We start from the raw sequence: 273308 nt of genomic DNA, 5'->3' as shown, positions 1-273308 counted from the left end.
AAAAGCCAGGAGCTGGGAGAGCAGGAGGGAGGTGGCACGTTGTTAACTTTGAAAGCAGAATTGTCTATTAGGTGTGGAGAGGAGAATAACAATTAGTAAATCAACACTGTTTAGGCCATCAACTAAGTGCATGTTGTACATAATGTATTGTGCTGTACATAAGTGTAAGTAACTGTGCTCTGCTTGGAGCATCCCTGTGTGCTCTGTGCTGCAGCGTCTCTGCAGAGACCTGGCAGAATATGAACCTTGTGAGAAAGGACACATCAGAGACGTGGCAGCAGAGCTGGGCTCTCGACTGAAGAGCAAGCTGGACTCTGCTGGGTGTCAGGTGAAGAGGCAGAGGGACAGGTCTGCAGAGCAAAATATCTAGAAATAAGAGTTGTAGTCCAGTGGGTTCTCCCTGGTAAGCCATTGCAGCCGATCTCTAGATGTGTCTGCAAGGGAGCACAAGTTTATCTTCATATTCGGTAGCTGTTCAGATCTCACAGAATCATGGGATCATTTAGGTCAGGAAAGACTTTTAGGATCATGGAGTCCAACTGTTAGCCCAGCACTGCCAAGTCCACCATTAAACCATGTTCCTAAGCACCACATCTATGCATCTTTCAAATACCCCCAATGACAGCGATTCCACCACTGTTCTGAGCAGCCTGTTCAATGCTTGACAACCCATTTGGTGAAGAAGTTTTTCCTAATATCCAGTCTAAACCTCCCCTGCCAACCTGAGGCTCTTTCCTCTTGTCCCGTTGCTTGTTACCTGGGAGAAGAGACCGTCCCCCACCTCACCTCATCCTCCTTTCAGGTAGTTGTAGAGAGCAAGAAGGTCTCCCTGTGAGCCTCCTTTTTTCCAGGCTTAATACCCCCAGTTCCATGAGCAGCCAGTTTTTATAGGAGAATGCTGTGGGAAACAGTGTCAAAGGCTTTACTAAAGACTAAACGCTCACAAAGGGACCTCTGCCATACTGTCTTGTAATATAATAATGTATGTGTGAGATCTGAAGATCAAGACCATCTTTCTATTAAATTAGATAACAAATAATTAGATAATTTTAATTTACTCTATGAATCTTCTAGAGAGTAAACTGCTTACAGGCAGTTAATGCAATAAACTTACTTTATAAGCAGAGAGCAACATCTGTTACAATGAAGAGTCTGCAGCACGCATTAGGATTCTGTGCACACCCCGCCGTAGTTAGAGTAAATGTATCATTAAGTTGGTATCTTTTCCCATTCAGAGCACACTTCTCAAGATTTATATACTGCAGACAGTAAGATAGCAGGAGAATCAACTTGTGCTTGATTCTTCTTGCATTCGCCCTCTGTCCTATGGCAAGATAACGTTAATACAAAGGGTAAGACAGACCATGGGAGTCAGGTCATTAGTACACATGGCAAAGGAAATGTAGTTTCAGCCACACACACATCCAAAGACAAGAGCTGTGTTAAAAGAATATTGTTAAGGCCACAATATCAAGCCCTAAAAAACCAAGCACCTACATCACCGCCTTCCTTGCATGCACATTGCTGTCACAGATGCAGTTGCAAGGAGTGTCCCAGGACACATACTGCCCACTGTGGCAAAAACCTGGATTAATGTGGCTGGTAAAACAGCTTCAGCATCTTAGCTGAGTACGTGCATACTGCCATTTATCCAGGGGTTTGTAAACTCCACAAACTGGGCAAATAGAAGTGACAGAAAAGGCTGATCTTCATCAAGAAATCTACTCTTACCATGGATGTGACATGCCTATTCAAGACCTGAAGGGTACTATAGAAGATCAGCAACTCCATTCTCATTTGGACAAACATTGCATTTGAGGGAACGCCAATCCCAACACCTACCTTTTTCAAAGTTACAATGACACTACATTTTCAGAAGCAAGCAGTGCTTTCTTGGTGCCCTCAGTATTTGAATGGTACCTGGTTTTTGGAGGATGAGCGCTTTATTGCCATTGTTGCAGCTTGTCTGTATTTGTAATTGAATTGGCAGCACAATATAAAACAAAACCAAATCAGCCAAGCAATGCTATTGCACATCTTAGCAGTAATAGAAAACCACATTGTCCCTTCAGGCAGATGAGCACAGCACTAAAGATATCTCCTGATGTCATTTATGTGAAAGCTGCATCTTTACTGTAAATTAATCTACTGTGTCAGTCACACACACAAACCCTGTCAATGATCATCACACACTACAAGAAAATGAGCCTTGCTTGCTACTGGATTTTGCAGTTGCTGACTTTCTCTGTTTAAGGAGAAGCCAACAAGGTAGTATTAATGGGCAGGAGCTTGGTAATAAGAACAATTTGTCTGTCTCAATGGGAAAGAGAGCCAGTCCCCAGCACAGGCAAAGGGCTGCATCATCCCTGTGCTTGCTCTGGGTGAAACTGCTGGGAGAGCCATGGAAGGTTAGTTGGGAAGGAAGACTGTTGTATCTGTGCTTTTATAGCAATCATGGGCTCATATAATAACCCCCTTTCTTCTTTTCAGAGGCTGGGGCAAGTCCCAGTGAGGGTCACTGAGTGTATGGATGGTTTGTGTCAACGCTTTCATCTATGTGTCAATGTCTTCCCTCCAAGAAGATTAAAGGCTTTGGGAAGAATAAACTTGAACAGCATGAAATAAAGCAAAATAAATCAACACAGGAGCCACAGCACAGTGACCTACACAGCAAAGTCCCCTCTTAAGATATTGTACGTGATGGAAAAAGCCAGCAAAGATAGCTGTTTTACCCTTCCAGACAGTGCTACTGGAGAGCTACCCTCCGTGCCAAGCTCTAGATAAGACGTAATCCAAGTTCTTTGGCTGCTGGAAGGTGTCACTTGCTCTGCTTAAGGACACAGAGATACTGCCATGATGGATGGCTAAGAAATTATCATGACAATGCTAGTACAAGGTTACTGTACAAATTGCTATACACCAGCACTGGAGCTAACTGCATCTTAAACACAGAGTGCAAGGCCCTGAGATGTCCAAGAGAGCAGGAAACGAAGCACTGAAACCTTGGAAGCTGTAGCTCAGATGTACCAGAAATAACCATGAGGGAACATACTGAAGAGTACACAGGTCTTATTAGGAGAGCGTGACAGAGAAGATGTATGTCCACAACCCTAAGTGCGAGCACATCTGTATGATATTAAACCTCGAACTTGTTCAGCTTTAGATGCTCTCACATTAAAACCTATGGTCCCTGTGATCACAGTGCTTTGTGAAAATTGAATCGAATGTGGGGCTTCACGCTCTAGATCTGGACCCATCGTCTGTGGATGGGTCAACTGGTGTAGAAACACATGTAAAAGAGCTGCCTCAAAATAGCTTTCAGCCTCATGGGCCATTCAGAAAACTGCATACCATGCCTGTATGTGCAGAACATCCTGTACAGGCTGTGACATGAGCCGCTCTCAGGGGGCAAGGAGGTATCAGCTTAAGATGCACTGAAGATTTGATAACCAGATTAGGCCCAAGAAAGAATTTCCTTGGGGGGGCAAAATCCGTGTCTCCTCTACTGAGAAAGATTTCTAGACCCATCTCATTTATCATGCATTCATTTGTTAAGTAAATATTCATAACATATAAATGCTGGTGTCACTTTAATATTCTGATTAGGGTGGTACATCTTTTCCTCTGTCTAGATAATGGTGAAAGTCATATTAATTGAAGTAATGTGTGTCAAACGCTATAGAGCTGATTTACTTAAGAGTTGAATGTCTGCTCCAATTAACTTCCAAAGCAAATTGCGCTGAAGTTCCTTTTTCTGGCTTTTATGAAACAGAATCCATAAAAAGTAGGAGTTGCAAAGCAAATCTGCCAAAGTTCCCTTGTATTACCTCTGCACATATTCACTATCCTTTTGACGGTCATTCCCAAAGCAGACAGAAACCTGCAAAACTTCAGTTATCCCCTGCTTCTGCAGTAAACTCCTATCTGTTTGTGAGTACAGTGCTCTGTCTAGTTCAGATCTGGAGCTTTACAGCAAGCAGCCATTCAGGAGAGAAAAAACTGTACATGGAATAAAGGATGTGAGAGATATCGAGTCCATATGGTTGAGTGAAGTGAGATCATTGTGTCTAAATTGCTTTTGTAACTGTTGCTGGATGTGTTTCTAATCCACCTTTACAAGTCACACAAAAAAAGCATCACCGGTGGTGATGGTGAAACAGAAAACAAGAAAAAGCCATTGAAAGGTTGACCTTATTAACAGCAACTGTATCTTGTCATTTGGACTGACATTGCTGGAATATGTTGTGTCAACCACTCCTATACTTTCAAAGTTCAGAAGTGCCTTGGAAAACTAGTTTAGAGGACAATCAAGCATCAATTTCAACCCAAGTGAATGGAATGAATAATGAAATAAAAGGAAACATTAGCTGGGCACCAACAGTAAAAAACAGAATTATTTTGGCTGCTTCATTTTCTAAGGAAATTAAATTGAATAAAATATCCAATGGATGCACAGATGTTACTCTAGGAATAAGGGGGAAAGCATGAAAGATAAGAAGATAATTTGATTTTTAAACAGCAAAATTACTCATTCAGGTGCAGCACACTATCTCACCTATTAACTGTAGAGGACCTTACACAGGCTCTGATTCAAAGCACTTCAACCCAAGGTATAACTCCATGATCAAACCTAAACCCACCCACACTCAACACCAAAGAATCTCCTAAACCCCAAGTGCTTGTTTACACTGCAATGATTTTTAAGGGGAATTTAGAATCAGCTTTTAGCAGATCTTCTGGACTTCTGTAGCCCATAGTGTCAAATCCCAGGATAGGGTTTATGCCACATCCACAGTATCTAAATGCAAAAAGCACATGAGGGGATGTCGCAGTGGCTGTGTGGCCATTGGTGCCTGTAACCCTTTAGGCTCAGCTGAGGACCACCACCACCACCAGGCCCACAGTCCAGCCCTGGGTGCTCTCCTGCTGCCACCCAGCTGCTCCTCAGCATTTAGTACCACTTTACATTCTCCTGGTGAACCAGAAGTACCTGAGAAGGAACAAGTAAATATTTAATCTACTGTCTGAGTTTTAACAGGTAGTTCTGGGGAGAGCTATTGAATTTTTATTTGGAGAGATGTTTTGTGTGCTCAGAATATCAGAATCTGATGCTCACACAGGGATGCTCAGAACAGCGAATTCTCCCCAGAAGTACTTGAATTGCTAACATATAGGTTGGTCTTTTAATCACTGTAGCCTAAGCTGAGGTACTTTATCAGTATTCACACAGTGGACTGGTTGGGGAAGCTGCGACCATACCATTGACTTTTCAAAGCTAGGAATGAAGTTGATTGGCAGCAATCAGCCACCAATAGCAAGATCAAATGCAGTTCAATCAATAGCAGCTGGCAGCACTGGAATAGCTTTGGAGATGAAGACGTGCACCCGAACACATGCTCTGTTGGAGTGGTGGATGTCAGCATGGTCACAAAGGGAACCGCACTCCCACCAGCTCAGCTCCAGCAGTGTAACCTTCAAAAGAACAGGAGTGAAGAGATTTAAGCCTGAACTTTCCTATTTTTAATTAAGCTAATTCCTCAGATTACTTTAATTTAGTAATTTGCATTTAATTTCCTATTCAAGGAGGGAAAGGGAGAAGTACTACAGGAGAGGTTAACCCTTCTTATCTGGTCTTACCAGTGACCATCCAAAAGTCTGGAAGCAAGTTTGCTCCACCTTTGTCTGCCAGATGACATGAGGATCCAGAGGGTACCAGGAATGCTTTCTTATACATGGGGTGCTTTACAAGAACTCGTTGCTCAATGTAAGGAGACCAGGGGGATGTATTGTTATAGTTCCAGATGAAGCAAAGCCTTTGTGTTAGGCAATTGATGCCGACAATCAGACCTATTAATGCATCTTTGACTGGAGACAGATTTATTCAGAAAAAAGCAAGCTGGACTGCCAGCTTGCCTCCTCCCATTCTGCCCATCTACCTCTTCACTAATTGACCTCCTAAAGGCTGACTCCTTGTGCCAGACACTGGGAATTTCAGTGGCCAGATTGGATTAGCACCAACTGTGAGGGAATGACTCTGCATAGACAGTGAGGGTACGGTCACCAGCGGTTTCTGACCAGCCATTGCTACAAGCCAGCCATCACCTCCTCATTGGGAGCTACCTGAACAGAGAACAACACGAGGATGTCACCATCACAAACTTGACATCCGGGGGTATTAAAGTGATGGGAGCTGTAAAGATTTCAACAGAAAAGCCCTGCTGGACAGTCACCCGTCCATGATTTGGTCTGTGGAGCAAAAAGAGCCAAGAGAACTCATCTGTACTTCTGACTGCTTTTCTATTAAGTAACACAGATGCTGGGAAGGTGCTGAGAACTGAGGTATGTCAAAACATGAGCTTCTGTTCACGGTGGGTTTTTCACTCTGTTTTGAATTACCCAGAAAAAAATAAGATGGAAAATAAGGTAGTAAACCTGCTTTCTCTTCCAGCCATTAAATACACAGCAAACATCTGCTTTTGTGAGTTTTTTCTGCTATATGAGAGGGCTGTGACTAGGGGCTTTTTGCAATAAAGCACTGATTTTTCTGAAGGATGTTTAAGCAGAGGTTTACTGAAGTGCATCACCTGTAAAGGGTTGGTGTTTCTAAGTCCACAGTCTGATTTATTGATCACTGTCATCAAATCTAGTAGAAACCTCAAGATCTCTTGGCTGGACCATTTACACTGAGAAATAGTTTGACTATTTTCTGCTGCACTTTTCCAGCTGGAGGACAGCACCCTATCTATGTAAAGATCTTTTTATCTACTTGGGTTTAACCTGTCACAGTCAGAGAGCAGTGTGAGCTCTGCTTTCCCCCAGATCCAGCAGATCAGGGATGCTCAGAGCCAGAGGTTTGCAGAAGATTTGGTTCTGGTGGACTGTACATATGGAAGAGGCAGCCTGCAGGCATTAACTGGAAGGAGAAGTCATTACTTTGCCCTGGGAAAGCGTGCAAGCATCAAGTTCTTAGGGAAGAGATCCTTCTGCTGGAAGAAGACCACACTGTTTTCTTCAATAAAAGAAAAGCATTTCAAACCACTGAAACATGTGAACCCTTCTCTTCTATTCCACTAGCCCCAAACTGTAAAAATTTACAGCTGAAGCCAGCTCTGTGGAAGGTGGAAACCTAGACCATGACTCGTTATGTAAATAAGCCCATAAAGTCTTGAGATCTTACAAGAAAATCAGCTCTGCAGCAAGCAATTTGCCTCAGCTTTGTGGCTTGTTTCATTTGCATGTACATGATTATGCAGCATTATTAGACAGAGAAGACACTTTACAAACCTTTAAATGATCAATCAGTTAAATAAATAAAGCGTGTCTGGTGATGCCACAGTAACTTTTTAGGAAGCTCCTCATCCTTCTGTCATTAACATAATAAGCTTGAATAATGTTTTCACAGCAATTACCACCAGTGGGTCAATGTCTGCTATTAGCAGCCTTTCCTCCATGGATCATGCACGTAATAAGGCACGACAGCCCCAGAAGACAACGTGTGTCAGAAGACATTATCCAGGATGGGTGTCGGGTTGCTTTAGTGTGGCACTGACAATAGATTGTCAGGATCATTCAATGCAACAACAACTTCTTGTCTCTGTGGGAGTCTTCTTATTCTGAGAAGTTCAGCAAGTGTTGTAAGTGTTGTAAATTATATCAGATGTGAGAGGAAAGTATGCATACACCAAAGTGTTTTGTAACCTAAGAAAGTTGTACTTGATCCGAAACTGCCTTTTCAACTTGCATTTCCATTCCCTACATTGTTCCCTTTTGGCATTAGTTCACATGGGGTCAAGTCAGCACAGCATTCAGGCTTTAAAGCATCCTGTTGCAGCAGAAATGCCAGCAAAATGTTTTAGAGCAAGCAGTGCTTGGACACTAAACTTAATTAAAAGCAATGTGATTTAAATCCAACACCCAAGGGTTACCTGGGGGCTGTGGAGGTTAATTGCAATTGTTACTGCATTACTTTCCAAGCTCTAATTTTCATTCCTTGTATGCAATAAATCCTGTGAAGTCAGGGTATCAAAAAAAGCTCTACACAGACAACATGGATCTTCTCTAACTCCAGTATAGGAAAGTGTTCAGCAGACACCTAACCTAGAGCTGGAAAATAACCCATTTTATAGAATCCTAGAATGGTTTGGCTTAGAAAAGACCTTAAAGATTATGCAGTTCCAGCCCCCTGCCATCAGGGAGGTAGGTTGGTGGAACTGATATTGCAGACTTCAGGCTAGACCTCCTGTGGTTTCAGGGCAAGAGTGGGAGCAGAATTCACACCTTGCTCCCAAGGAGCATCCCAGAGATGCCACCTGCCCAGCAGAGAGGTTCCAAAGCAATAGGGTCACTAGTAAACACTGCAAAATCTTCCCTTATGATTAAAATAGACATTTTTATATTGATGGATAAAATTAATATATTGATGGGTTTTTTATTTTCTGATGGAAAATATGTGCACAAATCTGTCCACAGAAAGAATTCCTTATTTTAACAGTGGTTGGTTGCTCTTAACGCCAGCCTAGGAGGAAGATCCTCTGCTGCGCTTTGGAACAGTTTTCTCACTTCTTTTTACCACCAGCCCATGCAGAGTGAGAGCATCACCTTCTCCATCTGGGAAAGTGAGCTGGGGCTTTCTACAGGCACTGGGACTGCAAGAGGTCAGCTCAGCCTGCATGATGGGCAGTGATGCCTTGGTAAGAAATGATGTCAGATTTCCTGGAAAATGTGCTTATGTTGATTAAAGTAGGAAAACATCAAGGCCCTACAAGCGTGTGGATAACATCTGAAGTATTGCATTGGAAATAGATTTTACCTTAGTTTTTAGATGCTTTTCTCCTGCCATTTTGAAGTAACAGCCATGCAAGTCTCGCGTTTGGGATTCTAACATAGAGTAAATTACTGTATTTAGTCTGCAGAATTTAACATGATTTCTGCAATCAGGAATTTGAGAAACAAACCCCACCTCTGTCTTCTCTTCTTGGAAACGTTTCATTTATTCCCTGTTTCAATTATTTTCAATCCCCCCAGTGTGATCAGCATATTTAAAATTCAATCAGCCTTCTCATTTAAAGCCTTTCATGTGTGTGTCACACCAACAGTCAACAAGAGCCCTGAATTTAACATCTGTTCCTAATAGTAAATGGTTTTAATTTGAGAATTGAAAAAGTATATAAAGTAATTACTAGACATTCAATCACAATGAATAATGTGTTTGCTACCAGCACTTCTGTCCTGTCAGCAAAAAACTCTGGAGAAGTGGCAGAAGAGTGAAATTTTTAGAAATGGGGGGAAAAAATCAAGATTCCAAAACTAGAAGCAGGATGTTGCTGTGTCTTTCCTCTGGATAGAGCTGGGGAGCAACATGGGGTCATTGCAGGGTGGGATGCGCACCAGCCAGCCTGGGGGTACCAGTGATGTGGTGTTGGCTCTTGCATCGCATTACACCATCCCTCTGCTTTTATTCTTGCTTGTCATCTGAAAACAAGGTTTGATATTGTTGCCACACCAGGCATGCCCACAAGCAGCCCGTTGCTCCTCTGGCTTTGTCCAACACAGCCGCTTCCCATCACCCCCTCAGCAAATACTACTCACTTAGCTAGGTGCTGCCCCTGTGGCAGGGGGTTGGAACTGGATGAGCTTTAAGGTCCCTTCCAACACAACCCAGTCTGGGATCCTATTTTGCAAGCTAACCCAGAATATTTTCTACATGCAGTAATCTGCTTCACTGAAGAATTAGGGGAAAATCTGAAGTAAAACAGCAGTAAGAATGTCTGTGTGTTAACAGCAAGTCCTGCCCAGCTCTTTGCATGCAAACAGATACGGTGCCCTACAGAAGAGATGTGCCTCTGTGGAAATACATTCAGTGTGAAATCTCTGAGTGCACCAAAGGAAGAAGCCACATGTGCAGTGGAGCACAACTGATAATACTTGTGTCAACACACTCATGTTACAAGTGGTAGTTTTAATAATTTTCAATCCTTAGAGAAATTACCAAATTCTGCATAAAATTACCAGGTTTAAGTAACCCTCTTCCTCTCAACATTCCTTTTATTCCAGAAGTAATGTTTTTACTTGCAAATCCCTAATTCTTCCACTGAAATTATTTTAACCATCACTGAACAGCAATTACATACTGAAACATCCTAAGCTTTATACGTGCTCTGTGCTGCAAACATGGCTGATACCAAGTCCACTAAAGGCAATGAAGAAAAATATTCACTGTTTCAAGCTTACTGGATTTATCCCAGAAAAAAAAAATAACCAAATCCATGTTTTATAGAAACACTTTCTGATGATTCACTGAGGAGAAAGGGGAAATTACAGAGGAAAATATGGGACACATTCCAAATTATTGCCATTAGACTGATGTCAGGTTACAGCAGTGAGCCAACAGATTGGTTTGGAGTGTCCGGAAAGAACTTCTTTTTTTTTTTACCAAAATGTTGTTTTATTGAGTTTAACACAGACATTCCTTGGAAATACAGAAATAAAATAATATAGCACTTTGTTCCTAACAGTTAATGCTCATAGAGATGACACAAGAGTGACTGGATGCTCTGGGGTGTAACGTGCTACCTGTATGAGACTGACCACATTGGGAAGTTCCCACTCAATAGGTATCCAGCCTTGCTTTGATGCTAATGTCAAATTATATATATTGATATTAAGAAACTAAACCTCATGCACTGCTGGAGGCTGTCAGGTCTGTACCTGGGACAGTTATTGCCTCTGGGCATACTTGAGGATGCAGCTAGCCAACACCACAGAGATACCAGAATGTTCCCAGTATGGTTTGGACCTATAATTTAGCTGTTATATATATTATTAGCACATTTTTAGACACAGGAAAACGAATGGAAACAAACCAGTAATTATTTTGAAATATGGGGATGTAGAAAATACAAATTCCCTCCTTTTCACCTCAGAAATGAGAAAACTATCTAATTCCTCATATTTTCTGGCAAGGCTCCATTCGGTTCATAATTTAGATGTATGATTTTGTACTTGGGATCTGCTCAGTCAGATGCACAACACAATTCCTAATTATTCCAAAATTATTTAAATGGCATAATAAATCTCGTGTTTGATGTAACATGGCTGCCTGACCCAAGGAAATATGTGGGCAATTAATGTGCTTCCCAAGTGGAGTTCTTTTGTCTCCCCAAATCAGTCACTAATTATTGGCTGCACTGGCATCACAATTGGAGTAATTGTGATGTTTTGCCACATTGTTTCAGACAAGAACAATACCATCCCCTTAATGAAAATAAATGTATAGATTTTGTTCCTATGCCAAGATGCAGATGCAGTTGGCCGATGGTTATGAACATAATAAACAGAAGTGACTTAAAATATCAAAGGTTAGGAAGTTGCAATATTAATTTTCTAAACCAGAAAACTCAATATCAACCCTGGGCACAGGCAGCTTGTGCAGAATCTAGAGAGACCACTGCAAGTGTCTGCCTGATGAAAATCCAAAGCCACTCAGCCAGGATGGGGCTATTGTTTGGTTTTAAGTTAGCGGGGAATTAATGCTATCTTTAAAAGCATCTGCAAATCCACTATCATCATAGAACCCTTAACAAGATCATGCCAAGTGGACGTAAAAGTAGAGCAGTCTCATAATGAAAAGGTCTTGCCACACATATAGATTTGGAGTTTCAGCGTAGCTTAGATATGTTTTTAAAGCATTTCTTTATAATAACTCATGTGTGATAAAACACCATTCAAAATCACACCTTCTCACTCTAAGCACAACCTTTCACCTTCCAGCTTCAGGTAGCCAAGCCCTTTTTAAAGGCCAACAACCTAAATTAGAAATAATCAGCAGTACCAACACTGATGTATCATCTCTAGAGGTGCATTTTTCACAAGTGTCTACTCAGTCTCCAAGTAATCTCTTCAATTAAGACACTTCTACTCAGTGCAGTTACCCAAGCGCAGATTTCAGCTGCGTTGAAAGTTGCACTCAGGGCTCTAATCATGTTTTGCCTTTGATTGCTCTGGGAACACTAAATAAAAATATAGGTTGCTGAAGCATGAACAAGGCTAAAGAGAGGCAAGAAGAAGACACAAAACAAAAGCTTTGCCCTCAGTCCTGCTTCATTTCATAAATCCCTGATTAAATGTGGAGAGGGTGACATAACCTCAAAACCAACTCCTCAGACTTCTGCAGTATCCAAGATGAAATAAATGTTCCTTCTCATTTCCCTTTTAGTCTGAATAAAGCTTTTCTCTTACTGTATTTGCTTTAAACTAAAACACAGCTTTGCCTACACGCTATGGTATTTTCACTCTTTAATTGTATCTTATAAATATGTATGTATAAAGAAAAGGGAAATACTGGGCTTCCTGCCTATTTAACCTGAAAATGTTCTCATAGCCTCTGCCTTTGCAAGCACAACACCTGATTTAGTAAAGTATGGAGTAAGGCACAGTGTGAACCAGAGTGCAGAATGAAGGCCCTTAATGCAAGTAGTTGTGCTGTTAAAAATGCATAAGAGAAAAAATGTGAATCATGTACTACCATCAAAATAACTGGCATGTATGTGTACACGTATGTGTACACACACACATATATGTGTGCATATAAGTCTACTTGCCTATCTATAAAGAATAGTGTATCCTAACTATGATCTTTTCAGTGGAAAGCTTTCCAAAACATAATAAGCAAATCAGTTAAATAAAGCCTAGTGATAGTAAGTTGTGTGATAGCATGGAGCTGGGTGGAATGGCACATTGGTCATTTTCTCTGGCAAACTGCACTGCCAACACCAGCCCAAAAGCTGCCAGTCAAGTCATTTAACCCAGGGAAGAACTAAGGGACCTGCAGAAAACACATTAAGCTGTGCAAAAATGCAAAGATTGACTTTGTTTTGTGGGCATTCCATAGGAAATGCATGGTGGTAAGGGCCTGCCAAAAATTCTCTTGGATTTACTATTTGCTTTCAGAAGTGTAGAGAATGAACTAATCCCAGCAGCAGTTACCAGCCCTTTTAAAGACCAAAATCACATGGTAGGTGCAAATAACAAAGGTTGGGTTTGTCACTACTGATCAGAAGCTGGTTTGGGGAAAGATTTTACTAGTGAATCTCCTCCGCTGGCTGCCAATGGAGGCTGCATTCCCCTAAACCCCATCTCTGTTCAGCCTGGATCACAGTATAAAACCAAAGCACTGAACCTGGCACTATGTTCCTGAGGATGACAGTGACACCAGCCACTGTCCTACATCTCACTGCTATTCCTCATCTCTTTTGAACGCATTTACATAGGAGCCAGTCCTGCTAATCTTGCTCTTATCAGCAATTGCCAGGGCTTGGGCCAGTAACTGAATTAGCATGAAGTGAGTAATTCCCTGGTCCTTTGGAAGAGCTTTAAGCAATAGCTGCTGTAGGAAATTATTCATTTCCCACTGCTGTCAGCAGTTCTTTTATTTACCATGATTTTTCTATCCTTTATCCTCAGCCCTAATTTTGACCTCTAACTCATTGGTTACGTTTTATGCTTGCAGAGCCCTCATCAATTTCCGTTACTTCGAGGGGCTGCGTGACTCCAGAGCAAGTACTCCATGGCTTTATGTCAAGGTGGGTTTTTGCATGTCTGCATCCATCAGAAGTGCTGATATATGGAAGCAACTGATCACCCCCAGCAGGACTGCAGGGAAACGCCCCAGAGAGGGACTGGAAATATGGGCACACACAAAACTTTGCAGCTTGTCTTATAAACATGCACATCACACAAGACAAAAGTAGTCTTTATGATGGCAAACACAAGCCAAAGAGCTCAGCAGCTTGGTCCAGCCCTGTCCCTCAGGGCATCCTCTCTGTAAGGAGCTCCTGGTCAAACAGACACGTCTAGCATCAGTATTTGCTGCAGGCAAACCTACATCTGAATTGCCGTTTTGATGCTTTGGGGACCAGAAGGACCAGCACTCACCCCTTCCTGCACACACTCACCCAGGAGATGGAAATTGAGGGCAGAGACCACTACAACTTTGGCTCCTCTTTCACAGAGACATATTTCAATCAGAATAGCTGTTTTTTTAATTAGTTCCTCATTAAAAATGGTACAGCACCATTTGTGAGCTGTTTTAACTAACGGGATTCTGCCATGGAGGATGGCAGAGAAAGCGCTTTGTTAACTGGCTTGCCTGCAAACAGCAATCAACATGACTAACCCACCTCACATGACCAGGAAAATACAAACTGAATCATTCCCACAGCTTTCATTTATGCACTTTCCATCCAGGTGCACGGAAAAACACATTTCATATTAAATCCAAACCACAGAGTGGACATAAATTTATATAAAAGTATTAAATTGTTTCTATTCACAAAATAATTCTGGATGAAATTATAGATTCCTGGCTTGGATTGACTGCATTTTCTCCATCCTGTGCCTTGATTAAAATGCATTATGGAAGAAAGATGGCAAGAAGGCAGCCTGCGTTTTGAAGGCAGGAATAAAGCGCTCGGCTTGCCCCGCTGAATGTCCTATTGAACTGTAGGAACTGCTTTAGCAGACTGCTGCATCTTTCCTGCACACTCAGATAAGCCCAGCTCCAGAATGCCACATTTTCCATTCCCCATTTCCATTTAAAATTCCTGTTTCACACACTATTCTGAAGCCAGTTACTCACAATCTGGATCTTAATGGAAATATTTAAAGCTTACATAGAAACAGGAATACCTGGCTCGAGAAACTGATAAAGCATTAGAAAGCTCTATCTTTCCAAGTTATCATTTCACATCTGATTCAGCGCAGTCTGTGTATGGGCCTGTACGTGGATTCTCATTAGTGAAAATAAGGACAATAGGAACAAACAACTGCAATACATGTCACGTGAAAAGGCAATTTCCAGCAAACAAGACCATTTCCCATTGTGAGGAGGGTGAGTGGCAAGAAGGGTTGTGCTGAACATGAGGGCTCCATTGTGGGACCTGAAGGTGTGGATCTGGACAGAGCACCATAGCAGTAACACCACTCCAAACCTTGTAGATGTATATTTGTGTGTGGATGTATGTACTTTATAGAGATATCTGCATATACTTTTAATATATGAAGTTTATATATATATGATATATATCTGATAATAGAATATACATATAATAATATATATGTATATAACTATATATACATACATATAGATTGCAACAGATTATGAGCTCATCAACTCTGTTTTCATTCTGATTTGACAACCCTTTATTTTTTGATCTGGCATGAAACGATCCTTGAAATAGCTGATGCCATCAGCTTTGATTCTGGAAGGGAAAGAGCCAGTTTCAAGACCTCCCACTGCCTGATCTAGGCAAGGTCTGATCCTGTACCTCCTACTCACTTCACAGGCTCCGTCCCTGCAGAGGGATGCAGAGGGATCTGTCTGATGGAGATGTTCAGTAAAGGGGGCACCAGATTACAGTGATAGGAGGAGGGAGTGTGCTCTTAAGATACTTCTCTTGGACACAAGTGCTGCCAGAGTCAGAAAAGATGCTGAGAAACTGAGGTCTCACCCAGGCCAGGTAAAGGGAACCCTGCTTCTCACCTGCTGCAACCACACCACTATAACAGCCCCATTACCAGCAGACATACATCACCAGGAACACTTTACCAGCAGCCTGTAGATGCTCCTGGATTTCCTCTCCTCTTCAGCCTCTTCTTTTTTCCCTCTTCCCACAGCTCTTCCTCAGGCTGCAGCTGCTGTGTATAGTCTTTCCCACACAATATCCCATTTCGAGGAATAAGTGATCTTCATTCATGTATTGGCAGCAGATACAGACATGATAAGAAATTCAATTAAGCTGGCAGGCCAAGCGAGCAGAGTCGACATGGACCTGCTCAGGCCAAAACAATAACCCGAAGGCAATGCTGCCAGAGAAGGGAGTGCTGCAGCACACCGCTGGCTGCAATCACTGAAACAGAAACATGTTTCAGGAGATGAAGATATTGTTATTTGGAAGCAAAAAACACCCCAAACCTGTAGGAAACTGTAAGGCTCAGCACCATCCTTTGCAGCATCTTTTCCCTTCTGAATGTGATTCTGCCTCTGCAGAAATAAGTGAGAACTAACACCCACTGCAGGCAAAAGAACTGACCTCTTTCCCTTCTCTATTTGCTTTGCACCACGCTCAGGACCTGCAGCATCTCCCAGCAACCAACGCAAAGGCCAGACCCTGCCCAAGACCCAGCAGTGTGACACAACAGACCAGTTTGCTTGCTCTGAGTGTGGGCAGCCTGTGTCAAGAGCAGGGATCATGGAAACCAGGATTTGGCATTCTTTCTTAGGCGTTTCTCATCCTGTGGATCACTTTCAACACCTATATCACTGCTGCTTCCAGCAGGACTTGCACACCCACTGCCATCGGCCATAGCACTGAGAGATGTTCACATCGAGTCAGATCCCAGATTTCTCTTCTTTATACAGCATTGCAGTCTGGACCTACATGTCTCATGGGAGGACACACAGACCTGCAGGTTGCCCTGTATTCTCCCCACTGGATCTCCTGATATTTAACTTAAAACCAAAGCACATGGCTTGAAACCTTTCCCACATGTTTGTCCCCATCAGTTGTAATTGTGGGCATTCCTTGTCACCATATGAAATGCTCATCTGCGTGGAATCTGTGAATCTGACTTTTCAGAATTATAAGGAATTTCCAAGAGGGTATTCCCTTCTTTTTTTTCATTTCATCCTCTGTTACAGTGTTAAACAGCAAAATGTCCATAATGTCGCTTTTATAGGGATAATCGAGGATATGTACCATAGCAAATATACCTCTAATAAAATGAAATGTCTGAATTGAATTAAATGAGATTCCGTTGATACCTTGTGCTGGAAAATCAACCTGTTTCTTCTTAAATTAACCTGGCCTTCAGTCTCTTAACACCTAATTGTCTCTTCCTTAGTATCTGCTAATGGGTTTGAAGTCAAACGAATGTGAATGGTAATTGGAGCTGTTTAAATTCCTTCTCATTGATTTGGTACAGTAGTTTCCAGCTTCTTGACTCTGGCTCTGCCAATGCACTCTGGGTGTGAGAGTGCATGCATGTGTGTCCACACGTGTGTCAATGCATGTGTGTGCTCACGTGGGTGTGCCTGCATGTGTGTGTGCTCTGAAGAGACATGCACACACATGTATGCTTCTGGCTTTGTGCTTTATGTAGTACATGGAATCCACGTTTGTAATGGGGAAACCACAATAACGTGCATTCAGCCAGTGCTAAATTGTATTCACAGCCTGGTTTGGGTTGGAAGGGACCTTAAATCTCATCCAGTTCCAACCCCCTGCCACAGGCAGGGACAACTTCCACTAGACCAGGTTGCTCCAAGCCCCATTCAGGTCTGTTAAAACAACATCTAAATACATCACTTTCTTAGGATTCAATACTTATCAGAATATATATATATATATAAATAGAGAGAAATATAGAGAAACTGTCAGATTCTCATCTAGTTTTAATAGGTCCATATATGATCATCAGCATAGGGTGAGGCTATGCTAGAGGGCATGGGAAGCTGGATGCTTCTCCTTGTTCTGAGGGCACAATTTAGGGTCTGTAGCAGCTATAAAAGTACCTGAAACTTTACTTTATCTGCTCATATTTTAACCTCTAGTCCCAGAAGGTCTCCTGCTTCCAAGCTGTCACTAGCTCCGACAAGGAATGACATCTTTGACAGCATCACTTCCCCTCCCCTTTGGCCCATTCAGAACTTGCTAAATAAATCATAGAAAAATGACTTTGGCATTCCAGTCATACCTGTCTCCTCATCTGGTTTCAGCAATGCCTGCAAGGGGGAATTTATGCTCAGTGTAATCAATCCAGATAGTTTCCTTCCTTGATTAATTTAGTGGCTGATATTTTGATCTGCTGTTAATTCTGCTGCCTTCTTTAATCCTGCCATTCTGTCACAGGGGGTGACCTCTGGGACAGCTTATAGCCAAGGCTGTGCACTGGTGGCAATGGCTCACTCATGTCCCCTGCTGCTATTGGCAGCCCCAGCATCACTCCCACAAACCACACTGGGTCAGGATCCCACCGCTACACATGTAATTTATCCTCCCTTCCCAAAATTTCAAGCACTACCTCCAAACAGGAGCTTCCAGTGTACTCTCTCCTCTGTTCATCGCCTGCACAGCGTATGTTAAATTCAGGTTTTAAAATAAGCACCTCTTCAGAGAAAAACAGAGATTGCATTTTAGAAAGGAAGACTTTAAGCGACACCAGCACCTCCAAGACCCACGCACGCCTGAAAAACAGAGGTTTATCTCTGCATAACTGTGTATTGGAAGTATTTCTCTGCTCAAACGAAGAGATACAGCTGAAAGCTAAAAGATAGAAAAGGGGTAGAGCTTTAAAACCCATCGAGATAAAGGCAATGTCACTCACAGATGTATTTGAAGGATTTGGGGAAATCCTGCAATTTGTCTCTTCTGACAAACGGAGGATGCTCATGACCTGTTGGAACATGAGCAGTGCTGTGGTTATAACAGTGCGGACCCAGACCTCAGCGCTGTGCTCAGAGGGCAGATTTCCCTCGATGAGGTATTGTACCTAGACAAAACACCTTCTCTCCACCCATTGCTATAGAACACAATCGGCTGCAAAAGCCCCAGCTGCTTCCTGTTGGGCTTCTTGCTCCTCATTTGCAGAATGCCTCAAAAACACAGCAGTTAAAGAGAAAAAAGAAAAGCATCCCTGTTCTTTCCAAGCATTACCCTCTACAGACATAAAGATACACGATAGACATTTTCAGGCATGGCTCCAGCCCATGTCTGCAATATTGGCTTCGTGTTCTGGTGTCTGAAATAAGGATGATACCCATCATATGTTTTCATTGCAGAAGATAATACAGGTATTACATGGTGCAGCACCCTTTGAAGTACAGTGTCTTGATCACACTTTGAAAACATAGATCCTCTGAAGTGTCCTGCATTAGTCCTTGGAGGTCTTTTGTCAAAGCCTTTCTGTAATCAGAAGGTACAAGGCAAGTTTAAAGTTACCAAATTGGTGTCTCCATCACTGGCAGGGTTTGCTGAAAATAGGAACATTTTCATTCACTCAGTATTTTCTCACTCAAGGCAAGCTGGATGTCTTCTATCAGATTATCAGCAGGTGGTAATATTTTGATGCTTTGATGCTACCGAAATGAAGACATCATAAAAAGCACACAGCGCAGTTTTTATCTCAAGGAAATCTAATGCAATGTGCCACTTCAAACTCGAGTTATATGTCCTTACACCATGAAGAACAGTTGGTATTTTGGCTGCGTAGCAGGACCAATCTTCCAGGTACAGCCCAGCTGACATTTCACACTTACCTTTTCTAACACTGTGTTATAACACAAATATTACTAGCGCAAAGAGCTTTAAAATGACACCACTTGAAAGTTTGGACACTTGAGGAATACAGAAGTCCCTAAAGACACCAGGCACCACCAGGATGAAAAGCAGAATAGACCTTTACTGTCTTGTCAGTGAGTATTTTAAGTCCTTATAATAAAAGCTCCACAATTACATTATGAGGGGAAATATTGGAGCAAGTAAATACTCCCTGATTTCCTCAGATACAAGGGTGTCACTGAGATATTTCAAGATCACTTTGCAGTTCAGGCTGATGGACAGATCAGGTAACAAGGAGAAAGATTCCTCAATTAGAGAGCTGGGAAACCTTCTGACAGTTTTCCTGTTTCTCTTACAAATGATCCCTTGCAGTGAGAGGGTTAAGGGAGATGCTTGAGATGCACGTGCAGCCCATAGCAATGCCCTACTGTTGCTGACACATAATCTGTATAAAGTGACAAACCTTAGAGCAACTCTCTGGGTTCTCAAGGGGAAGTTTCTATTTCAGTTTGCTTGGAAAGAGGAATCTTCCCTTATTTCATAGCTCAGTGACAAAGAGTGGTCAGATGCACACAGGTGAGGAAGTGGGCAGACCTGCTGAGGAATGTTTAGATGAGAAGTGGAGAAGAATAAGGAGCACAGTGTCCATGGGCTGAATTAATGGTCTAGTACCAATGAGCCGGATGTTTTGTCACAGACCTTCCTGCCTACTGGGAATGAAAGAGAATAAAGTCAGTGATCACCAGTTAACACTGCTGGGGCAATGAGACAATTGGAGGAATAAAATCTGGCCCATCAAAAGATCTGATGGCCAACAATAACCTAATACCTCTTGCTATTGCTAACTAAAAAAACCTATTAAAGGTAATAAGAAATGGAGATTTACGTTGGCGATGTCTTTGTTAAGTGCCCTTCCCTCCTCTGCAGTGATGCAGTAATGCTGTCCCTTGTAAAAGTCACAATGAAGCAGCAAACATCGCCTGAGCCAGCCTTTTCTGTGTTTTAGCTGCCTTTAATGTAAGAAAATCAAATTAAACACAAATAAACCCAAACCATTTACACAGCAGGAGAAGGATCACTTCTGATTTAAAATGATGACTCAAACCTGGTGCCAAGCTCATAGAAGCAAAACCTTTACCAAGTTTTGCACTTCTCTTCCATAGCCCTCATTCCCTGAGAGATGTCATGGTTCTGTGCAGAAACTCCCACCCCAGGTCATGGAGTGCCCGGGGTGCCAGGCTGTGCCATAGACCTGCCCAAGAAACTCAGGATCATTCATGCAAAGAAGTTTCTGAAGCCAAATATATACAGCAGAAGTTTGTTTCCAAAGGTTATGGTCAACCAAGGAACAGAGGTCTACCAAGATCCCAACATATCCCTTCTGTACCCAAATAAACACTTTGTAATGAAACATCTATAAGAAAGTCTGTGCAGGTTTGAGGAGTTATTTAAAACTAACTGATGCTTAAACCCAGCAGCTCTTTAGTGGATAATTCACACACAATAAGGAAGATGGAACTTGTCAAACAAATTGAGCACTCAACAGAAGCTGCTAAAAAGCTTCCATAGGTTACAAAGCCACTTTAAGGTTGAGGATCCCTTATGAATATTTCACTAAGCTACCTGGTTTCTGACCAGCTGCACTAGCACCTCATCCCACTGGATGTGAGTTGAATTTACAAAGCCTGTTTAGATAAGCAGAGTTGTGATCATGTTCATGAAAGGAACAAGACAAACATTGAAACAAATGAAGAGGGTATGGGTTTATGAAAACATAATGACTGCAGAATTCATTCTTGCATGGCTTGAATCAACTGTTTCAGAGTGTGACATTCAGAAAAGAGGAGAAAAAAGCACTGAGGCAAGGCTGAGAAGACTGCCTTGCCTGGGGCCACAGTCAACAGGACTTGGTGGGCAGTTGGGTGGGTTCCTATCCCATTCCTTGACATTATACAGACATCCACAGTCCACATTGCCCACAAGGCAGGAAAGGCTTCCCACATCTTGAAGAGCTTGGAGACCAAAGGCTGAAACATATCCCAAGGATGAACTGCACTACAGCTGGAGTATCTCCTCTGCTGTCGTTCCTTTTCTCATCCTCCTGCAATGCTAAGATTAATGACTCTGCAAAGTCTGCTCAAGCACTCTCCTCTGGATGTTCCACTTGAAGAGTCCCCATTTCCTCAGCCTCTTCCACATGACCCAGTCGCTGGGACAGTAAGTCCCGTTTTGATCCGAAATCCTTCATATTAATAATGTCATACATTACATTTGACAGACTCTAACTGATTCTCTGACTTTTATATAGCAAAAACTTCTGGCAGTGTTATTGGCTTTCCCTTTTTTATTAACTGCTCTGACTGGCATCGAAATCCCCAGCAGAAATGGATGCTCCCAGGGGAATTTTGCAAAGGTTAGATCCTCTCCTGCTGATGCAACGTTTTTGTCGTTATTCAAGAAGACAGATTAATCACTTAGGCCTGTATCCTAATCACAGGAGGGTAAAAAGAGTCAGGTGCTTAAAAAAGGTTTAAGCATTTAAATATACTTCACAAATGTAGTCCCTGGCAACCAAGCACTGGAGCAGGGAGAGCAGCAAAGGGGGAGAATGAGACAAAGGAATGGAAGTTCATTACAAGCCTGAGGAGAATGAAGTCATACAGCATCAGGAATGGAAATCATAGCTGTTAGATGTAAGAAACTGGGTTTTTTCTTAACAAGAAGGTAGAGACTAGCACAAAGAATATCAACTCTGCAAGCATGGTAAAAACTGTAATAATTCACAACTTCTGAAGACACTGAACTGAGCCAAAGTCCCTCATAGATGGATTCCATAGGTTATGCTGCAACATAGCTCCATAGTTTCCCCCCAAAACACAATAGGTTCCTACAACAACACTGTAGGATGCTGTACTGCATTCCTACAGTGCAAACACCCAAGTGAAAACAGATAGGCCATGAAAAAACAACATACAAACTGTCCATGAAAATTCACCATTTATTATAATTCTATGTTCAGTCCATCAGTCCACTTTGTCCTTCTACATCCACAGTGTAAAAATAGAGTAACAGTTACTTTATGGACACACTTATTATAGAGAATCCAAGTGACTTTAAAAGGATGTCAGATGAACAGTCTGAATTAAGACATTTAACTACCTTGATCACAGAGACTCTAGTGATGGATGAGATATTATTCATTAAAGTCTAATAAAATTAGTTATGTTTAATATGTTTATGGTTGATGGAAGAGTAGAGCAAAAGCCTTGTTAGCCATCTAATGTGTGAACATGAGCAATTCTCTCCTAGAATGACAACAGGCCACAGACAAAACCTCTTAAGTACGTACTAAGTCCATTACCAGCTCCCATTTGAACCTCTTGTTTTCGATGCATCAATGGCTGTTGACAATCTGTCTTCCAGAACTTGCACACTAAAAAACTTTGTTTTCTGTTTTCTTGCTGTGCACTGGAGAAGCAGATGGTTAGAAGTTCTTCCTTAGATGAAAAATCTTTATTGGCAATTCAAATATGTGCTTGAAATATCAAATCCTCCTCAGGTACACCTTTAATATGTCGAGCCATAGGGACGTTTTCTCTGATTTTCCTTCCTCAAGAATGTCTACTCGGCTTCTGCTCCAAAATTCCTGCTTTTAAAGGGATATCTGTTGTCTCAACAAACAAGTGCTGCCACTAACACATCGACTTAACCCAAGTTTCTTGGGATCTGGACTATATCATTTCTACATCCCAATGCATGATTTCTTTCCCATAAGTTACAGTGCCTCTGAGATAGCTCTCAGTAGGTGGAACTGAACATTGAGAAGCCCGGTATGTCCAGAGTACACAAACAGTTACACAACATGAAGATTTGATGAGTATTTCCTGTGTTATGAGCAGTTATTTTGGGAGAGAACAAAAAAGTGTGCTCTAGAAAAGCTAAACAAATTCAAAAGACAGTGCTCAGAACACAGCCATTTCAGCTGATGTAGGGATGGACTGGACATGAAACCTTGCATAATGTTCCATTGATTCGAAACCTTAAGTGATATCCCTCAAATGGACAGGGAGTGAATGGGACTGTCTTTGTCAAAGGTATCTCTGCTCCATAGGTTATAGTGCCCAAAGGGTGTTTGTCCTCCCTATCTCCTGCTGCTGAAGGGCAATGCCTCCTTTCCTTTCCTCCCTGCCCCACAAGGCCAATTGGATGAGTACATTCCCTTCTCACCCAGCTATGGATCATGCTCAAGGTCCACTTGCAGACCATCCCCAGCTCCTTTGGCTCTTAGAGGGCAAATCACTGCTCCTGTAACAAGTTTATCTTCCGTCATACTGAACACTCTCAGCTCATAGCTCATGCAAAGGTGTATTTTGATGGGTAAAATGCATTTTCTTGCTGCTGAGCCATGATGGAGCTCAAATCAGCTCCCAGATTGTTTACATCCTGTGGCAGAGTCCTGTTCATCACAAAGTCAATATGAGGTCCAATTATTATGGTCAAACGACTCTTAACTCTTCAGGCAAGTCAGCCATTGATCTCTGAAAAACCCTGATGCTACTTGACTTCAGGCCTCCATGTGAACTCTAGATGAATGAGCACAGCCTCTCCCACAGGGCTTGCAGGCTTGAAGGCCATGTACAATCCCTTAAATACCACTGCTTTATCCATCCCTGTTCTGGGCTTGGTTTTTCTTAGTTTGAATGAAATTTGGCTGGAAAACACATTCCAGCTCACACACAAAACCACTCAAGGCAGCATCCCGCAATAATGTAAATAAAGTAATTCTTTTCAATGAGCTGGCTCAGAGAGGCAGAGCTGGGAAAGGAAAGCTTTTGCACTGCTTCCACCTACATATGCAGACAGATGATAATAGGGTGGCTTTCTTTGTAAACTATAGAAGAATCACAACAAAAGTGTTGGGATTTCACTTAAATTCCAGACTTTAATTCTATCCCATAACAAAGCTGACATGGTTTGTCTTCCTTCCAGACATTACAGCAGCAGCCAGCAATTTAAACCAGATCACTCAGTACTTGTCAGCTTAGTGCAAATCCTTTCCTAACATGCAGGACAGAACAAGCTTAAAATTAATAAAAAGAAATGGGAGATTGCCCAAAGTTATATAGACTATATTTAGTGTTTAAAAGCCTGATAGAGATTCTATTGAAATGTTCCTATTAACTTCATTAGATGCTGAATCATACCCTTGGACCACTGCAAGGATGTGTGTCCAGAAATGAACAAAAGAACAGCTCACCTTCTATCTCTGAGTGCTCCTCAGAGCAGAGCCTGGCATATTATGGCTGAGTCTGCATTTTAGAGGACTTTCTAAATCTTTAAAATTTATAGATTATTTCTTACAAAGAGGAATTTATCGCATTCAATTGAAAATGAAAATCTTCGAACCTTTTCATCCGAAATAATGAGGAAAGGCATTTATTCCTTACTCTGAAAATCTCCTTATTTCAGTAGACAGCACTTTTTAAATGCTGCTGTACATTGGTCATGGCAAAGACATTTCTTTTTCAGATTTCCAAGTATATGCTCTTCTGGAAAAAAGGTTCTCCTATTGTCCTAGGGATATTTTGTACAAGGTGCAGACAAGGGAAAATGCATTTTTGCTGTTTCCCGAGGACATTCTGCTTCGATAGTTAATTCTTTCCCTTCCCAAAGCACACTTTGTGCCTGTACAGACCTTCACTCAAATACGTGGTGCATTACAACAGTATTTAGAGGCAGGATCTGCCCATCACTGCTGTGATAACATTTCATGTGCACAACCATACTTAAAGGTATAATTGTAAACTCAGCCAAGTGTTCAGGCTAACCAACAATTTACTTGTTCCATTTATTTGTCTGTAAAATGTTTGAGAGAAGATGTTGAATTTATGCTTGACATTTCCCCCCTGTAGATAATAGCTTGCAAAAACATGGCATGAATATGCAATGTTCAAGCCTTAAAATTTGGACTGTCATTTTGTTACATAAATCACGTAGCATTATTACTTTCCCTTCATTACATATGTAACTAAGCAACAAATCATGAATTTAAATATTAGATTTACTACATTCTGCCCTTTTCATGGTGATAAAGTGATACAGAGATCTTGGCTCCACAGGAGGTGGGCCATGCTGTCTTAAAGGTGGAGAATCAGACACATGTCAACTCAAAATCTGAATGATGCTGCCTAGTCTGGATTAGAATTTGCATAATGTGCATTAATGTCCTGGCAAGGCTCAATTTCTCAAGTTATTCACCCAGATTAACTCAAAATAGCAAAAAAGGGATCAAACCTAGACTTGCTCTTCAATTCAGATGATGATGCAGAAAGACCTACATGTCCATGGCCACCACTTCATTGCTGGCTGTAAATTACCAGAGCACCCAGGGAATTCCGAAGAACTACTGCAGGTAGTTGCAATCAGAAATGGGATGTGCTAAGACAAAGAGCTGGAAAAGCAGCACAAAGTGAGGAGCTCTCTTCAAAAGGGTTGGGAGAGACATTTGTCATTTAAAACAAAAATTGAAGACTTCTAAGGGAAAAATTGGCAGAATAACCTTCAAGTAAGAGGTATTAAGGTACTAAAGGGAGTAACCTTTAAAGCCTGCCTGCAAAAGGGATCCCTGAAGTCCTGAATCATAATAGCAGAGGGGAGGAAAAGAGCCTTGAAATAAATGAACATTAGTCCTGAAATCTCCCAGAGACAATGGAGAGTGCAGAAGTTTCATGCTAAACTATTTATTTCTGAACTCCTAAGTAGTGTGGAGTGCAAGGGGAAAGGAGAAAGGAAGGATAATAGGAGGAGAAATAAATCTCTTCTTTTAAATGTGTTCAGTGGTGTAGAGATAGGGGTAGGGATTACACTCAATTTAATCTGAATGGATAACGCAGTCCAGGATATTATCTGTGGTTTTCTTAAAACCTCCTCTGAATCATGGCTTTAGCATTTCTTTCTCCAACAGTAGCTCTGCTCCCCAGCTCTGCCGCTTCCCACAGCACTCAGCTGTTGGCTTTAGCCCTCTGCAAAATGGGGCTTATGATACAGCACAGCAAAAAAAGAGTTTGATTCAAGGGAGAAATTGAACCAGTGAAGAGGGTGGCAGGAAGCCTGAGCTGGTTAATTGGGGAAGAATTATATGAACCACTTGTGTAAAACAGCATGGGGTCTACCAGTAACAAACAGAAGATGCTGTTGTTGTTAACCAGATGAGACAGTAGGGGTTACAGGAAGACCTATCTAAAAAGTTAGCTATTTGTGTTCACCTACTTTGTTCAGTCTTTGTGAAGCTGAGAACCCATTCACTTGTTTTCTAATAACAGGTTGCAATTATAACCTTGCAAGTTAGCATACCTTGACTTCTGCAGTCCAGCTTGCCATCCTGGTCAAAGATGCGCTGTACCCACAATAGCAGGGACGCAGGAATAGGTGACTCCAGTGAAATTTAAGAGTTGTTTGACCTGAATTCTCTTCACTCATTCACTCCAGTGAATAGCCTGTGGCAGGATTACACCTCCTGAGTCTCTCACCTTGCTTCCTGTTCACATCTTCTTCAGTCATTACTCAGATAGTGGATTCAGATTATTCTTTGTGATCTAATAGCACAGTGCCAACCATGGGATGAACAAAAGAAATGAAGAAGATTAGTTCCATTTTTATGGCAAACTTCCTACCAGGGCTTAATTAACAAAATTATAACAACTAATCACTTGGTGGCTCCTACCTCCACTCATTTTCTCTGTGACACAAGGGCACACAGCAGGGGTACCACGTCTGCTTGCAATAATCCGTCACTTCACAAAGGGCCGTGGTGTCATTAACTGGGTTAATTGGGTTCATAATTGTTGCCAATCCAGACATCTGTGCTCAGCTGCTGCCACTTCAGAAGGAAAAAGAAGCTCAACACAAGTTCCTTGTAATGCTGCTGCTGCTGAGAAGTTTGCCCTCTGACAGCTTTTACATCCCAAAGAGGTCCTGGAGGGAAAGGGGGTGCACTGGGAGAACCCTTTTACCTGGTGAGATGTCCCTAGTTTCAAAACATATTTCCAGAACACAATTCCCAGAATAAGAACCCCTGATTTCCTGCAATAGAGAACTGCTATTTCCTACTTTCTAACTGAGGTGGGCATAGGACGAGGAAGATTTAGTTACTATGGGTAACAGAAGAATTACAGGTAAATGGTAGTTTAATTTAGCAACTGTATTAAATTAAACAGCATTTGGTGAAAACTCACAACGAAAGAGACTTTTACGAACGAAATTGAGACATTTTGGCTTTTTTCTTTCCCTGCAGCTAACAGTTAATGTGTAACTGTTCTCTGTGATTGACGTTACATGTTAGACGAGAGTTTTGTTTTGGGTTTTTAACTGCTTTAGCAAATGACACTAAGTTATTTCATGGGATTAGCGATTTAAGTAATGTGAGTAGGTTGGTTGTCATGATTAGCAGCAGCTAAAGCAGAGCAGCATTTGCTAACTGCAGGGAATTGAGATGATGTGGCTGGCCTCAGTGGCTTATTCAATGTATAATAAGCTCAGACAACTTATAAAAGGAATCAAAGTTCCTGAGTAGCAGCATATTCCTGTAAGACTCAGAGGTAACATGAGATTATTATGAAGTGCTTAGTGAGCAGGCATGTAACTGAACACATAAGCACAAGAAAAAGAATTTAGGACAGGGATTTTTTCTGAGAGGAATTTCCAAGTTTGGCTCAATCAAGCTAATCATTGCTGCACTGCAATGCTGCTGAGGTGGGAATCCACCTCTTCTTTCACTGCAGGCCTTTATTCCAGACAGTAAAGTATCACCATTTGAATGTGTATATTGCTTCTGGAGATCTTTATTGGCTTTCTGGTATCTCCTATACTTAAATTCCCCTGACACCATAATATTCCCTTTTTAATCAGACCCTGCTTTGATTTCAGACACCATCCTCCTGTCTTTGCCTTGCAGACCTCTCTTTGAGAGTAGCTGCTGTCTCTCAAAGAGCTCAGCACGCTTGCCTCCAGCTTTCCCCTTTCATTTGATGCAGTTGCTACCAGTCAGCAAACCAAAATAATCATGTTTTCAGCTATTCCTAAGCTGTTGATTTCTGCAAAACACATAGAGCAGTTTAGCTGCATCATCTCCCTACAAATGCACACTTCCAGTGACATTAGACTGTACAGTATTTACAGGGCATGTCCTTCAAAAGATACAGATCTTGATCCCTAAGAACTATGTTTCCTGTGTTTAAATAGGGATATGTGGGCACGGGATGTAAATCTCATCAGACAGTGTAAGAAATTAGCAACAGCTTTAGATGAGTGAAAGCACTGCCAAGAGCAGCTCTATCAAAGTTACCAATTTGGGAGTTTTCTTGTAGTCAGGCAAGAGGCTCCCCATTTGCCTCAGGTTACAACAGACCCCTGCTTCTCAAACCCAGCAGTGTTCCTGTTATCAAGTCCAGCCCAGAAACATCCCTGCTGATTTCTGACTGTGCTTCACAATTATAAAACGTGGGTTATAGAACTCCCCATGGCTATTTGGGAGCAGGGGACAAGACCCTACAGAGGATGGCAGCAACACTTGGGTTATGCCATCCTCTGAGTAGGTGAAGAAGCAAAAGATACTGTAAATGCTGGTGCAAACTGAGGGTTCCAAGAGCCCTCCTCCTTTTTTAGCAGTTACCTCATACAGCATCATCCCCAGGACATTTGGCTCCTATTTGCAAACTCTGTTGTCACCAGCATTCTCCAAACCATCACACTGAGAGTCAGCTCCAGTGTAGCAGATAGAGGACATGCGATGCATGCAACGTATGACCAAGGTGTTAGAACAAGGCCTACGGGCATCCAGCACACCACATGAACCACCACAGAATATTAAGCACAAACCTTGCACTGAGTATTAATATTTGGAGATCTGCTTCCTTTCCACTCCTCAAATAGCTTTAAGAATCCCATCCCTAATGAAATCCAGGCACTGGAATTGATGAGGGTCTGCAAGCGTAAGGGCAATATTAATTTAGCCTGGACTTCATGGCACTGTGCTTATTGGGCAGCTCTGAGTGCGGGATGTATGTGTACCTCAAGGGATTTTTGAATCATTTTCCTTAAACAGCAAGGAACATTTCTTTTTCCTTTTCCTTTTGTGGAGAACTATGTACAAGTGAGGCAAGGAGAAGGCCTCGGTTCATGTAAAATGTAGGAAGATATAATGGAAGTTTCACAATAGCCTTTCAAAGTACCTTAACACACATTAGGCAGACTACTTCAGCTGCAGAATTCATCCTACATTTCCCTGCTTTCTGTTTGAACCTTGTGAAATACAGTGCTTTAGAGCACTGTCATTTATAGGTTTTACTTTGGTCATTCATTTAGAGAAAAAAAAACCCTTGTCCAAAAAAGCCAAAAAGAACAATTTCATCTCAGCCCAGTTAGGGAATACCCAGTGGTGTTTGACCATAGCTGGAACATGAGGCAGGATTCGTCTTTTAGTTTCATCTTAGTCCTCCCATCCCCGAAAGCTAAACAAGTTATTCTACCCAGCCTCAAGAGCTTATTCACTGTCAGCAGCTGGAAGAGCATTTCCTGCTTGCACAGAGTATGTTATTCCAGAAGTGGCAAAAGAGACATTTACTATTCAGTTACAGACCCACTCACGTGCCAGCAAAGGTACTGCAAAATGCAGTCTTAGAATCCTATGCAAAAGGGGAGTTTGAGTGCTTCAGAGTACTGCAAAATGTAATGCATGCTGCCTTGGTGGGGGCTTGAATTCAAGCCACATGAGATCTCACTGCAACAAAATAGCAGAGATTTTATCATGAAATACACACCACAACCCCTCCCTTTCAAATGCCCTGAGCATTTGAAAGAAATCTTACCCATGCTGGTTTATAACAATGATAAACTTTCATTATCTTGCTTTAAATGCACAGGTCAGCTGGCAAGAGCATCCGCATGGGCTTGCATTGCCAGAGGGTTTGTCTTTCCTGAGCGCACTGGTTGAATACACACATGATTTTAAAAGAAACCCTTTGGTTTAAGCTCAAAAGGGGGAAAAAATATATTTGGGTTAATAATTTTAGGCTCCTTCGCACAGCAAACTCCCTGCTCAGAAGGAAAGAAGTACAAAAGGTAACAAATTAGCTGCAAAGGGCAGATTTTGACCTGATAAAATTGGCGGGGCTATTTAGGGAGCAAGATTTCATTAGAGTTGCTATAGCAATTGGAACAGTTTGACAAAACCTAATGAAGGATTATGACAGAAATAGAAAAGGCTATAAGGCATCAAAAGCTACAGGAACAGAAGCTTCATAGGTTTCTGAGTAAAATCCCTCTGGAAGTACACTGATCTCCCTGGAAGATACCACACTCATTTCAAACATTTCCCTGGGGTATTCACTGAGCAGTGATTGCAATACAAAACCAAGTGCCCTCTCCACTGCACGGAGTTATTCACGGGTTTTCCTCTCTGAGAAGCACACTTTATTATTAAGTGCTTTATAATAACAATATTTGGCACTTGCCTGGCACCTTTCATCACAGAGTGGTGCAGAAGTTACTCCTGATGTTGCATGGTAACCTCCTCAAAGTGGTATTAGATGCGTCCTGTGGGTGAGGAAACAGAGCTTGAGACATTAAAGGGCTTTACTCCAGCCTTTCCAGGGATGAAGCAGGGAAGTGCATGATGGGGGGGGGGGGGGGGGGGTTGGAATCCCAGAGGCCAGGATAAACCTCACAGCACATGAGCAGGGGGTACCTGCATACCTGCAGAGCTCTCCCCACATCAGGTGCCCTGTGGTGCTCCAAGAGCTGTGCTGCGATGCCTCTCCAAGGTGCAAAATCAAAGCTGCTGTCTTCAGGGGATGTTAACTCAAACTCTGTGTGTTGCTCAGGAACTGCATAACAATATGTATATTTATTCTTTTATATAGTGCCCAGTACAACCTTTCCCACTAGGGGAGAGGCTTTTCCTTCAGATCTGAGATTGAGAAAAAGATTGCCTTCAGGTCAGCAGAGCACACTTAGAACAATTCCCAGCACCAAGCTGGTCCAGCCTGCAGCTACTCATCCATTGTAAGAGCAAGCAGGAAGGAGGCTTCTTGCCTTGCCTTCTATTCTCAGCCCATCCAAATTCCTCTTGCTGTTTCTCAGGCTTTATGGTTAGGACCCTGATTTCCAAAGACACACAGACCCATAGCCAGCTCTCAGGAGGGTGAGCAGCACAGATTTTAGTTGTCCAGCAGTGACTCTTGGGTTCAGCAAGTGGGATCTGATCTGCTCTGCCACTGGGCAGAGCTTTAGCATGGGACACATCTTCAAATGACAGACATGCACCTGTAGAAGAGGCTCAAACAATTTGTTCTTTGCTAGAGACTTGTGAACAGTGTCTTTATAGCATAAAAACCTAAACAGACAATAAAACCTGTCCTTCACCTGGTCTGACTGGTGTTAACGTAGCTAATGGAAGATAATTTGATTCTGGGCTATTTGAAGCCTCCAGAACAGCCCCCACAGCCTCTGAGCACTGCCGAAGGGCATTAGAAATAATGATTTGATTTAAAAGTAGATTTCTTTCCAATTTCACCAAAATTGGGCAGTTGGGAGCTGGGCCAACCAGCCCTGGGTGGGTGTGCAAAACTGAGCAGTGCAGTGGAGAGCATGGAGAGCATGGAGGGCTTCTGTCTGTTACAGGAAACAGCAGGTAAAACATGTTTGCCAAACATTTCTGCTAACAGCTCTATAAACGAATTGCCCGTGTTTGTTCAGATGTATCAGGCAGCTGCTGGTGCGTGTTTGGAACGTGCCTGAGCATCAAAAGATGCATTTTGACATTAACTTTGTTTCTGGCAGAAAAAAAAACACAAAATATTTAACACATGGGAGGCCTGGATGTGTCAGTCCGGATGGTACGGAATCAATGCTGAAAAATTACCTTCAGCCTGCCTTTGTCAGACAGACACAAAAACAAACATGGTTTGCTCAGCAGGGTCGGAGCAGAGGGCACAGGGAGCACAGAACACTCAACCACTTACTGCTTGCTGTATTAAACCCACAGGTGATGTCCCACTTAAACCAAAGCCATTAGCTGGCTATTATGTCTTTAACTATGTTCCAGAAATAAAGATCTTGTGATGTGATTGGGAATACACTTAATGCAGAAGTCTTATCTTATTTTTATCCTGCTTTAAATACTTTGGAGCTAGATAAGATAATGACATTTTAATTTTTAAATGAAAGAGCTTTATCTCTATTCATGACCCATTACACTCGTTTGCTATGAACCTCTGGAACCTACCTGCAGATCCTATCTTTGCATAGGCAAATATGGATGGAAACACATCTGGAATTCATACTGAGCATCAAGCAGTCCCTTCTTTACCACCTAGGAAAGCTGCCTGAGCTGACCCACAGCCACATAACATCTCACCCCACGCTCAGTGATTCAGGTAGCCAGTGAAGAGGAGGCGAGCAGGGTTGACCTGTGACAAGGATGGCCCTGCAGGGACACACATTTGCTTGCCCCGTACCTTTGGAAATGCTGGTTTAAATGCAGAAGAGCAGAGCTTTTAATCTCCTTCCAGAAAGTTTTGTTACTGTTAAATCTAATAACACCAGTCATTTCTCTTTACCGTATCGGATGGCAAATCCCCCTATCAGGTTTGAATCCCCCATCTAAATGCTACACCACGGCATTCCCATTTAGCATTTAGACTAAGGACTCAGCACTGATAGGGGGATTAGGTGTTTTATATCACCATGTTCCATATCCTAGTATATTTGAGGTCAGAAAATTATTTCCTTTGTACACTTTTGGATTCCTGCCTTTCAGTTTCAGTGGAAGGTGCTCAGTACTTGCACAAAGAGATGAGGAAAATGGCATTTCCCAGCTGATGTGTGCATATAATGTACAGAAAATGGAGAAGAAAGCCACATGCTTTCCTTTTTATATTGTTCGTTCAGCTTTAACTGTTGCTCTTGATACCCACAGTGAGCACATGCAGGTGTTGGAGCTCCTACTGCCTACTTATCCAGCTGTCTTACAGTTGGTCCAGCACAGCTCATCAGTGGATGCCACTTTGGAAGCAACCATTGATCGTTCAGCAGTTTCACACCAAGTCTCCCTTATTCAAAAGGGAGGGGATAACCTTAAAAGAGGTCCATAATTTAATTATTTCTACAGGAAGAGACTAAATACATGCAAGGGCATGAGCAGGCACTAAAGATATAAAATCACAGTGGTGTGCATATGAAGAGGGTTGTATGCTGATGCTCTACAACATTTTGTATAGAGATTACAGTTTGGTTATCAGTTATAATATCTTTCTGGTAGGATATTTATTTTCTGAATGAAAATTCTTGCACAAGTATTACCAAGAAAAGAGAAAGGAAGATCTTTGGTTGGGTGGGCTGCAGCACTGCGTTTCCATTTCCACTTCTTTAATGGTTTGGGGCAAAAAGCCTTTTCAGGACATTTGCAGAGTCTAATATCCAACACAGTTATCCTGATAGCACAAGGGTATGGAAAAGAACACCCACCTTCCTGTTTATTGAACTGAGAGCAAATATGCATGAAGATTTGTTAAAGTCATCAAAAGCTAAAAGCCTGAAAAAAATGAATAAAGCAAATTAACCTGAACCCATACAGCTGGCTCTGCTATGGGTATGGGAACACTTTCTCTCTTCCACTAACCCAGACACCAAAGGGAAGTCAAAAGGCCTCTGCTCCACTGACGCTGAGCAGTGATTGATGAGAAGTTAGCTGCCTGTGGAAACAGCAATGCATCTCTGCACTGCTAAACTGCACAGCAGATGAGCCAACATCCAAGCAAGAAGACCTTGAGGTGACAACAGCTTTGGGCATGACAGGGACTGCCCAAGCAGCTGTTTTAAAACCCTGAGCATTTCCCATTGCCAGGAGCTGATGGTGCTGGGAGTTGGAGCTACATTGCTCAGCTTCTTCATCAGCTACATAAGGCTTCTGTACATAGTTGTGGCTTGATATGGAGCTGTTACCATAAAGGGACCAAAATCCCCTTTCATGTGCTCCCTGTATCATACCAAATTGCACTACAGGAAAAGAAGAGGGAAGCTTTGCTTTGCTTTAAAGACAATAGTCACAGCATCTCCCAAATACTTGTCTTCATTTTCCTCCTTGCAGTGACTTGCCAAGCTTGTCTTTGCCAGTAATGTTCACTCCTACACTTTCCATGTGTCACCCCTGAGTAACTGGCTACAATATGCTTGGTACAGTCTGGAGGAGCTGGGGTCACACCATTAGACTGTCATTTTCTTAGAATTCCAAAACAACCCTGAAATAAGAAAAAGGAGCATTTGGGGAAGTTTTCAACATATGGCTACATGAGCAAATTTTAAGCATATGGGCTATGAAACACATCCAAGATGTGTTAAGGCCCATTCAGTGATCCCCAGTCAGTTATTACATGAGATTTCATACAAGAAGGAGCGCAGTGCCCTTTTCAGTCTTACAACTAGTCCAGAGGCACTTAATCCACTGAAGAAAGATTAGAATTCACCTCATTTAAAGGGTATTCATTGATTTATTGTCTGAGAATTTGAACAGTAACTCACCTTTGGGATTTCTCATCTTTGGTTCTAGTACTAAACAATATCTATTCGCTATTAAAGAAATAAGAACCATCAAAATCTGTATTTAATTTAACTTCATAGAGGAGAGTTAGTTCATCCAGCCTCACTTAAAATGAAAGCTATAGCAGGTATTGTTGATTATATTATCCCACTGGGAGACAGAAATAAACCTGAATGCAGGAACTTTAATCACGACTTGTGATCCACTAAAACAAAACAAAAATGGAAAGAAATGTCACATCTTCTCTCTTTATAGCAATATCCAATGTAAAAATGACAGCAACGGCAATTCATAACTATAAATAAGTAACTGATGATAGTAGATCTTTTGTGATGCCAAAAACTGGTTATATAAAGCTCTAACTTTTTTTCCTCTGAGAACTAAACTGCTTCCTATTGTCTTAAGTATTACAGTGAATCATGAAAGTTATTTGTTTGAACAGTGAAACTAATGGGTCTGTGATTCTGTGGCTCGTAAGTGCATACCCTTACCTCTTTCCCATAGCACAACCCCAGATAAAGATGTCCATCTTAATTTAAGCAACAGATATTCACCAAGACAGCTGCAAACAGTCATGCTTGCAATGTGACTTTTAATGTCATCTGCAGGTATTTATAACTAACTCAGAGAAGTTGCTCAGCCTCAGCATCTCAGTGATTGACTTCAAAAAAGAGAGATTTTTCCCTTTTAGTTTCAACCCCATTCCTCTACCTTTGGTCTTGCCTTTTTCCTAGGGCTTGCCATCTGTACCTGGTAGCGGGTGAATGCATCTTCTGCTGCAACAGATATTATCCTTGCCCTTCAGCCCTGCCCCAAGTGCTCTCTGTGATCACTTCAGAAATGCCATCCTGGGTGTTTATGTCAGCACTAGTAAATCAAGGGAGAGAAAAGACCTCTGAATTCCTCCACAAACACACCTGAGATTCTCTACTGGAAACCCCGGTAAAGACTCACTGACTATGGGGAGTACACCTCTGCAGTGGGTATTCTGTATAAAACTGTGTTCTCCTTCTGAAAAACACAAAGAATTCCAGAGGGGGATGTGAGGCAGTGACCAGGTTGGCGATTTAAAAGAAAGAAAAAGAAAAAAATACTTTAAACCCCAAGCAAATCACAGAATCTTTCAGCAAAGAGGGTGCAGTTTCTGCCTGGTTCTCTTCCCTGCGGGAAACAGCTGGGGCTCGATATACTTGGGTGAACATTTGCTTCACAAGGCTCATTAACACATACAGAGAGTGCATAAAAGTTTGGGTTTCACCTCTGACAACCTGTTCACAGGCACTGCAGGTCCCTGCTGGGCTGGGAGGAGAGCTCATGGTGCTGAGTCCAGCTGAAGGCTCTGCAGCATTCCTGGGAAAGGGGATGAGCAGCACAGAGAGAGTGGGTTGCACGTGTGGGCTTTTGGACACCATCTGCAAAGGACAAAGAAAACCCAGAGGCTGTATGAAAAGGAACAGTAACAGTGGAAAGCCAGCAGCACAATAAGATCATTAAGCAACATTCAAAATAAATAAGGAAGGAGAAAACATTGGAAGCAGCAGCACAGGTAAACAGTTGCTATGGCAGATATAACCCATTGGGACGAACAGTGTAAGGAAGCATTGGTCAGAGCTCTATGACTGTTCCCTTTGGCAGTAGTGTTATTCAGCCTATTCCCAAGGTCCATAACCTTTGAACTCTTTTTGTTTTTAAGCCACCCCTTGGGAATGGTGCTGTCTTGGCATCCCCGCTCAGTCTGTCTGTGGGCACGGCTGGACATCCTTGTTTTTACATGAGCAACATCAGCAGCATCCTCATGGGGCAGCTGGCACAGAGCAGCTCTCATGGGCACTGGGAGCTGGTGCCTGTACCCTCAGTCCATCTAAGATGTCTTGCTTTGTTCTACCAAAGGAAACAGCTCTGGTGGCCCAGCCCTGCTCTCATGCTTGGAGAGGCTGCTCACTAATTCCCACATCCAGCGTGCTACACTTGAAAAGAGAGACCTATTGTTTACCTTGCCCTTTATTCAATGCAATGATTTGTGCTCTCAGTCTGAAATCTGAGCCTTGGCTGAATTTAAACGTGTCTGCGTATTTAGTCTGTCGTTTTCTTATCCATTTACCATATTTTTCCCACCCATCTGTGTGCAGGAGAGGGAGGTTTGCATGAAGGTCATTTGTACAGGAGCTGTTGGGCTTCACCAAATCCAGCCCTTCAGTATGTCCCCCACTAGCAGCTTTCAATGTCCCCATCACAGCACTGCACAAAACTGGGTACCAGATATTCCCCTGCAGCCCAGGCAGTCAATCACCAGCTTCTATCAGTGTACAGTGGGAAGATTAGTACAAGGAGAAGGGGGATTTTAAGGGTAAAACAAGAACTATCACAGTCAGCACTGCAGTTCTTTCCCAGCAAAACTCTCCACTGATGAAGGCTGAGGAAACAAAGTGTTGGACGTGACCCTTAGCAGAGGAGACTCTTTAAAAAGTCAAGATTCAATTGAAACCCTTGGAAGCCCTTAATTTTTGAGAAGTGGGCCACATTTTCCTGACACTGAAAACAAGAGCTGTGTAATGGAAGTATGAAATTTAACACTCAAAAGAAGGGCTGTAATACACAGTAATTGCAAACAGCAATTGAATTCCTTGGAAAGGAGAACCAGAAGGATAGTTTCATCTGGGAGCACCTCCTCCAGACCACCCAATTGATCAGACACTTGAGATTTAAACAACTACAGTTTCTGGACGTTCCTACAACTCACACCAAGTGATTAAAACATCTTTATGGCAGGAGAAACCATGTCCCATATTCTTTGAATGTACATCATATTATGAATCACCCATTAAGGTGATAAATGTGTGCGCTTAAAACAAAATACATACTCTGCTCCATGGGGCTATTCAGCATAACAAAGCTGCTTGAGGGCAGATAAGTTAAAAGAAGTGGTTTGCTCTTATTGGCATTTCTCAGGGTCCAGATGAATGCTCAACAGCAGTTTCCCAGCCCACTGCCTTGTTTCTGCTTTGCCCGGCAAGACCTCCCCACCACACTGACCTGAATAGATGCAGACAGCAAATGGCCAGGCAGGTGCTCCACACACAGTGATGGGTGGTGGGACAGGGCTCTGTTGCACTTGGCATGCAAGGCTCGCCACCCAAGCAGGCTTCTTCCAGGCGGTTAGCAACACTTGTCCTTCTGTCACACTGACTCCCTTCCTGACACCTTCATCTCATTACCTGGAAGGCTCTGTTTTATAGGAAAGATAATTATCTGGGGCTGTCACCTGCTGTTTGATTTCTGGATTTCGTTCCAGACAGGTTTTTTCTTATAACAATGAATTTGCTAATGGACAGTCCTCCGTGCTGCCCATTTATAACACCTTTCCTATTATACCTGCTAGACGAGGTCTGACACTGCACAACAAACATCACTGAATTAAACCTTAGCTGTAAAATAAGCAAGCCTTATTATACCCAGTTTTACACTTGGGTGAACTTACATGCTGGAGACATTTAAATGACTTTCCACAGCATTAGAGAATGAGTTGGTGAAAGCAGAGAGCCTGGAAAAGTCCAGTTCTCAGTCACTCGCACCAGGCCCCACTTCAAGAAGACAAATTTATTAAGCATGTGGTTAATGTTAAGCTTATGAGCAAGGGGGCATTAAGCCATTACAAAGATCACTTCTGCCAACATGGCAAAAACCTGCTGCAGCCAGCAATGATGGGATATTAATCCTGCCTTCCACCAGCCCCATGGTCAGTAGGCTGCAGTGATTTATCACTTTGCAACAAAAGGATGTGACATTCATGGCTTCTGACATGGAAGTGGAGGAACGTATGCTGGGATGGGGGACATTTGGGGCCTCTTTGACCCCAAAACTCAAAAGAAAGCCATAGTAAAGCAAGCAAAGGGATAAAAAGTGATATGTTTTTCAGAATCAGGAGAGAGTGTTTTCAAAATGCACATGTCCCTTGCTTCCCTTTAAATAGCATCAGTCTCCAAAGATTAGGCAACTAATCTGGTACAGACATCAATGGAGTCAGCCACTCAGAGGTGACAGTCATGTCCATGGTAGCCAGGGACCAGCTCAGCAGCAGAACCACCCAGAGGAGCTGTGGCTGCTCCATCCCTGACAGTGCTCAAGGCCAGGTTGGACACAGCAAGCTGCTCCAGTGCAAGGTGTCCCTGCCTGTGACAGGGGTTAGAGCTGGAGGAGCTTTAAGGTCCCTTCCAACATAAACCAGACTGGGATTCTATGAACCAAGCCTGAACCTGCAGTACAGCTAACAAGCAGAGCAGAAAGAGTTAATATGCCATATTCCCCACCCAGCAAGACTATTCAAATCCCAGCTTTGTCATTAACATCCCTTCTGATTACCTGGTTGTCTGTAAAACAGAAGCATTTCCTTTCTAAGTGCTCAGTTCTTCCTCTTAGCTCCATTCAATCGTGCTGCCATCTCACCTTCCTCACATCACAGGTCATAGAAAGTTGTAATTACTTTACAAACTATGGGTTATCATTAGGGACAGAACAAAGCAGAAGGAGATGGTAGTGAAGAAAAGAGGGGTTTATGCAATAATAACCAAGGCAAATTAATAACTCCAGGGAGAATGGCACTAAATGCATGTGTTGCAATAGAGGGATTTGGGGTGTAGTAGGAGATTTTCACGGTTTGGGGGGCAAGCTGGTTGGAAAATCAGCTGAGGAAAACAGTCTGCAGTGGGGAACTTTAAACTGAATTTATTCCAAATGAGAGAAACTGAATCACTGCTGTATTTAGGAGCTCCCTGACATGGGAAATAGCTCTTCACCTAACTTGGAATATGCCATCAGACAACACATGTGGAGCTTTGCTCTCACACCTCATTTTAGCAAGAATTAATAACTTGGGAAAACAAGGACTTTTTAAACACTAGAAGAAGAGAGGTTGCTCTATGATGGGAATAGGAATATCAGGCCACACTAGAAAGGAGTTGGGACTTGGTAACAAATCCATCCTTCAAGACATCCTCTTTACACCAGACCCCAAGCCCAACCTCTGGCCTGCAAAGCACCTGAAAACAGAAGCAGAGTTCGTTCCCCTGGTTCTAGCTCACTTTTGCTCCTAATTCAGTTTTTGTGCTGAAAATAGATTTCTTCCAGAGGAACAAGGAAAAGGCAGGACAAATCCTGGCTGCCTTCCAGGAAGCTCTAGTCGTTTCAATATCCTCTCAAGATTTAGACCCTAAAATGAGTTATAAATGGACCAGTTTTTCACTGCTTAATGGACACTTGTACATGGCAGAGTGGGGATTCCAGGTTTGCTGCCAGATGGGACAAAAGCCTTGGAGGTAGCATGCATTTCATAACTTGGGAAAAACCCATTTGGGGTTTCTTATCAGCAAATTCAAGATGCCAGATAGTCCTCTCACACTGGTATAACCCCGAAATACATTGACTAACCCATGGGAAGGGGGGGAGGGAAAGAACTGAGAAGAAACCAGCTCACAGTGAGAACTCTGGGGGTCTGCAGAGAGGGGCTGTGGTGAACCTCAGTTTAACCAAATCCCAAGGTAGATGGGCAAAGGATGCTCGTGCAAACACCAGCTTTCCATGACATGAAACATAGTTTAACACCCCCAGAGTTTTGTCACCCATTTTGGCTGGGTGCTGGCATTGGCAATACATTAAACAGGGATAAACCTTTTATCTGAGCCCCTCAGCACTCACCATTCCCCCAAACTTCTGCCAGATGTGTGAGGCCAGCACTCCAGAACTAATCATGCACAAGTTATTCAGCCAAGGACAGCTGCCCATCGTGTGGGACTGGTTCCTTTCCTCCCTGCTTAGGCAGCTGCTGAGGAAGGACAAGCACTAACATGCTCTCTGCTCACCAAAACACCCCAGGGAAAGCTCTCCTTGCAGAGTCCAGATGACATTGCACCCCATGTAGGAGCTGTGACATTAAAACTTTCCCAATGCATATTACACAGAGACAAAGGAATGAGCTGAATTTCATCGTGTGAACTTTACAAGCAGGAAAATCAAGCACGTGTCAGGACTGCTGCAATTTCATCCGCTCTCTGGTCTCCACAGCATATGGTCTGATGGTGCTATTCTATTTGCAGTCCCTGGGAGAGCAGTTTGAAACGGAGAGAAATAGCATGGTACATTTGAGTTTATGGGGTATTAAAAGGGCTACAGCGAATGGTAGCCAAGGCACCGAAGTGAATTATTTATAGTGCAATTGCACTTTCTTCTAGACTACCCTTCAGACAGGTCAGGCCTCGGACATTCACATTAGGGTCTTGTTAAATCCAAAGAAGCCAAGGCTGTATCCAACAATGCAGATTTACATCAAATTGTGTTCAAGAAAAATCCCTTCAAAGGAGCACTCAGAGAATGACATTACCCAGTTCTCAGGTTAAGGGCAGACACAAATTTTACATAAATCTCCCCTCATTGAATTTTTTCCCCTTTTTTGGGGTGGCATCTAGTGTCCCATGAGCTCTATATTTTCACACTGTTAGGACAAACCCAGATTCCCTTTTTTTCCAGCAATACTGAAGATAAGAGTCTGCCAAGGCACCTCTTTGAGCTCAGGTACCAGTTAGATCCATGCAAATCTAATTCACACTGGAAAATGGCACCAGTTCTGCACTGCAGAGTGCTGCAGTGATTTGCTGCATCACTTTTCTGCTGTTGCAAGGTAAACCTTGTGGTCTGCAGGAAAAGGTGTTAACCTTGCCCAGCTGGCAATGAAGATTTTGGCTAAAGGAGATCTTCCTGAACCAGTGCATAGCCCCGACACTGCTCAGCACCCTGCAGAGCCCCCTTTGTGGGGGGGGTACAGCTTGCTTTAGCCAGGCTGGAATCAACACCAAGACCTAAAAGCCTATCAGATTAGGCAGGGCTCTCTAAGGAAAAGATACTACAGAAAAGGGATCAGAATAAACCCTTAAGCATAATCAGGCTGCAATTCTCCAGGAAACATGGATATTAATGATTTACTTAGATTGCATGGTTGGATTCTGGGCAGGGCTGGAAATCATTGCTGCCTTCCTGTCCTTGAACTCCCAAGCATCCTGCACAAATCTCCCCTCAAGCTGATCAGTTCCCAGCTCAAAGGGTGTGAGAAGGATGTTGGTCATCCTGGATCCTGCACTGTGGAAGGCTGGTACCCCCTGTTCCTAGTTCTGAGTAGCTGCCATGCTCCTCCTCTGCCTCAGCCATAAGCAAGCAGAGCAGAAACACTGTCTCAGCAGCAACCTAATGGGTACATATTTTTATGAGACTTGATAGCACTTTAATTGATTTTATTGCAATTTATGGCATTTGCATAATGATGTGAGTCAATATGAAGATAGTGAGGCAGGAGGTTATAAAAAGCATTTCAGAGTCTCTCTCTCAGGGAGTGGAGTCCAATCCCAGTATTTTAACTTTTCAGCTTTCTTATTCTTGGTAACGTGGTTGTTTTACATAATGTTCTGAAGCAAGTAGCAGCATTCTAAGCATCACAAATCAAATCTACATTGTTAAATACCCCTACCAAGGGCTTTTTCAATCACACCACAGTCTTACTTAGCCAGTAATCACAGAAGAGGTACCCCTCATGGCAGCAACAGCAGCAGTGCCACCATCCTGTTCTAGGCAAGTGTGTGCCTCCACCAGCTCTGCCCTGCAGCTTAAGCTGTGCTCTTGCTCCAGGGACACAGGCCAATTCACCATCCAAAGCACAAGGCACACAGATGATTAATGGGACAATATTATGACTTGAATGCAGCTCAAGAAGATTTTGTTATCTGTGAGCCATTCTGTAGATTAGACTGTATGGAAAAGCTTATATATTGAGTCAACCCAATGGGGTTTCATTTGAATGGAAGACTTGTAGGTAAGTAAGTATAATATTATCATCATTAAGGTTTTTTCTTCCAGCACTGGTGGCACAGCAGTTGTGATATAGAACTGCATTAAAGCAGTGCTCAGTAAACAAAGCTTGGCCAGCGTCATGCCAAATGACTGCTACAAATGGGAGCATTGACCACAGACACCTCATCTGACAGGACTTGGCAAAAGCTCCCTGAAGGATCCATTTCCAGTGCACATTACAATCCACTGCCCTCATCCCATTCACCATCAGCAGGACTAAACCAGGAGATTTTTCTTGTTCTCCTAACAAATGAACTCCAACAAATATGAATTGTTGATATGAGATTCTAATTATAACAAAAAGAGCTATAATTAATGCTTGTTAACAAACTTGCGGGAGTAATTAGACTACCTTTCAGCAGAAAACACATCAGTATCATAAATATTATTATTAGTAGTATGAAATATTATCCTTCCTAGATCCTCTTGTCTCTCTATGAAATAAACTCACACAGTGCTTCCAAGGCCACATTACAGCCCAGGGACTGCTGGTTTAATCCCAGCAACTGAAGAAATTGAAGTAACAAAACATGAAGACATAGGAATTAATCAAGTCTCAGTTCAAGTAACTATATTCAAATGCATAAATACAGGTTTGGTGCTAACAGCAAACTGGTAGCAGCTAGAATATGGCATACTTTGAAAGCAAAAGAAGCAAAAATCAATCCTTTTACAGTGGAGTCAATTTTAGTTCCTCTGTAGCTGGAATGACACCCAGGAAAACAATGCATGTGATCAGTAACCTATGGTTTGCTCTAATGGCACAAGATTATGTTATCACTTTGCTGGGTGCTGCAATGGCATTGCCTGGCCAGCAAAAACCTGTTAGGAAGCACAAAGCAAGTTCAGGATACCCAGGGGTGAGAAGTAGGGGGCAACGGGTGAACATCCCCCTGTTCCGGGAACAGAAATAGGGACCAGCAGTGATCAAAGGCTCTGGCCATATTCTGAGAGCCCCATCCAAAGTCCAAGTAGGGGCTCAATGGGGCTGTGTATCAATGACATGTCTCACCCCACCATGTAGTCAATTGTGTGAGGCTCTCATGGCAGAGCCACACAAAATGCAGCACACGTGTTCCAGCCAGCTCACCCATCTCTGTTCTTGCCTCTACATAGGAACAAATATTGGCCTGAAGAAAGTTGCCATCATAATTAATTGTGGAATTTGAGCAAAGCCCAGAACTAATACTGATCAATTCTTGGATTTTCTTTCAACTGAGAGTCCAAAACCCCTCTTAATTTAACAAATCTCACAGCAGCAGTGTGAACTAAATGTGTTCCATTACGTTACTTTTACAGATGAAAAGTGCAGGGACAATAAAATAAAGCCACAACCCCACATAAGCCTGACTTCGGGTTAGCAGGAAGGTAACTGGGATAGAAAGCACAAACCCTGGCTAAAAGGGAGTGAAAATCCAATCCATAGCTCTGAGACAGGAGCATTTCTCCTTCCTGCCCCCTTGGAGGGGCTGAGAGGCTCAAGTCATTACATGCTGCGATTGGGTGTACATGTACTCTGCAAGATAAAATTACATCTACAGATGGTCTAGACAAAAAAAACACGGCTAATTTTAGCTTAGACAGAACCTCGTGCCTGTATCCGGGGGAATAAAATTAGGTGCACTTCATGTTCTTTCCAAATTATCAAGAAGAGCTTACTCCATAAATAAATATCAGCCAAAACCTGATCCCATGCTCCACACGATGCAGTTCAGTATTTAGGTTTTTTCCATCACAAGTAGCAAGAAAAGCATATTTCTTTTTGTACATCTACACAGACACATTAAGAGCTGGGTATTTTTTCCTCTCTCTTGTAAAATCCCATTATCCCACAGTAATGTGTCCCTAGTACCTTTTATAGATTATTTTTCTGCTTTTCCAATTCTGTTAAATAATTAGTGGTAATTGCCCTAAGCAAACGGTTACCAAGCAATCCAATACTGTCAGCAAGCAATTGTGCTTTTGAGATGCCCTTGTCTTCCTAAGTCTTCCATTAGCGGCACCACGAAGAGGACAGCCAACATGAACATCTATTGTACTGCTCTTGAGATGCAAGGAGGCAACTGACAGGAGGATTAGCATCAAACCTGTACACTTTGGCATTGGTATAACTCAAGAAAATGGGGTCAGGAGGGTTGGGGTGAAGGATTGGGCTGCCCAGCTCTGCTGTGCTCTGTGCAGGGGCTAGGGAAGAGGCAGAGGCACCACCATTGGATGTCCCCCATCCCCAAACTCACTCTTGGTGAAGTTGGACAAGCAAAGAAGTACATGGCAAGAGCTGTCAGGTTGGTAGGTAACAGGATAGGAAAGACCTTGGGAAGCGGGTCTAAACTGGACATCTGCAAGAGAGCATCTCCAGAGGGACAAGGAGGAGGAGAGTGGGAAGAGGCTGTATCTGCAGAGAGATGCTTCACATCCCTAGCATGAGCAACAGCTGAATTTTACCAAACAACCAGAAAGGCTTCCAGCCTACATGCTTGTCTCTTGAACTATCAGATTCCCTGTTAACAACTGAACAAGCAGTGCTGTGGTTCTCCATGGCATACCCATCTCTTGTTAGTCTGAAATTCATTTAGGTTAACATTTTATAGTGCTTGCTTTCTTTTTGTGAGAGTCCAAATGTGCTGTGCTTACCCCAAACACACTGAGCCACCAAAACACAGTGCACAAAAGGAAGAACAGAGGTTTCTTATGGCATTGTTGATTTGCATGTAGTGCATTGGAGTCCCAATAACACAACCCAGGACCGACTGCGTTGGTTGCTTTAAGGAACCTGAACATCCAGTGTTAAACATCTCAGTTTTTCAAGCCTGCTTCTTGCAGTAACAAAAGAAAAATATCATTAAAGGCTATCAAATCTCGATGCCATTGCATAAAATGCAAGAAATTCAGGCTAACTCTTCTTTGGGATTAATTATGTTTATTATGGCCAGTGATCTTCAGGTTGAGTCTCCGCAGTCAGCAAGTGTGAATGGTAGGTACAGCCCATTACACTCCAGACAAAAGGCAATTTGCAGCTTTTACACAGTGGTATGCAGGATAATGATACTGTTTACACTGTTCAGTACCCTTCATAGGAAGAATTTTAAGTTCTTTGCAAACAGTAACTCTTACAAGTCCTTGTGTGGGACATTTTACCTTCCCTTCATGGATAAATGAGGTAACAGCTGTGTTTGCCTTTGGACAAGGCTGCAAAAAGTGATGATGTCTCTGTCGTGATGCCAAATCGTGGCTCAGGCTCCCAGTACGACATTTAAAACAAAATTTGCCCTTCATTTATCACTATCATTGCCTTCCTTAATTCCTCCACACTGTCACTTCTTTCCTGGTCCCTTTTCTCCAGGTGTACAAATTCTCCATTCCATACTACATCTTTTAACAGTTCCCTAAACCATATTAGCACTGTTAGTACTGCCACAGCCTGGATTTTCAGCACTGCCTTGTGCTCCTCTAATTTATCTTTTGACCCTTCAGTTCTTCAGCGATTAAAATCAAACCCTTCTGAATCTACGGAATAAATTACCATCTTTATAATAAAGATATGACTAATATAATTCCAGTCAATTCCGAATATTCTGAAGTATTGCTCATGGCACCACTGCTGGATAAAAATAAATGTTCAGACAATTTCATACTTCAGCACAGTGATATCTCTGTGATGCATCATCCTGGATCCACATAATTACGAAGTAAAACTAAAGTGTATTTTAAAAGACCTTCTCATTTCTCATATATGTAAAAGGCTCATCACTCATGCATGCGCGAGCTCTGTAATTGCAGAAGCAGCATTGTAGCATTGCTGTTTTGACAGCAGATTCTGAGCAATTTTTCATTCTCAGGGAGTTTAGTTTTTCTTTTTCTCTCTTTTTAATTTTTTTTTTAAAACTAAGACAAACCTAATGACCCGTTTTGCATCGCTTCCAGCAACATCCCCACCACCCAGTAACAACTGAAGGGAAGAGCTCCCCCAGCATCGCTGTGGCAGTCATCAAAGTGGAGGCACCCAGATGGGAACAACCCAGAGTAAGGACAACCAGCCCTGCAGCTCAGAGATCGCACCAAGCTCGGATCCCACCTCAAGTGCAAAGCAATTGCAGCACAGATCAGGACAAGAAATAAAGACAGAAATAAGGAGGTGGCCAGGTCCTTGCACCTCAATGCCATGGCTCTCCCTCCTGGCATTTTGTCTTCCCTCCTGCATGCAGGCATTCCCGTCTTATCTGCCCAAACCTCCTCTGGCTGAAAGGTGTCTGACACACACCTGCCTGCTCTGCTTCTGTTGACTGACACATTGTGCAGAGCCCCAAAAGCAGGGGTGTGGGAGCAGAAGCAGCCTCCTCCCTAGTGAAAATCAAGGCACAAATCACTGTTCCTAATGCGGGTGCTGAGGCACTGGCATAGGGTGCCCAAAGGAGCTGTGGCTGCCCCATCACTGGCAGTGGTCAAGGCCAGGTTGGACACAGGGGCTTGGAGCAAGCTGCTCCAGCGGAAGGGGTCCCTGCCTGTGGCAGGGGTTGGAGCTGGAGGAGCTTTAAGGTCCCTTCTAACATGTCTGGGATTCAATGCTGGACCAAGGCTACAGCATTCCAAAGCCCACCTCCCCTTGAGCATCCTTCTTACCCAGGACTGAGGGGTAGCAGGATTTGACCTGATCAGAGCCACTCCAATATATGTTATCTTTCTCCTCAAGCCACCCATCTAGATACGTGTTACCAACAATGCAGCACATAAGGCACAGAAAGTGGGCAGGCAATATTTCATGATGATAAGTATTTTACAGCTATATGTCCAATCTCTCTTCTGGATTTCAGTGAAATCTTATCAAAATAAATAAGTCATTTATATGCAGGATCGTGGAAACACTTTCCACTCCGTCTTCCTGGGAAACTGGCAGGCTCCAATTGCCTCTGTTACCTGGCTAAACAGATTGCTAATATAACCAAGGTATGTGATAATACTCCTAAAGCATCGTTTTACAAAAGGGCAGAATTATTTGACCCAAACAATTCCCAACATGCTTAATGTGTTACTGTTGACAGAAATCTCTCCTGCCTCTCACTCCAGCATAAGTAACAAAACAACTACAACAAAAGCCCTTCCAAATGAGTTAAGAAATATATATCTGCAAATCTCCAGAAATTACTTTCTCCCTGACACGAGCAATTCTGACCTCATCATAGGTCTGAGAAATTCCTGTTCTCATTTGAGAAACTGCTTGGATCTAGAAACTTCTGTTTTATCTGCAGCTCAATGGGCCAGACCAGCCCACAGCTCACAAAGTGGTAAAAGGGAGGTATGCAGAGGTATTTAGGTACCTAAAAATGAAGATGGGCTCCTTGTGGGATTTGAAGTGGATGGATGGGAAGGAGGCTTTTTTGTCAGTCTCTGAAGAATTAATCTGGGCTTTGTAAGAGCCAGGAGCACAACTGACATCTCCATCACATTCCAGCACAGACAGTCCAAACCCACTCATGGGCTCCTGGCTGTTTGGCACAATCCATACATCCATACATTGGAGCTGGTCCTTCAGCTATGTGGCTTGGGGACAAAGTGGAAAAACACGAGTGTGGAACATAGCCAGTAGAGTCCTTGGGCTTCAGCATCTCTATAGCAGATGTCCTCAGAGGCTACTACCACTGCAAAATGGAAACCCTTAAAGATGCAAGCTGCATACGTGGGTCATCAGCTGCAGTGGGTACTTTTATGGGTTCTGTGGGCTGACAGCATGTTGATCTCTTGACCAAAGACTGGAACTCACTCATTTCACTTCATCTGCAGACATGTTAAAAGCAGACACCTTGCTTTTAACAAGTCAAAGATGGTCTTTAAGGTCCCTGCCAACCCAAACCAGTCTGTGGTTCTATGAACCACATGAGAAAAGGCTGTCCACGTTTTTGTCAGGGATTATGTACTTGTATAGTAACCATAACAATACTCACTGCTGACGCATGGTCCCACTGGATTTGGGTCTGTGCTGCAACATCCTTAAGCCCTCACCTGCCTTCAGCACATGGATGAGGGATTGGTAATCAGAATCAGCTGAAAATACAGAAATACCTCATGGAATATAGATGCAGCTTAGGAGAAGGTGAGGCTGTGCAACAAAACCAGGAGTCAGGGGTAGCACATGGGCATGTGTCAGCTTGTGCTACCCCAGCCAGGGGGGCACATTCCCTGTTAGCTCAGGGCACCCACGTTGCACTCAGGCTGCAGCACAAGCTTGTCCTCAGAAAAGTGGGGTTTTTTTCCTTAATCTAATTCAGATTTCACTCTCGAGGATGCCAGTTCTCAGCCCAGACACTGAGAACAAACTAAGCAGCATCTCATCTATTTCCCACCAGGTTTGCTCCCTGCTCTTCCTGCCCTCAAACAGCCTTGTGATCTCTGATTTGCTCTTAGGAAACATCCATATCCTCAGCCCCAGCCCCATCTTCCTTTCCTCACTGTTGACAACCAATCTGTGCCTAAGTCCAGGGCTTGTGCCAAATGGCTCCAAGTTTGCATCACAATCAGCTGGCCCAGAGATCTTTATTTCTGTTTTATCTCCCTCGCAATGTGTGCCACAGTCTAGAGACAGCAGGAGCCCTGCATCCCAATCAGGGGTCTGGCACTCCACTGCGATGTGAGGGGAATCCTGAGCATGGAAGCTATAGAAATGCTAAGTGTGATTAACCTTCCCCTTCGCTGCCCAGCAGCCTCCACAGAGGCAAGTTTGTATATGCTTAGTTTTCATTAATAGAATCAATATGTGTGCACTTGCACAAGCACCACTGCAAATTGGCTTTCAAAACAACCAAGAAAAGTCTGTATGTGAGTCTCTTCCCCACAAATAGACTCTTGGAAAACATTTTCACTGACTGTGTTTGCCTGAAGTTATTAAACCACTTGAGGTCTTCGGCTCGTGTGTTCAAACTTGGGTGCTAAACACAGACGGTTCAGTTCCAGACTGATGGTTAAATAAATAGCCTCAGCTTTAAAAAGCTAAGAGCAAGAGATCTCAGGGGACGCGAAAGGGCAGCATTTAAGTGGGAAAAGAGTTTCTCTTTGCTTTTATGTTTTGTCATCATTGTAAGCATTCTGCGGGAAGCGTTTTTGTCCTTGGCATAAGGATATTTAATAAACCATAATGGCACCCATTTGCTGAGTTCCTAACGAGGCTGGTCTGAAAAGCTCCATTCTTTTATTCCTGAATGTTCTTAATGAAATAAACTTTGTTCTCATCCTGTTGTCTTTGTTGGGGTCTTTTATCAGCAATTCTTGAGCTTTTCAACCCATTTCCTAAGCTGCAATACAGACATTGCCATATCAAGAAAATGCTGCTTTATCACCTCCAGTTAAGCAATGGGGCTAAGTGAGCTTACCTGGGATGAGGAGTGTCTTTAGAGCACTCAGTCTGGTGGTTCTGCTCCCTTTGGCTTTAAATGTTCATTTCTCGGGTTGCCACAGGCAGTTATAGAGACCTTACACTAGACAGAAACACTGCTCTTGGTTATCTCAGGCAGCTGCTGGGGCAGGGGGGATGTCTCAGCCCCACAGCAAGGCCAGAACAGCCAGGCTGGAGGGAGCTCACGGTGTGTCACAGCTTCTCCAAACCCCCACTCAACCAGAGCATCCCAGTCCTCCGCCAATGCATAAATAACTCAAGCTGCAGAGGTCTGTATGCTCAGCGCTGAGCTTGGTCTGAAGTATTAAACCACATGAAAGGAGAATGATGGGATGAGCAGTGATGGGGAACTGTGAAGCCTTTGTAAAACCATTGCTGGTCTCTAAAGGACAGGGCAAGCCTCCGGCAGCAGGACAGGGCTTCTGGGTAGGGTTAGAGCTGGCAATAAGCAGCTATAAAATGCAATATTCCAGTTAATGGCAGTCTGGGTGATATAACAAATACATAAATATATGCAAAAAGCATTAGTCATCTCATTTGTAAAATGACCTTCAAGAGGAAGCTAATTTCTGGGGACTCACCCCACACAAACACTCAAGGAGCGGGTCCTGCTCTGGACAGAACACTGCACCTTGGCTGTTTCCATGGGAAGGAAAAAGGCAGACAAAGCGTAGTATCAAAGACAACCATAACCCACTGTGATTGAGTGTTTAAATCATATTCTGACCCTAAATAATTCATCAGGCTCAAAGATGCACAACCAGAGATGAGGTGTCATGGGACTGGTACCCAGCTCCAGGGAAGATATTTGCCCTTTCCAGAAAGGAAGAAACCTTTTACAGCAACCAGAGGGTCAGGAGCCTTCTCCCTGCAGCAAAACCTGCGATCTGTCTTGGCTTATATATGAATTTCTCTATGTTAAATGCTCACAAGGCTACATGGGGATGCTCGCACCAGGGAGCACCCTAAATGCACCCTGTGTTTGACTTTCCTCTTCCCAAGGATGGCAGCATCTGATCCCATCCTCAAGGCATGCAGCTTCCCTTCTTTAGTATTAGCAAGGGGTTAAATATTCCAGGGCTTTTCTTTGTAAACTATATAAAAGCCAGCTGAAGTGCCATTCATATTGAGAAGCTGCCTCTCTCCATCAAGGTTTCTTGGACTAAACACAACAATATAACCAACACTGGCCATTAATAATTGAGAAAAACTCCTTCCCTGCATGCTCTTTTTCATCAGAATGATGTGTTATTAGTTTATAGATATATATTTTTTAGCTGAAGGCTTTTTTGGCAGCAATTTGGCCTTCACAATAATGGACTTTACTGTATGTAAAGCCTTGGAAAAATTATGGTTTTGAGAGAGATTCTCAATAGTGAATGAGTCTGGTAGGAAAGGGAATTTGCTTTACAGTGAAATAGAATAATAGTGCCATCTTTTGGGCTAGCCGGCTCTGCCAGCCTCCTGGTTGGGTGCTGAGATGTCCAAACCCTACCTCAGCAGCTGGATTCGGGTCTGGCTGTTGCTGTCTCAAAGTCTTCATTTTTCCTAAATCCACAATAATTCCGGGATTTGGCACATCTGCAAAAGAAAGAACATTTACCCTCGAGGTCAGGGCTCTGCTTTTCACCCTCACTGCCGTGCCCAGCTGCATCCATACTTACACCTTATATATAAACTTGTCTGTGTCCCTGAGAAGCACTGCATTAATGGGATATCCAACTTTTCCCCTGGAATCTCACAGGGATTCCAGCTGTAAAGCAACAGGGGCAAATACCACCAGCACCTGAGCAGCCTGGAAAGGCTAACCTCTGATTTACAAGGGTTTTCAGCCAAACCCACTTTTAATTAAATACAGCCCAACCTTTTTTTAACTCTCCCTCTATCCCTGTATCCTATATACCTCCATTAATCCATCCAAGTGCTCTGTAATCTGTTTGATACTAGCAGCTACTGAACATTCACCCAGCAGAAGGGCATTTAGCATTCATCCCAGAGTCAGTCCCTGCTCCTTGCTCCTTCCACACCAAGAACCTGGCTCTGGGGGATGTAAAACTGCTGATTTTCAGGCAAATTGCCCGGATGAAAATAAGGGGAGAGAAGTTGAGCCTCAGCTCGACTTTCAGTTGCTGACTGATTAAGGGTAGTAGTAGCTCAATAATAACTGCATTAAAAGGTTATACTGCTGAAGCGCAACACACTCTATTGAGACATCCTGCATTTACCTCCTAAGGAGTGTACCTTTTAATCAATGTTTTTGTCTATACTCACCTTTTCCTTTCTGGTCTCACAAATGAGACTCTTCAAGCACCTTCCTTTCTATTCCACAAACCTGACTTATTGGAATGATTTGGGAAGTGGTTATTGTACTGAGAAAAGGACACACTTCGGAGCTCTTTCTCCGCACCAATGAGCATTACTCCACAGCAGTACATTTCACAGTGTTATTTCTGTTTCCTAGGGTCATAGGGAAAACTAAAGATCAGGAGTGATTTGACACAGAAACGAATCATAGGTGAGCCAGCATCCAGCCATGGCCTGCAATTAAGATCCTGAGTTATTGACTTTACATCGACATCAGGAAGTCTATTAAATGCCACTGTGGGCAATATGTATTTGACATTGTACAGGTGCACAAAACACCAACAAAGCATCCAAATGAATGACAAAACCCTACAGAGCTGCAGAAATACCCTCCAGCTACAGGAACGGGACACAGCTACAACCTGATTAGTCAGCAAAGGATGATAACGGCAGTGATGGAGAGGCATCGCCAAGGAAAATATCTGTTCAAAGCAGATGACATCTATTGAAAAGCCCCAAGAACATAAACAGATAAATATGTATTGAATTATATAGATATACATATAGATAGAGCTTAAAGACAAAAGAATTGAAGGACAAAAGTCAACATGCATTTGATAGAGGCATTTCAGCTGCTGAGCTCATAGAAAAATGCATCTCCCATGAGGAGAAAAGACACTTTCCTTCACAATTTAGCTATGAAACCTCCCTTCTTTTTATGCAGCTTTTGTTATATTGTTTCTTCATGCATCAGGGTTAGTTTGGCTTCTTGGTGGGGTGTTTTCTTTCTACTTTCACACAGATAAGCTCCTCCAGGGAGTCTCCTCTGACCTCGGAGACATCAGGACTAGCTTAGCAATCATCCCAGGTTTGATTCAAGCTTTAAAGGTGAGCAGCAGTGTTTGCACAGACATCACAGGGATATAGAGCAGCTTTGGAAATGTTTTCCCTATAAGGACTCTAATGATATTGTGCTGGGTTTATTACTGCTACAACACTAAACCCTATCACAGCTCACACCAGCCTTCTCCATCTGTAAGGACTGTCATCTGCCAGCTCTACCCAACACCTGATTTTCTCGCTTAACCTGCAATTCCCAGCTTTAGGAAAAGCAATATTGAAATCCCCCCCCCAGGCATTTGCCTCCCAAAGGCAACAATTTGAAGCTTCAAACCCACCCCTAGCTCTTAACAGAAATCAGAAGGACTAAAAAGCAAACGGGAAGAGAGGAAACCCAACTGCATCTCAGGCATTGCCCTGTTTGTTTTCTGGCTAGAACATGCCTGAAGTTTGTGGGTTTTACACACCTTTTAGAGAGAGCAGCTACACTGGATTAAATGCATGATCTGGAAATGAATCATAAACAACTCCCCTGTCAGCCCTACACAAACTTCGTGCCACAGCATCTTTTCGCTCGATTCGCCGTGTGTTTGACTCTCATGAACATGGATGTAAGAGGTGGGTCTTCTGGGGATGAAAAAACCCCAGACAGAGATCAAATATTGCTCTGATGTGTAGCAAATATCATCAGCCGAAATGGAAAAGGAGCTTACTGCAGATCCTGTCCATAAGGCAAGCAAATTCCCTGCAGCTCACAGAAGGTATTACAATGTAAAAGGATTGCATTCTCCATCGAGGGCTTATTTCTCTAGGAATAGAAAAGAAACTCTAAATAGCTACTGAGGTCCTCCCTCACTTTCCAATTGCACATTTACAGCTCTCATCCGTATGACCACTGCCAACCAGCAGCAGGGAATGAACAGTAATGTCAGTTTAGCTCAGCACCAGTTCACTGCAGGTCTCTGCCCCTTCGGTCCAGGCAGCCTTTTTGCAGGCAGTAGCTGATGCTCCCCACAAAGCTCATTGCAGCACTCAGGCTCTCTGTGCTATTCCCTGCTTGTCTTTAAGAGACTCCTGCTTTCAAATAGTCTTTTAAGAGCAGGGTAACATGTATAAGTGAATTTAGGGACCTCAATTCCCATCTTCAGATGCGACTTCGATTTTGGTGGGATTTCTGCATCCCTGTTTATCTGCATCCTAAGGCGCTTCAGCACGTCTGGTCTGAAAGACTAACACAGGCAGGTACCAAGACCAAGCACATCTTGGAAATCCACTGCATGTCCCAAAAGACCGGACATTCATTTACCTTGGAATCTGACACTGATTCCATGGAGAGACTCAAGTATTGCCCTGGGAAATTCCTCTGACACCAGAGCCTTAATGATCAGCCTCCTGTCTTCCATGAGACTGGCCAGTTTTGACACCAAAGCCATGTCAGTTTAGTATTATTGCTCCCAATCTCAAAATCCCCATCAAGCTGTAGCACAGCACAAGCAATGGGAAAGGCTTGCTCCTTCTGCTGTGCTGTTTATTGTCTTATCACCCTCTCTGGCTAATGTCTGAAATTGAGACAAGGAAATCCTGTCTTGGCATATTCTGCCCCTTACACACTGCTACTTAGCCTGGAATGTATCTGGAGAAAAGCTACCCACAGAGCATTCAGAATGGGCTGCTTTTCTTGAGGAAGAGGCAAATAGATGCACTAGAACACAGGGTGAAGATTAGAATCTTCCTGATTTTGTCAGAAACTGCTTTGCATCCTCTCTCTTGCAGTTTGGACTATGGATGGGCATGGTGACCAGGACCACTGCAGGTCCCATCAGTCCATTCCCCAGCAGTTGGCAGTTCCAGGAGTTTGGTGCTTCCTCTTCACCTGTCAAAGAGGCCATGTCCACCTACGGCCTTCCAGTGCTTAATATTCACACTTGCAGCACTGACACAGTGATGGAGCCCAGCAATTGAGCCTCTGGTGTTCCTTCGATCCCTTGCAATAAGCAGAACTATATTGGCCTTAATGCTGTTTCCAGCTGCCTGTCACTGAATTATTGATCTAAAGAATTCAAACTGGCCGCACATCATCTGCTCATTGAAAAATTCCAGCATGCTATTGATGCTCTTTGCATGGAATCCTGCTGCCGGTGGGAAAGGAGCCACCTACCCAGCGCCCAGCTCCCTTACAACACAGAGCCAGCCCCAGACCAAAGCAGCACCACAGGCAGACCTGTGTTAACGTGCACCAAAGGTCTTTCCCCCGCAGTCACTTACCTTGTTTGACAAGACCGGATGAAACATTTAATGATGCCTGCAGGGGGCACAAGGAGCCTGCCCTGCACAACGCTGCAACAGCAAGAGGAGCTCTCAGCATCTCACCGTGTGAGGGCTGGGGAAGAGCACAGACAAAACAATCTATACAGCACCCACATATACAGCACCCACAGGGCACCATGGGCATCTAATCTTAGGGTGCTCACTTGCAGGAGCAGCCCAGAGAGCCAGCATTGGAGACCTTCATAGGAGCATCAAATTCCAGCCTGGTTTGTGTTGGAAGGGACTTTAAAGCTCGTTCAGTTCCAACCCCTGCCATGGGCATGAGTTTTGCCATGTGGCAGCATCCTGCTGAGCAGTGAGGTGGACTTGTGCCACTCCAAACACATTTACCATGCCCAGGACTGTTTGTTGTTCAACACAAGTCATGTTTACTAATAAGTGAGTTTGAATTTATTATAAACTTGGTAGTGCCTAACCAAGAGGCCTGAAAAAGAAAGCCAATTATCTGACACTCTCAGCTCTGATCCTAAACCAGATGTTGGAGTATATAAAATTATGTTGCAAGGGTTGGAATTGCAGACACAATTACAGCCTTCATCGTTATTGCTGCTCATAAGTGTTAAATGCAATTACATCTACATTGGAAATGCAGTGATTACCATTTTCCTTCGTGTCTCCCAAGCCTGGATTGACTTGCAGTACTGTCACACTGGTAATTACTCTCCTCATCTGATAACAACAGGGGAATGAATAGAGATGTTTGTGGAGCCCATTTAATGCTCATCTTGTACAAAGAACTTGCTTCTTCCTGTGTTTGCTTCTAGGTTAATGGGGCTGTGGGAGGCCAGTGCCAGGATCCGTGCTGACACATCCCCCTACAAGCATCATCAGTTCACATCAGCTCGTGTCCCCAGGACCTGGAGCTTCAGGAAAGCAGAAAGTGCTGCACATTCAGGGACAAACCTCATGAGCTGATGACAACAGCCTCAAAGCTCACAGTGAAAACACCCTGGGCTCCAAGTGTTCCTCCGGAGCCAAGGCTGGGTGATGCTTCTTCTGCAGCTCCAGGAGATGATTTTCCTTCCAGACCTGGAGCAAGAAAAGCTTTACAACCATGTGGTGATCATAGACTCATGGAACAGAGTGCAGAGGAGAGCATGGCTCCTATTGGGTGGGATAAACATTACGGATGAAAATCATCCAGACCAGCAAGGAAGAAACCTGGAACTTGCACTTGGGCAGGCTTGGAAGGTTCTAACTGCAAAGGGACCCGATGAGACCCCGTATCCTCCTGCACCTCGTGGCTTCAGGACCCGCGTTGTCCACACACGTCCATAGCGAAAGGGCACAGGAGATGTATGAGCAAACCCGAGATGTCCCACTGGGTGCAGCTGAGCATCGCAGGGACCAGCCTGCTCCAGCCTCTTCACAGTACGGTTGCAAGGGCAATGCTGCCCTCTTGTGGCAGCTCCTTTTAATGCTGCCTTTTAAAGGATGGTCATTTTCAGGTAAAGTATTTAGAAAACACACCCAGAAACTGCCTGAAATCAAAGATCCCCGAGAACAAAACAGGGGGAAATAAGGGGTGAAGCTCATCTCCCAGCTGACCTTGCAGCGCTTCCAGCCGCATCCCCATGTACAAGGCAGGGAAAGGGGCTGTACAGGGAGAGGAGAAAACGCCACTTGCACTGGGGAAGCAAAGAGCAAGCAGCTGCAGGTTTCACAGGCTCGAAAGGCCACAGCGATGACTCCTTCCTCCCTCCCCTCCTGGTGCCGAGGCCACTACCCAAACCTAGAGTGAATGCTGCCCCAAGCTCCCTGCTGCCTTCCCCTGGCCCCAGCATCCCAGCAGAGTGGACAAACACCAAACTCACTCAAAGCCTGGGCAGCTCCTGCTCTGACAACCGTTTTGGAGCTCAGCCAGCCACTGCTGCAGCTGCGGCCAGCACCCCTTCCCTGCACGGTGGCAGCTCAGACACTATCAGGGATGCACCACCCATGGGTGTGCATGAGATGCTCTCACAGCTGCTCAACCCATGGCGCAAGCTGAGATGGGGAAGACCCAGCCTCACTCACTGTAAGGACAAACACAGGATCATAGAATCATCTGGGCTGGAAAAGACCTTTAAGGTACTAATAAAGTCGCCCCTGAGCCTTCTCTTCTCCAGACTGAACCCCCCCAGGTATTTCAGCTGCTCCCCATCACACTTGGGCTCCAGGCCCTGCACCAGCTCCATTGCCCTTCTCTGCCTCGATCCAGCACCTCATCCAGTGACACTGCTCACTGGGTGCTCCACACAGAACCTGGGATGAGCTACCTTCCCATCAGGCTCCCATCTGCCGCTGGCTGCCAGAACAGCTCTGCTGAAAGCAATTGCTATATGTAGGTTGTTTATTGATTCCAACATATTAATAGATTGGATAATAAACAGTACTTTTAAACATTCTCTTAACCAAAAATATAACAAATATTTACAATCACTCAGTAAAAATACAAAAAGCATACAGAGGCACTGTCTTTCTAAAAGACATAAGTGTAAGAGGTATCAAAAAATAGGAGACAAACATTGCTTGTTACAGAATACTTTACAATCACTGACTTGTGCAGTACAATTGCTATTGGAATATCATTACATCTGTGCAGTTTTGCCAAATATGCTCACATATTTAGAATTTAATTAATACCAAGCTCAACTGCATTCCAGGTCTATCAAAAATAAAGAGAAAACAATAGAAAGCACAACAGAAGCAAAAGCTGGGTGGGGAATTCAAGGTAGATTACCCTCTATACAAGCATCCTAAAATATAATGTGTAAAGCTTTTCTAAAGAGAGAGTATCCCTTTTTCCTTGTTTATCCTTGAAATCAAATTAATTCTGATGTTTGATACCAACTTAAATGATAGGTTCCTATTTCCAATGCTGCCTGCATGAAATGACGTGGGAGATGATGAAAGAGGTTTTGCACCCAAGTGGTAGCACGGACAGATCCACCCCTTGGGGAACTGGAATGCCCTGTGCCTCCTCCGGTGGGTGCTTGCAGCCCTCAGCGCACCGTGTGCCCCATCCAAAGCAATGGGCTCTGACCAGCTCCCAGTGAAGCACCACTCACCTGTGGAACTCCTTAGGGATTCAAAGCAAAAAAGAGCCAGGAAAGTGACACACTGCCCATCATCAGCCAACACCCAGCCGGCTCCTGCACGTCCACGCTGCACCAACGTGTGCTGCAGCATCTGCAGACATCACCTTTCCAGTACCTGGTGTATTTGGAGGTGAAACCAGTACACAGAAGCTCCATCATCTCATTTCCCCCTTTCTGCAAGCGGAGAGGCCAATGAGATTTTACACAAGCGCAAGGAATTTTTAAGGAATTACTTGGAAGTTTCAGATTTAGGAAGCATAATGAAATACTGCATGGTTAAATCCCAAATACCTGAAAACATCTCTTTCACCTGAAAGTCAACAGCAGAACGTGAGCAAGCTGAGGGCAGTGGAAGAACGGGACATGGGGTGTTTTAACTGTTCATCCAAATCAGAGCCCAGGTTAGAGGAACCCGGCAGAGGTACCAAGTCTGGGATCAAGGATGCAGTACACCAGTAAAGCAGTGTACAACAGGTACTAACCCCATCCCACATCCACCTGAACGACTGAAAAAGGGATAGTATCTCTTCAAATCCACATCAGACACACTACATTTGGCTACCGGCCCCGATCAATGTGATCGGTTAAGAACAAAAGCTCCCAGCATGGACCAGGGGGGAAAACCACACGGTGTGGGGAGGGGAAGCAGGAGGAGCTCGTCTGTCCATGGGTTAGGTGTGACTTATTTACACCAGCTGTATTGGAGATAGGAAAATAGGGTTATAGCAAGGCTTTCACTCACTTGAAACACTCGCCAGTGTCCTGAAGAGCCCCGCAGAGCAGGCGGATGCTGCTGATGTGCAAACACCATGTGTTGGTGGGCATTGATTCAATGGCTCTTTCTGCAGGGCACAGCCCTGCTCTTAGAGGAGCTGAACCGCATCCTCAGGGACAGCGCTATGGGCTTGGAGGGAAGGAGGAAGTCGCTTCAGTAACAACCCCTCATCCCTTCTACTTTTGTTCAACAGGCTGAAATAAACTACAGCTCAACACCCGAGGGCACAGGAACCGAGTGATTCAATTCACCTGGCACAACACAGACCATTTCCTGATAAAGAGCTGTTGTGCACTCCATGTAGGAGTTAACAAGAAACTAGAGCCGACAGTGGGACGCTCAGACTTGGGTTTACATCCCGGGAAAAGATCATTTTAACAGTTATATTATCAACGTTCCATGTGCTGTGCCCTGCAATGCTTTCACACTGATGTGAATCTTCATTCATTAAGGCCTGTGCAGGTTCGTTGTGTTCATTAAGGCCTCGAAAAAGCAAAATGCGGTTATTGTTACACCTCACCTGGGGTTTAAATACATTGTTTTCAACCATTTGCTCCTCTGTTACTTGTGCCAACCAATTAGTTAGGAACGAGGCACCCCTTCCTCAGCATCACTGTTGATTTAACACCTCCCAAACTCCCATCAATGTGGGTAAGCTCCAGCCACACGGTAACACTGACCCTGGCACCACTATGAACACGGACACAGGCCGGGTCATACCCATTCCCCCGGCCCCATCAGTCCCAGGCTGCGATGGGGAGAGCACATCGAAGGCTTTGGGTTGTTTTTGGTACTTGTGTCATTCTCAGAGAACATGGCATTCCCCTGCACCCCCTGCACACACACAGGAAAAGAGAAAACAAACCTTAAAGCTCTTCACAACTATGGATATAGAAATCATTTTTGAGGCACTGTAAAAATGACAAACATCATCTTCCTAGCTTAGGCTGTAAACATCACAACAAAGATTTACAATTAAATGTTTAAATACATATTCACACATTCATGTCCAATTTTAACACTAGAATGGGGCATTGTGTGCTAGAAGGAAGAAAGAAAGAAAGAAAGAACCTGCAGGTATTTCCAGTTTTACCCCTCTGTGCTCTGGCTGGCTAAGCAAAATCAAACAAGCCATTCAGTTGACCATGGTCAAACATCAGTATCATGTGTGAATACTGGCTGGCTGGAAGTCAAAGCTGCCCTTGACATCCACAGCACCAGGATTTTAACCTAGGCTTTAAAACAGTGTATTTTGAGACCATCTGTATTTCCCAGATGAACACAACAGAGGTTTTTAACCCATCATAAAACACATTATACCCTTACATAAGCATCACGTCACTGAATCACCAGTTTCAGTGATTTCACTGGGAAATGAGGGCAATTTAGAATGTCTTTTAAAGATAACCTTTGCACTTAAATCCTGTGCAGCTCTGGTAGAGGGCCAGGACGTGTGGGATGATCCCAAAACCCACAACACAGGTTTTGGTTTCTAGCAACAGGCTTTGCATGTGGAACTCTGCAGGGCAGAACCTGGTGAAGCTTTAAACTCCCCTGAGGGCTCCCTGCCACCCTCAGCCTCCACCTTTCTTCCAAAGTGTTACTCAACAGGGAAGGAGAGCAACTCCTGCCTTAGTTGGCTGCCAGTTAAAATACTTCCAAATAGACTCCCTAGGGGAAGGGTCTTTGCTGTGCCTGGACAGGATGGAGCAGCAGACGCTGCCACTCTGCAGGGCTTTGTGCTCCATCAAGATTGAATCTAAACCCATTCTAAAATCCACCTGTTTCTGCACCTGATAAGGTTCTGTCTCCTGTCTCCTGTGTTTGAGAGCCCAACAGTTTGTGTAGCTACTTCACCATCACTTTGACTGAACATTCACATTAGCCAACCAGAGCACTCCCAACACAAATAAAGGAAATTCCCATCAAAACAAGACTTTAAATTAATAAATTATTTTCAGATACTTCAGCAATGTCCTTTGCTTTTGCTGACATTTTGATATATTCTTTCTTTTTAAAGTTCATAAAATAACACTCTTCGACTTAATAATGGTCATGTAGAAAATTAACGACGATGGAAAACTACCCACGGATTACATGGTATCATACAGAAGAATGCTTCCAAGTGTCAAATGGTGGTGACAACTGGTCCTCCCAAATGCATGAAGCCTGGTCCATCTCTGGATACTGAGGTCAGCATCCAGGCAGTCAGAACACTCCTTGGAAATGGTTTGCTATTTCTCAAGCAGAAATAGCTTTCTTAGGTGGTGGTGGACTGATGTAAGGTAGAGATGTGATCCAACCCGTTCCATCTTGCCCATGACAGAGGCAAACGCAACGTCTGAGGTTAGTAGCAGCAAGTTGTTAGCGTTGGCTAACAGAATCATGCGGTCCTTCTCCCCACATCCCTTGTGTTGTGGTTTACAGAAATAGCCCAATGGTTACACTGCTGATACTTGTTCATCTTCTGCAAAACAAGAGGAGAGGAAGAGTGAATTAGTCCATCAGTCCCTTGCCTCAGATACTGAGGGTACAGACCAATACCCCACTATTTGATTACAGTGATTCTGTGAAGACTTCACTACTTCAACATGATGTTTTCACTGGCTTAATCATTGACCACTACATATTCAGTATTGCCATTAATACCCCAGACCCCTTAAGGATTTGATAACAGTCATACAATAAAGATGTATTGCAGAACAGAAAATCCCAGATCCTTTGAAAAATTATTAGCATGCAGCTCCCAAGATGCCAAAAGCTATAGATCTGGGAGAAAAGCCAGTAAATTTACTTCCCATCATGCAGTGAGCATTGTATCCCAAAGAAAATTAACCAAGCACTGTAAAAATAGGTGTATCTAAAAGTGTATGGTTAAATTTAGTTTTGAAAATTTGGGATTAAGATGTTTGAAGCAATTATGTCTTTATTTTTACATCCAAAACACTGAACACCACAACTGAACTCATGTTGGATAACTTCACGTTTCACCAGAAGTTTGAACTGAAGTACTAATATATATGTTAAACACTGTTTACATATTTTGAAGGGCCAAGATAGAATCTTTTTGCATCAGGAATTGTTTTAATCTAAACCCAGGCTCATTTGAAACCCCACTGAAATGGATGGAAACCACAATGTTCTAATAAAAATGAGTTCAGTAGCAAAGGGTACAGAGAGATCCCATCAGTGCACAGGGATTAAAAGCAAATCAGCACATAAAACAATTAAGTAGAAATTCCCCTGACTTGATGTTCTGACACAATATAAGAGCAGTCTTTTGTGGAAGTATCTCTTGCATTTTGGTCACCCCATACGTGACATGCTCACAGCGTTGGCTGTTGCTTCAAACAAGATCATGACAAATGTGACTGGAAGAGACAGTGTCAGGCCACGCTGGGCTGAGAAGCCAGGTTTTATCAAACCCACTTTTCAGAAGAACAGAAATGCACTGTTATTTTGATCAATAGTTTTCGACTCAACCTCCAGGAATGTCTGTTGAGGAATAAACAGTTTAACAGGAGCACATGGGAATACAAATGGGAAACAAGAGTCAGACAACAACCCACCAAATCCAAAAATACTCATTTTAGATCACTCCCCTAAAACAGGGGACATTGCTTAATCAACCCAGAGAGACTGGAGCTTTCTCATGTAGAATTTATAGCCTGACAGTGTCCCTTAGAGTGAGCATCACCACTGAGAGGGGACAGACTTTAAAGAAAACAAAATAGCATCTACATGCTCTTAAGTGTCTCAGTTGTGCTTTGGGAGAGCTCATATGTATATTTACATATATACATTTATAGGTAATTTAGAGTGTTTGGAGTCAACATGCTTTTCCTAAAGAGAAGGCATTCTTTTTCTTTTCTAGACGTGTATATACATGCAGACATATATGCATGTGCATACAGCCATACAAACGTATTTGTATAGGTAGAGATTAACCAAGTCTTAATCTCCAAGAATGACCAAGAGAAAGCCCAGACCATTGTAGCCGATTCCCACAGCAGTTCAGTTAACATCTACCAAGCCAAGTGTTGCACATACCATCCTCTTCACTATCTGCGTCAGTCATATCTGCTAGTTTGGGGTTGGACGGCTGCCGACTATGCCACTGAGGCATCTTCGATGCAATACAGGCCACCGGTTCACTACCGAGAGGAGCTGATGAAAGTCTAGAGAGGTCACTGTGCAGCATCTTTGACCTCTGCACTGCCACACTATAGTCTGGAGGTTTTAGGTGTGGGTGATGGGGCGATCCTTCCTTTATGTCCGCTAAAGATATCCCCATATATCCCGGAGGGGTGGGCGGTGGCTCCCTATACCTATCGTCCTTCTTAGGTGAGGTGACACAGTACACTGGCACAAGAAATAAGCAATGGAAATGTTAAAGAAGAAAACAAAGGAAACAAAACGTTAAAAAATCATGAAATGTTACAATGGCAAAACAGAAACTGATAACAAAATGCAAATGCAGAAACACTGGTTATAACGACAGCAGATACTTATGCTTTCATTTATGTTTTCTGTTTATTTTGAGAAGCCAGAGTGGCAAGAAAACCCATGAACTCAGTAGCCATGGTGCCAATTGAGTGGAAACAGCACTTTAACCTCTACATTCAGCTTGCGATTACAGCGTTCATTATAGTCCCTACTCCTGTGGCACTGCTTTCCAGTGGGATGCTATGAGCTCCCAGTATGGATGGAGAGCCAGCACTGTGATGCTGCTGGCTGAGCCTGCAGCCACTCTGTGACAGGCCAGGAAACTAAAGAAATTCAGGCCACCAGTCCAAAGTTACTTTGCATAGTGTGTGAGTGACAGCAAGAATTGCTGTTTGACTCCCAACCTCATCCACTGCAGCACCCAAAAGGGTGATGAACAGAATTTCATTATAATAACATAGCATTGTACCAACTGATGTGTAGTAAGACATTAAACCAAGCAATCTGCAATGCTACAGGAATTAAAAACGTGGTATCATCGTAGAATGGGTTGGGTTGGAAGAGCAGGGACACCAACTAGATCAGGTTGCTCAGAACCACATCGAGCCTGGCCTTATCACATAGAACTGTACCCACAAGGCAAACTGTATAGTCATTATTTCACATTTTCTAGTAGAAAATAATAGCTTATCATGTCCACACTTCTTTGTTTTGTTCACTTTTAAACCTGTACCTTAAATTATGTTCCCTGTTCGTAAGTGAGAAATAACCAGGAGCAGCCATGGAAACAAAAGCCTTTGGAAAGGCTGCATTCCACCTTTTGCAGCCACAGAATGCCTACCTCAATAATATTTATGTGCAATGTCTATGCCACATAATTCATCATTTACCTTCCTGCCCTGTGCATCAACAGCTCAGGTCACACAGGCTCTCAACCCAAACCTTAACTTTATGAAGTTCTCTTCCCTCCCACCTGCCCCCAGGTCTGAGGCTCTCGTGCATGTTAAATTGGGCTTTTCCACGTACATGTTGCGGCAGGAGAGTTTCAAAGCCGGGATCTTGTTAAACATCAACTAGTTGGGTGAATTTGCGTTCTTCTTGTGGATGTGTTTTAAACAGTGCGTTGTGATGACAGCTCAATTATTTAATGTGAAAGGATTAAAATAAAGGAGTATTTCTTATTGCATTGTGGACTTGGGAGATTCTGGGTGTTGGTATCAGGAACAAGAGCTGGTTCATATGTGATGACCTCAGTTCATGCCTGGGCTTATAGTAAAATAGGATATGAATTCACACCAGTTGGTTTTTAGCAGATACACGAGGGTACAGGCAGAGATTTATCCTGCTCATTTATAGGAATCGTTTTCATTTAACTAGCATTTAACTGGGCCCCTATGAGAAAGCAGGGAGGCAAAGGAGGCTTTGTTCTCCTCAAAGGGCTGGGTCCTTTGAGCAAACCACCTCCTGTCTGCAGTGGTTTTGCAGGAGGGCTGACCAGGGCAGGTATATTCCCCCCTCTGAAGGGAAAAACTTCAGGCTTCCTAGAGCCAACATCTAGTCTACTGTAAGAGGAAAAAGCAGGAATAACACAGCCTTTTGTAAAGTTCCAATTCATAACATTTCACAAACTCAATCAAAACAAAAGCATTCTAAAAGCATTTAATGCCTGCAGCATTAAAGCATCCTTAAGCTGTCACCCACCCAGAGCCTCAGGAGGTCACAAAACCTTTTCACAAGGAAACCCTCTTTGCAAGCAACTGATTACTCCAATACTCACTTTGTACAGAAACTAAGGTGAAATTCTACACAGTCATTAAGGGAAATGTAACTAAAAGGCAGTGATACAAATTTTTATGCCTGCTATAGATAAAAGAAATGGAAAAGCTTTTTCCTTCGGAGGCAGAACAATGGCACATCACCACATCACCACTCCACACCTCCTCTGCTGGTAAAGCGAAGGTTGCTGCAAGACATGTTCGGTGTTGCAGAGGGCAGAGATGTGTGTGAAGTTACGAAGCCACTGCATTTACTGCTTCTGCCAAGCCCACATTCTGCCACTGGTATGTGGGGAGCTGCCTTTCCAGCTCTGTTTTCAAGGTTTCAGGCAGGAAAGCCTGTGCCAGCTCTTTTGGGGGACTTTTCAACACCAGCTCGCATTAAGCAGATGAGCTGAAGATTCTTGTTTTATTTATTCTGAACTCGTGCAGTCATTACAGACTGGCAACAAGCTGTTTGTATCGAGTAAGCAAATGGTGAAATAATGTGAAATGCCTTTGGCACACTGTATGATGCTAACAGGTTTGCATTTGCAAACCAGAGATTACATCCACCCATATTAGATCTTTGCTTAAGCAGACACACGCATGCTCTACTGAAGCATGGTACTGAGTGTTTCTTACCAGCGTGCTGGACTGCACAAAGGTGGCAAGCTGTATGGTGCAGTATCTAAACAGCATTAAAAAGGAGGGGAAGAGCTCTGAGCAAAGACACATTGTACTGAATAGCCAACACCATCTCCTGAAACAGCTCAGAGGCTCCTGAGAGCCTGCAAGGGCAGAGCACATGCACAGGAGTGAGCTGTGAGCAAAGCAAGGCTCTACCATGCTCACAGAATGGTTAGGGTTGGAATTCTAAGGTTGCTGCCTTTCTTCTCCAAAGCCAAGGAGAGGGAGTGCAACCCAAACCCTCCACCCTACGTGTGATGCTTATTCAGGCAATTACCTTTGATAACATAAACCCCTCTAGCAATCTAGTCAGTAATTAAACTGCATTTCAGCTGCACCTTTGACTTACAGTCTAGAAAGCTTTGCCCTCCACGTTTCATCTTGTTCCTAACCCAGTTCCTTTAGTTTTGGCTGCTAAACTCACTAGGACAGGAAAAGACATCTTGGTAGAACTATGCATCTTTGAAAACGCATTTTATATGTTTTTCTCCTTTCATATGGAGCCAAACTGCAGCTGTATAACCAAATACATGGCAGTTTAACATAGCAAAGTTAGGCAGGGAGTCTGCTTTGCCCTTGAGCTTCCAGAGACAAAAGCCCTATGGATGAAAGGTGCTCCAGCTCCAAAGAGGTGGGAGAGCTCCATACCCCTCAGCAGTCACATTCTTCCCTCTCATGTTCATGGACAGCCTGTATTATATTGACTTCAAGAGGCCATGCTTGCTGTTCCTTGTCAGAGGACCATCTACAGTGATGAGTGCTTCCAAATCACCCAAAAACCAAAGAGGCCATACTAGAGAGAGGAACTGCCTGACATTTTCATGCAGACACTGCTCCTGCATACCCATAAAGTGACTGGGAAGTGGGCTGGTTTAGTATTGCCATTCTCCTAATGCAAACGAAGGTGGCTTGAAAACACAGTGCCTGCGTAGTGTTCTGAATCAAACTACATGTAAAGCTGAATTTAACATGCCATCCAGCCCCCAGACCTGCTGATGTCATCTCTTAACTTCATATCAAAACGAAAACCAGATGTAGAAGCTTCCATAAGCTGCTGGTTCACTTACCTATCAGGCCTTTCTCTGTACTCGAAGTCACTGTTTTGTAAGTTGTATCAGCGCCTGGTTTAGAGTCCAAAACCTCCGCCTGCTCGGCTGTAGAGTTCTCCAGCCCCCTCCGCTTAATTGTCCCATAGTTTGTTTCATAGGTGTCTGAGAGTGAGCTGGAGGAGGCCCAGCTCTGCCGAGACTGATCCAGCTCCGCACTGGCTTTCGACTGCCTGTTGGTTTTGGAAAAGGCTTCCGAATACAAGTAAGCCTCCTCAGAATAACAGTTTGTGGGATCGACTTCAGCTATGGGTCCATCCAGCTGCGTGTGACGGTAAGAATTGAGGAGATCCCAGCTCTTCTGGTTCGGGATATTCTGGAAGTTGTCATGAGAACTACTTGAGCACGAAGTCCAGCTTCCCCGGCCGCTATCTGCTGCCTCCACCGTGATGTGTTCATGGGAGATCTCCTCATTGCTCATGGAGGATGTGAAAGCCATCCCTCTGATGAGAGCAGGCCTGGTGATGGACCAGCTACAATTGAACAACACAAGTCAGGAAAACCACTGTTCAAATAAACCTGATGTACTCAGAGACAATCACCTGGGTTTAAACACAACTCCACTTTTAGAACAGGTAAGCAGCAAGGTCAAGGCACACTGGAGCACGGACAAGAGACACAGTTATTCCGGACTCATTACTGCACACAGCAGCAGGGAAGTTATTCCCGAGGGAATAACAAGTCTGCAACAGGCGTTTACAGCATGACCCTAGCTCCATAAAAATCTGGTCCACAGAAGCTTTCCTTTATCAACTACAGCAAGCCAGTGCTTGATGGAAAGCAAAGGAGTAATTACCTCTCGGTTTCAGGCTCCCACCACCTTTTTCTTTGCATTTATAAACTAAACCCAAAATAAATACTTGGAATAAAACCCCACCCCTGTGCTGGCAGCATCATGATGCTATTTGGACAGAGCGGAGGTATTTGTATTTCAAGGACATTTGGAAATATTGGGCATAAATAACATTTGTGGAAACAATCTGGAGTGACAGATTCTGAAAACCAAAGGACAAAGCTTCATGTTTAACTGAACGGCTGCTGCAGGCTCTAATCACTGTCAGTGGATAATTAAGGGGGATAAAATCAAGCCAGGTTTGAATGCATTTAGACAACATGAAGTTACAATTGGTAGGCGTTATTCAAGACTCTTAACCATTCCTGGTTACGTTAAAAAACGCATGGGTAGCCCAACATTAAAACACAACACTATCCCTTAGCAGTTTACTGACACATTGTGAGATCGAGGAATATTATTCTTAGATATGTGCAAACAACTTCTTTTTCCTCCTTGCTTTTCTATTTCCTAAGTTCTAGGCTAAAACCAGCTTTCTTCTTCTCCCAGCCAGTTCCAAGGGGCATTTCCTTGCTCCTGCTCTGACTGAACTCTCAGCATGCGTTAGGTCTTTTAGATATAATTATTTTCTATTATGAAGCACATCTTTAAATTCCCATTTTACCCCAGTGAAATAAATCAAATCATGAATTTCTTAAGAGCTGCAGCACCTCAGCAAACATACACTCATCAGCTTTTTTCCAGGTGAGACATCACAGAGTAGTGGTATATTCTAATCAGTTACACAGCTTTATAGAGTTCAATCATAAAAACCTTACACAGCGCTAGGGACGAGCTGTAAAAAATAGAAATGGAAGGAGCATCTCTCATTTACTTGAATCCACAACATCTGAGGGCACAAGAGGCTATCTCAAGAAGATTCCCACATATTAGATCTTATGGATCAAGGGCTAACATCTAATAACACAAACCCAAAACCTTCCAGTTTAAAGTGTCATCTCAGGACAATGGCTCATTGCACTAAAGTAATAAGACCTTTTGTGTGGAAACTCCAAGGATTCAGTGGTATGAAGCTTCCAGCCTGCCTGAGCAACAAATGATAATAAGAAAACTCCTTAAAAATCACAGTAAGTATGTTAAAGTGATTGGCACTGCTGACTCAGAGAGCACTGATAATATCCTGTTCTGCTGTCTCTCATTACCACCCTCAGTTGTTAAGCAGCATCCTAGTTTTAAACACATTTGCAGTCTCCTGCATGGTATGTCTGTCTGATCCCACCAATGGGAACAAGCTGTTGTCTACCAGAGTAATACCATAAGTCTCTCGGGAAAACAGGCTCTTCCCATACAGAGCGGAGCTTAATAACAACAGCGAAGTGAACAACTGCGTCCTCACCAATGCTTTGTTACCCCTTTTGACACCAGAGGACATCAAGCCCAACCATAACCAGTTGCATCTTACCCAGGGCATGGCTGGCTGTAATCAGCCAGAGGCTGAGGATGCTCTTTCCTCTCTGGCCCTCCTGAATCCACCACAATGAGAGACTGGGACAAACTCCTCTCATCTTGCAGTGCTGCTGACATGGAATCCACTGAGCAGTTGCTCACGATGCTGGACCGGGATGAAATCTCACTGTGGCTGGAGTCTGAGAAGTTATCAGATTTAGTGGAAGGTATGAGGGCATAGCCTGGGGAAGAGGAGAATGTCTTGGTCAAAGAGCAATTCGAGTTCACTAGGTATGACAATGGAACACTGACACACACATTGCAGCAAGGATATTTAGAAGAGAAACGAATGAAAGCCTGTTTGCATACTGTCAGTTTTTAGAGTACTAAACCCCTTAGCATCTATCAGCATCTAGCACTGATTTAACAGCGTGAGCCCAGTGACTCCAATAACCTCCCTGCAAACTCCACTACTCTCCAGAGCAGAAGGTTAAACCTACATAAATAGGATTGACAGTTGCAGCATGAAGAGTGAGTAGATAGCTCAGGTCTTGCCCATCCTTTCCTGTAGTTCTCTACTACAAATGCAGTGTATTTCCCACTAACCCTCTGCTCTACTGTTATGTGTGACTCAAAAAAGATTTTGGCAGTGGATGAGGAGACACTGACTAAGGTAAAAGGCAGCTATTAGCACTCAGGGGTTAGCCATATGGTCTGGTTTGGGTTTATTACCTGTTCCAAAATTAACAGTGAAGGAAATACAGCTTTGGCAGGAGCTGGATCAGACACCAGCACTGCTCCTGCAGAGGAGAATCAGCTAGAGACCTCACCAGATGGAGAGCAAAATACCTAATGCATTTTGTCTGTTTGGCTTAGCCTTACCCTCAAATAACATCTTTCAAACACAAATAATGTTATAGCCCCATATATCCATCACCTCCTCCTCCTAATACTTGGAGTGAACATAAGAGACTACTACAATGGGGACTTCCATGGGTTCTGGCTACATACGCCCTGTAGAAATTTCTGCTGGTATAACTGAAGTCATTCCAAATGGGACACCTGCCTCCAGACCACTTCAGAAGAAGCCCTTAGTATGGAAAACTTGCCTGAATCACCTTTTTATGACCTCAGAGAATCAGGGAAAGAATTGAAATGAACAGAACTCAGCAAAGGCAACAAGTTGTGGTTTGTTCCCCTTCATCTGAGGACAAAACATCTTGGATTAATGAAGTTCCCAGTGAGTTTCTCTATAGCAAATCCACTGCAGGTCAGGAAATACATCCCTGCCTTCACTAGGAGCAAGCTGTATATGATTTGCCTTACATTATATTCATAGAACTACAAAATTAGAACCTTTATTTGAAAATACTGGATTATCAACTGCTTCATGTATAGGAACATGAGCATCTGCTAATGAATCTTTACAGGAGACCACATTAATACACTGCTGACACAGCACTAAGATAAGCATTTTTTTCCCCAAATCCCTGCTGATTTCTCACTTCTTTTCTACCTTCATGTGCCTTTGAGCTGGACTGGCATATATTAAGAGTTATGGTCAACAGTTCAATGTCCGGCTGGAGACCAGTAACGAGTGGTGTCCCTCAGGGATCGGTGTTGGGACCGGTCTTGTTTAGTATCTTTGTCAGTGACATGGACAGTGGGATTGAGTGTGCCCTCAGCAAGTTTGCCGATGACACCAAGCTGTGTGGTTCTGTTGATACGCTAGAGGGAAGGAATGCCATCCAGAGGGACCTTGACACACCTGTGAGGTGGGCTGATGCCAACCTCATGAAGTTTAACCATGCCAAGTGCAAGGTCCTACACCTGGGTCGGAGCAATCCCAGGCACAGCTACAGGTTGGGCAAAAAGGAAATTCATGGTAGTCCTGCAGAGAAGGACTTGGGGGTTTTGATCAATGAGAAAATGAACATGAGCTGGCTTCAGTGTGCGCTTACAGCCCAGAAAGCCAACTGTATTTGGGGCTGTATCAAAAGGAGCGTGACCAGCAGGTCAAAGGAGGTGATCCTGCCCCTCTACTCTGCTCTCCTGAGACCTCACTTGGAGTATTGTGTGCAGTTCTGGTGTCCTCAACATAAAAAGGACACGGAACTGTTAGAACAAGTCCAGAGGAGGCCACGAGGATGATCAGGGGACTGGAGCACCTCCCATATGAAGACAGGCTGAGAAAGTTGGGGCTGTTCAGCCTGGAGAAGAGAAGGCTGCGTGGAGACCTCAGAGCAGCCTTCCAGTATCTGAAGGGGGCCTACAGGGATGCTGGTGGGGGACTACTCATTAGGGACTGTAGTGACAGGACAAGGGGTAATGGGTTGAAACTTAAACAGCAGAGGTTTAGACTCGATATAAGGAAGAAATTCTTTTCTGTTAGGGTGGTGAGGTACTGGAATGGGTTGCCCAGGGAGGTTGTGAATGCTCCATCCCTGGCAGTGTTCAAGACCAGGTTGGACAAAGCCTTGGGTGATATGGTTTAGTGTGAGGTGTCCCTGCCCATGGCAGGGGGGTTGGAACCAGATGATCTTAAGTTCCTTTCCAACCCTAACTATTCTATGATTCTATATTTACATCAGTAAGGTGAAAATGTGAAATGACCAGGCAGCCTAAGAGCCATGGCAGCAATACACAAACTGAATAGAGCAGATTGATGCCATTCAGTACATGAAAAATACAGAGATCTCATAATATGGCACCTGGAGCCACTGGCATACATGCCACCGAGCATACAGCTCATCATTCGAGAGATTCCACAGTTTAAGCTTAAATATTGCTGTAAGATTTTAAGAGCAAATATGAGCATTTAGTATCAGTATTATCTTAATTTTAAGATACTCTTCATCAGGAACTTACAAAAGGGCTCTTCATGAAAGAGATTAACACTATCTGAAAGCTGGGTTGCTAAAGAACAGCACATGTATATGAAGTGACTAAATGCAGTCCTTGCTGGGCCAAAAAGGCCAGCAGAAGATGTGACCAATGCAAATACACACCAACACTGGAAGTGAGCATTTGATTTACATCATATGAAGGACTATCTAGAGTCTAATTCAGAGAATGATACAGAACTTACTGTTTCATTGGCATGTGCAAACACTAAGTAACAGAACTGTCACTGCACCTGTTCCTTGATCTTCTAAACCACTTTATTGTCTTCACTGCACTGTAAGGGTGATTAACTATAAATAACTGACACAAATATCTGAAAGGGAAGCACATTGAACAGCTTAAACATGTAAATAAATAACTGAAATAACTGGGATAAAGTCAGGACATCTGACACAACATGGACATCACAGTCTTCCTTCTAGAAATACATCATATAGTCTTCCTTCTCCTTCTACTCTTCACACATAGGCAGTAAGATGTCCACAGATTGCTGTTGCTATAGATACTTGCTATGCTGAGAGCATCACTGTCTTTGTCCTTTTGGTTTTCACTCCTTTCTGAGGCTCCAGCGTGCTCTGCTTCCCTTTTTGCAGTAAAAGCTGTTCTTTCCCTGAAGATGATTCTTTCCCTAAGTCTTCTAAACTGGGATCCCTCCGTTTTTCTGTGCTCATGCTCAGCTTCTGCCTTTCCATGCTCAGCTTCTGCCTTTCCATGCTCAGCTTCTGCCTTTTCACGCTCAGCTTCTCTTTCTCCCTTTTCACTCATGTCTGAACTGTCTCTTGCTTTCACAATCATCCAAATTCTCTTTTGCAAATAAGCCCCACCTATTCCGTAGCTGCGTTGTCCACTGTTCTTGTTGCTGGCTTCACTGGCGAGTGACGAGGAAGAGCCAGAGAGGTTCATCTGACTGCTGTTATCCAACCTTTGGATGTTACCAACTACAATAAAGTACACACAGGCACACCTCGATAAGTGAGAAGTAACAGCAAAAACAATATCCTGATTTTAAACCCTTTTTTCTTCAATCCTATTTGCATATCACTTGGGCATAGATCAAAAGAAAATGAAATATGAGATTAAGTGGAACGTATTTGTGCCTAAATCGTGTCTTTCAGCTGTCTGTGAAGCACCTAATTTTAGTTCAATGAAGTGTTAGCACTACACATACAACAGGGTACAGATCACCTCAAATTACATCAGTGCTAAAAATATATTGAAAGCAAGTTGAATTAATGAAATAATCCCAAAGAAACAAAACATTATTTTCAAAGACCCAGATGAAAGTTAACAAAAATAACATATCCATAAGCAATGCTCAAAAATCTCAGTGGAACTGAGATCTGGCAGAACCAAGTAATTAAGCTTTTTATACATATGCTGTGCTTAAGTAAAATAAGTGGCATTCTCCTAAAGGAAACAGTATCTTGTGAAGGCAGAAGTGGACGGAGCAGCATGATCTCCCACTGAAAAGGGTGAGAAGGTGCAGTAAGCCACCATGCCGTGCCATGCCAGTCCTGTGGCTTTGGGCTGTCAGTGAGGCAAAGCAGCACAGAAGAGACGGAGAAATGCCTTACACCGTTCAGCACTGACCACATGGGCTGACTACAAAGTGGTGTTAACAGATTTCAACTGAATTCCCATCCAAGGTTGCTAATGATGAAGTGATGCAGGTCTTTTAAGACGAAGACATCAAAAATAAAGGGGTTTTCAGGGCATCATGATAAACAGGGATGTATACAAAGCCCTGTGCACAAGAACAAGAAGTATGAGTAACGACTCGAGGATTAGAGGGAAGACATCTCTTCTGGAGAACTACGAAACCATGTTCTCTCCAGTTGCACCTACCCATCTGATATTCCAGGTACCTAAAGCAACACCGTAAGGTGTCTCAGCAGCCTCTGTTTCTGTGCAATACTTGCCTTCAAGAAATGCCCAGGTCTATGAATCCCATTCATTTAAGTGGCCACCTAAATCTTAGCTGATACGCTGAAACTTAAGAACTACTGGGAGTTCTGTAAGAAGCACTTAAGCAATTGCTAACAAAACTTTTCTTCTTTTTAAATACTGGTTAACTTTAAGGCCAAAACATACAAACACAATGAAAATGTATTTCTATTCGTAGAAAGACATGATTCTAATCCTGATTACGAATAGTCAAGATTATTCTAAATCTTCTAATACGAAGACTACTCTAAACTACTATTTATTTCTCTTACATATCCTTAGCAATAAACACTCCTGCCATGACCCACCCTGGTTTTAGTGCAACACAAGCAGGAGTTCCTGAGACTAATGCTGACAAGCGCACAGTGAACATTCACCCAGCACACGTACCTTTGCGTGGAGAGCCCTGAGGAGAAGCAGGAGGGCTGGAGTGCAAAGAAGATGCCATGGACATTGTGTCATCTGTTTGTTTCTTATTACTTACTTCCTCAGACAAGCTTAATGACTTCTGTGGGGAACCTGTGCCTATGAAAACAACAGAATCATTGGTGCGTACTATTCTTCTGTATGCTGCAACAGATCATTTCCTGAAGCTGTTTTAATGGATACTGATGCTCAATGTATCATAGAATCATTTCATATCATTTACTGACTGCAACTAACTGTTTACATTACCCACAGTTGTAGCTTTCAAATAATACAACAGTTACACAAACAGGTCAAAAGTATTTCAATATATAATACTGCTCTGCAACTAGTAAATTCAGAGACAGAAAAACCTGATGCTCACTAGGAGCATTAACTAATTAAATAGGAGCATCAACAAATACTACATGTTGCTCCACTGGACAATAAAGTGTTATAATGCTGCTCCAGAGGTTAAAACATTAAATCTCTGTAATTTGTTTCAATAATTTCACCTAAATAAATTACACTTCATTTTGTCATGAAAGCAAACAAGCAATGCTGTTCTGCTTTGACTGTGCGAGGTCCCTTCAGAATCATAGAATAGTTAGGGTTGGAAAGGACCTTAAAATCATCTAGTTCCAACCCCCCTGCCATGGGCAGGGACACCTCACACTAAACCATGGCACCCAAGGTTTCATAAGACTTAACATGGTACATCTGACCTGTTCAAGAGAGAGGTGTTAAGACAGCCCCATCCTCTTTAGTTAGTGAGCCTATCCAGACAGGTGAACTGAAGATACTCACTGAATGTGACATGTTCCTTCGTCAGTCCCTTTTTCCTACTGGGGTATAAATTCACAGTTGGAACCTGAAGAACTTGACTCATCCTGTTCTGTTGAGGCTGATGGGCTTTAGTGGTTTGGCCAATTGACCTCATGGGTACCGGAGACATTTCAGAGGATTTCCCTCCTCTTCTCTCACTTAAGTTCTTTGTCACTGTGTAACAGAGAAATTGCATGTAAGAATCTCTGCACTTTGAACTTCAGGATTATTACAGTCATTCTGAGTACAACCACCCAGACAAAGCAACCACAGTATGAAGCAAATAAAGCATAGCCAAAACCATTTCTATTCCAAACACACCTATTTCACCATCTCAGTCATTCTGTGATCTCAAATCGTTCTATGATCTTGTTACACTTAAGAGGCTGCTACATGAAATAGCATCAAAAAACATAAACTCTTTGAAGTGTCATAGAGACACTTTATCAAAACCCAAAAAATATGATTTATCTCTACCATAGGTCCATATTTTAGATGTTTGCACATAAGATGCAAAAGTCTTACAACATCTCCTTCAAGCTTACGTCATGCCACTGAAGGGAGAAGGAATGGTTGTTCTGCAAGCGGCATCAAAGCTTTCACTAGGTGGCACAATTGATTTACAACACAGCACTGATGCAGTTCCTACTTTAATCACACAGCAATTAACAAACTCTGAAGGTAACACCATCTGAATTCTCCTTAAATTCCCTTGGAAAAGTCTGGATTGCAGCATCACTCCTGCTCACTCCTTCTGCAAGCAAGGCCAGGAGAATCATACTGCTGAGATAAGAGACTGGGGAGCTCTTCTCTTCTGGAGGCATGCAAAAAACCCCATCAGCACAAAACCAATCTGTTGGGTTTTTGTTTTTCCCAGGTTTTAAAGATAGGCATGTCAATAACATGCATTTATTTGTATATTTGCTTAACCTTCATTTGCCTTTTCCGAAGGTTAAGACAAAAAAGGACTAGATTTACTTAACTGCATGGAATAAGAACACTCAGTATTTATTCCCTGTTTTTACTTGCCAAATATCCATGGCTAGCACTGTGCAAACAAGGTTTTCAGTGATTTATTTAGAACAATTGAAAACCAACCTCGTCGTGTCTATGTTTGTCTCCTGGGCATAGTATGGCCACTGTTATGTTTGCACATAGATCATCTACCAAGAGCTCATCCTGACACACTTTAATTTATTGTTTCAGTGGGGGTGTAAAGCATAAAACCCACAATAGTGTTACTTCTGAGCAGAAACATTCTGTGCTACAGCATATCTGGCTGAACACAGCACAAGCACATCCAATGCCAAGGCATGATGCTGCGCATCTTCCAGTTCAAAGGGAGCCTGAGATTTCTGTGTGGCTACACAGAATTTAACAGTTCAAAAAGGGAATCAATATGGTCATTTCAACCATTCCTGCATCAGTGCTATTTAACCGGAAATGTTAAAAACCAATTGCATAAAAAGGCACCTGGGGGAATAATAAGGATTTGCATTCTTAATAGTGAATAACAGAAAGGACTTAAAATTTTATTTTCAAAATGTCATCTCCTATTCATGCTTTTAACTTCCCATGTCAGAGACAAAACAGTGTTGGAGAACAAACTAAAAAGCCCTAAAATGCTGTGTTTGGACAGCAGACAAGCATGAAACATTATCCCGATTAGCACGGTTTCTACTCTTCTATTGTGAAACAAAGCAACCTTTCAAGCGAGTGAAAATTTCTATGGATCAAAATGAAATGAGATTACCATTTCTCATTTCTAAATGTGAATGTACAGAGCTGCGTAGGCCAGCAGGTCAGTAACAGTTTCTTTACTTAGGCAGTTGCACAGGAGTTCGAGTTATGGAAACTCCTGCTGCAGCTCTCAGTTTTTGACTGTCAAGTCATGTCAATCCCATCAGCCAATATTGACCCAACTTCTCCTTCTCAACAATCTTCATTTATTCTAAGTTGTAATCCATTGCAGTTTCTATATTGATTTTGTCTCTTTTCATTTTCTTGCCGTTCCTACGGTAAACGTTACTTTTATCCTTCCTAATTCTCTACAAGGACAACAGGGCAAGAATAGAGCTAATGTACTATTGAATTTCCTTCCAGCCTGATGAGAAGACACACAGTTTAAGAACTAAAGGTCAAAACACAAAACATCACTGAAGTTTTCTGACTTCACCCAAGATCTGAAGACAAATGCCAGCTTGTTGAAACTGTCAGCACATGAATTGACAAACAAGCACTTATTGGAGGGCTTTTTCTTGGGAGGGAGAAGAGAAAGTTCTTAAATGAATATTTCTAAGGAAGGAACAAGTATTTTTTTATATAATCTCATAGATCACAGACTCACATAATAGTTTGGGTTGAAGGGACCTTAAAGCTCATCCGGTCCCAACCCCTGCCATGGGCAAGGACCCCTTCCACTTGAGCAGCTTGCTCCAAGCCCCTGTGTCCAACCTGGCCTTGAACACTGTCAGGGATGGGGCAGCCACCGTTCCAGGTCACTGTACTTACGTGTGCTATAAGCAGGCTCACACTGAAGTGACAAGATCTGGATCTTTTCCTCGTCTGTCTCCACGTTCAGGTTGGACAGGTACTGCTTCACCTTCCTGGCCATCTGGGCATCCTCATACAGCTTCTTGGCATTCAGGAGCGAGCTGCGACGAGCACGTTTTTTGTGAGCACCTCCCTGTACATCCAACATGTTCGAGTTTGTGCTGCCCTGGCTCAGAGACCTACAAGAGACAGGAGCAAAGCAGTCAACTTTCAGTTCTCAACAGCCGCGAAGAGCTACAGTAGCATACGCCAAAGCAGATTAATGCCAATAATCTTCAGTTAGGGCTAGTGCATGCTGATGCAAATGAGTTAAAAAGATGAACAGCATTAAAACAACACTTGTCTTAAAATACTCTAGGAAACTGAGAGCAGCAATTTGAGTCTAGAAAGAGAGTGTGGGACTAGGAAGAATGAGGCACAACGCTGCATACAGGAGCCATGTAACTCTTGCTTGGCAAGACCCACCTATGTCAACTGCAGATGGCAAGAGTGGACAAACCTGATAACTGTGTTGGTTTAAGGAATTTGGTACCCACTGTATGCATCAGCTTACAAGAGAAACCTCTGGCAATTAGTTGAGTACAAGAGTGACTCCTGTAATCCTCTTAGGAAACTGAGCTTCTGACAGTGTTTAAATAAGAGGGAAAATGTGTTAATTGTGCCAAGTACATTTTATTAAACACTTAACTTCTTTCTGCAGCTCAGTAAGAACATTCACAGAAGAGCAGCTCATTAATAAAATGTATCCTAACAAAGGTCAGGAAGACAGTGATAATACAGGTATGTTCTGACTTGCATCTATTGAAATGAGGCTCCCAGTATTCCTGCTTATAAGCTGCCAATTCTATCAGCAACTGAAACAAAAAGAAATAATCCCCTAACTGTCAGCATCCATCACTCTCCCTGACAGTCATTCCTATTCACACTGAAAGAGTGACCAAACAACTGATCTTGGTATACTTCAAACATACCCATCACCTCCACTTCAACTGTCAAAGTTCTTTTGCCACACCAGTCCAATGAATTTTTTAGTCACTGGAGATCACTATGTGTGTTATGTTGTCCTGGTTTGAGCAGTGGCAGTCATTTTTTCTCCTTCTTGGTAGCTGGTGCAGTGCTGTGTTTTGACTTCTGGGCTGAGAACAGTTGCTGACAGCAAGTATGTTTTGAGTTACTGCTCGGGTGTTTGGTTTGTTCAAGGCCTTTTTCTGAGCTCATGCTCTGCAGGGAGGAGGGGAGGCCGGGAGGAAGGAGAGACAGGACACCTGACCCAGGCTAGCCAAAGAGGTATTCCATACCATAGCACGTCATACCCAGGAGGTAACCGGGAGAGACCCGAAAGGGCTGGAAGCTCTGGGGGGATGGAGGAGGTATCCGTCGGTGCTTGGTCGGGCAGGGTGGGGTGAGCTATGGGTCGGTGGCTGGTGAGGTGTTGTATTCTCTTCACTTGTTATTTGCTTTATCATTATTATTTGTAGTAGTAGTAGCAGGAGTGATTTGTGTTGCCTTGGCTATTAAACTGTGCTTATCTCAACCCATGGGGGCTACATTCTTTGGATTCTCCTTCCTAACTCTCCGGGAGTTGGGGAAGTGAGGGGGGGAGTGAGTGAACGAGCTGTGTGTGGACTTGGTTTAAACCACGACATATGTGTAAATTCTAATGGAAAGGGTCAAAGTTGTTCAATGTTGGCTGTTTGTGGGGCTTTTTTAAACATTTGGAGGAATAACTTCATTTTAAAAGGGTAAATTCTCTGTTTATCAAGATCCTGGATGTACTCAGAGAATCGCGAGTGGCAGAATAAAACATCTCCAGCACAATAACCAAGAGAGTCAGAATGAAACATGTTGTTAGAGGAAGTCTATGGAATCAAGCACAGTGAGCTTAGAAATAAGAGATGGTGGGGAACAGCTGACTGCAGGATTTCCAAAGATGAGAAATAAATCAATCCTGGAATACTTTCAAAGATGATCAATCAATTCAAGAGCAAACATAAACCTAAAACTGGCAGAAATTTATAGCTTAATTACAGAGAGATTCTATTACAGGCAAAGAGCAGCAAAAGGCATGACAGACTGTTCACACTTATTCAAACCAAAGGGTATTCCTACCTCCTCCAGGTAAGAACAAAGCTAATAACTATTATATGATGAAACAATATACTACATCATGTTTATTTTTAATGGTATAAATATTTTATTGCTTACATACACACTGCTTTTCTTTTAAGTCTGGACTTGCCTTTTAAAGGCAATTTAATCCAATTTCCTTTAAAAATTACTTTTCCCTTTCATATTCCCTTGTGCTCCCAGTAATCCCAATGGCTAGAAACTACTCCAGTTGGGTCTAAGGCATTCCCCCCAGGTGCTGTACACCATGAGTGGGTGATTACTGACTACCCAACTGATTTCACATCAGGGACCTGTACCCAAACCTGGGTTCCTTTAGCACAAATTCTGGCACTGTCCCCATCACTGCTGGAGGGGTAAATTTGTTCTCTGCACACAAGTGCCTGAACGCTCATAGATAACAAACTGAATTGCCACGCTGGGTATCCCTGAGAGTGGCAAAGTGATGGCAGGGAGGGCAAAGCACCAGGAACATCCCTGACTCCATCCTATAGGCACAATGTCAACATACTAATACACAGCTGGCTTTAAAACAGATACCCCAGTATAAAAAGAAGTAGAATTCCAAAGTGCAAAGGCACATAGGCTCAGGTACACAGGTAACAGTTTTATGGTCAAAAAGACACATAAGAACACTTAAATATGGCTACATGTCTTCCTAAAATCACTGTTTTATGTCTGTCAGGAATTTCATATCTCAGCACTCTCATTTGTAGTCATTTCATTATTTAATCCTTGCACAATCAAGACTCCCAGGGAAGTCAAGGAGGGTACAGTTTAAATATATACTAAAAAGATATGCTTTGAAGCTTGAACTTAAATTTCAGGGGGGAAATCATCATATCGTTATCACAATTCATAACGTCCTCATAGTTTAAAATCCAAAATGGCTTAAACCATTCTGTTACACGTTAAAAAGCAAGCTATTTATTTCCCAAAATAGATTGCCTACCAATATAACTGCACAGCAGGGGTTTTTATATGCATAAAGCCAAAACTCAAATAACTTATCCAATACATAAAAGCAACTCAGAATTCTTATAGCTGCAGTATAACGTTGACTGTAACCTCTTATTCCTGGTTTCCAAAATACATGTATTGCAGGGTTAATAAAATGCATGCTGTATTTCAGATGCATGCACTAAGGAGGAGGATGCAGTATGTTAAGAGTTGCATAATCTTTATTTATCTTAGTTGCATTCATCTCTACACTTACCCCAAACTTCTCCACCTCTTCTTCCTGTAAGCAAGAGCCATATACATTGAAGCATGTGTTTGAACAGAAAAGCACAGGAAAAAAATAAAACAGTTGAGAGTCAGGAAGAAAGATGTAGACAGGAAAGAACAGAAAAGAAAGAGTTTCTATACGGCAAAATTGTTCTCAAACAAGAACACGATGTTGGAATGGAATGCAAGGGCAGGACTTGCACAAACACTTCAACATGGAAGAACATCTATCAGTTTTCTGTTTCAAGTTTAACCTATGAATTTACAAACCAAGCTCCCAGTAAGTTTCCTTGTTAAGGATTTCCCCTAAGTCAAATTCAGTTTGGAGGGAGCGAGCCAAAACGGTCCAACTTATTCAAAGTGAAGGAAGTGTGCTTCAATTAATTTGCTCTTTGCATTAGGACTGCAGTAAGCAAATGAGAAACCATCAGTATTCAAGTTTATGATGCTGTTTTCCCTTGATTGCTTGCTGGAAAACAAGCTAGTCACCAAATACATGCTGAAAATGTAGATGCTCTATATTAATCGGTAATGAACTCGCCAGCAATTCTCATGTTGCCACTAACAAACATCTTTTCTTGTTAATTTTTAATCTTCAAAAGCATTTATTGGTGCTTCAGAACACAAACTGATAGATCAAACACCAGAGGCAATGAAAATGAATATAAATGATGTTGAAAATATGGATTTATTTTCTTTTAATCTTTGGCACTATCTCTGATATTAGATGCCTGAGCATTTTATGTCAGTGTGCATCCTTTAAATGATGGTCATTAAAATGTGTTGTGTAATCGTGAGAAAAACACACTAAAGCTAACTATTTACTATTAAACTCATTTAATGATCAGACTTCATTAAGTGTTAGAAAGTGTATGGGGCATCAGGGAGATTTATTTATAGACTGATTTCATCTGTGAATGGGAAAGATTCTGAAAAGCAATCCTAACTGACCAGTAAGTAGCTGTATGACTTTACATTACAGAGAGAATTTGCCAATTCAAATCCAACTGTATGAAGGTGAATCTCCACTGTGAAACAGATCCCTCGTCAAACAACATTAACAAGGGATCTGTTATCTTTGTCTCAAAACTCAACTGGACCCATTTTAAACAAAATGACTTTGTTTCCTGACAGTCAGCCTTGCAAACATGATTCACCATCACCTGTGAATCCTGACCTCTGGAAGGCCACAGGGAGCCAAATCTCAATGCTCTTATATATGCCACGTACCCTTGCATATGGTATTTCCTTCCACTGCACTGATGTAACTGACTTCATAAATCCAAGAGGATTACAACTCGGAGGTGACCTATCGACTGGAATTTAGTTAGGGCTTGTACAAAGCTCATTTTTTGGTATGTCATTTTTTTTTCAAGTACCTAGTGATTCAGCAGAGGACATCACCTTGTCACAAACTCCCCTCCCCAACTGCATCCCGAAGGACTTTTGTCTGGCCCATTAGTGCAAGACGCAAACTACAGTGCAAGGCACCACTACCTTCCTTAGCAGGGATCTGCAGACATCAGGACTTGCATGGACACAAGAGTCCCTGATCCTTTTAAAGAGATGCAGGGCATTAATTAGCTCCACTGAATATAAACTGGAGCTTATGAGCGTCAGATTAGAAGCTGTGGTGATTTTACTCTCCAGTTTGCCAACAGGGAGCCTGATGATATTATGCATCAGGAGAAAAAACAAACCCCAAGAAAAAATAAACCAAGCAAACCCCCTCCACTGCTTGCAGCCTGAACATATCACACATTATGTAGGCGGGGCAAGCTGTGCTTAGAACAAATAAAAAAACTTTGTTTGGGTTTCATATGTTACCAGTGGGGTTTTGAAGCAGCGTTTCAGATGTATACATGGCTGATTTAGGTGCTTTTTATACCTATCAGATACAGATGTTATATCCCCCTAATATTAAACCTTTCCCAAAAATCTACTGACACGTTTAGCAAAAATGCGAATCATTAAACTGAAAACCTACTCTTCTTATTAAAGACAGAGAATTGGTTCAGTGGTTATTAAAAGCAGGTCTTGGAAGCATCAATTGTATTGCCATAATTTGATCAAGATTGTGGCTCTGATGTAAATGCCAATGGGAAGTTACACCATGAAACACAAAGGCACTGATGAGCACACAGCCCCAGGTCCCCACCCAGCCCAGACACCTTCAATCCTACTGTAAAGTGCACACCTTTGTCTGAACATCACAGCCGGATCCATGTTTGCCGAGGTCATTCGGACAACTTGGCGAATTTCCTTGGCAATCATTCTGAGCTTCTCAAAATTCACCAGGCCATCCACTTTGGAATCATTTCCTAATTAATGGAAACAAACACATAAGGAAAGAAAGGAAAAAAAAAAAACAATGAGTCAGAAATACTTTCTAACAGGTAATGTGTTTCTAGTCACTCACAGTATCTCCTCCCTGACCCTCCATCACCAAAACTGCCTTAATGGCAAAACAGAAATGATCATTAGGTCCACTCTAGTATTGGTTTTGTTAATCTATTTCTAAAGTAACAAGCATTAGGGAAAAAGGAGTACGTGAGTTATGCTCAAATTCACTGGCATAGATGATTAAATAATATATAGAATCCCAGACTGGTTTGTGTTGGAAGGGACCTTAAAGCTCATCCAGTTCCCAGCCCCTGCCATGGGCAAGGGCACCTTCCACTGGAGCAGCTTGCTCCAAGCCCTGTCCAGCCTGGCCTTGAACACTGCCAGGGATGGGGCAGCCACAGCTTCTCTGGGCACCCTGTGCCAGCGCCTCAGCACCCTCACAGGGAAGAGCTTCTGCCTAATAGAACTAACATCCAACAGCATTCACATTCTGAAGTAAGTCCAAACAGGTCTGAAACACCACAACCAAGAATTGGGCATATTTGGAAATGCTTAAACTTAACCAATCGTGAACAGAACCTTGTGTAAAAGGAACAAAATAGAAATGTTTAAACAAAACCCATTGAAAATGCTGAAAGCAGGAGTAGGAGGTGTTAGATCATTGTAGCTGCCTGAAAGCCACAACATGGAATGAAACCCTAGAAACGCTGCAGCAAGTTCTTGTAAGAGGAGTATACTTGAAGTTGTGTAAGTACCAGTTAGCATTCACCTACTGTTCCACCTAAACCTTTGGACACCTGATGAAGATTAAGCATTGCTTTTAAAATATTAAAGATATACTTTTAATTTTTAATTTCTGTCTAGGAACAGCCTCTTCCATTATTCATGCACAGTTCTATTTTGTTTTACTCCTACAAAGGACACATCAAAAGCATCCTACTGGTGGCAGCTTCTTTTAAGCATCTGTTGAATCAGGGCTAAAGCATATTCAGTGCTCAGTTTGTTATTTCTCTTGTGTCTGACATTACCTTCATGCAGAAAGGTGATATCCTTCTTGACAACAGGAAAAAGTGGAATAATTGGAGGCTGCATGCTCTGGCTGCTGAGGATGTTGCGGTATTTTGCCATGTTTCGAGATGGATCAAAGAGATCTTGCAGGTCTCGTAGGTGCTTTTCATACTTGCTTGGTAACTTCTCCCAAGTGCCTCTGAGACGTGCTACTGGTGCTAGATTTAACCCACTGGAAGGCAGATTTGTTTCATTATTAGCTGTTAGTGGAATCATTACCTTTCAAAAGGAAGTAAAGGGCTTGGGGTTTGTTTTAAGGATTAAAAATAGCTTTTCACAAGGCTAACTGTAAGGCTGGGTGAAAGCCAGGCTGCAAGCTGATCACAATAAACCTCTGCTGTTCACTCTTGTGAGCAAGAGAAAGAGAACTGTAAAAACCATGACTGCTTCTTATTCACAAGGTACCAATTTTTAGTTAGCCTGCCAAAACAATCCCTCCGTAACACAGGGCTGGTGCCCGTTCCATTTAAGCACCACTTCTCTCCTGTAAAAACGTTTACCACAATAAGGACAAAAGGGGGGAGAATTAATGAGGTGAATACACAGCTACAGTGGCAAGTGAGAACAATGCACAGCTTATCCCAAGCAAAAGTGGCAGGACTGCAGAGGACCATGTTTGGAGCATTTGTATATGGCCACCAACAGACTAAGAATCAGAAGCAGCAGCAATGCTAAAACTTGTCATTGTGCTCTCATTAAGTATCACCAGACTTAGTTGGATGTGATACAGCAAATTAAAATGAAGGAAATGGATCCATCCTCCCCATTAGAATTTGTCACCAAGTTTGCTCATGAAATTCTGCAATGATCACCTTGCAGCTGAATTGGAAAGTATCATTTCCTAGCATTCAATGTAAGTCCAGAATTACACAATTGACAAATCTGCTATTCTAAGACTCTGAAAACTTCAGAAACTTACGGTGCATTTGCTTTATTCTTTTATAGAGATTTCTCCCTATGTTATTGTCAAATCACAAACAAAGCCTTCTCTCACATGAAAAATCAAGCATATGCCACCACACAGCCCCCCTCTTTTCCATGCTACATTAGGACGGTTATCTTTCTACTTCATGAAACATATGGCACCATATTGATATGCAAGGCAAGGCAAGAAAGAGAACCCCCGTGGCATACGCTAACAAAAACACACTCCTCTGGAAACCAGGGCAAGACAAAACCTAATTTATTGACTTCTTATTTTGACCAAAGACCACTTCAGTCACGGCCTGATCAGAGGTAACTGAGAAGCAGGAAGAGTCACTTCTCCACCCACAATAAATGGCGAGGAATTAGGGAGCAGAATATAGAAATTAGATTTGCTATCCACATGTGTATTCACCATGTAACGAGCAGCCCCAGCCCCAACGGCTGCCCAGTGCCCCTTAAGGAGATTCATTCATTATTTAATGTATGACTAAACAGAAGGCAACAGCATTCAAGAAGCTGGCTAGACATGGAAGAAAACAGTTAAAACTGGTGTTTTCAAAGATGCTGGGATACAGCAAGAATCCAAATCTTTGTCTGATGAATCACGGCACCTTTATTTTTCTTTCTTAAAACCTGGGTATAAGATAATTGCAAAGAAAGCAAATGCTGAACTCATGCTGTTAAAGTAGCAGCATCCAGTATAAAACAGAAGAGAGAGTCTGAGTGTCCAAATGAAGAGGGGAAAAAATAGATAAGGGAGCAGATGACAGAAAAGAATTGAAAGGAAAATGTAACTAAAACCAGAGTGATTTGAGGAAGTCCTTAAAATGAAAGGAAGAAATAAAGTAATCTCATAATCACAGGTACGAGTCGGTGCACACTGACATGGCAACAGCAACCGAGAAAAGAAGGGAAATGGGGTGCCAGAATGGAAATGACAGCAGTGCTCAGGCGGGTTTCTGAAGTTATCAATCAAACACTGCTCTTGTCCAACTCTTCTCCTTCCCTGCTAGGTAATGCTTAAAATAGAGACAGTCACATCAAGCATCAAGAAACACTGTATTTCTGAGGAGGAGGAAGGAAAAGATGGCCGTGACAATGCACCTCTTTGTGCAGCCTGGTTTCTGAAAAGCTTGGTAATTCCCCTCCAACCACCCCGTGCCATGAGTGATCTGTTCAGCATAAACCTATTTCTTTCCTTTCCAGTTAGATTATCAGAATTGCCTCTGACAGCACAAACCAGATCTGACAAATGGAAGCATTTTACCTTATAACTGCAAACATGGAATTGAAGTTCTTGCATTCTCGGCAATGGAGGGCAATTTTAATGAAATGCTTAATAATCTTCATCCTCTTGAGCTGGTTGGGCTCTGCTAGAATTTCCATGGCAACCCAGAAGGTCTCCTGATTGATGACATCCTCAAACTGTTTCAGGTGAGCATTTCCTGTCTTGGAGTCCAGCTTATAAAGGTCATCGATGTATTCTGTAGGCTCAATATTGCGGAAGAGTTCAAAGTCTCTCATGGAGAGCTGAGTGGCGACCTCAATGGTGCTCAGCTGTAGGAGGGAAATCTGGCTTTCTCTTAGCAGCTCTTGAGCATCCTCATCTGAGCATAAGGTCTCTGTCTCCATATTGTTTTTAAGATAATACCTAGAGAATAATTGAGTTACAATAAAACGTTAGAAATGTGCTTCAGAGGGTTTGTGAACACAAAGGCACTGAACTACACCACTCAAAGTGGGCATCACTGACACCATGGGAGTGTTTATGTGAGAGTATTTGTGCGTTACTGTTGACAACACTGTGAAAGAGAAAGACAGATACAAGAAGGGACAGCATAACCTTGTACTTTAGCATCAGGTATCAACATTACTGGCGTAAAAAAACATTTCCAAAGTTGGTTTTATCTACCTTTTTGCTAGCATCTTCTGTTTCATTCTCCATAATACGCTGTATCTTTCACCCTTGGAAAAAGCTCAGTTACTCTGCCATTTGCAAATTCAGCAGTGAAGTAACATTTTAAATACACATAAGTCCTGAGAAATCTCTTGTTAATGTATTTCACTATTTCCCACACAAATTTAGTGTGATTTCTTACATAAATAGTGTGACACATTACTATTTACATGAAGCACATAGTATTGAGGAAATGAAAATATATCTGGAAAATTCATTTCCATGGTCCCAAGCAGATCACTTTCAGATACACCAAAGTTTCTTCCTCATAAATCCCCTCTGTTGCCTAGCAAAGACAACTAAAGAATTTTTTACTTAATAAACTTTCTTCTGGTATGGACCAGGTCATCAGATAAAACCGAAGCACTTAACATGCAAGAAACATTCATAACAGTTTACATAGAAATGGAAGAATTTATCTCAGGTTAGCATCAGTTCACTGCAACATGACATCACTGAGAAAGTAATTGTATGTTTTAATCCTAAAGTACATGTGGAAAGTGTCAGAAAAGATGTAAGTTTCCCCTTTTTCAGTGTAAGCCACTATATATGTTATCCCAAACTGCTATATTGAGTTGTCATCGAGCAGCTGCTGTAGATGTGGGGAGGAAGTTTTGGGCTCACCAACACTGGACACACTTAAGATTCAACTGGACAGTGCGCTGGGACATAGATTCTACGTTATGCTTTGCGCACAAAGATTGGACCGGATGATCCCTGAGGTGCCTTCTAATTTGGTGTTCTATGATCCCTCCCTGAATGGGATGGGATCTTAGAATCACAGAATCATAGAATAGTTAGGGTTGGAAAGGAACTTAAGATCATCTAATTCCAACCCCCCTGCCATGGGCAGGGACACCTCACACTAAACCATATCACCCAAGGCTTCATCCAACCTGGCCTTGAACACTGCCAGGGATGGAGCATTCACAGCCTCCCTGGGCAACCCATTCCAGTACCTCACCACCCTCACAGTAAAGAATTTATTCCTTATATCCAATCTAAACTTCCCCTGTTTAAGTTTGAACCCATTACCCCTTGTCCTGTCACTACAGTCCCTAATGAAGAGTCCCTCCCCAGCATCCTTATATTCCCCCTTCAGATACTGGAAGGCTGCTCTGAGGTCTCCACGCAGCCTTCTCTTCTCCAGGCTGAACAGCCCCAACTTTCTCAGCCTGTCTCCATACAGGAGGTGCTCCAGCCCCTGATCATCCTCGTGGCCTCCTCTGGACTTGTTCTAACAGTTCCATGTCCTTTTTATGTTGAGGACACCAGAACTGCACACAATGCTCCAGGTAAGGTCTCAGGAGAGCAGAGTAGAGGGGCAGGATCACCTCCTTCGACCTGCTGGTCAGGCTGAAACATCTTACAGATGTTTCAATCCTAAAAAGCACATGAATCCAAACTGAAGTTAAAACAAGGTGCATTTTTACCGTCCATTGAGTTGAATCCTGTCGGCCAACTTGGAGAACTGATCGGGGAGCCTCCGCTGCTTGATGACCCCCTCGGGGCTGACTGACACTTCACAGAGGGAGTAGGTCTCTGGGGCACCCGTCAAGTTGAATTCGTGGACGGCGTGACTCACCACCTCTTTTGCTGTAGTGTCTTTGCTGATGATAATGTAACAACTCTGCTGATCTGCTTTGAAAACCCTGATTACCTGATCAGGAATATCTGAAATAACAGAGTAACACCTTTAATGTGCGAAGTTACTTTTCCCTTGAAAAGAAACGAGGTCATTTAGTGCTTCTTTTGATAGCCAGAAAACAAAAAAAAAAAAACCCAGCTAGCGGGGGATAAAAAGCCATGCTGGCCTTGATAAATATGCATTAAAATGTACAGCTTCGAGAAGCAAACAAGAGGATTCTGTTCCTCCCTGCATTTCCACAGCTTTATGATCCCATGACCACAATCGAAGTATAAGACTCCTAGATACACTGCTAAGCTGCACACTGCCCTTCTCAGCATATCTCAGAATCGTTGGCAGCATCCTTTATTCCTTCTTTGGCTCTTCTGTCTTTCTGAGACACGTGCCAGGGCACCCTTCCCGGGAAAGGGAAGCCATGGAGCATGCACGGATGGGCTGCGGGCAGGAGGCTGGGAAGAGCAAAGGAGATTTGGTTGTTCCCATAACTAGCTGCAAACTTTTACACTCACTATCTCACCCTGAAGGAACTAAGCTGCTGCCAGCAGCTAATTCTTTGGCTAGTGTATTTATTTATAGCACATTTCATGTATTATAAATGCATTAGAGAGCAGCTTTCTCCGAGGCAGCCTACAGCAGGAAATAAATATCTGAAGAAACACACGTTTCATCTACAGCTCGAGGACTGGAAATCATTCGCTCCATTACAGAAGATTTGATTTTCATAATAAAACTGATGGGGAAATCAAGTCAAGGGGCAGAGTGTGCACTGATTTAAAAGTTAGGGAAGCAGTTTCCTACCCTCCCTAAACTCTGCAGATTAAAACCTCACCAGTTCTCTGCAGACCTGAGAAGGTGGGAGGCTCAGCCTTCTCCAGAGCTTGATGCTATTCAAAAACCAGGCTGGATGTGCCATTAACTCCTAGAATAGCAATTCTAAGTGAGAGAAGTGAGGGGCTGTTATTACAGCAACAGCCTCCAAAAGAGTTTCCACCCACTGAAAAAAGAAAGTCTCAGCATCACTTGTAGCTAACCTGGAAGATGGGACGAAAAAGGCTGCTTAAAAACCCCAATCTGGTTGAAAACAAATTCTACTGACAATTTCATTCTTATGACTATCCCATTCCCAGAACAGTCTCATTAACAGCTGGGGACTAGCTGAAATTGAAAAGTTCTATGCAAACATGAACAGAGGCAACAGAAGACAGAAATAAGTATTATGTACTTATTTGGGGGTGAAAGTAGTGAAAATGATATACTGAATAACTGGAAATGCTGCCCTCCTAAAAATCGTAATAAGTCAAGAGAAGAGGCCAACATCTGTACCTTGGTATCAACATACCTAACCATCAGAACACACTCAAGGTAGAAAACCAAAAACTGAAGTGTAATTTGGGGGGGAAAAAGGGAAAAAACACAAAACCCAACCAAAACTGAGTGTAACTTCTGACAGCTGATGGAAATTTCTATTATGAACACATCTGTCTTTGCTTTTAAGCAGATGAACTATATATATACATATATATATAATAATTTTCTTCTGCATTATACAGCTTGCATTGTCAATACGAAACACATTTCAAGTTTGCATGCACATGGTTTTAGTTACAGAGTCCAACAGAACAGACACGATCTCAAACTACAGCATCATCTAAAGTCTCAGTTTCGTAAAAGGGACATAAGCAACTTCATTCCTCAAAGCAAGGTCACAGAGAAGCAAAGGGAACTGCCAAAGGTCATCAGCGTGTTGGTGGCAGAAATGGGAATAAAATGCAGGTCTCAGCCTCAGCACAGCACCATGCCTGGAAAGAAAACCTACAGGTTTCTTTTATTTGAGGGAAGATTATGGAGAAAAGGACTATCTTAATGCCCTAATAGTAATAACATTATCAACACAACGTATGAAAGTGTTAAGTTTAACAGGCAAGCCATGCAGTATTAAGGTCTACAGGATGCTGTACATCAGGATACTTACAGTAAAACCCAACAGCTGCGGGCAGGAGAAAAGAAAACACCACATCAGCACCAAATCAAGATCTAGATGTTTACAGAACTGATAAAGTGTATGTAGTGCACTGTCACAAGTACTTTGGTTTGCTCTTCTATTCAAAAGTGACAGCATATTTGTTATAGTAAACATATAGTAAACGTAAAGGATTAGTTATCAATATCTGATACTCTGCAGTAACTTGTACGGTATTAAATGAAGATTCTTAGACAATATGTGCGTGACTCTCACGCAGACAGCAAGAACCTGCATTTTCAGCACAAAAGGGAACCTAACTCCTACGGACATTTATGAAATTGAGCGTATGTATCTGCATACATTCCTTTTAAAGGGGAAACCTGCAAGTTTACCCTAAGTCATAGCCACTAGGCACTTTACAGAACATGTATTTACACACAGAACTTATACTTGAAATAGGGAAACAAGATTCTGACTTGCCGCGTTTACAGGCATGTAATAAATGCCTCCTGCAGCCACCATATAAACTGTTCCTACAGTAACAGCAATGGAAGCGCAGACCACACATCCCAAAACATCTTGCAGTTTTTCAGACATATATTATGTAATGTTTGACATTGTATGTAAGACATTAACATCACTCTTGGTACCACGGCAGTCCTATTCCATCCACAGTACTGCTTGAAATATGTATCTGAAGATGATGGATGGACAAATCAAATCATCAGGAGTACCAGTATTGGGAAGAGATGACAAAAGAGAAGGGTGCAGACAAGGGCACTGCTTCCATCAGAGCTCTGGTAAACTCCAGTAAATCAAAGACTCTCAATGCTTTGTGAAAACAAGCTAAGTGTCACACTACAAAAAAGCTCCAGTCTGGACTTGTTAGAGTCACAAGATAAAGAGGTAACTGTGCCCAGTGTGTTTGATGCTTAAAAGATGGAAAAGATGCAATATTCCCCCTGAACCAGCTGCCATGTAATGATCCTGTAAATCAAGCTAATGCTGCTGGTTTACCTGAAGGATTAGAGAAATCCAGGATGCTAGTTGTAGGCTGCAAGAGGTCAGGGCTGCTGGAGGAGAGGGTTCCTGGAATGGGCATGATGGCCAGGCTGTGCCTGCACTGCCGCGTTCCAACAATGCTGTCGTCCTGCGACTGGCTCACGCTCCCATCGCTGCAAAAGAGGTTGGGTTCAATTGTGTGCATCAAGCTCCTTAGATTCATCTTCAGGTGAATCTAAGAAACTAAGAAAAGTAATGGCACTTGGATGTGTTAATTACACATTGCAGACAGGCTTTCAAAACAAGGACAGAGGAAAAGCGTATCTGAAAGTGTTCAAATGATCACCGGTCTCGTTCTGCATTTATGGGTCAGATCTGCAGTTTAAAACTCATATTCAAAAGTCCCAATATAAGCAACATGAAGCTAATCACTGGAGATATTCAGCAACTAAAATACCACAACTTAGTAAGGAATGACTGCTTTGGGACCAGAATAATGTGACAAACCTGAACAGTTTTGGAGGTAAGATGCTGAATCGGGTCTTGTCCAAAATTTTCCTGATTCTGTTTCTCCCACCAGATACAGTGTTTGCTTTCATCTTCTTGTTGCCTTTTTCACGGGGAAACATCTGTTCCACATCTCCAGGCATATCTGGGATGGAGTAACGGTTGTTCTTCTTTTCTGCGATTTTGGGAATATGTGGAATTCCATTCTTCTCTTGTCCTATCCTGCAGAGCAGCTCCTTAAACACTGTAAGAGAAGATACAGTCATTGTGATTGCCCTTTGCACACCTAAAACTTCACAGCGAATTCTTTCCTTTCAACCCTTTTCCTTCCCACATCCATGCAGTTAAAGTGAGCCAGAGAGTATAAACCAGGCAACACATTGCATTTTAACTTTGACTCTAAGGGGGTGAGTCTTTTCCCATTTAAGCTTTGCTTTTGATTACCTCGGCAGAAAGAGCAATCCCCTTAATGTTCCATAAAACAATCAAACATTCTGAACAGCACAGTTCTCCCAGCTGCTTTTGAAATTAGCACACATCACTGCAAATTGAACAGACCTGGTCTGCTGTTTCCAGGTAGATTATAAGGAAACATCATGTTTATGGCAATCAGCTCTATGTATTTATTGACTGTGTTGTCTGCATCTTTTACGTAATGGAGTGCAGATGCTTCCTCAAGGATAACTGCAAGGCAGACTGATACTCTCCAAAACTGCCTTTATTTGCTTTTAGTAATGCTACTGAACAGAAGCTGCATCAAATCTCCTATTGCATTTATCAAGGTAAGCCAGTCTATTACCAACACTGACATCCCAAAGATCAAAGCCCATGGAGAAGACAGTGGTTATGTTCTTTGTATTTCTTCCCACAAATAAATTAAATACAAAATGATCTAATTGGTTTATTAATTCTAATTATTTCTCTAAGATCTTTTCAAAAAACTTTTTCAATAACTTCAGTCAGAAATCCAGGATTTTCTCTTGCAAACATGGTGATCCTGGGAGAATGCAGAACCCTACAGACGAAATTACTCAGACTGCCCCTATGAGCAAAACAACCAGGACTTTCCGTATAGAAAATCCCAGTCAAATTCCTTATTTCTATCATGTAACAGAATTTCAGGCTACCAGCTTCACCGTATAGGTTCAAATACAAGAATAGGAATTGCTCCTTGTCAGCACCAGGCGCTTAGCACTCAATTAAAAAGACAGGATAATAATTATCACTGTTGACAAAAGCTTTAAGACATGAATCCATTCAAATTTATCAGAGAAATCACTTGGAAATTGTAGCAGGCAGCACAAAGCTATTAGGATCCATTGTCAATGTACACTGCTTACATTTATAATACAAATGAACCATCTATCCCTGTCTCCATTACAGTTCTGCTTTATTTTATGTCATTTCACATGATTCTGGACCACCAGTTGCGGTGGGGTTTTAGGCTTTTTGGAATTAAAAAGCAACTGCTCAGACCTTGAAACTTTTTACCTGCACAGTGATAAACAGAAAGTAAGAACTGAAAAGAAAATCAACAGTGATCAAGGGCAGGTAATGGAGGGAAGAAAGTAAGAGAAGGAAACCATCAGGAAGTCTCAGATACAGCTACAGAGGAAGGAGCTATCTTGGGCACAGCCTCGTTCTTTCTGTAGCTATGGTTATTCTGTTGCCTGAAGGGGATTATGGAAAAAGAACAGATGATTTGACTGAGATTTTAAAGAGGTATTTACGTGTTTATATTCACACTGACAATTAAGAGCCAACATTTCTATGTCATATCACTTTTTATATCCCCTTTTCAATTTACCCAATCATTCTTACAGCCATTATAAAAACTCTGACAAAGCCCAGTTCCACATTTTTGCTGGGTTTTGGCAAAAAACTCTTTTGGTCCCATTCCCTTGGCTCTGTTTCAGCCCTATCACACGAAGGGACGTTAAAGCTGCTGAAACAGTCATTTTGGACTTCTCAGGGAGCACAGAGCTGCCCAGGGCTGGCTTTGTGCCACTCAACGTGCAGCCCCTGGCACGTGAGAACTTCGAGGAAATGGAGGCACAAAGAGGGGACTTCTGCACAACTCCTCACTCCTGGAGTGAGGCTGAGAAAGAAAAGTGGAATCTGAATGCAATTCCAGAGCCAGAAACACTGAAGTTTTCTTCATGTACACAAAAAATACATCATATATAAAGTCTACTCACCAAAAATGTTTGTTTTTACAGTGATGGAGAGGTGAGTGTTGTTCCTTAAGATCTCCAGAGCTTTTACGAAAGTAATGTTCTCAAAATTCTGTCCATTTACTTCCATTATCTTTAAGGAGAAATAAAAATAGGGACTATTAGGAGAACAACTATTTGTCAGACTTTATATAAATACAAAGGTGATAATACAAGCACAGTGAGAACTTTCTAGAAGTTAACACAACATCTTTACAGCAGTTCTAGGATGAAAACATTCCTTAGAAAATAACTAGCTTCATTATGTCAGTGAAATTACATTCTGTGACCAAGCCAGGACCTCCAGTTCTACCTGACAAATGAATCACAGAATAGTTAGGGTTGGAAAGGACCCTAAGATCATCCAGTTCCAACCCCCCGCTGTGGGCAGGGACACCTCACACTAAACCATGTTACTCAAGGCTCTGTCCAGCCTGATCTTGAACACTGCCAGGGATGGAGCATTCACAGCTTCCTTGGACAAAATGCTTTAAATACATTTATTTTCTGTGATCATCTTGCAATTGGGAACTGCAACTGAATCAAAAGTAGTGGATCATGAACCATGGAGCTGATATTTCATCTAAGGCTGCATGATGTGGCTGTCCCATCCCTGGCAGTGCTCAAGGCCAGGTTGGACACAGGGGCTTGGAACACCCTACTCTAGTGGAAGGCATCCCTGCCCATGGCAGGGGGTTGGAACTGGATGAGCTTTAAGGTCCCTTCCAACCCACACCATTCCATGATTCTATGATCTTCACCTAGACACAACTGCCATTGCTCCACCAGCGTCAGTGAACAGGGATGATCCACACAAGGTGGGAATCAATCCAACAAAACAATCTGATGGCTTCAAATTAACCATATCGCCAATCAGAAAGTTCTCTAAAATAACTACAATTTGGTTTCTTTTCCCATTCTGGCTTTGAAATACTTTGAAAACTATTTAATAGAAACCCATTTAACACATGCAAACTGGAGCTGAACCATGCCATTCACAACAGGATGCTAGCCAGTTGTTTGCTTTCAGTAAACAGCATCATCTTCTACTGAGAACACTATGGCTGGTTGAACAAGAGTTATTTTACATGAACTTCATTCTTTTTACCTGGTCTCCACGCTTAAGCCCAGCTTCTGCCGCTTTACTGCCCATTTCCACTGTCTCTACAAAAATACCAAACCCTTTGTCGCTTCCTCCAAGGAGGCTGAAGAACAGAGGCGAGTCTCTAGAAGGTTTCTGCAGGGTAATTTGTCTCCATTTGGCTTTGGCAGCACAGGCAATATTCAGCAATCTGAGATGGCCTTTCATTTTCTGCAACACAAAAGACAGCAACATAAAACTGAGCTCGATTTTCGTACAAATGGAAAAACCAGTTGTGAAAAACACCCCAAGTGCCAGAAAAAGGAGTTTTTGATGCCATGCAATCAAATCTTACTAAAAACCCTTGTCTTCTTCTGCAGTAATGCAAAACCACATAAATGAGTGCCCTGTGTACTATGTTATATCAGCTTTATATCTAAATACATATTTAAGAACAACTTTGTCCATATTAAAAGCAATCTATTATAGACTCCAATGTGTTAGTCACTGGCAACATACTGGCAAATGAGGAAGTGCACTATTAGGAAGTACCACCCCCTTCTATTTTGCTCCTACCGTGTCTTCCAAGTTCTTTTCAAATTCCTCCAGGAATCGAGTCATAGCAGGATCTCCTTCAAAGTCATTAAAATGATTGTTCACCCACAGCAAGACCACTCTGGTAACCTGAAAAAAGAAAATACCAAATCATTATATATATATATATATAAAGGTACCCATGATTCTTCTCCTATAAACTTTAATCTTATAGATTAACACAGAATAACATATGACAGAGTACTGCATCTGTTCACAAACAGAAGCAGAAGACATTTACAGTTTAAATCATCTCTCTTCCTTTCATTGTAGGAACAAATCTTATGCCTAATTGTCTCCATCACCCAGCACTTAATGGTGAACAATTCCATCTTCTAAGTTAACTCTTCCTTACGCTGTTTATAAAACTTGTATTCTTAAAGCATCCTTATGATTTCCCTAAAGAAAAAGTTCTAGGAAGTACGCTTTGATAATAGAAATATGAAATAGTTAAATCTTCCAGTTGCTTTCCTATGTGCAACAGTTACTACTGTTCGTTTTAAGTATTTTATCCACCCACATCATACAAAGGTTGGTCTATAGCAGTTTCTCTTCTAAAAAATAAACAATTTCCTCTTTTATTTGCTGAGACGGTTTTCCTTTACTTCCCTTTTCTTAATAGACAGCAGCAGCCAAGATGAACAGTACGCAAAAAGGTAAGAAGGAGTAACCACAGGAAAAGACCCCTGACAATTTCCTCCTCAAAGAAAGACAGCATTTCGATAGTCTGTTGGGTTTCCTTCTGCTCTAAGCTAGAACACAAAAAACCACTGGCGAGGAATTTTACTGCCATCACATTCACCAAATTTGATAGGGATACAAGTTCCAAACCGTGAACAGTTTTCCATGTGTATGTGCCAGGATATACAGGAGCAGAACCTGGTTCAATTTATGGAACCAGTTTTTATCAACTGTACCTGTCTTGAGCAGAGTTTGTTTTAAGTACAGAGTCTGCAATAATAAAATAAAATGTGCTCAATACACTGAAAAGCTCTGCAACAGAACATTATAGAAGATAAGCATAATGCTGTTGTGAAAAGAAAAGGGGGTATTGTCCAAGAGTTCCCTGAATATCTGGTGAAAAGGGATTTCAGAGACTGGAATTTACATCTTTAACTTAAATAGAAACAGTATGCATCACTCTGCAGAAGAGAAGCAGTGTCAAACGTAATTTAGGATACTACATTATACACAAACAACACACTGGAGAATCCTGTCTTGATACCAGTGAAAAATACTTTGCTTTAAAACAGTTCATATAAAATAGTTGGAGCATAATCCTAGTTTATCATCAATACAAAAGAGAATCTCTTTGGAGACATTTTCACCTGAAATACTCAACTCTCAGACTCAAACTGACCTTATCCCTGAGGCTGTCCACTGTGAACCATTCCAGGAGTTTATTCCCAACTTCCAGGGGGCTTGTTAGGAATGTTCTGTACGTTAGAAGGAAGTCTTCAATGTAGGTTGGATCCACAATTGAATGTTCTTCTATTAAGTGCATGATGAGTCGCTCAGGTGTTGCCTTTAAGAAATTAAATGCAAAACATCACTGGTATCTCTCATCACTACCTCTCCCTAGAGAGTATCTGAACGTAAAACCATATGAACATTACACTTCCTTTCAACATTTCAGTTATGGCAAAGTCAAGAGAAAACACTAACGTGTTTAAATCAAGTCTTTGTGCTGCTCTCAGCCCAAATGTTTTGCACAGGTAATACCTGAGATGAACAAAACTGAGTGTGTGTTCTAGATTCAAACCAAAATTGCATTTATTTACTTACAAATAAGGGTTAAATTGGTAGATGGAAAGCACAGAAAGAAATTCACCTTGATAACTATGTGTCCTTTTCTGGTTCCACTGCGATCCAGCTCCCGGTGCTCCTTTACCATCACAATTTCTCCTTCTTCCTCCACTTTATGAGTGTTTTTTTCCACGTGGTTCAGAATCCTCCAGTAGTCTTGCTGGGCTATACACACAAACTGCCCCCAGACAACAGGCGGTTGTTAGTTACCCATGTTTTAGCATGGTTACCATAACCACGAATGTATCTCCGTCTCTGGGCTGCTTCAACACAGTCACAAAGGCATTTCACACCAACCCTGCTTTGTTCTGCCCAACTACACCAGAAAGTTAGAACAGAGACAAGTGGAACTCGTCACCCACTTACAATTCCAAAAGGTGGTTCAAGTGGGCTAAACATATAAAGGACTCTAAGAAGTGGAAATGGGTATCTTCAATTTCTCTGCCCTTACTGCACGTCAATCCCATGCACAGCATGACTGTGGTGGATTGAGCTTATATTTCAAATTCCTGTTTCTCACATAACAGCAGCATGAAATAAATCTCAGGCACTACAGAGTGTACAACTAACTCAACATCAGCAGAGCCCCTGACCCATAACACACCAACCTCCTTTTTAATGCTCCTGGGATGAAGATCATGCATCAAGGTCAAAGTAGTCTGTTTTCTTTTATTAAATGCTTAAGAATAGGAGATAGTTGTATAGAACTGTAATCTTACCTGACAATCATCTACTTTGGTTCTGACCACTCCATTCATGTACTGTTTGTCCAGAGAGGGAGTAATCCCAAAACTATTTCCCATACAGAGACTCTCACTCTTCCCATCAGGATAGCTGATTTCCACTGTGCCATTTAAAATAACATACCAAGAATCGAGCTGGAGGAAGTAAAAAGAAAGATTTTAGAAGTGAAGCTAATTCAACAACTTTTAGAAGCTGTTCCAGTGCTCGTATCTCAGAAAGGCTTATTCTTGTTGTCAGCTGAGTTTTGCAACATGTCATTCACTAAAAGGGTGTACTGTATGGCAAGCAATGAAGATGACTGAAACAAGAATGCTTTTCAGCGTTCTTCATTCATTTCACAACTAATTCAGCAGGGAGGAATGCTGATGAATAGATAGCTTTTTTAATCAGTGGGCTAATTGCCACAATACATTTATACCATTTAGTGAGAATGAACACTCTTCCCCTGGGTACCCATTTGGTCACTACCAGAGATGACAGCCTACCTACTCCACTTGGAGGGGTGACCTACTATGGCCATTCCAGACATCTCGATCCAAGAACAGACAGAGGTTTCAAGACAGTGATTCAGAGCACCTCTGCTGGGCACCTGACCACTGACTAATTTGGGCATCAGTCTCCTCCTGCTGAGTATGTATGGAAACTGCTCCTAATAGATAGGCAATAACACAGTAACACAGAGACAGAATCTCCCAAACGGATGGGCTAAGGCTTAGGTATTTTGGATATGGTGAGAGAAGAACTCTCTAACTTGTAAGTGTGGAAGAGGTGCAACAGATCTCCCAGCCCTTCACCCCCACATGTTCTTGCTAACCCACTGCCTGCACTGGAAGCAGTAACTTACTTCTTGGCCGTCTTCAAGTATGATGGCTCCTGCTTGCTCTACTACTTCAAATATCATCACTGAGCAAAGTTCTCTCCTCACAGACATGGTCATGTTTGCAAAGGCAGGGAGTTGATGCATAAATTCCAGTAATTGCTCTGTTAGACAAAGGAGACATTGGCAGGAAGACTGCAAGGCGCAGGGGTTCCTTAGACACCCTACCCTGCACAGGTGAATTAAACCTCTGTTAAACACATGTTAAAATTGCTCCATGGTGTCACAGCTCCCATTAGTGCCGCTGGCTAAATGAGGCCAGGATGATTTTTGTCATCAAAGACCAGAACCTGACTCCACAGTCTTCTGATTGACTTGCATGGCAGCAATCTAGCTGGAGTGTAAAAAGTACTTCAGCTTCAAACATTAAGAAAAATTGAAAACACCTTTATGGTACAGTAATTATAAGCTTGATAGGAGCTTGAAATGATTTTCCAGTGTTTAGAGAAGTAATCTCAAGTATAGCTTAATACAAATGTTACTATTAAAACTAATTCCAATTTCTAGTCAAACACTGCTGTAAATCACTTTAATCAGAGATGTTTTGCCCTTTACAATTAAGTGTATCTGTGCTGCAGTAGTATTATGTTCTCTCTGCCATTTAATAGCTAATTCAACTATTTCAGGCAGTTAAAACTATCTTGCTACCTATTCCTCCCTTATATCAACCCCTACAATGACTGTTAATACTTCACACTTCAAGCATCTCAAAGACTGTTCTTTAAAATACTTAGTTTCTCAGAACAAATATCTTTCAGATAGGAAGAGAAGAAATCATTCAATTAACTGTATCTCTTGAGCAAAGTGGTTTCTGGAAAGCATCACTATTTTGAGGACACACATTTAATGTCAGCTTCCTCAACAGTTTTCAGATATGCTCTATGATACAGTTTTGCATAGACATCTTTTTTCTCCTCACCAATATCATCATCGGTTTTATCTGCAGGCTCTTTCTCAAGGCACTCTCGTACAACATCTCGCCCTAGGAGTGGATCAGAAGTTCTGTCAATGTCTTCGTCCTCCTCTTCTTCTTCATCTTCAGAGTCTACAGGTGCTTCTGGAAGACCTGTTAGATCAACGTCTCCCATCTCACTCTCTGTGGCCTACAAAGCAAACATCCATCAAACAAAGACTTCAGTGTCTGCAGTTTAGTGATTTATGATCTTAGGCAGCTAATACAGCAAAAGAAATTCTGTGACCAACAATCTAAAGTAGAAATTGTAACAGTCCCCTTTGTGAACAGTGAGAACAACATGTTACACTGAAATCTACAGTCACTGGATGGTACAAACACCGTTGGCATAAAGCAACACCATACTGCAGGCATTACAGTGACAAGTTCTGAAACAAAATTAACATACTGGGACATTTGTTCTCTGTCTTTACTTATATCCCTCCCCAGCTCCAATGAACTACAGGCAATACAAACCCACCAGTATTAGCTGTGACACTGCAAAACACAAAGCAGATTGAGTGGCTGAAATGAAAGGGATTTGATCTCATTTTGGTATTATAGCATGGATTTTAATCCTAGCATAGAGCACGTATGGCAGGAGGAGTATATAATGGAAGGGAGGAGAGAGATAAGGATGACTTTTTCTTCTCTGTTGGCTGATTCTCATTTGATAGCATTTACTCTAGTTTGCAAATTCACATAAATAAGACTTTTTTTCACAATGTGAGACCCTGTATTACTAATGAAATAATGCAATGATTCAGTACTACCACTGGTTACCCAATGGTGTAGATACATCTCTACTGCCATCAATAGATGGCAACAGAGGCATCACACTGAGCAGACACGCAACACGCTGGTGGAAGAGAATGCAATACTGGTAACAAAAAGCAGAATGGCACAAGACTCGCTATAATTCCTTATATAAAGTTTAAATGATGTAATTGCATGAAAATAACTTTGCAAACAGATGGGAGGCAAAGAAAAAAAGCAGCAGTTTTGAATTTGCAATCTCCACCAAGGAGTTTCTCCATCACTTTTTTTTCAGTTGAAGCCAGCATGCAAATCACTTTTCTGTTTAAATTCAAAGAGTTGAACAACAAGATGTGTCACTGAGAAGTATAAAGCAATTACATTGAGACTGGCAGAAAAGGGAGTTTAGCTTTTTTAAATGAACACGTTGACAAATATTCCCTTTCACTTTAAAAGAAATACTGGAGATTTTACTAAAACACGGAACAAACGAACACAGCAAATGCTCTGCATGTTCACAAAACCTCCAAACCAAAGGATGGGATCCCATCCAACCTGACATTGAACACTCCAGTGACGGGGAAGCTGCAGCTTCTCTGTGCTACCTGTTCCAGTGGCTTAGCATCTCCTCTTCTGCAGTTTAAAACTGTTGCCCCTTGTCATGCCACAGCAAGTCCTGGTAAAAAGTTTTTCTTATGAACCCCTTTAAGTACTGAAAGGCTGCAATAAGGTCTCATTGGAGCCTTCTTCCCTTCTCTCCAGGCACTAGGGACTTCCTCTTACTGGCTTCCTGGCTTTGCCAGGAAGATGGAGAGTGCCTACAGCAGCTACAGCATCCAACTCTGCACCTGGGATGCATCTTGTTAGGTTCCATGGACTTGTGTGTGTTCAGGTTCCTCAGGTGGTCTCTAACCTGCTCTTCTGTTATCATGGGAAGGACTTGATTTCCCCAGTCCCCACACTGAAGGGTTCAAGGACTTGAGAGATGTGGGAAGAGTGACTGCTGAGGTAAAAAATTCACTGTTGAGTGCCTCAACCTCCTCCACATCACTGGTTCCCCTGCCTTTATGGGGGCAGGAGGGGGTGCATTCCCCTCAGTTTGTGGAGGGAAGGGAGTGCATTTTCTCTAATCTTTTTCTGACTAATATACCCTTCTTATCCTTCCCATCCCTTGGCAAATCCAGCTCCAACCATGCATCGCCTTCCCCGAGCCAAACCCCACACCTGCAGGCACTGTCCCTGTATTCCTCCCAGGATAACGTCCCAGGATAATGGTCCCACACTGTGTGCATTTCCTCCTTGTGCATCAGTTTGACCAGGAGGTCTTCCTCCAGCCATGCTGGTCTCCTGCCTTCCTTTCCTCATACAAAATAACACTCATTTCAAGTGATTCAATCACAGCAGACTGTGCTGCCTCCATCTTCCCACACGCTCCATGTTGATCAGCTAATGCCAGCCCCAGCACTTTGACAGATGAGCAGCATTTCCTTCTCTGACTAGACAGAAAAATGCCGGGATTTAGATATCACCTTGGACCTTTTGAGCTTGCCCTCATTTTAATAGTTAGCCAGCAAACCTAAGAAATAAGGCTTAAATGATTTAACATCAGTATTTCTTTCATAGGAGGGTAATGGAATCTATAGGGTTAAACCTGTTTTACATTACATCACTTTACTGGCTTATGTAGCTCATATTAACAGTTCTGGAATGAAGCCCAAGTGCAAATTGTGCTTGGAGAGTCTCGGCAGCACGTGATCCACACAGCATTTTATGCAAGGACTTTTCTAGCATTTCTTCAGCTAAATAACCACAATTTATATCAACTTCTCCAGGCAGAGCAAGACAGGCTGCAGAACTAACTCCCACTTTGATGAACTCAAGCTAAGCTAACAAAACAGCCCTACAGGGTCTACTGAAAAGTGATTCTTTAATACTTTCATTGTATATTATATATAGGAAAATACCCGAATCTTCTCTTTTCTTGATAAATGTGATCATTTGATCAAGCTGTGAAATAAGAGATGATCCTCAAACCGTGTTTCAAAGATTACATGCAGATGGCTGACAAAACATTGGCAGGTCAGGCAGTGCTGGAAAGGACAGGAAGGATTTCATTCCTAAAGCCATCTGCAGAAGTGGCTGCTCTTCCCAAGCATGATGCCCCAGCTGTTTCCATTATCAAATATCAAAATCAGCCTTAACAGAAACATTTATGAATCACTAATGTACAGACTGAAAGCAGAAGCTTCAATCCCCAAGTCTTACACAAACATGGATTTTCAGGATCAGGATTATATGGCAAGAGTATCTATAGAGAAGACTGCAGGAACAGCCCCAAACGGTGCATGTCAGGGGGCTCACCTGGGAAGTTAACACCAGACCATGGTCAAAACAGTTATTTGCTATCTTAAAATACATTATTACTCTATGTAACACTGCAGATTTTGCCAGTTAACATCAATCAGCTCTGCCTGCCCAATGTCCCTTTGTGGCAATGTCCCATCCACTGGCCTACGCTTTGAAGCTAAAGACGTAAGAATAACCCCCGGAATGCTGTAGTGACAGTGATACGTATTCCACTATAATGTGGGTCAGAAACATACACTGACACCACTTAAAAGATTTCCTGTAATAACTCCATATGATAATGCATTTAATGCTTGCGACTCCTGATGCAACCTATTAAGAACAAGGGATTTTTTCCCCTTCCCTCATGTCAATTCTGTCAGGAGAAAAAAGTCCAAGCCTTTTTTCAGGATTGACAGAAAAACCCTCAAGTAAGGCCCACTCCCATATGCATATTTTATAGATAATCCATTTTAATATCCAAACCTTAACCACAACTGGAATTACTGCTGGGCAATGATGTTGCTGCCCACAAATAGCATATCCTGCCAAAGTGATAAATGAGAGACTGAAAGAAAAGAGAAAGAGAGAAGCTTTAAGTACATCACTGACAGAACTAACCAGATAAGAAACAATTGGCTGGTCATTAAGAGAACAGCATTGCAAGCTGTCGATACAGGGAACTAATTCATTCTAGTAGAGTGAGACCCTACCCACCTACATCTGGAGACACTATCTGGATTACAGCCCTGGCCTGTCCCAGGGAAAGGCAAAGAAAGATGCTTTCATCCTGCAATATCTGCTGAATTATTATATGAGGATACTTACTACAGGTCAAAGCAGCTGAAGGATAAAATCCCTCATTTCAACTTCTGTAAGCATAACCATAGAGCTTCCCCTGCTTCTGTGGTTCTGAAGCTAAGCAGAGTGTCAGAAATGGGTTGAATGAAAAATAATAATAATAATAATAAAAACCCACTTCGAGTAAATTAAAGTTGGTTTAAAACCTGTAAGGGAGAACTCACTTTATTCTCTCTGTTGAAATAAAAGCCTACAGTTTGACAGACAAACAACTGCTCTGCAGTATTCCAGGAAAGCTGGACTTTGCAATAGACACATTTGGGCATTTTACCACAAACACACTGAAAGCTCCAACAGGGAGCAGTAACGGTACAGGAGAAAGGAGAAAAATATCCTTATAAATGTATGTCCCTGTGTTTCTGCAGTGAATTGAGGGTCTCATTCAATGTGCTCGCAGGCAGGACTCCTTCTCTGCTGATCTCACCTCACGCTTTATGTTCATCGTTTCCTGTTTAACATCCTGGACTGAGAGGCAGCTGGAACAAGTGAAACCTCATTTCAACACTGTCAATGAATGCAGTGTATGCAGAGGAACGGAAACCCCTTCCAGGGTTCATAAAAAATTGCTTTGCTCTTTGCTTCTACCACTCTAATTGTGTTTTCCTATTCTGGAATTACGTTTGCACTACTTACTGTAAAAATTAATGTTAAAGATACCATTAATTCAAAAGGTCATTTCAAGGCTACATTAATCACAATTACTCAAAAATGCTTTTCTCTCTGCTGACATTAATGATACTCCTAGAGAGTTTGGCATGTTACAGATATGAAGCTGACTGTAAAAGCTAAAGCAAACCATCATTTTCCAAATACTTCTATGAAAAGCTCTATTTTAATGCACCAGAAATGCTTTCAGCTACTGAGCCAATACATTTAATCAAAATGTAGGTTTATTGCGTATCAAAGAGACTCTCTGCTTTCATAATACCATGATGAATATTGGGGAAAACACTTCTCTGATTTCAAAATCTGTCTATATTGATGTGTCACCGCAATATAATGCTGTGTTAAATACTGTGCCATGACTTCATCGCACAGTATCTACCCATGCACTTCTAACTGTGTGACAAACACGAAGAGACTTCTCCAAAACTGTTATAGCTACTGCAGTAAAGTCCATAAAATACCTTTTAACAGGTTACAATTTACACATACTGCATGCAGGAACAAGATAGGAAAAATTCACTAAAAAAGGGATTAAAAAATCAACAGAGGGTTGGTTTATTAACAATTTGCAGTAATTTTCATATTATTAATTATTCCTTAGGGTACAAAAATACATTTCACCACCGTTTATTTGCTACAGTGCATATAAATATGCTATTCCATTATTTCTTTATTTATATAAATCTCATTTGTTTAGCAGTTATGTTCTTCTGGCATTTTCTGAAGAGCAGCCAGAAAGCATCTCAAATGCAAGGAACGAGACATGACAGAGGATTCACTAATTCCTAGAATGATAGTTTTGTTATCAATAATATATTTTAAGTGCTTTTCACTTAGAGTAACCTCTCCAAACTCATCAGGTAGACAGGGAGGCAGATGATGGTCAGGAAGACTGTCCATCAGCATCCTGATATATGAGATGCTAAGGTACAATACACAGACCAGTTCTGGTGGTTCCAGTTAATCAAATCAATTCTGTTGACTCAGAAAATTAATAAATAAGTAAATCAAGAGACAGAGCAACATCTTCCAGCACCATCGGAGAATTCACAGAGCACTGTGAAGACTCTCTCAGGGATTCTAGCTACTCCTGACCTAGCTGGCAGCAAGGAAATCTTTCTGAAGAGGTTGTAAGGTAATAGATTAAATAGGACAAAAATGATTAGAGACACTTCGTATTCTAAAAGGATTTTGGCTTTTAATGCCTTAGTTTTAAAGCTACCTAGCAATACTTTGCTGTAGATAAGATATAACACTAAACTATTTCATCATGTATAACAATAGTACCTGGGTAGCACCAAGGAAAGGCAACAGGCTTCTAAAGGCAAGTTACATCCACATCATGCTCAACAGTTGCTTGAGCATGATGTGGAGTACTCTCCTGCAAGAGTAGCAACACTAGAATTTCCACAGTCAATCAGGGCAGAGAGTGTCTTTATTACCACACTTTGGCTTGCAGAACAGAACATCTGTTATTAACAATAATACAAACCATCAAGAAAGGTATTTGAAACACAAGAATGATTTAATGAAATTTGTTCCACTTCAGAAAGAAGGAAGATGATCCTGTTGATCACGAAATGGGACTTTAAAAGCCACAGCACAATTGGGGCTTATAAAGATGTAAAAAGCAGTAACGATAGCTTTACAAGGAGTTTAGTTCACTTTTGTGTGGCTGTGGAGGTTACAAGTCACACAAGCAACACAGGGATGTGCAGAAGCATCAAGAGGTCAAGCCTCAGATAAAGGGCCATTGGTTTTGTTATTGGAATGTTTAACATCAAGGGAGGAAAAATACAACACAAATGCAGTTTTACCTGATAAATATCAGACAGGCTGCTGCTCCCAGAATCACTGGCAATGCTACATCCCGACTGGCTTGAAGGGACATGCGTCACCTGAGGATGAGGATTGTCGGTAAGATGCATCTTGGTAAGATCAGCTGGAAGCTGCAAGTAACATGGTTTTGGGGAGAGAAAGGAAAACAAGCAGTGTAAGTTTGATTTGAAAACAAAGTTATTTGTAAAACTTTTGTTACAGAATTGAATATCCATCTGTAACTTGTCACACCTTTTGAGAAAAAGATAATTTAGACTAAGCTTGACTAATCATGGAGTGGTTTGAGTTGGAAGAGACCTTAAAGGTCATCCAGCTCCATCCTCTGCTTCCACTGGAGCAGCTTGCTCCAAGCCCCTGTGTCCAACCTGGCCTTGAGCACTGCCAGGGATGGGGCAGCCACAGCTTCCCTGGGCACCCTGTGCCAGCGCCTCAGCACCCTCACAGGGAAGAGCTTCTGCCTAAGAGCTCATCTCAGTCTCCCCCCTGGCAGGTTAAAGCCATTCCCCTTGTCCTAAATGAAAGACTACAAGACTTCTTCACTGTCCTACTATTTACTTTATTCTAGTTTTGTGTATATTTTATTTACAAAACCAAAGTGTAAGATACCCGCCCTGTAAATTACTATCTATTTCACATGAAACTGGGAAAAGACAAAGTCTGAAAAGCAAGAGATTGCTAAATTCTCACAAACTCCCATTAAAAATAACACATCCAAGCAGTAGGTATAGAAGTAACCTCATCCAAGCACAAAGGAAACACAGCACTTTGAAGCCTATGTTTAGCCACCCAAAAAACAGGCTGAAAAATCTATTTTTGGGATTTGAGAACAGCAGAAAGGTCAAAACACTCAGCTGACAAAATCCAATCCAGTGGCCAAAAGATACATCTACTATCTGTCAGCACATGAAGCACGAGGTGATGTACACTGAGAGGTGACGTAAACCGAGAGGTGACCTCTCCAACAGCAATGAGATGTGTAAAAGTGAAGAAGGAAAGCTGAGATTTAATTCTGCTCCAGAGCACAGGCTGGCTTCGTATATATCCATTTGAATATGTCCACGCATTTTTGGGCCACATATGGAAATAGTACGGACACATACGGGCAGAGGGCAGCAAGCGTTACATTATCTCGTTTAAAGCCTGCAGAGATTTGGATTTACTTTTGCTGGTGACACTTCTGTGCTGATGGAGATGGTTCCTCCAGCTTGTCCCCATCACAGTGTCTGGTGGCCCCATGCTGCAGGGTGACACTGCTCCTCTGCTCCCAAGGGTTCACACATCAGCCAGCTCCTCTGCAAACACACTGCAACGCTATCGGCCACGCAGCAAGACAGAGGCATGTTATGAGCAAGGTCAGTGCGTCATTTGCCAGGAGGATGACATCCAGCACAGCCCAGTAGCTGCTAGCAAGTTGCTAGGCAGGGCTGCTGGCAGGCCCTGACACAGTGGAGGTCACTGCAGCTGAAAAATCCCAGAGCTTTAGTAAATTATGGAACAAATCAAGTCATGTGGATTCATTGCTCCCGCCTTAACAAGAGCATGGATTTGCTGCAATCTCCCCAGCCTGTCCCCATCTTCACCATCTCCCTATCCCAAAAAGCAGCTCTGAGTTCAGCTTCAATCAGATTTCTTTCCATCCCTGAGCCAGTCCCACGCTGACTGTGATAAGACAGGCACAAGGAAATTAAATTTAGGCTCCCTGCTATCGAGATCCTCAAACCTTCAGAACAGCTCCAAGAACAAGCAGGACCAAGAGCAGAACTGATCCAATGGGATTTCCCAGGACAACAAGGGCAGGTGTCTCTCTCTACCAAAAACTGGCACTACCAAAGCCTGTTCTGGCTCAAAGATTCTTCTGTTCCCAAAGAACTGTTCTGATCAATTCATTTATCACTTTCAATTCATCTTCATTCTCCTTGCCAGCACCCCCTTCATTTCCATCACCTATACAGCACACGGGCATGTAAAACACTGCTGCTGGAGTCTGCAATATATTGTTGTAAAAGACATTTAATGCAGGTTGGATGCATGGAAACACCACAATCTCTCTTGAAATTTGAGAGAGATAAGGTTTATTTGAGACAAGTGACCTTTAAAGTGCTGCTTGCCACTCCATCTCCCAAAATGAATCACAGCTTCTGTCTTTTGTATGCCATTTTTATTACCCAAACTGATTGTTCTTTCTTTCAGAGCTCACTAAGCACCAATACATGGGTAGGGTGTTTCTGTAACAATATGACAGCACATGTGGGAAGGATGCACTGGATGTGATAGTGAACTCTCTGAAAGGGGCCTAAAATTGGCTTAATAATGGTAAATAATGTTCACTTTCTATTCAACTATGATTTTGTTTGTGGAAGAAACTTAGAACCTGTTGTTACAATTGCGTCCATACCTTGAAAAATTACATGTTGGGAAACAAGTTCAAAATCACAATGTCCACCTTAGAGGCTTTCAGACACAGGCTTATGTATCTGCCTTATCTTCTAGCTAGTTGTGTGCCCCAGCAGCCACAGACAGGAAAACCCCAAACAGCCATGAAATTCTGGTAAATACCCAACACAGAAATAAACTATTTACTTGCCGTTTTAAACCGTAACTTTGAAACATCATTTCTGAACCGCATCTCACTTGATCTCACCTGAAACCATTCAATTTTCAAGCCACCCCACTTGAGATGTCTGATAACTGAAGATGCAGGCAGGACATGAATTGTCATGCTACTGGGACACGAGTGTGAACGGAGATTTCCCAGCTAACCCTGATTTTCTAAATGAGTACTTAATTTAGCCTCGCAGTAGTATTTCTATCTATACCTATGGCAACACATGCTGTACAACAAGTGATTTGCCAACTTCCTCCAAGTCTTATTCCATAATTCCAAAGTTAATTGGAGTATAAATTCCAATATATGGTGTATCTCACACACTAACAGACCATTTCTGCAGGCCCAAGTAGAGTGCGTCTGCAGTGATATTTACTTCCTACGTAAACCCCATTTACTCTCAGCATTGAAGTCACACAGAGTACTTGGGAATCCAATTAAAAGCTAATTTTGGTATAACAGGTTTTTAAGATTGTAATGCCCTGTACAACAGAGCAAATTACGTGTGCTTTGATGAGATGACCAACTTTTGAATCAACTCTTTTTGAGAAGCACACTAAAAGTGATTGTTAGCTTGAGGATAGCTTCCATTTATGTGCTCCCTAGGATGGTTTTGCTACGAGTTAAGACTATAGAAAAATCACTGCACAGTTTATAGAGAGAGAAAAGCAACCACAGAAGTCATAAGTGAATTAATGCCATGGAGAGTCCCGAGAGCTTTGTCTTTCTATTCCTCATTCCTTCCAGGGAAAGGACTGAGAAGAACCTCATCGGCAGAGGGAATATGCTCTTCATGCTTTACTTCCTAGATGACTTAGTTTTGGATTTACCAATTTACCAATATCCCTATGGAAAAGCCACATCTGTGTCTTTTTGACCCAGTATCAGTGCTTCCTGGTACAGTTTGAATAACCAAAAAAACACATGCTGAAAAGATACAACATGAATCTGCAAAATAGTCTTGACAGATGGACACAAGACCCATGAATTATCTTTTTTCCACATGTAAAAGGAACTTCACAATTGTGATTTAACTTGCAATAAATGGCATGTTTAATAAACACAGTCAGAAACATCCTGCAATGAGGGCAGCAGCCAAAGGACTCATCATCAAAAGCCAAATTACTACTGGAAGCACAGTCCACATAGCTCTCCTGGTGTATAGTGTCCATTACAAATCCAAATTAATGGACGGAAAATGGGCAATAAGGAAGCAGAAGTTTCACCTCATTCTTTATTTGATACTCCTTGATAGCAAAGTTTTCCATCAGTTTTCCTAGGTCCCTGTCAGGATGTTCACAACCGATCGATGTAGTCTGGACACAGGAAAAGCATCAGCCTCCGAGGGAACAGTTTGTCCTTTTAGAGGCTGTGTAAGCAAATTTTCTGTCCTTGGTTTTACAGATTGTCAGTAACCTTATACGTTATTTGCTTTTCTGAAGCTCCCTGAAATGTTGCCAGCAAGAGCAGTATTCAGAAACATCACTGGGTTTCTTTCCATGAAGCACTCGTCCGACTGCTGTATCACCATAAAACCCACCGCGCGCTGCTGCACCAACCAACCCTCCTACCCCTAAAGCCAGCTCTCAGCCCAACTATCCCACTTTTAAGGCACGTGTATTTATTATTTTGTTTACTGCTTGAGGTTTTCCATTAAGAGCTTTTCACTGGTTTAAGCTGGAACCCATTAACACACCCTTGGGGAGTGAACTGTGATGACACTTGGGAACCTTGGAGCTTTAGGAAATGCTCCCGCCTCAGTCTCCCTTGCACCCAAGTGGTTTAAGGGCAGCAATTTTCCTCTCCCAGACAATACAGAAAGTCTAGACTGTAACAAAGAGCCAGTTAAAAAAAAGCATGTTTGCCTTCAGCTTTAAAAATTGAATTATATTGCCCTACTAAAAAGACCGCTTAATCATAGAGCTTAAAGACATAGGGCTCTCCTTGTCAGTGACTACATCCCTCCCTTCCCTTCACATGCCATCTTCTTTTGAATCCACAATTCCATACCCAGACATGGGAAGCTGAATTATATGGAGGGTTCAGAGATGATGTGTGTTTTTCTGCTAAAGTCACAAGGCTCCAAACCCCTGCCACAGCAGAGGAAGCTTTGTCTGAGGAGCTGGAGGGTGGGATGGGTTTCCTGCATGGCTCTTTCATGGATGCCTTATCTCAAGACACCAGCAAGCACCCAAATGCATCACACCACAACAGTCCTGTCCTTTTGGAGCCCATCGCAGGCAGCATGTCCAAAGTGGATAGGACACTGCTGGCTCTACTTCCACATACTTTTCCTTCTGCTGGCATTACAGCATCCAGCTGTTTGGATGGTCTCACTATGTGCCTGAGTGCCCATCATCAGCTTGCACATTTTCACAACATAACTAATTTCTTTAATTAGCTCTATCTTTTCTTTCCTCACCCCACTGGAACCAGAGCAGTGATGCTCACTCTCCCTGACACAGTCAGTCTCTCACCAAGCAGACCTTTCTGCATCCCAGTTTTTGCCCTCATGCATCCCACTCATTTCCACCTCAGACAAAACAATGAAAAAAAAAACCCCACCTTTCAGATGTTTCTCCTTGGCATCAGTAAGGGAATTGTTTTAATCATCTCTCATACCCTGCTAGCAAAATAATGAGAAACCACCAAAACCAACTGGAGTTCTCTGAAGTAATTTTGCTGAATTTTCATTAGCCTTTTTTTCCCAAGGATTGATATAAGTTCACTCTGGTTTACATTGCCCTTTCACATTCTGCTCCAGTTTAAAATATGCTTAGAGCTGTGTTAATGGGAGAGGAAAGAGTTGCTCCTCTGAGATACAGAAAGAGGCCACTTTGGTATCCACTGAGAGGGTAAAATGAGCCCAGCTGAATTAGCAATGCTGACATCAGTCTTCAGCCAACTTAATGCAAACAAAACCATTTCCTCCTTCAAGACCACAGATGTTCCACCAGTGGCACAAAAGATTTCTTCAGATTTTTAAAGAGCAGCAAAGATGTCTTTTTGTTTTGAAAGCCAACTGATGGATCAGCTGTTTTCCCAACAGGATCAGACAAAACCCTGGAGCCTTCAACAACATAACGCCAACAAAACCGGTGCCTCTCCAATTATACCAACTTCAGACCATTTTCCTTTCTAAAACATATAAAAGATGGGCTCGCTGACAATATTTATGTCAAAACTTGTTTCGATTCATTAGCTACAGTACATACACACTCCAGTCATCATCAGTACTATAGACACGAAGCTCAACAAAATAATGACCAAGTTGATACCATTCACAACAGCCTCGCAGTGCCCTGAAAACCCTTGGAGCCTTCTTAAAATAACCCCAGGCTTACAAAAAAAACCCAAACTAACCAACCAAAACTGAACAAAAAAACATCTAAAGAATTAAAAACCCCCAGAGGCTTTTCTATGCCTCTGGCAGCCAAGAGCTTCTTGGTCTTCACGGCTCCTACAGCGCAGAGAAAATAAAATCCTCTCAAGTATTACGTTTCCTTAGTTACAATAAGGTGACATGAGGACAAAATCTCCAACTAAATTCTGGTGTCGCCTTAAACCATGCCTGCAATGCAATTTTAATTCGGTTTTCATACGTCTAAATTATAGATTACTGCTATGCCTTAACTCACGGTAACGCTAAGAGTCTGGCACGCAAGTGTCTCAGCTTTGGAGAAGAAGGGTAGGGGCATTGAAAATTCACCTGCAAAAAGACATACCAGTATTGACGGGAGCTTGTAATAGTGGGAAAATCCAACATGGAAACCCTAAGTTGCCTCTTTTTTGCTTTACAACCATCAACTAATACAGAGCAACAGTGGAAAGTGTCCCTGCCTATGGCATGGGGTTGGAACTGGGTGAGCTCTAAGGTCATTTCCAACACAAACCAGTCTGTGATTCTATGACCTCTGGTCCATTCCTAGCATAACACTTTTAAAGTGTCAAGAACTGTGCTTTGTTATTATAAAAATATAACAGGAATGTTCGAATAGGCTTATCTGCAATGGCAGAGTTCAGATTTTACTGAAAACTAATAGGGTGCAAGACTAAAAAGAGCCTTGTCTAAATAACCGCAGTAGAAAACAAACGGTGGCAGCATCAAGTGCTGCTGTGACTTGTAGAACTTCAGCTCCTTACAGAAGCCGTTACAACTCCAGCACCACGCAGGCAGCAGCAGTGTGACATGCGGGGAGCTCTCTCTCATCCTGAGACAGGTCTGCAGGGCACAGATATTCCAAACCTGCATCGCGTTTCATCTCAGCTGAATAATTTATAACCCCTTATATACACTGATTGGTAAAATGCAGCGGTGATGATGGTTCCTCTTCACACATCCTCAGGCTGCTACAACCTCACTTCACTGGAATGACACGCAAGTGGCAATCGGCTCCTGGATGCAGCTCACAGGACTGTGAGGATGCAGGGACACGAATGCTGTGAGCAACACGCTCCCTCACAGCTCAAAAGCTGTACAGTGGGGACCTCAGGTCCATGCAAAAAAAGCCAAAGGAACACCAATCTTCCATCTGCATTTTCTTTCTGTATTCAGAAAGAAATGCATTCCTGGAAGTGAGAGGAGCGAAACAGGGTGGTTCTGAACTGGGCTGTAGCTGGGAGCAGAACTGTAACAAAGCAGCTTTAAAACAAACAAAGTCTGGGAGGAACTCAAGGAACTCAAGATAGGTGGTTATTTGCATATCAAGAGCCAATTTCTGATAAAAATAATACTTCAGCAAAAAGGCTTTTTCTGTTGAAAACCAGTATGATGCAGTACTTGCATTTAACTTAACATACACCGGAGTACAAGAAAATCCAGCTTTCCCAGAGCAAATGGCCACACAACTCATATTAAGCCATTTTTATCTTAAACTATCCAGCAAAAAGTGCATTTCAAAATTTTTATGGACGTTGGTTTAAAAAAGTGTTTAACCTTTAATTAAGTGTAAGGAAAAAAATCATCATTCATCAATCCAAGCACTCACTCTTCAAATGCTCAGGGATCAGGGTACTGAGTAACAAGAGGCATTGCTGCTAGGAGCCAGTATGAAGGAGGAACAATGCAACCCTGTGTAGGGCATGGAGGGGGAAAGATCAGGAAATACGGAATAGGAGAGTTCACAAATACTCTTGAGCAGCAGGCTGAAACTCCTAAAGCTCTGTAGAGAGCTAAACCACACAACTGAAGCTCTCAGGAGGGAAGAGAACCACCAGGAACCAGAAGAGAGGAGCTCATGGGGTTATCGCCTGCTGCCTGTGTCTGCACACGGACTTGAACACTTGGGTTGAGGAGCACTCACAGGTCCTGCTCTGGGTGATGATGGGGTGCTGGGCTGGAAGCCACAGGTATGGACAAGGAAAGGCTGGAGAGAGAGGCAAGGCCAAGAGGACAACAAAGACGTCAAAATTGACTGATAAAAAAGAATCAGTTAATTCTATTTGTACTGAAAATGTTTAAAATTCATCCTACCAGGGCTACTTTTCACCTAAGTGCATTAGCAAAGACAAGGATGACACGGAATCAAATCAAGGACACACTATCCAAGCTCTGCTTTTCTTCTGAGGAGCTGAAAATAATCCTTAACTGCATGAAGGTTTCAACTCAAGATCTTGGAGATCAAATCGATGCCCTTTGGAATCAGATGATGTTACACTGATTCTGCTTACGGATAACTAAAACCTGCATCACAAGGCTGTGATAGGGGAGCGGGAATAGGAATGGGACTGAAAAATGACTCCAAGTCTTTTGCTCTAACCCAAACAAACTTTCACAGAGCAAATGCATCTTCTTATTATGCTTCGTATTATTAGATTTTCTCTAAAGAACAGAGAGAAGAACACCACTAAAGCCTAGAGGAAATAAATTACTGTCTACTGTCATAAGACAAGTTTAACATGCACCTGGGATCTTGAATGAAACTGTTTTCCTTCAGGAAAAAAACATTTTAGAAGCTTAGATGTTAATTCAAAAACCTTTATTTTCTATAAAAAGCACGTTATCTCAAAAAGCATCCCTTTTTAAATATCCTCTGTAGATCCATTATCCAATCACTCCCTATTTTCCCCATCAGGCCCTCCTGCTACACAAACAGGGTAGCTGTGTATGCAGTCTGGGCTTGGAAAACTGTTAGGCTGTGCATAAAATTTCTATTACAGAAGAACCATATACATCTGAATCGTTAAGTTTAGAGCTCTCTTTCCAATGACTTCATAACGCATCTACGGTTAAGAATCTAATACCACAAAGTGCATTACAGATAATTTAACAGACACTGAGAAAGTCAGAATACCAAAGACGATCAGCACCTTGCTGAGATACACTTGAATTATTTACATCTTCTGCTTTAAAATACTGCACTGGTATAAGAAGAATTGAGTGTAAACTGAATGCCTCTTGTCATTGGTGAATACAACCAGCCTTGGAAGCAGACCTCCACCAGTCTTACGCAAAGATCCTTCACCTTGCTTCATGTTACTCCAGAGTCACAGTGGTTTGACAGCTGGGACTGCTTTGATTGCTGGTTGTCACAATCCTTGCTACTTATCATACTCCCTATGTTTGCTTTAAGCTGCCTGCATCTATTCATCTCATCTCCCAAAGTCAAGCATTTCAGGAGGTGTACGGTCTCTGGGGCAGAGACCATTTTGATGTGCCATTCTGCCCCTGCACTGGTACCTCCAGGCAAAAGTGATGGAGGAACAACCATTGTCTTCCTGCAAAGGAGATGGTGTGACCTCTCCTGGACACGTTTCCAAGTATCAGCACGGCTTTCAGCAACACTGTTGACCTCTACAGGAATCTGTCTGGAAGGGCTGAAAGGTTCATACACAATGCTCACAGCTCTCTCAGCTTATCCTCCTTTTAGTAGCTCTTTAGGCAGGAAAATAGATGGCACTGATTACCAAAGTCTACTCTGTCCCTTTTGCTTTTGGAAGCCAAAAGCAACAGAGCCTCTGGGAGATGTGTGCACAATGCAATCCAGTGCAGACACCCCTTCTACGCAGGGAGCATCTTCCAGAGCTCCTAAAGCTGCTTCTCCCACAGGTCACTTCACAGCCACACAAATCAGTTTTCTCAGGTCAAGGTTAACCTTCAGCAGTACTTCCCTTTGGATACCTTGACCAAAGCTTACCTGTCTGATTAGTCATATGAAACATGACTTTATTCTGCTCTGATTGAATTGATGTGTCATTACACCATCACACTCAGAGCAGCTCTAATTATGACTGAGTCAAGAGCCCATTTTCAGATGATTGTCCCACACCAGTTTAAAGGTAACTGATGAAAAAAGTTCTGGGACAGACATCCATAGAAATGTAAGAAATTGTTAATTTAAGCACTGAGAAAGTAAAAGATAAATCGGATGTTCACTGCTCTGTGGCAAGAAACAGTTCTAGTTTCAAAACAGTACCATAAATACCTGACATTTTCAAGTTAAAGTTATGAAGTTGCACATTTAGAAATCTGACATCAGTTACTTTGCTATGATATGTATTATTATAAGCACCCGTCAGAAATGGATCTGTGGTACAAAGCTCATATCAAACCAAATGGAACAAACTCAGACATAGCTCAGCTCATCATTAATGTGTTTAATCCCTTACACAGCTCTCTTCAGCATTGCAGAACACCATGAAATGCTCAGTTTAAAAGTTTGGGGGGGGGTTGAGGGAGCTCTGAGGTCTTTGTAGGTTTTGCAGAAGGGGACTACAGGTGCTTTTGGGGTTTTAAAGATAAATAACTTTTACCTATGGATAGGAATGGAAACCCAGTTACCCCAGTTTTCATCAGCCATTAAAAAAGGAAATTAAAACCAAACCTCCCCATCCCCAATATTTATACCATTATATCTATGAACAGTAAGTGGGTGAATAAATGGCTTGACTGGCATGGCAGCAATCCACTGGGTACCATCCCCAGAGCTGAAAAAGGGGGGCAAAAACCTTTACCATATTTTACATCACTACTTTACCAAAGCCCCATTTGAGCATAGGGTTTCTTTATTGTGGTTTCTCACTTGGGCCCAAACCCTATGGAAGGAACGAGCTCAGCTGAAGCATCAACGTGACTAAGCATTCCCATTTTTTAAGCAATGACACTTCCAGACCTCCTTAATAAGGGTGGTGTGGTTAAGCTGAGCTTAAGTAAACTCATCCTTTCATATGTAATGTCTACAGAGCAGGAAGGGAAGACAGCAGAAGAGTCTACTTGAGACATGATGATGCTACAATCAGGCCAACCTCTGCCAGCAGGAGCTCCAAGGTGAGGAGCTGCAATTACCTGAGATGAGCAGATGGAGCCCATCTATCCCTCAAGGCAGTTGAGCACCAGCAGTTCCTTCACTGGATGATGGGGTGGACTCAGCACACATGAAACAGCCAAAATTCACCAACACATAAGCCTGCATACTCACACATTGCCTTTGGCAACTGCACATGGAAACCCTAAAGCCCGGCACTTTAACCCTTACGCACTGTGAGCTTCCATTTACTGATCAAACATAAGCCAACAGGGAGAACCATCCTGGACAGAGACTCTGCACACCCAGCTCTGTCCCTCCCCACACTATGTCACTTAGGCTCTAAACTTTTTGGGACCAAAGTCAAGAGCAAATTTCTTGCTCCACAAAGTCAATGCCGCATCTCGTGATGTCAAGAGCACAGGGGTTTTGCTCACTGCCTTCAGACCCTGCCGGCTTCCCATGCAAGGAAGTTGCACAATCTTTATTCTTGCCTGCATAAACTGCAATATAAATACAAAAAGAGTAATAAATAATACAGAACACACGCCTGGCCTCTGGTTTGAAAGCCAATTCCCACGTCTTATGTGCCTGCTTCTTAGCAGCAGCATTAATAAAATACCAGCAACTCAGCTGATTTCCTGGCTGAGCTAACCAAATAGTGAGAGTCTGACAAACAGTTTTTAAAGGCTTTTATCTCAATAGGTGACTTTGCCCGAATGTTCTAGATTTCATTACCTCCTTTAAGAGGAACACCCTTCCCTCCCCAGTCTCACAAAAAACACTGCATCTTCAGACACACACAATTACTTGTGTCCTTTAAAGCTAATTGCAATTACATAGTTCAGCTAAATAATTAACCAATTCCACAGTGCTGCACAAAGGGAACAAGCAGGACAGCTTCACACAGCTTGGGAATTAGAACATCAGTGGGTTTGCACAGCAATATTTCCAAGTTAGCAAAAACCAAGCAGTCATAAAAATGCCACGCTTCAGTAACACTTGCTTCATCTTCCTAGGCTAAAAAGCAAGCTTTAGACATTTCAGAAGGAAGCAGCATTTTTGTTGTGGTTCCTACTCATTTGTAAGCTATTGGTACCTAAAACAAACCTCAAGGTTTCAAGGTCCCTCCTTTCTGTTTGGAAAGGATTCCACAAGAAGAGCCCATGCAGAGTCCGGCATCTCAAACCCCCGCGTGCCGTTCGGAGGAGAAGGGAACATTCAAACAGCACCATGGTTGTCAATACACGGCAGAAGAATGCAGCACAGACAAAATCTTACTTACTTTGGAGGCCCACGGTTGCAGGCAGTTGGCGTAACATCGAACAAGAAAAGCCATTTCTTAGGCTGGGGAGGGAGAAAAAGTTTCTTTCCTCAAATAAAAGCCACGGAAGGAAAATATTGAGCAAAATCCCTTCTGGATCCTCTGTAACAATCATAAACCAAAGCAGCAAACATACATGTATGCAACTTCTCAGGCTTGAATTTCACACTGAATTCGATTACAGCTTCCACTACAGCTGAGGAGTTTTCAGTATCGCAGTGAGTTAGCAGCAGCAGCAATCCCTATGAAAATGTTCCAGTTGTAACAAGCACATAAATTGAAATCAAAAATGTTTCCTGGCTTTTCAAATACAAATAGCCATCGGTTCCCCCAGGCAAGAGGCATGCACCCAAAAGTGCTGCTAAAATGGAATTAATGCTGAAATGGATTAGAACTGCAGGTTAAAGCAACAATGCATTAAAAGGTGAGATATGAATTCTTCAAATTCCCTTTTTTCTCTTCACTCAAATGCATTGACAAGTGGCTTATCTTCAGGTCCACTTTTCGGGAACTTCACATTCATACTGTAGCTGAAATCCTGCACGGGTTCTTCAGCATCTCAGGCGAGCCAGGAATCCCACAACCTGGATATTAAAGTTTCTTCTTTATACTCTTGTCCATCATAAGTGCAAAAATTCAGTTAGTGTCCAGATTGTAGCTCCAATATTTATGCTCTAACAGGTTTGCTCTGTGGAATGTATTAAAGCCTCTGCAATACAAACCCTTTTCTCTTTTGCCCCCCCCACCCCCCTTCCTCCTCTTGTTTTAATGCAGTTTACAACTCTGCAGTGTTGCTCAGTATTCTAATGCATCAGTCGGACCCCACGGTTAATCCACGCCTAGCTTTTCCAATTAAAACATCTCTGTAACGCACAACAAAACAGTACATCCATGGCTACAGCAAGCCTGACTGCTGGAGTCCTAATTCCTACTATCTTTGCTTGCTTCTCAGCAGCTCCCTCAGGAGAGGCTCCCATCGATTGGATGCTCCGCAGCAAGATGAAATATCTAATAAGGAGGAAAGAGAGTGGGAGGGGAACGGAGCTAAAAGGATGACATCACCTGTATAGAAAGCCTTTAGAAACTGCATTAGATCAATTGGCTACTGGAGCTGCAGATGCAGCCAACAGAGCATCTTTATTGACCTGATATAAACACACAGATCGGTACAGCAACTGCTCAGCAAACCCCCCTGCATTGCATTTTATATCCTTTTATGATCTATTCATGCATATGTTGGAACTCTCAGTATGTTTCTTTCTCTAAATCATTTTTAAACGAACCACATGCATCTATTAACACTTTACACAGTATTTATGTGGATTATTCCTCATCTTTGCCTCCAGATTTAAAAATAAGTACAATAAATACCTGCAGCAGTTCGCATGCATGCACATACAGATATACCCAGCATCAGCTCACAGCAAAACAATTCCTGCTTTCATGTATGTATGTCATACCACAGGCTCAAGGTTTTTAGCTCATCCTATACACTCACGAGGAGATTTCTGTCTGGAATGAGAAGTGAATTTCTCATTGGAAGGTGGCATTTATAATTCTCATCATTTTTAATGGTTTTGAAGCCACGTTAAAAGTTTCGGTGGGTGGGTTGGGGTATATTTTTTCCCCTCAATTAAGACCAATTCTGTTTCTAACCAAAGCTGCCTTAATTCTGCTGTAGTCAGTTTAGATTGATCATTTCTTTTTGCTGCTAAAAGCTGCAATATTTGCAAGCAGCTCCGTGCCTTGGAAGGCAGCCCAGCCTGCTGGAGAGCTGCTCCCAGGAAGCACCTACGAGATCCCACACCTTGGAGCTGGGGCTGCCACCGTGTTTTCCATTCCTAGAAGGCAAATGACTTCTGCTACTGTGCAAGGAGGAAGGAAAGCACGGAAGAGGGAGAGGACCAGGGGTGCTGGCTCTGTGAAAGCCATTATTTAGGACTCTGGATCATTTACTTCAGCTACAAGAAGGGCACTCACTGCTTCTCTCTTCCTTTCTTTGGAAAGCATCTTCATCACCATACATCTCATTATTACCTGTTTGCATCAGACTTGAGGGTGATTCTCCAAAACAAAACTATGACTGATAGCCACAACCTCCTGTACAGAAGAAAAGCTTCCAAAGTGACCTGGGGAATATGAGAGCAAAAAATCCTTTTTTCCAATTACTGTGCCAAGGGACACATAGATGAAGATTCTCATATTTGTGATGCCAAGTTATATGCCCCCACCCCACCTCAAACCTCCCTTCAGCAGTCATCCAGAAGTTGGATTCTTCCCAGAAGATAAGCCAAGTGATGCTGGGAGTTGCACCTTAACTAAGAAAACAGCCTTCCCCTTCCTAAAACTGCCTGAAAGGAAACAGTAACTGGTATTAAATGTCTGAATTTACCTAACCTCTACCAGATAATGAGAATAATAACACATGCATTGTAAATATTACTGGGTTTATTTTGTATTTAAAGGAATATTTGAACTGCATTCCTCCACTTGGAAAATGTACAAACACAAAGTCTATTTTATTAAAAGCTACTTACTTAATTAATTAAAAGTAATTACTTCAGATCTCCAAAACACACCACAGCAGCTATACAAATAGCTGTTTCTTTTCCTGTTCCTCCAATACTGAACAATAGGCTAGACACGTCAGCTTCACCTTGCAGTGACTGTACTGCATCCCTTCTCATAATTCACAAAACTGCATTCAGAAGCATCTTAAACATCAAACTGATCAACCTTCAGCAGCAATGAGCACTCAAGTACTTACAGGCAGCGTTACCTGTGTTACAGTCATCACAATTGATAGCAAAGAGAAGAGAAATCCCACCCAGCTAAAGGAAACCTCTCCCTGCCTGCACGCCCACCGATAGCACACAAACTCCATCCCTGGCTAAGCATGCAGACATCCGTCTCCCACCCGTGTTTTAAACCCGCCAGAGCGGGCACGGGCTCCATCCCACTGGGGATCCTGGCAGGGATGCCGGGATTTCACAACTACAGTAAACACAGGCTCAATAATGGGAACAAAATCCCATTTCCTTCCAGTTTTGCCTTTAAGTGGAGATGACATCATCGCTCCAGCTGTCCCGCCAATGAGCAGCAACGGCAGCACCACGGGTCCCGGGGGGCTGCGGCCGCCTCTGCCCCAGCCCCGAGCACAGGGAAAACCTGACCCAGTTCCACACCCCGGCTTCTGGGGCATTCCCCCCCCTCCACTCATTCCCGTTTCCTTTACGGCTTGGGTTTTTAACACACGCATGGCTGCAGCCCCAGCTCCCTGCAGCAGACGCTGTAAGTTGTTATACATCAGCTGGTTTTATACATCTCAAAACTGGAGCGACTGGGAGATGGAAAGAAAAAATAATCCAATACAAAAGGCTGCTCCATAGCAATCACAATACTGAGGAAGAACTGCAGCATCAGGCGGAATCACAGACAGTAAATCACCAGTCTTATTTCTAAGCCAGATTCCAAGTTTTCAGAGCATCTTAAGGAAAAAACCCTGCGGTCCACAGTCTCTGAAGTAAAGGTGGTCTTTGTTTCTTCACAACGATTTCTTTCCATGCTTGAAATACCACTCCATACATCTCTACACATCATTCCCTTTATCCTCCCCTACCGCTATGTGAATCCTGCCGACTGTTGAATAAATCTGCATGTTCTAATCGCCTAACAAGAGCAAGTCACTGAAAAATGGAATGTTTTTAGAAGGGTAGAAAGGCCTTTCATAATTTAAACACACATTCAGCAGGATCAGAGCCTCATTTAAGGACACCACAAAGTGAAGTTCTGCAAAAGCAGAGCCCTCGCGGCTGACAGCGAAGGACCTGTCAAGCAGCACGACTTCTCCTGATCCATCAGGGAAAGAAAAGCCCATTGTGCCGTGCCGGCGGGAGGACAGTGCTGAGCTCAAAGACATCACAGCTGAAAAGGCAGAAGGCACCAGCGAGCCAAGGGGCCTAGGTCAGGGATGTCTATCCCCCTGTCCCCAGTGACCATTGGCACGCTGTCCCCTGCTGCTGCTGCAGCACCCAGCTATGAGCAGGTACCTTCACTTCTTTGTACCCCCCATTTAGAGCACAGCAGCAAAGGTAGCATCCTGCCTGCGAGCGCACAATGGGGGCTGGGGAAGGAGCCCAGCTGCTTGGAAAGCAATCTGTCACTGCACACACGCGGGCAAAGATGGTCCAGGCTAAAATAATTCATTCTAATACAGTTTTGTGAGTGGGAACTGCCAGCGTAATGCAGAAATATTTCAGCATTAAGGGCACCTGCATCGAGAGGTTATTGCAATGTATGTGAGTGCTTCAAGTGTTTTGGGAAAGGTGGGTGGCTGCAGGCAGAGCCAGCTGCAGCGTGAGCAGGATGCAGCCCTGGCTATGCTGGCACAGCTCATTCCATGTCACTGGCACGCTCCTCTGGCTGCTCCCCGCCATTTGACTTCAGCATCATAAAGAATCACTGCACTTTTGCTGCAGGGTTTGCCCCTCGTTAGGGCTTACCAGGAATCCCTGTTGAAAGGGAAAAAGAAAAACAAAAGGAAAAAATTCCAACTCTCCACCCTGCTCCTGACCCTTCTGGGAAGCAGAGGCAGGGAAAGTGGTGCCTGTTCCCCTTCAGGGTGGCATTCCATGGTGTGACCGCATCCTTACAAACATCCCTTTGCAGGGTAGCACTTACTAACAGGCTGGAGAAAAATCCTACCCGAAGATCTGTAGGATTCACAAGTAGTAGGAAAACACGCTACATCCTAAGGGAGGGAGCGAGGGAGAGTGGGAGGGAGTGGGAGAGGGAGGGCAGAGACTGTCATCATCCCCGAAGTGATGTAAGCTTCTAAATATAGCACCAGCAATACAGAAGGAACAATAAAAAAGGCACCATGGATTCAATTTCCCCACCGCTTTCGCACTACCCCAACCCTCTTTTCTCAGCCGCTGTGTTAAGCAGGGAAAGGTCACCTCCTATTTGCAGCGCTCCAGATTTATGTGGTTTTTATAATACTTCCTTAAATATGCTTATAAATTGCAATTCTCTCCTGCGGATCTGCTGGTGCACACATGCTCTGCAGAGCAGGGCAGCAGCATGATCGGCATGGCAAACAGGGACCACGCCAGCACAGGGGGAGGAAGAGGGGTGCCCCCTCTGCCATGGACTCAAACACGAAGTTCATGTCTACGGTTTGAAGTGAGATGAATCATTTCATGCTCCTCCCTTCCTTCCTGACATCTTGTTTCAGCAAGGGGTGGGGATGTTTAGGTAGGTACACAACCCGAAATCCTTGGTGATAGGCAGGAGGGGACACCAAAGCCAGTAGGGTCAGTTTGTGGCATGGAACCCACCCAGAGGTACCGAAAGGGTGAAATCTCTAATAGCCCACAGCAGGATCTCCCAAACACACTCAATTCTGCCCACAAAACATTACCTCCATCTAGTCTCAAAACTGAAGTCCCAGCCCAAACCTAACACTGGCCTGGCCTTAATTTCATCAGCTGCCACCTACGTGGTGACCAGCTGGAGTTTCACACTGGGAAATTGCAAAGCCCACCAACATACCTGTTCATTTTCATGACCCAAAATTCAGTATGAAAGCTAAAACTAAATACTGCTTCTTCCCTCATGTATAAAACCTGTATCTTGGGTTAGAATGAGCAGATTGAGACTATTTAACGTGGAAAACCATTAAAATAGAAGGTGTTCCACCCCATGTGAGGGGTCTGGAACTGGATGACCTTTAAGGTCCCTTCCAACCCAAAGCAGCCTGTGATTCTACTTAGAACATACAGTACCAGCACACCTCTCAAGAAAAAAGTCTCTGACTAAATGACCTTGAGAGCAACATTAACCCCACAGATGAGGTAAAAAATCATTAAAATGCCACTTCCAATATTTCTTCTGTCATTTTCCTCTAGGGCTAACACCAAACTGGAAGCCTGAAAGCAGGAAAGGGGGAGGGATCTGACTGACTCCTGCCAAATTTCTCTCTAAGCAAGGGTGGTTTTGACCAGTGAACTCTCATTTATCAGTGGTCAGGACATGCAGGCTGAAGAGTGTTATGTGACACAAGCATCATCTCAGGCACGACATCTCATGATCCCTTTTACTCTAGGAACAGACCCATGTCTGGAGGAACCACACTGCTTTTCTATGTGTGGAGTCTACATCAACAGACTTGCCTGTGCTCAGGTGTAACTCCATGTGCCAGCATCTCGGCTGTGCCTGAATGCAGGCTGGGACCAGCCAAGGAGAGCACAGCCTGAGCTTGGTAACATTGCGAAGAGGGGAGGAAGAGGTGGGTAAGGCACTGGCAGAAGTGCTCCCAAGGGGTTTACCAGCAGGGTGACCACAGCACAACACAGTGACCACAACGCAACATAAAGATCCCTAAATCAGCTGTGCTGGGAAAGCACCGTGCAGCCTTAGAGCAGCTCCACATCAGAGGAAGCATCACAGTGTAGTGATTCCCAAACTTCCTCATCTTCTAGAATGATCCAGCCCTTATCACCTTTAGATACCCCCAGCATCACTTGGGCTCCCTTCCACTGAGGGGCAAAACAAGCACAAGCCCTGTTATTCTCACCCAACCTAAGAAACTGATTTTACCAGATAAAGCAATGGGTGGGCAGATGCCGTAGCTACGCTCCAAGCTGACAAACCACAACTGCTAACCAAACTCTAAAGGAAACAAAAATCATCAAGACAATACCAGCATTGTGGCTACATTGCCTCAAACTAAAAGCTTCATCATATAAGAACAAAAAACTTTAATGCTCGACGACAGAAATCAACTCCAACTTGCAAGAGCAAAGTTAAGTATCAACAAGGAACTGAGCCTCAGTCATGGCCCCATTTAGCCAGAGACTTCATTTAATCAACTATTTCAAGTATTTCATCTGTCAAATATATCCCCATTAAGAAAGTCTCCCCATATCAACTGTAAAATTACAAATGCTGTTAAATGTCATTAGATAGCAATCAGTTCTATGCCAAAACCAGAGACATTCTTTTAGCTATTCTCTTGTACAGACAGTGGTTTTGATGCCAAGTTTTTCAAGGAAAACAGGGCATCCAAATGCTTGCTTTATGCATTGACATTTTCTGAGGGTGATTTTAACTGAACCATTGCTCAGGATATTCTCCGTCCCTAACCTGGTCCAGAAGGCTTCCCATGAACAGGAGTCAATACGGATTTCCATATTCTAAATTAGGAAATCACTTTAACTCAACATTGAAAACATCAAAAGCACAGTGCTTTAAAGAAGTCCCTCAGTGTTAAGTAACATTCAAGCCGACAACTCAGACTTCCAGCTCTTCAGGATAAAACCCAAAATGACCCTTCCACTCCTCCCTAAGGAATGGTGAGCCTAAACCTAAGTGAAAGGTTGAGCTGGCTACAAATGAGAATACACCCAGGCTGGTACACTTCAGTACAGCATATTGAACAGAAACAGCCCAGATGGAAGACAGGAAAGAAAGAACAGATCCACACGTGCCACCACCTCCCTGCGTGCAGGAACCAGCTTGCTGGCTGCTTGGTACAAGAAGCCACCCAGTTTGTCATTTCAGAAGCCTAAACCCTTCATATTCACAACAAGGATCTGACAAAGAACTGCAACTCAGACACAAAAGGTTTTCACAGCCCCCCAAAAGTCTGATGTGCCTTTCTCAGGTGTAGAACACTGCTCTTCATCATCAACCACCTGGGCAATGTGAGCCAGTCATGAGCAGTGGGCACAACCCTCACTCATTGCTCTCAATCCTGTTTGCATAAGAGGCTGCTTATAAAGAATTAATGACTTTGGAACTGCCACCCAAGCCCTCAGGCTCCATCAAAACACAGACTAACTCCGAACGTGCCACAGAAAACATATTCTCAGGCCTTTTCCAAGGAGCTGAGCTCATTTCTACCATGCTATGCACTGAAAGGAGGAGGAAGAACCGGGTAACTCATTGTGTGGAGAGCACATTATTGAAGTCTTTTGACTTCTTGTGCATGGGAATCTGCAGGATATCCAGATTTGTTTTATAGGTTCTTCTACCACAAGCTGCTATGGAGCAAGGGCACAAAAGAACATCCCTCCTGCAGCACTGCCAGCATCAGCTTAGGTCAAGGTCTCTGCAGCTCTCTGGTTTGATCCCCCTTAACAGAGCAAAGAACATTCCCTGCAAAGCACAGACTGTGCTTAGGAGCAGTTTCTAAACAGTTCCAGGCTTCCTGGTGAAGCTGCTCAGTTCATGATGTGTTTGGGCTGCAAGCAGGGAGTAAATGTGAAAATATCCCCAAGTTGTTCTGGAATGATCACACAGACACGTGCCTGCAGAGCAAGCAGAGGGTAATGCAGACCTGCTGCAGGGATGACATTGAGATCACTGAGCTGATCATCACCCCAGATTCCACCAGCACCTGGGGATGAAGCAGTTCTCCAATTGAGTGTTTGAGACAGAGAAAGGCTTAAAAAAGGTCTTTGCAGCAAGAGAAAAGCAGAAAATGATGATGTAAGCACTGATAGGAAAAACAAGAGAGAAAATTCCTTCAAAGCCACTGGCAAAACACGTATGAGCTCATGTGGCAAAAATCAGCTGCTGCTTCAGCTGTATAAAAGGTGAAAGATGGAAGTCAGATGTGTGAGCAACCCCACAGTGTAGCTCTTAAGAAGCAACTCAGTACCTTGCTCCAGGACCGAAGCTGGCAGTCAGGCAGAGTAGGAAGATGTCCTTCTGTCCATCCATCCATCCTGCGGGAGAATGATGCCGCATCCCAACACAGTGCCCTTGCCCAAAGGCGGGGAAAAGAGCCGTACAGCACTGCCAGCAGCCAGACTTGAGTAAATACAGGTGCTCACTTAAAATAAACCCTCCCTGGTTTCAGTTTGATGTAGTTTCACTTGTGCATCACTCTTAAATGCTGTTAAACAGCTGCACATGTCACCTCCGAATTGAGGTGATTCCTGTAATTCACGGTTTATATATAACCTGCCTGTCGAGTGCCTAAAATTTCCAGGGAAACTCCTGCACATCAGTTTTGAACACCTACAACCACTCTCCTCATAGATAAATTGGGGTTTGCAGGTTACATCTGTTATGTCTAATAAATAACTTTATCTGAAAACCACAGATTTTAACCAAAGGGCAGCATTTTCAGCAGGTATTTTCTCAATCTGTGCACAGACTGCCCAAGCCATCACTACTGGCAGACGCTCATAAATTGATTTAGGGAAGCACCAGTGGTCTATGGAAATTCCTGGGAAGGCTTTTAATGCCCAGCACACTTTGAGGATTGGGGTTTTGTTAAGCACCATCATAACCAGCGCCAGACTTTCAAGGAGTCCTTGACAGTCACACTGCTGACAAAATGAGCAGACAAAATCAATACATAAAGTATGAGTTAACCTGCATTTGGCAGCTTCCCCCTTGCTTCCAAGAGCCAAGGGAAGCATGCGAGGGCATTGTCTGGGCAGATGCTGAGCACAGGTTCCCAAGCTGGACACCACCAGGATCCTGCTGGAAGCTGTCCCCAGTTTCACTGGTGAAGCAGCATTTAGCCAGGGAAGCAGGCACCTCTGACATCGCTTGTCATGAGCTGCTCAACTGCTCCATCAGCCCCAGCCTCTTCTCTGCTCCCAAACACCAGCCTGGCAGAAAGCCTGCGGCTCCTGCACTGAATCCCAGCCTGGTTTGGGTTGGAAGGGACCTCAAAGCTCATCCAGTTCCAACCCCTGCCACGGGTAGGGACACCTTCCACTTGCTCCAAGCCCCTGTGTCCAACCTGGCCTTGAACACTGCCAGGGATGAGGCAGCCATGAACCTGAACTCAGGAAGTGAACGTGCTGCAGACACGGCTTCTTTTTGATCACAGAAGCAAGAAAAACACTTAAAATGGCAGGAGCTGAGCAGAGCTACAACAAGCAACAGTGCACGCGGGCTTTGCAGAGGCCCTGTCAACAGAGGCTCTGCACACACACTGCTGCTCTCAAGCACATTGACCTGTGTGTGGGGACCTGACCTAACCACTAGTGAAGATGAGGATTAGAACAGGGAAAACCCTCATGTTGTAAAAGCAGCACCAGGGAGAAGGAGCTTCCACTCTCTCTTTGCAACACACGACACCACCAGAAAGCAACCGGTGACATTCATTTCTGTACCCACAAGTACACAGCAGGACTCGTGGATTTCAGCAAGACCCAAAGTTTCTCCTGATTTGTTCGTTAGTAAAGCTAAGATTCTCTCAAGCATTTTTTGAAGGTGTCAGAAAGAGGAAGCATGGACACAAACACATTGAAAAGCACCGAGCTGTGAAAAGCATCATCCTCCAGCTCAAGAACAAGTGATTTTGGCCACAGACTTGCAAAAATTAATCCCAACAAAGAGATGTCAGCGATGCTGCATCCAAGTTCACCAAGGGGCAGCTGGAGGCATCCTGCGAGTTGGTCTTAGTTGGTTTAGATCAATAAAAGGTACCATTTCAGCAAGTCTACCTGGTGGTTAAAAATAGATTATAAAAGATCCATAGTGTTTAATAGCATTTAAAAGGGAAAGGATTAGTGACGGTAAAGCACCTAATGGGTTTGATCCAGGGCACTGAAATGTGACTTAACTTCCTACAATTGTGAGCTACCCTTCGCTAACACCAGCCTCTGACAGGATTACATTAAGTAATGATCAAAGAACAAGAAACTTGCCACTCAAGCAGTCCTCAGCGACAGCTTCTCTGAAGATAAATGCTGCTACAAGGCTCCAGGAAAATTCTGACATGATGTGAGCATTAAGATAGTGTCCGTAAAACGTAATATTATAATAAATCTTTTAAACCTCATCATCCTCCTCCAAGGGTTTAAAAGAAGTAAATCTGCATCTCTGAGAAAGGGGATTACTATAGAAGTTTGGTACCAATTTCTTTATTCTGTTCTACAATGAACTAACATTCAAAATGCTGTCACAACTCATCGTACATGCGTTGTTTTTAAAATACAAATATTCTTCATTTAAAGAAAAAAAACCAGAGACAATTGTCCAGAATATAGGTAATAAATTAGAAATACTTTATTCAAATAAGGTGAGATTTGAGTAGAAATTCGTATCAAACTATCAAACCCCATTTGGTTTCAATCCCTGCAAGACATCCGAGAGCAAAACTTAGCGTCTCAGAGTTTATTTTTTCATTGTGAAGATAAATACTTGAAGCATTTACTTCCCCATTCCTTGAGCCAAGATCAAAGCAGCAGTTTAACTGTTACAGAGCACCAGAACTACCATTAAAGATTCTTCTCATGGGTTGTTAGTCTGGCTGTCAGTGCGTAAGCACTTCTGTATGGTCATCAACATTTGGGACAGCTGAACAAAGATAATCCACCTTTACCTTAGGGATCTCACTGGCCATAAAAAGGAAAACCCCAGCACCAGTGGAACCTTGACACGGCTACTGCCCACCCCTGTGGATTGAAGCCAGAGCTCAGCCTGGGCACGTTAACAGCAGTGAGTCTAACGTACTTCCTTGCATATCTACTGCAAGAACAGATCCATGTCACTATGTACTTTGAAGATATAAACAGAAATATAAACCTGTTCTGTTTGAGTTAGAACACCATCAGCATATGTTCACTGAACTTCACTGAGAAAAACAACTTTAAATACTGATTCTGCAGGAGAACAGTGCCCTTGTGAAACAACACTGATCTATGAACCACAAAAGCCTAGCAAAGCAGTCTGAATGGTAACTCTTTCGCCAAAGAAACCAACCAGATGATCCATTTTTAACATTAGTTCATTCAAGGGGAAAATAAAAAGAAGAAAATAAATGAAGATACCCACAACAATGTGAACATCTCCTATCCTAAAGATACACAGTTTAAGCACATACTAGGCCTCTTAAGAGACATGAGTGAAAGGAAGAGCTTCCAAGATGGTAACAATCATTTAAAGCATTGCTTTAAGTATCTGCACACAAACCTTTGCTCCATGGCTGAACACAAGGATGAGCTCCAGCAGTAACAAGCAAGGAACTCCCTGTGAGAAGCAGAAGCATTATAGCAGAGAGGAAATGTGCTGACCAGTTTGTAAACAGTTTTCCCCATTCTGGCAGGAACATCATTGTGAGTTCCGGTCAAATAAACTTTCATTCAAGAACCCTCATCCACATCCTGCTCATTCCCACAAGGGCCAACATGAAGGGTTGCACTACTAAGCCTGTTTTTCAAGATCATGGGTATCCAATGGCTACATACGACCAGGCTCATACAAGTAAGAGTTAAACCAAGGCATGGAACAAACCATACATCAGGAAATTTCATTATTTTACCAAATTATAATGGAATATGGGAAAAAGAGAGGCACCCAATTTTTATTGACTTGTCAAAGAGGCAGCTGGTTATCGTGTTCTGATTTCTTAGTCATCTGTTGAGTTACAAATTACTTTTTGCTCCACCAAGTACTGGGAGTATGACACTTTCCTGTTAGAAGCTTACAATCTACACAGCAAGGGTTGGGATTTCAATTCCAACTGCTGAAAACCCAACAGCTTGCAGATTTGCCATCAGAGAGGAGGTTGTTTACTCCTTGCCACTTAGCACTCACTCATTCAGGAAAACACCTAGCAGTGTTAATGTGCCTCTTTTTAGATATTCCTCATTAACTGACATAAAAGCAGATTTAGGAATGTGCTGTTGATTTATGATGTTTTACCATTTGCCATCAAATGCTGACATCCAAATATATATACACTTGTAAATCTGAGAAAGCCACTAGATTTGCAACAAGAAACTATGTGCAGAGACACGTGTGCACTCTATGGTGTTGGTAACAAAGGAATAAATCAAGATAAAGGAAAATCCTAATGAAGATATCATTTGTTGACTCATCACAACCCTGTGACGATACCACACTGACTCCTTGCATCAACAACTGGCAACCTTTGAAATCATTCCAGCATGTAACTTGGTCTTTCTTAGACCAGAAGATGCTAAGTCCCTTCTCACGTGCCCCTACAGGCAAGTTGCACAGGTACCATCAGCATCACTGCTCCTGGGATTCTCCCTTTCTTAGCACTGAAATCTAAGAATTACTTTCTGTGCACTTATTTATTGTCACAAACACCAAAGAGACAGACTGTGTCATGCATAGACTGGAATTTAACTCCTAATAAAGCCTCATGCACGACTGCCCCAAATATGAGGATCCAACATTTCATTTCAGCAATAACTAATTCAACACCTTACTAACAATAAAATCCACTCCATGTGACAGTTCTTGAATTGAGGTGGCAGAAGGTTAGCCTTCAAGCAGCATATTCTCTTCCTGTCACAGCAACAAGTGCTCCTCTGTGAGTAGAGGTTGCTTTGTGTTGTAAGCAGACATGCTAATGCTGGGGAGAATCTGGTCTAGAATCACCACCTGCAGTCCAACAGCTACCAACATGCAGTAAAACAGCAGTTTGTCCTGAAGCAGAGGAAATCTTTTGAGTTTATATCTATTCCATTCTATATATTTTGAAGTGTATCAACTAAGAAGCTTTGTACCTTTTGGGGAGACGAAAAGGAAGATGGGACAAAAAAGCAGAGAAACTGAATTTCTTTCTTTTCTATGCATGATAACTGCTCAGGGTTTGTGTACTTCCAGCGTTAGGGCTGGGGTTTAACCTTTGGTTTTCAAAGCAAATCACAGTATCCAGAACAATTATTTTCAACAAAATAATTTGTCAAGATCACATGCATATATCCTGCTACCAAGCAGGAAGTTTATATGCGAAAAACAATGTGAGCAACCTTGCAGCCCTGAAACCACAGCTGTATGCGCCTTCACACAGGGCTGATTGCAGAGTCTGTGATGTTGAAGACTAGCAAGTGAGTTGCCGTTACTTGTTTGATGCATGGATTACCATGGTACTATTTTTAAGCAGGTAAACATGAGCAAATATTGTTAATACTGAATTCAACTGCATTTGTGATTGATTCAATTCCAAACCACAGTTCAAATTTATTAAGGAAAAAAAGAAAACCAATTCTCACATCTTACCAAAAGAACTCCAGGTAAAATGAACAAAAAACTAACACAACCCAAACCCAACCATTTCTCTTGTCCAGCCAACACATTATTTATAGTGCTCAACTGAAAACCCCAACACCAAAAAACCTCTTTTCTATCTGGTGGCTGAATCTTCACTTCCACCTTTGGCGTTTGAACACAGAGCACCCTATGGCTCCCCAACAAGAGAAGACTGTGCCCAAACCCACCAAGCACAAACTATTTCATTTCACCATCTTTCCCCAATAAAACAGCTGCCAACTATGCAGACACATGATGCCAAGGAAGCTGGCCAAGGGAGAGCAGACTCACCGACTGGTAACTGCTGGCATCCACGTTGTCGGTGATGGTCTGACGCTCGCCCCTCTGGTTGATCTTCCTAAACCTCCGGCGGGACTGCCTGAGCGGGACTTCTCTTTGCAAGATGTTCTCCTCATTGTCTTTGGAGTTCTCCACCTGAAAGACATGTTCAGGATCCTGGTTAAACATCCAGTTCTTCCATATCACCGAGAGCCGATGGAGCCGTAGGAAGTTCATGGGGAAGGAACAAACATAAGCTCAGAGCAGTTAAAGTGTTCTCGAGCAAACGGCTCAGGACGTTTCGGAGAACCAGTGCTGCGTGTCTCAGAACTACGTTATTACAATGAGCCGGAGGCCACAGCTTCCTTCCAGGAAACAGTTCTTTTTTTTTTTTTTCAAAGCAAAAAAGCCCCACGTATCCTTTAAACAATGTCACTCACCAGCAGAAACCCTCCTGCACCCACACACGCCATGCAGCGCGCCTTCAGCACTGCTCAGTTCAAGCGTATCTTCAATGCAGAAGTCACCGTTTCCTTGCGTATTTGCAGCCCAGTAAGGGCACTGAATGATGTCCTATTTTTATTGGTGTAACTTTTAAAAGTGTAACTTATTGCTGGTACTAGGCACAGCCAAACAACTTGAAATATTCCACCTTGTTAGAAAAAGCCGCTTCACTTACGGCATAGGGGCTTGTAATCGCTTCCAGGCGACGGCAATAAATAACGGGAACTTGATTCGCATCTTGATGTTAGATGTTATGTGTGACCCACCATCAAAAATTAGGTAAATTTATCTCATCAGTAAAAGCCAACATAAAACCATTTTATCTCACCAGTTACAATCTCCCCCTCCCCCTTTTTTTTCTATTAAAAGCAGTCTCATCCTTTCCCATTTCCTTCTGATGTTTTGGAAAAATATCTCCTAGCAGGAAGCAGCACAGACACACAAATAGGCTGCAGCCAGGCAAGGAGCTCTCTACAATGCATTTACTGCAAAGGAGTTTCAAATGTGCTCACTGATTTATGGGTTTTAATTCCACACACGTACAAATTTCACTTTGAATGCTAAAGATACGGCTTTAGTGCTGGAACAAGAGAAGCAGCTCTATGTGGCCTTATGCAGCCCTCATTGACATACTTGGGTAAATGATCTCAAATTTATAATGCAAAAGGTGTAAAGGAATGGAAACCAAAAAGACCTAACAAATAGGAACAAGAAAGTAACCAAAACACCCGAACCATCACAAAAGCAAGATCACCTCTTCTTTCCACCAGCACTTGTTCCAAACAGCTAAGTCTGGCTGAGGTCAGAGGAAGGTGTGAGCAGCTGGGCTTGCCTGGTGGGTTATTTTTAATTCCTTAGAGGAAAGCATACATTGACAATATAAGCTAAAGCTACAATGGTTAAAAAGGAAGAGTGAATCTCAGACCACTCTGTCGTCAAAAAAAGAAAGCAGAAAAGCAAAGCTCCCCCAGCAAGGGACAACCACACTTTTCCCTAGAGTTTTACTACCTGTTTGTAAAGGCATGGGACAATGAGCAGATCTATGATTCTATCTAGTAGCAGAGCTGCTGAAAGTTCAGGATGTAAAGAAACACCAGGCATACAAGCAGACGCAAAAACAAACCAATCCTTTTAAACAGGCCATTTGATATCATCCAAAAAGTGGTAAGACACTGGATATAGAAGCTCTTCCTCCCCTAGCATAAAATACAGATTTTAGTTAGCAATAAATTTGCTCTCAAATTACACAGAATCAGAGACTGGTTTGTGTTGAAGCTCCTCCAGCTCAAACCCTGCCAGAGGCAGGGACCCGTTCACTGGAGCAGCTTGCTCCAAGCCCCTGTGTCCAACCTGGCCTTGAACACTGCCAGGGATGGGGCAGCCACAGCTTCTCTGGACACCCTGTGCCAGCGCCTCAGCACCCTCACAGGGAAGAGCTTTTGCCTAAGAGCTCAGCTCAGTCTCCCCTCCATATGTAAAAAGAAGTCCCAGTTAGCATCATAACTATTTGGTTTCTAATCAAGGGTGTTCTATTAACACTGGCAGCAGCAGAATGCTTCCATACAGCCAGCTTCACGCACAGCCCTTGCTGCCAGGTAAGAATCCCGGAGGATTCCAGGCCTGCCCTCAATTTCACTCTGCTGTCCCTGCCAGCAATGGAATATTTTCCACCTCCAAATATTTTGCTGCTCGTCTGAAATCTTCCTCTTAGATCTGAAGAAGAAAATGCAAGCACCAAGGAACAACAGAGAGGACACTTCAGTACACACCAAGATACACTGCAATTCTGGGCCATCTTCTTAAGTGATAAATGGACCTATTATTATTTCAATAGATTGCTCAGCCTCCAAAAATATGAGCTACAATGCCCATTCACACACTATCTGTTATCCTCATTAACTTAAGTTGACCACATTTTATGGCCTTTAAAATGGGTCAGTTCCCAGAGGATTCTTGCTACAAAACTGATTTACATTCAAAAACGAAAAGGAGGGGAGGGAAAAAAAGCAGAGAACTGTGGTTCTTTAACTACATTAAAGTAGCTAATTCCTTTGCTTGAAGATAAATATTCATTATGAAGTAACCTCATTAGTATGTTGCAAATTAAAAAGAGAAAATAAAAGGATTAAGATCAATTAGTAAGAATTACTCAGGGAAATGAAACTCGGGTACACCTTGTGTTGGTGCAGATCATTAGCAAGGTGCCTGCCACCACGCTGATGCTTTTTTTCTCACTCCATTTGAAGTCCTACCTAGAAAACTGACAATTAATAGTACCTTTAGCTACAATTACCTGTAAAACATGAACATCAAAGTAATGAAGAAACACCTTTCACTTTTCATTCCCTCATTTTCCTACAGAAAATGTAAGTTCCGCAAAAGGATTTAAGATTCCTTCAAGTGTCTACACCCACACTGGCATTTAACTGCAGTTATAGATGTTTAAAATGGAGAGGGCAGTGAGTTTGTCTCCAGAAACACTCAGCAGCATCCGACACCGCTGTCATGGCCAACACTGGCTCCTCCAATGTGTTCCTCTGAAAACACTCATCAGTTTCTTAATGAAATATCTTCATAAGGCAGCTTTCTCTCTGGCACAAATGCTGCACAGAAGCTGCTCTTTTATTTGCACCTTCCTGTATTATGACAATGGTGATAAGACCAAAGAAGGATGTAGGTATTTCCCAAGAATTCAGTATTATCACATACTTTTGCCCATTCAATACACAACTTGCAAACACACTCACAAGTGAGTCACCGGCCAGCACAGTGGGGAAAGCCACAGGCTTCCCATGCATGCTTCCGAATGCAGCCACCACTTGCAGTGGGAGCATCACCTCCTGCTTGGGTTTTGGAGGAATCACAGACTGGTTTGGGTTGGGAGACCTCAAACATCATCCAGTTCCAACCCCCTGTCATAGAGGGGGGGCAAAAATAGGAGGCTGCAGTGGCAAACCAGAGTTTCCAGGCCATTCAGTGATGCAACTGCACACATCATCACACAGGCAGTCCTGTGGCACCCCTCAAGGCATAAATCCCTCCCCTAAAACTCCAGCTTTGAGAAGAGGCTGGATAATTGGGAATACACAAATGAACTGTTTCACTCCAGAGGACTGAGGCAGGCTTCTTGCATTCTTACCTATGCTTACTTCATGACCTGGTAGAGCTTAAATCATCTGCTGCAGCAAACAGCACATTACTGATGCTAAGCCATGAGCAGACTCAGGCTGATGCTGCATAGCAAAAACAGCACAAAGAATAGCAACATACCCAGCTATTCCCTGCCATCCACAGCTATTAGTGTGCTATCAGAAAGTTAGTTCTCACAGAAGCTAAATATTCACCTACTCAATGCACAAGAGACATCATCAAGTATTAGCTTTAGTGTTACTGTACCTAGATACATGGAAGCTGAATCAACAGCAGTTTGAAGACCTAAGCCTGCTCAACAGACAATTGGCTTCTCAACAGTTTTTGTTCAAGCTTCGTTAGCAACATCTCAGAAGATCAGGGTTGAAGGAGACCTTCCTATGTTGCCCAGCAAAAGGTGCAAGGTTGGTGTGTGCTATTATTCCAGCTGCTGACAGCACATGTACACCAACCTGGGAAGGGCTGAGTTACAAGCTGTAAGCATGTATGAACTTGGCAGTATTAGAAGTGTTGTGAAGAAGCACAAGGAACCTGGACATGGAAAAGGTCGATGTCAACTAAGCTGAAAACCTTATCCTTCAAGCTTGGCTAAGCAATCTTCTGTTCCCTCTCCTCTTACCTTAAAGCTTTCATGCTCTGTAGAACTGCAAGGACTAGGAATAAGAGGGCCTTTCTGTCCCTACTGGACCCAGCAGTGTCAGTAAATAGCAATGCTAGGGGCTGTGGGTACAAATAAAACATTCCAGATAGTAGTCTATCGTTGCCTGACTCCAGAATGCTCAATTCAGCCATAACTGATAGGCTTTTGAAACTCAAGTAAGCATAATTTCAGAAAGAATGACCTAATCATCATCATCATTTACCCATCTCGATTAAATTTACATAGCTATTGCTGTTACGATAGCAGCCATAGGTATAATTGAAATCAAGGCAATTCTGCTGCAATTTCACAGAACACTTTACAATAAGCTTTCTGCTATAACCCAGAAAGAATATGCTGAAACCAGCAATAGATTTAAATACATCTGAAAAAAAACAACCCAACATATCTGTCTTACCACAATCATTTCTGAAGGCTCCAATATGATACATTCGCATCCTCGCTTTCCTCCAGACTGCTTGCCAAAACTAGAGTGGGGTGGAAAAGAAGCAAACAAAAATGAGCTCAAAAGCCTGTTTTACCTTTTCAGTAATAAAAACAATTGGCACTGATGCATGTTACAAGAGCCTTAAAAACAAAGAAAAACTGATGAAAAACTCCTATGTGAAATAGTGTGACTAGACAGTACCATTATCATGTTCTTTTTAATTTACTCAGCACCCCTCATCTTGCCTGCTATGTAAAGCCTGAATATAAAGAATGTTCTTTTGTAAAGTCATTATTACTTGCAGATACTCAAACCTACTCGTAATGTGTTCCAGTGTCGACAAGAAAACATTAGTACATTTTAATTAAGCATTACATAGCCTTGGTAAAACAAATATACATACATTCTAAGAACTCCAAAGCACTTCTTTGCACACAGCATCATTAATAAGCATTCCCTCAACTCCCCATCCTCCCATACAGGAGGACAGAGAACCTCTTCTCTAAACCCAAGCTTTAATTTGTGACCTCTGCCTTTACGCTGCTGCTTGTGCCACCACAAGGAGCCTATCACTGTGATGGGTTCTGTTTAAGGAACATGAAAACCACACAAATGCAACAAAATGTGATGGGCGGCATTAATACAGTGATTAAAGAAAGAGACTAAAAGCAATCTGATGTGCTTCAGCTGATCAGAACACAAAAGACCAGAAGTGACTACAGGGAAATCCAATCTAGACATGGTATTATCCAAGCAGATGTATTGGTACTGGAACTACCAGCAAAAAGAGACACTGCTGTGGGGTACTGGGAGTGTTACAGACAAATAACCTCTTAAATCACTTCATTTGTGACTACAGCAGCCCCTGGAATTGAAAATGCCTGGCTTATCATAGGAAGCAAGTTTATCTTCACTCCAGAGCTGTTAGCTGGAGTTAGATGTGCTCGACCCACCCCGCTCACTGAGCAAAAGTGATCCCATGCAGATGCCAAAGAAAGAAAACCTCCTTGATTAACAGCATCGCAGCTGGATTAGCAGTTCAGTAGTTGTAGCTGTTACAAATTCAGACCATCAACAGCAATCCTGTTTTAACACATATTAGCAGGTGAAGTAACTGCATAATCAGTTAACTCAAAGCAGAGATTAATGTGTGAATTAGAAGGAGGTTGAGACAAGTGTGGAGCCAAATCCTCAAAAAGTGGGTCAGCTCCATCTGTTTTCACTAAGGTTATGTTTGGAAAGCACATCAGGAACTTCGGCCACACAAAATGTCTGAATTACACACATGGTCCTCTCGACAGCGAATACGCACTGAAACACCACCACTTTTTAGGGAACATTGAGAGGACTCATGATTTAAAACTATGTGATAGGGGAGCATAAAACAGCTCCTGTAGGATATGGGTGTTTTCAGGAAAGGAACTTAAGCAATGGAACTGTGAAGCTGTGCAAGCAAAGAAGGGCCTGGGGAGACCTTAGAGCAGCTCCACTGCCTAAAGGGGCTACAGGAAACCTGGAGAAGGGCTTGGGACAAGGGCCTGTAGGGACAGGCCAAGGTGAATGGCTTTAACCTGCCAGAGGGGAGACTGAGATGAGCTCTTAGTCAGAAGCTCTTCCCTGTGAGGGTGCTGAGGCGCTGGCACAGGGTGCCCAGAGAAGCTGTGGCTGCTCCATCCCTGGCAGTGTTCAAGGCCAGGATGTACCTTTCAGAGTGCTCTTCTTTGGCTCAGCTTTGAGTGCATTCGAGAGAAAAATATGGATTATGTCATGAAGAAATTAAACCCCATGTTTCTAGAAGACATTGGGGATGTTCATTAAGAAGAATGTTAAAGACTGGTGTTTTCAAAGTGTGGTGGTGGTTATGGCTGACAAAAACCTCTATGATGCCTCCTCTTTTGAGGGAGCTCTGTTGTGGTAGAATCGATAAAACATCCCATGATGTGCACCAGGAAATAATTAAACTTGACCTATTGACTTGTCAATATGAGTAGTTTATTCCTTAGCCTTGGAAGGGTGGGGTTTGTCTTTGGAATCTAATCCTTTTCTGAGCGTTTGGTTGTTGCAAAGTGCTTGATGGACCAGAAATGATAGTGCCAAGAGCTTGACCTTTGCTACAAGCGGTTGGTGTGCTTTTCCTGGCATTCCTGTTTACTGCCATTACTTCATTAGCAAATGCTGCAACATAAGCAGAGGGGAGCTTGACAGCAGCTGAATTCCAGGGATGTGTTTATGTAAAATAAAGCAAACAGAAAGCAAACCTCCCTCAGCCTCCAGTAGTTTGATAAATTGTTGTTATACAAGGGAAATACCGTGCTTGAATGACCTTCAGCATGCGACTGTAGCTTTTCCCTAACCACTGGGGATATAGCAATCAGTCATCTGCATTGTGATAAAGCAATAATGATTATTTTTGTTATGAAAAGCTGCAAAACCTGAAGCTTCCAGTTTTACCTAATTCCTTTAAAATTTTGTTTGGGGGGAGGGGGGGGGAATCTCCTGTCTTTAGTTTTCTATCGTATGGAAGAGAATTGGAACAATTTAACTTGGGCAGGGTTTCTTTGCAGTTGCAAATGACATGTTAGTAAAGTTATCTTCACTTTGGTTTCAGCTAAGAAATCATAATGTGGAATTTCATTTCACCTCAAAGTCAGAGCTGAAATGAAAAGCGACATTCCTGAACCAAATTAATTCTTGTACTAGTGGGAGTAGTTTGGTCATTCTCTCCAGTGCCTAGCAGATACACAATACTGTCATGCCTGCATCACATGCCGGGTGGAAAAAACATGAAGGCAGGCATGGAAATGTTAGCTCTGATTTGCTCACTGTAGATGCATGAAAATGTCAGTTTCTGCGTGAAACTTAGGAACATAGAATAGTTTGGGTTGGAAAGGACCTTAAGATCATCCAGTTCCAACCCCCCTGCCATGGGCAGAGACACCTCACACTAAACCACGGCACCCAAGGCTCTGTCCAACCTGGCCTTGAACACTGCTAGGAATGGAGCATTCACAGCCTCCCTCGGCAACCCATTCCAGTGCCTCACCACCCTTACTTGTGTTGCTGTGGCCTGCTGTAGCATGGGATGAGAACTGCAGTTGTTGTTTGTGACTCCATGGCACAGATTTTCCAGTAGACCATAAGCACAATCAATACTTGAAAGTTTAAACTGCTGTGCTCCTGTTAAATGTAGTGCTTTACCCTAACTGGATTACACTGATAACTGCATTGTTGGAATAATCTGAAGCTTCATAGAACCACAGAATGGCTTGGGTTGGAAGGGACCATAAAGCTCATTCAGTTCCAACCCCCCCTGCCATGGGCAGGGGCACCTTCCACTAGACCAGGTTGCTCCTCTTCATGGCATATATGATGAGATCCAAAAGAAAAGTGGGAAAACCTCACTGAGCTTTGGTGCTTTCAAGCAGAGAGTAGGAAAAACAATCCCATTAAGAATTTAAACCAATAGTGAAAGTGTGAGGAAACATGAAACTAATGTAAATTAAGGTCTATTTACAACACAGCAAAAACAATCAAAGGACATACTACCACAGGGACAGCCATGAAGATTTTAAACAACCCAACAATTAAAGCTTTGCTCAATCTGTGCATTTAATCACATATTTTAATAAGGTCTTGTATTTAACATCATTATTCTATAGCTTCCCCCTGTTGGAAGCCCAAGAAAGTCATGTTTCATAAAGCAACATGACACTTTTCTGATTTATAATTTTATTGTAAGCTCCTGTCACTTAATATTCATCTATTACATCTGCATCATTAATTTTCAGACACTCGCTCCCTGGCTTACAACACTGTCACAGGGAAAAAATGTCCTCCACATACCAAAGGCAGCTTTGTTTATCCTTGATTTATGGATGCTTCATTTGCAAGAAACCTGGTTTTCTTCCTGATTCACTGCTATTTCTAATTAAAAATGCTTAAGCAATTGCATCATGTGAGACAGGAATGTAAGTCAAACTGGCATGGCATCACATACCAACCACTAATGGGCGTTCAGGCCACAGGAGCAGATGAGAGCTGCTGAAACGTCAAAGCCCAGAACTGCAAATAACACTGTTCTCAGCACCAGGCATTTCAGCCACTTCATCTGTCCCTTTTTCACTGCATCACTTGCTAATATAGGGGAAAAAAACCCTGTGACTGCAGACCCCAGCTCCAAAACCTTCCCATTTTAAGATGTAAGCACCTGAGTATGCACTTGATTTTACTGACATGGGAGATGGATCAGAATTGATTAAAACTAAGCAAGCTACTTAGAAAAGCCTCCACCATAATGTATCTTTAACACAGTAAAGGAGTTCTTTAAATAGGATGTACACAAACACAGCTTTCTAAAGAGAAACGTTTAAAATTGCTTCATCACCAGCTGTTAAGCAACCCCAGTATCTGGTGCTGAAACGCATCTGGAATTTCAAGGCTGACAAACGTGAGGAACAGCACTCAGACTGAACCGGAGAATTTCTCCATGATCAATACGTGAAGTTGTTCATTGCTGGTGATGGTTTCTCATTCTGCAGTACTGAAAATACAGTACATGCTTTCAAGGTAAACACACAGCCTGTCCTGAAGAGCTTTCAGCCTACAAACAGATGGAGGCTGTGACAGAATGCCTTATTATTTGTTTGAACACTCATTAGCAGACATCTTCAAATCCACAATATTCTACCACATCCTGAATCAGTATTTTCAGACATTTCATGCATCAAAGCCTTCGATGACGAGATGTCAGGCACTTGAAGAGCTGCTCTGTGTTTTTCCAGGAGCTACAGAATCACAAAGTTGGTATCAATGACACACGCAGTTATCTGCAATGGTGATGAAATGTCAATAGAGCTATCCGCAGTGATACTCGGTCCTGTATTACATCTGGGACTGGGCTGGGACACTGATACCTCCGTTTATCAGTGTAACAAACAAATGGGTTGCAATCTGTTGCAGATCCTTTGCTCTTATGAATATTCTTGTCTCTCAACCTGCCTCTCAGGCTGCTTTTAGGAGCATGAAGACAAACTGTACTTTCTGCCATTGTGACCCCGTGCATCCCGCAGCCTGGCTGGCTTTCTCCAATGCACAAAACATCTCGCATGCAAGTGCACAGCTTGGCCTGAAGAGACAAAGTGTATAAGAAATGGATGTGCTGTTTGTTGGGCATTTGTCACAAGTCAGGACTTACCTTTCATCTGAAAAGCATTTTTCCTCTCCTCAAAATTACCTCTTGAACAAACAGCTGCTCCAGCAAACAGCCAGGATATCTACTGCAGTGTAGCTGCTGTAAAATCCAGTTACCGCTGAGTGTACTACACAGGTATATTATGGATGGCTTGGAGCAGCCATTAGTATTATTAAACCCTAATCTAAATCCTCCAAAAATGTAAGTTTACCCTTAAATTCCTTGTCATTGGCTGGGAAGTAACAAAGAGGGGAAACCTATACAGCCACGTAACTGGCAGAGAAACAGCCGTACTCACTGTGGATGGAGAGTGCAGAACGGTGGTCTATGAGTGTAAGTGACACTGAAATCCTCATGGGAATAACTCGGCTTTCTGTGCATCTGCACGGAGGTCTTAATTTCTCAGACTAAGCATCATCTGATACACTAGGCTAGGGGAAACCTCACGGGTCCCTCACTGGGGATGCAATGACACAGCACAGAACCATCAGGAGCCCATGGAGCAGCATCTCCCACTGCACTGCAGACCCCTGAGCAGCCCCACAGGCACCCTGATTTGCAGAACAGAGTAAGGAGATGGGGATAAACGCTTACACGAGCACAGAGCAAAAGCTTCAGCAAGTGCAGGTGGCAGGGTTTACACAATGCTACAGGCTGTGCAAGGCCTGAGTAACTTAAATGTAAAAACACTACTTAACTCCATCAGAACAGGGTTTAAAGGCAACCTGAAACCACAAGATCACAGAAGGGTTTGGGTTGGAAGGGACCTTAAAGATCATTCACTTCCAACCCCCCTGGTTGAATGCATGATACCAATTTCAACTAATGATCAGTCATCAAGCCCATTTTCACATTAGCTCTCTGGAACAACATTGAGCAGGTTTATCTCTTAAGCTTGCTGAAAGTTTTAATTGGGAATGATTTTGGAGACTGCATGACATGCTACTTGGTTTATGGGCTGCAAGCACAACATGTCTGTTCTAATTACTTTATACGCTGAACACGATGATGCTTTGAGGAAGCCTTTATCTTACCTACCGCCTTCTGTGAAGCTCTGCAGCTATTCCAGGCCGTATTATTAGATAGTCCCAGTAAAATTGTATTTTAGCTATATACAAACTGCACATTGCCCTTTGCTTCCAATTTCACATTTCTTGGACTTTTTTAGTTTAATCAATAAAGAAAACCTATTTCTGTGGTGCAATCAGCATCCTTTGCAGTCTATAAAACTTCTGCAGGGCAGCTGTTGTAAGAACTGAAGGAAATTACTGGGGGAGCAGGACGATGGACAAGCTTATCCGGTTATTTAGTTATGACAGATTAAGTACACTCGTTCTTCATTCTTTTACCTTTCTTAGAAGATTGTTCCATGTCAAAAGAGATGCTTTTAGTCTGCAACATCTTCTCAGCCCTTACTCAATGGCTGCACCTCCAGTACAAGGAGAAGCACTCGGGGAGACCAGGATGCACAGTCCCTCCTCACCACTGTGTTGCTTCTTCCCATCCACGCTCCCTTTTCCTCAGGGTATTTTCATCGCAGCACCAGCACTGCCAGAAGAATTTCAACACCACCAGCCCCATCTGAATTAATTAGCTTTACAAAATACATTTATTGGGAGCATTCCCAGGCTGTTCGTTTACTTCCTGGCTGTCAGGCACCGCTACAAGTTACAGCCACCACTTACAGAAATACCCAGAGAAAACAGCACCTCCGAGAGCCACAAAGGCACTGAGCAGCCACGGCTTCTGATCCAGGGTATAAAGATCCAACCAGTCTTGATAAGTACAAGGGATGAAAACCTCAAGCTGTCTTTTTGAAAGCAGAAGAATTATCTACAGCATTAGTTGCAAGAGCTTCCACGTGTGAAGCCAGTACACAGAGTGTCATCCTAAGACCTTTGTCACACAAACAGCAAGAAAGGGAAGGCTCTATTGTTCCAACAGGTATCACCATTCACAACCTTACTGGCACGTGCAAGTTGGTCAGAAATGGTGCTTCCTGTATGGCAGCAGTAGGGTGGCACATGTATGTATTTAGACCTCTGCAGCTTAAGGAAGAAAAGCAATATTCCACACCACAGCCATTGGGACTCGCGTTGGGATGGAGATGAGAATGAAGAGGAAGAGCTAAAGAAGCACCAGGACACAGCTTGGATACAGCAAGTACGGTTTATAAAGAAAGGACTATTTAACAAAGTTGAATCCGGGATCAGTGAGAGAGAAAAGCCAATACACCTCTTACTGGCAGGAGCTGGGAATGCAGGAGCTCTGAGCTGCTGGTTTGCTTTGTCAGTGAATGGCACAGACTCGGAGCAGCTTGCAGGAAACAGCAGTATAGATTTTAGAAGTGAAACTGATCGGGCTTTAGATGATGTATGTGAGGTATGAATATGTTTGAAAATGAAGTTACAGACAGCAAAATGTCAAGTTTTCTAAAGTGCAAGAAACCAAAGTTGTGCAAAATGCAAGTCTTCAATCTATGCTCTTATTATACTGTTATCTAAGTTCTGTTATACTGTTATTCACAACTATTAATACAAGCCAAGCTAAAATCATTTCAACCTGAGCTGCTCTTTGCAACACAGAGCTGGGGTTCCTCTTTCATTATGACAGTTTCCTTGATCCTCGCATTTGTGCCTCCTTTTACCCAAGAAGAGAAAGGGAAATGACTTACTGAGTCATTGAAGCACCTACAACTGTCATTGAAAAGATAGCACAGTGCAACCACGAGTCCATTTCGACCAAAATCAGTGTTTTTAGCCAATAAATGCACTACCTGAAGAGGACAATGACTCCTATTTTCTTCTCTTCTGAGGTTTTGGAAGGGCTCAGAAAAGTGTTTGTTTTTACTGCAACTACATCCTGAATGTTTCAAGACTTTGTATTTTTCCCTTCAAGGTTCAATTCTCACAGCTGTAGGAGGCTGTCATCCACATAATTGGCTTCAGAAGTTCCTCTAGGCCCTTTATATATCTCCTATGGCTAATCTCGCTGTGAGTAATCGCCTTCAAATATCCCGTTCACATGAATTAACTTGATTAACAAGCAAGGTTAATACAAAAACTCCTTAACTCGCTGACATGATTCCCCTTCCACAGAATCCGTCAATCCTGTTGGGTTGTGCCAGCCATTGCTTTCATGTTAAGAAGCAAACTCTTTTCTTACTATGCCAAATCTATTGACAAATCCATTCTCCAGGCAGCAACCCGTAATCAAGGTTATGGCATCTCTGTACCTGATATTACTGACTTGCTGACTGCTTCTTGCCTTAAAAATCTTATAGGGCTTTTCTCATCGTGATCATCAGTGTCAGGATATTGAACAGATTCACTGTACCTGGCTGCAAGCTTTACTCCTCCAATTTTTAAGCCAATTTCTGAGTTATAGCTTACATACAAATCCATGCAAGTCAAATAGAAAGCCCTTTTCAAGCACAGGGAGCCACAGCTCACACCCTTACTCATTCAAACACATATAGACAGTTAACAGAGCGGTGTCTGCCCACATCCTTATGCTTCCATGGGGCTACGCCTCTTCCAAGCTTGAATCTGCACTCTACTTCCAAAAGATCTGCAGAAGAAAATTGAGGTTCCCCTGATGCTCTGTTGACTCTGAAACTACCAACTGGTAAACAGTGAATGCAAAGGAAGGTGAGCTTAGCCTACATCTTAACCTTACTGAGTTTGCACCTGTCTACTTATGATCTCCTTCTATCTGTCAAGGTAACATGGGGCAGATGACAGAAGCAGGAGTACTGTTGGGAAGGTACCAGGAAACAATCAGTAAAGCATCACTACCTTCCAGCCTTATTTATAGAAATGGAAGGTATCTCACCACCAGTCCATTGTACAACACTGTCTCATACAGTTATTAAGCACAAGTTGCTAGACAGGTAGTTTATAATGAAATCCTGAACTTTGACTACAAAATGAAACAGATTCAAACCAGCAAACAAAAAGCCCTGAAATAGACAGAAGTTCTTTAAATACAAAGTGTTTGTCAAATGCTCCAGAGGACAAATAGAGATTGGCATTACAATGTCACAATTCAAAAGCCATAAGTGGGGAGCAGAAGCGTTACAAAGCATACCCAAGGACTGAGTTTCCAGCTAGAACCCGTTTGCTAACTGTTACCTGTTTTGCAGAGCTCCTCTGTCTGCCCAGTTCTTCCAGACTGACAATTATTCAAATCTGGCTTTGACCTTCTTGTGTATTTAAACCTCCTTTCAGACTGACTCATGATCAGGAATTTCGTTGGGCACAAGGCAATAATGCATAACATGAAGTATTGCTTCAATGTAATTAAAACTGTGCTAATTACCATTATCCAAGGCACTGATTCATATGAAAAGAGCCTGTAAGTGACTGGTCACTGTGCAGCTCCCTCCACTAAAGATGTGTCATATGAGCTATTCGAGACCAGGGAAAGTAACTTTAGTTTATCCCATTGTACTTAAAAACAGGCAAAAAAGCATCGTATTTTAAAGTCTACACTGAGGTTGGATAACGCAGGGATGTAACTGGAACAACACGCAAAGTGGGCTGTGCTCTTCCTTCTCCCATTCCCATGTCCAACAACACGTCTCCTTCCCTACCGATGTGTGTGTGGCACCAGGGATGAAGCAAAGGGGAGAAGGACTTCCCATGTGTCCCAGAATCAAAAGCACTGGCGGAAATAAAATGGCTCAAAGATTTCAGCTTCCTCTTGCACTCCTTAGCTCCTAGTTAACAGCTATTTTAGTTCCTCCTATTGTACATGTGTGCATTTCTCCTTCAGCTCCTCTGACACTGGAGAGATCCTGCCTTAAATAACAACTTTACATACCTGCAAGGTGGTAAAAACATGGAATCCTTCATGAGCACAGACCCAGAAAGCAGTATGTACCAGCATCTTGCAATGGTTTCCGAGCTGTAGGAAAAAAGAAATCATTGGCATCTCCTTTCTTCTTACAGCAACTCTGAAATATGCATAATCCAAGATGTTATTGCTGTAAACTACTGATCTGCCACTCTATCAATGGGATATGCAGGCTGGAAATCCACAAATTGTCATTAAATGCTACCAAGAATTAAACGTCTTTAAAAGGTCTACACCCAAAATGTTCCTTATGCCTTAAAATTTGACTTTTCAATCAACTGAAGTATTTATTTCATGAAAATGAAATGATTCACTTTCAGTAAAAACATTTCCTTCCAGTTTAAGTGCACATAAAGCTACAGATACAGGAAAATTGTTATCCCGTCCTGAAGCAGATAAGCAGTTCAACACACGATACTACACAGACCTGTCAAGTGTTACAGATAAAATACGAGACACATACCTGACTCCTGCTTTGTATTCCTCCCTCTCTGCATTCGCATAGCATGCACACGTGGCACTGTGTCCCACTGTGCCATTGGATCCCAAATGGATGCCCAGGGGGATAGCCAACATTACAACTCACAGCCCATAGGTCTGCACAGAGGTTTTATTGCTGTGAATTTTGCCTCTTCTTAAGAGCACTGCAATGCTACTTCCCAGCTGCAGCCCAACATCCCCTTCCTTTTCCACCACACAACCACACATATACACAGACCTGGTGCTGGAGCAGGTTTGTGTCACAGACACCCACAATATGAACTAGTAGGTGGCATCTCATTTCGGCTCATGTACTGGGAGGTGTGCCTTATATAGAAAGCTGGGATTAGCTGTGAGAGGATAAATACACCATAAGCAATGCTAAAATATGAGGGGGGGGAAATATATTTGCCTCTTGGCAGAAACCTAAAAAGAACCCTGAGCTAAAATACTAATTCTAGTGATATAAAAGAAGAGGTGGTGTTCGAGCTCCATCCTCCTCTGTACAAGATACTCCCACAATCAGTGCCAGCTCCAGGGGAAGAGTGCCACCTACTGAGTTGTCACCACGGCTCCCACGTGTGACACTAATTGCTTTTCCATGGACCTTGCCTGTGCACAGACACACACTTCTGCTGTCCGTGAGAGCTGTGCTGGCAATGCATGGGCAGTGCTAAGATGCCAACATCATACCACTGGTACAACTGCCTCCTGCCAGAGCTTTTAACCAGCCCGGTCAAGCTTAAATGTTGTAAAGCCTTCTATTTACAAGGAGAAAATGAGTAAAAAGGGATTTATTACAGTGTGAAATGCAGTGATTTTGTTTACACTTTTACTGAAGAACTCCAACAAGTGGTAGGTACTTACCAAAAGAGAACTTGGTTGCCCTTGTACCGCTCATAGCGGGCACTTGATGACATTATTCTGAGAGAGAAGGAGAAGTTTAATTTCAATTTTAATCCCCAAAGACCATAAGCCATTAATCACCACATTTCAGCAGAATCCCTTTACGGCTTAAGACCTTAAATTCAACTATTTTTATGTTCTAAACAAAGGATGTGCTTAACCATAAAATTCAAATTATTACGGTGTTCCTCATTATCCAGATAGAGAGTATACAGCATGTTCCCTAAGTGTTTAAAGCACTCCCACACGTTGGAATTACCCATAGCAACAGAGCTGAAGGAACTAAAATACTTCCAACGCACTTTTTGTGCTTTGTTGGCCTTCCATTTTATGTATTCCGAGATTATCCGAATGTCTGAGGCATTAAAAAGCTTTTGTGATGTGGACTTAACACAGGGCACTGTCTACACAGGCCTTTGTAGGCAGATGGGAGCAATCTCTGCCTTCGTCCTTAGCAAAGCTAATTAGTTTAGATTCCATGCAATGTTACTGCAGTAACTTAACTCAGCAACGACTTGGCCAATGCTCCAAGTGCCAGCAGACAAAAGCTTTGCTCATCTCCACAAAACCACAGCCATGGATACCAGATACTGTGCTGAGCAACACTAACTAGCTCCAGAGCACTTACCTGAGCTGATGTTCCCTGAAATGTGAGAGTATGTCCAGTCCATGAAGGAAAGAATAGATTGTACTTAAGTCCTAAAAGAAAGGGAAAAAGAAGACAAGACATGAGCAACTTCGTTCACAGCATCTTAGCACTTCTGCATCACCTTCTCAGGTTCTGCAGTAAGTTACACAGACTTAGATCATTCTAGAGACAAAGCCCAAATGAGCAGATAGGTCAGGACACAGGCAGACTTGCAGAACCCTCTCCACGCTTAAGCTGTGAAAGCAAAAGAGTGAAGTCCAATTGATGAATAAACACCAGAAAAAGATTCATTGCCAATATATCTGGAAATATGATTTCCATGAACAGACACAGCAGCGAGATGTGCAATAGGGCAAACAGGACAGTCCCAGCCACCCAAGGTCAAAAGTTGTTGAGACTTGTAATACCTCTTTAAAGAGGGAAGTTTGCAAAATTAGTTTGCTAGTAGCAAAGAACCCTAGTGAAAACCTAAACCACATGGTTCTCTGCACTGTATATAGTGGCTAAATTGCTTTTAATAGTAACAGGGTTATATTTAGAGAGAAAAAGCTATTTCATGTTCACCTCAGACCTAGGCAGCAGCCCTAGTAGAAACTCCACTCCATCCCACTGCCTCTCTAACCTCACCAGAAGGTAACAGTATAAGTTGCTCCAATTTACTCTTTGGAAAAGATGAAGACAACAAAGGTTTAGATTTGTCTCCCACCTCCTACTCCCAAGTCTCAGGATCACATCAGTGCCATCATTAGCAAAGAGCATTTTTGAAGCAGCAATATTAGAACATGAAGGTTATCTCCCTTTAGGAGCTGGACTCTACGTGGATGCTGTAATGAGGAGATACAGCTGTTTAAACTTCTCACGCCACAGAACCCTCTTCAGACACAAAAATATCTGTGCTGATGGTGCAGACCACATGCTGGGAACAGCTCACTGGGGCTATTCATCATTTAATTTACTGTCCTGAACAGGTGGGCTGGTAGCGCTAAATACAGGCACAACAAAACCTTTATACGCCCCATAGCAGTCTTTCCAGTTCAGCCCTGGAAAATATGCTCTGAGTTTTAAAGTGCTGCATTTACACCATGTTTACAAAGGATAAATCAATATGAATTCCAGCCTCAGGATTTACAATGGATTTACTTTAGGAAAGTTCTTTGGCTTAATAGTCAATGTTTAGAAATACAGTGGCTATAGACTGTTAAATCAAATGAAAGGTCAGACGTAATTGCAGGCCATGTAAAACCAATAAAACTCCAGATTTCTTCTTTTTTTCTTTTTAAATGTCATTACCCAAACCCATGAAAATTAAACAGAAGGCCTGAATGCTGAACACATACACTCATAAAGCACCCGTTTCACACACATCAACCTCATTTTAATCCTCCGACCGTGAATTGCCACAAACCCGATGGTCGGAGCCAAACACCCAAGAGCACTGGCTATGAAGCAGGCTCCAAACACCAAACTCACACACAGCCTGCAACAGATGTCTATCTGGCCACCAAAGGTCATTCGAGGTACCAGACAGATCAGGTTTTGAGCTCTTCCCTATTCTAAGCAGGGAATTGCTTCAACTTCACCACTCGGCATAGGAATGCAGCAAAAATATCCTTCAACTGTACAATCCCTTATTATAGTATCTTAGTACTTAAAGGATTCATGGAGCAACTGAAATAAACCCTGTGTGCCACTTTCTTCCTCCTCCACCTGGATATCCACCTCTCGGGATAGAAGAGCACTTGGACTGGCTGTAAAGGAAGGACAAGCAGTGGATGCTCTCAATGGATGCTCTCAACTCCTCTTGGAAGCTGGGCTACCAGGCAGCCATGAGGAATTAACTCTTCAGTGTTCCAATTAAAGCTGAATTTATCAGCATTCACAACTCACAGCATTTATACACGCTTTCCAACATTTTCCATTGTATTTCTACCTAGTTAAGGCTAAGATACAAAATAATGTCTAACAATATGGTTTAGATTAGCACTTGTGTTGTTTTAAGTTACAAAAAGTTGTAAGCAGAACAAAAGCTTATGTTTGTAATTCATTGTGGTTGTCCCGTCCCTGGCAATGTTCAAGGCCAGGCTAGACAGGGCTTGGAGCAGCCTGCTCTAGTGGAAGGTGTCCCTGCCCATAGCAGGGGGCTGGAATTGGATGAGTTTTCAGGTCCCTTCCAGCCCAAACCAGTCCACGATTCATGTTTAATCACAAAGTTTTGCAGTTGTACACATGTAAAATAACCATGTCCTTACTTGAGGATCATTCTCTGCAGCCCCATAGCAAGTTAATGCAGCTTGGGCTGCCTCCTGCTCTCCACCTGCAGCCAGCTTGACCAAACAGGACTACTGTACGGACCCAGCATGCTTACTTAGGAGCTTGATGAATGAACAGTTGGTAAATTAAAGAGATAAGCATTTGCTTAAAGGGATTCATGCCTGGAAAGCATCCCTCAGCTCAGATGTGGGCTGAGATGTACAGCAGCAGAGGGAGCAGGACAGGGAAGGCAAAGCTTCCTATTCCCTCAGTGCAGCAGAAGGCATTTAGCTTACACTGACCAGTTTAATGATAAATGAAGTCAGACCCATCATATTGTGCACTACCGAACCATGTTTCAACCAGCTAAATATATCAGCTACTCATACATCAGTTTCTATGGGCATTTTTAAATCAGGATCTGTATCACTCCCCCTAAAAATAACTGACTTTTAAAGCAATCACCTCTCCTATTTAAAGCAGAGCAGGTAATTTTGTTGGGTGCCACTAAGCACAAGAGTAATCCCACAATCACATCTCCGGGGAAGGGCTATGGGCTGTCCCCATCCTGTGGTGCACCAAAGGCACTGGTCCCATGCAATTTACACGTCCCACTGAAATAACACCTTTTTCATTTGTTTAAATAGATCCTGCACAGCCAGATAGTGAAGTTCCTCCTCACCCTCCCATGCCACTTCAAAGCCTAAACAGGCTTTCCTTGAGGTCCCTTCCAACCTGGTGTTCTACGATCCACGGAGGTTACCTGCAGCTCATCTAGCCCATGTGAAAATTCCTATCAGCCGTACTCTGCAAAGTTTCCTCCCTTACTCCCATCTCATTTAAGTGCTCATAACTGCACTGATATTAAGTTTGAGAGGCTACGCTGAGAGTCTCATATTTCCATAGCCAAGGAACACAATTTAACCCCACTGGGGCTGCAGGCAGTGAGTGGCCAGTGCCAGGCACACACTGTGGCCACCTCATGGAGGGATGCTGCCAGCCCAGCTGCACCATGCACCCAAAAACTCCTCTGTTGGAGCTTAAAGTGTTCATTGCTCAAATTCCAGGTTTATAAACCTGAAAATAGGATTGGAAGCTGTTATTTTTAGAAATGGAGTTATGTGGGTGCGCCGGTTATAAAGAGCAAACACAATCAGGGTACAAAGGGTAGAGATAATTTGCACGGGTACCCACTAGGAATAAAAAAGGGCTATAAAAGAATGGTGCCAAAGGGCAACAGTCAGTGCCACAACAGCAGAACACAGAGTATTCACTGGAAAGTTACCCCTTCCATGCAAGAAGTCTGGGGAGGAGCTATTTACAAGGGCCTATATGGAAAGGACAAAGGGAATGTCTTTAACCTGCCAGACGGGAGACTGAGATGAGCTCTTAGGCAGAAGCTCTTCCCTGTGAGGGTGCTGAGGTGCTGGCACAGGGTGCCCAGAGAAGCTGTGGCTGCCCCATCCCTGGCAGTGTTCAAGGCCAGGTTGGACACAGGGGCTTGGAGCAGCTGCTGCAGTGGAAGGGGTCCCTGCCTGCGGCAGGGGCTGGGACTGGATGAGCTTTGAGGTCCCTTCCAACCCAAACCAGGCTGTGACTCTCCAACACCATTCTCTGTAATCTCTTTACATAGGTCTTTCTGCCAAAACCCAACAAAACACATAATTATTAATGTAAAACAATTTCTCCACATGCTCTAAATAGGGACCAAGATCAACATTATTTTATCTTGTAATCTGTATTTTCAGAGCTTTTCAGCAGCTGAAATAATAGCTGAAACCAAAGCGCAGTATCAGCCTTCAAAAGGTTTGCCCACACATATTCTTCAATCTTTGACAGAAAACTACCTTGTTGAGGTTATTTAAGAAGAAATTAACTCACATTTTCTATCCAACTAGCTAAAAGTGCAGCTCCAGTGAGCCAAGGGAATGAGGGGAACTGAGCAAAGAGTGGAGGGAAACAGGCAGGAGTTGTTGATCTTGCAGGGAAGGAGAGCACCGAGTTAATGATCAGAGGTATTCTCAGCCTCTATGTTTAAAAACTGGAGTATATCCATTTCTCCATATTGTCCATGTGAAGGAGAACATACACAGCATCAAATAACATGGGTTTAAGCAGAAGAGCAGAAATCAAGGGATTGCTTTGCACTGGCACTGTTATCACCAGATCTGGCGGCAAGGAAAGCCTGGCCCAGCACCAATGCACCAGCAGCCCCAGCTCCATCCAGCAGCAGCTTTTATCATCCCAGCACACATTCTCTCTTACCCAGCTGCTAAACCAAAGGTGGTGCAAAACCATGGAGATTTCAGTAGCAATTTATTACATGAATCAGCTTTCTTCTGTAGTAACATCCTCACCCCAATATACTACGAAGGGAGCCACTTGAATAACTGGACTACTTCTCCTTTTCCCTGCCAGATGCCAACTCATGTGATTACCACAAGATGCCACAACTATAGAATAAGGGAAAATAAAAGCAACACACCAAGCAATACAACGGCCTCTGTACCTTTCTATTAACCCAAGACACTTGCTGAAGCACAGAGTATCGGTGTCCTATGGCTAAACTGACTTACACAGCCACCTTTGAAGCTCGAGACAGCTTTTAACAATTCAATGTCCATCAGCACTAAGGAGTTTATCCCTGCCTCTGTCATCTGAGCAAAATCTGATTCCCTTGTGCTTCACCCCTCTTTCTCCCAGTCTTTGGTCTTTAATCCAAGGAGCAGCTTGACAAAGCTTAGACTTAAGGATCCAGTGGAATGATGGTGGTCTCAAGCAGGGAGTTCTCAATACAAAGGTTTCCAATCAACCAACAACCAATCCAACCAGTGTAAGTGTAATTCCCAGGAACTGCATTCATGTGCTGGAAATCCACAGTAAGGTCCAAGACAAATTCCCCTGAGGCATTAAAAGTGGGCAAAAGCAGTGTGATGTTCTGGAGTGAGGATGAGACGATTGCATTAAGAGCAACTTGGCTCTCAATAAACATCAAATGAAAACCCAATGCCTCACTTGGTGTGACCCCAGCCAGGTGTCCCAGTGACACACGGCTATTTTAGAGCACTAAGCAGGAAATCTGTTCTATTTCTAAGGAAAATAAATAATTCTGAAATGACCTCATAGCTGCAAATTCCCATACATTCCCAAAGAGCCATCCTCAGCAATTGCACAGAGGTGTCAGGGAAGCTGAGGAAGCCATAAATCCTTCCAGAGTCCCTTTAGCACTGCCCAGCTTCGTGTCCTGCGATAGAGGAGAGGCAGCAGAGGCCACGACCCAGTGATTCCCCAATGAACGTGAGCGTCACAGATGCCCTAGACCCATATGGAACTTCAGCAAAGGGTCTCCAGGAACAGGTATTATTCACTCAGCCCGGAGTTTTGCACAGGGAATGAGCAAAGAGCAGACACTTGCACAGCAGCACCAGCACTTCAAAGCTGCACAGAAGAAACGGCTGTGTCGGCAAGTTCCAGACAGATTGCTCTCACATGCAAACCTGCCTCAGAGAGCCACGCAAAACCTGTCTCTCGATTCCACCCCAAACATTAAATTCCTGTTGTAAGAACACACGCTTGGCTCACTCCAGGCTCCCCACACCCAAGCCACCCAGGACTCCCTGCTCCACATACAAGAACCTGCTGCTTACAGAAGCGCAAAGGGATTTTGCTTCCGTTCTTTTTCCAAGGTAAAGACAAGACAGTTGCCAGGATCCATATTCTACGTGCTTCAATGCAAACAAGAAGACTATTATTGCCTCAAGAGCTGTTACAGATTCAGCTGTATTACAGATAGTACACTTTAAAGGAAACAGACATAAGATGCCTTTGAAACAACAGCTAAGACATATGGTAACAGCTTCCCAAATTCCATTGACATTCAATAAAGACCAATCAGGTACAAAAGCTTCCAGGGAAGGGAGCAGCATGGGTGAAAGCTGCCACAACCTCCCTGTTACAAAGAGCGTCTGCTTTCCCTTCAGTGCTCTGCCCAGAGAGCACCAAGTGGAAACAACCTCCATCAGAATCAAGCACTCACTTGGTATCAGGACACGGATTTTAACCCACTCTTGGACAGTGGCTGAATTCCTCTTCATTGTTATTCAAAGAGCCTAGATTTCAGTAGAGCAAACAGAAGTAATTCCTGGAGCACGGAGAGCAGATTGGGTAAGCCGTAAGTAGAGGCTTTCCCCTGCCTGCTGCCATGACTTGCTTCACTGTGATTCAGCAGGCTCCTTATACAGACTGAATGCATCTTTTATTAGGAATCCTGTCAGGCTCAATAAAGACTTTGTCACCCTTCGGGGGGTGTAGCAGGAGAGAGGAAATGTTACTCAGCACAGTTTATGGTTTTCATTGCTTCCCTTCCTGTTACTTCATCGAAGGCTGCAATCCGCGCTGTTTCCTTTATTCTCTGTTTAAGGCCAATTGTAAAAATAGTACTCCCAAATTCTTTCCCAATACTGTAATACCAGAAATAAAAACACAGAAACATGCTGAAGTTCTCTGATCCACGCTGTGTGTATTCACATATCCATGCAGCCAGTTCACCAGCCTCAGTGATGCTGGCTGAAGAAGCCCAACCTACACAATCCAAGGCAGATGGTACCTCCTATCAGCTACACTTAAACATGGGGAGCGGAGTGTATGGTCCCTTGAATAAAAGGGAGATGAAGAGATGGACCAGAAAGCAACTCCACTATTTTATTGACTTTCCCAATTCAATGGCATACACATTTGACTTTCATTAAAGTGCAAGTGGTGCAAAAGAACATCAGAGAACCTCAGCCTGGTTTGTGTTGGAAGGGACCTTAAAGCTCATCCAGTTCCAACCCCTGCCACCGGCAAGGACACCTTCCACTAAAGCAGGTTGCTCCAAGCCCTCTCCAATCTGACCAACATTAGCTCAGGACTCCTCATCTGGAGTAACAATTCCCTTTAAAGATTCCTCTTATTTACCTGGAGGCCATTTTAAAAAGTCAAAAAGAAAACAAAACAATTTAAATACAACCACTGAGGCACTACTGAGGAGAAAGGATGGATTAATCCGTCTGATGAATGACAATGTTCCCAAAAGACTTAAATTAAGTATCCTGCAGAGAATGACACACTTAAGTAGCTCTCCTGGGGAGTGAAGCTCATCTTGCCTTGTAAGAAATACCACCAATTCTAAAAGCCTAATTGAAGTACCTCTCATAGACCACACTAGCAGCAAGCTCCTGCATCATCTTCAATCACTGAGATGGCACCCAGTCACATCTGTATAAAATAAACTGGTTCAGCTACTGCAGACCTATATTCTGTTACTTAGAAAGAGTAATGTATAGCCCAGAAAGATATCCTGTCTACCGTAAGGGGTGATGGATTTCAGGCCCCAACTGCCAGTCTGCTCACCGCAGGCATCCTGAGCAATGCTGGATTTTCCTAGGACCTTGCTAAAAATCAGAATCCCTTTCTTACCAGTTTGCAGCTGAGGATCACTGCACCTCATCCACTGAACAGCTTCAAATGACCAGGAACTTGCTTTCTTAGCTGTATAGTCTTACATAGGCCCACAACCTCCTGGTGCACAGGTCCACCAAACAGCCTTCGACCATACTATGACCATGATACAGGAATCCTGCCTAACCTCAAAACTTTACATTTACCCATAGAGATGGCAGATAATTTTTATTCCAAATGAGGAAATGTCAGTTGAGTTATGAGAGCATTTTATACAGGAGAAAAGAGATTAAAAGGGACTTCATTTCACTCCCTTCTAAATCCAGGAAGCAATTACAACTGACAGCATCAGTTAATAACAGTATAGCCCAGAACAGGAAACTAAAACCTGGCTTTTGTTTTTGCTGACTCTCAAAAGTAACATTTGCACACTTGGATTTTTATCATCCTTTCACATTCCTCCCCTGCACAAGCAACAAGTCTCTCAATGGGGTTAAAACAGTTTCTTTATCCATTATTCCCTTATAACATGCACACAGAGCTACAGGCACAGACTGAAGACCTACATTCCACTCTCAGGAACACAATCATCTTCAAATAAAGTGTGAAAGAACAGATCTTACTTAAGCATAGAGGCCCTAGAACCACTGTTACAGTTTATTGTGAGACTGAAAGTGCCTCCATTTGGCAGAATACTTCTGAAAATCCAAAAAAAAAAAAGCAAAATATTTCTACATAAAAATAAAACAAAAAGGTTCTTTATTCACCAATAGGTTCCCACACCCAATACAGATAAACACCTTCCACCTAAGAATGCTGGATGATGTTGATACAAGACTTTGGTAGGAAGAAAAACATTGAAAGGAATGAGGGAGGGGAAACTTCATCTTATTTTCACTGCTGTTTCATCACTCCGAGTCAGCAGTTCTGGAACCCCGACTTCGCCAGGGAAAAACTTCCTTTGGAAAAGCTGATGTTGCAGAGTGAAATACCAAGGGCCCTGAACTGGAGAGACAGGAACGCCAAATGCCATTGCTTCAAAGCAAGCAGCTTATGAAGAATTTTGAATATCTGAGGCATAGTTCAGCCCTTATCACTGTTCAGAACAAAAGTACAGCTACAAAAAAGTATCTTCAAGTAAAGATTCCCAGACACTCATGACTTCGTTTGAATACATCTTTCCAACTTGTATGTTGGGAATAGAAAAGCAAAAGCAAGCTGCCTTGACAATGCTCGACTTCCAATAGGATGGGAAGCTCAGGAGAGACAAAACCTCAACACTCACACCTATCAAAGAGCAGGCTTTTATAACAAACATCTTTCCATAGGAGATCAAGGACCATTAAAGCAGCCTCATCAGCCAGGATCTTCAAAAGCCACCCAAAATCAACAAGCAAACCAGGAAACTTCAGGTTTCCAGGTCAATCAATGCTAGTCAAGCAGCTTCGTACTTGTCATGGTTAACAATGTCCCTCCCACAGGACAAGCATCCATCAGATAGGAATAGTTCAGTTACATCTTTTTTGTCAGAACTCCAAACACACCAGCTTCCCTGACTGACAAAGAATCTCCTGCTCTTTTAAGAGGAGTGGGAAAGAAAGCACCAACACCTGAAGTTTCCTTTTAAGAAAGGAATTGTGATAGGAAAGGTCAGGACACTGAAATGCTAAGAAAAAATAAATTCTTATTAAATAAATTTGGTACAAAGAGGTGGGGATGAAAAGCAGGAAGGTAGAGAACTAAATCCAAAAATCCAAAGGTCAATTCTATGCTTATCAGTAACGACAACTTGGGAGTATGGCTCTATGCAACTTAGTTGTGTTGAATTACTGAATTCATCACCTATACATCACTGTAAGAATGCTCTAGGTTTTGTTCTTTCCTCTCTCTTGGACTAGAGCTCCATAAGCTACTAAAAGTGATTCAAAAGACTATTTTTAATGAAACACACTCCTGTTAACACTAAACAAACTCCTGGTCTAAAAGAGTAGCTCCGGGATAGGTGCTGAAGAAAGCACAGATGCAGAGGTAATGCTGCCTACCCAACACAAACTGGTCCCACAGACACGGGAATGAAGGAGGAATTACATACAATGATGCAACAGGCAGATGAATAGAGAGATAGGTAATAGTAATACACACATAAAAAGGCACAAAGATGTGCTATTCAGAAAACCATTAGTGCTATTCAGAAAGCCATTACAGCAACTGCTCTTTCATCTTCCACACACACTCTATCGGAAGGATTTCCTCACTCATTTTCACCATACTTCACCCAACGGACCTTTGCAGCAAGTGAACATTACTGTCAAGGTCCTGTAACTACAGCTCCTGTTCAACAGGTATCTCAAGAAGGCAAAGACTAACAGAACAGAAACACTTTACTGCATTCATTTCCACCACATTAACTGCCAAATTTTTATACAAATGGATAAGATTACTGCTGTTTTCAAAATGGCACATTTATCCTTTTGCAGTAAATAACTTCCTATTTCTTTGCGAATTCAAGCAAGCAAAGATCATGTCTGCCAGGAAATTAACTGCTGCTTAATAAACAGTGAAGACAAAATGAGATTTCTTATCAATACTGTAACTTAAGTCACCAACTCAGTGCCTAGGTAATGGAGAGGAACAGATCCCTATGGATTGTATCAAAACGTTTTGGTGTATTGGTAAAATATTACAGTCACCACACTGCTTCCAACCAAAACACTCTGTGTTTTCATTCAACACTGATGGCAATGCACTGGCACGTAAGAAAGCACATGAGAATATACTTTACTGCTAATTCCTCCTGCACCCTGGCATTAGGGTACCCAAGCACTACCAGAGAGACCAATCCAGGACAGTTACTGTAATGTACAGTAGGCTGTAGCCCTTACAGAAGTTTTAAGTTGTCTCAGTGTGGATTGCCACAATTACATTCTACTACTGCCACAGTGACTACAGTATCCTCTTATGCAGAAGAATGCCAACATGCCCCTGTAATGTGCACCCATGTACTGGCACACATTTACCCCGCGCCAAGCAGAGAGGTGTAATCAGAAGCTCTTAGCATCTTCACTTGTAGTACAAAAATAAGCCATACTGACCCTACTGCTACATTTGACTGCAAACCACCGCAGCAAAACTTCAAAAATCTGCATTCTGCCACTGCTTTAAGATCTACTTCTATATTTCTCAACCATACCTGTGCCCTAAACCACAAGGAAGCTTAGGGATCCAACCTGAGGAGCTATATTCTATGTATATGCATATATTGAGGTTAACAGGTTTCAAGTTTGAAATCAAAGCAACAGAAGTATCAGAGGTACATATACCTCTGTGCTTCCTGAGTAATTACAATTGATCACTGATGCATAATGACACAAAGGAAGTAATTCTAATTAGAGAAAATTAGCAGCTTCAGCATTAGGAGAAACAACAGATGAGTGTACTGGCAGGAGCTGGATCAACCACGAGATGATGTTACTCAGGGATTTCTAGCTCCAAATCCCACAGGCTACCCATCAGGCACGCAGCTTCCCAAAGCACACAACGTTCACGACTAACACCCATAGGATTACAGACAAGATGCAGAGCAATTGTACTCGCCACCTCTGTGCTAAATCAAAACAATACTAATTGATTACACGAGACACAGGCTGCTTCGGCTGGGTTGTAGTACAGGTGATACAGAAACCTCTTGTATTCCAACCAGCAATCCCAACCTTAGAGAGGCCGAGAACTTCAGAGACTGTAATTACCTTTGAATACAAACCCAACACAAGCCAATCTCAACTTTCTCATTCCTATGAAACCATGATCAACACTAATTTGTAAAGCAACGTGCCAAATATTACTCCAGCACCTCACCCTTCCAGTGTTAGCCAACCACAGCCTCTATAGAGGTATAATAAACCTGCTTTTAAACAAAACAGTGTTTCATCTAAAAAGACTTGTGCTTTCAGAGAGCAAGACTACAATTAATCACTGAAGATGAGGGGGAAAAAACCCTAATACTAAACTTAATCTGAGTATCAAAGTCAGGTTTCTAAGCAGCAATGCAATGCATTAATTTAAGACTCAGACTTTTGACTCATCAGCTCACATAAAAGAAGAAGTTTTGTACAGGGTGATGAAAGGCAAAGTCTGGACCCAACAGCAGAATGCTTCAAAGGAAGATTACACCACTGATCTCTGGACAGTTGTGCTTGTGACTGCAGATATGGAGAACATACATTCTAGATCCCAGCCCCAGGAGAAACAGAAGGATCCGGTATTGCAGTTCAGTCATTTTACACAATAATACTGAACATTAATGCAGCTTTGCAGTGTGTTTGCTTGAAAAGTAGAACATTCAGAGCATGCAAACTGCTCATCCACACAGCTACTCCACTGCAGTACTTGGGAGGTGCAATCTGCATGAGTGCCAGGAGGAGTGAAAGACCCATTAATAAAAGCTTCTTGCTCTATTACGTGAGCATTCACAACTGCAAGAGCTATGTAATTATTTCAGGTAAAAATACATTAAGGAAAGAAAAGTCTGACAAGAGGTTTTGAAAACTGAAAGCAATGTTACTGTTCATGATATTGAACACTGAACTCCATGACCTCTAAGTTCTATGTAGCCTTATTTGCTGGATTTGAAAGACCTAAACTAAGTGCAATGGAAGCTCTCAGCTTTATGGTTGTGATCAGCTCTGACTGGTTATGCAACATCTGTAACTACAGCTCAGCTATACACCATAATCACCTTCTTTTAGCCACTGTGTACGCAGGGGGAAACAAAACAACCCAGTTCCTCTCTTGAGCCATGAACTCCACCCAGAAGAACAACCCAACAGCACAGGAGTCATGCTGCTGCCATGGTAGGCTAGCACAGACATGCAAGCAAAGAGATCTTCCTAATGATCACACCAGATGGATTATGTCCCTTCATTTCTGTACTAAGACTGCCCATCGGTTAGGAAGAACCACCACGTGTTGAAGACTCCACCAAGCATTTTGTAAATCACATAAACCAGCATCTATGGAAGAGTATGCTGAAGAAAGCCTTACAACCCAACACAAATGGAACCAACAGATGTATTTGATGGGAGTTCAGTAGTCTAACACAGGATTGACAGTTTCCTTCCTACTTCAAATGGGAAACAGGAACAGAAACCCCTTCTGCAACACTTGGAAGGATCACTTCTACTTCAGCAAACCAATGCAGCCTAAGACTGGACAATGTCACACAGAATCCTGAGAACATACAGTAAAGTAAGTAAGATTTAAGTAGAATATGCTCCCTACATAACCCCCAATATCTACCAGCCACTGGCAAGCATAACCCTTTGTGAAAGTGCATAAAAAGCCCTCCCAGAATCAATATGCAACAGCAGAAATGACCCCATCACCTTGTAATGCTAAATACACAATACAGTTTACTAAGGCTGATGCTCCTTCCAACGCAAACTGTCAAGGTAAAAAACACTACAACAGCTCTGGAACCATCTCTTTGTAGGAATTCATATTTGGCCAAAAGGCCAGTCTGTGTGCCCTCAACTCAACACAACACACCATCACAAGAATTCCTTTCCTCCAGACCAAAATGACCAACATTCAAGGCCCATTAATAATCATTCTGCTTAAACATCAACACTTTAATCAGGCACAAAGATCACAAAGAGACAACCCCTTAAGGCAGTTATTTTTGGTTTATTTGGCAAGAATCTGCTAGCCCCTCCGAACAGGCAAAAAGATAACCAAGAGTCAGTAGAGCTGAGGAACCCACAGAAACCAGATGCAGAATGGTAAATAACTTGTGCTGCTTCCCTGAATGAAGGGTATTTCCCAAATACTGTACTGCAATCATCAAAAGAGGAAGAGGGGTGTATCACAGTTTCATCAAACAATGGAAAACCCTCGATGTTTTAAGCTTGAGGTCATTGGAACAAGAAGACCTCCTAGTCTTAGAAACTGATTGTCTGGCAATACTAGCATGAGCAATTTATCCAGGATGCTCCTTGGAAGCCAGTGGCTTCTTGGCCATTGACAAGAACACCATGACCCACCTTTTAGTGCCATGAGAGTTGTTTTCACCTGCAGATGCCCAGCTCTATACACTCTTGTGATGGAAGTACACGTACAGTTGCATAAAGGTTATTAGACAGTCATGGGGCAAACACCAGCAGAACACCATTGATGTCTCAAACAGAAGCACAGCAGGGATGCTCCAACTGCTTCAAGGGATGTGGCTTCCTTCTTTCTGCTCCTCAGAAGAGGGGCCTGGCCACAAGTGGGCAATAGCTGGGCACTTTGGCCCCAGTTTCCTCCCACAGCACACATACATGCAAGTTCATTACGACCAAGTGCTATTTTCTTCCTGTTTATTTGCACTATGCACAGATATCCAGCTGTCCTTACACCAAAGTGACGTAAGAATCAGTTCTGTCAGGATAAACATTACAGAAACTCCTCTGCAAAGCTTATATGAAATCAGTTTGGGTGTAGTACCTAAAGAGATGGTCTTATTAAAAAAAAAAAAAAACAACCTTTTTTCATTATGCCCTTTTTACTCAGCACAGCATTTTGGGCCTTTAACGTGGTTTCTCTGAGGAATGTAACACCTCCTCATCCTGACTTTTTGCCCTCCAGCCTTTGCAGTTTTGGAGAACAAAAGCAGAAGAGAAATGTATTTTCCTTCCATTTGGTAACTTTCCGGAATGCCAAGTGTACTCGCAGTTCTCCCCCACCTCCTTCCACACCCTCTTCTCGCCCTTCCTCACTATCCCAGTATCTCCAAGGAGTTCCTATTGCAAGGTCAGTAACAAGGCACTTTTAAGCTTAGATTAACAGTTTTGCAAAACACACCCTCACAGCCTCGGAAGTGCCTGAAATTCACTGTTTAAATTCAGATAATACAACAGAAAACAGCATCCCAGAAATACGTTACCTTACATTTTACATCTTCATTCATCAGTGAAAGCTTTCAGTTAAATTATTCTGCAGATGAAGCTAAGTGCATGACCCCACCGCATGGGGAAAGGTATATACTGAAGGAAATAAATTCCAATAAAGAATTCCAGGACTCCATCATAATTTCTGGTTTCACTCTCAGAGCTGTCACAGCTGCCATTAAAATGAAAAACCAGTTTTTCAGGAACAGTAATTGGAAGCAAGAATAGGAAAAGTCATCTTTGGGCAACACCACTTCATTGGTTCCCTGGAAAACCACTGGGAAACAGCCACCCTGACTCTCTCTGACTTCATTTACTCCTTTAACACAGTTTAAGGTACACATGAAATCTTACTGCCTTCTGTAAAGAACCAAACTGAGCTTGATAGAGGAAAGTTACAGGTACTAATCACCAGCTTGACTTTAGCACAGACAACGAGATGCTGCACTCACTATCTGCTTGCTGGCAACTACTATGGCACACTCAATCCCAACAGCTCTTCTGTAGCATTTAAAGTCTTTGTGACAGCAAAGTCATTTTTCACCCTCCTAGAAGCTAAACTTAGGACCACCCTACCCCAACAGTTTAGAGAACTAAGCCTCAAAACATTACATCAATAATAATATGACCTAGTCTGCAAAATCACATCTGTCAGGCCCTAAATCCCACATTTACTGTGATTATCACAAAGCAAGCCGCTCTGATCTCTGTTCTTTAGTTACAGCTACTTAGGCCAACAGCTTGAAAAAGATCCGTAAATACTATCTGTACAAGCTCCTAGCATTCTGACAACTACGCAGTGAAAACAGTAAGTTCCTGCTTTACAATAACCTCCCAGATACAAAAGCCTTGTTGACAACTGTATGGACAGGCCAGAAAACCCCAGAACCAGCGACTGTATCTTCTAAAGCCAGCTGCTTGGAACAAAATGGGAATAAGAAGAGCAGGAAGGATGTGCAGCCCTTTCAGGACATCCCACTAAGCCCTCCTGAAAGCTCACTGCTACAGAGAAAGAGCATCCAAAGGCAGATACACAGCAGCATTGCCACTGCCCAAGTCAAAGCAGAGGCCACCAGAAAGACCAGCCCAGCAGAGCAAGTGCCATGGGGCCACCAGAACCCCCTGCAGCGGTGAGCTGTGGTACAGGAGCTCCTCCCAGATGCATCAGCATCATGTGGGGGATGCTGTTGATACAGACCACAAGCACACGGCAATGCGAGCTTTTAGCTCACCATGCCTCACAGGCAGCAGAGATGTTTGATTACCTCCAGACTCTCAAATGCCTTTAACCAATAGCCAGGACCGAATCAACAGGCACAATGCTAATAAAACCACAGCTAGAGTACCTCTCTGTACTGGGATTATATCAGAATGAGAAGCTTAAACCATAAAACAAAATGAGCAATAAAAAGAGATCAAACCACACCTGGCAACAGGGGGTTCAGACAAAGCAGTTCCTACACATACCAGAGTCCGGACATAGCAAAGCATGACATAAAATACTTGAGGGCATTTCTTTTAGGCAAAAGACGGCTCTTCCAGAGTGAAGGTGTGTGAAGACATCCCTACCATTACCGTGTATCTCCCAGAAGAGATACCTAAAAGACACATGCATGAGGTGTGCAGTAGACACCTACAGGTACGCACACAGACACAGAACAGTCATAGAAAGCAACACTGACACACAAATTACGAAGCCAAAATGTTTTGTTACTCTTTTGTTGTGGCCTTGCTTCCTTCAATGAACCCCAACAAGCAGGAGCAAGTAAGATGAGGCAACAGCCTCTGACTTCTGTGTGTAACTACACGCGAGACAAACACTGTATTTTCATTATACTTAATGTTAATGTCCAGATTCAACAATACCACTGAGCATGAGACAGAAGAAGTGCTGAAGCCACACAACCAGGCAGCACACAACTGTGTTCATCAGTTTTTGCATCAGTCCCAGGCAACCCAAGGCTCTGACTTGCACTGTCTCAGCTAGACCTGACCGTACACTCTTTAAGCTGGACTAACGCATTGAGATAGGAGCACTACACGTTTCAGAAGGCTGAGACAATGCTTGAAGGTGTCCATCCACTTGCTTCCCACAACAGAACCACATTCCTACTCACCACTCCATCAGAATGACTCAGAACTGGAAATTACATCCCGTAGACAAACCAGGACAGTGGAAGGGCTTTTCACCTTGACATGCAACTTGGTGACTCACCAAGCACAAGCCCTGAACTTTCTGCAAACAATGCCAATACACATGAGCCATTGTCTGCAGAGCTGTTAGCGCGCTGCCATTTGATCTTCTCTTTAACACAGCCATGTTCTGGAGAGCAGACTTTACATTACATGAAGGAATTTGCATTAGTCATGACCAAAGAGCAGCAGTTGGGAACTGAAAACGAAGCATCAAACTCAGCTGGTGCTGGATGGGTACTGAGCAGAACAGGTAAGAGGAAAAGGACAGGAAAGTGTGCCAAGATTCACACCAGTGGGTACCAAGATGTTTGCTTTAGAGAATCAGGTCCGAGCAGCCACTGCAAAGGAAAAACAGCAGCAATGCAGTGTCGGTGGCTCTTCACAGACCCAAAGATAAAGCAGATGTTTTAGAAACCAATGTGATCATCATCAGTTCTAACAAGCCAATCTCTGGGACACTTCTAGTAGGAGTACTTCACACTGCAATGACGTGAGCACCAGACACTTACTTAACCAAGGAAAAAAGCCTGGATTGGACATGGGCTGCCAGGAGATCAGAAACTATGAAGTCACAGCTATGGGATGGAACAACAAATGCTCAGTCTAATTTACTTTCCTGAGTTTTTATTACAATTCACTTTCTTTAGCACTTTACCTACCCTGAAAGGTGAAAAAGAAAATGCTTTGGGGAAGGGTTTTTCTGTGGGTTTGGGGTTTTGGGGGGGTTGTTTGGGCAGCTTTGGCTCATAATGCTCTTGCAAAAACAATGAACCAGGAGACTTCATACACCTACCTCAGGGCACCTTAACAACGTTTCTGCTTCTGTCCAAGTTTAACTCATTTTACTCATGCCCAAATTCTCCTTTCCAGGACAGTCTTTGACATCCTCAGCCACAATATAGGTTTATATGGACACAGACTCTAAAACAAGGAAAGCTCACCCAACGGTCATGCTGTTTTCTCTACTTGTTTAACATGAGACTTTTTGAACAAGGAAACTTTGTTAGCCTCTAAATTTAAGAGAAAACCTATTTGTCAATGCCACTCCAGTACAGCCAGGATACGTACCCAAAGTTAAACAGTGCTCTGGAAACCTGATTTATTTGGTTGGAACCATGAATCTATATTTGACCAAAGTCAACAGGCCTCAACTGTTAACGAAAACTAGAAGAGACATTTTCCTTGCAGGTATTCCAGACGGACACCAGCTGCCCAACAGCCAAACCAGGAGTGGAACAGCCAAACCAGGAGCCTTCCTCTGCCAGTGCAGTACCTTGTCCAAGGCTCAACACAAAGTTATGTGTGTCTCTGAGACACAAATAATCAAAAGAGCAATCTGAGCAACACATTCAGTCTTGTGAATGAAAGCACAGCAAAACCAAGCTCCAAAACCTGGCCAAAACCAAACCAAACACCCCTCCTAAGACACACATTGAAGCCCTCGCAGCTGAGTATTCACATATATTAACATTGGTTAAAAGCTGGTAAATGCTCCAATATTGTATTTTGAGTCATTTAAAACAACAGATGGATTTTATTTAAGTGCAACTCATTTAGGGCTGATTTCAGCTTCAGCAAGTGTGTTGCACTGCAGGTTCCAACTAGTGATAATCTGAATTGTTTGGGTACCAATACATATGCCAGGTTGATGAGTGCTTCTGGCCAAGAAACAGGTACATCAAGGCCAGGTTGGATGGGGCTTGGAGCAGCCTGCTGTAGTGGAAGGTGTCCCTGACCAGAGTATGGGATTGGAGCTGGATGAGCTTAAAGGTCCTTTCCAACACAAACCAGCCTGGGATTCTATGAAGCTGACTGTACCGCACAAGAGTGGAGCTGTATCCACATGGCAATGAAAACAACTGCAGTAAAATAACCCATTATCACTGATTTTAATTACCCACACAAGAGACTTGACCCTGCCTGGTCTCAGGGAGGGGTTCCCCAGGTTTAACCTGCCCTGGTTTCTCAGGGATGTTTAGTAAGACTGACCAAATATGCATCGATTGGTATTTACTTGAACTTCTGGAATAGAAGATTGGGACACATCTATTGAACAACATCATTCTTGCTCTTCTCCAAAACCAAGGTGCAAACACAAAGTTTATGAAAAGGAATTTTCAAGGAGCATTTTACTGAGGGAGTACAAGAATTTCCATGCTTGGCTGTTTTATCACAGGAAAACCACAGGTCTAATTGAGATGAACACTCACAGTGCTACACTGCATTAAGAGACAGAATAATAAGAGACAACCACCCACCCAAAGCACTCTTACACGACAAAACAGTGGGAAATGTAAGCTCTAAAAGCTTCCTAACTCTTGGAGCTGGCAGTGAAGTGACACAGCTCTCCCACAGCTCCGAGGCCTGTCCAACAACCCTCTGGGATTGCCAGCATTGTATCACGAGCTTAAATACATTCATTTAATAAGCATGGAAAAGAAAACTGTGGTTTTGTTTTCCCTTCAGCTGAAAGCTATGGGGCAGGAAGAGCAGAAGAGAGGAGGTTCATTACTGTTTCACTGAAAGTAATAAAGAACTTCAGGACCTGCTTCATTAAGAAGAAAACCTGTATTGTGCTTGAAAGACCCAAACTGTTTGAAGAGCTGTCAGGCATCAATGCAGCATCCAAGGTGCCACTCTTCAGGTACCTCTGTTCTGAGCTTTAATTTAACCAGATAGCTATAAAAAGGAAGAAAAAAAGCTTTACAGCACATTTTATTCCAACAGACTAATCTAATATTTAAGAAATCCTGACAGTTCTGGGTCTTTCATAGCCTTAGAAAGATGCTGATAGAACAGGGTGTCTGAGAGGCAGTGCTCTCTCAGGTCTTTCTCTAAGGCTGCAGTTAGTTAGCAATTCTTTTGCTAATAAAACCGACTTTCTGCATTTGATTTTTCAATCATACAGAGCAAAAATAAACCTGTACCTGTTGCCTTCACAAGACTGCTTCTGAAGTATTCGTAATTATACAACAGGCTTTTATGTCCCTCTAACTAGAAATAATCACTGTTGTCATATGCACATTGCCCTGCTGTACTCAGAAGGTGCACAACGACCCAGCCAGGAATTTATTAGTAGTAAGTCGCAGGCATGTCAGTACATGTTAAGCATCACTTGGGTTATCTCCCAGCTATAACCAACACATCGATTTTAAAAGTCTGTTCCAACTTCTAAGCACAGCCACATGCAAAGATAGAACCAAGGATCTCCCAGGTAAAGGATGAGAGCTTTATAGCACTGGTCAGTTCCTTGTTGATACAGCAGAGAGTTACAGAACAATCTATTGGTCATCTTCAGTTTGAGCTCCAGAACTGTTGTTTGCACAACAAAGTCCTAGAGAGAGCATCAGCTATAAAGCAACATATCACTAACAAAGAAATGGGAGTGAAAAGGTAAGACAGAGGCTCAGTAGCAGGAAGGTTAGAAGTAGAGAGAAGTAAAGGTTGGTAGAAAACTATAGCAGGAGTCAGGTTTCCATCACTCCTCTTTCCCTGTTTTGGAGGCCCACATACTAACAGGAAGGGATTTGTATTAAATACAACCCAGCATCTGCAACTTCATTTAATACAAACTTCTTTTTGCTGTAAGATAACAACAACATTTTTTGCAGTGATTCCACAATTCTGAGTTCATTTAACAACCATCCCAAAACACCACCCTTGTTACATCAACACCTAAGAGCTCACTGCAGGAACAATGGATTTAACCCAGGCTAATCCCCTGTTTCACCTACCGAGTGTACAGAAAATTACTGAAAAGGATGAAAAATCCCACTTGAAAATACCAGTTATTTCTGGAAACAAGAAGCAGATGTTCTCCTCTGTCTGGCTCAGCTGTGCTCCAGTACAAGAGTGCCTTTGTTATGCTGTCAGCAATCATTTATTTTATTTATTACAGCCATTTTATAATGCCCATCAATATACTATCTGTGAATGATTTAGATCCGTTGCAGATCTATTTCTCTATATAGAAGCCGTCAAGAAGCATCACATACACACCCCAAAGAGCAGACCCCGTTGTGTCACAACTGTGCAAATTAGGGTTTTTTTCCTCTTTCCACTGGATTAATAAAAAGGGAACAGGAAGAGAAGGAGGGGCTGCTATTGCCAAATAAAGTTGAATTAGCATTAATCAAGGATCACTGAAATAAGGCAAAGTTGGGAAAATACAAGAGCTTACAGTATGAAAATAGACTCTAACTCTTTGAAGTCCAATAAAGGCAAAGCTCTCTGAACCACGGAAAGGAAATACTGTCTAGAACAAAGTCCTGTGTTGGGAAAAGGATGAATTCAGACTGGAAGAGAACATGTTCATAGGGGGAGGGAAGGAGGAAAGAAAAAGGAACATAATCATTTGCTGGTTTGCCCTATCAGCCACTGAGACTTTATCTGTGGTAGGCATTAAACCACTCCCCAAAAAACTAACATCACAGCCTTTGTACAGATCAGATAAGGAATTCTGGGCCTCAAAAAACTAAACCTTTAATGAAAGCATACATGCTGCCATACACATCCGCCCTTCCCTCCTACTGCTTCAAACAGCGCTTTCCTACTATTAAAATACTCCCAAATTACTAATTTAATTATCCCCCTCCCCCAGTGACAAGAAATAGGTGGGATGATGTGCAAGACAAAGCTACAACACCTCATAGAGGTAACTAAATCCCATATTGCCAACCTGCAAGAAGGAGGATCTGCACTACAAATACTGGCACATTTAACACCACGCCGCCAGCAGCATCACCCCAGAAGACTAATGCAGATAGTAAAATATTAAAGAGGAGTATGAAATCCTACAGTTCAAATAGAGGTATGAGTTAAGTGCTTAAGTGACCAATTTACTGTGAAGGTTTCCTCTATCTGACAAGCCGGTGTGCACAGAAGGTGATTTGTTAGGATAATCTGTTATCAAAGGTACCATCTGAGGGAGCCCTCGCCAATTCTGCACTTTCAGGCTGAACTTGAGAGACAAGGCAGAGAGATTCATACAGTGGCAGCACTCGGGCACACTCAGTCCACATAACCAACGGGTCCCACGTACCAGCGGAAGCTACCAAACGGAGTAACAGAAGAGTAATTGCACAAACACATTTATATCATTAAATGTTAGCTACAATCTCTAGCAGTTCATCAAAATACCCCCCATCGGCAAATAAATTAAAGATTATAACACATGAAGTATCTGAGCAACAACAAAAAAAATCAAGTGTGTACATGTCTAATATGCATACCATATACACTTTAACAATTAGCAAACAGTGGAATGTTACCACAACACTGAAAACTTGCCCTAACACAGCTTTATCCAAACAAAAATATTTGTAGCATCAAGAATGAAATATTTTACTTGAGCAAAGTCATTGAGATCACTCCCAAAAGAGGCAAAATATTCGAATATTTTAATATCTCCATTTTTTGTCATGGAAAAGTCCTAAAAATCAAAATCACATGGATAATTGTACCACTGGGAAGCGATATTTGATGTGTGGATTATTTATCTGTACTTTTCCAGACTGCTCTACAGATGATGGGTATGAAGCACCAGACCACGCTACTAATCAGTGCAGCCCCAACCCTGTAATTTGTCATGGCCAGGTAAACTGCTCGTATAAACTCCAGGATCCAAACAGAGAAGGGGGCAAAAGGGGACTGAAAGCAACTGAAACCCACGTGGTCAAGCAGCATTGGCTTACCATAAAATACCAGTCATGGTTTAGGGAATTTTGGGGGGGTTTCCTGTATAAGAATGCAGTCAAAGTGCCCCACGCAGCTGATTCCATGTGGGAGGAGCTGATGAGGCCTTTCTATGAGAGTAGGAGGGTAGCAATGAAGCCACAGTTATTGCCTGTGCACAGCTGGATACTTGAGGACAGGAGTCACCAGCTCATCCACCCTGTGCTGGGACACCCAAAACTGGGCTTGAACCCCGGTGGGCTGTGCTGAGTGGGTTTCAGCCTCCCTGACCCATGCCTTGCAGCGTAAAGAAGAGAGCTGACAAGTCCGGATGCTCAGTATGGTTAAAAATAAAGAAATGAATGTAAAAACTACACGGCAATTGTTTGCTCTGGTCCCCATATCACCCTGTACCCATCTGTCAGCACAGCTCTGAGCATATGCCTGGGAAATCTGGCACAGAGCGGTTCGATTTTCAGCTTTGTGTCTGAACAGGTAGGACAGATGCAGAATGGGGACTCCCAAACACAGCCTGGAATGGGGAAGGGCTTTTCCTAAAGTCATGGAATTTCTATAGGTATATAAACAAAGGCACCCCAAGAAATAAAAGTGGTTTGACTGTAAGCATGCACACAGCAAGAGGCAATAAGAGCAGAGGACCCAACCTTGCTGAGTTTTAATCATGAGTGGTCTCGCTGTGGATGGTCCCCAGCTTCCTGCTACAAAGGGGCAGATTTACAAGGGAATTAAGATGATTTATTTAAATCATTTTAGAGGTGTCATTAGTTAAGTTAGTGAAGATAAAAACTTATTGTTTTCATAGAATCCCAGGCTGGTTTGGGTTGAAGGGACCTTAAAGCTCATCCAGGTCCAACCCCTGCCACAGGCAGGGACACAGCTGAGATACCTTTGCAAATCCAACTCTGATGTCAGCCTCAGTGGGAATCTGCACAGATCCACATGAACCCGCAAGCACAGTCCAGTGCAGCTGGGCATCATAGAACCACTGAATAGTTTGCTCTGGAGGGGAGGTTAAAGCTTATCCAGTTCCAACCCCCTGCCATGGTCAGCGACACCTTCCACATCACGTTGTCTGACAATTAACCTTACAAGAGTAAGCAAAATATTTTTAGGCTTTTTTTAGCCAAAATAAGGCGACAACCCTAAAAAAAAATCTGTTACAGTTGCTGTGTGGGGGGAATGTGTCATGACTAGTAAGTAATACAGAACAAAAAGCCCTACAGAGCCAGGAGACATGGGCAGTGCAGGAGGCAGCAGTGGGCAGATGTTTCAGGCCAGAGCAGATTACCTGTTCCCAAAGTCAAAGGGTGACAAGTCAGTGTGGTATGCTGGTGCCTGAATGCCACCGCTGTGATGAACCCAATTGCCCAACACTGCAAAGCACAGGAGCACAGGAATTTTGCTAAGTGAGGAGTACAGTACTGGAGATGGAGAAGGGCTGAAGCAAGAAGGGAGTGATAAAAGGAAGAAAACAGAGCAGGGAGACTGCCTCATCATTAATACAGGGAGTAGAGGCATGAGGAGAAACATACCAGGTATCCCAAGGCGAGTAAACATTGGGACTGAATGTATTTCACTCACACGAGTGAAACTGAAGGGGAATGGGGGCTCTGTCCTGCTCGGACACACTCTGAAGCCATCTCCGCAAGCAGCTTTCCCAAGTAGACTCTTGATAATTAACTTATAAGGAAGCCCAGGCAGGACATTCTGCTCTCATACGGTACCAAGGGAGAACAGATGTTTCCCGGTCTCAAAGGGACAAACTCAAGTGCGCATCTTTTCATACCAGTGAGACCCTTGAGTGCATCGAAAACATAACAAATCACAGCAAAGGAAACAAATAAAGAAGCAGCCTGGGTAAGCAAGCACCGAACTCCAGTCAGCCTTGCAAACGCTATCAAACATATTTCATTATTACATTAATGCAATGACATTACCATTCCCCAAACTCCACGCTGATTACAGCTTGTGTGGAAGGGACAGAGGAGGCTGCCCATTGAAGAGCGCATTTTACTGTAACTACCCAGGCTCGCACATTTCTCCACTCCCACTCACTGGAAAAGCAGCTCTATGAAGTCTGAAGCATAATTAGCCTGGTTTTGTTTAAATCTGCATCGCCGCACAGGTAAGGAAAGCCTCGCAGCTCCCTCACTTTTCCCATAAGTTTTGCATCGCTGAAATAGGCACAGTTTTACTTTCCAGGGATCTACCTCCCCTTCTTCTCCCTGCAGCCCGGCCCGAAAGAGCGCATCAGCCGCCCTGTGTCCATACCCAGGCTGTTTAAAAGGCTGCTGGCCTCGAGAAGTCCAACTTTGGAAAGGAGAAATAAATAAATAACGCCGCTGCACACGAACGGAGTTCGCGAGCGCCAGCCTGGCCATGTGCCGCCCGCAGGCACCCGGCACCGGGCGGGACGGCTGCGGAACGGGGACACAGCAAAGGGAAAACAGGGAAACAGACGCAAAGAGCCGCTCACCTCGGGAGTCCGTTCCGAGGGCTTCTTCCGCAGAGCCTGTTTGATCCTGGGGTCCACGGGAGCGCTCATTCTACTGCCCTGCTCCTCCGGTCCGCAGCGCCCGGGGCCGGGCCGCGGGGGGGCGATGCCTGCAGGCGGTGCGGGAAGGCGGCCCCCGGCCCCGCGCCTTCAGCCGCGGGGACGCGCCCCGAAACTTTCCCCGCTCCGGCGGCCCGGGGAGGCCGCGCCGGGCCCGGGACGGGAGGAGGCCGAGGCGGGAGCGCGCAGGCCCCGGTGCCCGCTGCTCACGGTGCGGGGCGGCCGCGGGCTCAGCGGCGGGGCGCGGGGCAGGTGTCCCCGCTGGGTCCGGCCGCGCTCCCCCGGCGGCCGGCGCCGCTCCCCATGGCGCGGGTGCGTGCGGCGGCGGCGGCGCGGCCCCGCCGGGACGAGACGAGGCGTCCGCGCGGCTGCGGGAAGTTACCGGCCGGAGCGGGACACCCCGCGCGCGCCCAGCGGCTCCGCCCAGCGGAGACGCACAAAGCGACGCGGGCGGGTGAGGAGTTTCACGGCGCGGCGATACCGGCTCCTCCGCCTCACCCAGCGCCCGCAGACGGGCCCGCTCCTTCCCCTCGAACCTCCAGCAGCCGCCACCGCCGCCCCGAGCCGCTGCGCCGCTCACCCACCGCACATATCCCCCCTGGGCGGAAAACCGTGAGAGCGGGCTCTTTAACCTAGAGATTCAGCGAGACGGGCAAGGGGCGGGGCGGAGGGGAGGGCGGGGCTTTGGGGTTCCCGCCCCTCCGCCCGCGGGAGGGTGGGCAAGAGGCGGGGCCAAACGGGAGGGAAGGCTCGCGAGGGTTGGGAGGGGGTTGGCGCATGCGCGCTGAGGATGCCGCCTGGCGGGGCGGGGGGAACGCGGGGGGGTAGGGAGCTGAGATTTAAGCTGGAAACACCGAAATGGGGCATTTTGTGCGTTAATTGCACATAAACATCGCTTCTGTGAATGTCCCCTTCTAGTGTGTGCTAGGGAAAAGCCTCCTTGCGGTCCTGATCCAGCTCCGGGACAGCAGCACAAAGAGGGACGTGGAGCTGCTGGAGCCAGTCCAGAGGAGGCCAAGGGGATGCTGCGAGGGCTGGAGCAGCTCTGCTCTGGAGCCAGGCTGAGAGAGCTGGGCTGGGGCAGCCTGGACAAGAGAAGGCTCCTTAAGGGGAGACCTGAGAGCAGCTCCAGTGCCTGAAGGGGCTGCAGGAAACCTGGAGAGGGGCTTGGGACAAGGGCCTGTAGGGACAGGCCAAGGGGAATGGCTTGAACCTGCCAGAGGGGAGACTGAGATGAGCTCTTAGGCAGAAGCTCTTCCCTGTGAGGGTGCTGAGGCGCTGGCACAGGGTGCCCAGAGAAGCTGTGGCTGCCCCATCCCTGGCAGTGTTCAAGGCCAGGTTGGACACAGGGGCTTGGAGCAAGCTGCTCCAGTGGAAGGTGTCCCTGCCATGGCAGGGGTTGGGGCTGGAGGAGCTTTAAAGTCCCTTCAACCTAAACCAGGCTGGGATTCAGTGACTGTAGTTTCTTGATTCTTGAGCTTCTAAAAGCCTGTGACTCCACAGCCATGGTCTGAGGGCCTCAGACTCCCCAAACCTGACCCCATCCCTCTTTACCTCCCTACCAGTGTGGCTCTCAACCTGCAGTAAAAGCAGTTTTCCAGCTCAGAAGCCCTGTGTGGTTTCACAAAGCGGCCCTGGGCTGGTTCCCAGGTCCTCCCGAGCCCTGGGGCAGCGGCCCCTTGGGGACACCAGGAAGCAGCCGAGCATCAAACACGCCTCGGAAGATTTCCTTCCTTACACCGAGTCCAATGTGTAACTGTAGGAGATCAAAGCTGCAGGCACACAGCTTGTGTTTGTCCTTCTGTTGTCTCTTTCCTTCCGAATAAACAAGAGTGGGTTTGTTTCTTCCCTTTCTCCAGCTATTCCTTCCTGTTCGCTTCACTGCTTGCCCTTTACGGCACAATTGTCCGTCTTGTACTGACAGACTTGGTTCCAAGTTGGTTTATAATATTTCTAGTGTTTCCTTAAACCCAAAATCTGAGGAAAACTGACATTTTCCTCAACTGTAGGCCCTTGGGGCTGTGCCTGGTATCCCTGCAGGCACAACAGCAGCGGAAGGGGCAGCCTGAGTCTTAAAAGCTGCTATTCTTAACATCATAGAATAGTTAGGGTTGGGAAGGACCTTAAGATCATCCAGTTCCAACCCCCCTGCCATGGGCAGGGACACCTCACACTAAATAATGGTACCCAAGGCTCTGTCCAACCTGGCCTTGAACACTGCCAGGGATGGAGCATTCACAACCTCCCTGGGCAACCCATTCCAGTGCCTCACCACCCTAACAGTAAAGAATTTCTTCCTTATATCCAATCTAAACTTCCCCTGTTTAAGTTTTAACCCATTACCCCTTGTTCTATCACTACAGTCCCTAATGAATAGTCCCTCCCCAGCATCCCTGTAGACCCCCTTCAGATACTGGAAGGCTGCTATGAGGTCTCCACGCAGCCTTCTCTTCTCCAGGCTGAACAGCCCCAACTTTCTCAGCCTGTCTTCATATGAGAGGTGCTCCAGTCCCCTGATCATCCTCGTGGCCTCCTCTGGACTTGTCCCAACATTTCCTTATCCTTTTTATGTTGAGGACAGCACTAAATCATTACACTGCAGAGACAGTGTACGATGCTCTCAAAAATGACAACCAGGTAAGGACACAGTTCCATCAAGTCTATCAAGACTGATTTATTTCTTTGTTTACTTAGAACTTCCGTGGTAAAATTATCATTTCCAAGCATCTCGTCTGTTGTTGTTGCAGAGGTCAGGGGTTTGTACTCGTTCTTTGGCAGAACACGTTCTCCTTTTTCAACTTTAGTACATAAAATATTATTTCCAGTACTGTGGGAATCTTCTGCGATTCCCTGCCAGGAACCCGACATGAAAGCTGGGCATAAAAAGTTCTCCTGCATAACAGGGGAGAAGCAAGTAGAAAGAACCAGAGCATGAATCCTGTGTTAAGAGATTCTCATTTTTCCTTCATGTTTGGTTTAGTTTTTTTTTTACCAGAGATACAATAGCAAAACAAGTAATTTATCAGCTCATTTTATAGTTAAAACTCATGGAAAAGATTCGTCAATACATTCCAAGTGCACATGGCTGGAAAACAACCTTAATGGGAGACTAGAATAAGAAGCAAACTGAAATCTGTGCTATGACAGTTCTCATGGATGTGCAGTAACTCGAATCCTAACCTTAGTTTTTAGAAGGTAACTCATGCTGCCACCTAGGCAAGTTGTTCAGCATTCCCACAATCAAAATAACACAGAAGTGGGCATTCAGTGTAGGGATAAAAGTAGTATCCTAAGAATTCCTGTTTCTGTCGCACACAGTTGTCTTATTTATGGTGCATCAGGCAGCAGGCACGGACTGAGGGGTAAACACAGGTACTCAGTAGGAACCAAAGCGTCTGTTCCAGTTTTATTGCTTGGCTCAAGTGACCTGTGAAACAAGACTTCCCTCACTCCAAAAAAAATACCTGATTTTGGGTAGGTGATGCTCTGATGGCTGCAGTTATTCCAGGGGCTATTTTAGCTGCCTGGTTTATTTTCCCAAATACCTGGAGAACAATGGAAATGAGTGTCATGCTCCTAACTGCTCACTGATGTGACAGCCTGTACTCGGATGTGGTAGAGCCTGCGTAGTTAAGCACTATTAAGAAGTTTTCACAAGCGAGTAATTTCAGGGCTGGGATTAAAGGATGTGGCCAAGCAGGATGCCTGTTGCCTGTGCAGAGGGGAGAACTTGCTTCCCTTTTGTCTGGACTCTATCACTCTGCCCAAATAAAGCATCGTTACTTATTGCTTAGGTTCTCATTTGTTGTAAAGATTATCTGTACAATACAATACTGAAAAGTGTCTTGCTATTTATACAGATGAGCCTCAGCAGATTAAATGTTTCTGCTTCAAACACCCGTGAATTTGAGATCAGCTAAATTACAAAGAACATCTCCTCCTCCTGCTATGTCCCCTCCATTGTTCTGGTTCACTGACACTCCCAAGGATGTCTCTTAATCTCATGCCTTTCACCACCATGTGCACACCCCAGATTCTTCAGGGTAGAACTCAGCTTCCTCCCCTCTCCCAGTGGGAGAGATAATCATCATCCACTGAAATAGGTTTTTACTTGTAGTTTGATGTATTCTCTATGCTTCTTGTACCCATGAGTTCTGTTCCAGTCTGGCAGTTTCCTTCCTCTCCTCCAATGCTATTGTTTTTAATTTCTTAGCTTGAAGGGGGGGAAAAAGTCCTTGTCAGAGATTCATGCACATCACTGGCAACAGCTACTGGCTGAGTGTGTGGTTAGCACACCACAAGGAAGACAGATTCATTCTCTTCTGGACAGGAAAACAAAATGTTCTGGGATCCCCCAGGGGGAAGAATCTCTTCAGACCCTTTTACCATTTATGCTTATTCTGGTGATTAACTTCCTGAATGGAACCTTTGGGGGATAGTTCAGTAAAAGTGTTTGACATCCGGGAGGTGAAGAGATAGTGCTTTGGTGCAAGTGTGCCTTTTGCAGGTAAGTTACACCTTTGCAGCTGGCACAAGGCTGACCATCCCAGACACCCAGGTAAGAACATTCACCTCCTGCCTAACCCAGCATTTTGCAGCTCCGATTTTCATTTCCTGAAATGATGTCCTAGAGAGTGTGAAATAACGAATTACTTTTGCAAAATCAAACCCAAGAATGCCCATTCTGTATAGTACCCTTGATTTTTGCTCCTTCTGAGGCACAGCTCCCCATCGTGCATATTCCTAGAGCTGCAGTGCAGAGGATAATGGTAAACAGTAGAAATAAAGCATGAGAATTGGGAGACCTTTTCTTGCTTTATCAGAATAGTTGAAATTAAAACCCATCTTTGTTCTTCACATGTTCCCTTCCATGTACACATTTTCCTGAAGGGTTAACCTGGAAACCCACATACCCATAAGCATTTAGAGTTCATCATAACAGTCAAATCCTTGTTTTTCAGCCTTCATCAACAAGACTGAAGCACATGGGAAGCCTAACACCTTTTAAATGCAGGGATACAACACTTTCTCCACTCATGCTTTACCTTCAGTGGCAACTTTCCTTGCTTTTCATGATCCCTGTCACACGTCTTTGATGGTCTCTAAGGTGCTGAGTGCTGGTGTGAATGTACTGTGAATACAGTGAGCCTGGAGATTGAAAGGTTTTAAGATTACATTAACATGCAAAGAGAGGGGGATGACAAGCCCCAGCTGCTCCCTGGAGCAGACTGAACCACAGCTCCCGGTGGAGACATGAAGGATTTCCTACACTTAGCTCCCAGCCGAAGGGAACATCTCTCAGTTGATGGCACTTTATGGGAAATCCACGGGAGAAGCTTCATGGAAGACTGGTGGAAATGCTGAAATAATCAGTATTTCATGCTTGAAGATGTGGAGAGGGGTTTCAGCCATCACACATTGGCTATTGTGTCAGGTAATTCCCAGCCAGTCACACACTGCATCGCTTCTGGAGTCCTAGTTCCCAAGTTAGGAGCAATCTGCTACAGCAAATAGTGAATTAGGTTATTTGCTGCTCCTTCACTACGGTTTCTATGAAAAGAAAGAGGTGCATTGCTACAGACTCTCTGAAAGTTGCCAGTGAGGACAGTAAAAGCTATTTCTACAGACCTAAGACACTTATATGTCTGTTCTCATTTCCCTCCCATGTCCAGAAGTGAACAGACATGAATCCAGAAGGGCATTCCTCTTCCTTGTCCGCTGCTTGGAAGGTTCAGCTGAAGCAGGAATGGGTGCCTGCCCATCCAGTGCCTGAGCCACACTCATCTGAGTGGGATCAGGAATGGAAGGAAGTGCTCAAGGCCATGTTGAGCAGGGTTTGGAGCAACCTCCTGTAGCGGGAGGTGTCCCTGCCCATGGCACGGATTGGAACTGGATGAGGTTTAAGGTCCCTTCCAACACAAACCATTCTGTGACTCTCTGATTATGACTCCTGCCAAGTCACCAGAGCATCCAACCCGCCCCAGGCATGTTATAGTGTAGAACATGATCACAAGTGTCTGATCAAACAGAGCAGGAACTGACAAAAACATTCAAAATTGTTATAAAACACCATCAAGCATAAAAAACCAGCTGGTTTGCTCAAAGGCAGAAGTTTTTGCCCCAAACAGATACACATTCCACAGCGGAACAGCTCTGTCTGAACCAGGCTCTTTCATCAAATGCTTTTCTGTCTTCTGCCGGTTTATTTTTACTACACACAACCTACAGATATTTGATTCCAGCCCCAGCACTTTGCTGGCAAAAGCTAGAAGAGCATATGGACCTGTCTAGATATTGGAGGTATCCAGCAACAGTATACAGATGTCCAAGCTCTAGCCTGAAAAAGCTGAAGATGGGGGTGGCAGGGGGGAAACCTGCCCTGACAGGAGGCAATCTGGAGCCTAGTGACAGCTCCATTTGCATTTGCTTTGTTGTTATAATCAGGTTAAAACCTCAGCGGAAAGATTTGCTTCATTTGTGGTAGGAAACCTCATGCCAAAACCCATTAGAAAAAAGAGGGGGGTAAAAGAATGGGAACAGATAAAGATGAAGACTGTAAAGAAAGAACACTCTTGCTATGGAAACTCCCCAGGACTAATGCAGCATCAGCAGCCACTTTAGCATCTCTCATTCCAAACATTTAAGGTCTCTTTCATTAATTTGGGGGTCCACTTAAAATTATACAACTGTAAATTGCAAGATGTTTTCCCAACCAGTGGGGACTTTGTGACCTGTTATAACCCAGTGAGAACATGCAATGGTTATTTGTACTTTTCTCCCGAGTAGCTATTTTCAGAGGCAAAAAGCCAAACACTTGCATAACTCACCACTGCTGGTCTGTGTATCTGTGACATTTGTAAGGGGACAAGGCTTTGGCTTACGGTGTTGAGCTAGGAAAAGAACAGGGCATGCGGAGAGGAGCCAGGTTCAATGTGATAAAGAGTAGGGTAAATAGGATTGCAGAACTTCCCCTTTTTTGAAGGGAACGGAGTAATTCTCTGAGCATGTGGAAAAATAACAAACAAGCTCTGGTGCAGCCAAGTAGCAGGCACCTTGTCTAGACTTCGTCTTAGCTGGCCATCACCTACATGAAGAAATGGGAAGTAAACACCCAACATGCTATTTCTCTGCTTTCTGCAATCAAATCAAATCCATGCTCTTTGTTTTTTAACTCCTATGAGTTACATTATGAGTTATATAACACCATGAGTTATACTATTACAGCATTTGGATCAAGACGAAGGCTGGGGAAGATTTGCAGTTCTTACCATTTCCTTGCTCGCTGGTGCCAGGGTACTCTGTAACCACGAGCATCGCTGTTGTAGCCGAGACTGGTGCAACAGTTCAGCAGCATCACCCCAGCTTCACAGTGCCTGCAGATGTGTCTGTGTTTCTGTGTGTGTGTGTGTATAAGCTATAATTTGATTACAAAGAAGTGTTGCACAGTTTAGGAGGCTCAGTCCAGGCCTGGGAGCCAGGAATGCTCGGTGAACTCATTGCGAAGTTATGTAGGCCAAAATTCCCTGTATCATCCTCTGCTTTTAGTCACATTTCGATGCTGTCGGTCTGATTTGTTCTCATGAGGAGACTACAAACAGCTCCCACTGACATTAGCATTAGAAGTGCTCAGCTCCTCCACACTTCTCAGTTGGGTCCCCTCTCACTGAAGCACTCGGTGTCACAGGCTTTTATCATCTGTCTTCACACGATGACGTACATCCTTATTATTCCCTATGATCTGTTCTCCGGCTTTTAATGACCCTCCAGCGCTAATGAGATGTTTGTTCCCCCACCCAAGTACAGCCATATGGATGAGATGGTATCAAGCAGCTCGCTGAAACCAGTAATTCTCAGGCATGCAGAGCATCCAGAAAGTTCCTGTTTTCAGTGCCTCAGTTTTAGTCTTCAAATGCAGAAGTGTTCGGCATTGCTCACATGATGCCAGCAGCACAACAGAACAAACTGTCTTCTGCAGACCAAATCCTGCCTATTTTTAACTTAAAGATCTGCAGATGACTCTCCTTCCACTCGGTGTGGTTTTCCTCCCCCCCATGGAGAGGCCTTGGTAATGTCACAGCAATTCTGGTGCGTGGTAGATGTGATTGATAGTGGGGGATATTGGTGCACAGCAGAGTCCCAGAGCTCATGGTGGCTTCTTGCCATAGCCTGGCAGCTGTCCTGCAGCGGAAAGCTGAGGTGCTCCTGCTGAGACACCACCAGGCTTTCTTTTACCTTCATGCATCAGACAGCCAAGACATCCGGGAATGCTGAAGGTACAGCAAGGGCCAGTGCACGGAGCTTCACTCCTGGAAAACCTGGCATTATCCCACTCCACTTGGCTCTTGTCAGACCACCCCTGGAATACTGTGAGCGGTTTTGGTCCCTGCTGTACAGAAAGGCTGGGGATGGGTTGGAGAGGGTTTGGAGAATGGCCACAGAGGTGATCCAGGGGCTAGGCAGTGTGTGAGGAACAGCTGAGAGAGCTGGGATTGTGCAGCCTGGAGAAAGGAAGGCTCAGGTGATTTTGTCACCATGTGCCAGTATGTCAAGGATGATCCTTCAGGTCCCTTCAAATTTGGGATTCTAGGATTATCCTTGATGGGGAGGTACCTTCACTGCAAACCCACCCCAAGGGGTTGCATGGCTTTCACCCAACGGGAAGCTGTGACTAACGTGCAGTAACTCCTGGAGTTAGGAAGTATTCCTCCATCCTGTGCTTTTCAAGTAGATGACTGTCCTGGATGGGGTTTAAAATGGTATCACCATTCGCAGTCCTCCTTGAATGAAAGGAAGCATTGTGTGTGAACCACAGGAAGAACTTCCCTTACTGTAAGTGGCTGGGAGCAGGGGAAATAAAAGCAGAACATCAGCGAGATGAAGGTCAGATGATCCCATGAATCACACGGTGATGCAAGTTCTGGAGTGTGCGGCTCAGTGCACCGCCCAGCGACACCAGATGCCACTCGAGTACACAAATACTACTTACCTACAGCCACTTACCCACATGGGAGGGATTTCTCAAAGTGGGGTTTTTTTACTCCTTCCACTAGAGCAGGTTGCTCCAAGCCCGTCCAGCCTGGACTTGAACACTGCCAGGATCTGACTGACCATGAGTGGAGCCAGGTACCACAGCCCCCATGAACATGAAGTCAGCTGGTTGTGACTCTGGCATAGCCCCGCAGTGATGGTGCTCCAGCAGTGAAACTGTTGGCAACACAATGGGCCAGGAGGGTTCTGTCAGGGAAAGCATTTTCCTTGCTTCATTATTGAGACCCCACATGCTTCAGGAATGATGCTCAGGGTGATGATGCTCAGCTGCCTCTTCAGTTGACACTGAACAGGAAACAGCCGCATCCTAGATTCATTAGAGATGCTGAACGAGCTCTTGTGCTTTGGCTGCAGGTGATGAAGGCAAGGGCAGGCACTCCTGCTGGAACAAGTCCTCTAAACCCACCTCTGTGGTGGATGTTCTGGGAAAGAGGGAATTCACCTGGTATTGCTGAGCCTGATGACTTGTCCTGGGTGGAATCCACATGGACTCCTGCTGAGCCATTGACCAAAGGGAGAGCTGCTGCAGGAACCTGCAACCCAGTGGGGTCAGCAGCTTCCCAGCCAGCAAGCCTGGGAAAAACCAGCCAAGGATGTGACAGTCAGCTCCAGCACAGCTGAGAGGCTGTGGTTATGTCAAGGATTGCTTCCTCCTCAAAATGGGAGTCGGAATTCAGAGCAGGGAAGAGCTGCATTTGCCAGGAGCAGTGAGGGTTTGCTCACCCAGGACAGGGCCATTGGTTTTGCTACTAAATCAGTTCATACTAAATGACTTCAAGCCTTTGGTTTTTACCAGTCTGTACCTGTTTCCATAGGAAACTTTGCACTACCCTATGATTTAAGCAATGATTTGGAGATTTAGGCTGCATCTCCCTCCAGGCTGATGGCTTTTACAGCATAACCAGCCCCGGAACAGTGTCGTGTGAAACGACAGACATCGAGACCTTTACTTCAACTGCTGGAGCTGCACAAGGAAAACAAGCCTGGAGAATAAAGCCCACGAACATGAATTATTGCTGCACAAACCACACAGCTGTAATTATCTTGTTCACCAAGAAGGTCTCCAGCAAATTTTATCAGTCCCATTGTTAATACATGCAAACAGGAGCCCTCATTCTTTCAGCTCTTTGGGTAGTGATCAAAATTAGCCAAGATTTCTAGTTACGGCTGCTATTAATAAATCGAGTCCTTGAAAATCGGGGAGTTAATTTCTTAGGATTCAGAGCACTCAAACAGCTATTGAAAAATATAATTGCTGGTGGCTGTAATTTGGAAGTAATTAGAGAAGAATTGCTGAATGTAAGCGTCGCAAACGCTGCGAGGTTCTCCAGAGGGAGAAGTGTTTCCAGCAGGAAAACCGAGTGCACAAACACATTTATCCCCTCTCCCCGTGAGTCGCCATTCACAAACACCTCTGTGGCTCCATGACCTGTCCCAGTCCCCGCACCGGAGCCTCTGAATGAGGGCGTTTGCTCAGGAGGGGTTCCATCAGTGGTCCAGTATCAGCACTGAAGCCGACCAAGTGACTTGCCATCATCACCCCTGTACAGAATTGGGCTTTGGCTCCATGTTCTCACTGCTGCTTCTGTGCTGTTCATAAACTGCTTTTCTTTTGGTGATATAAAATCCCAGCCTGGTTTGGGTTGGAAGTGACCTTAAAGCTCATCCAGTTCCAACCCCCTGCCATGGGACACCTTCCACTGGAGCAGGTTGCTCCAAGCCCCTTCCCACAACATTCTATAAATCCATTCTATTCCCAAGAACACTGGAACACTTTGCTTTTAGGAAACAAGATGTTCATTTCTCAAGGCAGCGCTTGCTCCCATCCTTCTCACACCCTTCCATCAGAAACCACTTTCAGGTTCTGTGCTGCTCACGGAAAACCCTCATTTTCCATTAACAGCCTGGGTCAAACTCCACCGTCAGCCCTGCCACCCAGAGCTGCCACACGACGCACACACGTGTCTCCCAGAGCTGCAGCTTCAGCCTGTCCTCCTCGAGGAGGAAACAGCGGTGAGAGCAGCCCTGCTTCTGCTGCAGCACAGCAGAGCCACACGCGATGCGCACAGCAAGACATGGCTGCAGCCCCCTGCTCCTCTCAGAGGTTGTCCAGCTGGGTCTGTCCTACCAGCAGCACCAGACCCCGTGTTTAAGGGTTCAGGAAGAAGGAAAAGCGTTGGAAGAAGCAGCTCCCTCTGCTCATGCAAGGTTCTCACTTTGTAATGGGAAGAGGATGAGCCAGGACAGGATGCTTCCCTCCGGCCACCCACAGCCTGAGGTAGTGAAAGGTGAAGACTTCTTGGTCTGTAACTTCATCTCTGAGAAGAAACATCTACAGAGAAACTACTGCCAATGGAGGCAGCTCCTTAAGGAAAACAGCAGCAAAGCACAAAGGTATTTGAGGCCCTGGGCTGGAGCTCTGCTCCCTGGCTGGAGATGGGGCACATCAGGGTATCTGTGTCACAGGAAAAGGCATCTGCTTATCTCCGGTGCTGCTCCCGAAACCCAGGACCAGCCTCCAGCCCAAGCCCTTCCTCTGCTATGGTGCAATAAGGACCAGTATGCTGCTGGTCCAGGGTGCCTCATGGGTGCTGATCAGCAGCACAGCTCTGCCCTGGGGCGGGTTCCTTGCCCTCAGTGGTGGCTGAGCAGCCAAACAGATGCTGAGATGGTATCACAGCGCTCTGGCATGGAGCTCTGGTGGAAACCTGGCCCTGAAACAACCATCCGGACCCACGAGCACAACCTGCCCTGCCCGCAGACCAGCCACCACGGGCATTGCTCAAACCTAGGCCTTGAGCAACAGGTACCGGGCAGAGCCTGGGGAAGGAGCCTCTGAGCTCCTTCAGCAGATAGCATCTTGCAGCAGAGGTGGCCACACAAGGGGAGCTGCCGAGTGCCTCAAAACAGCACATGTGTGACGATACTCAGGTAGCAATGTCCTGAACCACAGGACCAGCTACCAACTGTCCTCTCCTTTCTCCTGTGCAGTAATTACCAGTGATGGGCATCAAGAGCTCCTCGTGCCCCTCTGTGGCTGGTGCTGAGTATGGCTGAAGGCGGGCGCTTGGGCAGTGGCTCCCCACGCTCCGAGCATAGGTGCTCAGCTCCAGCTGGGAGCAGCAGCTGGAACAGGCAGAGGTTCAGGAAGCAAATTCTGCCAACAAATGGTTCTGGTAACGAAAGTAAACAGACATGGGATTAACGTGCTTCCTGCTGCCACTGCACTCCCTAGGAAAGGATGGGCTGTAAGAGAGCAGAGGACCTGTGGGAGACCCAGTCTGCAGCCAAGCCCTGTACTGCTGGGTTAGGAATGATGCTGGTGCCTCCACATCTGTCTGTGTTTCATGGAGTCAGAGAACAGTTTAGGTTGAAGGGACCTTAAAGCTCATCCAGTTCCAATCCCTGCTTTGCCATCAGCATGTTCTGGGTGCTGCAGTGATTCTGCTGCTAACAGCAGCCCTTGGCAAACACCCCCCAGAGACACATGATCATGAGCCAACCTCGTGCCTGCCCCATCAAGAGGACATCTCATGACCATCTACTCTGGTAACACAGAATCCTCCATCCTCCATTGCAGGGCTCTGACAGCAGCACACACGGGTGCACTCCATATCCCAGTATTCCAGCACAGCAGCTTCTTTCCTCTCCTACAACATCCACTGAGGATGAGCATCTCCTGCCACTCATTGAGAACAGAGGATGCAGCTACTTCAGGCCACAGTCTCCCATCTTTTGCTCTTTTTTATGTCCTTTTCAAGAATACAGGAACTGGATTAATTGAATGCCCTAAAAGCCATCATACATACACTCTGCTATGTCTTTCCAAGTTAATTCTTCTTCCTGTTGTATGATTACTGCTTCGCTTTCCTTGACAGCCCTCTATCGTAACTTGAACTTGTATTCATAAACCTTATGAACGCTTCTTCATTCCTGGGCGACAAAGACAGAAAAGGGATTGTAACTATGCAATGTACCTTGTAGGAGAAGAACTGCAAACACTCGACTAGTGAGACAAACAGCTTTGAGGTGACTTTAGGAATGACCCCACAGACCCATGCCAGGACCACAGCTTCATGTGTGCTCCCCGTGCAAAGTCAAGCATCCTCCAGAGGATTGCTTTTTCTGTGGCCACTGACATTCACAACTAAAGGGACAGCAAATTCAAACACAGATTCCCATTAGAAATGATTAATTTCTCAAGAGACCCCAATGTCAACGGCTGCAGCACCCCTAAATAGCAGGAGGTGTGCACCGAAGGGATGGGAGAGCAAAGCTGGGGATGGTCGTAGTTTACACACTCACCACCACCGCCCTCCTACTCCTTGTGTACAAACCAGACACGGAGTGCACCGAAGTAAATTGACATACTGTATTTATTGCACAAATTTCCCCTAAAATTGGGAATGGTTATTATAATACAAGTGCACATCTTGGGAAATATATACAAAACCAGAAGAGAGAACAAGTATGTACATTTTACCCAGCATTGTACAAGTACCATCATCTAAATAATTTAGAGAAAGCAAAAAAACCTGTCATAAAACATCTCTAATAACTAACAGGGAAAACACCCGCGAGGTGGAAAGTCCTTTCTTTTAAATAGGGTTTGTTCTTAGCAGCCCAGTGCTTGCCAATTGCAACAACAATTTTGCTCAGCCATGTGCCTTAGTACACTTAGTTTTCAGCCAGGAAATTAAGACATGTTAATGGAGATGGGTAATAGTGGAAACAGAAGTAATCAAACATTAGTTTTCTATTCACATAAATTCATCACCATACACTTTAATGGAGTCCTGTAGAAGATCCCTTTTTGTGTTGTTTAACACACAGACATTCATACCATGTTGTCCATGCACCCTCAAAGTTCACTTACGGGAAAACATCCCACCACACAGGGTTTGGGATGAGCTGGGACCAATGTGCTCCTCAGAGGGGGATGAGGAGGCCACATCCATGGCCCCTCCACTGGGACAATGCTGAGGGGTCCTGTCAGGCAGGGGACAGCAGGGAAGGGCACCACCAAATCACCACTTTCTTCTCAAGTTAACACTGATTTCAAGCTGTGCAAGGGCCATTTGAGAGAGTCAGTTCTGCATCAGCAATGCCAACAACTCGCCTGATCAGGGTTAAACGGGGGAGGATGTGGCATCTTCCTTAGAAGCATGGTCCAGGGGGTTGTCCATCTGTCTGGGGATGTGCTGTGGATGAACCCACATCCTGTGAGGAACCACCCAGAGATTCCAGAGCCAGGCCCATGCTGACACCACCAGGTTACAATTGCATGTCTGTGTATAATGTTCCGAATCATAACTCCTGGCTCTAGAACCGAGTGCAGCAAAGAGTTAAACATCCCTGTGCTGAGCTCAGTGCTGTATTTTGTGAAGAATGGGTTTACACAACTGGGCCCCTATGTTCTGTGCTCATTCCAAAAGCCAGATGTAAAATAATGGTGTGGTGAAGGAAGGACATTTGAAGAATAGGGGAGAAACGTCCCTGGATCACGCATTAAACACAAGGTTCTTCCCTGCAGCAGTCAGTGTTAGATTTTAGATACAGAAGAGCTCCCAATGCCACTGCCTATATTAAGGTTTGAGTTACTAAGGGGGACTCAGTCCTACATGGGAAGGGCCATGGGTTTTCCATGTGGATCTTCACTGGGACAGAGTCTGAAGTTACAGCTTTAAGTAGTACTGAAATCCTGGTGCAGGGAGGAAGGGAGGAGGCAGCCCTGGGGCCGGGATCTCTCCTATTGTTTTCAAGTTTATCAAATGGTTAAAATAGATTTTGTATTTCAAATACCTCCTCGAACAATAGCAGGCGTGCTATGCTATTGAATAGATGATTACAGAGGGACATATTTATAGAGCTGTTTATAGAGTTCAGCGACCATGTGAGCACAGATCTCCTACGTGTGTGGCTAACCCATGGGTTCCAACGTACTGAACATCAGGGATGGGAACAGAACCTAAACCCCAGCAACAAGAACTGGCTGCCAGGACAAATACGCAAAGAAAAGCCTCTAATGAAGTGTCCAGTTAAACTGAGGTAGTAGAGCCTTTGAAAACATAATCCACCTACCACTGTATATTTACATTACTTACAGCAGGCTGGGTCCATCAGCTATTCGTACAACTGTTGTATATACAATGACAAAACAGCGATGGCTGAGGAAAGGAGAAATGCTGAGAATAAAATAAACAACATTTCCTGCTGGTAATTACACAAGTGAGTAGAAAAGGGATAGAGTCATCTGCATCGAGGGTGCATCTGTCCAGAAATAACCTGGTGTTCCTGCACTGTGGTGTAAGCAACGTCCTGGTTTTGTAGAATGGCTTTAAAAACATAGCAATGCGTTACCTGAGCAATTTAAGGGTTATAATAATCTACCTGTTTCTTCCCCACTGCTTTGGTACAATTGTTTCGAGTTCATCCCTTCAATAGCTGACTGACTGCTGTAAAAAGAAGATGATGTTGCAAGAATATTAGAGACCATATAAAAGCTAAGAGGTAAAGAAGTCACCTGGGGCCTGTGGGCAAACTGCAGCCAACGCTCCCTTAGAGATGATTTTTTGTCTTTAAACGTTCTGATTATGTTGTGGAAGAAAAGCATCACTTGGTATAGAGCAACATCGACACATTAGAAACATTTAATACTGGTTACAACACCCAGCCAAGAAAGAGAATCTCCATCGCTGTTGGCCTCCTCTTCCTCCTCACCCCCCCCCACCCCATCCCAGCTATTCCCTCTCCCCAGGAGAAAGATCATAAATTAACCTTGGAGCTGAGTGTCATTAATGAGCTTTTTACAAAACACCCCCCTCCTCCCCCCGTTATTCCTCAGGGAAGTGCCCAGACCTGGACCATGACATGGAAAAGGAGAAGTTGTTTACAAATCATTGCAGCTTGAGAGTTAGAGACTGAAGGAGCTTCTCCTCGGGATGAAGGCAGCTGCTGTGTCCCCTCGGTAAGTCCATAACCAGCGACAGCATCACATATTCCTCAAAGCAGCTCTTCCTCACATCCCCCACGAGTTACACTTGGCCATGGTGGCAGAAGCTGCTAAGAAACACAGATCTTCCTCTCTTGTCTGTGGCTGAAATCTCCGTCTCGCTCTGTTTTCCTTTCTTTATCCTTCTTTATAAACGATCAAGCAGGAGAGGAAAAGCCTCCAAGTGTTTGCACAACGTGCAGTCATATATGGAGGTGCTACAGCTCAACGAGCAGTTTGTTTTAATGGCTTCAAAGAGAAAGCAGCCAGAACAAGTTGTCTTCTTCCACTTTGTTTCCAGAGGGGGAGGCAAAACGTCAACATCTACGGCCTCTGGTATTTTAAAGTAGTATCTGGGCAACGTAGGGAGAGTGAGTGCTTGCTACAGCTGCCAGCAAAGGGAGGTCGCTGGATTCAATCCTGAAGGGAAGCAGAAGAGTTGCATTTAATCCAACCCGAAAGGCATGTCGGTCACCGTGCTCCAACTCTGGCCTTTGTGTGGGCCATGAGCGCGTCCAGCTCCGAGAGGGAGGACACTGGAAAACTGAATCCCACTGAGCTTCCCTCCTAACACAGCCCTGCCAGCCTGGTTACACACTCCAGCCTCCTCATTGCTGCTATGCCCCCCTGTATCCTCCCGTTGTTCATGTTGAGGAGCTACAGCTCCGCGCTGCGCAGCTCCTGGGTTCTTTTAAACAGGGCCAACAAACTGGTGGGAAGGCAAATGGAGGGAGGCGAACAGCAGATTCCCTCCTGCCCTCCAAGCAAAGGAGCAGTAGTTGGAGGACAATGCACAGGAACCAAGGATTAGGCTGAACTGCAGCAGCTACCAAGACAGCCCTGGCACAGTGCTGGAGCTTACACACTGCAGCTGCTCCCCATCTCCAGCTCCACACATGCTCTGTGCACCTTCCTGCTCACCCTGTGCTCCTCTGCATAAAAAGCTATTCAGAGCTTTCCTATAAACACCCCTTAAATAGCTCCTCTGCCTCTACCCCGCACCCACAGAGAGGCATTACGTGCCTTACATGACACAGAGGGAGTTTTCTGCCATGTAGGGAAAGTCAACCTGGAGCAATCAGGTGCCCCACATTGTTCAGTGATGACTGACTTAACTAAGCAAAGAGTCTAATAAGCTCTGGCATGCTGAGCCCACCTTCCTGCCTGGAGGGGAAGAGAGAAAGGCTGGGGGATCCTCGGGATCAAGCAATGGCTAAGGAGAAGCCCGCGGTCATGGGTTTCTCTGGGAAATCCATTCCCATTTAGGAATCCATTTCGCTGTGCTTAGAGCAAGCCCAGGAGGAGGATGTGGCACCAGGAAACCCGGGGCAGCACTGCTCGGAGGGATTTGTGATCCTACCCCAGCACCACGCCCAGCTCCTTCACGTGAACCCTCATCTGGCCCTTCAGATACTCGGACAGCATCTTGCTTTTGAAGTAGAGCTCCTGCAGCCGGTCCTCCAGGTGCATAACACACTAGAAAGCAAAGAGAGTTGTGTGAGGGAGAGGAGAGAGCTGCATCCAAACTGCACCCACACAGCACAGACCCCAAACACCTATCGCCTTCCTGTGGCTGTGTCTAGGAGAATAAGTAGTAAGGTACTCACTGGCAGGACTCTTACTTTTGAGCAGAAGCCTTTGATTGCATGTTAAATTGGAATTAATGAGACAGCTGCCTTGATTACAGAGCAGGGTTTAACTGGGCAGCTCAAACAGCTCTGTCAGGGGATGTGCTGGCTACTGCAACTGTGGCTCTGGCTTAAATAAACCAGGCAGAAGCTCACAGCCTCTGAAGCCATGCAGTGATAGGATGCCTTCAAAGCACTGCCCTCTCCATCGCTCCTCATACTTACAAAGTTTGGAGATAAATTATGCTTGTACAGCTGAAGAGTGGAATGCAGCAGGTTGGAGACGAGACTTGACACTAACACCTCCTTCCCCAGCTTGTTGTCAATCATTCGCCTCTGGCTACTGGCCACTTGCACCGTCCATTTGTCCGTATCTGCAATGATGCAGACGGCTTCCGCAATTGGCTCATCCAGCACAGGATGCTAGAAACAAAACAGGAATAGCAGAGACCTGAGGATGACAAGGGATCACGCAGAACACTGAGGATAACAACCACAGTCTCTTCACAAAGTCCATCCTGGCGAGCAGGGATGGCATCCCAAGGCACTGCTTTGTCTGTAACACAGGAACATCTGCTAACAATTAGTGTTACTGTAAGTAAGGCAGAGCTTTAGCAGGATAGTTGCTGGTTTACATTTTCCTCCAGCCTTGGATGTGTATCCCTGGCTGACAACTGTATCTTTTGATATCGGATATAAAGAGCTCTAACATCTCTAAAGTGTATCTTAAAACCCTAAAACGCAAAGTACCCAAGCCCCAGCTTGCTGCTCATCAAGGCAGTGGGAACAGATCCGGTTTACTCCTGCTTGTGGCAGCATTCCCGTGTCGAGAAGGCCAGCAGAGGGAGTCCGGAGCCAAGCCTGCACCAGCTCCTCCACTCCTCCCAGCCAGGGAGGTTTTAGAGGGAGCATCTGGAACTCGCTGTCCTTCCCCTGTGCATTTTGGGGCTGGACTGTTGGGGAGCATCTCCTTCCAAAGAGCCCCAGGGACGTCACACAGCACTGGGATGCAGTTACTATTTTCCTTTAGGAGAAGCACATAAAATCTTGCCCAGCCCTTTCATATCCTCTCAATCTCTTTCCAAGTCTCCTGATGGACACACACCACAGGTAAGTTGTATTTCAGACCCATCTGTTTCATGGCTACCTCACACTGCTGCCTCTGTTGCCTGAAGTTCAGTTACACTTCACACATGGCTTAAATGCAAGCATGCAGGGAGTGAAACTCAGCCCCTGCAGGGCTGGGCACAAGGAAAGGGGACAGTAATGTGAAGGACGGGATGCACATCTTGAGAGGTGTGGAAGAAGGGGATGTTCAGAGGCTCCCAGGGGACTGCCTGCTCCCTATGCTGTGTGTGGGTCCTTCCTCATCCCCTTGGCAATAAACGAGAGGGGAGCAGTATCATGCTTTTCAGTGACAGCCTGAGGAAAGGAGGGAGCAAAGGGAGCTCCTGCATGACCACTGCAGCAGGATCCCCATGCCTGGGAAGGGATGTACAGCAACCTCAGCCCTTGGTCTTGTCTAACATCATCCCACCCTGTGGGACATAGCCATCAGTGGCTGCTGTGCCTGTAGGAGATTATGATGGCTCAGAGCAGAGATCCATCTTCCTAAGGGCACAAGCCCCTCAGCTGGCTCCAGTGGGAATCTGTGCCCCAGATCTGCAGGGAAACACCTATGTTTTCCAGATGTAAATGAGGGAGTAGAAGAAATTGGTGACCTGGGACTGGAGCGAGCTGCGACAGTAAATATTTCCCCTTGCAGCAGGTTTGTGCATCACAAACATTTGCCTTTCCCTACTGCGACAGAGACATTTACCAAATATAGCTTAATTACCTGCACAGCATGAGACAAATCTGACACCAAACAGTGCCTCAGCTTCTCATCACTTCCGATGCCTTGCAAAACAAAGTCAGGGACGTAAGAGGAGCAGTAGCCACCTAGTAAGGATCTTCCAAAATTGGCAATACTGGGCTGGACAGAGTTCACTTCAACTAGTTTTGACCTGCAGGAAAGAAAGGCACAGCAAAGAGATGGGCAACAGTAAACAACAAATGCAGCTGGCAGAGAGGCTGCGTTTTCACTTCTAGCATCTCTTCTAACCTCTATTCAAGCACTTTCTAATAAGGAAGAGCCCAGAGTCAGCTTCTGCAGCCAGCCCATTGTGGAAGGAGAGGACACAAGCCAAGGTCTCGGTGCACAATTAGCACTTTTTTCCACACCACTGATCTCTCTATGTTATTTTACAACCAGCGAGCTCAAGAGACACTTTTCCAACCTCTGATGCCAAGTTCGGCTGCATTCCTTCAAACATGTGACACAAGAAGAGGCTCTGGTCTTTTTTAGGCTCCATTACTGCCGAACGCTACTTACCCAGGGAAGGGAATCTCGTATTCTTCTGCCCAGTCTTCCTGCTCTCCTCCATAATAGTTCCCGCTTAGCCTCGTTAGATCGTGGCCTGTGTCCTCGCTCTCGCTGTCACCCAGGGCACTATCCGAACTCTCATTTCTTGGAATGTCCCAGTCAATTCCCGGGGCTACCTTTTTCTCGATGTTTTCCCTGTCCCCATGGGGGACGCGAATAGAGATTTTCTCTCTTTGGTCCTGCTCATTGAAGCAGTTTTTGTAGGTCTCCTGTCGAACAGAGTCCATGAACTTACAAAACTCACTCGGTGGTTTGCTACTCTTGGTACTGAGCTTTTTAGAGAAGTCTAAACTACTGTTGTGAGCAAGGAGGTCTGGAGCTGCCTGCCCTGGAATATCACCAGCAGTCCGGGTTTCAACTGAACTGTCATCAGTGAAGTATTCATCAAACAGACTCATGCTCTCAGTGTTGTATGGGTTTGGGTTCCAGCTCGGATGCTCACTCGCAACTGGAGGAAAGGGTTCGGCTGTCCCACAGTCTCTGTTTTGGTCCTCAACAGCTTGTTTAGCTTCAGAGCTCTGAGCAGCAGGCGCTCCTTCCTCCGGCACTGGCGCGCTGTGATGCCTAGTGATCTGCTCCACCACCGCCTGGCTCCTGAGCTCGATGTCCGAGTCGGGTGACATGGAATCTCCGATGAGGAAAGTCACCTTTGTCTGAGCCTCGGCAGCGTCGCAGGGGAATGCCTCGCAGAAGAGCTTATCCGGGGGCTTCTTCTCCACCGCGATGCCGGGTGACCGCGTTCCACCACCCGCCTGGCTGCCCGCTTCCAGCACCTCATCCTTCCTCCACACATCTGCCCCTGGCTCCAAACCAGGCTCCATCCCTACATGCTTCTCTGGTGAAGCTGACCCTGTGCACACCACGGTCTCCAGTTTTGCATCCAGGCAGGGCCGCAGCTGCTTCCCATCAACAGCATCCTCCTGGCAGTCGTCAGGAACGATAGTTCTGTTCTCATCCGAGGATGTTTCCAGCTCTACCTTAGGAGTGCTTTGTGTGTCTTCTCTCTCTTGCTGTGAAACACCTTCTATGTTCTGTGCAAGGGAGATGGGGCACTTGCAGTATTTACAGCTGCAGTTGGGAGTTCTCGTCTCTTCAGACTCCGTTGGTAGCAGGTTACCCCTGTTCTTGTGCATTGTGACAAGCACATACTCGGATTCCTCTACTTCTCCTTTCTCCAGCGTGGTTGTTATAACAGTTCCGGGCATGACAATGGCTTCATCTTCCCCATTTTCTAGCAGATGCGTCTCTTGAAGTTCAGAGCATCTGATGAAGTAAGTGAGGAAATAAAGCAACCTCTGTACCAGGTCATGCCTTTTGCCAACCACAACTGTTTTTGCTAATCTCACAGGTGATCCAATAGCTCCATACAGATCACCTAAAACAGGAAAGAGACAATTATTTTGCATCTTTAAAATGAGTTATTCTTCTAGCAGACAATCATTGTGGCCAGGCCCAATTCAATGGCCAGGTCTACAACAGGAAAATACCAAAGCAGAACAGTGATGACAGCTATGCTAGTATTTTGTTTTCAATACAGAGAATCCCAAAGATGTGGTTGGTATCATATGTAAGGTGACACACTGGTCAGGGAGACATCTGATCTCACGCATTAGGGGGCATTTGCAGCACCTATCTTCAGTGCCTAGCTTTGGAGGCTCATCTCCTGGATTCCTTATATAGCCACGGGAGACAGGAGGCATCTGCTCTGAATTACCCTGGATAGTCTGGAAACCGGGCTGAACTCTTACCCACAATGAGAAAGCGCTGAGGAGGTACAAGCCTATGCCAAGAGCGAGGGCAAAAGTGACAGTGGTGGGTGCAGAGCTGAAGCCAACCTCCTTCCCTTCACTCCCCTGGAGCTCTGCTAAGGGTTGGATGGGTTGCTTTGCCTGTACTCCAGATTCACATGGCGAAGTGCCTGTGCATGTGTTGTTCCAGAAGTACAAGGGCACTGCATGAATCCAGGGATGAGGGAACAAGGGTTCCAAGAGACCCTGAAGGCCAGCCTAACCAGAGCGTATCCCCTGAGTGCCATGAGTGCTGAAATCAAGTCTTCTTGCCAACTCCCTGGCCATTCCTGCCTATACCACAATAGGGCAACCTTGCACAACTTTCCTTTCACTTCCCTAACCAAATCCCATCACAGTTTGTGTACAGAACAGGACAATCTGACCAGAGAGTGGGAAGCTCACTCATCCCCTCTACTCAGCAATGAGACACTGTGACCAGCTACCTACTCAACTGAGGTTTGAGACCTGACCTAGTGGCTTGCTAGTCATGATTTCCTGCACTATGTCACTCCTTTGCCTGTTGTATTGAGACCATGTTCATGTCCTATCAGAAGACGGATTCCCTTGATTTGTTCTTTCTAGAACCAGGCTTACTGACAGCAGCATCCCCAAAAGATAGAGGGAGGCCCAGAGGAGTAGAATCCCCCATCATCACCAGGGCAGGTGGCTTTAAGAGAACTGCCATAGATGACTTTTTGGCTGCCATTTTAGAATTGATAATGCCTTAAGAAATTAAAGCACATATAAGAAAGAAAGTGAAATACAGCTTGAAATTCACACTTTTGTCTGCTTTTAGATCTAAAGAATTAATTTTGGGGGGGAAGTAGCAAGCATTCATGAAACCCACCATGCACACACCCACTGATGTGAAGCTGTTGGGGGTCTGGAGATGTTGGTCACCTACCGAGCTGTGCCCACAGCGGGTTGTAGGGATGAGTTTTGGCCAGCATGTCCACACTCTGGGAAGAATGCTTCTCCAGGAAGATCCTGATGGGCGGCTGGCCATTGGGCATGACAGTAGGGACCCAGGCTAGGTGGTTAGTCAGGACAGCAGTCAGCAAAGCCGGTAAAAACCTGCAAGCACAAGGTCCAACATCATTGTATTCCAGGTACACACTCAGGATGTCAAACTAATAGCAGTTCCGCATGCTGTATGGACCAAGGATTGCAGAAACAACCCAAGAGAGTCAGCAGAGATCATCCCGTTGGGTCCTGGTTTTTGGAGGAGAGAAGGGAGGGCTGCACCTCCCTTCCCACCCTGCAAAGCTCTTTTTGAGAGCATTTCAAGTAAAAGAAAACATTTTAAACTTGTGGCATCTCAGTCCCTCTGGTTGGCAATTACCTGAGACTTCCTATTCTGCAAGCTTTGTGCTCTACAGCACCTGAAAACCAACTTGCTTTGGTTCGCTGTAAGGTAACAGTAGCACCGTGCGGCCTCAGTCCTCCAGGAAGGAGATCCCAAAGCCTTAAGATCTGTGACTACTGAAGAGGAGGAAGGCTGCTGCTACCAAACCTATACAATAACAGGGTGCTGAATTCTTTCGTCTATGTGTCAGGCAATTTAAGCACATGTGGCTGCTCCTTTCCAAAAATAACCCCCAAAGTTGGGTCCAGCGAGGTTGTGTCCTTACCTTGGCACAACAGCATCCACCAGCTGAGCAAGGAAAGGAAAAACCTTTCTGAGGAATGTGAGCTATCTGAGGTATGGCAGTGATAGAGCATGGTCTGTGCTCCATGCAGGGAGCCTTTGCTTCCCAATCCCTGTTCCTGGCAGGAGGAGCGAGCAGAAGCACAGCCCGAGGCCCATGGGCCGACAGATGGTGCTGGTAGCTGCTGCAGTGGTTCAGGTGATGGGGAGGGAAAGTTCAGTGCCCAAGACCCAAAAGAAAGCTATTTCAATAGCATTGAAATACAGCATCAGGAACCTGCAGCTTAAATGTAGCTGTTTCCTCACCGGAGGCAGCCAAAGAAGGAAAGGAGATTTAGAACTGGACTGAAAAGGACACAGGGTTTGACTTTCCTCTTGCTTCCATCAGTGTGAATCTTCCTGTATTTTAACCAAAGCAATACAGGCAAACAACTGACCACTGAAACGTAATCAAGGGCTCAGAATGGCAGGGACCAGAGGGGCTAATCCCAGGAACACATCCACTGCAGCTGGAACACATTTTGAGAAAACACATTTGAACCCCTCACAGCTCCCTGTGGCTTCTCCCTGAGGCAGAAGGACCACACTGACCACTGTCACCTCCCACTAAGAGACAGAGAGGGTGACAACATTGGTGGCAAGGCTGAAAGATGGTGAGGAGCAGTCCCTTCCCTTCCCCACCCTGCAGACAGCAGCCTCCCCAGCTGGTCTCCAGTGCCATTCCCACTCCACCTTCACATGTTTATGCTCGTTTTAGGACTTCAATGGAGCCAAATGCTTTAAAAACTTCCCCTGTTCATGCCCTGGGGAAGCAGGAGGAGGTGTTGACAAAAGAGTAAATTTATCAGATTCTCCTATCAAGAACATTCTCTGCCTCACTTTCCAACAACTGCTCCTGGCTCTGGCCGGAGGGCAGGAAGGTGAGCACCAATGGAACACACCATTCCTTCAGTGGCATCTCACAGAAGTCGGGTTTAAGAGCAGTTTGCGGTCAGACAGGGTTGCAGACACGGCTCTAGCTGGATGTCTAACCTCGCTCATCATATGATAACTGATTCTGAAAGGCAGATTAATGCATTTCATAAGGTGTGTTCACCCCCTTCCAGACATCCACACCCATCACGTGCTTCCTATGGACATGTTTCAAGTGCTCAGCCTCCACCAAGATGCAGAGGGCTGGGGGAGCAGGCGTTTCATGGGATACCTCCCTTTAGTTTTAAAAAGGAGGTATTTATGGATGGCCTTTGGAATCTTTGATTTACCAGGATTTTAAAAACTGATTCAAAAATTGGTTTGAAATAAAAAGGCATTAAAAAGCTGTCATTTAAAACAGTGAAATCCACCATACTGGTTCTTAGAGGCATTTTCCATCAAGAAGGTGAATTCCTTCATGAAGCGATGGCAAAGCTGGTTCTTCTCCGGTGTCCCCGACATCATTGTAAGCCAGACGGGCTCCCCAATCCGCGGCATCGTGTAGAGATTGCAAATAGTTGTTCTGGAAAACAAACCCCAAAATCCATGAGACTAAAGGAAAGCCCAAAGGCAGAGATCCCAACCCAAAGGATTTACTGCAACAGTGACTTCCAGCTGACTTTTCTATCAGATATGAAGTTCCTCTTATCAATCATCACCCATTAGACAGTATGAATTCACCCTTCCACCACAGAGGGTTAAGCCTCAGGTTGTTCACACATCTACCTAAGCTGCTCCCAAACACAGTAACATTCACTATCACAAGTCAGTATCTGTCCTGTTCTGCATGGAAAAGAGATGAAGGATCGGTTGCTGCTGTCTCCCTCATTTTTCTCTATTTCATTCAAAACCTGTAATTCCTCTATAGTTCTGCCTGACTTATGACAGGGGCAGGTTTATGTGTATAAATTGATCAAAATACCTCAGCTTCCTCCCTCCTTTAAGAAAACTGATGTATGTCTAGGCCAAATGCACTGCAGGATGGATTTCTAGAGCAGGGGCCCAGCTTGCTCCATCAGCATTAAATACAGCATGTGAGAGTCACAGTTTCCCTGGATTCAAGGACTCTGCACCTACCCCCATCCTCTGAGACTCTATAGAGGACAGCAAATGTGTCATTAAAACTTTGGCTCAGCAGTAAAACACCAGATTAACCCCCCTCAGATTACTGTTAAACTCCTCTGGGCTCTAAAGCAATGATAGTTTAAGTACAGCGCCTACATTATGACACTACTGGAACCTGTGTTTTCCTCACAGCTCAAACGGGAGCCTGAAAAGAACCCAGAATAACGAAGGAAGTGACAGATCAGTTCAGGTTTCTCTCTATTCCCCACATGCACTTCTATTTCTATAAGAGGTTTTTCTGCTTCACAAGACAAAGATTTACATGATTATCCCTACCAGCACCTCTGATTTCTCAACGTCTTCTCTGGCTACGTTGGTCTAAACATTCACAGACCCCGCAGCAGTAAAGCAGTGACTGTGCAGGTCGGGCAACCACACTGAGGCAGGAGCTGCCAGCTCTTCCATGCTTTAGTGGTTAAAGGGAAACTCCCTGGGAAGCAGAGCCCGGCACAGCAGCTATGGTGTGAGGGTGCCTGGGGAGGAAGGAGTTACTCCATCATGGTTCCATGGCAGAGAGGAAAGAGCTGCATGGCAACAGGACCACAGAGGGCAGCAAAGGTGACCGTGCCCTGTGCCACAGTCACCGGGGCTGCTCAGGAAGATGGGGTTTGGGGGGGGGCACAGTGGCATTCCCTGCCTCATTTCCTCTACCAGTCTGCATTAAACACAATGTTCTCTTGTTCAGCCTGGACAAGAGAAGGCTCCTTAAGGGAAGACCTTAGAGCAGCTTCAGTGCCTAAAGGGGCTACAGGAAACCTGGAGAGGAGCTTGGGACAAGGGCCTGTGGGGACCGGACAAGGGGAATGGCTTGAACCTGCCCGAGGGGAGACTGAGATGAGCTCTTAGGCAGAAGCTCTTCCCTGTGAGGGTGCTGAGGCGCTGGCACAGCTGCTCCAGTGGAAGGTGTCCCTGCCTGTGGCAGGGGCTGGAGCTGGAGGAGCTTTAAGATCCCTTCCAACACAAACCATCCCATGATTCTATGAAAATCCATCCTGCAAGCTCACAATAGCCAAAATCAACCCCATCTTCCTCAAAGGTCCAACTTCCAGATGTTCCACTGACACACAGATAAGATGGAAAGCCAGAAAGCAGTCAGTGGGCTGGAGAAGGGGAAAGTCAAGTTATCCTTGTGCTTACCAGCCCCACAGCCCCCCCAGGGGCTCACTGTTGGCTGGGCCAGTTTGGAGCAGCATTAGAGGTGGGATTATTAAGGAAAGGTTTCTGTTCACAGCCCATTAACTGGAGTGGATGTTAAAGAGGCCCAGAGCAAGGGAGAAACCCCCACTTCAAAGCTCAAACCAAGCACTGAATCTTACCCCCCCAGCCAGGGCTGACCTGGGAAAGCTGAGGATAAATCCCACAACACAAAGCCCAGCTCCTTCCTCCTTCCCGTGCAAACCAACCCCGTGCCCAGCCTCTTGCAGCTCGGCTGTTTGGATGAAAGAGAGAAACCACTTCTGTGCTAAAGGCAGCGCATGAAAGTATTTGTTTTCGTTGAGCAGATAGCCCCAGTCTTGTGATTGTTATTTACTATTCTGGTAACCCTGGCTGCATCTGCGGCCGATAGTGTTTCCTCAGCCCCAGATCAGATTGCCCTGGCCATGGGCCAGCAGGCATGTGACTGCAGCACAGGGAACCCTCCAGCCCAGCCGCCACACAAACCAAGGGCAAGGATTAAGCTGCTTTCCAGCCGGGTAAAGGCAGGGGAACCGCAGCTTGTGGCGAGGAGAGGCACAGAGACACAGCCCGGAGAGAAACAGTGAAGCAAAGGGAAACATGACTGGAAAAAAGGGGAAAAAAAAAAGAAAGGAAAAAAGGCAACATAAATATCCAGAATATGACGCGGGAATAAACAGGAGCTGACAAATAACAAGCACTGAAACTCAGATTAACCCCTCTCGGCATATGGAGCAAGCAGCCCCCTCTGCTTGTCACCCCCCTGCATCAGCAGCAGCATGGGAGGGAAGGTTCAGTTAATGACAGAACCAGTTCCTTCGAGAGTTCATAGGATCCCAGCCTGGTTTGTGCTGAAGGGACCTTAAAGCTCCTCCAGCTCCAACCCCTGCCACAGGCAGGGACCCCTTCCACTGGAGCAGCTTGCTCCAAGCCCCTGTGTCCAACCTGGCCTTGAGCACTGCCAGGGATGGGGCAGCCACAGCTTCTCTGGGCACCCTGTGCCAGCGCATCTAAAATGGTTTCTGTTTGGATGCTGAACTCCAGCTGCAGTTTATGGGCACCTCAGAACTACTGATGGTGCAGCAGGGGCTGGGGGAGCTCCTCAGGAAACACCTTTGCATGGAAGAGTGGCTTGAAACCAACCCAAGCCCAGCCCAGCCAAGCGAAAATGAAGCCCTGAGCAAAGCCCTTCCTGCAGACCCACTGGGGTTTGTCTGCTCTGTGGGTGCAGATGGCACCAAGGCACACCCAGCACTGCCCCAGGCACAGCACGGCTGGGGCTCCCTCCTCACCCAGACACACCACAAACCTTCCCTGCCTTTGTCCTGGGTTCTGTATCAGCCTGGGACACGTCCCCTGCTGCTGCACACACTGAACATGGATGAGAGCATCCCTCTGTAGCCTCCTTCCTGCCTAAAGGAAACACTGACCTGCAGCACTGGGCAGCTCCTTATGGCTTTAACCTGCCAGAGGGGGGACTGAGATGAGCTCTTAGGCAGAAGCTCTTCCCTGTGAGGGTGCTAAGGCACTGGCACAGGGTGCCCAGAGGAGCTGTGGCTGCCCCATCCCTGGCAGTGTTCAAGGCCACATTGGACACAGGGGCTTGGAGCAAGCTGCTCCAGTGGAAGGCACTGGAGCTGGATGAATTTTAAGGCCCCTTCCAACCCAAACCAGTCTGGTATTCCATGAGGAATTCACATGCATTTGCTCCCTATCCGTATTACTTCTTTCCAAAGATGATGTTCCCTTAAAAAGGAAGAAGAAAACAAAAGCAACAGTCACTGCAGGAGTGCCGGAGCGGGGCACAGGGGCCAGCCTGCACTGTGAAGCACCCCTGGATTCACAGCACCATAAGCTGCTTACCAATGACTGGCATAAACCCTGGACCCAATCTGGCTGCCAGACAGCAGCGAGGTGCTTCCCCGGCCCCTATGCTCAGTGTTTCCCTGCCAATCTGTGCACTTGCACACAGGTATTAGCATGATGCATAATCTGCATTATCAATGTGCTGCGCTGGCCCTTGGGGAGGAGGGAGCCAAAATGTTTATGCAAGTACAGTAGCTTACTTCATAAATCATGTGTCTGCACAGCTGACAGCCAAGGAGAACTTTAAGCCTCCAAATTAAGTGTTAATAGCTAAATCCAGCAGTGCTTTAGAAAACTCAGAATCGCTGCAAAGTGAATAGTGTAGGCCTGGAGCTGGGAACTATACCGAAGGCAAAGTTATCAACAGCATCAGTTGATAGAAGCAGCCTAGAAGCTGCTTTCCCCTTGCAAAAGGGGAAAGAAGATGGGAAAGGGGAAAGATGAGAACAGAGGAAAAAGAGGGGAAAGGAAGAAGAAGATTCTCCTTATGGAAAACCAAAGACTGCAATGAGTTAATGCAGCACGGGATTACGCTTTAGAAACACCAACCCACTGAAGTCAGCACCCTTCTTCCCTCCAGCATGATGTGCTAAGAGGGCAGGAGCCGACGCAAGTCTCAGGTTCACCAAAGGACTCAGGCTCCTGACTTCCCCGTGACTCCAGTGGGAAAGCAGACGCCTAAAGAGATAATCATGGCCTAAATGGGTTTGCTGAACCTGTGCCAAAGCATCTTTGCATCCAGCCTGCAGCACTTAAATGTGCCTGTTTCCCCCCCTCTCCTTACCAGACCCGTACTGCATTGCTTTGAGAAGCAAGTGGTTCTTTTGTGCCACAGGAACACCTTTCTGGATGGCAGCACATGCTGCCACCCGGAGCCACAAGGACCTTGCCCAGGCTGGGGGCACAGGTTGGGGCACCCACTGCAAATGTAAAGCAGCAAACCCAAAGCAGCCGTGCCAAAGCCTGCAGCCCTGGGAAATTCGCTTATACAGAATGAAACTGGATTTCATTTACCTCGTTACGCTATTAAAGAGCAATATTTGTATCACCATGGAAACCTCTGCATGGAACTGGTGCTCAGACACACGCTCCCAGCGCTGGTTGTGCAATGGCTGTGTCATGTGAATGATCCCAGCGCAGGATGGTGCCAATCCGCAGGGATGTGATTTCCCCTCCTCAGCCCCACAGCAGCCTTCCTCATCTCATCCCATCCCACCGAGCTTCCCCAGGAGGAGGAGGAAAAAGCAACCAAGTGGGGTTTGGCCCCTGTGTTCAGGGTTATTCCTCCTGTGTGGAGTCGGGACACGTGCCCCTCCCCAGCGCTCTGGAACTGTTTAACTTGGAAGGATAAAGGCAATGGGGCAAAGTCCGCTGAGTGTATCTTGAGGGGGAATGCTTGGGGAAGGACCTGGGAAGACAGCTGGGGAGGCAGGAATGCAGGAACCAGCTCTGGGAGTGAATGGGGAGGAGAGGCAGGGCTGGGGACAGCAGAGTTGCTGAACTCGTCTGGAGCCCGTGGGCAGGATTGGCGGCTCCCAGCAGTCACGAGCTCCCTCTGCTCCCTCTCTTGGCACAGCTCATCCCATCCACCTCTCCCCACAGCCCCACGTGCTCTCCCTTCCCTGCCTCCTGTCCCTGCAGAACAGATCCAATGCCCTTCCCAGCGCCTGCTCAGAGGTGAGGTTCTGAAACGTAAACGCAGTTTAAAAACACACCGTGCCTGCATCCTGCAACAACTCCTAATCCACAGCACGCAGGTAGGAAGTGGACTGTAGAGACAGGAGCGAGCCCTCGGCATCCTTCGCTGTTCCGTAAAGCACATCCTGAAGTCAGGGTTTTCCTTTTATAACATCAGAGCACTGTCTCTTATAAAGTCTTTGGAAAACAGCTCTGCACTGGTTGTAAAGGAAGCTCCCTGCCACTCCCATGTGAGAGGAGATGAATCACTTGAAAACAGACGGATTTCATTTAATTCCCTCCCTGTGACTTAAACTATGGAAAGAAAATACAGTTAAATGCCAGGGATGTGCTTATCTGCATTACTTGGTGTAGTCACTGTTGAACAGAGACGCTACAGGTACTGATAGCAGGAGATTACAGTGCTGCATTTTACTGTGTGAAAAAGATAGTCCCCTCCTCAGTAGCTGCTTATCTCAAATGCCTTTAGAGCGGAATTTAGAGCAGGGTAAAGGTCCTGCTTTGCCTCACACATTGGGAAAACATGCACGAGAGGAGGATTTCCCTAACACGGCTTTGCAACCCTTTTCCCCATCTCAATGGGCCATAAAAGACAATTTAAGAGGTTGCTGGGAGCTTCTTTTCCACCTAAAGCACAGAAAACCTTCCTCATCTGTGTCCTGTTCACACCAAGCCCTGATGGCCACACACACTTGGCAATATCTGAGAACACAGACTATGACTTCCTATCACCAATACCTGCATCGTATGTGCTTCTGCAGAAGACTTTAGACATTACAAGTTACTTATTCTGCACAAAGATCCCCTCTAAACCAGACACAAGGGCCTTTGAAGACACAGTCACAAGGAGACAACAGCTCACCTGAATTCATTCAGGGCATCAACAATCCTGTTATAGGCCAAACTCCGCTGACTGGCATCAGCTGATCGGCGACTCATTTTCATAGCCTTGAAAACAATCATTAAGCAAGATAAGTAACACAGAGCTGCAGAAGCACAGAAAGCAAAGTCATGTGTTTGACTTTATCTTCCCTGCAACCAGCCATGCAAATACGGGTTTTTAAAGTGATAAAGTGATGATGCAAGTGCCAACTTTCTTATCTGAGGGAAGACAGGTAAGGCACAGGCATTTGCAGCCTGGGCTGCTTGTGTGCTTGTTGTCATCATTGAAGGCATAAAAGGGGTCAAAGTTTGCACTGCCATGCCAAAGTAACCACCAAGTATTTCCTAGAAGAGAGAGTTGAAGCAAATCTAATCATGTACTTGATACTTCAACCTTTGGGGTAAAATAAAGAGAAAGAAAAAGCGCTCAGTAGCTACAGCCTGCAATAGCCTAGAGGTAGGTTCTCACCCTGCGATCCACTAGACTCAGATACAGCTGGAACAGGGAAGTTGAGGTGGCCTTAAAAGAACTTTTCCCCTTGGCTGGTTCAGGATTACTGGGAGCTTACAGAGCCCCAGTGACTGTTCTCACTCTCAGCAATCCCTGCAGTGCAATGCAGCAGGCTCTGTCCTCCCCATGTTGTGCTTTTACAAGCAATAAGAAACGACACCAAAGATGCTGTGGAGCAAAGCTCTTTGTCGGTGCAATTCCTATACCCAACAGCGAGTTGATCCCACTTCTGTAGACCAGTAGCAAGTGTCAGGAGTTACATCTGACAGGGCTGGGGGAAACAGCCAGCAATACAAGTGCAGGAAGCAGAAGAGAACATGTTTACCTGTTCTATCGCACTCTTCAGCTTGTTCATGTGACTCTCAAAAAGAGGGAAGTGGGAGAAGAAGAACTCATTAAATTTGTTGTTTTCATCTTCATCTCTTGAGAGGGAAAAAATAACCCCAATTGCTATCTTCTTCTTCCTAACAATTCCCGGGCTAGGACCAGAGCTGTCATCTGACAAGTTAAAGCTTTCATCCATGGACCTTGAAGCATGAAAAACAGAAAGTTAATGTAAGCCACTGATTAAAGTGGTACATTTCCTTTATAATTCAATTCTTGAACATTTAACTTCAAGAAACACCGGCTGTTTGCAGGAGTTGTCTAATCATCACCTCTGATGCCATTTTTGACAAGCAACCCTTAACTGATCCTGCAATCAAAAAAGCTGGAACCAGATTCAAAGTGTCTGTGGGATCAGAGGATGGTATTTTAGTTCTCTCCCATCTCTGCCAAGAATTTGTGTTTTGAGTAGCATTTTAGGGCTTCTTATCCTCAAAAGCACAGCCCACGGGTTTACATCTTGCTGCAGGCTTCCCAGTTAGTGCAAAACACGGAATGCCACGAAGCAAACAGATCCTAAAAAAGATCAGGCATTGAACGCAGCCTGACTTACACCTCTGCAAATACCCCACAGAAAGCAACAGCGAGAGCAGATGTATGTATGCAGGAGCAGAATCAAGCTGACAATGACGGAAAACTCTTGGGCAGGAACCAGCACTCTCATTCCCCAGCTCACCATCGAGGGAAGACCCCATTCTCCAAGCTGGTAGTCTGGCTGCGACGCCAACGCCGCTGGTAACTGCTAGCACAGCTTTTGTTAAACGAAGAGCCCGGAGATGGAAACGGAGTGATGAGCAGACTGCTAAGAGATGCTGCAATAACAAGAGGAATAAATAAACATCTCTCCAGAAGAAAGAGCGCTTGGAAAATAATACCAGCAACTAAACGAAGCCCCCTGACATAAACTGGGGCTGCTTCTCAGGTGCCTCATCCCTTGTTTATCTGTGTTTCTTACCTAAAAATAACCAGTTTATACTAACATTAATACAAGGGTGAGGCAGACCTGCAGCTTTATGTAATAGACAATGTACAGACTGCACCTTGCTCATCAACCCTGAGTATTGGAAACAGATTCTTTGTGGAAAGGAGTAACGTTAATCACAGCCTTTAACAGCCTTCCCAATCTTAACTAAGTGCCCAGTATCCTGAATTTGGGAGGAGGAGCGGGGTGCTGTGGAGGCAAATGCCTGCTTTATCATTAGCATCCTCCTCAATCTGGAAAGGAGATGACAACAGGTATCATTTAGAAACACTGCAAGCTCATTTCAATATTTAATTTGGCTTGCTTATTTGCAGCAGGCTTTAATAAATTGCTCTGGTGCTGAGATTACCTCCGTGAGGTTCCTATTGCAATCCCCTCGACGCCTACACTTGTGTGTCTACATATAGGTATGCATTAATGCTTACATACAGCAAACCAGAACAAGCACATTTCAGCACAGGAAAGACTATCTGATGATGGCTAGATGTCTCAGGGAGTATCTTTGGAGTCTACAGGGTTAACACACAGAACAGGCATTACCAGATCTCGCTATCCCGCTGTCTCTGTCCTCATTCTGCTCCCTCCCAGGCATATCCATAGGGTTGCTATGAACTGCAAACCAAGAAATAGCAATTAGCAGGGGAATATACAGTTCCTTTCCTGTTTGCGGATCTCCGTGTAATTAATGAAACAAAACCATGCTCATTACTTCAGATCAACAGCACTGCACAAGGCCATCACCCAGAAAGGCTGCTTAGCTGAACAAGCCAAAACGCTCCTCTGAAAAGCTTCTCTGTATGTTTCTGTGGTCTATACCACTGATTTCCGTGCAAACTAGAACTTTGTTCCTTTACACAGACATTTTTCAATGACATTTCAATGTACCAAAAGGATGTCGGTCACATCGGGAGCACTCAGTGTATAGAGAAAAACAACATCACAGACCAATATAAACACGACTTCATTCACCTACCAGCTTTCTCAGGTATTAGATATATGATTTTAAGAGGACTTTACAATGCGGCCTTGAAGAAAGCACATGCTTTCAAAGCGAGCAGGGTGTTGGCTGTTCAGCTAAGCCATAAGCTGTCCAGATTCACAGTTGCATATAGACAAGATCAAGTGTCTCAGGCTCAATAGTCTTTAAATGTGCTACATTTCACAAACACGTGTGTGAAATAAAAGCTACTCGGCCATGGAAATAAGACCCAGGCACTAAAAGCAAGAAACGTCCATTTTAAATGAACCTGGATTAGCTTTAACTTGTACAGTCTGGTTGAAACGAGTCCAGATCAAACCAACTTCACGCATTGTGAAAGATTATTTCCAGAAATATTAAATCCACCATTAAAGTGGTGGGTTTCCAAAAGAAAGCAGCACAAAAGGAGGACCATTCCAATGCCTGCAGTCCTCGGGGGGATTTAAAGCATGTAACCAAAAAGGTAAGCGAGCAGGCACGGCTGTCCATGCAACCCCCCATGAGAATCTTATTTCCAGGGCCAGACTAGGCCTGCCCACAGTTGTGTCACCCCCGCTAGACTAGGCACACAGCACACAGCACACTGCAAACCTGCAAAGAAAGAGGCGCTCCGGATCAGGCGGAGCGGACCTTGCTCTGAGAACGCCCGCCTGGGGCTGCAAAGCTGGGAAAGACCTACATGGCAAAATGTAAAATACACAGGGGAGAATGAGGTTAGTAAAGCAGAACGGTCTGGAGGGAGGGGGCCAGGGCAGGGAGAAGAGAGAAGCCAACAGAAATGCAGAGTTTATGCAGGAGAACAGCTCTTACGCTTAACAGGAACGTGGATTCAAGGATACGGCTTACAGTAGGGCTATACAGCATTTATAGAACTGAAATAATGGACCCAGCTTTACACTGTCTCCCATACAAGGATGGGGTTTCTCTCCATGGATGCTTTTTTTTAAGTTGAGAAATGATTAATTTATGCAGGCTCAAAGCCCAACTGGATCACAAACAGGAGATTCATCGGGGAGTACAATGTTTGGCTTAAGAGCCACGCTGGTGGGGATGAGGAACAGGGCTGCTGAAGACCACAGGGAGGAAGGGGGAGAAGGGAGGCGGAAATTCATCTCAGTAGAACCAACAGAAAACTACAGGCTGAAGGAGTTGTTCTGAGGACAGTCAGTGCATCAGCTCAGTGAAATGATAATGTTGAAAACCAGTATTAGCTGTCTCTGGTATCCATTGTAAAATGAACACTGGGTTGTAAGTGTACCAGGGAAAAAGTGTGTTTGATGTACGCAGGAGAAATGCATGGGTATTTTTAATGAGTTAGCTGCCATTCTCTCTCCTCAATCTGAAGTCTTCTGATTTTGACAAGGGGCTGTAGGGACAGGCCAAGGGGAATGGCTTTAACCTGCCAGAGGGGAGACTGAGATGAGCTCTTAGGCAGAAGCTCTTCCCTGGGAGGGTGCTGAGGCGCTGGCACAGGGTGCCCAGAGAAGCTGTGGCTGCCCCATCCCTGGCAGTGTTCAAGGCCAGGTTGGACACAGGGGCTTGGAGCAAGCTGCTCCAGTGGAAGGGGTCCCTGCCTGTGGCAGGGGTTGGAGCTGGAGGAGCTTTAAGGTCCCTTCAACTCAAATCAGTCTAGGGCTCCATGGTTATACAAAATACAAAGGCTGCACCCCAACAAAGGTCCCTGCCATTCTCTCAGCTCTTCACTCCTTAAAGGAAAGGATGTGACCACTGCTTGTTTTTAAACCAAGGTATCTAAAAAAAGCAGCTTGTAAATAGCTCCCAACCAAACCACACGGATCCTTCTCCTCCTATCACAGCCTGGTGAGAGCCAGCGAGTCAGGAGCTGCTGAACACAGTGGTCAGAAATGCTGCAGTTACAGATTAACTTCTTCACCTGCTTTAACCACGGTTCCCTCTGCGCTGAACCAAGACCTGCAAGCACCCACTGTGGAACTGACTGCAAACCTGTGCAGCTCCATTGCAACGACAGCTCCAGCATCCTCTTCCAGCAGGCAAACTCATCACTTCTCGCTGCACATCCTTGCACCAAGGTGCCTGTACCCAGGCAGTTATCCTGCTCAGTGGGCAGGAGTCCTCCTCACCCCAAAGCTGGGCACAGATAACCCTGTGGCACTGGCTACATCTAAATCATAGTGAGCCCATGCCTAACAGCTGTGTTAGCTGAATTTGAACTCGCAGTTTAGATCACACTGGTGATACAGCAAACTTTTGCCAAGTGCAAACCACAGCAAAACCCTGGAAGTTGATGAAGTGAGTTCCTCTCTAATCTTAGATTGGGCACCTCATCCACTGCTGCACTGCGAAAAACCACAACTGAAGCCTGAAAGGAATACTGGATCTTAAGGAAAAATACATCTCTTCAACTTTCCTGACTTAGTAAATTCAGGAAGCATTTAATATATAAGATTCTTACAAGTTTAATTGGCTACCCTTATAAATGGGAATGATTGCAATGAGGTATAGAGCTTTTGAACCCAGAAAGCATTTAAGCCCATGTCAAAGCCAGAAACCCAGTTAGAATAACTAAGTCATCAAGGTCACTCCTTCCTTCCAAGCCTAGGGAAGTGTGGTTTACAGACAGCAATGTTCTGGAAAGCAAATGTCAAAAGCAGCCCCTCATTCCACCTGCTACAAGAGCCATTTGCTTGGGAAGTGAACAGTCTAAACCAAGGGGAAGGGAGAATGGGCTGAAGAACCCCTTAGGTTGCCACACTGGACAACCAAGCACAGGATCTTCTTATCAGCTCTTTTCCAAAGGGAAGAGCCAAGACTCCTCTTTCTGTTATCTGATGTTCATGGAGCCTTCACCCACAGCACCTCCACGAAGGCCAAGAACCAAGAGGCTCTTCCAGACTGCTTAGCTTCCATGGTCTGACAGTGAGAAAGAGGAGAGAACAGAAGATGTTGTGCCTGATCTGATCAGAGCTGCAGCCCAACTGTGCCAGGTTACCTCTGACTGGTACAAAGCACGCAGACACACGTGCTCAGGTGGCCAGAGTACAGGAGAGAATGAAAATGATTAACAACATAAACCCATGGAGCTGAGCCAGGCAGAACCCTTCCTGCCTGATCTGAGAGACGCTGCTCAGGAAGTTCTACAGGCTGGCATTTTCCATCTTCTGCATTTGAACTTAAGTGTATCTCAGTACTTCTACTATGTATTTTATATACACATACACAACAGTATGTATCGAACCACTGCCACTGCTTGAACTGTATGATTCATTCTCCTTCAAAGCACACCAACACTAATTTCCTCTTATACCTTTAGGTTTTTTTCACTATCTGATTCTATTTAGAAGACTTTCCTATTCTAGAACATATGTTACTTAAAGATACCAGGAAACCCAATCTGTTTGTAATTACCTATATTCCCAAGAAGTCCATTCATAATTGTACTGTGGTCAGGCTTTAACGTATTGCTGTCCTGATTAATGAACTCAAGACTGTCCTGCAACCTGTAACACACATAAAACATACAACAGAAACAGTGATTTGCATTTCAGTAGAGTATAGTGGTACTTCATTACAGCCTGAATGGAACAAACAAGACAAGAACACAGGCTTCCACTAGAAGAAGCTTTCCTAGCCTAAGCCACGTTCTCAAGTGGGTCAGTTAATACACACAAAATTAACCCCCAAACCCTCTAAAGCCAGATGGTTTTATAACATCTTTTCTTCATCTTGGACTGAATTCCCTAACCCCAGTGTTCTGTCCTCATCCCTTCTCCTGTGGTGGTTGGAGGTGCTTTTATACAATATCAAGCTTCACCACATCAGCATTAAAGGAATGGTTCATTCCTTCACTTAATGCAAACTGAGGTGCAGGCAACTGCAAGGGAAAGGTGAGGACACAAGTGATAGAATGTAAAGGATCAAGGAACAGTAACTTCTTTTCCTAGAGAAAGTAACTGGAGGGTCCAAATAACGTCTTTTGTGTTCTGACATACATCTGCTCATGTGCAATAGGTACAATTTGCAATGGACTCACGTATTCAGACTTCCATAGATGCTGCTTCCAGTGCGAGCTGTGAAAACCTTGCTGAGCATGAGCTGAGGAGGTGAGCTGGAGGACAACAAGGAAGATGTCAGTCAGAAACACAGTGCCAAGACAGGCTTTGCTTTCTGCTGCACAACCCTCCAGGCTTTATAGACCCAAACAACCTTTTGTGTTAAAAGTAACCACAGAATAAAGCAAACCCAGAAATTCCCTTTGCTCTGCACTTGTGGCATTTAGTTCATTACATGGTACACTAAGGAGTAAGGCTTCCGAAAAGAGCGGTAAAACATCAATCTTACCGGATCTGGTGAATCTTCAATGTGGAACCCTTATAGCTCATGGCCACAGAGCCAAACATCATCTCTCCAAGCATGTTAGCATCTGAGGAACACCGAGAACCCTGCAAAATAAGCCCACCAACATCTGGTTTTGAGGATTTTAGAAGCACATTCCTATTAGCAATATACATCTAAGGAAAAGATTCTTTATTTAAAAGATAGACATGCAAACCATCTTGCTATCCCACTGCTGAACACACTACATTGACAAGCTCAATAAAGATAATGCCAGCATAGACAGTGATCTTCACACTGGCAGTGAGCTAAACCACTAAAATCACCAGCAAACCTCACCTAACCCAGCACAGGGGTGAGAGGAAGCAGATTGCAACTGCGCTGAGTCAGGGGACTAAAATGCTCACGTGTTGATAACACACTTTACTGAACAAGAACCATTAGGCTTAAACCTTGTGTCTGCTTGACAAGAATCACAAGTTCCCTGGAGCTGTTACAAAGCCTGTGCACTGGAGCCAAGTTGGAGCAGTGCTTTCTCGACCCAGACTGACCGATAACTTATCCATGGATGGTATTTTGTATCTGATGCATCTTTCCCTGGTGCTCCTGTGATGTACCAGCAAAGAGTTATCATGATGCAAGGCTTAAGCTGTGCTTCTCGGCTGGTGATAGCTTGCTGTAAGGCACACTGCTAGGTACAGAGGAGGAACCTCATTGTGCCACATCACAGGCTAGAGCAAATACAGCAGACAAAACTTAGAATTAAAAAGTTACTCAGGGCAATCAACTGGAGATTATTGCTCAACTGACACTTGTCTTGTCTGTATACTTTCAATGACTGAGATTACTGCCCCTTTATCCAGGGCTGTTTCATCTCTAAATAGGAACATTAGTGCTGGGTCTCAATTTGTGCCTTGGCCTGGACAATTTAAAGAGCTCAGGCAGTTCATAGAGTCATAGAATGAAGGAGTGGTTTGTGTTGAAGGGACCTTAAAGCCCCTCCAGCTCCATCCCCTGCCACGGGCAGGGACACCTTCCACTGAAGCAGCTTTCTCCAAGCCCCTGTGTCCAACCTGGCCTTGAGCACTGCCAGGGATGGGGCAGCCACAGCTTCTCTGGGCACCCTGTGCCAGCGCCTCAGCACCCTCACAGGGAAGAATCTATTCCTAGTATCTAGGAACAGCTTAAAGCCATTACCCTTGTCCTGTCACTACATTCCTCTGTAATCCTTCCAAGAGGTTCTTAAATCCAGTCACAGAAATAATCTTGTGTTTGGAAAATGCCAAATGCCGTATCTCCATATCCCTTACCCAAGCTCTGAACTACCAGGATCCTCACCTGAATTCCTACACAGGCTTGGAATATACCTAACTACTTTGCTCAGCACCAGCGGGCTCAGAGCATAACCAAGGCCAGGGTGTCCACACTGTGGATTCCTACCAGCAGTATGGAGTCCTATGAGAGTGACCTCTGGATGTTTCTGCTCACATCAGCTCCCAGAGCAAGGGCAGGACCAAGGGAACATGAATCAGCCAAAAGGCAATGCACTTGGAAGACTTCTCAATTTTTAGCTCTTCTCAAGCACTTTCAGTTACGATGATGGTGCTTCATCAGACTCCTGCTAACCTCTGAAATCTGCTATCAGCGCAGGAAAGATAGGGGCTGACTCAAAGGAGTAGCCACAGCTATAAAGATGAGGATAATACGACTGCAACGTTTGTTAGGATTCACATGACAGGGCAAAATCCAATCATTAACTGGGTCTCAGAGAAATTCCCCTCTTTCCCTCCCAGGATACCATGCACCGGAGGCAGTACTGGAAAAACGAGACTTCAAAATCAGTCAGGATGAGCCAGCAGCTCTAAGGAAGCATAAGCACAGACATTAATGGTTCTAGGAAATGACAGGTCTGGCAGCATCATGAAATCCTCCAGGAAGAACACTGCAAATTGCTACAGCCAAATGTTACGATGGGTGGTTTTAAACCTGTTGCACACCTCCAAGGACTCATCCTGAATAAACGTCAGGCTCTTGATGGTTGGTTTTGGCTTCAACTTTCTGCTGTGGTGAGGATCTCATTCTAAAGCTGAGGAAAAAAGCTCTCAGCTAAAGTATTGATTTTCTTTGTCAAGCAATCGAATTAAGAAAACCAAGTGAAAATCAGCTGCTTTCCAATTCAATTATAGGAGTTTCCCTTCCCTTTGAAAGACAGAGACAAGCACTGCTAACGGCAAAGGGTAAGATGCACCCATGACCTGTTTCAGTCTGGCATTTCATCTACACTTAATTTTACCATACATAACAGAAGATGCCCATGTTTAATACATGCAATATGGAAACACTGCTACAGCTCAACTCTGTAGGCCTTTAATGCTGCTAAACAAGGGTCATTCAAGACCAAAGCAGAGCGCACTCAACTGAGGAAAGGGGTGAAATATTAAAAACTCAAACAAAAAACAGCCAAGGAGCATGTGTCAAAAAGGGCACAACCTCCAGCACTGACAGCTTGGACACCCACCAATGCTCCAGGTCAGATTTACTAGCTCCCATAGAGCCTGATCACAAAACACACCCAAAGCGTGTGTTAGCGTGCATTAGCATCTTAGAGGCAGCTCAATTTGCATGATTTGAAAATTAGGTTTCTGAATATATTGACACCATTTAATATTCCACTTGCTGCTTGTATTGTCTTAGCAATAACTAAGTACAGATGGCAATTAATAATGCAGGACAAATAGATGTCAAATCATGATCAACAAATGAGAAGGACTTTCAGACAGGCAGGTAGGTACTGGGGTAATACTCATCTCATGCACATAAGTTATCATGGGCAAGCTTGGAACCACATTCAGCTTCATCTTAATGGATTCTAATCACATTTGTGAGGGATCTGGATAGGACATAATTAAAAACAGGGAAGGCTGGAACAAAGCCCTGTGTTTCAGCTTGCAATTAGAGTTGCTCGTATACAGTCCAAGCGTATTTCAACAAGGAAACATAAAGAACTATTTAAAAAGTCCTATAGCATTGTATTATTTGAGCTTCCATTTTATAGCTTTCGAAAGCAAACAAACAAAAGGGCCTATAAATACTACAAGTACATGAAGTATCTCCTGAGGTTTCACATGCAGCAGTTAGAAGATGGGGAATGCCAGGCTGAGTGATGTCTGCGCACACTTATTCCGGCCCTTCTGCATGCATGACACTGACTTTTAGTGTGCAATAAAGAACTCTTGTATTTACAGCTCCCTGCTCCCTCATTGGGAAGCCTGGAAGGAGCAGCAGGTAGTTTACAACAGATATCCAGCAAAGTTGGAATCCTCACCACTTTCTGAGCGTGTCATGTAGCTGCGCATCATTTCAGCCCAACTCAGGTTTTGACCAAGTGATACCCATGAGGAAACAGGGACTTGAAAGGGAAAACTTTCCACAGCCTTAAAATACACTATCATGCCAACCACTGAAGTTAATTCTCTTTAATAATGCTGACCATTGTTTGCACAGAGCCTGCCCAGTAGGAGAAACAATTTCTGGATAGTGGGGGGCATCATTTCTCTTGGTCAGACAATGCATGAAGGAGGTTATTCTGTGCTGGGAGGAAGCCGCTGACAGAAATGGCTCTTCCTTTCAGAACCACAGCTAAATGCCCTTCCAGGAAGGGAGGATTGGGAAACAGATCTTCAGCCACCTTAGGAAAGCTGTGGAAAAGAGTGTGATGAGACAGAGAAAACAAGAATACGCAGCTCGCCAAATAGAGCAAGAGCTGTCGTGACAGTGGGAAAGTCAGTACTGAAAGGTTCTTCATTTATATCTATAGAGATTAAGCCATCGGTAGTACTGTACTGCAGAACAGGTTGTGGAGATAGCAGCTTCCCTCAAACACACAATTACTTCATTACAAAGAGTGGAAGGGCTTAGTTCTATTTTAGGGCGGCTTAATATAAAACACTTGTGATCCATGGAAGGAGAGATGACAGAAATATATCCGTGTCAGATGACTCCAGCTACTCTCCCGGCCAAAATCTCTTATGTAAAATGTAACTCAAGCACACCGAATCCCTTGTTATAAAGCTGTTACTCAGCCTCTCCCTACAGATAGTGCTTTTCTCTGTTATTCCCCTAGTATTTAGCAATGAAGTAAAATAAACTACCTCACCTATACCAAGGGAAGGTATTTGTGCCAAGTCTCATTGTACGGAACCAGTGTTATCACCAGGGCCACGAGACAGAACAAATGCCCTGGAGAAACCTCTGCCATTCAAGACCCATCCCAAGAGAACCAGCTGGTTGGTTTTACACTTGTTCAGCCCCGAAGCTACAGAACTAAACATTACTGACTCAGACCCAAAGTCAGATTTTGACTGAGAACTGCTCTCCACTGCCAGCCTCCAATTTCAAGCCCTTTACAACATTCAGTACCTCACCTGACACTGGTATTTGACATGGGTTATGCAAAAAAACAACACAAAGGCAAAAGTGACTCACCTGGTATTTTGGGCATTGCTCTTTCGGATCAGAGAATGAGGAGGATGAATTGATTGAACTATCCAAGGAAGAAGAACTGTCTCCTCCGGGCTTCAGTTGGCAGCACTTCCCAAACACTCGCACCTGAGCATCGCTGCAGAGTTTCTGAAACACAATGACATGCTAAGATCCACGATCTGAAACCACTGCTTAGCAGCACTGTACCTACCTGTTTAGGTAAGATATTTAACAGCTCAAAGGTTTATGCCCCAGGAAAGCAGTTAACAGAGGACATATTAGCGTCTCTTGCAGCCTAGATGTACATGAGAAGGTTGATCTGCAAGCCAGGAGCAAACAGGTCACTCCAGCTCCATTTTCCTAAGTAACCATCCATTTCTAAAGTTTTACAAATGACTTTATAAGATCCAGGATTAGGAGAAAGGATGGTACCAAAGCATTAAAAGGCAGGATGGCAACAACAGGCTCCAGCTGCCCAAAGGGGCAGAGGTGACCCAGTGGTGTGATGGGCACAGATCCTGACCAGGAGCAGATCATCATGTACAGGAAAACACGCTGATTAGGAATAATTCAGCAGGAACACCACAGGATTGAAGAGATTCATTTCACAAGGATAACTGAGGATAAAAGATACTGGTTTTAGAGATCTCTCTCTAGCTGTGTCTAAGTCCCCATGTCATATTAAAGAGTGGCACAGAGGTGACACGTTCCTCTTGTTTGCAGTACAAGGGAATTGTGAGGCTGAAAAGGGACCAAGCTGAACAACACAGTCAGTGTTACAGGGAAGCCAGAGAAGTCTCACAGAGCGATGCAGAAATGGTCCTAGGAGTGATTTACGATGGAGATACAGGCATAAAGCATGGGATAAGAGGGAGTCAGGAGGGCTTGGATGGAACAGGAACACAGTGGCAGGACCTGTGCCAACTGTGCACACACAGTATTGGCCATCACTGGCATGGGAGATGCTTCACTACTGTTTTCTTCACTATTTAAAAACACCTGTGATTTCCCCTGTGAATCTGGCATCCCAAGGAGAAACAGCATCCGTGTTAGTCAATGCCATTTGAGAAAGCATTAGGCAGCCCTCTTCACCTAAAGATCTCAGTGTATTTAACATGTACTCATTACATTTTAACACACCCACGTTAAGGTTGGAGTTACTTCCATTTGCCAGTGGGCAGCACCAGGAGACAGAAATAGCCTACGCTGCACTAAATTAGACACTAACTCTGCCCTAAAACTTTCTTAATTAACATGATATTAGGCACAAGCTCTTCCCTGTGAGGGTGCTGAGGCGCTGGCACAGGGTGCCCAGAGAAGCTGTGGCTGCCCCATCCCTGGCAGTGCTCAAAGCCAGGTTGGACACAGGGGCTTGGAGCAGCTGCTCCAGCGGAAGGTGTCCCTGCCTGTGGCAGGGGTTGGAGCTGGAGGAGCTTTGAGGTCCCTTCCAACCCAAAGCACGCTGTGATCCTATTAACATTCCCTATACAATCACCAAACTAGAAGAGCAAGCTGGAAGCAATCCCTATGGGAAGCAAGGTTCAAGGGACCGATGGAAATACAGCAGTGCTGTCATGCATCACAGGTTCACCTCTGGCCCCACTGGTCCATGTCACAAACTCCCCCCTTCATTCAAGAACACAAGTAGTCTCAATCTTGAGTAGCTATGAAAAAGGCACACAGAGAAGTGTGAAATGAAGGCACAGGGAAGTAACTTCATGGCTGCTTGATAACCAGCAACAAAAAGACAACTGCCCGACTGCTGCAGAGGGGTTCTGATGAGGGAGAAGATGGGAATCCCATGCCTCTGCCCTGGGCTGTGCAGATTCCTTAGTTAGGGACAAGTGACTTCTATTCGGCCTTAACTGGGTGAGAATTAGCAAAACAGCAGAACATGTCAGGGATGAGTGAGCTCCACGCAGCATTCTGCAGTGCTGCTCCCAGCACAGAGCTGCAGCCATGGAAAGAAAGCCTTAAGGAACAATGTGCAGACAAATCCGTAACCCTGAGCAGAGGGGAAGGAAGCATTCAGCAGCCCTGTGCTTCACTGGCATCTATGCCCCCCCCAGCAGCATCCTCTCCTTACAACATCGCTGTATTCATGCAATATGGAGATGTGCTAATGGCTCGAGCACAGCGCACAATGGCTGGAACATGTGAATGATCATCATATGACTTCAGCAGGAACTCGTGAACTCGCATTGCATTTTATCTCTGACACAAACAACAATGTCCCAGGCTAGGCAGGCATCATGTGATAAAACCACATCAAATCCACAGGGTTACAGCAGCTTTTGCAGGCAAACCACAGCTCGGCTTGCATTTTCCATCAGATGTTGAAAGTTCCTTCTCAAAAGGCACGATTCTAACTGAGCTTCCTGGGGACTGGGAAGCCACATATGCATTGCTACAGGTGGAACAAACCCTCTGTGCATTAAAAACACACAGGCTATGTTTGCAAATTGCTTACTTTTAAATAATTTTTTCTCAATATCACTGCGTTTCACTGCACAGCAGCTTTCCTTACATCCACTGGGGAGCCTGGTACCTTGAAGTAATAGCTGCCTGATTTAAATGGCAAACCAGGAAAACGGCCTCTGCTTGGCCTCTGCAGTGGGGTTTAATGAAGCAAGACTCCTGCAAGGAGCCTGTAAATGAGGCCAGGATCCTTCAGACACCCCTTTCCAGAACTTGCTGACCACTGAATCCCTCCTAAAATGCAGCTCAGGGATGAATTTTGGTGTTTGCTCTCTTACAACTTAGCATGTGCTTAAGACCAACCTGCTGGAGAATGAGATCAAGCACCCACAGTGCGCCTCTCTGCAGTTTGAGACTCCTCAAGTCAGTGAAATCCTAGCCCCTACAGATCAAAGCAGTGGGATTACTCACATTCCAATATACTATTCCACACATATTCAAGCCAGCTTTCCAGAAATACAAAGATAACTTAAAAGCATTACGAACTGCACACGGGAATGTTTGGGAACTGTGGATTTTCTTCCCAAACACCGTTGCGACAGATGAGATCCCGAGGCAAAGTGCTGCTGGAGCCCTCCGGAACGCTCCCGTGTCCTGGAAGCAGAACATCTGCTGGAAGGATGCCGCGGGGCAGCTGCTGCTCCTGGCTCCACGCTGCTTTCCCCGCTGCGGTCACACTCCGTGTTCCTTCCCTGCCAGCTCGCTGCGGATTCCACCCAGCTCCAAAGGCTTCCTGGCAATCACAGCTCTTACGTTAGAGGTCATCATCTGCGGGAAGCCTTGGGGACCTCTCAGGTAGAAATGGAGATAACTCAGTCTTTATAGTACAACAGGGTACAAAGGAGTTTCCTTCTGCAGTGCTGCTGCTGGAGTCTCTTTTCTCCACTTCTTATCAGCAAAGACCTTTAACTCTTTGCCACGAGGTCTATAAATTCCTCAGTGGGTGGAAAGCACGTGCCCAGGAAGAGGAGTTTCTGCTGGGTGAGTTTTGCTTTGGGGATAAGAAGAAAGTTGAAAGGAGCCTGGCATGTTGAACTAAATCCAGGCTGTGTGCATGAGGGCTGTGAGTGGCAGAAGGGAACAGAAATGCCATCATATGCTTTACTCTTTGCCTCCTCTTCTGCAACAGCAGGTGCTCAAATACCACTGTGGTGGCAGTGACAGGGAAATCTGTACCTCCAAGCAAAGCTGCCACTCTTTGTCCCTCATTTCTAGAGCAGGGTTTTCAGCAAAGCTGGGAAAATATTCCAAACTAGATAAATAAACTCTTTTGCTCTATTAATATGCGTTGCTCTGGATTTGTCATTAAATGTATGCATCTGCCTAGGATATGAGAGTAACCTGAACAGGCATTCACTCCTTCCCTCCAAGTGCTGCTGTAAAAATCCAGGATCCTTCCTAAAATGCAACTGTCAAGGTGCTGCATTCTCCCTTTATTTCCAGGGTTGTCAAGTTCCTCGGTTACTGAAAGGTCAGTGGATGGAGTGAACACAACCGACAGCTGGATGAAGACTTTGGTGCCATGGTTTAGTGTGAGGTGTCCCTGCCCAAGGCAGGGGGGCTGGAATTGGATGATGTTAAGGTCCTTTCCAACCCAAACTATTCTATGATTCTATGACACCCCCCTACTCCACCAGTAACCCTCCATTCCTGCTTAGAAACCTGTCCATCAAGAGCCAGAGACTGGAGTCTCATTTCACACAACTCACCTGAAAGCCAAAGGCTCACTCTCCAGTTACTGATCCCTCAAAGCCATTTGCTGTCCAACATGTATCCAGTGCTCGAGTATATCAGAGCACGTAGCTAATCCTGGCTTCTTTAAAACAGCATTCCATTTCTCTACTTTGGGATCAATATCGCATTTGGAGTGACAGAAATTGTGGCGGCAGGAGATGAAGTGTCATACGGCCTTTCAGTTATGTTATCCCAATGATGAAGACAACTCGGTTACATGGCAAAAGCAAACTTTTTCACTCCCCCATCCACGTCTACCTCTAGAGCTCACATTCTGAATCCCAGCACACTCTTTCTCTTTCATTTCTTCCAGGAAACAAGACAAATCCTCCTGAAAATCCTCTTCTGCCTCCGGGTCCTGGAGCAAGTCACTGCCCTTCTCCAAGTCCTTGTTTTTCCCCCTTCTCAGGGAAACCACCTAAACTCTAGATCCCCGTTCAGCACATGCTTAGCGCTTGCTTTCCTTCTTCCCTCCTCCTCATGGTCCCTTAACATCCCGCCTTCCTCTCTGGACTCCATGCTTTCCTCCAGTCTGACCTTTAGACTGAGAGAACCTTTCAGCTGCACATCATCAGCATGAACATCCACCAGCACCCCTCTTGAGTCAAATCCCAAAGGGTAACCTCTGTCCTGCCATGTGTCACCAGTGGACCACAGAAAAGGGATGCCTAATCCCATCCCCGAACTTATTCAGCTTGCTCCAAGGGAAGCCCTGGCACAACATCCCCTTTCCCAGTATCTTTGGTTTACTCCACACTTCTCCCTCACGGCACCTCCAGTTCTGTGGCCTCTTTATCCCACCCAATTTCCAGCCCTTGACAGAACATTCCTCATACTGCAGCCTGCCTTTGCACATGGAGAGGTAACCCCTGTGCCACACAACAGCACTGTGAGACACAAGAGAGATGCTGGGTGAGGCTGGTGTGAATGCGGCGTCAGGGTTGAGAAGCCAAGCATGGGGGTCAGGAAAGGCAGAGGCGAGCTGAGAGCTCAGCACCTGCCAGCACCTGGCCTCTGCACCTCGAAAAGGAGCTGCTTGTTGTGCTTGGTCTGAAAGCTGAACCGGGCTGGGAATCTGGTCCTGAGGAGCTTATGTGTGCTCACACACGGCTCCTGGCTTGGGAGCCCAATGGGATGGATGCATGCACATGGAACTTCACACAGCCACCAGGCAGGGAACTGTGGGAGGAAGAGGAGCAGAACAGGCACTGGAATGTGTCTGCCAGCAGAAACCAGTAACTGTCACCTGCAAATCAAGTAACACAGCCCCATTGGAAATGAAACACTTACTAGTAATGAAGAACAAGCTCTGAAGCAACTCTGTAGAGGAGGCAGTGGATCAATCCCATGAGCTTGCCTGTCAAGTACTGGGATTCTGTGATTCTGTGATACCCAAAAACCCATGGGAACCTGTGGATCAAGGCTATTTAGTAAAGGCATCAGCAATCCCAGACTGGTTTGTGCTGGAAGGGACCTTAAAGCTCACCCAGTTCCAACCCCTGCCATGGGCAGGGACTGCTTCCACTGGAGCAGCTTGCTCCAAACCCCTGTGTCCAACGTGGCCTTGAACACTGCCAGGGATGGGGCAGCCACAGCTTCTCTGGGCACCCTGTGCCAGCGCCTCAGCACCCTCCCAGGGAAGAGCTTCTGCCTAAGAGCTCATCTCAGTCTCCCCTCTGGCAGGTTAAAGCCATTCCCCTTGTCCTGTCCCTGCAGGCCCTTGTCCAAAGCCCCTCTCCATGTTTCCTGTAGCCCATTTAGGCACTGGGAGCTGCTGCCCTGGAGTATTCAACATGCAAATGCCTGTCCTGATGCATTTCCTCATTTCCTAGTGTCACAGGGCTGGAAAGGGCAGCCACTCTCTTCTGTGATACTCTATCAAGACCCAGGGGAATTGCCCCACTTCCTGATGCTCATGACACAGCAGCCTTCCAGCTCCGTTTACAGAGCCCAGGATCAACATCCCATCCTCTGGAAAGCTAGGAAGAACCTCTCCTGCTCAGCACCAAAAAAGGCATAGGAGGCCCAAAGGGGGATCTCTCTGGCTCTCCCATGCCAAGCACCCACAGCTGCCCGCCAGCAGATCCGCACCCAGCCTCAGTGGGAACACCTGGCACTGCCTTCAGCCAACATTCCCGGAGCCTTCCGGCTGCTGCTGTGCTCCGCTCGCCAAGTTTAACTCTAGCAAGGCCCAGGAAAACCATCCCTTGTCCTGTGCAACCAACATACTCCAATGGCCATAGTGCACACCCCCAAGCTGCCCTGTGCTGTGCCGCTGTGCAGCATCCTCACAACACCCTGGGGTACCGAATATTTGGCTTTACTGAAGCACGAAGAGGCTGAATCTCCAATGAAAACACAAAATCCTGATTTGCGTTATAGTCACATTTCTCTCACGGATCGTATGAGCCCAGTAATGCTTTAATAATTAGAGCCCAGGTTGGTGTGAGCACATACTCTGCAGTTTTCACTCACAAAGAAGTCAGAGCCTACCTTTCTATATCCTGAAGCATCTGTGTCTGGAAAAGTTTGCTCTGATGCTCCTTGGATTTTATCACCATCCCTTCCTTTACAGAATCCAAATGAGTGAGCCATGTTCAACCCTGCTCCGCAACTCTCGACATATGTAGAGATTAGAGATACAAAACAGAACAAAGTGGATCTCACCTTGCTGCAGGCGTACGGCTCTTAAATTGTAATTGCTTTCACATCTCATGAGCAACTGAAAATGGGAACTGAAGAGCACAGCAATGTAAAGCAAACTGAAACCCTCTCAGTTCTCCACATTAGTGATTAGACTTCAACCAGCACAGTCCAGCCACTGCTAAGCACTCTTGCAAACCTCCCCTCAGTGTTATCTGTAAATCAAGAGGTATAAATCACAGTAGAAAACGGGGCAGGGAAAGAAAGATGCAGAAAGTGCTGGCTTTTGTGGGGTGCTGCACAGATACCCTTTCAGAAGGGAGAGTGCCCAGCCCACACACGTCTGGCTGCAAAAGGGCAAGAGTGCCTTGGAATGTGCTTAGAGCCAAGATGTGGCTTTGTACAGGCAGGGTGTGCCTTTGGTAGGAAAATCGCGATAAAGGGAGAAAAATCAACAATGCAATGCCTTGGCCTCGGTCAGAGCCTGCCATGGACTGCATGCGCCTGCACTCAGCTGAGCTGAGCCCCTTCTGCATGTTTTTACCTGCATACTGCTTCTGCTACTGCAAAGCTTTGGTTTACAGGGAAAGTATTGCCTGACATGACATTACCCAAGTGCTCTGTAAGGTAGGTATCATGGCAAGCAAAGGTTGCAAGAGAATCAGTCGCCCAGTACACAAAAAAGAACGAATGTATCAAGTTACCAGAGATGAGTCCTGGGCACATCAAACACTATGGGAACAGTATTCCTCCACCAGTCTCACATATTCACTTCATAAAGAGGGGGAATAAAGCTATTTCCCTGCCCTTCAGCAAAGAAAAAGGAGAGATTCATATGGAACTGTATTAACTTCATTATTAGCCTTTTATTCTGTTGCTGTTGAGCTGCCACAGCCATCAACCTTCCTGAAATAGGTCAAAGCAGGGAAGTTTGCAAGTTCACTGTGCGTGTACAGATAGGCTTTCAAGCAATCCGCTGAAATATGACAAGAGGACTTATACTGTACATTGCCTTTGTTACTAATGAAGTAGCACTTTGCAATTAATGAAGTAATAGTAATAAGCATAGACAACAATTCATGCCAATAAACCACTTCAAAAGATACCCTGTCCTTAAAAAACTTTTCCTGGCAAGAACCCCTGGAAGAACAGGAACTTCTAACCTATAAAACCATTCTATCAACTTAAAATGACAGAGAAAGATGAATTCTGTTCAACATTTGTGAAACTTGATTTACATCATCAGTTCTCAGAAAGAACTAGGACACAGGGGTCTTGATTCATGGCTGTAAAAGTGCTCGAGTAGTGATGGAGGAGCCTAGAAATTAGTGCCCAGTGAGACACAAAGTGACACTGAGAGGTTAGGATGTGCAGAAACAGGATATAGGGAGCACTCGGATGAGCAGCATCAGACTGGCAGCACTCAGCAACAGGCTGGAAGAGTTCACAAAACTGGATGAAGAATCTTCTGGCTGTACTCCAGTACCCAACACGAAAACCAGGGCTTGGGGTAACATTCTGTGTACTCCTGCTTGCAGAATGGAGTAGGTGCTATCAGTAAAAGCAGCTGGGATCATGAAGTTCAGTTTTCAACAGGTCTTTCTGCATGCAGAGCTTAAAATGGTTTGCAAATGCTTTTAGAGATGGTGAAAAGGAAGTTCAAAGCTGTCCAGCCTCACACAACCACTTACAATAGCGCTGTGGGTAGAAATTAATCCTCTAGCCAGAGCCCTTAGAAGGAAGTATCCTCATCTGACTGCACCCATCACAGTCTCAATTAACAGATTACCATGCAGACCATGCCAAAAGGAAAAGCGGAGGAAAAGTTTTCAAGTGACTTTGTGGGAAAAACTGTCAGCAAAGTACAGAAACACCAACTGGTGAAAGCTGCCCAAATGGGACAACAGAGGACACAGCACAGGATTAAGAATGCAGACCCCACCACAGCATAAAAGCACATCCATAAACACCAGTTTATGCCCTGCCTCAGCCCCTAGCACTGCCTGCTGCAGCCCCAGGAAGGAATCCTTCTCTCTGCAGGAGCAGAAAGTAGATGAGCCTGGGAAGGAAGAGATCACTACAGTATTTAAAGCTGTGAAGAGTGAAATCACTGAAGCCTGAATAATTTGCAACAGCATTTAAATATAGCTCTGCGTATAACCGATGTTTAAATGCTAATGTGAATCGAACAGAACCTTTGTGATTTAGCAACCTTAAATGCATACAGACCATAGCCATGTAAAGTCAGTCAAATACTCACCGAGACCGAAACATCCTCTATTTTCCTTTTAGCACTGGAGTCAAATAAGACATTGCGTCCTCTCCTCTCGCAGTCCTGGTACACGATCAGGCGGATCTGACTTGGGTCAAACTCCGGCAAAGGCCAGCTTTGATTGAAAGAATACAAGAGCAAAAGGATCAATTACCACCACTCTTCATAACGCTGTTCTTTCTGTATCATCTGTATATACAAGGCATGAAGCTGAGCAAATGCAATGCCATTTCATCACACCCTTTCATCCTGTAGCCAGAATAATTTCTGGCATAAACGGCATCAATCCACTACAAATATATACAATGACGTGTGCAGCATTACCAGTTCTTGCGTTCTGTTTTGTGATAGTGAATGTTTTTCTTCAAGTTCCAGCTTTTTGACATCAAAGTCACGGGAAAACTCAGCTTTTGTGTTTAAAGACACAAAACCAACAACCAGAACCCACAAGTCCCTCATCAGTGCAAGCACTGGCTTGAAAGCACTCCCAATTCAAAAGCAGAAAGGTCTATACGCACAGTGGCCTCTCCCTTAAGTAATGAGTTTCTGCATTTGCAGCCATGGGTTGGCAAAGCACTGAACTCCACATTGAAAGGATGCAAAGTACCCTTCCACCCTTCTTCAGGTTTCACACTGTAGTAACATATGCGTATAGAACTAACTGCAGTATTATAAACTAGAACATTCAGACTAATTCATATGCTTTGATGCTGGGAAACCAAGCACCACATGTAGCTTGGTCCTGACTACATTCAGGTCCTCACTGCATTCAGAGATACCACAGCTATTCCCAACTGGTTTTGTAGGGAGGAAAGGAGCTTCCTGAGCCTCTGCCTTTCCCCAGTGCCCCTGACTCCAGAGGAGCTTGGCAAAGGGAGCACTTGCAGGGTTCAGTCTTGAACACCAACTGTATAACCTTGTCATCACATTCAACTTCCATTTTAAAACACTGGCCATCACAGCCCAGCAATTCCTGTTGCCCATGGGCTTGGGAATCCATTTTCACTGGTACCTTCTCAGTTCTTGGAAACAAGATGCCTTCTCTATCCATGAAACCAGAGGGAATCATCTTTCAGCTACTTACAAGCCATTTCCTAGATCAGGTGAAATTCTATCTTCCTCATCCTTGGCTTTTAGGCAAGCTGCATTAGCATGAAACCCCGAGAAGTGAGAAACGAGGCGCTGGAACTTTCCAGCCATTAATGAAGGACACAGGCTCCATGTTTACAAGCTGTACATTTATTGCAGCAGAAAGCCATCCGTAAGAGATAATATGGATTAAGGTAAACCTGGTACAGCAGACTCCAAGATTATGGTGTACTTTCCTCTGTCCCTTATTAGACAACCAAAAGGTTTCCTTCTCTGCACACACGCTCTATGTGCTCAGTACGTGAATGATGATTTGTAACCCAACAACTCCTATAACAGTGGCAGCATCAATTTGATCACCAAAGCTATGGTTGTCTAGCTGAAGTTTTTAAGACTCCCCAACTTAGATCCACAGGCTTTACACCTACTGTGGTCCCAGGGAGGTGAAACTAAGCACCAAGACATACAGTTACTCGCTCTCCTGAGAGAGGAAATCCATTTCCTACTCTGCTCACCCGCACCATTTAGCAACAGGAGAGAAAAACAGAAGCTGCAGAGAAGAGAGTGAGCAATGAATGGCAGCTTATTACAAAAGGAAAAGCTTGAGCAACTTGAAACTGAAGCAACGTGACATGTAGATTTGAGGGCAAAGAGCTATGCACTCTCTCTAGGCACCTAAAGCCAAGCATCATCCACAGAGGGACGTGCCCACACAAAGAGTGGACTGCAAACCAAGCAAGTTTGTTCCTTAAACCAAGCACAGAGACAAACACAGAGCAGAGCTTACAGCTACTGAGGGCTCTGCTCATGGGCCCCATCGTGCATGTCAGAAAACATAAGACAACAAAACCCATGTTGTCTGATGCGTATTTGACTGTGGTCAAGTCAAAAGCACTAGAGCCTGCCTTCAGCTAGAGGTGAGGAGGTGAGAGGACTGCTGGATAAGCTGGCTTCCTGGAGGAACCACCTCCATATAGTTAAGTGAACTCCATGGAAGTCTGGAAACTCGTTTTGTTTCCAGATAGACCACTGTGGTTCCTATAAAGAAACACTGTGACAATAACAATGAATTCCTTGCCAAAAAGGTGCTATCGCTTGCTCCACCCTTGCAACGCATTTCGTTCCCCTCCACACTCAGACAAAAGCATCTCTTCCATTACCTAGTGATTCTGACATTTGACTTGGAAATTACTGGCAAAGAAGGGCAGTAGCTGTTCCAGATCTTAGGGAAGTCTACTTAGAAAAGGCTCCAAGAGCAGATTACACACTAAGAGGAGAGAAAGCTAAATATAAAACTCTTGCTGGATTCAGAAACATACTGGATCGAGGTAACAAGAGCTTGTTTACTTCTCAGCTTCTTCACATGACATTTTAACTTTCTCTAGATGAGCTTTTAGGAGATATTACCCCTCGTAATTTGTGCTAATTCCAGGGAAGCGTTATCTCTGGTACATAATGGAGTCCTTAAGCACATTTCAGCCTTGCAGAAACATTCCCTGGCAATAGCGGGCCACTTCCCAAACCTGGAGAAACTTGACGAGAGCTGGGGAAAAATTCATTTAGACAGACAGTAAACAGAGGCAGGCTGGCACCTCTGGCCTGGCCACACCAGGAGAAGCAGGACACTGAGTAGCTTTGCTTTTGTTGCTAGCGGCTTTGGAATACCACTAAACATGATATCTGGATAGATTATCCCTGGAAACGTACAAATTCCTGCGTGCAATACACAAGGCATGTTCTCAAAACAAACAGACCGGGGCAATACTCCAGCACCAATGAAAACTGACCTAGATCTACTGAAGAGAATTAGCTCTGTTTATAAATGGAAACCAACTTTGACATTTAACTGATGTTTTCCTGAGATCCTCATCGGAAAAGCAGGAGATGCAGGATCAGATGTTCTAGCAATGTTAATGCAAAGCGAGTCTCCATCTCCTGCACTGTCCTGAAGTGACAGCTCTCCTGTGTGACCTACCTACCACTCTTTGGTATTCCCTTGAAACTGATTGAAGAAAACACAGAAACAGTGAACAAACATAAGAGCCATCACTGAGAAAAGCCCAACAGCCCTTTCACCAGTGGAAGCGATTGGGAAGTTAGTGCTGCAAGCTCATGTGTTGAGCAAGAGAAGAAGCAATGAGCAGGACACCAGCCCTGTGGAGATCTCCACTACATAAGTAGTGGCTCTTCTTGAATGAGATGTTCAGAAACATCCATATGAATGAATAGGGTGGGAATCCATTGATATATAAATGCTAGGTGGGATGTTTCAGAAGCAAATCCTGTACAAGCAGATGTCACCCAATGACAGCCTAGTTGAGGTTGGAGGGGACCTTTAGAAGTCGTCCAGTCCAACCCCCTGCACAGATGCTAAGTACAAAACACAAAAGGAATGGAATTCTTTGGGACAGAAAGGCAAATCTTCATGTGAATAATGATGAAATGATCAGAAACTCATAATAAAGAAATCAAGGCCTGAAAAATGATATTTTCATGTATGTTCACACTTAACGACTACTATTGTTTAGCCCTTCTCTTTCATCCATTTTGTTTTCCTGCCTTTTTTACCCTCAACAACTAGGAATACTATCTGTAGCTTACATTTACAACTCCATTCCATGCTTCCCGACACCTGCACTGTGAGTTGCATGGTGATCCAGAACTCCAAATGCTCTCCAAGGACAGATTTTTCTCACGTATCTAATTCCTGGAGTTCATTACTCCCATAGACTTTCCCCAGCAAGAGGCAACCGAAGGGCTTTAAATTGCTATTACTACACCGTGCGCAAGTTGCAACAGATGAAACAACAAACACAAATCCTTCATTACCACTCCACCAATTAAAACATGAGATTTTCCCCTGTAATTGAAAGCAAACACATTCCTTCCTCCTTGTTGCCACTGCAACATGAGCAGCACTTCTTCATTACTTTCAAGGTTTAGCTCAGTACTATTTTTCCCCCTGTCTGAGACTTTACTTACAAAACTATTTCATATTAACACAGCTTAGATAATATCCAATTGGCTTTTAATTATTAACAAGCTTTTAGAAGTCTTAAAGAGAAGCACTTGAAGCAAACTGATCATGGTATTCAGCAGGTAGTTTGAAAAGAGTTGGCTGAAAAGTAAAGCTTCTCAAAGCCAGGCTGTGACTAACCATTGAAGAAGTAAGTTGAAACTATCAAACTATTGTTTTCCTACATCATGTTACCCATAGTTATAAAAGTTGCCTGGTGATGAATCACTTGGACCTATTTTTAAAAGCATCTACGCAAATGATATTTATAGGTTATGCCAGCTTATCTGTTCTGCGTGGTTTTCATGTTAGCACCTTGGTAAAAGGCTGCCAGGAACAGCCAGGGCAGAGCAGGTCTCCCCTGCTCCATGCCTGCCATATGAAACATCCTCCTTTGCTCCTGTCGAGCATCAGGACAAAGGTACAGGGATCCCCAGGGCTTATCTCCAACTCCTGCAGGTGATACTCTCCATGTATTAGTGTTATTACAGTGGTGCTCAGACCCAGCCAATTTCTGCACATCATTGGACAGAGGTTGTCCTTGCCTCAAAGGGTTTACACTGCAAATATGAGCTCATTCCACAGGGTGCACTGGGATCTTTCAGATGCAGATTATCTCCATAGAGATGCACATCCACATCAAAGCATTCTCACCTGTACATACAAAGCCCAGCAGTATTTAGGCTCCTCCACTTGCTTTCTTACAGGGAAGTGTGATCAGGAGCAAAAGCAGAATGGTCCTTGCTGAGTCCAATCACACCATACACCTCTCACTCTGAGGTGTCTTTTCCAACAAGGGATTCCCTTCTCCTGCCCAAATTTCTCTGCACATTTATCTGCTAGCCATTTGGTTTCTCTTTTGGCTTTGAGAAGATAGAACAAAAGTTGAGTATATGGGACACATGGGAAGGGTATCACACATTTTAATAGCTTCTTACTGCAATTCAATAATTCACTTCTTACTGGTCCATTATTGTACCAAGACAGCTGTGTAGACCTTTCTGACAGAGTACATCTCATTTGGAAGCAATGAAAACAGCAATGTATGGCACGTTAATGATGCTTCCAGCCTTGGAAGAACATCCACCAGCTTTTTTGAAAGAGGCATGGGCAGATCATTTATTTTTTCATACCACCACCTGAAAACACAACAGAACTTCATGAGGATTCACATGATGAGGCTGATTCAGGCTGATCTGCAAAGCTGGCATTTTCAGCGAGAGATTCCCCTTCCATGCTGCTGACATGACTGAGGCTGTGAGGAGGAGGAAGATCCCTAGAGAAAACCCCGGGGCCAGTACTTGGAGGACAGTTTGCAAGGCGCTTGTCTTTCAAAAGCTGAGGTCACTCCAGGGTTGTGGGACCGCTGTGGTGAATGCCTGCTGATTCTGCAGAGAAAACCAGTGCTTGCGACTTGACCACAGCCATGGAGGGAGCCCGTGACAATGGATTGCGAAGGAGCTGACCCAGCACCCTGGGTGATGCTGCTCTCCATCACGCTGACCTCAGGGGGGGTTCTTGGAAGCCAAGGAGCGGCTTAGAAGGACTAATACATGGATCACCACAGGGACAACCGGCCATGAGGGGCGGCTGCTTGCTGCGGTTGCACTGTTCAGGTTAATCACAAGGAAATAAGGTTCTGTTTAGAAAACAGATATCCCTTTTCATGCCTTGAAGGAGGGTGACAGGTCCACAGGCACTGCAGCACCGCAGAGGTCAGCTCCACGCTCCATCTCTAAGTCTGTCTCATTAATTTACCAGCTTAGCAATCCTCACCTTGAATAGCTGCACTACTTGAGCTCCAGGAAACTTCTGCTTATGCTAAGCACACATTGTACACTAGGCACACAGTCAGCCAGATACTTCACACTCAGTATAATAGACTTGGACCTAAACTTCAACTGGCTCCCAAGGTCCTTGGCTCTGTCCAGTTCCTTAACTGTACATAAAGCTGACTTTAGTTTGCTTTCATTGTTTTCCTCCCTTCTACCAAGTCACTTGGCTCTCATTAAGACCCCTGATTAATACACTGAAGCCCTATACATGAGCCAGATGCTTTTTCACAAGCAAAAAGATGTAATACATACAAACTAGGTGCAGTCTGGTTAACACATTAATCATAACCTGGAGCGTGATATTGAAAATAAGACAGGTTGGAAGGGTTTGTTAAAGACACACAGCACTTTGAGTAACTTTGCCATTTACACAGCTTCAGAATCTACAATTAGCAATTTCATAGAGCATTTCTGGGACTACTTCAGGGACATCATTTCAGAAGGACCTGCTCAGCTTCTAGCTGATTTAAGCACATCTATCCCTGAAAAACACATGCACATCCACACACACACTCTATTTCTTCTGGAATATCTGTTTTAAAACACACACACAAACGCTCCTTAGTTAAATTCATGAACACTGCAGACAATGTTTCACATTATTCAACCAGGCTGTACCTCCCTTTGCAAAATTACAACAGCTACAAGCAATTCAGGGGGAAAAAAAACCCCACATTTGTGCCGTTTAGCACAGAATTGTAAGGAGAATTGTCAATACATTAAATCCTTAAAAGCTCCACATCTCTGTGAAGTTATTAAGCTTTCCGATAATTAAAATCATCTCAAGAGCAGTGCAGTGACCGTACCTGGGAAGCATCTTTGTCCCCCGAGCCGCTCCACTTTCCAAAATCCCTATAAACTCCTGTTGTGCCCGGCTGCCAACTCAGGTTAATAATAGCAATGAGCCATATTCATCCAAAACCACAAGACTGTCAGGTGACATATCAAGAGGTCTGAATTTAACTCAAACAAAAGACTCTCCATGCTGCAATGCAAAAAAAGGCTTAATCCTAGCAACAGGAGCCCAGAAACCACCTTCAAGGCAGCAGCTCTCCGGAGCGCACCAGAGCCGTTTGTGCGGGGCTGCGGCCGCACTGCCCCGGAGTTTCATAACCCCAATCCTGCCCCTCCATTCCGGTGCACAGCCCAGGAAAACACCGCTTCCCCGCTCCGTTGTCTCCTCCGGTGTATGGCTGCAGAGATCAATCTAATTCACTGGTAGGCTCAGCGCTGCTCCGGCAGAGCAGGAGCGGACATGTCAGCCCCATCTATCCTCCTCCTCCTCCTCCTCCTCTAGCGATCCCGATCCCAGTTGAGTCTCATGACCCTCGGCCCCCGGCCGCCGTCCTGCACCTCCGCCAGCCGTCGGGAATTCAGCCCGCTCGGATGAGAACGGGGTTGGGGGGGGGGGGGGCTCCTTCCAGCCTGCAGCCCCCCTCCCTCCAGCCTCTACATTCCTGGGAACGCCGGGATGCTTGTGCCGGAGCCCGGGGAGCGGAGGCAGAGGCCGAGGGGTGGAAGAGCGGGCGCTGACAGCCATCATGTGACGCTGCTGTCAGCGGTGCCACCTGCAGCCGCCATCCGCCACCGCGCCAATGGCCCCGCACGGCAGCAGCGGGCTCCGAACGCCGAGCGGCACCGGGGGATGCTCGCGGGTAACGGGGAGGGGGAACCGGGCTCGGAGCGGCTCTGGAGCGTGTTTGCGGGAGAGGTAAAACCCGGCCGGGTCCGGCCGTGGTGGCTGCACCCCCTCCCATCGGCTGCCATAGGAACAAAGGCAGCACTGTGTGCCCTGCGCGGGCTCATTGATATTACAAGGGAAGCATCGGAAACGTGCAAGACATGTTGGAGAAGAGAAGGCTCAGCAGCCTGGAACAGCCTTCAAATACCTAAAGGGGCTACAAGGAACCTGGAAAGGGGCTTTGTACAAGGGCCTGTAGGGACAGGCCAAGGGGAATGGCTTGAACCTGCCTGAGGGGAGACTGAGATGAGCTCTTAGGCAGAAGCTCTTCCCTGGGAGGGTGCTGAGGCGCTGGCACAGGGTGCCCAGAGAAGCTGTGGCTGCCCCATCCCTGGCAGTGTTCAAGGCCAGGTTGGACACAGGGGCTTGGAGCAAGCTGCTCCAGTGGAAGGTGTCCTTGCCTGTGGCAGGGGTTGGAGCTGGGTGAGCTTTGAGGTCCCTTCCAACACAAACCAGTCTGGGATTCTATTCCTGTACTACTCCATGGCAAGTGCATGGCTATATAGGTTTGTTTCTGGGGAGGAAAGATGTAAAATAATGCCCACAATGAAATCCTGACCAAGCCCGTATCTATAATCAAGGTTTCATGACTGCTCTTGTGGTAACCCAGGCTATGCTAGGAAGGCTGCCTGGTACAGCATAAAAGCAAAGAGCTGGCTATTTAAAGGACCTTTTTTTTTTCCCCTCTAAATCGTGGAGGAGGAACAAGGGAGATGGACAGGGAAGGGAGGAAGGAACCAGGCATCCAAAAAAGTAATGCACATTAAAAGCTATCAAGTCTTGTTACAGGCATATGTGGGGCCAATCATTCATACTATTAATTTTGTATTACCTTTGGCCAAAAGTCAAGGAATATATAAAGGGAGGAGACTGGAGCATCATAGCTCTTACTTCAAGAGGTTTTTTTTCCCCCCAGTGCCTTAAAAACCTACAGGTTGTGCAAATATTTCAAATACAAAGGCAGCAAAAATCCATTTAGCATCAGCATTGCCTTTTCCACTGCACCCCACAGCACTAACTTTAGGGCTGTCAATGATTCCCCCATTGCAAAGGGTGGGTGAGCAGATGTGCTTTTTCATGGGCTCTGGCCCAAGACCCAACAATCCCAACAGCCCAAGTGATGCTTTGCTCTCTGGGATAGATTCCACCACAGAAAACTGAGCTCCATCTAATGCTAGTATTAAGTTCAGGGATAAATCCTTCATCTATTGACACAACAGCAGTTTTACTGATGCGTTACGGAAATGTAATATCTTTATGTTTGGTGCTGGGCATATTTTGACACAAAAGCACTAAAATTAAGTGACAAATACTTTCTTGGTCCCAAATCCACAACCATTCCCTTTTGTCACCATGAATGCTTCCTAGGAAATTTTTCATTTAGAAACGAAGAGCCGAGGCCCTGGCCCCATACACATTGCAGACTTGGATCTTCATACCTGACTAGTGCCAGGGAATTCAATGGAATTACTCACATGAGCAAAATTGGGCATGTGCTGTTTACAGGGCCCATGCCTTAAAGCCAGATCTTGCCTTTAAAGCTTAAAGTGCCAAGCCTTGGGAGTTGTAAGCAACATCTGACCTCACCTACCTTCTTCATCTAGTGCAAGTAATGTGCTGTGCGCAGTAACTTTCCTTACCTGTGTGGCAAAGGCATCACCCTCTAAAGGTTACTGATGTCAAAAGTGACCTTTTTTCCTTAGACATGCAATGGTGAGAAGTTCAGGGGCATGTATTATGTAAACATTTATTTCCAGGAGGAACAGCTAAGGTTTCCATTTTACCTCAGGGTAACCTGATGCGTATTAAAGACAAATGCTTTGAAAGTGGATGCAGATTCCATCCACCAGGAATACAGGAAGGAATTTCTCTTCACATAGAAACAGACTCAAAGTAGCTATAGCCAGATCAGTGAATCCTTACTGCTCAAGGAAGGACTCCAAGTACTCAATGTGGGTTCATACACGCTATCACCATTCCCATATCCGAGAAAGACCTTGGGCCTCTAAGACACACACCATCCTCTTCTCTAGGTGTACATCCAGGCATAGTGGACATCCTATTCACTGATCTGGATCAGAGGAGGTAAGTTCTAAGAACCAGCATCTTAGTTCTAAATTGCTGAGGATGTGAAAACCTCTGGTCACATCAGTGGTGTTTTAAACCTGGGTCCAAGCCTGCACTCAAATGCAAACCTCCTGGCCTCCAACTACAGACACAAAGCCACACTCAGGGAAGGTTCTGAATACATGGAAAACTACTGCAAAGGTTCACAGGCAGCTTTTGGGTATAAATCACCTGATTTAAAACCAAGCACACAACAGAGTTTGCTCCAACCACAGGTTAAGCAATGAAATGCTTTGGTTTTGGTCTCCATGGCCAAGTGTTTTCAGTCTTTCTCCTGAAAGAAGGCACCCCTTCACACGTTATGAAGCACACAACAAAGAGCCAGCAAGCCCGCCAAGAAATGTTTATTGCTCAGTACTGCAGAAAGGTAGGAGCTGGAAGCCACTCCAGACAAAGAGAGAGAAAACCAGTTAGGATTTGAGTCGAAATCTGACTGGGAATACGTGGATAGCACTTCTCTCCAAAGTACTCCCCTTGTAGGATCACCACTGAGCTAGACTTTAATAGTGCTTTCTGTACATTTCTCTATCCCTGCAACAAAAATCCCCCTGGATTCCTCCCAGCTGGAGAAGAAAAGTGGGCAGGATTAAAGCACAAACCCTCTGCACACAACCGGAGCACAGACACATACCTGCACGCACCATAGATACACACACACAAACACGAGCCCAGCCAAAGGTCAGCAAGAGCCAAAATGATGAGGAAAATCACTGCAACCTACGTGTTCATGGGCTCTGGCCCATGAACCTACGTGTGGGTTCTGCAACACCCAGGCCACGTTTTCTTTAAAGGAACCTTTTTTTAAAGACTGAACAAAAAGGAAATTAAAATACTACTACTCGTAGTAAATCAAGAGAGAAGCAAAGTTTCTACACACCCAGGAACCTCACTAGCAGCATGACTGGATTAAACTGTCTCTACCTGCAGTGTAAAGGAGCATCAGCATAAATACAAATGCCTGGGAGCGCTCCTGAAAGGCACAGCGTGGAATATCATCTTTCTCTTAACAACATGGATGCTGAAGCCTCAGCAGATGGACCATCCCTTCACTGCTGTGATTTATCAAGTCATGACAAAAGATGCTTAAAGCAAAACTAACTGTCAAAGTAGAAACCTGATGCATGGTTAAGCTGCTGGCACATCGGTGTTTGTTTTGTATCGTGTTTCCAATCGCAGCCCACCATAAATAAAGACACCAAACAAACCTCCTTAATACCAACTGGTACTGGGAGACAAGAGGGCATTTTCCCCCTGCCAAACAGTTAGTGCATTGTGGCCTCTCGGGTGTGCACAGCAGAATGATCTTCTGCTGCAGCTATTAAACCTAAAGTGTAAATAGTTTGGTATTGCATGTGGTTAACAGAAAGTAGGGGAGAAAAAGGTTCCAGGCCAAATTGCTTTTGATGCACATGAATAGTTAATGGAAATAAAGAATTTTCTAGAAATCACACAAAACTATCTGGTGGGGGGGAGGACGGGGGGGGAAGGCTTTTTCCCTCCTTTACACTGTGTAATTCTGGGTATGTCTAGATAGGTTCTTCAATCCTTCAGTTTAGATATAAAACTAACTTCTGTTTTCCATCCCCTCTTCAAGTGTAAATGACAACACAACTCTCAGTGACATGCAGCATCTATATTTGTCCAATACACGAGAGTTTCCAGTGCACAATAAAGCAAACTTGGCCCCTGAAAACCATCAGTTACATTACATATGAAGTACCACTGCTGAGCATTACTGTTATCATTAAAAAGTGACTGTTTCACAATGCTAGAAAGAATAAAACCAAGCTCACAGGCTTCCATTGCAAAACCTGCTTAGGTAACTTACTGGTGAATTAATGCTTTTTGTTTTGGAGATCACAGATGAAACACAATGAAGAGAAAAGAACATACATTGGAGTCAAGGTTGACTCCAAGAACTCAATTGCCATGAAAATGAAGACATCTTAGAGGGATCTCTATAGCTCCACTGTTGCTGTCAACTCCAACATTAATAAAAGCAATAAACCCTTGAATGACTCCTGATGTAACAGCAGTGCTTTGGTTGCGGAATCTCAACATTTTCATTTGTTTAATAGGCAAACACTGAATTCCCTCTATTTATCTTCAGCTTTGCGCAAGGGCCTGTCCCTACAGGCCAAGGGGAATGGCTTGAACCTGCCAGAGGGGAGACTGAGATGAGCTCTTAGGCAGAAGCTCTTCCCTGTGAGGGTGCTGAGGCGCTGGCACAGGGTGCCCAGAGAAGCTGTGGCTGCCCCATCCCTGGCAGTGTTCAAGGCCAGGTTGGACACAGGGGCTTGGAGCAAGCTGCTGCAGTGGAAGGGGTCCCTGCCCATGGCAAGGGGCCTGGAATATCACACCATGGAGCTCCCAAACCCCGCTACCTCCAGCATCAGCGCTCAACAGCACTCAGACCGCCTGTTCTAGATCTGCTGCAGAGCCCAGCGCATCCCACATGCACCCTGGGAGCCCTCCACTGTGTCAGGGTGGATGCTGCCATCTGCTTACCCTGATTAAAACATCCTGTAGTACTTGTTTGGGGGTTTTATAAGAGGAAAAAGCATTGCCTTGGTGGTGAAAGTCATACAGCGAGCTGGCAGCATGGGGACCAGAGCATTCCTTGGCCCGAGGCCACGTCCTGTAATTGATTAAGGTGGCTGCACTTGTGACTGAGTGATAATTGCGAGCCCAATAAATCTCCACACAAGTATTTGCCACTCAGGGATGGAAAGTGACTCTTGGGGACCCCTCGGAATGCAATGCGAGTGAGAAGAAATACAACTCGTATTAAAAACATCAGGAATCCCCCTGGACCACTCAGAACTGTCTTGCCCAACATTAACATTGTCTGTTTAAACTCCAGGAGTGTCAGATTAACAAGGACTACATCGTCAAGCTTCCAGCTAAGTCACCCCAGCCCAAACCCAAATCATTCCCATTCATCGAGAGTTTGTCCAGTGCTTCCAAGTCTTCTCCCTACCCCAATCCCATTTATCTGCACAGACAGCACTGCTTTAGCCAAGTGCTGTGATTTTTTCCCTCTGTGGGGTGAGGAAAGGAAGGCTGCAGCTGCTCAGGGTTCCTGGGAGAAGGAGGAAGACAGATGTAAGTGGTTATTCTCCAAAGATTCACAATGATCAGTGCCTGAGCAGCCTTTTACTCTGTCCCTCATGTGACTGTTTAATTAGGTGTTGATTCACTCGGTCATGAGACACAAGGAAACAGGGCTGCAAGCCCTCACGTCAAAGGAAAAGTAATGCCTGTTCTGCCAGTTTCTGTATTAGCAAAGCACAAAGGGGACATCCAGTTCTAAGAAGCAAAACTCATGTTTCCTTGCCCATAAGCCAAACTGTCAAATCACCCTTTCCACGTGAACAAAAAGAGGACATAGGAGTTCCTTCGGAGCAAGATGCTTGTGAGCTCCCTCCCTGATTATCCATCACATCCACAACGTCAGCTCCTGGCCAAGCTCAGGGTGTGCCCTTCATCTGGTAACCCAGGTCCGAGCTGCTGCAGGATCCATCCCTGCTCCTGGGGTTGGATTCCTTGTTTGACAACACAAACACAAGCTGCTTTGCTGTGGCTTCATTCCTGGTTGTTACCGGAGTGTCTGAGCCTTCTTCTTACCAAAAAGCTGTTCTGTTATGGGGTCCGGTTGCCACAGCAACAGGCTTTTAAAGCTATCAAAGACATTCTCAGCACATGGTAGAACAATTTCAAAGTGTGGGTATTTGCAATAGAAAAAGCTGGTGGACCATTATTGCTAAGTCCTCAGTTCAACTGGGTTTGACACAGGGGTAATCCCAAAATGCTGCTTTCAGTCTAAAACCTGGTGTTGGAGAGGACTACAGTGAACTTGAGCTTGCTGGCTGCAATACCAGGTCACTTATCAAGACAGTCACATATAATTAACAGATGATGCTCATTTTTCCAATGAAGGTGACATTTAAGCTCAGTCACTAACATGCATTAAATGCCCAAATCTTTCTCCTGAAGAATCCTGCCTTAAACCTCTGCATTTTAGTGTCTGAAATGCTGTGTTTGTAGTCTCACCCTCCTCATTTGGATAGATTTAACTCAAAAAATAAATCAGGCTCTGGATCAGCAGCTTATTTAAAACACATGCCTAAGGCTGAGCACATGAGCGGTTCGTTGGGAGCAATGGAACTACTCACATGCCTCCAGTACAGCACATGGCTTAAGCAGAGTGCTGACTCAGACCTATCCCCCCTCAGCTTTCACCAAAACCCCATCTCAGTTACAGGGAACAACTGCAAACTAAAGACAGAGGATGATTGTATAAACACGTATAACAAACTGATACTTAGGGAATGAAATCTCAGCCTGGCCTATCTGTTCACGACGCTCCTTTATACCAATATCCCACGAGTGAGATACTGGGAGATGCTCCTCATCAACCCACAACTGTCTGACACCATCGTATTTGTCACTTGGCATCTAAGCATCCTCCAACGCCTTCAAAAGGCCGATGCTTGGCCCAGTTCTGGGACCTTTCTGCACATGGAGCAGTTCCTTGCTTCCACAATAGCCTCTCACCAACCCCCTCAGTTAACCCTCAAACAGGTCACCAGGAACTTCACCGCATGTCAAGACTCCTGACCAGCTCTGCACAGAAGCAATGAGCACACTTTCATAGACCTGGACAAATCCATCCCACGACGGCTTTTCAGGAGGGAAGACTCTTCTAAGCTGGCTCCAGCCTGGGATTGAACATCCTTCCCTTACTGGCTCTACAAGTTGAACGGGTTCTACTTAATTTGCTGAAGGAATGAGATCTTGATATTCCAACAGCCCCAAGACTACGGTGAGGAGCCTACACTGCTAATTCTCCAAGGCAAGAGTCATGCTGCTCAACTGTTTTCCAAATTAAGCAGGCAAAGGTGACCTGAAACTATTTCAGGTAGATCTATATAGAGCAGACACTAAAGACATTGCTTGACTTCACTTTTATGTAATTCATAAGGACAGGAGGACAAATCAAAATCACGTGCTTGAACAAACCACACGGCCATACAAGTACATTTAATACCTGCAAGAACAATGGAACAGCCTGGCATCTAACAAACCAACGCACTAGAACTGGGAGGTCCTCAATGCTTTGGTTCCCCAAAGCAGAAGAGCACTTAAGCATGCTTTTAGCTGTCAGCCACTCATGGTTCCTCTGATTTTATAGACGCTGTTCAATCTTTAAACTAAGCTTAAAGTACTCTACTGGGTTTGCAACAGACTGCTTTGCTCACTGCCATAGTGACCTCTGTACTCTCACATTTCCCCTTTGGTTTTCTAAGTCTCACTACATGCTCACAGTCTTGGGTTTCTAAGAACGGCAGGAATGGAATACAGTGTAGGACTGGCTGTTGCCCTGCAGTGATTAATCAGAATAAGGTTTTCAACACAACTATCCATCTAGAGGGATTTTTACTGTAGAACAGCTGAACCAGTCAAGTCTTACTGAGGGCTCCACAAGACGCTGCACATGCAAGCTCTGAGCATCAGCTGAAAACAGCTCCCATGTGTGCACAGAGCTTTGCTTACTGTTAAACTCTTGGTCTGTGGTAGAGAAGTTGCAGGTTGAGCTCAGTGTGCCCTCCCTGGGTATCAGCACTGAAACTCACTCCAAACACACACCTTCCTTATTGCTGGACTGAGCTGGAACATGCAGTCCAAACCAGCTCTGCCACACCGCTCACAGAATCAACAGAATCCCTTGATAAAACCTACATTGTTCCACTGGGAGAGGTTGTACTTAATCAAGATATACATATATATATATATATATATATAGCATATGTTCAATAAATCCCTTTCTGCCAGTAGCAACGGATTTGCTGAGGATGGAGTTCCAGACAGCCCCAGCCAATGCATGGCCAAGAGCATGGCTGGGGCAACTCCTGCCTGTCTCCTAGAGGGGTCGCAGCAGAACGAGCCATTTCCCAACTCAGCATCAGCTCCTGAATCTTCTGTAGTCTACATACTGCAGCCTAACAAGAACAACAAAGCATTCATTGTTCCCTCTTTTGCTCTCATTCAGAAGTCTTTTTCTTGCCTCATCTTTTTTCTCCCTATTCAGTGCATCCACACGAGCATCTCTAAGCCGCAGGAGCTAGAAGCAGCCCAGTGCTGCAGGTATCCTGCCGTGAACCAAAACCAGCACCACACGAAGCTATTTATTCTGCTGCATCAACAGGAAAGGCAGGCTCACGTGCTGGACAGCAGTAGCTGTCATTGCCACCAGGATACTTTGGACTGGGTTGTCTGTGGGATTCTATTTATCTTAAAGGAGCTGTTGGCAAAGTAATCGCTTGCTTGGCTCTTGGTTTCCTTTTCCCCTTCTCATGCTAGCGCAGAGCATTTGAAGGGACACAGCAGTAACCCCAAACAGGATGCACCCTACTGCTGGTGGCAGGAGGAGAAGGAGGGGACAGCACAGCACCCAGGGGAAACCTGCAGAAGAGGGGGCAGCCCTGCAGGATTCAGCACAGAAACAAGAGAACAGAAAAATGGAAGGGACAGGGAGCTGGGCTGAGCTCTTTTCTTCCTCTCTTTGTACGCATAAATACAAGTTTCCAAAGCAGAGCACTAAATGACAGGGACAGTGATGATGAGGGAGAACATTACGAGGAACAGGGAATACCAAGCAAAAAGAATCCTGCAGGATGTATGCACGCATTAAGTCACAGCAGCACCAGCCACCAGTTCCAACTGCATTTACACACCTATCTTTACCTTCAACATAGAGCAACTCCAAAATGCTACTCCTTTATACTCACTGCATTTACTTCCATTAAAGAAAATCTGATGACACAGTTTAAAATATGCATTTTCAGACTAACCAAAATAACTCATCCAAATAAAAATGCACATAAGATACTATGAGAAAACCTACTAAAATTCAAAGCATATCAGCTTTATACCAGAGCAGTATCTTTGCTTATCTAAAGAAGGAAGTCTGATAAATGTATTTCTATAAAGCCACAATCCCGTTACAGTGTCTTAAGGATTTCTTTTAATATGATTTGCTTTACATTCTCTACTTCTCAATTATGCCTGGTTTGGAAAGAAAGAGGTCATGAGTTCAGGATGAGCATCCCCTGTGTGACTAAGGAGCACATGCAGTTAGGAAACCAACATGCCCAAGTTCTCAGCATCTCAGCCCTCTATGCTGTCAGTAGAACAATTTCCTTTTCTACCCAGAAAGTGAAGTCACTTCCAGTAACTCAACAGCTGCTGAAATATGTTTAAGAACTGAAAAAAAACCAAACCCAACCACCTTTTTCTGTCTGACTATTTAAGTTCTGTGCCAGAGTTTGGGCTGCCTTTAAATAGAAGTACAGTTAGCACCACAAGCCAAGGCACTGTCCTAACATTAGAGGCACTCCTTTAACTCTGTCTTAGGGGGTAACAGTGTTCTTTTCCCTGCAGGAACAAGAAGCTTCTGGCTGCCTCTTTCCTGAGCAGCTTCTCAGATGTTCACATAGGGTCATTCCACTAGAACAAGCTCCAGAGGAGGAGCACGCGCTCCCCCGGTGCCTCTGCAGCCTCTGCTCCCTACACACACAGCTTATCATCTGCACCTGTGTGTCATTAACACCTGAACCAACATTGGCTTTCTACCTATTTCTGGAACCAGGTTTCCTGAAAAGGGGTAAACAAGTCATTGAGCCACGTCTGGAATGGCAAGAACATTGCCTCGTAGGTCTTGGAGGGGGGCAGAACCGCCAACAAGGACCTGGTTGTTGTTGATAGTCCCTTTCCCAGGTACCTGCTCACATGTGCTTCCTCTAGACTGACTGTCCTCGCTCTTAATTACCCCAAATAAACTCAATGCTGAGTCTATTTTCATAGGATCCCAGACTGGTTTGTGTTGGAAGGGACCTTAAAGCTCCTCCAGCTCCAACCCCTGCCATGGGCAAGGACACCTTCCACTGCAGCAGGTTGCTCCAAGCGCCTGTGTCCAACCTGGCCTTGAACACTGCCAGGGATGGGGCAGCCACAGCTTCTCTGGGCACCCTGTGCCAGCGCCTCAGCACCCTCACAGGGAAGAGCTTCTGCCTAAGAGCTCATCTCAGTCTCCCCTCGGGCAGGTTAAAGCCATTCCCCTTGGCCTGTCCCTACAGGCCCTTGTCCAAAGCCCCTCTCCAGGTTTCCTTTAGGCACTGGAGCTGCTCTAAGGTCTTCCCTTAAGGAGCCCTCTCTTCTCCAGGCTGAACAAGTAAATGAAAAGGTTTTCTAAGAGGGGAGCATGCGACTGAGCCCAGAAGTATGAGACCCACCACCTCCATAGGTGTGGAGGCTAAAATGAAAACCAAAACAAGCATCTAGCAAAGAAAGCAGCTGCACCCATAGGCAATGCTCAAACCATATAGCCTGCTTCTCTTAAAGTGGGAAATGACACAGGAACTGGGGTAAAGATACTACTCAGGCTCAAACAGGCACAATGCCAGGACTTAAAGTCAGGGCTGAACTGAGCTCAAAGTTTCTTCATTTATCAACTAAAACAGATGGCAGAGAACTGTAATTTGGCTCCTGTTTCTTTCCAGTTATATATCACACAAACTGAAAGGGGAGAGGGTTTGTGGTACTATTACAAGTTTTATGTTTTGTTGACATTTTGGCTGCAGCAAGGGAAAGACATTTGAAGAAGCTGCTAACAAGGCACACACAGATCTGGAGGAGTATCAAGTACCGTGAACACGCAGGCCATGAACAGTACCTACAGTAGAGGAAATACGATTGTTTCTGTGATGTATTTTCATAGAACCATGGTATGGTTTGAGTTGGAAGGGACCTTAAAGCTCCTCCAGCTCCAACCCCTGCCATGGGCAGGGACCCCTTCCACTGGAGCAGCTTGCTCCAAGCCCCTGTGTCCAACCTGGCCTTGAACAATTATACTCCTTTTAGATTGAAAATCGCTGCTGACAACGTTGTGGAAACATCCTGGAGAAACAGAGCAGGAGGAGCAGTGTGTGATGGATCCTTTCCACACTTCAGGATCGCTGCTTCCAGCAAAGGGTGCCTCCCACATCCGCACTCATGCTACAGCCCATCACACAGGAGTGCTGGGGTGTTCACTGGCTCGGACTGAAGGGGACAGGGATATCTACAGCTGAGCTTGTTACTGAGCAGCACGAGCACCACTGCAGAGTCCTTCACCTATACAAACCAGGGGTTGCTTTCAAGGCTATAGTTTCACAAGCAGGTAATACATAAAAGCTTAAGGATACCCAGATTATCACCCTGGAAGCACAGGGCAAGGCTGTTTAAAATAACCAGCTTTTACATGTAGTCAAACTGCTTGAAGTCCAAAAGTTGAATTACTTCATAAGGGCTATGAAATTACTTATTCAGAGGAGACAGAAAACTCTGTACAAACAGTGTCCTCACAAACACATGTTCTATACAGGCACTGTTAGTATCCTCTATGTAGTCTGTGTAGTATTATGTGCTGCAATTCACGTTGTTTGAACAAGTTCCTCTGCGGTGCAGCGCATTGTGAACACTGGTGTCTGCAGCAGCTATGGGTGTCAGAACAGAGGGAGTCTGTGCTGCTTCTGACGCAAGTGTGAGGAATCACCTCCATTAAAACCTGCAGTGGGGCACCAAGCAACAGCACAAGGCATTGTTGGAGCAATAAATCAACCCTTTTCCCCACAGAGACTGCACACTAACTATTCACACTTGGTGCTGATCAGAACACATGTGGGCACGTATTTTTAGGAGCAAGTGATCAGTCCCACTGAGGGAACTGCCCCTTCTGAGCGTGAGCATCACAGTCACATTCCGAGGCAGAGCGGGATCAGATGGGCTCTGTGCAAATGGGGGTTTTTCCAAGGAGTATTTCCCATATGTGAATTGTTACTACTCGGTGCAAGGTGGAGTAGCTGATGCCTTAACAAGTCATGTACCGATGAGTAAAATGACTTCCTGTTTTTAATGGGCATAACTTCCCCCCCCCCCAGCAGATACTTCATAGATTAAGGTTCTTTATCCACACCACAGCACTCTTCGGGTCCTCAGAGACCTGCGGAGCTCTCGGCCAGCTCCTAAGCCCAGCACAACCAGGCTGTGGATTCGCTGCTGCAGCCCAGCTCTGCATTTTTCCTGACGTTACTCACTAACATGTGATCCTGCAGACGTTCTGCTCCAGATGCAGCAACAGGAGGGAGCGCAGCCTCCGAGCACGAACCCACCGCGTGTGTTACTCTCCACTCCTAAAAGGGTCACCACCAGCGTTCAGCCAGGATCCCCACACCAGTTGCAGGCTCCAAGTCATAGTGGACCAGTTTATCCCAGAACAGAAGCCTGAATTCAGCCAGGCTGGCAGCAGCAGCACACACTAACTGAGAAGGGTACACACAGAAAAGGATAAAGTCCTTTGAAAACACAAGCAGGGCGATGCAGCAGTCAAGCTGCAGAGGAGCTGGGCATCCCAAGAGAGAAAGGTTTTACAACGTGAGGCATGTCAACACACCTTTGGGCACCAGAGAACAAATGGAGGGGTTGAGAGAAGGGGAAGCCCTCACATTGAACAAACAGGTACACACAGACCAGACTCTTGGCACATCTTCATATCCCATGAGCAAAACTGGAGGAGGCGAAAACCCAGCACCCTTATACTTGCAGGAACCCCTTCTTACAACATTTGCTAGCATAACCCAAGTGCGAAGAACCATTTTTACTCCAACACGTCCACCTGTACACTTTCAGACATGCAGAAACCAGGGCACAGAGTCACCATACTCCTTCTCCCACAGCAGAGATGATGGGCCAGCTCACCCTGTCTCCACAGAACAAGGATCAGAGCAGGGTCTTTCTCAGCCCTGTTGGGTCAGACCCATGGGGCAGTGGCCAAGAGACATCCACACATTCCAGAAGGAAAACTGCCACATCTGCTTGTCTGGCACATACAATTGGAAACCACAGGACCATAGAATCCCAGCCTGGTTTGGGCTAGAAGAGACCTTAAAGCTCATCCAGTTCCAACCGCTGCCACAGGCAGGGATACCTTCCACTAGAGCAGCTTTCTCCAAGGCCCTGTGTCCAACCTGGCCTCCAACACTTAAATCTAAGCAAAACTGAGAATGAAGATGAAAGGATTCACCTGACCAGCTGGCAAGATCCAAACCAGCACCATGGCCTGAAGGCCCAACCAGCAGAGATCCCAGGGGCAAAAAGGCACCACGGGATTCACTCACTCAGCCTCTCCTCAAAGAGATTTTAACTTAGAGGAAGGAGCTGAACCGCTGGAAGGGGAACCAAGAAAGTGGCTGTTGCAAAGGCAGCTCAGCAAGGCAGGAGACCGCAGGCATCCTCACACAACCCGTGCTGTCCCAGGAGGAGGAAGCGATATCGCAGGCTGGGAGGAAGTCAAAGGCACCAACCTCGTGATGTCCACTAAGGGCAGCGCAGCCTCGTGATGCCAAGTCCTCAAGTCACCGCAAGGTCCCAGCCACCACGGGAGACGCCAGTGTGAAAGGCAGTAAGGGTGACCCTTAACCTGTGTTAGCCCATTCTGCATCTCTGCCTCCTCCAAAAAGAGCAGGGAACAACCGAGCAGAGGGCTTTCCCACTGCACTGTTCACATTCCCTGCTCCATAGGAAGAAGCTGAGGCAAAGCAAGCACTTGGCAGGGTGTATTCCCAACAGGGCAGAGGACAGTTTTCTAAGGAGAAGCACCTCAACAGCTTTCACATTATTTGGTCATTCTTTGCGCTGTATGCACCGAGCATGATGAGGGCATTGATCCAAGGCAATTCCTTTGGATCCGATAGTAGAAGTATCACCATATGGACCACTGACCCTCTGATCTGCAGCACCTTCAGCCACTGCATGGACCCAGCTCACAGCACTGCCTTATCTAACATATCGTTCTGAAGGAGATGCTGCATGTTCTAGCACATGCCTACCAGGAGAAGCACTTGGGAGACCTACAGTGGTGTCAAGTAGGGCTTGGAGAGAAGTTGTCAAAACCTTCCCTGTGCTCCAGAGGTGCTTACTGGAACCTATCAATTCATATGTCTCTGCTTCCAAGACAAAAGCTGCCTGAAAGCACTTGGAAGGTACATAAAAGCTCAGATGACAGGAAATGCACAGCAGAATTTGGCAAAAAGCAGTACTTTGGAGAAGAGCAAAACACTGCAAAACACAGGCCAAAGTCATCAAAGCCATAGAGAAAACTGCACATAAATCAAAGTGAAAAACCTGCTACACTCAAGTTAACGAATGCAACCAAAAAGCCAAACCCAAACCCTTGCAGAGATATTACGGAATAGATGGATTTTTCTATAAAAGACAAAGCCTAAGGGACATTAAAAGGCAAAAATGAGCTTAATAAAAACACAGGGACATTTCTGATGTTCAAGAATGCGAAGAGCCTTAAAAAATTATGCAACAAAAGCTTTTTGGATTCATCACGTATGTGGAAGAGAGGAAAAGCTGGAGCTGTTGCAAAACAAAAGAGCAGCTGAAGCTCCTTCTGAAGATAGGCTTGGAGGTGGTGAAATTCCAGGCGTTTTACAGCTATTAGTGAAAGACTCACAGAACATCAGATGTGAACAAACATCAGAACACACAACTGCATTAACAGCAGGTCTTGGTCCAGCTGGCTTGATGCACTGACAGCACCTTGAGGAACAGCTTTGAGGAGCCTCATGCTTATGAATGTCCTGGCTGCACTGCCAACCAGGATAACAGGGCTTGGGAAGGGACTTGCCTCCCTTGTCTGTACACAAACCACCTGCTTTTGACAGAAAAGCCTTGGGCTGGGTGGAATGGGAGACGTTGCTTGCTGCAGAAGGTTCAATCGCTAAGAATGTGGGAGTTCAGTTGTTGGCTCTGATCTCCTTCAGCATCCCACAGAGCAGGGCAGCCTGTAGTGGTAACCCCTGCTCTGAGCACAGGAGGAACAAGGACAAACCACCTCTGTACCACCACATCATAAACGTCACCAGCGCCTTCAGAATAACGTGAAAACTTACCAAGAACTTGTGTGGGTAAGACTTTAACTGGAAAAGTCAATGTCAAGACAATTTTCATGTTCCTCCTTCACCTTACTCCAGCCTCCACTTTCAAAAGTCCCCAGCTGCACATCCCTAAATGTCTCCAAGTCTGTCTGCAGCTTATTTCAAGAAGTTAGCTCCTGATTCAAGCAGCATTTCTGCTTTTGCAAGACAGCACACAGCATTTCTGCCATGCATGAACAATAGCCCTGCAGAGGAACTGGCTCGTGAAGCATCTTTGTAGTGCGCTACCCACTTCCAGCTCCAGGTTTATTGCAATTCCCTTGATGAACCCCACTGCCAAAAATTATGTGAAAGGAAACAAAGCTCAATATACCATTTAAAGTCACTGCCATGGAGAATAGAAAGAGCCTGGGCTGATGGGGGACACTTGCCTAGACACACTTCAGGAAATACCACTTTGCAGCCAGCCCTTAGGCCTTTCTTATCTCAGGAACCTGGCAAACTACTCCCTCAATAAAGGAGCAGCATGCATTACAGAAAGACCCCCAAAAACCCCATGTTTCCAGGATAATGGCCTTCTCCATAAATAAAAAAGGACAAAGTTATTTATTCTTGTACCTTCCCCCTCGGAAACCTGCACTCCTCCTCTGAAATACCCAGATAACCAAAGCAAATCCCCAAAGGAAGAATGTGCCTGAAGGAGCTTCACACCATAGAGAAGACTCGAAACTGGAAGGGGTTCTTTCAAGCTTGAACAATTACCCCACAGCTGTAACTCTACGGCAGGTGATCCTACAGGATCAAAACAGTTTGCCAACACCAGTGGAATGCCCCTGGGGGCAAGATGGCTCTTTAGAGCTCCCTAGATTAATATACATATATATATAAATACATATGTTAAGTGTATATATATGTTAAGTGTATACATATATAAATGTGTATATATATGACCGTGAAATTTTATTGAGCTGCAGTGTAAAAAGAACTGCTAATCAATAATTCCTCTATACCTCACCTAGGTGGGAAGCATATTTAGAGATGCAAGGGAACAAATACCTGATCTTTATCCATAAGATGGAAAATCCCACTGAGTCTCCCTCATCCACACAACCCCAAAAGTACCAGTCCCATTTCAGTATTACAGGACCATCCCTCTCCCTCTGCAGGAGGTTAATAGTGCTCCAAGGGCCATTACTCCCTCAACAGACACACTCTTGTGCAGAACCCCTGCTGCAGTCCCTACAGCTGTGTTTACCACTGGAAATACTGCCCACACATCTTCATAACAAGGATAGAAAGCCTGAGAGCTGTCAGGATTTACTGAGCTTTCGGCTCAATACCGAGCCTATCCCGAAGACCAAAGCCCTGGTATCAGATTTTCCCATGTAATACTTTGCAGAAATGCTTGGCTGCTTCTGCTCAGTTTAAGGAAGCTTTGGCGAGATTGTTTCTGTTTTACTAGGGAAAATCCTGGCACAAGGCTCATTTCACTGCTACTTCGAAATGGACAGACATTTTAGACAGGTAGAGCAGACAGCTCACGTAAAAATATATAACACTGTTCGCAACAGGAATACTTTGATTCTAAACCATAGAAAACAACAGACCTGAAACCGCATATTCTTACCAGCTATACCAGCCCAAGCCTGGGCTGCGCTGCCACCAGCAGCACCAGTGCCAGATGCTACAACATGGCCAAGAGCTCCTATTTATAGCAAAAGTTACCCTCAGGGAAAATCCGCTCACGTGAGGAGTATTTGCAGCAGAGAGCAGGTACCCTGAACCTTGGCACTGAAGGGTTTGCCTCTCCCTGGAATACCTGCCAGTGTTCCTGCACTCCTTCTACACAGATCCTACCAGTGAAGCCTTAAATGTTGAGCTGCACCAAGAGGTTTCTGTCTCAGGGCCAGGACTGCCAGTGAAACTGGAGCTGAAACACTAATGTGTAGTGGATCTGTTGTGATTTCCTAAGGCTTCTGCTGTAAAATAGACTGGGGGTTTTATTTATATATAGAAAATAAATACACAAACATTTTCTATTTATATACATTTACTTTATATATTAACATATAAAAACATTTAAGTCTCCAGCACCCAGCTCTGAGGGATTTTACGCATTCTGGTTAGACCCAAACTCCTAAAGTTTCACAGATAGCACAGACAGATTGAAGGCAGGAAAAGGAAAGCCCTAAACAAACCAACAGCAAAACAAAAGATGTTTCCACCGAAAAGCATTTGTTTCTGCAGCATCATAAGCTCTGATTAAGTAGAACTGATGTCCTGGTAAAGCCTCCAGTAAGCCTGATGAACATGTAAAATATATTCACAGTCAAAGAAAAGAATAAGCATCAAAATCATCCTCAAGTACTCAGCTCTATTAATGTCACTGCCAAAGGAGTTGGGCTTTTCTCTCCAAGTACATATTACTCACAAAATATATCAAGAGAATTGATGTTGTCTTTAGGGTTGTTCAACGCAGCCTCCTCAGTAAGAGGACAAAGCTTTAAAACTGAGAACAGAAATAACAGCCCTAAGAACAATTCTGTTATTTAGAACATAACTAGATAGTAATACATCAATCCACTAACATAACCTTGCCCAAATGTAAGTGATGAGGCTGTTGCCTTCAGGTATACTGGAACCAAGAACAGCCTGCAAAGCCAGAGTGCTTGTTCCCAGTCTGCAAGGACCCGGCTGTAATAAATAACAGCCTGTGTATTGTCCAGAAGTCCCACCAGGAACTGATAAGGCCATACACAGTGAGGATTAACTGGAGACTTATCCCTGAATGGAAAACGAAAGCAGCCCTTAGGCAACATGCCCAAGGGGCATCTGTATTAGTCTTCAGAAACAGTACTTGGCTCCTGAAGGGTCTCCCACCCATTCCAAGAGCCTCTGCCAAAGAGCCATCAGCCTCCCCCAGGGGTTTTATACCTGTGGGTCTGCAAAACCATCCAAACAACTGCAAAATCACTGCTCACATCACAGAGTGAAACAGCACTACATGAACAGAGGAGGAAAGAGCAGGCAGGGAATCACAGAAAGGTCTGGGTTGGAAGAGACCTTAAAGCTCAGCTTGCTCCAAGCCCCTGTGTCCAACCTGGCCTTGAACACTGCCAGGGATGGGGCAGCCACAGCTTCTCTGGGCACCCTGTGCCAGCGCCTCAGCACCCTCACAGGGAAGAGCTTCTGCCTAAGAGCTCATCTCAGTCTCCCCTCTTCCAGCAATGTCTTACTTGGATTTCACACCCAGTCTGGTGCAGGATGATGCGGGTGAAGAGGCAAGAAGAGACCCTGCTAAGCACTCACTATCACTCCTTTCAACACAGCCTTGATCCCTACATTTCTGCCCCAGGGTGTGCACTACAGATGTTGAATCTGCAGTCTCCTCATAAACCCATCACTAAGGGAAGAGGCAAGGCAATTGTACAGAGCAGCCCTCGCACCCCTTCCCCAAGGAGGGGGCTCACCCAGTTGTTCAGCTGACTTAGAAAATGAAACAGTCATGATTAAAATGGTTTTGTCTCTTAAAAAAGACCGTTAAAAACAGGAACCACATTGACAGTACACAGCAGAGAGGTGCGTGAGCAGCTGTGAGCAGCATCTATACCAGGTGTGTGCCAACAACTAAAGCACTTTAGGTACTGCCTGGGAGCGTGTCCCGATTCCATAAGGACTTAAGAGACCCATCAATACCCCTGAAATCCATGATGCTTAAATGACTGCAGATACACCATGAACCACCTGAATTGCTCAGCTTAAAGGTTGGACCACATAATCCTCGAGGTCTCTTCCAACCTGGTATTCCAAGCTTACACCACTGCAGTTTAGAAGGAACATTCCCTACATAAAATTAAGCCACACCAGCCAGAGAACTCCCCTTACAGCAACCCAAGTGCTGATTGATCATTTCAGGTAATACATCGAAAGAGAGCAGGTGGGAGGAGAGCTTTACCACGCTGCCTGAAGCATTTCAAGCAGCCCATAACTCTTACCAATGAAGCACATTGTATTTGCACCCAGTGATCTTTGCAGGCTGCCTTCTCCCCAGCCAGCCAGGGCCGGGGCTGCACAGCTCTAAGCACAACCCCCCATGGAACAGCACTTATCTTACAGACACAAAACTACCTGTTCCTCAGAAAATGAACCCCCGGGAAGCCCATTCACAGGCCTCTGAGCAGAAAACAGAGGGAAGCCTCTCCCTGCACCAAGCCCTACACAGCTCCACGACCTGGGGCCACCCTGAGGTTTGGGATCCAAAGATGCACACAAAGGAGGGTTTGGGACCCCAGAGACACCCCACAGGGAGGGTCTGGGTCCCCTCCGAGGCCCCCCGACCCGGGTTCAGGGCTCGGCACCTCTCGGCCGATCCAGTTTTGTTGCGGTTCAACCACGACGAATTCCACCAGGATCCCTACCCCTCTCCCGGCAGAACTTCACGTTTCCCCCTCCCTCCTCCCTCCACGTTCCCGAGGCTGCTCCCAGGGGATCCAGGCGGAATGGCGCCTTGCCCCGGCCCGCAGCACCCCCGGAGCGAGCCGCGGGGGACCGGGGCCCCACACCCGCTCCCGGAGCGGGGGCCGCCGCTGCTCGCGACCGAGCGAATCGCGGAGGAAGGCGGCGCCGGGCCGGGGCTGAGCCCTGCTGCGCACCGGGGGCCGCGCTGAAGGGAGGCAGCGGAGTGAAGGAAGAGGGGAACACGGCCCAGGCTGGAGGAGAGGCGGCCCCGGCAGGAGGCAGCGCGGCGGCCCCGACGTGGCGGCCCCAAGAGGGGGAAAGCTCCCGCCCCAGCGCCCGCCTGAGGGGCCAGAACGGGGGCCGAGTACCAGGGCTGCGAACCGGGGCTGCTCAGAGCCCCCGGGGGTGAGGAGAGCGAGGGAAGCAGCGGGGAACGGGGCAGGGAACTCGGCAGCGAAGTTCGGGTGAGGGGAGGAGGGCGGCCCCGTGCTCGGTTACCTGAAGACACAATCGTCCCGGGCGTCCCTGGCCGGGGAGATGAGCCCGTGCTTCTTGTTGAAGAGCTTCTGGAACAGGGTGGGCGGCATCTTGGGGCTCCGCCGCCGCTGCCCCCGCCGCCGAGGCGCTGGGCTCCTCGCAGCGCCGTCCCCTCGCCGCGGCTAGTTCCGCCCGCCCGACTCCATTCGGTGTCACAGTCATATGACAGACATTAGTCACCCGCCGCTGCCGGGAGGGGCGGGCCGACGGGGCGGGCCGGGAGCGGCGGGGGGAGCCGGAGCCGCAGCCGAACCTCCCCCCCCCCGCCCCGCGATGGGAGCAACCCGGCGGGGTCCGCTGCAGCTCCTGCGGCCGCGACCACCGGGGCCGGAGGGGGGGATGCGCTGCAGCTGCCCCGGTCCGCGGTGGGAGCCGGGCGCGCACGGCAGGGGCAGGGCCGGGGTGTTCCCCGAGGGGCGGTGATAACGCGGCGCTGTTGTTTTCTTCCCTCAGAGGGAAGCTGGAGGCAGACGCAGCAGAAAGGCGAGATGAGGTCAAGAGGCAGGCGCCAAGTCCTGCTCGGCCCCGCTTTCCGGTCCTCCCATGCAGGGATGCAGCGCAGGAGAGTGACTTATTGTGTCCCAAATGTAGACAACCCAGCTCCTGCCCCCATCCTTCCTCCCATGTGCGTGAAGCAGTGACAGAACCAGCACAGATGCACCCCATCCACAACTACACAGGAGGTGTTTGCATGCAAAGAACCATCCTTGCAAACCAAACATGCAGCCGGACCACAGCCCTGCGGACATTACACCCTGCAGGTGACTCCAGAACAAACACAAGAGCTAAAAAAAAAGGTGATAGATGCTATAAAATCGAAAGGATCCATGGATTTCTGCAAAACTCTTTATTGGTGAATGCTTAAATGAAATGGAAACAGTGGTTACAGCAAAGCCTCCTGCGTCTCACTGTTCAGATGCAACACTACTAGAAAGTTTAATTAAGGACTAACAAAAGTGACTCATCTGCTTTCCCTAGAAACTGGAATGGAACTAAAACAACATGATGTAAGATTAAATTAAGCAGATGATTTTAAAAAGACATAATTTAGTGCGTGTGTAACATCTATCTAATGATTCCTCACAATCAACCTCCCTGTAGATCAATGGTCCTGCTTACACAGAGAGCATGAGGTTTAACTGATGTGTCCATTCAGTGCACATTGCCTTGGCCCCAAATCTCTCCCTTCCATATTTAGAGGTGAGGAATCCCAACAGAACCACTTCCATGCCTGGTCCTTCCCCTCCACCAGCTACCACATCCACCCGATAGTGCTGCACTGTGAGAAGCGAATATCTTTTATGGTCTCCAAGAACTTAAAGTATCCTAGAAAAATACACTTGAGATGATAAAACCAACTGAACAGCGTTAATGAAAAACCGCTTAGAGAGGTCTTTTAATTTACTAAACACACTAGTGATGAATAGTACCTGAGTTGCTGCATGGACCAACTCACCATGAGTGATTCCATTGAAGCCATTCAGACTTCAGCACATCCAGGCTGTGCCGAGCAGCCCTGCAGACACTGAGCATCCTTCTCCCCTCAATCACTGCAAAAATAAGCCCTTCTGTGCTACCCATGAACCAGCTGTGACCCGTAACCTTTATCCACTAATATGGAAGAGCCCATTTCCACTCTGAATGAAATCTGATGTGGTCATTCTTCAGTTTAAAACCAAACCATGGGAAAATGCCTTCCCTTGGAGAAAAGCAGAACAAGAGCAGATATTGTTGTGGCCTCAGAATGAATGTCCTTCCCTGGGGCAGGGAGCTGGCCTGGTAATTACACTTTCTCCAAGAGTCAAACAAAAGATGGGAATAAGAAGCAGTGCTTTCATAACTGAATGGAAGGACAAGGGAGATTGTGGTTCATGATATTTCTGTCCTGTACCACCTCATCACATCATGAGAAACAAAAGCATAACTCGGCAATATTCAGGCTACAACCAACTCCCCAGGTACGGGCTGCATTTTCCTCTCTTATACTCTCTCAGTTCATTTGTCAGTATTAGTCTGGTTCTTGCAAAGAAACTACAAAATGGTTTGGGGCAAAAGAAGGGGGTTTTCCTGGGACTCCTGCAATACCCTTACAATAAAACAGCCCTTTTATTCTGGACCATCCTTTACATGAGCAATCATCACAATCACAACTTACCCCATACATAACTTGCAATTTTGCTTAAAGCTAAATGGAAGAGCTCACCTCTGCCTCCCAGGGCCTCTAGATTCTTGCATAATTACCCATGGCTCAGTATTTGTAAGAACAAGGCTATTGATAATGAGAAGCAAACCCCAGAGGACTCCAAGGAGCTACTGACAGAATTCATGCTGCTAATGCTGAAAGGAAAAACAACATAATGGCATCATTTTTAACCTTAAGCCATACAGTGTCTTTATACAACACTTGCTCATAAACTAATCTAGCAGCATTTATTGGCACTTCCTTCTAGCCCAGAGTAATGGGAAAAGGATCAGGGTCTGAACTATCACAGGTATTTTCAGATGTAGTCAAAGTAATTAAAGCTGTAGATTTTAGACATCCGCTCGGCATGCTCTTTCTGGAAATACAGAACTGTTTTCCAGGGCATGAATACTCTGGGTGATCATACTGAGAAACAGACTTTGAGAGGCTTGGAAAGCCATGATATGATGTGAAAACCCTGAAAAACTTCCTTTATATGCACAAAAGAGTCTGAGTACAGGGTGTTGTGTTGAGACTGCTGTAGGGATCAAGATTACTTTACAGTGAATTCAAGTGGAGGGGAACCGTGCTCTTGTCAGTGTTTCCAGAAGCATACAGCCCACTGCTGAAGAACACTTTATGGATTAACAATCCATGAGCTGAATTGGAAACACTGGAAATCCAGCCTATGTGCCACACAGCCTGAACAGCAGCCTGAAAATCCAGAATGCCAATATCCACCTCTTGAGATAGTTCAACTACAAAAAGCGGTTTTCTACCCTTTTTGTAAGGCACCTATTTCCTCTACACAAATCTGAAACCACTAGAAGAAACATTGACTGAGATGGGCGATACTCCAAAAGAATCACAATGAAATGGGAAGGGCATGCTAGGGCACATGAAAAAGAGCAAGGTGCTTGGTGACAGCCAGCATGGCTTTACTAGGGGAAAATCCTGCCTGACCAATTTGGTGGCCTTCTATGACAGGGCTACAAAAGTGATGGATGGGGTGGAGCAGTTGATGTCATCTACCTGGACTTGTGCAAAGCATTCGACACTGTCCCACATGACGTCCTTGTCTCTAAATTGGAGTGTCATCAATTTGATAGGTGGACCACTCGGTGGATAAAGAACTGGCTGGATGGTCACACTCAAAGAGTTGTGGTCAATGGTTCAGTGTCTGGCTGGAGACCAGTAACGAGTGGTATCCCTCAGGGATCGGTTTTGGGACCGGTCTTGTTTCATATCTTTGTCGCTGACATGGACAATGGAATTGAGTGTGCCCTCAGCAAGTCTGCCGATGACACCAAGCTGTGTGGTTCTGTTGATATGCTAGAGGGAAGGAATGGCATTCAGAGGGACCTTGACACACTTGTGAGGTGGGCTGATGCCAACCTCATGAAGTTTAACCATGCCAAGTGCAAGGTCCTACATCTGGGTGGGAGCAATCCCAGGCACAGCTACAGGTTGGGCAAAAAGGAAATTCATGGTAGTCCTGCAGAGAAGGACTTGGGGGTGTTGGTCAATGAGAAAATGAACATGAGCTGCCTTCAGTGTGCGCTTACAGCCCAGAAAGCCAACCGTATCCTGGGCTGCATCAAAAGGAGCGTGACCAGCAGGTCAAAGGAGGTGATCCTGCCCCTCTACTCTGCTCTCCTGAGACCTCACTTGGAGTATTGTGTACAGTTCTGGTGTCCTCAACATAAAAAGGACATGGAACTGTTAGAACAAGTCCAGAGGAGGCCATGAGGATGATCAGGGACTGGAGCACCTCCCATATGAAGACAGGCTGAGAAAGTTGGGGCTGTTCAGCCTGGAGAAGAGAAGGCTGCGTGGAGACCTCAGAGCAGCCTTCCAGTATCTGAAGGGGGCCTACAGGGATGCTAGGGAGGGATTCTTCATTAGGGACTGTAGTGATAGGACAAGAGGCAATGGGTTGAAACTTAAACAGCAGAGGTTTAGACTGGATATAAGGAAGAAATTCTTTACTGTTAGGGTGGTGAGGTACTGAAATGGGTTGCCCAGGGAGGCTGTGAATGCTCCATCCCTGGCAGTGTTCAAGACCAGGTTGGATGAAGCCTTGGGTGATATGATTTAGTGTGAGGTGTCCCTGCCCATGGCAGGGGGGTTGGAACTAGATGATCTTGAGGTCCTTTCCAATCCTAACTATTCTATGATTCCATGATTCTATGACTATAGTACAACAGTGGATAGGTCTAGAGCAGCAGAGCAAGAGGCAAAAATCAATTCCATGAATACAACGTGTTCTGCTCTTCCCGAGTCACACCTTGTAAAATCTAAATGAACTGAAGAATTATCTTTATGGAGTCCTTACAGAACAATGCCCAGAATAAGATGTAGTTGCTTGTACAAAATGATTTAATATGAAGCACCTGAGTCAGGTATTTACAAGCTTATTGCAAAGCATTCTACTAAATTCAAACAATGTATATCGCCAAGAAAAGAGGGCCAGTAATTACTGATTTGTAGTTGTGTTTCACCTCCTTCCACAGCAGCAGACAACGATTTCTTCTGTTGAATCCTGCTGAAATCCAGAAGCCTCATCGGCGTTTACAGTAGATCCAATTTTTGGTACTTGTAATAACATCTGGGGGCGGGAAAGGATGGCAAGTTAAACACTATCAGTAAAGGACACATTCTGGATTGTAAGAGCAAGCTGTTTGGACAAGCTGGTTGGATGTTCAACAGACAGCTCGTTTGGCTGGAGGAATCTGAATCTTGTAGGTCAATCACCAGTGAGAACGGTGGTTTTGAGTATATGTACCCTCCTAATGAAAAAGAGGGTCATCCTAAAGACTCCTTGAGCAGATCTCCAGCATTAAAACCCCACCATCACCTTTCTGCAGTCTAATTCCCAATTCCCAGACTCCTCTAGAAAGTATTAACAACCCCAAAATTGTTCTGGCACCACCACTTGCCAATTTCCAAGATCCACTTGTCTACTGAGTACATCCTATGTTCTGTATTACCACAATTCCCTTGGGCACACGGCTTAACACTGTTGATCCCTGATCTCTACAGAAGCATCAGATGATTGTCATTAACACACACTTAAAAGCACTTCCCTGCCTTCTAGATACTGTATGTAATTCAATCCGTAATGAAGTGGGAGAGTATTTGGATCTAAAATATGCAATTCCATCGAAAAGTTGTGTATATTCTCTATGTTTAAAAGCTATTCTGCCTATACAGCATCACTTTATTACATTAAAGCAGCATAAATGACAAATACAACTTGCAGACATTGTAAAAGAACTCCTTGAAACTCAGGCAGACATATGCCATCCAGTGGCGCACCGAGAAACTTCAAGAGAGATCAGGGCGGGGATTTTACCTCTGGTTGCAGTGAGTTAGTTTGGTTCAGAGTTCTCTTTTCTGTTTAATGAAAATCTAGGAAGTGAAGAAAGGAGCTTCCCCTCTGTTAAGGGTCTTAGGGGAAAAGAACAGAAACCTTTAGAGAGAAACTGGTACTCTCTAAAGAAAGATACACCCCATTATTTGAACAGCTTTTGGGGGGAAAAACACTGCGTGCTAAAGAGCTGAATTTAGCTGAGCAAGATATGAAACACACCAAGGGCTGAAAGCTCAAGTCAGACATATTCACCCTAGAAATAAGGCACAGGATAATAATTTATGAAACAAGCTGTTATCTTTTCTAGAGATTCTCCCTACCAGCAGTGAAGCTCAAAGCTGTGTTTAGGAATAACTTGAAGAGGTGCAGATATTCACAAAGTTATCTCGTGGCACAACCTGGCCTTAACCTAGCTTATAAAATGGGCAGATTGTATGAATTCCTACACTAATGACCCTCAGAGGAAAAACCATCAGTGTCGTTTGTTGGGGAAGCACTGCTGCATGAGAACAAGTCAGAAATTGGAAGTTTTCAGTCATTCAGACTTGAAAACAACCCATCCAACCCTTAAACACTCAAATAGCCAGTGAGCACCAGTGACCTGTTTCTGTATGCTGTTACCTTCAGGCACTCCTTCCGGAAGGGAAAATGGTTTTGAGCTAACTGGGATTTGGCAAAGCCTGGGAGGCCTCTGGCACGGTGACATTCTAACAATGGAGCAGATTTCTTGTCTGACACACAGAGGCTGAAAAGATAAATGATAGTTCATTCACACCACTGTTTCCACTGAAGAAATACTCTTCTAGCTTTCTTCTAGGGAAATTAAGGGATGACAGGCAGAAGACTTGCTTGGTTTTAATCAGTAAAAAGGAGTATCAGGGTGCACACTCACATCTAGCTCTGCAGGCTGAGCACAACCAAGATTCTTGAAGGCTTTATTTTCCTCTTTGTTCAGCAAACTGCTGGAACTCCTTTGCTAAACAAAAAAAGAGAAGAATTCACTGTTAGTTTCAAATTCTCTGCAGTTTTAGTCCTAGAGCATTCCCCATGTACATAATACTATTTATAACTATTAGTAATTCTAAATGGAGTTGTTTTTTGGGTTTCAATTCCCAATTCCTGTCATTCACTTAAGCTCTCCAAACTGAGTTTACTGCAGGACAGAACACACACTTTTTGGGTCCCCTTCACAACTAGGGGATAAAGCATCTCCTACTACTGCTCATATTTTATTCTTGTGACGATTCAGAACTCTCACTTCCATGTTGTGCCTTTTGCTCATGAGCAAGGCGTAATGGGGACACTTACCACCACAGCATCTGCCTGTTTGGCTGGCAGTTCTTCTGCGGTCAGACCCGCTGATCTGGCTGACGTGTTTGCTGGCACATCAACCTGAGTGAACAACGATGCAGCTTCTTCTAATGTATTAGTTTTCTCTTGTTTCTTACACTTCAGCCTTTTGGGTTTAGCAGTTTGAATGTCAGGCTAAAGGGTGAAACAATTACATCTTGCATTAGAAAGTGAATCTCTGTAGTCTGGTAAGCATTAATAGAGTCCCAATCATCCTCAAGCTCTACACAACTGATTCAGTACCACTGGCACAGTCAATCTGATAGCTAGTGAGCTCAGGGGTACCCATGACTATTACGGCTGTGCAGAGAGAGAGGCAAGCTACATCTTCACCCTCTGTGGAGCACCCTTTGCCAGTGCAATGCTGCACTTCCAGGTGGAGTTTCCACCTCTACAAGGAAGGAGCAAGTCATCTGTGCCACAACCTAGCAATTTATTAAGGATCTTTCACCTTTCTTTCCGGTCCTAACGGTGAAGGATGGCGCATACCAGTTTTTAGGACTGGAGTTCTCTCTCTCGCAGCTGTAATTCTACAGACTTTTTTCCCTGTGATAAATTTCCAACAAATGAATGAACTTTGAGACAAAAACCACAGCTACTCCAGCACATATCTTACAGGATGGTTTTCAAAGAGGGATCATTCCAAAGCCACCCCTGCAAACACACTTCCTCCCTTCAATATAATCTTCATCTCCCTCTCCCTGCCAACAGTTGCTTTACTCCTCTCTCTTTCCTTGAGGATACAAGGGTGCTTATCAATCTTACATTCAGCAGGCTGTTTACTGCTGGACACACATACTGTGGAAGCAGAGGCGCTACATAATCATAGCAGCCTGTGCCAGTGGCAACTTCAGCTGCTATTACAGTCCAGATTAAGCAGGGACAAATTACGCGGTACCTGGGCCACAGCCAGAATTGCATCAGTTACAGTTCAGAACTGTAGTTACATGAGGGACTCCTCACACTATTCGTGAAGCTGAATTAAGTTCAAGTAAGAAGTATGATACAGTTCTGCTCCTGGATAAGTTAAATAAGAAATGTTAATTTTCATTGAGCATCACAAGTGATTCAATGGAAAAATGCAGAGTTTGGGGCTTTTTTTGTTCTTCTCTTAACATGTTAATTAGAGCCAGGTCTTATTTACGGGACAGACTTTCAATTCACACTCTCCCTTGTAGACAAAACTGAGCTTAGCCTGTGCCAAGGGGGACAAATGACCCCGTGGAAGCCTGCTCCTGGTATTTTGCTAGCATTTCAGTTTGGGTAGACTATTCTGTTGTCTCACAGCTACTGCAACTGCTTCAGGTCACATTTTACCTGCCAGAGTAGTTGAAACACTCAGTGCTGAAGAGCTGTATTGGAAATTTGGTGGTCTCTTTCTAGGAGAGAAAGAAGGAAAAAAGTTAACAACTAATCTGTGTGAATATTAACATTCAGAAAAAACACCAATGTGTAGGAAAATCATAGGAAAATACAGCCTGAAAAGGGATAAAGCTTAGTTGTAAAAATATGGTTATTGAGGTACTTCATCACACTTTACAGTTTAATCATCAAGTCACACAGCTTATTCTGAAGATACTCGGTATTTGAGACACATTCATCAAAGTACTCAGCACTGAAGCACATTAGGACAAAATATGTTTGAGGAACATGCAGGGGAAAATTAGGCTCACAAGAAAATTCAGATTGAATTGTGCAGAGATCTGTAACATTAGGATTGGTATAAATGTGTTATGAATGCAAATGTTTGTGTGGAAGACTGGAAACAGCAGTACAAGGGTTACAAGAAATGATACTGTTGCTATAAAAACCCTCAGGTTTTAATATCAGGACCTGATGGCAGCGCTGTGACAAGGCCAAGTGTGGAAGACCCTTCACTGTGATAAAACCACACCACAGATGACTTGTCAACAGGAAACCTGGCATCCTAACAACAGGAGGGTGGCAACAGGGTCACAGCTATCGCATACACCATATTCTGCTTCTGGTAGACATGTCCTCTGAATAAAAAACCTGACAGCAGGCAGCAACCTGATCCAAGGTTAATGAAGGCTGAAGTCAAGCAAGATTCTGAAGCAAAGGAGCAAAGAACAGAAAAGATCTGCCCAAGACCTACTTTTGTCCTTGGCAAGCACAGAACACCAGAGACTAAACACGGACCTGACAACAGGTACCCTTCATCCTCTGCACTGCATGGGCAATCCTGGCCAGACCTGGGCACACACATCTTGCTGCCTGTGACTGAATAAATCTGACAGCAGAAGAGCAATCGGATAAAAGCAACTTATTTGGGGATTCTGTACACAAACCTCAGCTTCCCTTCCATAACATCTTTCACTGAGTTTTCTTACCCTGAGTTCCCTACACCTGCAAGACCAAAACAGAAGCTTCTAAGGCAAACTCTGACCTGGCTTAATGTACCAATTTCAAAGTTAGTGAGGACACAGGTAGCTAAAACTCAACAGAATCGTCTGTAGAATCAGAGGCTTATTCATATTGGCCTTTCTTTGAAATAGCATTCAAAAGAGAAAAACCTGAACATTTTGGTGCATTAAAAAGCCTGTTTTGCAGATTACCTTCTAGCGCCCTGGCCTTGAAAATCCTCCGGTACAGGTTCTAGAAAAACACAAAAGCTAAACTTTAAAAGAAACAGCAGAGCAGACAATGTTTTAGCACACATTGAATAGCAAAGCAAAATACTAGAAGCAAACACAGAGCACTAGCAGGAAGCTGGTCCCTATTTTGCAGACATGCCTTAAATGATCATTACATATTTAATACAGGTTCCTTGCACTGGAGTGAGATTTGTTTAGGTATATATTCTGAAGCACTGTAGAAAAGAATTACCTAATATTGCTGACAGATGTGAGATCTGTGGCATCTTATCTATAGCCACTGCTTTGCTGGAATCCAGGAGAGTAGAGTTCTTGCACTTGCTGAAGTTCTCAGTGTGAAAATAACTTCTTTCTGGACATAAAAGATGTAAGTGCGAGATTCTTAAGTTCACTGAGTTATTAATTTGGAGGTGTTTGACTCTAAGCAGATTTGTCGGTCACTCTCAATAAGCAGCTTGTGTCAACAGTGACTACTTAAAGCTTACAGTATGCTTCAAATTACACCTCATGAACACCAGATTGGAGGGCCAGGTATACACACCCCATCCCATGTTAAGCAAAGGTTGGCTTATAACAAAGATCTGACCTGGTGAGTCACACTAGGAGAGGCCACTAGTGTTTCTATTGTAGGCAGTCCCCCCACATCATTTTCTACATCAAATAAAACTCAAGGACCCAGAAGTCTCACCTGAATCATCATCTCTGAATATTTCAGGGGATGGGCAACTGTTCAGGTTGTCACTAGGACCTGTGTTACAATCTACAGTTGAATCTACATCTAAACACTCTAGGAGATAGGTTGTAATGCCTGTGGGAAGAGTCATTCCTGCACCTAGAGACAGAACAGGCTGCTATCAAAAAAAAGAACAAGTACCATCTTGTACAAACCACCAAAATTTCCTTATGTAAGATTCATTCCCGTAATGACATTGTCAAGTCAGTTTCTTATACTGATTCATAATACAGTTGAAGAAACAAACACAGGGCATGTGAAGCCCAATTTACACTGCCATAAGCTAGCAAAAATGTGCAAAGCTCACTCAAAATACCTGAAGAATTTAACTTCTGATTAGGTAAATCTTAGGCAGATTTATTTTCAGAAGGACAAACTATTTAGGCATAAGCTTTTAAAAATGCAGGTTTGAGTAAATTAAAGAAGTCATGACCACAATTAGTTCTGTCAATATAAAACCAGGATCATGTGGTTTTCAGCAGGTTGGGCTCAAGTCTCAAAGCTCGTGAGCCTCCCATTCTACTTTTGTTGCCTACAATCAATTCATGTCTCTGCCCATGGCAGGGGGGTTAGAACTGGAGGAGCTTTAAGGTACTTTCAAAGCCAAACCAGTCTGTGATTCTATTTTGTGATACTATTCTATGATTCTAAGCCACATGCCACAACAAGAAGCAGAAGTCCAGCCAGTGGTCTCAAAACCTTTCCTTTCTAACATCACACAGCTCTAACCAGTGCAGGAACAGCACACCAGTGCTTTTATAGACATATAATTAAAAATATAGAACGAATGTTACATTTAGTTTTATGCAGATACAAACATCTATTTAATAATACAATGCATTGCCATTATACTCACTTGAAGTCACATCAGCATTTTTCAAACTGTCTTTACTTTCGTTGTTGATTATCAGGGACTCCTAAAATTAAATGACCAAGGTAAATAACTGGGGGGCTCCAAATAAAAGCCAGTGTTATAAATAAAAAAGTAATTTTACAATAGTATCATTTGAGCCTTTTGCTGTAGCAGATTTCAGTTCAAACACCCCTGGTGAACTATTTTCTTGCCACTTGCAGTATTGACTCTCCTGTAACTGCTCCACTCAGTCACCTCACTTTGTTCCAGTTTTACTAACATGAGGAAGAGCACAACAGTAACTCACCAAAGGTCTGTGTCTGCACTAGGAGTGAGCAATTCCCTGGAATCATATTCTAATGAGGTATCTGCCACACAACACAATTGCTACAGCCTTTCCTCATTAAGGATAATTAGTTTTGTGTTTTCCCATGTTACCAATAGCTCCAACCACTTTTATTCTAGCCAAAGACACAGGCAAATATCACCAAGATACAGAACCAAGTTCAGGCTGAAACGTCCGTCACACACACAATTCATCTCTGCTTGATAAGAAAAAGAATCTAACATGTCACATGTCTGTGACTTATTCTTTATAAGTTACTAGCAGATAAAGAGCAAGGCAGGATGCTCACCTTCAGCGGTACACTGCTTTCTTCAGCTGCCTCTTCTCTTTTATCCAGGTCTGTTGTTTCTTTGACATTCATTTGATTGCTGCAGTTGAAGAACAGAGCTGAGCTCAATACACAGAGCTACACTACAGAAACTACATCACTTTAGGAGGTGCAACAAATAGCCTGAAAATCCTCCTTTTACTGAGAATTCACACTCCCACAGGCCTCTCATGCAGGCAAAGCAATGTAAACAGGCAGCTGGTGTTAATAATGGTGTGCTTGAATGAGCTCCAACAGACCTTGGGTTGTGCGAATCTCTCACTTGGGTGACTTCAAAGCTTTCTGTAATTTTGGGGAGGGTTTTCACACAGGGCTTTCTCTTCAGGTCTATAAAAGAAGAAGGATTGAGTTCAGTGATTTTAGTTGATGAGGATTTCTAATAGGGCACCTCTTCCATGCCCACCACAACTTTTGTCCCTATATCACAAGCACTATGAAGGCTGAATTTGCTTTACCCAAGCTTTTTCCCAGCAGTATATCAGCAAGACAAAACAAACCTCAACCAACAACCAGGCTCCAATACATAGGTCAGGTGTTTTAGAAACCTATTGATTCAAAGGAAAGAAAAGCACAAACACCTTGAAAGTGACCTTTATAAAACCCCTTTTTGTTACCAACAGCTAAGTAGAGAAAACGGTCTCGTTTCCACATCAGCTCCCGCTTTCTCCACGCTGCAAAGGACACGGATCTCAACAAACTTCTTCCCAACCTCTCCCAGGAGCAGCTGGGATGACACAATGGGAACGCCAAAGCAACATAAAATCATAGAATAGTTATGGTTGGAAAGGACCTTAAGATCATCCAGTTTCAACCCCCCTGCCATGGGCAGGGACACCTCACACTAAACCATGGCACCCAAGGCTTCATCCAACCTGGTCTTGAACACTGCCAGGGATGGAGCATTCACAACCTCCCTGGGCAACCCATTCCAGTGCCTCACCAACCTAACAGTAAAGAATTTTTTCCTTATATCCAATCTAAACCTCTGCTGTTTAAGTTTTAACCCATTGCCCCTTGTCCTGTCACTAAAGTCCCTAATGAAGAATCCCTCACCAGCATCCCTGTAGGCTCCCTTCAGATACTGGAAGGCTGCTCTGAGGTCTCCATGCAGCCTTCTCTTCTCCAGGCTGAACAGCCCCAACTTTCTCAGCCTGTCTTCATATGGGAGGTGCTCCAGTCCCTGATCATCCTCATGGCCTCCTCAGGACTTGTTCCAACAGTTCCATGTCCTTTTCATGTTGAGGACACCAGAACTGCACACAATGCTCCAGGTGAAGTTTCATTAACATGAACCTTCCCCGGAGGAAGTCTTAATGTGCCCGGCATCCCTCAGAGGGCCACGAAACCATCCGCACTACAAGGCCGTCCCCGCACCCGCCTTCACCACGGCCCAGCCTCCTCCCCGCCGGTAAAGCGCTTACTGCCGGACTTCGGCCCGCGGGGGGTCCCGCTGTCGAAGAGGCGGCGCCGGCAGCGCTGGGAGGCATCGGTCCGGCCGACGACTCCGCCCGGCAGCAAGGCCGCCCTCGGTAGCGGGGACAAGTGGCGCTTCTTCCGCGGTGCCTTCCGGCACTGGGGCCGCTCCATTGCGGGCCGCGTCCGGGCGAGGACCGGCTCCTCAACACCGGCAACCGGCGGCCCAATCCCCCCAGCGCGCAGGCGCGGAGCGGCGCAGCGGTACCCACGGCAGGCAGCAGGCGGCGCCACCTCCTCGCCGCTCCGGGCAGAGCGGCCGCTGGGTGCGGGGACTGCCGGGGGTGCGTTCGATCCGGCCGGAGCTCTCGGTGATGGGAACGGGAGTCCCGAGGGGCCGGGGAGGGAACAGGGCTCCTACCTGGGCGTGTTAAACGCGGCTGGTGTGCGTTTTGTGTTGATTAAAACGTGAACTTCGTTGTTTTGTGCGGTGAACCTCATGGAGCTCACCAAGGCCAAGCACAAACGGGCTGGGGAAGACGGGAGGGAGCAGCCCTGGAGAGAAGGGCTTTGGGGGTTGATCGATGAGAAGCTCCGGGGGCTGCACCCGCAGAGCGTGAGCAGCAGCTCAGGGAGGGGATCCTGCCCTTCTGCTGCGCTCCAGGAACCCCCCCCCCCGCAGCCCTGATCCAGCTCTGGGCAGCAGCACAAGGGGGATGTGGAGCTGTTGGAGCGAGGCCAGAGGCCATGGAGATGCTGCGAGGGCTGGAGCAGCTCTGCTCTGGAGCCAGGCTGAGAGAGCTGGGCTGGGGCAGACTGGACAAGAGGAGGCTCCTGAAGGGGAGACCTGAGAGCAGCTCCAGTGCTAAAGGGGCTGCAAGAAAGCTTCAGGCATGTACAGGGTGCTGTGCATGCTCCCTCCCTGTTATCGCTAATAGATGTGCCAACAGATGGGTTTTCTAATCCTGCAATAGAAGTCATGGATGTTATATTCCCCTCAGCTATCAGATCCCATCCTTCAGCATAAGTTTATAGAGTTTATCTCAGGGCTTCTGAGATAATTCTTTGGCATCACTAGACTTCGTTTGAAGGGTGAGGTCCAAGCACACGCAAACACTGGAGACCAAATGCTTTTAAACTTTATTGTTTTAGACACATAGTCTGAAAAAATACTATGCATTCCCAATTGTCAATTCATATTAAACAAGCATATACATTTGGTTACATTATTATTGATCTGAAATAAAAAAAAAGGAAACCATTACAGAAAGACTGCTGCATCTTCAGAGCACTTCGCAACAACTTGGTTTTGTAGGAGATTGCTAAAAATCAATCTCAGGTCCCAATATTCCTTTGGTTGCTTTATAATGAGTATTAATTTGATTACCAACACAGTGGGTGTAGGCACACGTCCTGCACACCCACGGTGAGGACAACGTGCTGGAGTGACAATGGGGCTTAGAAAAGAGCTTTTATTGTACCTCAGTCCATGAGAAAACCTTCAGAGAGGTTTGAAGAAGTGTGACAGTTGAATTCCTTCCAAAAGCCACCATTGATGACTGGCTGATATTCATGCTGATATACCAAAACTGAAAACCCCTTAATTACAGGTAAGATTGGGGGGTGTTACACAAATGGAAAGGGTATATTTTAACCCCTTCACTTCCAGCTGAAAACAGAGCGGGCAACACTTAGGAAAACGCCTCATTTGCTGCTTATAACTTGTCTAAAATACATACCAAAAAGCTGAAATGAAGTGAAGGGCTTAAAGGGGCTCTGGATGCCTCAGAAAACATTTTATTTTGGAACAATTCCAGGGCTCTAAACCTTTTTTCCCTCCCTAGGCTACAAGCATCCCGATTTCTCCTCCGGAAAGTGCAGCCTCGGCATTGAACGGGAGCAAAAGTGGAGCAGAAACCACTGAATGTGCAAAGTACTGAAGAATGTTAATCCCAAGAAGAAGCAAAGAGCTAATTCCTCTATTCTTTACTTTGGTTTTCCAAGACAAAACCAAAGTGAGCTGAAGATACAAAAAGTACACAGATAGAATTGCCTCTAAATAAAATGCTTTTCCCACTTTTCTGTAAGGCATCGAGAGGTCTTTAAGTAATCTGTTACCATGCAAAAATAGTATATTCTTCCCCAGTTTACATTCATCTTGTAGCAGTTTATTTACATAGAGATCACCAGTTTGTGCTTGTAACGCATGGAAAATAAACAAGAGATTAAAAAAATCCAAGCGATTTTTGTTGCGTTCCAGAAGATTTGAGTCAGGTTCTTTTCTGTTAGGTGTAAAATGAAGATTAGAAATTAACTTTGGAATTAGTTATCTTGAGGAATAAAACCTTTGTTGGACAGCCCTGGGGGTTTCTCCTTGGTGGTCACAAGAAGTAGTTCAGTTTACAAGAGCTCAAAGCAACATAAATATTCCTGGAATTTGAGCATGTTTGTGCCTAGCTCATGCGTTACTCCTATTTTCAAGTTTTAATCTCATCATTATGATCATAGCAAGAAAAAGCGACTTGCAGAAGAAAATCTGATTGCACAAGAAGTATTAAAGAGAGCTTTTAGTTGATTTATACAAGTGCTGAAAGTATTCACTCTTTTTGGTGTGACAACACCAGTCCTCCCGGATTTCACATCATTCCAGTGTGGCCAAGCCTGTGTTTTTGCTTTCTTTAGGTGTCCATATCTTTGGCTCTAGTGCATCTGACATTTTGCATCAAGTACCAAAAGAGGAATAGAGATATATTCATTCAGCATTATAGATGTAAATGTCTCAGCCATCTAAGCTGTCAATAAACTCACTGGGATCTTCTATACTAATAAAAGTCAGAGTTTAGTCACCTAGAAAAGTGTGGTAAACTGGGAGAAAAGGAAATCAAATTGGGGTAGAAAAAGGTCAGTGGGAAATAGCTCTTCTGTAATTATTTAGACGACTTTTTAATTGTAATTATCTAGTTTTTAGAATGCGTCACATTAAAGCACACAGGAAGTTGAACTGAAGCTAGTTCTTCATCACGTTGAAGCAAGCGCAATGACTGTCTTTTGGCTGATACAAAAAGGAGATGAGCTAGACTCCCCAGAGCTAAAAAGCCTTAATGTCTTGACCCAAAGAGCCAGATTTCATACAGTAATTCCTACACCATGTAGATGTGGCAGACACAGATTCCCCAGGGATGTTCTTGCTGCGTGTGCTAGTAAAGAACGGACGCACAATCCCGTCAGATCACCATGACGGAATTTCTTGCTTGCTTTGAACTGATATGAATCACTGCACCGGAATCCAATGAGGAATTGGGTGCAAAGAGGAATTCAGACAAATAAATACTTCCACATCTGATAAATCGTTTCGCTCTGTTTTCCATGTGAGTGATTATGCTAACTGATATGCTTCCTTTGGATCATTTTGTTAGGAAATTACTGCAATAAATTAGTTGTTGGGTAACACTAACTCATTAGTCCAATGTATTTCATTTGAAAGCATGCAATGGAATTGTAGAGGGAAAGTAAGCGATCATTTAGAGTGAAGATTTGGGGCTTCAAAAGTAGATTCCAGTTTAAGAGAGAAAACAAGTGTGCTTTCACTGTCCTAGCAAAGAAGCTCTAGCAGGCACAGCTCCATGCTAGTACGCACCGGTGCAACAAACAGCAGCTATTCAAATACACAGATACATTTAGGACCCTGTTTAGCAGAAGGAAGCCACCAACAGTCCAAGCATTAAAGCGTTAACGTTGCAGTTTTCCTGTTGCTTTGTACCGTGTTTTCTGTCAGGAGAGGGCTCCAGTCTGTTCCTGTCCCACAGAGGACTTACACCCTCTTCTAACAGCTGCCACTGGCTGTGAAATCTTAAGGTTTCATCCTGAAAACAGGCTGTTTGTTCCATAGAGGTCACTGGAAGTGATGACAGTGGGAACTGAGGCTCCCAGGTGTCTGAGCATAGAGATGGTTTCTTCACAGGCCTTTCTACAGCCACATCCAGTGATGTACCGTTACCGTGCCACTGTACATCAGCCAACACAGCCTTTTGC

At 44.4% G+C, this 273308-nt stretch overlaps 3 protein-coding genes across 7 annotated transcripts; all 3 read right to left on the bottom strand.

Moving 5' to 3' along the window:
* Positions 1–57989: 57989 nt before the first annotated feature.
* Positions 57990–176287, bottom strand: RAPGEF6 (Rap guanine nucleotide exchange factor 6). Of its 3 annotated transcripts, XM_031047344.2 has the most exons (30): positions 176192–176287; positions 151193–151263; positions 150526–150582; positions 149146–149229; positions 139101–139170; positions 134401–134544; positions 107882–108013; positions 101403–101586; positions 100451–100587; positions 99582–99740; positions 98888–99040; positions 98417–98581; positions 97039–97146; positions 96490–96693; positions 95367–95475; positions 93169–93412; positions 92677–92834; positions 89482–89722; positions 87359–87742; positions 85125–85336; positions 83948–84071; positions 81740–81763; positions 78355–78575; positions 75826–76017; positions 75004–75138; positions 73494–73607; positions 69782–70007; positions 67488–67999; positions 63581–63892; positions 57990–61997 (listed from the first exon to the last, which is right to left on the bottom strand). In XM_031047344.2, exons 1-30 carry the CDS (start codon positions 176258–176260, stop codon positions 61972–61974), a joined length of 4971 nt encoding a protein of 1656 aa, XP_030903204.2. In that variant the 5' UTR covers positions 176261–176287; the 3' UTR covers positions 57990–61971. The 3 variants fall into 3 exon arrangements, with proteins under 3 accessions (XP_030903204.2, XP_033922530.1, XP_033922529.1); XM_034066639.1 differs by lacking the exon at positions 81740–81763; XM_034066638.1 differs by lacking the exon at positions 57990–61997 and having other exon boundaries at positions 63549–63892.
* Positions 176288–189675: 13388 nt separating this feature from the next.
* On the bottom strand, positions 189676–256226 carry FNIP1 (folliculin interacting protein 1). 2 transcript variants are annotated; one of them, XM_034066744.1, is made up of 18 exons: positions 256045–256226; positions 228286–228412; positions 219174–219317; positions 214695–214795; positions 214387–214461; positions 213762–213853; positions 210966–211049; positions 209936–210007; positions 209090–209225; positions 208355–208556; positions 207499–207584; positions 201148–201294; positions 199056–199225; positions 196311–197736; positions 195774–195942; positions 194162–194359; positions 193669–193784; positions 189676–192728 (listed from the first exon to the last, which is right to left on the bottom strand). In XM_034066744.1, the coding sequence occupies exons 1-18, from the start codon at positions 256131–256133 to the stop codon at positions 192650–192652; spliced, it is 3513 nt and encodes a 1170-aa protein (XP_033922635.1). In that variant the 5' UTR covers positions 256134–256226; the 3' UTR covers positions 189676–192649. The 2 variants fall into 2 exon arrangements, with proteins under 2 accessions (XP_033922635.1, XP_033922636.1); XM_034066745.1 differs by lacking the exon at positions 210966–211049.
* Positions 256227–260623: 4397 nt separating this feature from the next.
* MEIKIN (meiotic kinetochore factor) lies at positions 260624–269480 on the bottom strand. Of its 2 annotated transcripts, XM_031047496.2 has the most exons (13): positions 269285–269480; positions 268103–268190; positions 267825–267903; positions 267193–267253; positions 266292–266435; positions 265836–265955; positions 265565–265604; positions 264306–264367; positions 263440–263534; positions 262947–263123; positions 262531–262614; positions 262260–262383; positions 260624–260873 (listed from the first exon to the last, which is right to left on the bottom strand). In XM_031047496.2, the coding sequence occupies exons 1-13, from the start codon at positions 269448–269450 to the stop codon at positions 260827–260829; spliced, it is 1287 nt and encodes a 428-aa protein (XP_030903356.2). In that variant the 5' UTR covers positions 269451–269480; the 3' UTR covers positions 260624–260826. The 2 variants fall into 2 exon arrangements, with proteins under 2 accessions (XP_030903356.2, XP_033923131.1); XM_034067240.1 differs by lacking the exons at positions 260624–260873; positions 262260–262383; positions 262531–262614; positions 263440–263534 and having other exon boundaries at positions 262999–263123.
* Between the last annotated feature and the right edge of the window lie 3828 nt (positions 269481–273308).

Source organism: Melopsittacus undulatus, chromosome 10 (genome assembly GCF_012275295.1).
Source record: "Melopsittacus undulatus isolate bMelUnd1 chromosome 10, bMelUnd1.mat.Z, whole genome shotgun sequence".
Classification (NCBI taxonomy): Eukaryota; Metazoa; Chordata; class Aves; order Psittaciformes; family Psittaculidae; genus Melopsittacus; species Melopsittacus undulatus.
This window is presented reverse-complemented; position numbering and strand designations above follow the sequence as displayed.

What these genes read in the sequence shown, in the direction of transcription:
- RAPGEF6 (XM_034066638.1), bottom strand. Translation starts at nt 176,260, where the DNA reads ATGAGCGCTCCCGTGGACCCCAGGATCAAACAGGCTCTGCGGAAGAAG. An exon ending in AAGAGGTGGAGAAGTTTGGG is followed by an intron (nt 78,576 to 81,739) that starts GTAAGTGTAGAG and finishes TGTCTCTTGTAG; the next exon opens with GTCTCTGAGCCAGGGCAGCA. An exon ending in TCAGGGCTCTCCACGCAAAG is followed by an intron (nt 73,608 to 75,003) that starts GTACGTGTGCTG and finishes ACTTTATTGTAG; the next exon opens with TTGGTAACATCCAAAGGTTG.
- FNIP1 (XM_034066744.1), bottom strand. Translation starts at nt 256,133, where the DNA reads ATGCCGCCCACCCTGTTCCAGAAGCTCTTCAACAAGAAGCACGGGCTC. An exon ending in CGGGACGATTGTGTCTTCAG is followed by an intron (nt 228,413 to 256,044) that starts GTAACCGAGCAC and finishes TTTCAATCAAAG; the next exon opens with CTGGCCTTTGCCGGAGTTTG. An exon ending in ATTTGTCTCATGCTGTGCAG is followed by an intron (nt 194,360 to 195,773) that starts GTAATTAAGCTA and finishes TTTTGTTTCTAG; the next exon opens with CATCCTGTGCTGGATGAGCC.
- MEIKIN (XM_031047496.2), bottom strand. Translation starts at nt 269,450, where the DNA reads ATGGAGCGGCCCCAGTGCCGGAAGGCACCGCGGAAGAAGCGCCACTTG. An exon ending in AGAGATTCGCACAACCCAAG is followed by an intron (nt 267,904 to 268,102) that starts GTCTGTTGGAGC and finishes CTTCAACTGCAG; the next exon opens with CAATCAAATGAATGTCAAAG. An exon ending in TGTTTCAACTACTCTGGCAG is followed by an intron (nt 263,535 to 264,305) that starts GTAAAATGTGAC and finishes AATTTATCACAG; the next exon opens with GGAAAAAAGTCTGTAGAATT.